This window comes from Labeo rohita, chromosome 24 (genome assembly GCF_022985175.1).
Source record: "Labeo rohita strain BAU-BD-2019 chromosome 24, IGBB_LRoh.1.0, whole genome shotgun sequence".
NCBI classification, from domain to species: Eukaryota; Metazoa; Chordata; class Actinopteri; order Cypriniformes; family Cyprinidae; genus Labeo; species Labeo rohita.
Window position 1 is genome coordinate 13,591,324 of NC_066892.1, and position 288,358 is coordinate 13,879,681.

Genomic DNA, 288,358 nt, shown 5'->3' on the forward strand with positions numbered 1-288,358 from the left:
CACTTACTATAATTTAACATTTCAAGTTGAATAAACTTTTTTTGAGCTGACTGAACTTAAAATTTTAAGACAGCCAGGTTATAAATTATTTTAAGTTGACTCAACAAATTGTTTTTTACAGTGTAGCTTTGAGGATAAGTTTCATGAAGCATCTTGAAAGCTGCTCTCGGCGAGTTCATGAGCGCCCTGGAACTCACATTGAAATCATTGAAGCAAATTTTCAAATAGACGTTATCTTTATAACAAACCACATCTTTAAATTCTAAACAAGTACATTCTTGCCTAGAAAACTCTTAAAACTACATTCAGAGACAAAAACAATAAATTACAGCGGATTTGGGCGTCCACCAGGACACTCGCTCTGAAAAATTCCGCAAATGGAGCAATACAAACCATGAAATGTTTGGAGTTCTGATATCACTAGAATATCGCACTCTTCTCAGCCGATCAGATTCCAGAACCAGAAAGAACTGTTGTTTAAATAAATACATATATGTATATGTGTGTGTGTGTGTGTGTGTAAATATAGACTATATTATTATTATTATTATTATTATTATTGAAACATTCTCTTATATTGACCAAATGCCAGAAATGTCTTCTATTCCCCCGCAGTAACATAACTCAGGGCAATTTACTTGTCAAAACACAAAAGCGTTTTCTTTTAATTGCTCTCAGACTAATGCCCAACCTGAGGTATTTGAAGAGGTGCCTAAACGTCAGTAGAAGTGATGTTTTGTGTCATGTGCTGAAGCGACTGTCTTTGTGCCATATTAAGAAGTGATGTTTTGTGTCATGCGCTGAAGTGAAAGTCTTTGCGCCTTTGTTCGCTGTCCATCCTATTTCATGATCAGACAAGGGTCGGAGAAGAAGCTGTTATGCCTTCACGCGATGCGTCCAGGAAAACGGCTTTTGGTGGGTAAGTCGGACCAAACTTTTGTTTTATATATAGGCCAGTGAACTGGTGACAACTGCAATATCTAGTTAATTTAGGTTGTTTAGAGCGCATTTGAATAGATTTGATGTGCTTATTTGTGCTAATTTGTGTGTTGTACAATTTAATTTATTCTAGTATTATTGTTTTTAGCTTCATGTTTTTTTTCTCTCATTTTTGTATTGTTCTACTCTAATCCGAAGTGTTGCTCGTGCTGCACTGGAGCGTTCGCGGCAGCTCGGGGACGGACGGCTCAACTGAGACTCATCCACAATGTGACACTGATGGATCGGTAAAGTCCCTCTGGCTCAGAACAGCTTTTTGTCTGTAATTCTCAACAGGATATTTTAGCTTCACCCACATATGCCACAAGGCTGAGTCTAGAGATTCCTAAAAATTAACTATTGACCATAACAAAATTTGCCTCACCACTGAATTTTACTTTAATTTGAATGTGGGCACATGAATGCCTTTGTAATTTATAAAAGGTCAATTTTAAGCATTTTTTAAAGATTTAAACATGATAAACATTCAGTTCTTTACTGGAGAAATTATTGGTAACACGGTTGTTCATTTAATAAAATGTAAAGTGATTAAAAAAATAGATTTGTCCTTAAAGAGGACAAATGCTCTGGCTAGTGTTATCACTGTAAAAGGGTTCTCTTGAAGAAAGATGGACAAAAATGTTTGTTTTGTTTTTTTACTGTTATATTAGGAAAATATTTTGTAGGCATTTATTCTTAAAGTATATAGTTATATGTTAATATTATATTATAGTTATATGCTAAACATGTTTAAACACACTTTTTGTGTAATGACCCTGCTTGTGTTTCTTGTGATTGTTAAACAAGATTCTGTAAGAACGGACATTAGGTCTTTCTTACTTTGCATCCAAGGCTTAGCTAGTTAACATGGCTAAAAATAAAAGCAGAACTGATTATTTTACAGAAATTGCTGTAATAACCGCAGAGCTTTGTGTTTTAGTGTGACTGTCAAGCTATATTTGCTATTTTAATGATTAACGTCAGTGCACTTGTTTGGGTTTTTTTTTAGACTGTAAGATGCACATTGGAAGAGACCCATTTGATGAGCTCTGACCCTGTTAAACTGGATTTCACTGAAGGACAAACTGTGGAAATTTACAGTGCGTGTCAACAAAACCGCTCAGATGGGCTTAAATGTCTCTGCCACCACCAACGGTTCGTATCTGTTAGATTAATGATGATTTCATCTTGATATTCAACAATATTAGTTTAGAAGCTGATGTTGTCCTATTAATGGATAAGTGATTGTAATCTTTTACATGCTTTCCTACAGGATAAATTCCTCTATGCGTGCATTACAGCACACTGAGAGATTTGGAAATCGAACGTACACTTTAATCTGTGGTAATCATAGTGTTACAGTTGTTCAGTCACCAAAAAGTAAGTCGAACGCAAACATAAAATGGAGGAAATATATTTATATTGATACTAAACAACACATGAGTTGTTTCATTTCATTTAAGATGTCACTTTGTTGTCTCTGTAGGGAGGCCATCGGTTCCAGTGCTCAAAGCTATTGCAAAAGAAGGTTCTTCAAATATAGCTCTGTTAGTTTGTACTTCTGAGGGGAACCCAATACCAACCATCAGGTGGTATGGTATGAGGTAATATGACGTTATGGTCTGCTACCTCTGCTTCTGAACGGATGGTTCCTTGTTGGGAGATTTTATTGTATATTGTATAATATGTATATATTATGTAACACTGCTATAACTGTATGTCTGTGATTCAATTGTTTGTTTTCCTTTTAGGAATACTCCATGGGAGAGAATAAAAAATGAGTGGTATAAGACAGAGAGCACTATGAAGAGTCACAACTCTTATCCTGATATAAATATAACGTGCTGTGCCAGTAATTCACTGGGAGAAGAATGTACTCAGCTTCATCATATCGGTATGTAATGTGTTTACATACGTATGTTTTATCACTACCATTCCAAAGTTTGAGGTCAGTACAACTTTTTAAAGTGTTTGAACGTCTCTGATCAATGTTGACAATATTTGTGCTGCTTAATATTTTTGGGAATACATAATACATTAATCGAAATTTAATGAATGAAAAGGTTTATTTGAAATAGAAATCTTTAGTAACATTATAAATGTCTTTACTGTAACTTTTAAACAATTTAAAGCATCCTTGCTGAATAAATGTGTTAAAAGAGAAGTCCACTTCCAAAACAAAGATTCACATATAATGTACTCACCCCTTTGTCATCCAAGATGTCTTTCTTTCTTCAGTCGTAAAGAAATTATGTTTTTTGAGGAAAACATTTCAGCATTTTTTTCCATATAACGGACTGATATGGTGCCCTGACTTTGAACTTTCAAAATGCAGTTTAAATACGACTTCAAATGATCCCAAATGCGGTTGTAAACGATCCCAGCCGAGAAAGAAGGGTCTTATCTAGCGAAGCGATCGGTTATTTTAATAAAAATAATACAATTCAAAATCAGGGCACCATATCAGTCCATTATATTGAGAAAAATGCTGGAATGCTTTCCTCAAAAAACATAATTTCTTTACGACTGACGAAAGAAAGACATGAACATGGATGACAAGGGGCTGAGTACATTATATGTGAATCTTTGTTTTGGGAGTGGACTTCTCCTTTAATGTATTAAAAGATATCTTACTGACGCGACTTTTTAATGGTAGTGTACATGTGTGAAAACTCTTTGTGGTCTGTGGGTCATGAGACAAGAAAAACAGTTTAAATTTTGCAACCAGTTTTACTTACTATGATACCGGAAGCTAAACATTTTTCGAATATTTACTTTCTTATCTAAGGAACAGATGAATAATGCTGTTTTTATATACGATAACCCAATGTTACAGCCATGCAATCCTTATATATAACATTATATCAATATTCAATATATGTACGCTAACATTATATACACTACCAGTCAAAGGTTTTTGAACAGTAAGATTTTAAATTTTTTTTTTTTTTTTAAAAGTCTGTCCTGCTTACCAAGCCTGCATTTATTTGATAGTACAGCAAAAACAGTAAAAATATTCTGATTTGCTGCTCAAAAAAACATTTATTATTATTATTATGTTGAAAACAGCTGAGTGGATTTTTTTCAGGTTTCTTTGATGAATAGGACGTTCAGAAGAACAGCATTTATCTCAAATAGAAATCTTTTATAACATTATAAATGTCTTTATCATAATTTTTGATCAATTTAAAGCATCCTTGCTATATAAAAGTATTCATTTCTACTGTTTCGTCCAAAAAAATAAATAAATAAAATGATACTGACTCCAAGCTTTTGAATGGTATAGTGTATAATGGTATAATGTTACAAAAGCTTTTTATTAGCTTTTTAGATCTTTCTATTCATCAAAGAATCCTGAAAAAAATGTACTCAACTGTTTTAAAAATTGATGATAATAATAATAATAATAAAGTTTCTTGGACAACAAATCAGCATATTAGATCGATTTCTGAAGGATCATGTGACACTAAAGACTGGAGTAATGATGCTGAAAATTTAGCTTTGATCACAGTAATAAATTACATTTTGAAATATGTTCAAATAGAAAGCAGTTATTTTAAATAGTAAAAATATTTCACAATATTACTGATTTTGCTGTATGTTGGATCAAATAAATGAGGCTTGGTGAGCAGAAGAGACTTCTTTAAAAAACACATGAAAAATTTTACTGTTCAAAAACTTTTGACTGGTAATGTATTAACAAATGACTCCTACCTCAAATCCAGAAACTTTAGATATGGATGAGTAAATTATAATATTATCTACAGTGGTAACACGTTTAACAAGTTTAATAACTTGCTTGGAAACTTCCTAGGAAAGGTTCTACCCTGTTCAACAGCAAATATTATTTAGATGATATAGGATGTGGGTTATAGGAGTTTTGGTTTAACATGAAAACCTTCTGCGAATTGTGTTGGTTATCCTTCAGATCTGAAAAGGAACATGGATGAGCCAAAGGCTCAGACAGTTTTCCTGAAATCTGGTCAGTCTCTGCTACTCCGATGTGCCGTGGACTCTCTGCCCAACCCTAAACTGAGATGGCACTTCAATAACACAGCAGTAAGATGTGGATGCTAACCACAAACAAAGTATTAAATCGAAGTTTCACTGCTCTGACCATTTGCTTATGTTTTCACTTTTTTCTCCTGCCCTAATTCAGGTCAAGGGAATCACTTCATTACATTATACATACTGGACAGAATACTTCTCTGTCGAATCAGTGAACGTGACACATAGTGGGGAGTATGTCTGCATGTTTAATAACAACCAAACTGGGAGAACCTATGTCAAAGTCCTTGGTAAGTAAAACAATTGCCCTTTCTATTAAAATGTTTCTTAAAAATGTTCTTTAATCAAAGATTTTTAAATAAAAAACACTGCTTTGAATGTTACCAGTTCTAATGTGTACAGCGTCAAAATTGAGACAATCATTTATTGTGCAAATAATAATAAAAGCAACATTTTTGCCCCTCTATTGTCGGCAGAAAATGACAAAATCGACATATTGAGGTTGAATGACAACAACAGCATACTAGCACAAAATAAGAAAAGCTTCTGCTTCCAGGCTGTGGTGTTTTCTTACCCAGAAGCCCAATGTCACTGGATTACACCAAATCAAACCAAAATATGCTGCAAAAAGACTCATTACCATAATTTTAATAGGTAATGATATCTCATGCTATCAATTTCCATTTCAAATGATAAGAGTGTGTTGTCTTTGCTTATTTTGTTGATTCTCTCCTTAGTATATTTGAGCTGTGTGACCCAGAACCAGGCCAATATCAAATGAAACTAAAGAATCAGCAATATAGTGTCATAAGGAATATGTCACTCTGCATTTCAGGTGAGTGCTCATAAACATTTTGACTGAACAAAAAAAGAGATGTTATAAGCATAAGTGAAATAAGTCTATATGCCATGCATTTTCCAGACAATCCTAAAATTACAATACAATTAGACGAATATACAAACATTGTCTCTTGTGAGACTCAAAGCTCACTACCTGTGAATGTATCCTGGAACATCTGCTCATCACATGCCAAGTAAGAAGCAGCAATAAGAAATGCTAAAAGCATGAAACGCGTGCTGATTTATTAAACTATTTATCTGTATATTTTTGCAGTTGTAATAATCCTGAAGACTGGAAAGAGATACTTGTTGCCCAGCCCAAGGTCACTGATTCAGATCAGTTCTGTCAGAAGAAAATTAACTTTACCAGACGATTGAACAGCGAGGACCGTCATGTCAAATGCTGCATCACTAACATAGCAGGGACTGAGTGTAGTGAACCAAAAGAGCATCGAATGAGTGAGTCTAAACTGAACACTGGAGTGAAGTTAATTTTTATGCAGACTATGATGAACTATGAACATGATCTTACTTTTCTTATCTTATCACTTACTACACTAAAAAATTGCTGGGTTAAAAACATCCCAGCGCTGAGTGAAACACGGTCAAACCCAGTGTTTGGGTTGTTTTGACCCAGACATAGATTTCTATGTTAAATAAAATGCTTTTGAACTATCTGTTCATTAAAGAATCCTGCAAAAAGTCATCTGATATATTGATAATAATAAGAAATGTTTCTTAAGCAGTAAGTTAGCAAATCGGAATGATTTCTGAAGGATCATTTGACACTGAAGACTGGAGTAATGTGCTAAAAATTAAACTTTGCCATCACAGGAATAAATAACAAAAGTTAACAATAAATCCAGGCTCGGGGAGCATAAGAGACTTTCAAAAACAAAACCTTCAAAAATCTTATCAACCCCAAACTTTTGAACTGTAGTCCAGGACTAATATGTGAACTATTCCCCTTAAATTTACATATCGCGCGAGAACCAGAAGGGCGTAAGTGATATTTTTGGTGAAATGGAGATATATATATAAAATGAAACTCTTGATGAGCTCTTGCTACTGGCAAAAGTATACTGTCATCCATGAATGTACACATTTTTATTATAAACAACTGAAATCAGTAGCCAATGTCATATTAAACTACTTTTTTCTATAATTTTATGTTTTGGCCCCTTTGTAAAGTTGGTGAAATATCACTTACGCCTTTCTGGTTCTCACCCCTCGATATGTAAATATGTGGGAAATGTTTTAACACCAGTCAGACAGAAACAGAATTAAATATAGCCTGTTACAAAAAAACAACAAAAAAAAACCCTAGCCTTTATTTGAAGCAGTCTTTACAGCTGTGAACAGGTGTTTTTATTGGGCACTTTTACTGCTATTTATAAAAACATATTTCAACCTTTTCTTTCGACATATGCGACCCAGGACCACAAAACCAGTCATAAGAGTTAATTTTTGTAAATTGAGATTTATACATCATCTGAAAGCTGATAAATAAGCTTTCCATTGATGTATGGTTTGTTAGGATTAGAAAAAATGTAAATATTGAGAAAATCACCTTTAAAGTTGTCCAAGTGAAGTTCAAAATTAAGTTTTGATATATTTATGGTAGGAAATTCACAAAATATCTTCATGGAACATGATCTTTTTAATATCCTATTGATTTTTGGCATTAAAAAGAAAAATGGATCATTTTGACCCATACAATGTATTGTGCTACCAATGTTATTTCAGTAATCAACCCTAATTTTTGTTTCAAATATATGTTTAACACTTAGGTTGAGTCATGATTTTAGCTAAATTTGTTTTTTCACTTGCTGTTTTCCCTCAGATTTCCTCAGTATTGATTATGTGATTTGTTTCCTGATCATCTTTATTCTCTTCATGATCATCCTTGCCTTAATCATTTTCATCAGAGTTAAGGTAAACCTGTACCTTCTTTTGTCATGCTGACAAACAAACATCTAGAATGATAGATCTTACCTCTTTAAACATATACTCTCACTGATTCCTTACAGAAGCCTGGATACCAGAGTCAGATCCAGATGATTCAGATGATCGGACCCAATGACAATGACTACATATACATTGATTTCAGGGAGTTTAAGTATGACCTGAAATGGGAATTTCCACGAGAAAATCTTGAGCTTGGTAAAGATCCCCAAGAACTTTCTTTAGACTTGTTATGTATAACTTAGTAAGTGTTACAAATTTGTTTAATGTGCTTTCCGAAGGGAATGAGCTGGGATCTGGAGCTTTTGGGATGGTTTTGCAGGCTACAGCATATGGCATCAGCAAGCCAGGAGTGTCTATTCAGGTAGCAGTAAAAATGTTAAAGGGTAAGTAATAATACTTTAAAAAAGTTTACATACACCTTGCACAATCTGCAAAATGTTAGTTAGTTTACGAAAGTAAGATGGATCATACAAATAAGATATTTCACATAAAAGATGTTTACATATAGTCCACAATAATGGCTGAATTTATAAAAATGACCCAGTTCAAAAGTTTACATGCCCTTGATTTCTAATACTGTGTTGCTACCTGAATGATCCACAGCTGTGTGTTTTTTTTTGTTTAGCTGTGCATGAGTCCTTTGTCTGTCCTAAACAGTTAAACTGCCTGCTGTTCTTGAGCAAAATCATTCAGGTCCCACAAATTCTTTGTTTTGTGTATTTGAACCCTCTCCGACAATGACTGTATGATTTTGAGATCCATCTTTTCACCCTGAAGACAACTGAGGGACTCATATGCAACTATTACAGAAGGCTTAAACACTCACTGATGCTCCAGAAGGAAACACGATGCATTAAGAGCTGGGGGATGAAAACTTTTTGAATTTGAAGATCAGGGTAAATGTAACTTATTGTCTTCTGGGAAACATGTAAGTATCTTTTGTAGCTTCTGAAAGGCAGTGCTAACTGGGAAAAAAAGATATTTAGGCAAAAAAAAAAAAAATTCATTCTGTTCAAAAGTTTTCACCCCCGGCTCTTAATGCATTGTGTTTCCTTCTGGAGCATCAGTGTGTGTTTGGTAAAATAATTAACATTTTACAGATTCTCCAAGGTGTATTTAAACTTTTGACCTCAACTGTATAATTAGCATTAAGTCTCTATTAAACGGAATAAATCACTGGCATATGATGATAAACGTGCTTGTATTGTTTACTTATGGATTAAACAGATAAGCACCAGACAGTGGAAAAGGAAGCTCTGATGTCCGAACTGAAAATGCTGACTCATATTGGACACCATGAAAACATTGTCAACTTGCTCGGAGCTTGTACAGGCTCAGGTAAGATTTGAAATAGTTATGGATTTCTGAATCATATTGTCTGATGTAGACACCTACATTTAGAGCAGTGCTTTCAGCAGCGTTGGTTCTGGTAGTATTTTTTCCAATAATTTTTCACATCATAAATGCATAAAGAAACGCTGCGTAACTAACAGCATTAGTGAGGGAGAGAACTACAATCCCATGAAGCTTTAGGAATGACATAAATTAAAAACAATAGAGAAACATAAAACGGTTCTATTTAAAGTTGTTCATTATATCTATAGAAACAATGTATTAACTCTATATATAGTAATGTATCTATAGTAAAAATGTTTTCCAAACAAAGCATATATTAAAATATTATAGCATTGTGGGTAATGTAGTTTTTCCACAACACTACCAGTCAAAAGTTTTTGAACAGTAAGATTTTTATTGTTTTAAAGAAGTTTATTCTGCTCACCAAACCTGCATTTATTTGATTTAAAGTGCAGCAAAAACAGTACAATTCTGAAATATTTTTACTATTTTAAAATAACTCTTTTAAATATAAATATATATCAAAATGTAATTTATTCCTGTGATTTCAAAGCTGATTTTTATCATTATCACTGCAGTCACATGATCCTTCAGAAATGATTCTAATATTAGTAGTAGTAGTGTAACACATGACTTAAACAAAAGCATATATCATCAAATTTGCAACATAAGAGCTCATTATAGTTCTGTCCTAAAATTATTTTCCCTATGGACAAAATGAATAGGGATTTTATTTGTGGAACCTACTTGATTATGATTGGTTGGTTGTTTGACCTCCTGTGTGACAACCTCCTGCGTATCCATGTTTATTTTTCAAATTAATATTTAATGTCTATTTATTTACTTATTTGATATGCACCCATTAAATAAGCAGGATAATATACAATCAGCCAGTCCTTATAGACAAATTTAATAGTTTCCTTTTTTAAAATTCGCAGGTCCAATTTACCTCATATTCCAGTATTGCTGTAACGGAGATCTCTTGAACTACCTGAAGAGCAACAGGGAGCGTTTTCACAAATATCTGACAGACGCTTTCAACAGGGACAGATTCAGAGGCCTCTACCACAACTTCCAGCAGAAGAGAAACTCCAGGTTTGCATAAATGTCTGCCAAGCAGTGAATTACAGTAGTGGCCTTTTCAACAAAGCAAAAAAAAAAAAGCCCAGTGCAGAAGAGAGGGAAATGAATATATTGTGCAGAAGGGGAACCGTAAATGTAAAGGTGTACATAAATGAATAAATGGTCAAACAGTTACTGTAAATGACTGTGTGCTTCTCTTCTTGTTGCACCTCCACAGTGAGTATACTGAACCTGATAATAACCAATATGTACACATGATTCCTGCAACCAAAGAACAGGAAAACGAAGCGCTCCTCAGACCCAGCATCAGCTCAGTGTCTACTGTTGAGGGTAAGTGGAGAAAGAGAATCTGGCTTTTAACAGCGTCAACTTTGTATTTTATCTATATCTATTTTATTATTCATATTTATTTGGATTCACATATTAAAGCACACATGCATCCAATTATAAAACATCAAGCAAATATTTGATTGCAAAATGTCCATATGCTTATTTTATGTTATTTTTAACAATTAATAATAATTAGTTAAATAAATAATTTAAAAAATATATTGTTTGTGTGAATTCTACAAAGAATTGTTTGAATGTGAAGACAACCAGCAAGAAGAGGAACTTCAGAGTCTCACCTATGATGATCTTCTGAGTTTCTCTTTTCAAGTTGCAAAGGGCATGGAGTTCCTGTCCTCTAAAAATGTGAGCTTAACTTTCTGATCATGATACTTCTACTTCCTTCCATGTAACAGAGATAAAACTAAAAGACATCTCTGAATGCTAGATAAACATGTTACAACACAGAGCAGCTTCTTTACCCTTTCTACAGGTAATAATTTGTAGACATATTTTGATTATTAGTAGTGCTGGGCGGTTTGACCGAAAATCTGTATCATGTTGAACCACTGCATTTAATTTAAATACAATTCAAACATGCTACACATAGCATGAGCAGTTTTTGATCTAAATTAGACAAAGGTGGACAAAGTACACAACTCTATTACTTAAGTGAAAGTACAGATACTGCTGATCAAATATCACTCCATTGCAAGATTTTTACTTACAGTAAGTAAAAGTACAGAAGTATTGTACTTATTTTAAGCCAACGCACTGTTTTACAGTATAATTGTTGTATGTAATACTTGCAATACCTGAAGCAACTTATGATACATTACGCCTACTGAATACACTGACTAGCTTGTGTTTTTTTTTGGAATAAAGAGCTTTTACAATGTTAAAAAACTATAGAAATGGGGAGAAAATTATTAAATGGAAACAAAAGCAGGATTGTAGTGATCTCACACAGATTTGGCAGACATTCATTTACATTTGAACAGTGAAATTGCTGTAAAAAAATCAAACCTGCTTCAAAACCCAGCAACATAACTGTAGCCATAACTTCACAACAGCAACACTGCTCTAACAAAAAGCAACACTCAAAAATGCCCTCTAATCGCTCTTGCGGTACAAACACATATTGTGCTTTGTTAGGAGATGCACAACAGTTCTTCTGTGGCTTTATAGATAATATTTTCATTTACACAATTTAGCAAAATCAGGAAAAATATTGTGTCAGATACGCCACAATATTAACCTCTTGTAAATAAATATCACATTTACAACTGGCCAATGTTCAAAAAATGCAAGAAAATCACTTCATGTAGCCCTACAAGAGTGATTACTAATAGATTGCCTAAAAAAAGAAAGTCACGTTTTATAAAAAAAAATAAAAAATCACCTATTGACATTCAAAGCTGCTACATAGTAACAACTTTCTACTTAGAGGCCCTTTAAGGAATGTAGTAGAGTGAAATTTATGATATTTGTCTTTCAAATGTAGTGAAGTTAAAGTCTCTAGAAAAAAAAAATACAAAGCAGCACAACGCTTTTAAATACTATATTAATATGCATAATTCTGAGGTAAGATGAAAAGAAAATACCATCTAAACTTTTCAGAAGACAGTCAGTTCCCCTCAGAGATACACTCATATCAACTCCTTGTTAAATTAGGATTTTCTTCCAGTATTTCGCGGTGAGTTTTTTCTGCCTGCAACCGTATTTCTCCTCTTTGTAGCATCTCTGGCTTCTTTTAACGGCGGTTTGCAGTTGGTTTATTTGCACAGTTAAAAAACCTGGTTGTGTGTTATTAATAGTTGTAAAAGTTCTCTAGTTAACAGGGATCTCCTCTCAATTTATGACGCTGTCTACCTTGCTTCACGTTACATACCGTGTGCTTATTCAAAACTGCTGAATTGGTATATCGCCCAGCACTGAATTAGAATAAAAATCATAGTCTTTGAGTGCTACATTTCTTGATTTGTGTTATATATTGCAGTGTAAAAAGGCTTTAGTGAACAATTTTCTGCCTACAGTGTATCCATAGGGACTTGGCAGCCAGAAATGTTTTGGTGACGCAGGGCAGACAGGTGAAGATCGGTGACTTTGGCCTTGCTAGAGACATTGAACATGATTCCAACTACGTTGTAAGAGGAAATGTAGGTATTTTGTGATATCCTTAATGTGACTGGTCTTTATTTAGCTGATTTGCAATTATAATTGATTACATTGTATTATTGCAGGTGCGATTGCCGGTGAAGTGGATGGCTCCTGAGAGTATTTTCAAAGGGGTTTACACAATGCAGAGTGATGTCTGGGCCTATGGCATTCTGCTATGGGAAATCTTTTCTCTAGGTGTCTCTCTCTCTTGTTTTGAACCAAATAAATTCCTATGAATCATTTCTGATTAAGCATATTAACATATTTTGTTCTCACTATCAGGAGTCACCCCATATCCTGGTGTAACTGTGAATGACATATTCTACAGAATGATTGAAAGTGGATATCACATGGAGCAACCCTATTATGCAGAAGAATCTATGTAAGTACCTTTCTATATCCTTATTTTTCAGTGCGGAAGTTGTTTTCTGGTGATGTGTTAGACTTACGGTTCAGTAGCCGCTGTGGGGAAATAACGAGAAGAATAACAAAGTGCAGTAAATGGTAAACTGCTTGCACTACAAACCATTGTGTTTATAATTAAGATAATACATTAAAATAATATGGTAAGACACACCAGTATGCAATATCAAGCATACTGTACAGCTAAAAACAGCAAGAAGCGGATGAGACCGGAAGCCATTAAATTTACAAATCTGTTACAGTAAAAATAAAATGGATATAGTATTTTATAAAATCCTGGGGAATGATATTTTAAAAATTGTGTTTGTTTAGTTACAAGGTAATGTGTCGCTGCTGGATGCTTGATCCTGTCGACCGGCCTTGTTTCTCCAAGCTTGTGGCTTTCATGGAAAAAGAGCTGGCTGCTTTGGAAGAGAGGGTGACTTTTATATAAAAATTTCTTTTTTTTTTTTTAAATGGGCTAAATTGTTGGTGGATGCACACTTAATGTCATATCTGTCTACAGCTGTATTACAATGTTGGAGGATACTGCTACAATGACATAATATACCAGAATGCACCTGTGACCCCTGATGCGACATCGATGGAAAAAAACCAGGATGTCTTCCAGTCCGACTCTGAGAATTCAGATGAAACAAAGCTGTGGACAACCCTGGATCAGTAAGAACAGAATCTGTCGTTTGAATGAACGAGACCTTGCATTAGGAAAACATAACGCATAACTTGTGTTTCCATTAATAGGTACTTACACGTAGCATTTTTAACTTCTAAGAGAAAATGTGGAAGGAATTGGAATTAATAATTTATGTGCATATATAATATGTTTAATGAAGGCCTATTAACAAATTTTCAGTTTTTTCCATGAGTGTTAACACTGTAATTAATAGCAGACAGTATTTGAATGTTGTTTTGTGCTGGAAGCTTCTTTAGGAACTTTAAAACATATATATATATAAAAATAACAAACCTTCCCAATTTTAATTAGAATTTTAGAAATTGTACCTTACCACTGTAACAGCTGAATAACCTGCTTCTGTACTCCACAATGAAGGTTTACAAGTGAAGAGAAGTACAACAGATTATGAATTCTTTATTTTTGCTGCAGATGAAGTTGCTGTATTTTTATAACAAAAACTTTATTTTATTTTCATCATATTTATTCAGTTATCTTGGAGACATATAGACATATACGGTTTAATCATTATTCTTTAAATAGTATTATGTAATAAGAACAGTATACAGTATGCTTAGTTATGCTTTTAATTTTCACATTTGTGCAGACTTTTTATAAACAATGTTTATAACTTACATTTCAGTGTCTTTCTAACAGTCATCAACTCAAAATCAGCAAAGTTCAAACACCATTACTGTTTAAGTTAAGCATTTCTAACTTTTTCAGTCCACTGAGACAGTAATTAAGTGGGGATGATAATTAAAGGAGTTAATATAAGATAGATAATTAAGGAGTTATTTTAACGTGAGATACAAACTGTAAAATGTTTCTTAAAGCTAATAAATATATATGCAAAAACAGCAAATAAAACACAATACAAATTGTGCATTTTGTGTCTTGTGATTCTTTGTAACTTTATAGTGTTTTAAATGGAAAAGGCCTTTGTGTATGAAGGTGTTAATGTCATAAATTTACAGAGGGTGGCGCCACAGTGCATCATCTAGTGACACTAGATGATGCAGTGGTGTAGTAACATTTCAGAAGAGAGGGAGTCAGAATATTAAGACTAGGAAAACCTCTGACTCATTATTTGTTTTAAACTTTGTTGTACAACCAATTTCAATTGTTATCAGACCTATTATATCATGCTCTCAATATTTACATTGTCATGATACAGCATACATATTTACAGACATTACATTTCAAAGCAAAATCTGAACTCAGATATCTGTAAAATATTAACCAAAACCATTATCTGTACAGCAAACAATAAGAAGGATAACTAGTGTTTAGTCTTTAATCTTTATTTAATGTTTATAATCCATAGCCTATTTAAGACATTTCTATGATGTGTAGTTTGTTTAGTGAACCTGTTTTACTTAAAGGAATTGTTCAACCAAAATTTCTGTCATTAATTACTCACCCTCTTGTCGTTCCAAACCCATAAAGGGTTTGTTCATCTTTGAAACACAAATTAAGATATTGATAAATGAAATCTGAAAGCTTTCTGACCCTGCATAGACAGCAATGCAACTACCAAGTATAAGGCGCAGAAAGCTAGTAATGCCATCGTTAAAATAGTCCATGTGACGTCAGTGGTTTAACCATAATTTTATGGAGCTACGAGAATATGTGTTGTGGTACTCTAGTGGTAGAAATTGTTGAATAAAGACATTATTTTTGCTTTCTTTGTGCACAAAAGGGATTCTCATAACTTCAGAAAATTAAGGTCGAACCACTGATGTCACATGGACTATTTTAATGATGTTCTTACTACCTTTCTGGCCCTTGAATGTGGTAGTTGCGTTGCTGTCAGGGTTAGAAAACTCTTGGATTTTATCAAAAATATCTTAATATTTGTGTTCCGAAGACGATTGAAGGTCTTGTGCCTGAGGGTGAGTAATTAATGGCAGATTTTTTATTTTTGTGGGTGAACTATCCCTTTAATTTTTTTTAACACATGACTTTTTCTGCTCATTAGCCAAATTAATGCTCATCAGTAATGGTGGTGAATACAAAAACACATGAACAGAGATGCGAAGACAACCATTTCTACGAAAACCAAGAGATTTGAGTCGGACTCTTGAATTAAATATATAATCCCCAGTAAACATACCTGTAGTGTGTAATGATGGTATTCATCCTCCTTAGTGCGTCACAATGAGACAACTAGGCTACGGATATTTAAATGGCACCAGTCACTAGTAGTTGCCCCGACGGACGTTGACCTTGTCCAATATTGGCTTTCGCCATTTCCAGTAGCCTACAGTTTATAGAGAACACACGCCGGAGCCATGGACATAAACGTTGTAAATGCTCTACCATACGAGGATTTTGTGAAACTATTCGGTAATGTGGTTGAGAAATGCCCTCTCATTTCGGCTGCAGTATGGTCACACCGGCCATTCAAAGATCTTGCAGACATCGAGGCTCACATAACGGAGTTCATTCACCGTCTACCAGACTCAGGTAGGCTATTTATTTTTTTCTGCTTTGTCTATTTACTAAAATCAGGTTTCTTAATATTTTAAACACAATAGCTTATTTACTGGTTAAATACGTTAAATGTGTTTAGGTAAAGAGGGCATTTTGCGGTGTCATCCTGATTTGGCGGGCCGGGATCTCCAGAGCGGGACTCTAACACGCGAGTCTCAAGAAGAGCAGAGTCAAGCTGGTATGACCACACTGGATTCCGCAGAGTTTCTGCAAATGTACCGACTAAACTCGGAGTACAAGGAGCACTTTGGCTTCCCTTTTGTCATCTGTGCTCGTCTCAACAACAAAGCTGATATTGTGCATCAACTGTCCGAACGGCTGAAAAATGACCGTGCAACAGAACGAGAGCGTGCAATCGAAGAGGTTAAAAAAATCTGTAGCCTCAGGTTACGCAATATTGTTTTGTCAGAAATTCAAACCAAGCTGTAACTCAAGTCACCATTACAAAAGTGTTTACAGCATTTCTTTACTTGATAGGTAACACAAAAATAAGTATATGCTTATAAAAGAATCGATTCATATATTATGCAGTAACAAAAATTTGTTCTAAAAAGTTATGAAAACATTATTTCTGGATTTCCTGTCATCGTTAAAAACGTTCTTAAGTTTTTTGCTTGGTTATTTGACCGTTAGAGAAAAACATTAAGGAAATGTTCTATTATATCATTTTGCAAACGTGATGGGAAAATTACTTTTAAACGTTCTCTGAACCTTCTGAATCTAGAATGTTTAATAAAAACGTTCCAAAGATGTAACATTTTGAGAACGTTATTAAAGACTAGATAACTGTGAATGAACTTTCTATTAACGTCACTGAAAGAATGTTTGTTCGTATCTTTAAGAGAACCTTGCCGGAACGTTAGCCAATGTTTTAACAACTTTCCCTTTTAGCTGGGTTTTTGTCGCCACTGACACAGTAAAAAACGTTTACTATTTTGTGAAGCTCTGTAAATCTATAATAAAGTGGAGTGATAAAAGTGGCAGTACTTATGTTTTTGTCAAAGTACCCTTGTAATGATCCTAAAAATGCGCGAACAGATATGCTGCTAAGGCAAATTTCAATAAATCCATTAGAATTGTGTTGTTGTTGTTGTCATAAACTCTGGGTTATGAAATCACTAAATAAAATTAATTATTAATTGGCAGTATGTATCCACCTTATTTTTCCTGTAAGAGTGGGTGCGGCCATTTGTAAATATTATGGGTCTGGCTTCCAGTCTCATCCAAGTCCAGCTATTTTTAGCTGTAAAAAATCAGTTCATTTTGCTGCTTGATATTGCAAATAGACGTGTCTTTCCATATTATTTTAAATGTGTTTATCTTAATTATAAGCACACTGGTTTGTAGTGCAGTTTTACTTTTTTTACTGCACGTTGTTTCTTCTCGTTATTTCCCTATAACGGCTAATGAACCGGAAGTCTCGCCCATATTACTTCTGCTTTTTTAGAATAAGTTGGATTGTCCTTTATGGGTTGCTTTGTTTTACTAATTTGCACTAAATTAAAACAAATAACATGACGCCACACTGCACACATGCTTTTAATTTGTTTAGTAGTAGCTGCATAAATAGTATGAATGTTACTGAAAGAAATTCATAAGAAATAAATTCATTTGTATCTGACTATTCATGGTCTATCTATAAATACGAATACATATCAATTATAGTTATATATTTGATAGCGAACATTTGTTTCAATGACGTCATGAATTTCTATTACACAAAAACACCTCCCCAAAAAATGACTCCACGGAAGCTTCGCCTCTCACACAACTGAGATCGCCCCCTACTGTCAATCTTTTAGTTGTACTGTACAGATTTACAGGATTTGACTGTTGTGATTGTCAGAATGAGACAATGTGGCACGCTTATAGTTCCAATCGTAGATGGCAGGCTGATAGATCGTGCTGATGACACACGTCTCTTTTGGACAGTGTTTGTTTTACGAGTCTTGTGGGACAGGAGGCACATGAGAGTGCAGGGGTGAGGGGGGTCCCGTTAGAGTTCCTGGAGCGACACACGACTCATCCTTAAGATCTCCGGACGTGATGGAGGAATCCTGTTCGGGATCCACTCCTCTGGCTCTCCTCTTGTCCTCCTCCTTTTTCCACTTCATGCGTCGGTTTTGGAACCAGATCTTGATGTGTCTCTCGGTGAGGCTGAGGGTGAGCGCCAGCTCCACACGGCGTGGGCGTGAGATGTATTTGTTGAAGAGAAACTCTTTCTCAAGTTCGAGCAGCTGCGCTCTGGTGTAAGCCGTCCGTGTGCGCTTGTTTTCCTCCGCTTCGACCATGTAAGAGCCTAAAAAAGAATTACAGGAATTACATTACATTTTACTAAAGTCCTGTTTTTTTATTTATTTTTATTTTTATTTTTATTTTGTTTTTTGTTTGTTTGTTTGTTTGTTTTGACAGTCACACCATCTCCGTCTGAGGATATTGCAGTTTAAAAGTTATCTGAATGTTTGATCAGGGCGTAATGTGAAGTAAAACTCAAGGGTGTCAACTCAAAGGTCAGAACCTCCTAATTGAATTCAGTTTAGTTTATGTAAAACGAGCACTACCTAAAACTAAATGAAAATGCTGTGTATTTAATTACTTTAAGTACTCGACGTTTTATTTCAGTACGTGTGATATTTTTTAGATTTATTGCCAAGAAATGTTGTATATAAGCATTGTCTCGAATAAAAGTTGTTATAGTTAACCTAAAATAGGCTATATTATCACCTGGTGAAATTTGACGTCCATTCACCGCTAGAAATCTTTTACAGAACTGTTTTGTCCGACGAAGGGTAATCTTCTCTTTTCGTTTTCTAATCAAATACTATTCGAGGAATTAAAATTCGTCTCAAAAATTGCATTTGTTTAAAATAAAAGAAACCAAGATATAATTCATTTTTATTGCCATAAAATGATCCAAAAAAAAGGAGACCTTGCAAGTGTAAAGTAATATTTGTGACCCTGAACCACAAAACCAGTCATAAGTGTAAATTTTTATAAATTCAGATTTATACATCATCTGAAAGCTGAATAAAATAGCTTTCCATTGATGAATGGTTTGTTAGGATAGGACAATATTTGGCTGAGATAAAACTATTTGAAAATCTGAAAAAAAAATAAATAAATAAATAAATAAATAAAATCAAAATATTGAGAAAATCGCCTTTAAAGTTGTCCAAATGAAGTTCTTGGCAATGCGTATTACTAATCAAAAAATAAGTTTTGATATATTTACGGTAGGAAATTTACAAAATATTTTTATGGAGCATTATCTTTACATGATCATAAACGAAAAAATTATAATTCTGATCCACACAATGTATTTTTGGCTATTGCTACAAATATAAAATATAAGACTGGTTTTGTGGTCCAGGGTCACATTTATGTTCATCGGGTCGTTATTTTAAACCCCAAATAATATTATTAAATATAAATTTTAATAATAATGTTATATGACAAATTCTTTCTATATGCTATATAGGAACCTATTTATATAATACTATTTTTATACTTGTAATTTTACTATTTATATAGTATTTTATTACAATATTTAATAATCGTAACATTTTACAATAAATATAATTAATAATGTTGTTAATGGAATTATGTGAATGTTAATAAAAATAATCAGGCAACTAAAACTCACCAGTTGTGTGCAGTACAGAATGTCTAGACTATTAGACAAAAGTAAATAAACAAAAAACTAACTTTCCTTACTTCCTTTCTTACCATTTTCTTCTTACGGGCGATTTTAAAAGGTAATTTGCGTGTGGCCTAAATTGTACTGAATAACCGCTCAAGAAAAACGGGATGTGTTCATGACTAAATTATGCCTACTGTAACGATTCTTTACCACAATAACACTTTTCAGGCCCGCATTTCAGCCTTAAAAGGTGGAAAACTGCGACGCTTTGGGAATCCCAGTCCCTTTTTAGAACACTGGCTCTGTATGTACTTTTTTCTAAAAATCTACGAAAATATTCATTTCAACTAAATGGGATGATTAGAAATCTTACACTTTCATAATGAAATCTTGTAACACAATGATTTTAAGCACGTTGGAGATCATAAGCATACATTTTGACATTAGGGCCTGCTTTCATTTGATCCAAACTTAATTGGTAAACCTAAAGATTGATAGCCGAAGTACGAGAGTTACCTGTCCACTGTCCTTTCCAGGCATGCGTGTGAGATTTCGTTGACTTCATCCACGGGAACGGCAAATGATATCTGTTCCGATCCCCGCACAGGTCAAGAGAGTCTCCGTAACCGCCGAGCGTCTGTAGAGATGTCTGTGGAGTCTGTGGAAGGTGAACATGAGGCCCAGCCAGATCATCCCGGCTCGACATGTTATAAGAAGTAATGTCGGTAAGATTTGGCTGGTCCTGGCCGCCCAAGGGCGGTGAGGCGTAGACGGACTGAGTCTGTCTACTCATATACAGACACGGTGGAGGGTTTTGGCTGTAGTCTTCGTTGGGGTGTCTCTGGAAGGCGCAAGAGTCCTTGTACAGGTGGTTAGGAGGGTAATAGTGTTCTTCCCGATTCATGATTGCCACAGACCGGGGAAAGCGTGCTGTACACGAGCACATGAGCTAGCGCCCTGCCCCTGATCAGGACCTCTGCTCTACCTGCAGTCTGAGCGTCTGGCGCCGTTCGAGGGCCTCATAGGTGTGCCACCGTGACCATGTGACCCTGCTGCACCATTGGTTTCACTGTTTACACAAAGCTGTCAACTGGCAGGAGATTCTGTACGTGTTTCCTTGCGACTGCCCCGCGGTTTGACAATAATTGAACAGAACTGACCATGCTCAAATCAATGCCCTTGGCAAACACTTTCTGTTTGCCTGCGACTATATGTGCTACACCTGCAGTTGTTAGACTCTACTGCAAAGACAGGTGAATCGGGGAATCCGTATCTCTGATCTCCGCCAAAAAAAAAAAAAAAAACTGCCGCTTTTCAATGAACACCGAACGGGTAGAAAGAAAGGGACTTAAAATGTAGGGGAAAAGTTGATAAAACATTCTCAAATTGCTCGAATTCTCATAGCAACTTCCAATAGAGTAGATAAGGGATCGATCCTCACTTTATCAAAGGCAAAATAATCCAGACCTATATCTGAACTTTGATTTTCTTTAAAGACTAATTATTGCTTATGGCATATATGGCTCTGTGAAGAACATTTAACCTCCATGGAAACTTTCTACTGCACAAAAAGTTGTTTATATTATTAAAAAGTTCTTTGGGAATATTGGGGAAACGGTTCTTTCTCTGAAAGTTTGTTTAGGGAATCCAAAATGTTTTTTCTATGGCTTCGCTGCGGGGAAAATAAACTTTTGGAACTAGTTTTAAAGAGTGTAGCGGGGTGCGAGGTGGTTGGGGTGTCACAAGGTTTCAAACGTAATGATAAAGTTATTTCAAACGCGCATTTTCACCTGTGGCCGAATGTGTTAAGATTTAAAATTTACTTGTTAAACTTTCTAGTAAAAAACCTGGGTTTCTAAACGTACACATCAAGAGGCACCATTAAGCCCTTGTTACGTAAAATCTATGGACACTGGTGACAAGGACAACCATTACGCACACTTCTCAACATGTTGTCCGCTTTTTGCTTTAACCAAGCTTACCTGCCATTAAGCACTCCCGTCCACGGACCATTAAACTAAAGCCCTCGTGGATAAATAAAAACGAGCTGTTCGGTGTAAACGAATTAACATGAAGAGTGAAACAGAACTCAATTAGTATGAGATGTGTGCGCAACGTGAGCGCACCAGGTTGTCCCATGTTTGAGAGGTCAGATCCAGGGAGAAACGGGCAGCATGAAAAAATAATTTTTAATTAGGGGAATTTCCAAGTCTCTCTTTTTTCTTTTCTTTCTTTTTGTTTCCAAAAAAATAAATAAATGTAAGTGTTTTATTGTCGTTCCAATTTTTCTTCATCTTTAAATAGGGCTGAAATTAAATTAGCAAGACTTTTCAACTTAATACATTTGTATAAATAGATAAGTTTGTATAAAGTAAGTGCTGGGCAAATGAATCGGGACTAATCGCATCCAAAATAAAAGTTTTGTGTACATAATCTATGTGTGTGTTGTGTATATTTATTATGTATTTATCTACACACAATAAATATACACAGTACACACACATACAAAAAATATATATATTTGCGATTAATCGCGATTAATCGTTGCCCAACAATAAGTAAATTATCAGAATATTCTTTCTACTCAATAAAAAATGAATCTATAAACAAATGAACGTTTAGACAAAGAACATTTAAATCACTATTCGTTAGTACAACCTTCAGATAGTGAATAATCTATCTATCTACTGTGCAAAAGTTTTAGGCCACTAATATTTTCACCAGCTAAAAATGGTTTAAAGTAAGTTATTTCTATCTTTTGCTGTAGTGTGTCAGTAAAAAATAAGTTTACATTTCCAAACATTCTGTTTGCCATTAATTGTAATAATCTAGTGAGATTTTTGTTTGCACAAGGAGTCTGACAACAGCCAGTGCTCCACACAGAGATCTGATCTCACCATCATCCAGTCTGTCTCTGGAATGACATGAAGAAACAGAAAAACTGAGACAGACTAAATCCAGAAGAACTGTGGCAACATTGATGTTTCAAGTAACCTACCTGCAAAGCTACCTGAAAAACTCCACACAAGTGCACATAGGGCAAAACCTGCTTTAAACGCAAAGGATGGTCACATCAAATGCTGATTTATTTTAGTTCATAGAAGTTCATTGATAAAGAAAATCTATTTATGACATTGTTTTTGACAGCATCCTCATTTTATGTGCCTAACTGCCTAAAAATGTTAACAGTACTGTAGCTTTGTAGGTATAGGACTCATTTTGAAGATGTTGCCACAGTTCTTCTGGATTTAGTCTGTCTCCGGCTTTTCTGTTTCTTAAGACTTATTAAGATTGAATGATGGAGAGATCAGATCTCTGTTTGCACAAGGAGTCTAACAACAGCCTGTGCTCCATACAAAAATCTCACTGGATTATTACAATTAATGGCAAAATCAATGTTTAGAAATGTAAACTGATATTTCCTACTGACACACTACAGCAAAAGACAGACTTTAACTGACTTTAAACCATTTTTAGCTGATGAAAATACTAGTGGCCTAAGACTTTTGCACAGTACTGTATCTATCTATCTATCTATCTATTTTTAAAAACAAAATGTTAAATCTTTTATTATATTCAAGCACATTTCGAGTAATTCAGACTATATGGCAGAGTTCTGTGTTTGCATGCACCTCTTCAAATGACAATAATGGCACTTTCTCTCCTATCTTAATGGGGCTCTCATGCGCCATCATAAAAGTTCAAGCAAATCCATTCCTCGCAAATCAAGCCTTATAACGACGCCTAATGGTGTTTATATATGACCTCGTTTAAAAAGGAAAGGAAACCGTTATCCGCGGCTATTTTTACAGTGTTGAAAGAGTACAAAAGGTTTTATGAAGCGTGAGTGAGACGACGCTATTTGGAAGCATATCCATGGAAGGTTATGAGAGGGATAATGGTGTAAAGTGATATGTAATGTAGCTTTGCCATGCCAAAAAGGAAATACACAACTTAAGGCACTGGTACATAAAATCGGCTAGCAATTAAAACGCGTTTTGAGACTTCAGATAAAACGCAATAAACCAGTTAGGGAACACGCAAAAGCGTTCTGAAACCACTTGTATGTTTGAGTAGGAGTAATGTGTCGCTATAAATGTCCAAGTGCGACTCGATAATGGGAGTTCAGATAAATCATAATGGTACAATTGCGTAATGTAAAACGACACGTAATCAAACATTGATAAACCCAGTGGTCTACAGCTACACCCACAAGATGCTTCATCTTACAAAACTAAAGGAAAACGTTAAACGTGTAAATGCTGTAGTTCTTAATTACATGTGCATTTTCACATCAACTATCACGTGGTGAGGTGCGAGCAACCAAGTGAAACGGAAACTGCGCCTTTTTACTTTTCAGACGCTTCGATAAGAACATGCTTGCTTAGTGGCGACAGTAAAGCTTGGGCAAACACGTCACAAAGGAATGATAATGACATTTAAACTTAAATTTAAGACGCCCACTGAAGAAAATCTCAGGGGCAATAATTCATTCTGGCACTTCGCATTGAAAAATGACAACGTGGCTCATAACACTAGCGTTTATTGCACAAGCGCTGATTTTTAAAAACCAAAGACTATTACTGAGAAAACAGAAATTATTGCTGATACATGCTGGGATAATTACGAATGTAGCTACGAAAACAATGTTTATTGCTGGTTAAGTTGTGTATCAGTTGTCAAACGAGTAATCAAGATTAATCGCATCCAAAATAAAAGTGTGTACTCTATATACACATACATGTATTTGCATGTATATATTTACATCATATATAAATATATTTAATATATCAACAAAACATTTTCCTAAATATATACATGCATGTGTGTGTTTATATATACATAATAAATATAAACAGTACACACAGGTATATTGTGTAAACAAAACAAAAACTTTTATTTTTGGACGCCATTAATCGCTTGACAGCACTAAATTATATAAACACACACACAGTGTGTTTACACAAACATTTATATACCTAAATGAACAAGAAAAACAAACCCGAAGGGAAATTCGCAGTACACAATAATTGTATTTTTCAGGGATATGATGGCAAATGGAAATTTGAAGAATGCTTTCATACTGTTCGGTATTCATAGGTGTTGCTACAACCAAGACATGTAAAGATCTCATGTAAGCTATAAACGCTAGAAACCCTGTTACATCATTTCCCCCCTCTGTCAGTGTATTTTTTGACATCTGGAGAACTGTCCCGCACTGGTGAGCGAGATCGAGTCCTTTTGGATTTCCGGGAGAGGTGTGGGGAGTGGCATCGGGATGATGAATGACTGTGTGAGGTAGAGCGGTGTTTTGAAGTGTGTGAATGAGAGTCAGAGTGGTATCTTCTGTGTGTATAGTCTTTTTTGTGATTGCACTTTTCACAGTCCGTGTTACGATGTTTTTCACAAGCTCTTTTGTACTTATGCTCATCTCTTTCCCTCTCAGAAGCGCGCTGATTCGCAGGCTGACGCGTCAGAGCAGAAGAACGAAGAGTGTTCAGCAGAAAACGCTTGTTTGTGCTTCCAAGAGGACATTTCATCCTAGAATACAACAATTTAACCATCTTTAAGATAAAATGCACAGCCTTTTAAATTGCAAGGACAAGCAAAAGTGTCTAGGACAGCAAATTAAACTTACCATCCAGTAGCACCCATCGTCTCGGCACGGACTTTTGCTCGACTAGTTTCTTTAAGGAGTTCCTCCACTGCTTTCCTGTTGGAGGAAAGAAAAATATTTGCATGCGCGAGAAAAACGGGTAACTGTAACGTTAGTACTGTAACCTAAGGGCCTAAAGTACTTTGTTTAATTGTCAATTCTGACTGCAGGGATAGTATTTATTTCTATAATTCATTATTGTATTAACAGTGCTTTGATATTTAAGGCAGTGGCACTCAATTACAACTACGTTGTTAACAACATAAAACCCTACAACTGCTTATGCACACGGCTAAATGTTATTTAAATATATAAACAATTCCCTTTAAAATATCAGAGATTACTGCTACATGTAGTACTTAGGACACCTAGCCACCCGTACATCTTCAGCCGGGTCACACTTTCAACATAACATCATAAATTAGCTCTCTAAAATAGTTGTAATGCATCTTTAGCAATGTCATACCTCTCTAGTTCACTTTCATCCATGATATATTCTAAACTCAAACCGCATTCAGTGTTAAATTCTAATTCGTTTCGGCTCTGCTCGCTAACTGGTGTTGTTTACTATACTTGAGGACCCAAATAAGGACCCCGTTTGATTTAGTCCTTGATCATAGTCTTAACCTAAGTAGGGGACGTAAAAACATAACAGTAAAATTCAAACGAAATATATTAAACCTTTCTGCATGAGTACATTTTTATACGCGTCTAAAAAAAATAATTTTAGTTGCCACATTTGCCTGACGTCGTGTTCCACGATCGCATTTCAATCAGGCAGCTATATGGTCACAACTACTATTCAATTGACAGCGTGAGTGCCCGCCTCCAAGTAGTGATCAGAAGTCAGATTCATTTCCTCGAATCGGTTCTTTTGAACAGTTCGTCTGAATGAGGCGTTTCACGAATGATTCGGTGGTTTTTTACGTCATTATATGGTCGCTTGGCATATTACATGCTCTATTCATTACGTTTTAATAAACAAGAGTGTTTGTTGTAATGTCATACGTCCCAGTTTAATTTGTTACTTAAACCAGGAAAGCCAGAAACTGGATTTACAATACAGTGCCCTCCACTAATACTGGCACCCTTGGTAAATATGAGCAAAGATGGCTATGAAAATAAATCTGCTTTGTTTATCTTTATGATCTTACATTAAAAAAATTCACAAAATGCTAACCTTTCATTGAAGTAAAACAATTAAAAGTGGGGGGAAACTTATGTTATGAAATAAATGTTTTTCTCATATGCATGTTGGGTACAATTATTGGCACCCTTAGAAATTATAATGAGTAAAATATCTCTGAAGTATATTCCCATTCATATTTGCATTTATTTAGCACACTAGAATGACTAGGAGTATGATACTGTCCAGCAATAACTTCCTGTTTCACAGGATTATAAATATGAGGAGCACAAAGGCCAAATTTCCTTAATCATCCATCACAAGGAATAAAACCAAATAATATAGTTCTGATGTGCGGAACAAGATTGTTGAGCTTCACAAAATAGAAAGTGGCTGTGAGAAAAGGGCTAAAGCATTGAAAATCCCAATTTCCATCATTAGAACAATAATTAAGAATTCCAATCAACTAAAGATGTTACAAATCTGCCTGGAAAAGGATGTGCGTCTATATCGTCCTAATGCATGGTGAGGAGGAGAGTTTAAGTGTCCAAAGACTCTCCAAGGATCACAATAGGAGAATTGCAGAGATTAGTTGAGTCTTGGGGCCAAAGGCTTAAAAAAAAAAAAATTTCAAACAGCCCCTACGTCACCACATGTTGTTCAGGAGGGTTTTAGGAAAATCCCCATTGCTCATCCAAAAACAAACTCCAGCATATTCAGTTGTCAGACACAACTTGAATTTCAAATGGGAATGGCTTCTGTGGTCAGATGAAACTAAAAAAAAGAGCTTTCTGGCAGCAAACACTCAAGATAGGTTTGGTACAAAAAGTACCCCATGCCCACAGTTAAATATACTGCTGGATCTTTAATGTTGTGGGCTTATTTTCTTGCCAGAGGTCCTGGACATCTTGTTCAGATACATGGCATCATGGATTCTAGCAAATGCCAACAGATAAAAAATGTAAACCTGACTGCATCTGTTAGAAGTTCTATAATGAGCTGTGGTTGGATCTTCCATCAGGACAGTGATCCAAATCAAACATCAAAATCAACACAAAAATGTGTCACTGAGCATAAAATGAAGCTTTTGCCATGGCCGTCCCAGTTGCCTAACCTGAACCCTATAGAAAATGTGTGAGGTGAAATGAAGAGAAGAAGCACCAGGATAACAACTAAAGGATCTGAAGAGTTTCTGTATGAAGAAATGGTCTCTGATCTCGTCAGGTGTTCTCCAAACTCTTCAGGCATTAAAGAAGAAAACACAGAGCTGTTATCTTGAATAAAGGACAGTGCAATAATTGGGTGCCAATAATTGTGGTCAACATGAACTACAGAAAAACATTTATTTCATAAAGAGATTTTCCCCCTGCTTTCCATGGTTTTACTTAAATGATAGGTTAGAATATTGTGAATTTTTTTGAATGAAAGATACAAAGGATAAACAATGCAGATTTATTCTTACAGCCACCTTTGCTCATATTTACCAAGGGTGCCAATATTAGTGGAGGGCACTGTACAAGATTTGGATTTACAATAAGCAAAAATGAAATTCTTTTATATCTCTTGGCCGCTAAACAAATAAAAATGACTTATATTTAAAATAGTGCTGGGCAATGATTAATCGCAATTAATCACACCCAAAGTAAGTTTATATAATATATGTGTGTGTTGCGTATATTTATTATGTGTATATAAAGACACATACAGTATACATTTAGAAAATATTAATATTCTATATAAACATATTTAATATGTAAACTTTTTTTTTTTTAATTTACATGCATGTGTATTTTTTCATATATACATAATAAATATACACAGTACACACATACATTATATACACAAAAAGTACTAATTTAAAAATTAACCTATGTATTTAAACCAACTTTCTGACTGCTAAAAGTCATTCAATCAAGTCATAAACATATTTCCAGAATATTTTATTTGTAACATTTTTGCTATCTGGCTACAAAGTAGCTAACCTAATTATAACTTAATTAATAATTCAAATCCTTCAGTTCGCTTTTTATCATTGTCTGGACATTTTTGAAAGAGACTGTTCTCGGTTCAACGAGTCGGCGATTTTGATTCGAGAGCCGCTCGGGCCGATTCAGTCCAATGCATGCACTAATAATTCTGACCAGTTTCAGGAACCGGTTCAGCTGACTCGTTCAAAAGAGTCGACTCCAAAGAACCATTCCTTCACGAATCGGACATCGCTACAAGACAGATACGGGGGTGTTTTGACGTGCGGATGCGGCTCGGGCAAGCTGCGGTGGATGTGATTGAGCTCCATGATTCTCCCCTCTCGGGGCCAGAGTTCACACCATCCGAGGGGAACGCGAATAGGTAATGTTATTCAAATACTCATATCATCACCCGCCGATGCTTTATTACTACACGCATTTTGTAAGATGTCATTGTCGCCTATTGTACAGATGATGTACAGACAGTAAACGAAAAAAATTTACAGCGAGCCGCTCTGTGCCAGAAATAATGAGATATCGATATTTGTGCGTGTCATAGATCCGGATTGGATACGCCTTATTAACGAGACAATTCATGCAGGTGGCATCCACAGACATTTTAATTCAACAGAGAAAGCGCTGTTATTTCTCCTCCCCCTCCCTCCGTTAATTTATTTTTGTTGTCTACCTGTTTGTAAACGCACAACCTTTCTGAAAAATAAGATCAATGTATTGATTTGGAAAAGCAATGCGTGATGGGTGTCAAAAATGGTGGTTTTGTGAATAGATCTGGACTGCAGAATGCTACTGAAAGCCGTTTGCTCAATAAATAAGAAATGTGCATATCATTCTACACTGAACATGTCAGATATTGCATGCTTGCTTTGCAGATGTTTAAAGATCAGGCATTAATTGCATTGTTTTGCTATGTCAGCTCAGCTGAACAAACATTTAATTCTTCATCCGCCAGGCAGCCAGATAGGCGCGAATGTGCCATTTTGCAAGTGAGAACACAGACAACTGTGACAAGCAGCTAAAGATACAAGGATACAACAAGTGAGTGGTCTTGAACAGCCCTTGCGGTCAATATCTAAACACTCCCTTGTGATTAAAAGTCATCAGAGAATCCAGCATAGAATAGAAACACGAATGGCAGATGCCCAAAGGCCATTAGGCATTCCAGCCTTATGTAATGAAGTCCCACATCATGCGACCAAGGGATGAGGTTTAAGCACAAGCTACTTCGTTTGGATCAGACCGTTCACATTAAGACATTTACAGTGTGCGGGACGAGCGAGCATGGGTATGTGTGTCTGATGAGTTGTTGACAGGGCTTTGTAGTGGGAACAGAGAAGCCTTGTGTCCTCATGTTTTATTCATGTCCAGCTGCAAGATAAAAACAGAGGCAGGTAGTCACGGAGATGCCGTCGACAGACCAAGCGTGGGGCTGCTCACGGATGCACAGCTGTCGGATACTGTGAATACACGCGAAGGTTGGCCCAATAGAATGCCCCCTGCTGTTTGGTGGCCTCGAAAAGACAAGTATTAAAAGATTAGTTCAGAGGTGGGTTCAAGGCAGAGCTATATTTCTATATATAAAGGCCCAATCTGTAGTGTAAAAAATTATGTGTGCAGTACTATCTGAAAAATACATACATAGACAACTTAAACAGGTCAGACAGCATATTGAATTGAAAAAACAAGGCTATGAGGGATAGACTTATAGTCTTCATAATGGCACACACCATACAATCATAACTCACGACTTTCCATTTTTGCCGACAATCCATTGAACGCACTGTACTTCTATCCCTTAAAGCCTTGTTTTGATTCATGTCAAAAATTAAATTATGGGGCCTGACTCAGGTTTATTATTTGTTTGTTTTTTCTGCTCACTGTAGCTCAGTGTGCTATTGCATATATATATATATATACACATACAATAAGGCTCCATTAGTTAATGTTATTTAATGACAATACAGTTGTTCGTTGTTAGTTAATGTTAATTCACAGTGCATTAATGTTAACAAGCACAACTTTTTATTTTAATAATGCATTAGTAAATTCTGAAATTAACATTAATAAGTGCTGCAGAAGTATTGTTCATTCTTATTTCATGTTAGTTAAAGTAGTTAACTAATTATTATTGAAAATTGTTATGTTATTTTATTTAGCACTTTACAATGTTCCACTAGTTAACATTAGTTAATGTCTTAACTAACATGAACAAACAATGAACAATACATTTATTACAGTATTTATTCATCTTTGTTAATGTTTTTTAAAAAATAGAGTTGTTTATTGTTAGTTCACGGTGCATTAACTAATGTTAACAAGCACAACTTTTTAATATATCAATAATGGATTAGGAAATGTAAATATTAGTCAAAATTCATATTAATTAAGATTATTAAATGCGGTAGAAGTATTGTTCATTTTTAGTTTTTGTAAAGTGTTTTTATTCTTTTATTTTATTTTATTTTGGTAACACTTTATAATAAAGTTCCATTAGTTAATGTTAGTTGAACAAAAAAATGAACAATACATTTATTACAGTATTTATTAATCTTTGGTAATGTTAGCTAAAAAAATACAGTTGTTTATTTTTAGTTCTAGTTAATGTAAATATTAACTAAAATTAATAAATGCCATAGAAGTATTGTTCATTCTTAGTTCAAAGTAACTAATGAAACCTTATTGTAAAGTGTTACCATTTTGTTTATTTTATTTTTAATTATTTTACTTTATTTTAATACTTTACAATAAGGTTCCATTTGTTAACATTAATGTATTAACTAACAAGAACAAACAATGAATAATACATTTATTACAGTACTTATTAATCTTTGTTAATGTAGTTTATAAAAATACAGTCGTTCATTGTTAGTTCATGTTAGATCACAGTGCATCAACTAATAATAATGCATTATTAAATATTGAAATGAACATTAACTAAGATTAACAAATGCTGTAGAAGTATTGTTTATTGTTAGTTCATGAAAACTAAAGTAAACAATTGTTAACTAACGAACCTTATTGTAAAGTGCTACCTATTTTGTTTTATTTATTTGTTTTTCTGCAGACTTTTTTAGACCTCAGTTTGAAAACCACCTGGTGTAGTTCACAGAAAAATGAAAATTCTGTCATATTTACTCACCCTTATGTTTTTCCTCTCCTGTATGACTATATCTTTACGCAAACACAGATATCAAGCTTTTCTGTGAAAAATGGCTACTAAACCAGTGTATGATTTGAAATACAGCACACAAATCACTTTTATGTTACATTTATGGTGCTTTTTGTAGGCCCAGTCATTCACCTTCGTTATACTGAAAAGTCTTCAGAAATTCACCTTTTATGTTCCACTGAAGAAAGTAAGTTGTAGAGGTTTGAATATGACATACAGAAAGAATGTAACTGTTCCTTGAAATCTGCAATGAATCAAAATTAGAAACAGGGCCTTCAGAGGAACGATTTTAATTATAATCAAGTAGGTTTTGATTAATATTTGTATTTAATGACTTGGAAGAGTTTGCACCCACCCCCCACATTCAAATCTTATAGAGTATCTATTTTTGTCCACTTCTCTTGCCCCCCATTCTCACTTTCACATCAAAACCTCTTGACTCCCTGCCTCAATCCTAGATAATTCTGTCTCTGCGGGATTGAAAGATTGCTCCAGGCGATAGAGCAAGAGATTACACTGTCAGATTAATGTGCAGGAGTAAACCCACACTGCTCTGCAACATAATCTCATCCTCACAACACATGGCATACACACAAACACGTTCTCTCATTCAGAACAGTTACCTCACTTCTTCTCCTTCAGAGTGATGTCACACCGTCTACCAGGGGGTGGCCGTCCCCTGCCGGAGTCGCACAGCCTCTGACGTCCATGGGGCGGACACCCCTGCAACCAAGCCGCTGAGTGCGTGTGCGTGTGTAGCTGAAGCCGAGCGCAATGGGCAGTCTGGGAGAGGGAGTTGACCCGGGCATGGTGAGCGAAGCTCTTCTGGAGGCCCTTTGCTCTGAATGTGGACAGATTCACCGCGCCTGGGAGAACCACCTTTATAACTATCGCCTAGAAGTGGACGATGATTTGGTGTGCCACATCTGCCTTCAGCCGTTAGTTCAGCCCCTGGATACACCATGTGGCCACACCTTCTGTGCCCGCTGCCTGCGCAGCTTTCTGCAGGAACGGGACTTTTGTCCGCTGGACCGTGCACATCTGCAGCTGCAGGTCTGCCGGCGCTCCAGCATTCTGGTGCACAAGCTGCTGGATAAGTTGTCGGTCACCTGTCCGCTGACGCCTTCTTGTTCTCTCAGCATGCCGCGCTGTGACCTGGAGGCACATCTCAAACACAGGTAAAATACTCACACTTACATATTTAAAGAGATGGTTCACCCAAAAATGAAAATTCTGTCATTAATTCCTCAGCCTCGTGTTGTTCCAGACCTTTAAGATGTTTGTTTATCTTCAGAACACAAATTAAGATATTTCTATTACAGCAACGCAACTGACACGTTCAAGGTTGAGAAAGGTAGTAAAGACATCGTTAAAATAGTCCATGTGACATCAGTGGCTCAACCTTAATTTTAAGGTTGTGTTGTGGTACTCTTGTAAACCTGCATCAAAGACTGACACGGAAGAGAAGAAACTGCTGAATAAAGTTATTTTTGTTTTCTTTGCGCACAAAAAGTGTTCTCGTGGCTTCATAAAATTACGGTTGGACCACTGGTGTCACATGGACTATTTTAACTATGTCCTTACTACCTTTCTGGGCCTTAATCTCAAATGCAAAATCTGCTGATTTAATCATATTATGGATGTATTCTTACACACTGAAAATTTTAGTGTAGGATTTGATGAATTAAAGTGAATCAAAATGAATTAAAGGTAAAAATCTGAAGTGGACATACTGAAATAGTATTTTCTTGGAAAACGTAAGTAATATTTGATTTATTTACAATGTTGTAATATATATATATATATATATATATATGCAAAATACAACAATTCTCATAAATTATACTTGAAATGTTGTTAAAAATGTAATTATTGATTTATCTCTGAAAAAGTATTAAAATAGCATACTTTTTCAGAGATAAATCAATAACAATTAAATTTTTAACAACATTTCAAGTATAATTTATGAAATTTGTTGTATTTTGCATGTATGCAAATTGTATAATATCCAAGTTATACATTTCTAGTAATTGTGCAGTTAATTCTTATATTGTATTTTCAGAAAGTTTTAGAATATTTGTCCCTAATGAAACAGTGTATGCATGTATATATATATATATATGCTATTTTAATACTTTTTCAGAGATAAATCAATAACAATTACATTGTTAACAATATTTCAAGTATAATTTATAAGATTTGTTGAATTTTGCATCCAGTTTTTCTCTGTAAAAGGCAAAAAGTTGATCATACTGATTTCAAAGTTAAGGATTAATTTGAATAATATACACTGAACCAAAAACTATCATAACTTCTTAGTTGATAAATCAGTATACTTTATTTTTGACAAAACATACCATGTTTCAGTAGTGACTGCACATTTTCGGTAGTGACAGTAATGCTTTGGTAGCGACCACATCACATTACAGAATCTTAACTTGCAAACTAAAACACTACTAAAACATACTAAAATACCAAAAAATGTCATAACTGTACTAATAATTCGTTTATTTTCCCCAAATATGAGGATTATGTGTTCCCTTTTGTCACTACCGAAACGATGACTGTTTTTTATAGGAATTTTATAGGATAACACCCAAAAAAACAAAGATGTCACTACTGAAACTCTCCAAATGTTTCGGTAGTGACAATTTTAGATACTTATTAAGCTAGCTCAAAGATGCTAATCAGCACATGGTTAACTATGACAGTTCTGTACAGCTGTACACATATAAAAACTAAATGTTATGGAGTAACTCCCAAAAAAGTGTGCTTGATTATAGAAAAAAAGGTGTTTGTAGTGACGTTCCTTAAGGTTACACACAGATTTTTCAAACTTTTGAACACATTTACCTCAAAATGATGAGACCTATATAGTCACCTATCTACATGAATATTTCCTGGTCATAAATGTAGAGGTGTAGTTAAAATCAGCCAGTGGACTAAAACATACACTGTTCCAGGACACTTTTTTTTTTTTTTTTTTTTTTATAAAGTTGCCTAATTTACAAAGAAAATATAAAATAAATATTTTTGTTTAAACTTCACTTTTTAAAAGAATCAATGGGGAAAAATAAAAAAAATTTTTTCAATGTCATTTTCATAAGTTGAAATTCGGGGGTCACATCCCAATAGATTTACCCAGTAAATGATGATTTTATATAAATTAAGGTTACTAATATTTTAAATATCATTGTGGGTTTCAGTAGATAATAGAAGGAACTTAGTAAACATCTAGATTTGAATACTTAAATGCTTTTTAAATGTGTTATTTGATTGTGGGACAGCAGTTTGCACCAATTCTGTACAATGGCCCATATATTTTAGAAATATATATGATGAATGTAACGCAAGTTGGTTTTCAATAAAAGCATCTACCAAATGTGTAAACACACATGTAATGGTTACTTTTAACATATATAACACTAATCTGTGGACTGTAAGCGTAAAATCGTGTTGCCTTTGAAGCCAAGAACTCCAGTTAAACAGGAAGGAGTCATCTGACTGGCATTTTTTGTGAATGTTTGAGTCTACACTAGCATAAAGGTGGTCTTAGAGCTAACAGATAAGCCAGAAAACTTCATTTTAAGCTCTTTAAGTGACTTTTTAGTTCCCTCACGATATGTTCTTCAGAAGCATTCATTGCCCCAGCCTGGGAATACAAATTAGTTTTCAGGCAAACTGATAAAATAATGTGCCAGACTTGTACATAACCGCATGTCTGGGGGGGCTTTTGAGTCAAACAGGCAGAAGGAAACAAATATCATACTTGGGTATCTGTCAGACAATGAAGCTTAGCAGACAAAGGCTCCAGTGACTTTTGGAGTCACTTTCTTGTGAGTGTAGCCTGCTGGGCTTGATCTGACTTCCCATCTGGGGATTATTTGCCCCTTTGTCATGTGATGGGAGATTAGTCGGTCCTGTGTAATGCACTGGACAGAAGCAGTTTCATATTCTCTTCAGCCATGCTGGGAAACTTCAACTCTAGAAACCTTTTCAACCACTTCTTCTGTGAGACTGCCAAAGGCAACCCAGAGCTATGGTGAGTTAGAGAGTCCAGTATGGTATTTTGTACTAAGAGTTGGCAGGAGTGTTTAGTTTTGAGAGAGTGGTATACATTTTAAGATTAGTTCTGGTGCACAAGATAGAATTGGATGTGCCTTTGGATGAACTGAAGGTCTTGGCGGCCTACTAAGCGTTTGGTGTAGAGTCTGAAGCCAAACGTGAGTTGAATAGCTCAAAGTTGAGTTAGCAAATCACAGGACAAATTAGTGTAAAATCTCAACTGTTTTTGTAAAAACAAGTAGGAAAATGCAATTTATTAAAGTTTTGTCTAGATCATCTATACTCCTTAGATAATGTACACTTATTGCAAGGATGTTTTATTTATAGCTCAATGATAGAAGACCCAAGGAGATTAACCTTAACAAGTCGCTAACACCTTCCTAAGAGAAGGCTGAACGTTACAGCAAGAATTAGCCGTCTTCTCTTAGCTGTGTTGACAATCCGGTGCTTTCTTGTTATACTATGAGACCTCAGCGTGTAATACTATCCTACAGGTCTTTGTCCCCACTGATGCGTAGAGTAATTAATTAGCACTGTTAATTATATGACAGTCATGTTAGCAAAATGCTGAAACCCTCCAAGCTCAAAGGCAAAGAAAGATCCCATAATTATTAACTAAAAGTAAAAGTGAAACTATTTAAAAAATGGATTTTGGAAATAAAATAAAATAAAATAAAATAAATCTTGCCCTGACAACCTAAAAATGAAGAAAAAAATATAATAATAATAATAATAATACAGTTATGTCAAAAGTTTACATACACGATGCAGTATCTGCAAAATGTTAATTATAAAATAAGAGGGATCATACAAGATGCATGTTATTTCTTATTTAGTACTGACCTGAGTAAGATACGTCACATAAAATACGTTTACATATAGTCCACAAGAGAAAACAATAGTTGAATTTATAAAAATGACCCTGTTCAAAAGTTTACATACACTTGATCCTTAATACTGTGTTGTTGCCTGAATGTTCCACAGCTGATTTTTTTGTTCAGTGATAGTTGTTCATGAGTCCCAACAGTTAAACTGCCTGCTGTTCTTCAGAAAAATCCTTCAGGTCCCACAAATTCTTTGTTTTATCAGCATTTGTGTATTTGAACCCTTTCCAACAATGACTGTATGATTCTGAGATCCATCTTTTCACACTGAGGACAACTGAGGGACTCATATGCAACTATTACACTCACTGATGCTTCAAAAGCAAACAATGCAGGGGTGAAAACTTTTGGAATTTGTAGATCAGGGTAAATTTAACTTTTTTTATCTTCTGGGAAACATGTAAATATCTTCTGCAGTTTCTGAAGGGCAGTACTAAGTTAAAAAATATGATATTTAAGGCAAAATAAGAAAAATGTACACATCTTCATTCTGTTCAAAAGTTTACAGCCCTGTCTCTTAATGCATTGTTTTTCCTTCTGAAGCATCAGTGAGCATTTGAACCTTCTGTAATAGTTGCATATGAGTCCCTCAGTTGTCCTCAGTGTGAAAAGATGGATCTCAAAATCATACAGTCATTGTTAGAAAGGGTTCAAGTACCAAAAATGCTGGAAAACCAAATAATTTGTGGGACCTGAAGGATTTTTTTGAAGAACAGCAGGCAGCTTAACTGTTCAGGACAATGAAGGGACTGATGAACAACTATTACTAAACAAAAAACACAGCTGTGAATCATTCAGATAACAACACAGTATTAAGAATCAAGTGTATGTAAACTTTTGAACAAGGTTCAAATTTTTATAAATTCAACCATTATTCTCTGTTGTGGACTATATGTAAGTCTTTTGTGTGAAATATCTTATTCAGGTCAGTACTAAATAAACAATAACATGCATTTTGTATGATCCCTCTTATTATTTTGGTAAAATAATTAACATTTTGCACATTCTGCAATGTGTATATAAACTTTTGACCTCAATTGTAAATTAACACTATACAGATATAATTAAAACAAAAACTAAAGAAAATGACAAAAATCTTAAAATGTAAATTAAAATAAAAAATATAAAAATAAAAGCTGATTTAAAAATGTTAATAAAAGAACACTGCGCTAGACTCGGTTTGGGAATACAATATCAGGACCTTTACTTTACTGAATGTTCCTGGAATAGCATCTGCCCTGAGGATGTAGCGCAAGGTTTCTCATTTGCTTCCTTTTTCTTGCCCTTGTCTTCCATTTCATGTCAACTGAACCCCTGTGTACCTAGCCTCCCGAATACTCCAGTTATTGTGTTTATATGTTTGCATCTATGTGTGTGGGTCTAGGTGTCCTGGAACACAGAGTCAGCGAACAAAGCTGGAGCGGACGCGAATGGAGGGAAGCGAGGACAGGGTCACAACGACCAACCCTCCCAGATCCCCCCAGACTGAGATGAAGGAGAGTACGCCATCACCACCTGCTGGATCCAACGCGTCCAACAATGTTCCTACATGGACAGAAGAGCCTGGCGTAGACAACCCTGCCTTTGAAGAGAGCACTGAAGAAGATAGTGAGTACCTTAAGCAGGGCCGCAACCACCAATAATCAGATTGTTGCAAAATTGTCCCTTTCAATAATTAGTATTCTTGAGGCTCTTCTGCTGTACTCAATGACACCCTGTGCTCTGTATTGTTAGGATGACAAAAGGTTTAAAAATAGTGCTCATCAATGTCAAAATCAAATCAAAGAAGGCGGGTCTTTACTGGTCACAGAACCTGAATTTCATTTGTCAATTTAGTTTTTAAAGGAGATATATCATGAAAATCTTTTTCAATGTTAAGTGCTATAATGAGGTCACCAGTATATCTACCAACCTAGAAAAAGTGAAAAAAAACCCAAAGAGATGGTATCTAAGGTAGGAGCTGTAAAGCCACAGTCCTATTTTGGAAAAGGGGGCGGGGAGCAGCAGCTTATTTGCATTTAAAGAGACATGCACGAAAACAGGGTGTTTTTGATTTCACTCAAAACAGGACATTTTCCAAATAAAATGATAAATGATCTGTGGGGTATTTTGAGCTAAAACTTCACAGACACATTCTGGGGACACCTGAAACTTTTATTACATATAGGTGATGTAAAAGCAGCTAAATATTTAATATTTAGCAACTTTAAATTAATAGTTCCACCAAAAATGAAATATCTGTCATTAAATGACCTTTCACAAACAGCTTGATTGACAGGCGAGCTGACCAATCATAACGCCAAATCTGCCGTTCTGTCCGACAAACAAATCAGACAGGAGGGTCAATTAACTTCAGTGGACTTAAACTTGAAACACTGAAATAAAATATTTTGATGTTATGATGTTAATTCATGTTTTTGTCCATGCTTTAAGTAAAGAAGATTAGATGATTGATTCACATGTCTTTGATCTAATAAGGAAATACACTGATCTGTCACAACAAAGAGCCACAAAATGGTATTTATTGTTTGAATTTCTTTAAAAAAAATGACAACATTTTAAAGCTGACACCTTGTTTAGTGCCAGAAGTAACTTCTGTCTTGTCTGTTGGCATGTTGCCAGTTTCCTCTTTGCTTCACAATGTATTTTTCACTGTGTTAGAACGTGATGTGTAGTGTGAGAGTGGCATTGTTTGTCAGACATAGCAACAGTAAATGAGGATGGGTTTTTGTGAAGGGTCATTTACTCACCCTCGTGTCGTTCGAGCTTATTTCAGCTGTCTTTCTGTCCCTCAAAGGTGTCCATGGTCTAGAATGTGCTCCTCCACGTGTAAAGCGTCCTCTTAGCAACCCGTGCATCCATCTTCTCCGCACTGGCAGTTCGGCCTCTTCGGGATGGGACTTTGTTGAAACGCTGCCTCTTTCTGCTGAAGAAGGTATGATTATTTCACACAGTCCTAGACTGAAACACATAATCACTTTGTTTCTTAAAGGAATAGCTCACCCAAAAATTTAAAATTTGTCTTCATTTACTCACGCTCATGTCATTCCAAACCTGTATAAGTGTCCTTCTTATGTTGAACACAAAAGATAATATTTTGAAGAACCAAACAGTTGTTGGTCCCCATTGACTTCCATAGTAGGGAAAGAAATACAACCAATCAATCAACTGTTTGATTACCAGCATTTTTCAAAATATATACAGTTGAGGTCATAAGTTTACATCCTCCTATAACAATCTGCAAAATGTTAATTTTACCAAAATAAGAGGGATCATACAAAATGCATGTTTTTGTTTATTTAGTACTAACCTGAATAAGATGTTTACATATAGTCCACAAAAGAAAATAATAGTTGAATTTATAAAAAAATGACCTTGTTCAAAAGTTTACATTCCCTTGATTCTTCACTCTTTCCTTGCCAGCATTTCTTTTAAAAAGTTGCCAGCCACCAGCAGCATTTTTGGTGATTTTCACCTAAATTTGACTTCCTTCAGAATATTTTCTGCTATAAATACATGTACATATTATGTATCAAAATAAAGGTCTGAGCCTTTGCTTTTAAAAAAATATATATATATATATATCGGTGGGGGTGAAAACTTATTGAGTTTGAAGATCAAGGTATGTTAACTTATTTTAACTTCTGGGGAACATGTAAGTATCTTCTGAAAAGCAGTACTAAATAAAAAATATGATATTTAGGCAAAATAAGAAAAATGTACACAGCTCTATTTAAAAGTTTACCCCCTGGCTCTTAATGCATTGCATTTCCTTCTGAAGCATCAGTGAGCGTTTGAACCTTCTGTAATAGTTGAATATGAGTCCCTCAGTTGTCCTCAGTGTGAAAACATGGATCTCAAAATCATACAGTCATTGTTGGAAAGGGTTCAAATACACAAAAATGCTGGAAAACCAAAGAATTTGTGGGACCAAAAGGATTTTTCTGAAGAATAGCTGGCAGTTTAACATGCAACACAGCTGTGAATCATTCAGGTAAGAACACAGTATTAAGAATTAAGGGAATGTAAACTTTTTGAACGGAGTCATTTTTATAAATTCATTCAACTGTTTTTTTTTTTCCTTGCGGACTATATGTAAACATCTTTTATGTGAAATATATTCAGGTCAGTACTAAATAATTAATAACATCTTATTTTGGTAAAATAATTAACATTTTGCAGATTCTGAAAGGGGGGTGTAAACTTTTGACCTCACCTGTACTTTCATGTTCAACATAAGAAAGAAACTCATACAGGTTTGGAACAACATGAGGGTGAGTAAATGATGACAGAATTTTCATTTTTGGGTGAAATATCCCTTTCAAATATCTTCGATATCTGTTTGGATTTCGTACGTCTTGTTCGTCAGGTTGTGTGAAACTTCCATCTCTACCTGAGGGAGAAATCACAGCTATTGAGGTTCATCGTGCAAACCCTTACACAGAGCTGGGCATAAGTATTGTCGGTGGAAACGAGACCCCCCTGATAAATGTGGTAATACAGGAAGTGTACCGTGACGGTGTTATAGCCCGAGACGGACGGCTGCTGGCCGGCGACCAAATACTTCAGGTATTGTCGTCACTGCTCCAAAATAACCGTCTGATTAAAAAAGCCATTTCGCTGCTATTTAAAGATCAGCCTTGATACTGTAATCAATCTCTAAAGAGCTCTAATGAATAGTGGCTGCAGAATCACTATCTGCATGAGTAGATGCAGAACAGCATTCTTCAAACTGCCATTCATCTATTCTTTTTTCTATGCACTTCCCATTTGTGTGCAGGTGAACAATGTCGACATCAGTAATGTGCCCCATAATTTTGCACGCTCTACCCTGGCCCGTCCCTGCGCCACTTTGCAATTGACGGTTCTGAGAGAGCGCCGCTGTTCTGCCAGGCCGCCTGCGGCGACTGCTTCGCCCAAGGGCAGCCCTGCCAGCATACGCATCACCCTGCACAAGCGGGAATCTTCAGAGCAGCTGGGGATCAAGCTGGTGCGGCGTACAGATGAAGCGGGTGTGTTTATCCTGGACTTGCTGGAGGGAGGGTTAGCCGCTAAAGACGGACGACTTTGCAGCAACGACAGAGTGCTGGCCGTCAACGAGCATGACCTGAGACACGGCACGCCTGAGCAGGCAGCTCAGATTATACAGGTAGAGAGAAAGCGTGTGTGGGGCAGTTCAGGTCAAGATAAGGACGCTAGTAGACCTTTGCTAACTGGTAAATGGCTGATATTAAAAATCTATACTCTGTTGTCTAAATAAATGAAATATAAAACCAAAAGTGAATCACAGCATTATACTGTTAAGTATGAAATCTGGATATTTATTTCGAGATTTTATTAAAGTTTTTATTAACGTTTTTTTATTAAAGATTTTATTAAAGTACATTTAACAGTGTTATTCAATTATCAGAGTTGTTAAACATTAACTTTAAGTGAGCAATAGATAACAGCAAAAGTATTTTAATTACTTTTGTTTATTGTATTTTAGTGTTATTTTAGAATTGTTTATGTTATAGTATATATCAATATTTTTAATTAGCTTCATTTTTATATTTTTAGTGTTTATTGTAAGTTTAATTATTTTGTTGTTTGCTCATCATTTACATTTTTTAATTAGCTTTATTTCATTTTTAGTTTTAGTCATTTTTTTACTTCAAATAAAAATAATTTTATTTCATTTACCTTCCATTTCTCATTTTTTCAGTTTTTGTAAGTTTAAGTTTTTTTTCTAATATTTGTATTTTATTTCAGCATGTTGTTAAACATTAAGTGAACAACAGATGATGACAAAAGTAATCTAATCATATTTATTTTAGTAGTATCTAATTATCTGTTAATTTTAGTAGTATTTATGTACTATTACATAATTTATTAATATTTTGAACTAGCTTAATTTTATTTTTTTAGTTTGTCATTTTAGTTGCTCTTTTGTCATTTTAATTTGTTTTTGTTTTTATATTTCTATAGTTAGCTTTAGCTTTATTTTATTTCAGTTTTAGTTTCATAATTTTAGTACTGCAAATAAAACTTATTTTGTTTGATTTAGCTTTCATGGCAACATTTCTCATTTTCATTTAAGTTTTTGTAAGTTTATGTATTCAAGTACTTAATATTTCTTATTTGCTTCATTTTTTTATTTGTAGTTTTTATTGTAAGTTTAATAATTTTGTTATTTGCTTGTAATTTTTAAGTTAGCTTTAGCTTTTTTCAAATAAAAACAAATATAATTTTAGTACTTCAAATAAAAACATTTTCATTTAAGGTTTTGTATGTTTAAGTTTTTCTTCTAATATTTAGATTTTGTTTCAGCATGTTGTTATTTATGTGCTCTCGTCATTTTAATTAATTTTGTTTTTATATATTTACAAAAAAAAATATTTATATTTATTTGTATTAATTTTATTTATTTTAAATTAATTAATTTATTTGAAATATTACTTAATTTAATACTACTTTAATATTATTTAATTATTAAAATATTATTTAATTTATTTAATATTTTTAGTTAACTCTTAGTTTTAATAATTTTAATATTTCACCTAAAACAATTTTATTTTAGTTAGATGCCATACCATATTTTCAGCTTTTTGTAAGTTTAAGTTTTTCATGTAATATTTATATTTTATTTTAGCTTTATTTAAATTAAAACATAGTTAGCACATAGTGTTAGTTTTAAAAATACAATACAAAAATCTCTAATATCAACCACTATCCAATATGACTACCAATATATTTTGCATTTTTAAATACTATATGAAACCAATCCATAGACTTGTCCATAGCCATATCTTGAGCCTGGAAACCTGACAGTAACAACCTCCAGTAGCAACCACATAGTTCATCCTGACAGCCACCCTAGCGTGGTGGTGACTTTTGCTCCGGCTCACATTTTCTTCAAAAATCTTGTTTTCTCTAATAAATATTCTTATAATAAAACAGCTATTGTCATCTCAGTGCCTGTTTGGGACATTATGACACTGGCTGTGCTGCCCCGCTCAGAGGGTAATGTGATTGATAGTATCTTTATGTCTACGTGAGCTGCTTTCTCCCATCTGGCTGCCCCGATCACACAGAGAAAGGGCAGCTAAAGCATTATTAAGAATAGCACTGGCGGACAGCAGACTGTCTCTGTTAGATATAAAGCCACCTCGGCGCTCAATATAAGAGTATTAGGTATTTATACCGACCGCCTACTGTCATCTTCTAGGCTAGTGGAGAAAGAGTCAATCTGCTGATTAGCCGGTCCAGCAAGCAGACTATGGCCGTGCACATAGGCTCCACCTTGACCAGGGACGTTTGGAGCCATGAACACATTCCGCCGCTTCCCTGCACCACGACCCCAAGCCCCGTCCCAAGTCTGCACCTTGCCAGGTCTTCCACCCAGAGAGTGAGTACGAATGCCTGCGGCCAAGAGCGAGACTGTGTGTGTTGCAGAATCTATTTTAGCATCGTGGAGACGTAATTAGGGAGCCCTACTTCCGAAGCATCTGGGTAGCTTCCAGTTTTTCCATGAGTTCAGACCACAACCTTAATTACTCCTGGTTGAATCTATTATGAGATCAATTACGAAGCTGGAGTACAGCTGATCCCGTTGGGATGATGAACAGCACTCTACTGAGTGCTGATCAGAGTGTCAATTTAGAAATGGGCTTCCCTTTTTTCTTCTCAACCAAATTTAGATTTGATGCTCTGATGCTTGTGTTTTGTAGGATCTCTCCCAGTGTGTGACCTGTAAGGAGAAACACATCACTGTGAAGAAGGAACCGCATGAGTCTCTGGGTATGACTGTGGCAGGTGGACGAGGCAGCAAGAGTGGAGAGCTGCCAATATTTGTGACGAGCGTCCAGCCCCATGGCTGCCTGTCATGTGATGGACGAATCAAACGTGGTAAGCTACCTAACCCCAGTTCTTTTTCTTCAATTTGCATCTTAGATAATCTAGAGTCAACATGACTTCAACACTGAGTCTGTTCACTTTCTTAATACATATTCCTGGTCTTATTGTGCATGATTCATTGGTTCATGTTATTGTGAGGAAAAATAATGCTTGTTAGCAATTTCGCTCCAAATAATAATTTAATAATGAACAAATACATTTAAAACAATTCTCACAAAAGGTGTATATCGTGATTTTTCAGCTGTAAGCTGTTTGTGTTTGATTCACTAAAATGAACCAACTCGTTCATTCAGGAATCAGCATACACTGGTTGCACTGTATGTGTTTGATTCACCAAAATGAACCGACTCGTTCATTCAGGAATTTCATCCAATGGAGTCTAGAGTCTATTTTTCAGACTTCACTAGTTGCGCTCTATGTGTTTGATTCACTCAAATGAACTGACTCATTCATTCAGGAATCAGACTACACCGGTTGCGCCGTATGTGTCTGATTCACCAAAACGAACCAACACACTCATTCAGGAATCAGACTACACTGGTTCCCTTGTGTGTCTGATTCACCAAAATGAACCGACGCACTCATTCAGGAATCAGACTGCACCGGTTGCGCAGTATGCGTCTGATTTACCAAAACTAACTGATGCACTCATTCAGAAATCAGACTGCACCGTTTGCACCGTATGTGTCTGATTCACCAAAATGAACCGATGCACTCATTCAGAAATCAGACTATAGTGGTTACACTGTATGTATTTGATTCACTCAAATGAACTGACTCATTCATTCAGAAATCAGACTACACTGGTTGCGCTGTATGTGTTTGATTCACTAAAATTAACCGACTCATTCAGGAATCAGACTGCACCGGTTTCGCCGTATGCGTCTGATTCACCAAAACGAACTGACGCACTCATTCAGGAATCAGACTGCACTGGTTGCGCTTATGTGTCTGATTCACCAAAACGAACCAACATGCTCATTCAGAAATCAAACTGCACCAGTTACACCTTATGTGTTTGATTCACTCAAATGAACTGACTCTCGTTCATTCAGGAATCAGACTACACTGGTTGTACTGCATGTGCTTGGTTTAGGAAAAAGAGCTGGGTAATTAGAGTCGTTCTTTTGGGAATCAGACTATACTGGTTGTGCTGCATGTGCTTGATTCACTAAAAAAACAACTCAGAAGGTTGTTTTTGAGGAATACACTGTTTCCCACTCGTGTCTCTGATGATGAAGTGCACTGAAGCGAAACCGGTCTCTATGGGGTTTCAGCCGTGTTTCAGTCCTCTCTGTGTGGCGGTTTGGAGTGTCTCTTAAGTGTCTTTGTTGTCTCTCTTTGCTCAGGGGATGTACTGTTGAGTATTAATGGTCAAGATTTGACCTATCTGAGCCACAGCGAGGCAGTGGGCACACTGAAGTCCAGCGCCGCGTCCTGCTCTGTCCAGCTGAGGGCACTAGAGGTGAACACAGTTGAAGAACCGGGCCTGGACGAAGAACTTCTCCCTCCGCACGAAAACGACTATGACGCAAGCTGGTCTCCATCATGGGTCATGTGGCTTGGACTTCCCAGGTAAGAGTACAGTCAATCACATTTAGTAGAACTTCACGTGGAAGATCGTTTGATGAATGAACAAGCGACACAGGGCTATTAAAGTAGATGTACTTTCAGAAGAGTCCAAATGGCTCTCATTGAACTCCACCGGGAGGCTTAAAAATAGCATGCTCACCTTGCTGAGCACTGATCCAAATAACCCTAAAATAGTCAAAGCAATCTGGCCAGGACTACCAACATGCCAGGTTCACCTACTTTTTTCCATCCAAATCTGAGTGGAAACAGCTTTGAAAAGAGGGAATGCAGCTATTTTGATGACTTAGACACAGTAAATATCTGTGGTGTTGATGTGTTTTGGATCAGCAGCTTTATGCGGTCCTAACCCACGAGGGGATTACGGCTGTGTCGTGATGTAAACATCAACAGCTGTAGATTATCAGATGAAGCATACATGTGGAGATAACTTGCTCCTAGCCCACTTCAGCCCAGTCTCAGGTCATTCAGTCCAGTCCCACTCCCTCCCTTCTGTCCTTCATCATCCATTCCCTTTGCTTTGGCACCCTTCTGTTTCCTTCTCGCTTCCTGTCATTGTGCCAAATCCTCCATTTCTATATATCTCACAAGCATGCATCTGTTTTTCTGTTTGTGGTCCTGATTTTCAGCATTTATATTTCTCTCTGGTTTTCTGTCACAGCTACCTGCATAGCAGTCATGAGATCGTCCTCCGCAGAAGTCACCCTGGCAGCTGGGGCTTCAGCATTGTTGGAGGTTATGAGGAGAACCACAGCAGCCAGGCGTTCTTTATCAAGACTATCGTCCTTGGAACACCCGCTTACTACGATGGACGTCTGAAGTGAGCAAGCACAACAAAACAAACAATAAACAATGACCTAATGCTTCACGACTAGATGATACAGCACTTTCAGCATTATCTTGATTAAAATTTTCAAAAAGCTTATATCTTTGGCCATCAGTGTACTATTATAAATTCTTTTTTTTAGTATATACGAAACAAAAACACTATAATTAATTAGGGTTGTTAATGAATTAAAATTTCCTGATAATATACTGACCTCAGTGTCATCTAAGATTTTCATGTCTTTCATTCTTCAGTTGAAAAGAAATTAGAGGAAAACATTCCAGGATTTTTCTCCATACAGTGGACTTCAGTGGGGATCAATGGGTTGAAGGTCCAAACTGACTGAGTCAGTGCAGCTTCAAAGGGCTCTACACAAACCCACACATAGAAGAAGGGTCTTATTTCACAAAACAATTGGTCATTTTCAAAAAAAAAAAAAATGTATACACTTTTTAACCACAAATGCTCATCTTGCACTAGCTCTATGAGCATCTGTGACTTCACGCATTACATAATCATGTTGGAAAGGTCACTCACGGCTAGTTCTTCGTCAAGCCTCTACACTTACTTTTCTTTTAGGAGTACAGTCAAAATTTCAGGAGCACCTTCTAATCAATAATCAAAAAATCCAATCAAAAATTTGCCTTCCCATTACGAGGTGATATTAGACTCCTTAAAGTGATTTATAGGGAAATTTTGTTTTTACCTTGTAATGGCATTTTTCTAACTTTATTAAAAGTGTCATCTTTCATGTCAAACTTAAAAAAATATTTTATAAGCTTTTTTAAAATTTCTAATTAAAACAATAGAATAAAAACAAGTAGAATAAGTTAACAATCAAATGAAATCAGTATTAACAAAATTAATTTGTACTACATAGGTGTATTTTCATGTGTTTAATGAGGCTCAGAGGTGGCATGAGTGCAATCAAATTCATAAATTCATGTTGAGATTAATGTTTTAAATACAAAATTTTAAATATATAAATATTAAAATATTTAAATAACTGAAAAGTGCCAGTAGATGGCGGCAAGTTAAAATTGTTTTGTGACTGTCTTTGTGAATGGGAAACTGAATCATTGACTCACTAGATTCGTTCAAAAACGCACGTTCATTCATAAACAAAACACCCCTGTGTTTGAACGATGTGCAGTGGCTCAGTTGTGACTTGTTTTAAACTATATTTTATGGCGAAATCAGGAAATAGTGTTATAATCAGACAATGTAAGTCACTTAATATTAACTTCTTGTTTATTTAACTGTTGTATTCAATTAATATCTCATTTACAGACTCCCTTAAAAATCATTAAAATCTGTCATTCATCTTAGCTCATCGCAATCTCACAAGTTTCCATTAATCAACAAACCACTCTACACTGCACAATGAATCTCTTATTTACAGTCTCTCTACACTTTATTTATGAAAGGATTCGTGAGATATGTCTGTGATACATTACTCAATGTTGCAAAAACACATAGAAAACCTTTGAAGCTCCCCTCAGCGCAAACACAAATAGCATATTCAGGTCAGTCACACTACTCATTTTCCCATCCAAGTTCAAAATCATCCGACATCGTTGTTTTACCTTTTTCCGTAAAGGGCGTTTGACTTTCTTTACACATTTGCTTTGTAAACCCGGGTCAGTACAGCTGCCTACGTCACACGTGACTTTTCCAAGGTGACTGCGTAATGCGTGAAGTCGAACTAGTGCAAGACAAACATTTGTGGTAAAATGACAGATCGTTTCACTAAGTACCCTTATTCTTCGGCTGAGATCATGTAGAGCCTTTTAAAGCTGCATTGAAACTACAATTTGGATCTTCAACTCCACTATATGGAGAAAAATCCTGGAACGTTTCCCTCAGAAACCTTAACTTCTTTTCGACTGAAGGAAGACAGACATGAACATCTTGAATGACATGGGGGTGAGTAAATATCAGGAAATTTTTATTCTGGAAGTGAACTAATCCTTTAACAAATTCATAGCTCAGAGTGAATTATGAAACTGACTGATTAAAAATGACTATTGTGTTTTGACTGATTCATTAAAACGATGTTTCACATATTCCAACGTTATTATTCCAGGTGTGGTGACATGATAGTGGCTGTAAATGGTCTATCCACGGCTGGCATGAGTCATTCTGCCCTGGTGCCCATGCTGAAGGAGCAGCGGAGCAGGGTAGCGCTCACCGTCGTGTCCTGGCCAGGAAGCCTGATTTAACCCCGGCGGGACACCATGCCTCACCTCAGACAGCGCTCATATCTGTGTGTTCTAATGGTCCTATGTGTTCTACTCTCTGCCACGGAGGCACCATACTGTCAAAGCCAGAGTCTCGGAAAATCGAATGCTTTTACTTGATGCTGAATAAACCAGGCCTTAGAAAACCTGCCACGCCCATGAGGCCATACCCCCCTCTGGAGAGCAGCCTTAAGGTCTCCCCTCACCATGCCGATCAGCAGTCCACTCTACCGGAGGTTTTATATACATGTTATCTCTAAATGTGATCTATGTTTGTGAATGTTTGTGTAAAAGAGAGACCGAACAAAAGTGTATGTGTGCAAGTATGAATGGATGAATGTGCACAGCTGTTTAATAAATCTTTCCCAGTGAGGATACAAGAGTTAAGCCTCAGTCGATGTGTAAAAATGACTTCTAAACCCACTTATAATCTGATTTAATCTGGCTTTTTTGCTACAATAATCTTCGAGAAGTCTAGTGTTCCAAGCTCTCTAGAGATAAAAATGTGGGATAAATATTTGCCATCCTAAAATGCTTTTAGAAAATCTTTGAAAAGATTAACAGCGATATCTCATGGAGGATTTAAGCATTTGCTACCATCTTTGGGCAAGAGTTCAAGGTTTGGCTGGTTAAGCATGTCCCCATTAGCTCACGCTGGTAAATGCCATTGCTACACCATCTGGCAGGAAAAAAGAAAGTAAGTTTAAAAATGTATCAGTGTCTACAGACTAAAAAAAAACTAGAGGTTTTATCATTTCAATATATTTTTAAAGGAGCTTACAAGCATGAAATAGAATGGTGCAGAGATTATACATTTTAGCACTTCTTTTGTCCTAAAGTCATAATGCTGAAACCCTATTGTAATTGTTAGAATGGTCATGGATCAGCAATCTCCACGTAAAACTGATCATACAGACCAAACCGTAAGTCATAGAAACTTGAATCTTGGAAGGATGGTAGTACTCACACCGCCTACAATGTGACCAAGTCTCGTCCCAATCGGTCTGACGGGGGCGCTACAGCGATCAAAAGTATGAAAACGCTCATAACTCCTAAACCGTCAGTCGCAGGCTCAAGTGTCGGACACAATTTTGGGGTATTTCGCATTTTTTGAAAAACTTACTTTTGTGAACTAGTTCTAGGTTTTCCACCCGATCAGAACCAAACCACTGAAGAAAGAATTTCTGGAGAGTGAATATCAATAGTTATCAAAAAATTTAAACTTCCGACTCACCGTCGCAAAGGGACTCCAAAACGTTTGAAAAGGGCAGGGTCTCTTTTAGTAAAATACCTATACGGAATGAGATATCTCCGCCAAACTCGGAACAGAACACTTATGTAAGAGCGCAATCTGAGGTCATAGAAAAAAAATGCAGAGCTTGGCCACTTGGTGGCGCTATAAGAGGGGGAAAAAACATAAAAATGCCTATAAATGTGAAAATATTTGTCCTATCAACATGAAAATGATGTGCACAGTGTGCACTCTTTTGGTCTGAAGTAACACAAGTGTCTACAAGGACATCTGCATATCTCAAAAAACATGGCCACCACTGGCCGACGAATTTTGAGCACCTGTTAGACAAGGTTAACGGATGCCGATCGTAACGAAACTTGGTGGGGCTGTTCGACTCACGGCCCCAAAGGTCTAAGAGAAATTTGAAAGAAATCAGACACTGGGGGTGATATCACATTTTTCAATGGCATAAACAATTGTATGTTGTGCAATTTTTCTCACATATGCACAATATTCACATCATACAATTGAACTCCTAATTCTGGACAACTTTGCCTCTAGAACCACTGCTGTCAATGAAACTGTTAAATGACTGAAGATGTAAAAAACCTACTTTTGCGAACTAGTCCTAAGTTTTTTACTCAATCTGGAAAAAAACACTGCAGTACAATTCTCTGGACTCTCTAGTCCAATAATTATCAAAAAAAAGTGTTGAAATTTAGCCCTTTGAGAAGCTATAATGGGGTTGTTTAGAACAGGGGCTGATTCAAATTTACCCAAAATCCTATAAAGCCTAAAGGAACTTCACAAAACCTGCAGAGCACATATAGCAGGTGATTCTAAACAAGCATGCACCGTTTTAAGGGGATTGGATCACAGCTGGCACTATAACAATAACCACTTAAAAATATATATATATATCTCTATCTATCTATGGTAAATTACCTTGATATGCCAAAAATGCTTTATAAACCATTAACTTAGGTGGGTACAGGCTTGCTAAATAAAGTATTTTTCATATGTGCTTAAACTGCTTGAATCCCAGTAATCACTGCTTGCAGCTATTTTTTTTTTTTGGCATCGTTAAATGCCTGCAATAAGGTCTGTAGTTCATACAAGTTCAGAAGATTTTTAACGTTTTACTCTACAGCATGAAACACTCTGGTAACACCAACTTGTGATGTTTTAAAGCTTTTACTCATCTTAAACGCAAAAGGCTGTCAAAGCCGACTAGCAAGTAGGAGTTACTGTTATGCATAATGATGATTAATGTCCCCAACAACCTCTATAGTCCCACTTAGCCACTAATGAGCAAATTCTTTTCATTTGCAGAAAACAGAAACTGTAAAACTCATCTACTCACGTGTCCACTTTCACAGCCTTTTTGTTTATAACCACACTCTACACTCTAGTTAACAGAGTATGGAGTGCTCTAAAGAATTCTGACAATCACCTTTGACAAAGTTCAGGTGTTGACTACAACTAAATTTATTGTTTGGCTCAAGAGTGCATGATTGATTTTGAAAATTAACATGAACAGAGACCATTCCTTTTCCACCATCATGAGCTTTATTCACCACAAAACAGAAGATTTGCAGAAGTGATCATTTATTTCATAAAGTGATTAACTGAAAATGTAAGGTCTATAAACTGAAAACTTGGAAACTGAGGACACTATGGGACAAAGGGAATTGTTCCATAAAGAAAAAGTTAAGGCAATGGCTTCTTCGATGCGGTCTTGTTCAAGGACACATTCTGCAGATGCTTAGCTAGTTTAGCAGCATCTGACAACTTAGTTTTCGATGAGGTCTTCTTGCGTTTGCGTGGTTTGATTTTTGGCTTCTGTATATTAAAAAAAAAAAAAAAAAAAGTTAGATGACAATCTCCAATACATGCGTCGAAACACATTGGTGAACATAAGTCAGGTAAATTCACCTGTAGCTTTGTCTTCTGAGGCTTATGGATCACAAAATGCCTCGTCAGACTTTCCTGGAAGAAAAAGGATTCATTTTTAAATTAATTAAAAATAACAGTTGGGGTCTTTATAAACTCAATATTTAGCCTCAAATAAAATGCTGACCTCCATAGCAAAGGCTTTACCACAGCCTGCAAAAGGGCAGGTGAAGTCACGTTTTCCTTCATGGAAGACCAGAATGTGATTCTGGAGGTTAAAGTTTGTGGTGTAGCTCTTTTCACAGCCTTCTCTAGTGCATTTAAACACACGCCGTTCCCCAGAGTGAACGGACTGTTTATGCTTCTGCAAAAACCACGCATTGTGGAACATCTTCTTGCATTGATCACATGGCAGGGTTTCTGTGAACAAGATACGATTAAGCACAGGGGAACTTTACAATTTGCATTCAGACATTAGTTACCAGAATGACTGAGCATATACCTCTGTGTGCTGTCTTTTTGTGCTTCTGATAGTCTGACCAAGTTTTTCCTTTGAAGTTACAATGCTCCTCACCACATGGGTAACCTTAAATTTAAGAGGGAAAGTTGTGCATCTAAAAGTCCTTAACTTGTGAGAAGATTTTGCCTGATGTACATACGCACACATTACCTTCATGCATCTTCCCATGTCGTTTTAGAGCTTTAGAGGAAGCAAATTTCTCATTGCATCCCTCAAAGTCACATCTATTAGAATAAAGCACAAGTAACCAGTCCTGATACAGAAACCACCAAACGAAGCACATAAGGATTTTAAAGCAACACTTACTCAAAGGGCAACTCATTTGTGTGCTCACAGGTGTGAATCCTCAGTTGCTTTTTTTTACGAAACTCCTTTCCACAGCCTTGATGGTTGCACTGCAAAATATTCCCAAGACATTTAGTCAGAAGCAAACATCCGAGTGAATAAAACAACTAAATCAAGTCATTTAACAGACTTACCACATAATAGCTCTCTTTTTGGTGGTGAACATGAGCAACATGGTTCCTCAAGCTGCCAGGCGTGGAAAACACACCTGAACACCCGCTGACTGAGCACCTTTACCAGTTTTAGAGCAGAAGTGTGCACAAAAGCAGCATTGTAAGTGTAATATGTGACTGTGTGTAAAAACCTAGTGAGCTGCCTCCCTAGACAGCCTTTTAGGAATATACAAAGCCCATAAACACTATCAGGGCACCTTACTACCTCTGGCGAGGAGTGTGTTAGTTGAAGTGAGTTAATGAATCGGTTGCATAAACAATTCAATGATTCAGTTCACTCAGAACACCACAATAGACTCATTTGTCGCCACCCACTGGCGAAAAAACGTAACCTGCAGAAATGGCGACTGAATGAACGTTTTTAGTGAACGGTTGCAAAAGCGTCACTGACATGAATGAAATCCACAACATAAATTTGAAGTAATAAAAACTCCACACAAAACACTTGCAAAATGCAGTACAATTAGTAAGTTACACATAAAATTAGCGAAAGAAGTCTTAATATAACACGCTAGTTTAAGTAAACAAGTTATATTTTTTGTGTGTGGACTCACAGGTAGGGTTTCTCCCCACTGTGGCTCAGCTGATGTCGGGTGAGCTGGTAACGGGTGCAAAAGCTCTTCTCACAGTCTCCACAAGCAAAGGGCTTCTGATAATGGTTTAAGAAAACGAGAACCACCAAGTACTACTGTGAAGAACACTTGAGTATCTAAACCCCAGAAACGATTAAGTTATTGATATGTCACTCACCAGTCCCGTGTGTCTGCAGTAATGCGCTTCCAACTTCCACAGCTTCGAAAACGTCGCTTTACAGTCAGCGAAAGAACAAATGAAATGTTTATCCAGGTGTTGAATTCTTTCACCCATTCTAGCCGATTTTTAACAGCTACTGTCTGACGGTGGCAGGTCTGTAATCGGCCCACAATGGCGGAGGTTCGTTGAGCTTCGTTTTATTGTGAGTGGAACATACCAACTGAGTACAATGGGGACGACGTATTTCCACTTTTAGCTACAAAAACAAAGACGTGAAATTATCATGTATCCTATTAGCCTTTATATTCTTTTTTATTGTGTATTATTATTAATAACAACACGAATTAGTCAATGCTCTTGACTTACTAATAGTAGTTGTGACGCTCTCATATGTCGACATGGCTTGTTCCTGATTTGAATAGAGCTACCTGTATAGGTCACATGACAGACGCATGACGTCGATTGTTTTTATTATTACTATGCTATCACTGAAAACATTCATTTTAAATGAAACTGACAAGAATACAGTAAATGTATGAAATAAAATGTCGGGGGTGTATAGACAACACATAAATAAATAAAAAATAGCTGAATAAATAAATAAGAGAAAATATGCACTACTAGTCAAAAGTTTTTGAACTGTAAGTTTTAATGTTTTTACAGACGTCTCTTCAGCTCACCAAGCCTGCATTTATTTGATCCAAAATACTGCAAAAGTAGTAATATTGTGAAAAAATTTTACTATTCAGATTAAGTGCTTTCTATTTGAATATATTTTAAAATGTTATTTATTCCTGTGATCAAACCTGAATTTTTAGCATCTTTACTCCAGTCTTTAGTGTCACATGATCCTTCAGAAATCATTGTAATATGCTGATTTGCTGTTCGAAAAAAATATATATTATTATTACCAATATTTAAAACAGTTAAGTACATTTATTTAGGATTCTTTGATGAATAGAAAGAGCCAAAGATCAACATTTCTCTGAAATAAACTGATTTTGTCACATTATAAGCTGTATCATTCAAAAGCTTGGAGTCAGATCATTTTTATTTATTTATTTAAATTATAGAAACTAATAATTTTATTTAGCAAGGATGCTTTAAATTGCTCAAAAGAGATGATAAAGACATTTATAATGTTACAAAAGATTTTTATTTCAGATAAATGCTGTTCTTCTGAACTTTCTATTTAGGAAGAAACCTGAAAAAGCTCTGCTCAGCTGTTTTCAACATAATAATAATAATAAATGTTTTTGAGCAGCAAATCAGAATATTAGAATGATTTTTGAAGGATCATGTGACTGAAGTAATGATGTTGAAATGATGATGAAAATTCAGATCGAAATCACAGCAATAAATTACATTTTAAAATATATTAAAATATTTTAAATAGTAAAAATATTTCACATTTTTACTATTTTGCTGTTCTTTGGATCAAATAAATGAAGCCTTGTTGAGCAGAAGAGACTTCTTTAAAATCTTACTGTTCAAAAACTTTTGACTGGTAGTGTACCTAATTAACATTTTTATAGTTCGTTTTTATTTATTTATTTATTTATTTATTTATTTTTTTTTACGTTTAGATATGCTTTCAATATATGTGCTTTCTTTTCATAAATTTTCTATTTATGATTAGTTCTAAATAAATATGTGTGAATTTTTTGGAATATATTTCTCCTATTTCCATCTGGTTATTTTTACCAAATGAACCAGCATCACGTCTACTGTTTATTTTCCATAGTGAGTCACACATGATAGAACTCCTGATAACCACTAAGCAACTGTTCACCTTCAGAGACTTGTGATCGGGACTGAAGGTCTTTGGAATTGTCTGACAGAGATTTATGTGGATATTAAACCGTCAAGTGGCTCCATTCAAGTCTGTGTATGAATGTGTCTGTCTAGGGTGTTTAAAAGACTGCCTGGCTCCATCCATCACACACACACGTGGAAATTACTGCCCTAATTGTGGTTTATCAGCCTCCAAGAACAGCCTGCTGATATGCATGATTTACTACAGTCATGATTGCTCCTATGTGTCCCAAGGTGATCATGTTTTATTTCAAAACTAGTGTTGCTTAATGTAAACTATATCTCATTTCCTGCTTGCTGCACTTTATCCTGAGGCAAAGGGGTATTGTTTTTCTCTTTCTTCAGCTTAGAATTAAATAATTCAAGGGTAAATAATCAAAATCTAATATTGATAATTAAATTAAATAATCCAGGGTGAAAAGCTTAGAAATTCAAGTGGACCGTCTATCAAAGTCATCCAGACTCTATCCATCTGATTTCAAGTTCAGGACATTCCTGCCCCACAACCATCGCTGTGCCTCTTCCTTCACATCATCCGGTCTTGCAGTGTCCCAACCCTCCCATGTCTGGGACTGATCAATAAAGCTGCCTCTATCTCACTGGCCATGATCTGTCCTGATAAGCCAGCAAGCAAAACGATAAACAACAGCTCACAGCCAAAACGGTGTGTTGATGGTGATTGGAGAGTCATGCCTTCAGTCTCCCATTTGAGTCTCCCTGATTTCACAACCTTTAGGGGATTTCAAAAAAAGTCGGAGACTGTGGTGGGAGAAGACAACATGATGTCTAGTTGTACTATCTCTGTATGCCGTGTTTGCTTGTCTCCCTGGCTGAGAGGAAAGTTAATGTGTAACACGGGCAGTCGATACGACTGCTGCACTGCTTGATGGCCTAAATCTCTGAGTGTCAAACAGGTATGATTAAGGACTTCAGGACTTGCCTCTGCCCACTCTGCTCCATCCCTTTTTCCTCTTTACCTCTACTCTGTTTACTTTGTTTAATTCAATCTATGAGTCAATGCCTCGTAGCAATGTTGTGGAAGCTACTTGTCGAGGTCCGCCACTAGCTACAAAAAAGTAGATAAGGTACTTAATGTTTAAAAAACCATAACTATCAATGAGATAATTTATAATTTGATTAAGGAAGTATTCTCTGGAACAAAAATACTGAGGGAACAATTAATCAGTGAACAGTAGGATATGAAATGGTAGGCTACATTTTAACTAAATTCGACAAACCACCATAATTTACAAATAAATTCAAATATATAGTAGGACTACAGTAGCAAAGACTCGAATCAGACTACAATGAGGCTGACTATCCAAAAATACACGAAAGACAGAACCTTCCGAATAAAAAATCTTTTCAACTTTCGTTTTTAAAGCATAATCAGAGTTTCCTAAACATATAACAGAGAGATCTCAGACACTAGAATAAACATTACATTTAAGAGAGAGGACCGTCTGAACAAACTGATTCACTTAAGAACCGATTCACTGAAATGAATCGGATTGTCGAACATTACGAGAGAGGACCGTCTGAAAGAACCGATTCACTAGAATGAATCAGACTATCCAATGTTACATGAGGACAGTTTAACTAACAGTTTACTAGAATTAATTGGACTATCCTGCGTTGCATATGAAAAAGAGGACCGTTTGATTAAATAGCATTAATCAGCGTTTGAAACGTTTGAAATCGTAAATGAAATGATTTACATGAATGAGTCAGACTGTTTTACATATGAGAGAGAGAACCGTCCGAACAATTTCAGTCACTGAAAAAAACAAACATTATATTTATAGCCACATTATGTACGTTTAGCCTAGAGGGCGCATATTCAAAACATACAAAGAACCAAAGGTGTAGTTTACTGAGGCCATGATTGTGTGTGGAATCATGGGAGTTGTAGTCTTCATTCCCACAGCCGATGCAATCTGTCACGACTCGGGCAGAATCATGTCCATGAATGAGCTAATGTAGACTTATTAAGGTCACTGTATTATGAAGCAGGGTGGGGCTGAAAGTCGTGGAAGCGAAACGAGGACGCTGGAGCGATTGCCAATGAAGGACGAGCGTGATACACGGCTTGAAAGCAGCTGAGCTTTTATTATGCCAAAGTCAAGTACTTTCTTCCAGTCATGTGTATGTGATGTAAAACAGCACTGTTTTATCGTACTAGATACATTTGAGCGTGTTGAAAGTTCTGTTATAATGCTACTCTGTGCGTTCGTCACCTGTCTACAAAAGAAAACCGGAAAATCGAGGGTGTATGACGTCATTGGCAGGCTATGCAAGGACACAGCCCGTTACACTAGTTAAAATTGCTAATTTCTCTGGATTTAAACATTCTTAGAAACATTTAGGATAATGTAACGTACACAAGTCAGCAAAATATATAACACAATATTGTAATCAAAAAATCTTACATATTGTGCCTTTAAGAGAGAGGACTGTCTGAACAACCTGATTCACTAGAGTACTGTACATAGCCTATGACTGTTCAAACGAACCGATTCACTAAAATGAATCAGACTATCCAACATTATGAGAGAATGAATCAGAACTATCGAACGTTACATATGAGATCGTACACAACATATGACAGAGAAAACCACTTAGGATGAAACGATTCACTAGAACGAATCAGGATTGAAATCATGGAATATAAATTAACAGTGTAAAGACATGGGCTGCCCTCATCACGGGACCCTCAAAGTTAAGCACAATAACAAGCAACATTTAACAACTTAGTCAGAATAATTCATTTTAGTATCAGCAACTTCATGGTAAAAACAGATTTTTAAAATCTTAAAGATTGAAAGATCCGGTCTGCATATATAGTCAGTGTTAATTCATTACTAATGAACATTCTCGCACTTTCAACATCTTTGCAGTGATCAATACCAGGGCAGGATGTCACTTGTTGATTGATACTATTGATTATGACCTCTGCGAGACCTCATCACCTTCATCCCAATCCTTACAAATATCTAACACCAGCACGATAGCAGAGGGAACAGGGCCAGCGGATAGGCACAGCACACAATGAGGTTATCTAGTCGTCCTCACATATTCTCACAGTCATGCTATGACCTCTCAGCGTGCCATCCTAATACTGTGGCTAATTCCCAGACCTGCGTGTCCTCTGAGGACAGAATGAATAGATTATGCCTAAAAAAGGAATAAGGTCAGATTCTACCCCATACAGCTAAATCTAAATCAAGCTGTGCAACTGTAATGCAGAGGAATCGTAAAATTAAAACGCAGTGAAGGACGTGCATGTGAGAACATTGTGGAATTAGGGCTGTTTCTCATATGCACCCACACAGTTGCTGCGTATCTCAGGAACTGACCCTAATTGAAGCAAATATTGGGTGAAGTACTGAGGTGGGATGAGATAACATATTTGTCAGATATGCAGTCAGGCATTCAGCCACTCTGATTACACAGCTCAAGTCAAGATAGAGAGAGGTGGTCCTTGCTTACACACCAAATCACACAAAGAACATCACACACACAAAAGGCCAAGAATAGTAGCTATTCAAGTGTACATAGTCCACAAACTAGACAATATATATCAGCAAATTTGTATATTCAGGAGTGAGCATGTTTTGTTATTTAGTCAATTTGACTCATCGCTTCAGTAAATGTGAACATTTCTAGCTTATTTGGCATTTTCATATTAGTCAACCTGTTGTTTTATAACTTTTTAATAACACCTACTTGTTTCTTACTAATTTTGGGATGCTGATTCCAAAAGTAGTGTCTGTTTTGCTCTGACAAAATGTAATGGGCATTTCGTAGCATTTTTGCTTTCGCTAGTGTTGTATTATGCCTTAATCACCAGATGAACTGCCACAAAGACATGATTCCTATCTTTCTTTATGCCAGGTTACAACTATTTGTTCAATTCTCACAGGTTTTCACATGTATTAGTCATTCTGAATACATTATTTCACACCTAACGTCCACTTTGCAGATTGTAAGTGATTGCAAACTAAATAATACATTTAGAATTCATATTTTTATCATTAAAAATGAGTGGTTTGACTGCTTTTGTAATTGATATGTAGACACATATGTATGATTTTAAAAATTTTCAAACAATATATGCAACGGAAAACTCAGCATTATCAAATTAGGTAATATTTCACTTTTTTTTTCCCAAGATGAAGGGCTGTGTCATGAATGCAGTACTTTCTTTTGTGAATAACGTTTTATTACTTCACTGTAATATTGACAATATGGGTCATTCTATAATTGCGGGTACATCTCATGTGCATGAAGTATATTTTTAATATATTTTCATCAATATAAAGCTCCAATGCTTAATTTTCTAGTACACAATTATATTTTTCCCAATCACACTACTATATGTTGAAAAAGCCATATCTTTTGTTTGAAGATGTTCATATCACATACAACCCTGGTATTCAGCAGTCTGAAGTTGCTCATTCTACTCTGCATTTAAGCATGGAAATTACCTTAAATATAAATTAATTTAATAGTTTTACCTTCAGTTTGATTAGTGCATCAAAAATAATAAGTGTTTAGTGGTATAACTTGTTTTATTTGTATCTGAAAAACCATTGTCAACTAAGTTACCATTCTCGCAATTTGGGCAATATGATTATATTTCCTCTAGCACATGGAAGAAACACTAGAAGTTATGTTCTCTCTCTTTCCCCTAATATTGATTAAACTAGCAAAAAAAAAATGTCAAGAGTGGATTTTGACTGTCAACAGTGTTACACAAGTGTTATTGCTGCAAAGACGATTTAGCCAAAACTTAAAACTTAAAACTGAAAATATATTTCTAAACACAACATATGCTCAGTAGTTCTAGGTTTCCATGTTGAGTATAGGCCCAAAACACTAAAAATATCAACTAAGTTACCTGTCAACTGTGTTACCCAGTAAAGGTAACATGGTGGACAGTAGCAAACATAGATTGTAGTTTATGCACATATTCCTACAGATCACCTTTATTTATATAGCACTTTATACAATATAGATAGTTTCAAAGCAGCTATGTAAAGTCACGTTTGGGTTTTTGGGAAAAAGGAAAACTTTTTTCTTCACATTGTCAAATTCAAACCCTGGTGAAAAAACCAGCATATGCTGATAGGTATGTTTTGATGCTGGTTTAAGCTGGTCATTTGCTGGTTTATGCTGGTCCTTAGCTGGTTTATGCTGGTCCTTTGCTGGTTTATGCTCGTCCTTGACCAGCAAAAACCAGCAAAGGACCAGCATAAACCAGCAAAGGACTAACTTAAACCAGCTAAGGACCAGCTTAAACCAGCATCAAAACATAACTAACCAGCATCCCAGCATCAAAACATACCTACCAGCATATGCTGGTTTTTGCACCAGGGAAATGTACCCCTAATTATAGAATGACCCATATGACATGGCTATAGTGTAGGGTTTCTTCCACAATATCACGTTTTTTCAACAAATATTCACTATTAAGAACACAGTAACTGAGATTTGTCTGAAATGTAAACATTCGCAAATACTAAGTTAATGCAAAATTCCATTTTCTGTCTGATCATTTTCATGCCTCATTAATATATTTTTAATACACAGTCATGATCTGTGCTACAATAGGGATCAATACTGCTCTCAAGTCTAATTATTAGATTAGTTACAATTAAAATACATATTAAGTAATGTCTTTTAGCATGCTAACTCGGTCTTTTCAGTTAGAAGGAAATGGGTTTGCTGTCAGGAAAACGGCTAATGCTGCCGTCTAGTGACAGCTCATGTGAACTACCATAACCATAATCTTTTTAGAAAGTATTTTACGACCAAGCAAGGAAAATAGTGTGAATTTCCTCCAGAATAAGTGTTTCTTATTCCACTGTTCCGCAAGTGAACTCTTCAAAATAGACATTTTCTTTGAATTAACTTGAACTACATTAGGTGTGTATTGTAATCACCTTGAGAGATGAGAAAAAACACGATAAAGGTAAAATTTTGCTCATTTTTGAATCCAACTGTGGTCGGTTGTAATGAAAAGCAGTCATGTAGCATTGCGAACAACAGCAACGTTTGGCAAACTCTAGAGCTGGTTATGAAAAGAATGGAAAAAATGTAACCCTCCTAGTCCACAGTGAAGTTCTTTGTAACTGAAAGGATGTAAAATGACCGCGTATGAAGATCAGACTGTTCTACGAAATTGAGCAATTCAACATAATAAGGACACCTATAAACACTTTATAAAGGTACAGAGCTATTTTCCTGAAAGGGTGACATTTTCAAGTCAGCCACAAAATCTTTTTGCTGTACTTCACTTATTTTAGGCTGCATAAGAGAGCAGCTTAAAAGATGCCATGTCTGAGAAAGACAACAATTACATGCTGCTTGGAGTTTTCTGTAACACAACTTTTTTTGGTCTGTTAAGATGAAAGCTGGGATATTGTGGCCAAATATTTGGTCACCTAATGTTTGACACAAACTAAATTCAGTACAAAACTTTGGCAAGCATCATATTCATACTGCATAAAAGCAAGAGAAACTATAAAACTTGTTGATATCCAAAGCTAAATAAAGACCTTCCTATTATTGGAGCATCCTTGAACAGAACAAGCTTCAGCAAGACATATTTTGTAAACCGAAGTCTTTCTGGAGGAAGAAAGTACCATCTACAGGACAGGTCAAAAAGGACAACTTTGCAACAAAATCAGGTTAAATTCTTCGAATATGCAACACAGTACTTTTCAGTAACTGTGAGCTGCAAATTTATGTAAAAACTTTACATATGTTTGAACAATTCTTACATTCTAAACTATGGAAGCCCGTTTCCGACACTGAATAAAAAAATGGCAATTGCTACTTTTCCTCTCACAATTGCCTTTTTTCTCGCAATTGCTAATTTCATATCGTAATTCTGCCTTTTGTCTCAGAATTGCGTGTTAGAAAGTAAGAATTGTGAGATATAAACTCGCAATTCTCAGAAATAAAGTTGCAATTAAGAGAAATAAAAAGTCAAAATTGCGAGTTGCAAAGTAACAATTGCGAGTTTAAAATCAGACTTGTCACAATTCTGACTTTTCTTTCTCAGAAGTGCAAGATTAAAAACTCGCAATTGTTTGTATGTCGAGATTTCTGACTTTCGTAATTGCGAGTTTATATCTCGCAATTCTGATTTTTTTTTTTTTAACTGAGAGATATAAATTCGCAATTGCAGGTTATAAAGCCTAGTTTTGAGGTAAAAAATAAATAAATAAATAAACACTTCTGAATTGAGATGATCTCGCCATTATGATTTTTCTATCTCACAATTGCGAGAAAAAGTCAGAATTGTGAGATAAATTGCAATTTCCTTATTTTTATTAATGTTAGAATCAGGTTTCCATACTTAACTGAGCAGTGAGCTGGAAATTATAAACAATTTATAAATTCAGAAATTATAACCAGTGTTGGGGGTAATGCATTACAAGTAACGCAAGTTACGTAATAATATTACTTTTTTCAAGTAACTAGTAATGTAACGCATTAGTTTTGAATTTCTAAGAAAATATCTGGAGTTACTTTTTCCCCCTTTATTGATTGACAAGTCTCCTGTTGGGAAACTGGGAGTAAACATGATGTGACTGTATTCTAGACTAAATGTGAACATGCATTAATTCATCTCACTCACAAAAAACAGATTCAGTATTCCTCAAAATATATAAACAGTGAAAAAACAGTGAAATGCAACCTCAGAATATAACGCAACCCTGCAAAAATTAAATATGTAAAACAAAACAAATATCCTTTATGTATTTAACCCCATTTTATTAATCAGTGTCTTTGCTGCTGACCTTCAATGATGCAATTCAACCAAACTAATAGGCAAAAAATTACTTTAGATAAACATACGTGCTTCATTTTTGTATTATAGCTGAAGACTGATCTCCCGCATAAATGTACTTTCCTTTCAGCCCGAGGTGAATTCATTTCACTTTTGGTGTAAAAGGGCTTTTACATTAGAATTGTTTTATATTAAACAAAGCAAGCCCTGCCCAGATTAAAAAAGTAACGCAAAAGTAACATAACGCATTACTTTTCATAAAAAGTAACGTAATTAATACTTTTTCAGGGAGTAACACAAAATTGTAATGTATTAATTTTAAAAGTACCTTTCCCCAACACTGATTATAACAATACGAGCCTTTATAAAGAACATATGCACCTACAGTTCAAAAAGAGCTTTATCAAATAAAAATGAACTGAAGTAACAAATGTTTGTGTATTATGATACGTTTCTTAGAGTTCTCTTATAGCACATCACTGTAAATTATCATCTCAACAACAACACTCCAGACACAGCTCAAGTCACTTGAACAATGGTTAAAGAAAGTTCCAAACTAGCAGTATATGGTACAACAACTTTATTTTGGTCAGCAGATTTATGCCATGAACTCGTATGGGATGGGCTCCAGGAGCTGAGGCTCGTTGTTCTTGGTGCTGACAAAGTGTGCTGGCCGTGGAGCAGCAGGCTGAAAACAAGATCAAGACACATCAACACCACAATGAAAGAACAGACAGATCTGTTATAATTGTGTTATATCATTTCAAACATTTAACACCCAAGACAGAATCCAATAAACACTAAATGATCTCATACCTGGCGTTTCAGCTCAACAAAGGTGCCTTGCTTCTTGGCCTCCAATTTCAGCCTCTCGTTCTCCCTAACGCGCTGCATGAAGCTGTCCCTGCTCTTTGAGTGCTTGACGTGCTCAATACGCACGTTAATTCTCTTAGCCAGGATCTTGCCCCTAAAAGTAACAGCAACAACTGGTCACTTAAACAATAAGAATAGTTGTACATTTACAAGATTCATGAGCGGCATGTTTCCATATTGACAATCTGGTACAGGCATTATTGTGCCTGTCCAGGGTGCATAAGGATGACTGCTCTCGCCCACATTAATGACCACTTAGGACACTGGACAGCCCTCATGGCAAAGTGAATCTGGGGCGTTACAGATGAAAAACCTTAATTTATATTGATAATTCAAAACAATGTAATACGTAGTCGAGTTACCTTCAATTAATGTAATTTTTTAAAAAATAAGCGTATGAAGAAAAGTTTTTAATTCAGAACTTATACACTAACCAAGTGGTTTCTGTACTTGTCTGACTGGAAAAATTAACCTCCAGCTATCAACTAGTCAGAGTTGCATTATTATAACATTTAAAATATATTTTTATCAAAATACAGATCATATGTTTAGAGCAGTACTTACTTGACTTGCTTGTTGACAATGATGCCTACAGCATGCTGTGTAACATTGTAAACACGTCCTGTTTTACCATGGTAGCACTTATGAGGCATGCCCTTCTGAATGGTTCCTGTGCCCTGTATAAGTGTTTTTTTAATCAATTATTTATGAGAACAAAAAAAGTATACTGTAACATATCTTTGTTTATTTATCAAATCTTACCTTGATGTCTACAATATCACCCTTCTTGTAGATGCGCATGTAGGTGGACAGAGGGATTGGGCCTGTTGTATGAAAAGCAATGTCAGTACAAAACCTAAAGTACAGTATAAAATTAATAGCGCAAAATAAATGAACTTACCATGCTTGCGGAAGGGCCTGGCAAACATATACCTGGTTCCCCTCCTCTTGCCTCTTGTGTTCGTCATGATGCCTGATTACTGGGTGCAAAAGACATACAATAAAGCTACAAAAAAGTAATTTCTAGAAAAATTTGTTCTAAAACACTTCATTGAACTATTCTTGATATCCAGCCACAGTATTTTAAATACCATACTTGGTTATTACTACCTGTACAATGTATTTGAACATAAAAAGACAGCATGAAAAAGTACATTCTTATATAGATTCAAAGCAATTATGCTAATAATGAACATCATGTAGTTACAGACATTAAATTATGATTTTACCACATTAACACAAGTTTTTTGGACAAAAGATCGTTACAGTTTTAGCAAACTCTAGCTCATCTACATAACGGACCGAACTGAAATGACAATCATTCAACTGTCGAAATACTTCTGTGTTTGTAAAACATCGTATATAAACAGTTAAATAGCTAATATTTCTACACATCTTTATTCTTATATTCATAACTCTCTGTAGCCTGTACACGCATGGCCCACATGGAACGGACACGCTCCAGCTTGACTTTGTATTACACTCTTTAGAGCATCCAGCATCGCACATACGGGCTTAATTTCGATGTCGTGCTAGGTAAGGTTTTTTGGGCGCTTTTTGTGCCAGTTCCACTCAGTCAGAGCTATGAAATTAACGATTTTATACATAATGTCTGGAGCACATCTTACCCCCGGTTGCTCGCAAGATGGCGGGTACGGCGGAAAGAGAATGATGGGGTCCTGCGGCGCTTCCTTCAAAGCACGAATAGGAGGACTACTCATTTGCCTGAGTAAAAGGAGCAGAGCTGTCGGTCCATGGGCAGTGATGTCATCGTCTTACAGAAACAGTGCAGGATTTTTATTTGATGATTATTTTTAATTTTTCACTTATTTAAACCAGCTTGAGAAAGCATCGCATGGATCGTTTTAGTTTCAGTGAATCGCGTATTTATATATTGAGTGTTTTTTTTTTTAAAAAATAAGGAGCTTAACCTTTAACATTCTAATTTATTTAATTTAAATAATCTGTATCAGATAATGTAAATCCATTATAATATAAATATATTTAGATAATATTTATATATGTGACCCTGGACCACAAAACTAGTTTTAAGCAGCACGGGTATATTTGTAGCAATAGCCAGCAATTCACTGTATGGGTCAAAATAATCGATTTTTCTTTTATGCCAAAAATCATTAGAATATTAAGTAAAGATCATGTTCCATAAAGATGTTTTGTAAAATTCCTACTGTAAATATACCAAAACTTTTTATTAGTAATATGCATTGCTAAGAACTTCACTTGGACAACTTTAAAGGCGATTTTTATTATTATTTATTATTATTATTATTATTATTTTTGCACGCTCAGATTCCAGATTTTTATATAATTGTCCTGTCCTAACAAACCGTACATCAATGGAAAATTATTATTTTCTAAATTCATTAAGAATTTAGAACCGGGTTATGTTCATCAAAAGTCTTACGTAATTTGTTTTTATTACAAATGTAATACATTTAAATCAAATCCTGGCACATATTTTTTGAACATCACACCAGTCCACAACCTCTTTAAGTGTAGATTTTAGTGCTTTCAAACGATTAATTGCGATTAATCGCATCCAAAATAAAAGTTTTTGTTAACATATCTGTGTGTACTGTGTATATTTTTTATGTATGCATGTATAAATTTTGAAAATATATATATATATACATATATATACACATGTATATATATACATATATATACATGTATATATATACATGTATATATTTATAGTCATATAATTGATATTATATATAAATATATTTAATATATAAACAACACATTTTTCTTAAATGTATACACGCATGTGTATTTATATATACACATAATAAATATACACAGCACACACACACAAAAACAAAAACTTTTATTTTGGATGCGATTAATCGTTTGACAGCACTAATAGATTTACATTTAAAAAAAACTTTAACCACGTTCATGTAAACTCTTAATTTATTTTTTTAAATGAAGAAGGTATCAAATTAATCCTGACTTAAATACTGAATCTTAAATTAAACTAGTTTACTAATAATTTGTACTACAATGTAGTGCTAATGTTTCGTAATGTCTTCCTGAAGATTGTATATTGCACTTATTATTTTATTCAATGTACTGACAGGTATTACTTAATTTTATGGTTTTCTTTTTATGTCATTTTTTCCTTCTGTGTGTACTAGCACCTTGGCTATATTTAAATAATTTGAATGTAATCCATCAGGCGGCGGGGCACTAAGACCCCGCGGAACTCCCTGTGGCAGGGACGCAGTCTGTCCTCACGGGGACTCCTCTTCGCCTCCGCGCGGTGATTGGGTGGAAGATGGCGCTGGGCGAATGGAAATCCTAATGACAGTTTCCAAATTTGCCTCTTTTTGTACCATGGTGAGTAAATATCACTTCAATCATGGATAATTTGTCGTCAGTACACGCGTGATATTGTAAAGGGTCGCGTGCTGCATTAGTTCAGTGAATCGGACTCCTTGGGTTGCCAGTTTTCCTCTGCTGCAGTTTCGAGCTGTCTTTATCCGTCTGTGTGCTTGCTATGAATTTTGCCTTGGGCCTAAATAATTAGTGTTATTTGGTAGATAGACGACACGACCGTACTGTCTTCACAACACAACGCTAGGCGTTTAAATTCGCCCGTCCTTATAGGATTTGCTGAAGGCAGCAAAGCAGAGATCTGCTAACTGCTGAGCTGAAGTGTCATTCAGCACGGGTTATGATCGCGAGATGTGCTTAATAAACGCGAGACAGTGACATCTAAATAATCTCCGATTGTTATTTGTGTGTAATAAATGCGTACAAGCATTCAGACAAGCATTGTGTGAGGTATGGCAAACGTGAGCATCATGATGATGTAAAATGCGTTCGGTGTACCTGTGCTTCAGTGCTAAGCTGTTGCCAGTGCGGTCACATCGTGATTTCATGGTCCCATCCCCTCTCTGCATCTCGTTCCCAGTGTGTTCCTCCATATATTATCTGCTTTATTTGCATTTTGATTGTAAATGACATTTTTACGTTGCATTTGGCGGTTTTAAATGTTATAGTGGCGGCAGTGACATGCTAATGAGTGCTAATGTGGTATTACCTCATCAAACATCCTGTATGTTTTTTTTATTTCAGGTTGTTTTTAGCTTCACATTTACGTGTTTTTGTGATGTTGCGTTATTAAAACACTTATTTTCAATCTGTGGTTGTTGTAATCTTATGAAATGTGTCTTGGATCTTCCAGACGTCTTTTCAAATTTACCATGGTTAACCATAGTTTCCGCCACAGTGTCGTAAGTTGCTACAATTATAGCTACTACTACAAAACCACATTTGTTAAAAATAACATCTCCTTCTAAAAATGTTATAATTACTGAAAAGTGGTGGCGAATATCAACTTAACAGTCTTATTGTAGTAACAATAACAACAATGTACATGGTAGAAACTGTTCGCCATGGTCATTTCTTGGGACTTTCTATCTAATTGTATGCAGCTCTAAATGCCTGTTCACCTGTTCTGTTTCAGGGCGCCAATGCCTCCGCTTTGGAGAAAGAGATCGGCTCGGAGCAGTTCCCTGTCAACGAGCATTACTTCGGATTGGTCAACGTAAGCATAGACGTTCCCTGCTGTCTGTCATTGTCTCCTCCAGCCAGATTTTTTAAAAGTTATGCTCTGGAATGAGTGTGTGTGTTTTCTGTGTGTTTCGTTCCACAGTTTGGAAACACCTGCTACTGTAACTCTGTGCTCCAGGCTCTGTACTTCTGCCGGCCGTTCCGGGAGAAGATCCTCGCGTACAGGAGCCAGCCACGCCGGAAAGAGAACCTGCTCACCTGCCTGGCCGACCTGTTCCACAGTATAGCCAACCAGAAGAGGAAAGTTGGCGTGATACCCCCGAAGAAGTTCATTACGAGACTACGGAAAGAAAATGGTAAGGAACACGAGCAGGAAGAGAGTGTATTTGAATTCAGTTGAATTCTCAGTTTCACTCTGAATATAGGTCAGAAACTGAAGAGGTGCAAGAACAAGAAATTGTTCTTCCAGTACACTGAAGGAAACAAAATAACTAAATAATGAACAATAGCAAAAATCGATTATTTTTTCTGCTGTACCAGTACAGTTGCATCACATTTACTCAGTGCGTATACAAATAATGAATTAATTTGCATAAAGCAAACCATGAATGATGAGTCATTAGCTCAAGTTAATTTCAAATTAGTTAACTATAAGCTTTGTCATATATATAAAACTGCTAACACTACAATACACTCCCGGTAGTTAATGCAGGAAATTGAATTAACTAACAGTGAGGAATTCAATACAGTCAAGCAATTGTTAAAGTATTTTTTAACCATAGTTAACCTTAGTAAAAATGCAACAGTTCTTTGTTAGTTCATGTCAGCTCAGGTTAAATAAAATTGTATCACTTTGCAATAAGGTTCCGTTTGTAACCATTAGTTAACTATGTTAGTTAACATGAACTAACAATGAAAACTACTAAAGCATTTATTGATCTTAGTTAACGTTAATTTCAGCATTTACTAATATGTTCATAAAATCAAAAGTTATATCTGTTCATTTTACTGGTAGCACTTTGCAATAAGGTTCCGTTTGTAACCATTCGTTAACTACATTGGTTAACATGAACTAACAATGAAAACTACTTCTAAAGCACTTACTAATCTTAGTTAATGTTTATTTCAGCCTTTACTTATAGGTTAATAAAATCAAAAGTTGTATCTGTTTATTTTATTGGTAACAGCAATAAGGTGCCTTGTTTAACCATTAGTTAACTACGTTGGTTAACATAAACTAACAATGAAAACTACTTCTAAAGCATTTATTAATCTTTGTTAATGGTAATTTCAGCATTTACTAATACATTAAAATCAGAAGTTGTATCTGTTCATTTTATTGGTAACACTTTGCAGTAAGATTCCATTTGTAACCGTTAGTTAACTACATTAGTTAACATGCACTAACAATGAAAACTACTAAAGCATTTATTAATCTTAGTTAACGTTAATTTCAGCATTTACTAATGTTTATAGAATCAAAAGTTGTATCTGTTCATTTTATTGGTAACACTTTGCAATAAGGTTCTGTTTGTAACCATTAGTTAACTATGTTAGTTAACATGATCTAACAATGAAAAACTACTAAAGCATTTATTAATCTTAGTTAATGTTAATTTCAGCATTTACTAATACGTTTATAAAATCAAAAGTTGTATCTGTTCAGTTTATTAGTAACACTTTGCAATAAGGTTCCGTTTGTAACCATTACTTAACTATGTTAGTTAACAAACTAACAATGAAAACTACTTCTAAAGCATTTATTAATCTTAGTTAACGTTAATTTAAAGATTTACTAATATGTTAATAAAATCAAATGTTATATCTGTTGATTTTATTGGTAACACTTTGCAATAAGGTTCCATCTGTAACAATTAGTTAACTATTTTAGTTAACATAAACTTCTGAAGCATGTATTAGTCTCAGTTGAAGTTCAACATTTACTAATTTGTTAATAAAATATTTTTTATTAGTTTTCCGCCATCTTTGTTGTTGACACGCACATTCAACAATCATGTCACTCATAATTATGACATTACTGGCTTGATTAGATTTGATTAAATTAAGTGTTTTTATTGGCCGGAAAAACACATTGAATTCATTATGGCATGATTCCTTGTGATATTTTACACAACATTCTTTCTCCCTGTCACCCACAGAACTGTTTGATAACTACATGCAGCAAGATGCACATGAGTTTCTCAACTACCTGCTGAACACTATAGCAGACCTGCTACAAGAAGAGCGGAAGCAAGACAAGCAGAATGGCAAATTGGCCAATGGCACACTCGATTCACAGAACAATAACAGCACCCCGCCCTCCTCCACCTGGGTTCATGAGATCTTCCAGGGCACGTTGACCAATGAGACGCGATGCCTCACCTGCGAGACGGTAATAGCAACTCATGTAACTGAACTGGAAACCCTTTAGTCCAATAAGATGTTATCTTGATAGTGATTGGCTGTGCTTTTATCTGAGGTGTGTCTTTGGACTTTGCTCTCTCACAGATAAGCAGTAAAGATGAGGATTTCTTGGATTTGTCAGTGGACGTGGAGCAGAACACTTCAATCACACACTGTCTCAGGTCTGAAAGCACACTCACACTTACAACCAACTGAAACATGGATATGTGTTCATTTCAATAAACCATATTTTTTTCTTTCTGGCCCCTTATAGAGGTTTCAGTAATACAGAGACTTTGTGCAGTGAGTATAAATATTACTGTGAGGAATGCAGAAGTAAACAAGAGGCACACAAACGGTGAGAATTCATTTCTGTCAGCTTTTTCCTGTTTTTTTTTTAACATATATGTACAGTATATGCTTATATATGTATGTATATGTGTTTGACTCTAGAATGCGGGTTAAGAAACTTCCCATGATCCTCGCCTTGCACTTGAAGAGATTTAAATACATGGAGCAGCTGCAGCGCTACACTAAGCTAAGCTACCGCGTGGTCTTCCCCCTGGAGCTCCGCCTCTTTAACACCTCTGGCGATGCCACCAATCCCGAGAGGCTTTACGACCTGGTCGCTGTGGTGGTGCATTGTGGCAGGTGAGTCGATACCAGTTTTAATGGAATCCAGGAAGCCAGAATAGACTTTCAAACCTTTATACATGTTTTTCTTCCTCCTCCATTGTCTGATTTCACAATACTTGCTTGTGTGAACAGAATCTCCTCATGCAAGCTTTTTGAAATCTGTCCTTGCACAAAAAGAGAACTGTACTGATCTGCTTCCTTGATTTGTAGCTTATTTAATGTGTGTGTGTGTGTGCTTTTATAGCGGTCCAAACCGAGGACACTACATTGCAATTGTAAAGAGTCATGATTTCTGGCTACTGTTTGATGACGACATCGTAGAGGTAAGCTGCCATCCGTTATTTACTGTGATAGAAACTTGCAAGATTCAGGGTTCCCAAAATCATGGAAAATCTGAAAATATTAATTAATTAAATTAATAAAATAATAAATAAATAAATAAACAATAACATTTTTGTAATTTAATATATATATATATATGTGTGTGTGTGTGTGTATATATGTATATGTGTATGTTCAGGTGTAATATAATACATGTAAAAATATGGAATCTTAAAAAATATAAATTATGTATGAATAGCTTATGTACGCTGACCAAGATTATAAACACAACACTTTTGTTTTTGCCCCCATTTTTCATGAGCTGGACTCAAAGATCTAAGACTTTTTCTATGTACACAAAAGGCCTATTTCTCTTAAAGAGTGTTCACAAATCTGTCTAAATCTGTGTTAGTGAGCACTTCTCCTTTGCCGAGATAATCCATCACAGGTGTGGCATATCAAGATGCTGATTAGACATCATGATTATTGCACAGGTGTGCCTTAGTCTGGCCACAATATAAGGCCACTCTAAAATGTGCAGTTTTATCACAATGCCACAGATGTCAAGTTTTGAGGGCATGCAATTGGCATTCTTACTGCAGGAATGTCCACCAGAGCTTTTGCCCGTGAACTGAATGTTCATTTCTCTACCATAAGCCGTCTCCAAAGGCATTTCAGAGAATTTGGTAGGATATCCAACCGGCCTCACAACCACAGACCACGTGTAACCACACCAGCCCAGGACCTCCACATCCAGCATCTTCACCTCCAAAACCGTCTGAGACCAGCCACCCGGACAGCTGCTGCAACAATTGGATTGCATAACCAAAGAATTTCTGCACAAACCGTCTCAGCGAAGCTCATCTGCATGCTCGTTGTCCTCATCGGGGTCTCGCCCTGACTGCAGTTCGTCGTCGTAACCGATTTGAGTGGGCAAATGCTCACATTCGATAGCGTCTGGCACTTTGGAGAGGTGTTCTCTTCATGGATGAATCCCGGTTTTCACTGTACAGGGCAGATGGCAGACAGCGTGTATGGCGTCGTGTGGGTGAGCGGTTTGCTGATGTCAACATTGTGGATCGAGTGGCCCATGGTGGGGGAGTGGGGTTATGGTATGGGCAGGCGTATGTTATGGACAACGAACACAGGTGCATTTTATAGATGGCATTTTGAATGCACAGAGATACTGTAACGAGATCCTGAGGCCCATTGTTGTGCCATTCATCCACAACCATCACCTCATGTTGCAGCATGATAATGCACGGCCCCATGGTGCCAGGATCTGTACACAATTTCTGGAAGCTGAAAACAAACGTTCTAGCATGGCCAGCATACTCACTGGACATGTCACCCATTGAGCATGTTTGGGATGCTCTGGATCGGTGTATACGACAGCGTGTAACTTCACACAGCCATTGAAGAGGAGTGGACCAACATTCCACAGGCCACAGTCAACAACCTGTTAAACTCTATGTGAAGGAGAAGTGTTGCACTGCGTGAGGCAAATGGTGGCCACACCAGATACTGACTGGTTTTCGGACTCCCCGGACCCCCCCAAATATAGTAAAACTGCACATTTTAGAGTGGCCTTTTATTGTGGCCAGCCTAACGCACACCTGTGCAATAATCATGCTTTCTAATCAGCATCTTAATATGCCACACCTGTGAGGTGGATGGATTTCAGCTCATGAAAAATGGGGGCAAAAACAAAAGTGTTGCGTTTATAATTTTGGTCAGTGTATATAATTGATTTTTTTTTTTTTTAAGATTTCATCCTTTTGCATATATATATATATATATATATATATATATATATATATATATATATATATATATATTAGTACATGCATACAGTAGTCAACATTTAAAGTGGATCAAAACCTTTTGTCAAAGTTGTCCTAAAACCAAAACAATACCCGTTCTTGTCTTAGGACAACTTTGATTAACTTTTTTGATCCACTGATCCATTGATATAGTTTTTTAAAGAATTAATAAATAAATAATTAACAACACAAATTTTGGTCAAGTAAAATTAAATGGACTTTATTATAGTAAATATAGATTTTTCTAGTTATGCTTAGTTTAGAGCTAAATCTATATTTACTTCATAAGACTGGAGTGCAATCTAATTTTTTTTTTTAATACATTTTTTTCACATTTTTCACAAGTTTTTATAGAGAATAAATATTTTTGTAGTTATGTATCTTTAAAATTGTCATTGAAAAGTCATTATTCCAACAGTATGGGAATCCTGATGATTGCAGAACAGTCTTTCTGCATTTGCTAACAAGTCTTCGGTTTCTCCCTGTAGAAAATTGACGCCCAGGCGATTGAGGAGTTCTACGGATTAACCTCTGAAATTTCCAAGAACTCAGAGTCCGGGTACATCCTGTTTTACCAGTCCAGAGACTGAGAAAGGCCAGAGCGGCGTCCCCTTTCGGACACCTGTGCGGCAGGCGTGCCTGTACGCAGAACCCTGCTGCATCCCACCTGCGCAGGTTCTTATTGCAGCGGCGCCTCACACACACCCCACCCCACCCGTCCAAGCCCACCCTCGCCGGTCTCCACGCAGCAGTAACGTTGGACGCGATGCAGTCGCAAGGCCTTTTGAACGTTGTTCGTCAGTTGTATTTACGTTGTGGGAGCGTTTCATCACTCGTGTTCAGTCCTTTACTGTGGAGAGAATGTGTTTCATGTAACAGACTGTATGATACGACCGGGATTCGCATTCAACTTTCATGCTGCGACCTTTCAATTCCTGTGGCTGTGAGGAGGCTGAAGACTTGTGCATGGGGAAAGCGGGTGTGTTTATTATAATGGCGGGGAGGGTCTAAACGCTCTGGCTGCGGGGCATTGCGGGTTATGTATTTCTACCTTGTACAGAGTGATATTTGTATAAATATTATGAGAATTATAATAATATTACTGATATAGCCAAAAAAAGAGGATAGATCCAGAAAAGATGTATAACACTATGGTGCACTTTTGATACAGTTTTGTAGATGTCGGAAGGTTAATGTGAGGGTTTGCTTGAGATGGCCTGTTGTGAAATTATCATTTTCTGTTTTAAAGAAAAAGAAATAAAAGTGTATACACCAAGATAGGATGTATGCATGCAAGCATGTAAATACCAGCTATTACCAGCCTACTGCGATTTGATTGGATGCCTTTTTCATACAGCCAAACTGTTTTTTTTTGTTTGTTTTTTTTCTCCATGCTGATGACTCATTCTTGGTCACTGTGGCCCCTCAGTGGCTGGTCAAGATTACTGCAAGATTGAGAATTGCAGAGCATCATTCCTTTTTCACCGATTGCTTTCTTCTCATTCCAGCTCTGTGTTGTTTGGCAATGATTAAGTTCATTTTCTAACTCAGTTGAATCCTTTTAAATTTGCATGAAAGGTTACATATATTTATTAGCGTGCAAAAGCAATTCTCAAATCTGTCATCTGGGAGCCTGCTTTCAGACTGGGAGCCTTGTTTCAGGATTTTATCAGGCGTCATCACTGACTACGCAGTTTAGTCTATGAGGAGGTGTGAGTCTGTCTGAAAAAGAGGCATGGGGATGAAGGCTGCACGGGGTTAGAGGATGGAGGAGAGAGGGAAGATAGTGGGGGAAGTGGGTGACACAGATGAGCATGCTGTTAATAGCTCGCTCCGAGAATAGCTCTCACAGGGGAGCAACACAATGTGCATCTTTCCAGAAAGATGCAGTCTGAATGTCAGATGCTAGATAAATGGGTCTCATCCTACACAGACACTTTGCAATACCTTCTGGGTCATTTGAAATGGGTGCTTTTTCTATTTTGAAAAGGTGTTTTTTAAGCTCTGTGTTTAGTGTTGATGTTCTGCATTTTGCCATGTCAAGCTGAGTCTAAACATTGTAATACTTGTTTTGGCATGTTTTATGATTTCAAAAGAGTATCAGGGTTCAGATTTACAGGTAATTTAGCCATTACCAGCCTTTTGCTCAATGTCATGGTTTATTAATTATTATAATAATTATTATTGATAATTAGTTATTTACAAAATCATGGTAACAGGGTTGAATATTTAAAATCATTCCCCTACTATTATTATGAATTTATTTATTCATTTTTATCTAGATCCACCCCTAAATATAGCCATCATTGGGGCGTGAGCAGAAGGAACAAAAACATACGAAATGCCATGATTTACAAAATCATTGTAACAGGGTTGAATGTTTATGAATTTATATTTATGAATTTATTTATTTATTTTATCTAGGTCCACCCCTAAATATAACTGTCAATGGGGCGTGAGAAGAACGTACGAGATTTTACAAATTCATAAGAATTGACCACAAATTTGCCTGTACAGTTTCCATGATTTACAAAATCATAGTAATAGGGTTGAATATTTAAAATAATTCCTGTACTATTATTATTGATTAATTAATTTATTTTTATCTAGGTCCACCCCTAAATATAACTGTTATTGGTGCGTGAGAATATCGTACAAAAACGTATGAATGTGATTTTACAAATTCGTTACAATTAGCCACAAATTTGCCCAAACAGTTACAAAATGCCATGATTTACAGAATCATTGTAACAGGGTTGAATATTCAAAATCATTCCCCTGCTATTATTACAAATTCATTTATTTATCTTATCTAGGTCCACCCCTAAATATAACCGTTATTGGTGCGTAAGAAGATCGTACAAAAATGCACAAAGGAGATTTTATGAATTCATAAGAATTCAAAAGAGTTACGAAATGCCATGATTTACAAAATTATAGTAACAGGGTTGAATATTTTTAATCATTCCCCTACTATTTTTTTTTAGGTCCAACCCGAAAATATAACCGTCACTGAAGCAGGAGTAGATTGTACTAAAATGTACAAATGAGACTTTACGAATTTAAAAGAATTGGTCACAAATTCGCCAAAACAGTTACGAAATGCCATGATTTACAAAATTATAGTAACAGGTTTGAATATTTTTAATCATTCCCCTATTTTTTTTTAGGTCCACCCCGAAAATATAACCGTCACTGAAGCATGAGCAGTTGCCATGATTTACAAAATTATAGTAACAGGGTTGAATATTTTTAATCATTCCCCTACTATTTTTTTTAGGTCCAACCTGAAAATATAACCATCACTGAAGCAGGAGCAGATTGTACTAAAATGTACAAATGAGACTTTACAAATTCATAAGAATTGTTAACAATTTCGCCAAAACAGTTACAAAATGCCATGATTTACAAAATCACAGTAACAGGGCTGAATATTTCAAATTAGTATCTGTAATTACTATATATTTATCTATTTTTATTTAGGTACACTGAGTTCATAAGAATTTGCCACAAATTCATCAAAACAGTTACGAAATGCCATGATTTACAAAATCACTGTAACAGGGTTGAATATTTAACATCATTCCCCTACTATTATTATGAATTTAGTTATTTATTTTAGCTAGGTCCACTGCTAAATATAACTGTCATTTGTGCGTGAGAAGGTCTTACAAAAACATATGAATGAGATTTTACAAATTCTTATGAATTGGCCACAAATTCGCCAAAACAGTTACGAAACGGCATGATTTACAACATCATGGTAACAGGGTTGAATATTGATGAATTTATATGAATTTATTTATTTTATCTAGGTCCACCCCTAAATATAACTGTTATTGGGGTGTGAGAAGATCGTACAAAAACGTACAAATTACATTTTACAAATTCATAAGAATTAGCCACAAATTCGCCAAAACAGTTACAAAATGCCATGATTTACAAAATCATGGTAACAGGGTTGATTATTTAAAACCATTCCCCTACTAATATAATGGATTTATTTATTTATTTTTATCTAGGTCCACCCTGAAATATAACCGTCACTGGGGTGTGAAAGAAACATACGAACACATACAAATGAGATTTTACAAATTCATAAGAACTGGCCACAAATTTGCCAAAACAGTTACGAAATGCCATGATTTACAAAATCATGGTACACTGTAAAAAACAATTTGTTGAGTTAAAATAATTTGTAACCTGGCTGCCTTAAAATTTTAAGTTCAGTCAACTCAAAAAAGGTTTATTCAACTTGAAATGTTAAATTATACTAAGTGATATTTGAGTTGAATCAACTTAAAATTTTAAGGCAGCTGGGTTACTTACCCATCTGTTAAGTTTAGCAAACACAAATATCTAAGTTGTTACTTAGTACAACTTAACATTTCAAGTTGATTAAACTTATTTTAGTTGACTGAACGTAAAATTTTAAGGCAGCAGGGTAACAAATTTTTTTAAGCTGACTCAACAAATTGTGTTTTTTATTTTTTAGTGTAACAGGGATGAATATTTAAAATAATTCCCCAACTATTATTATGAATTTTATTTATATCAAGGTCCACCCCTAAATACACCTGTCACTGGGCCATGCGAAGATCGTACAAAAACGTACAAATAAGTGAGAAAATGCAAATTCGCCAAAATAGTTACAAAATGAGATGCCATTTAAGAGTTCACATCATAAATAAATATATATATACATAAATAAATGAATAGATTTACTATAGCCTAAAGTATGTGTAGTATAAATAATGTATTTTAATGAAATAAATAATAATAATAAAGTACGAGTAAGGTTTTACGAATTCATAAAAATTAGCCACAAATTCGCCAAAACGTAAAATAGTTACAAAATGCCACACGATTCTGTTGCAACCTCGGTGTTGAGGACTGACCAAAAAGGCACATTTGATGATAACGAATTTAGTCAAATTACTTTAAAATATTTTTTTAATTAAAAAAAAAATAAATAAATAAAAAATACGAGACTGTACTTTTGTCTGTGCTCACGAAAATGCTCATTACAACAAACAGTCGCGTCGTTCAGTTTCCGAGCAGCAGATAAATAGGTGACGGGACCTTCTGCTCTGAGATGGAAAGCTCACCCCTCCCAGCACCTCGCACAGCCGCAGTCGGTGGCGATGCTCGTGCAGACGGCGAAGAGCCGCTATTGCTGCTGGCTGTGACGATTCTCCGGTCCGGCATCACAGCATCCGATTCCTCCGTCCGTCCGCGCGGCGCTGCACCTGTGAACAGCGCTGGCATTAAATGCCATGGAAAGACGAGAAGACCGCAAAAGCATTTAAACAGGCGCCTCTCCTCCAAAAGACAAGGTAGGGAAGCCTCCAGATGGGGAGTGAATGAGAACCGGGTATATTTGAAATCAGTCTGCTTTGCATTTTACAACACATAAATGATTTCTTTACAGAGCGAGAGCTTAAGCATTATTATAAAGCTACAAGCACTGAGAGGAATTAATGTTTGCGTCCAGCTGCTTTTTCTGTGAAGATGTGCTTTAAGAGTCCATATCTCATAGATGAAAGGATGCTGATGCAGGGGCGCTTTTATAAGCAGTGGAACCCGCCTTTATTTAATATCAGCACTCATGAGGGCCCTCCCTTCCTTTCTCGTTCTCCACCATTGTACTGTATGCAATGATTCAAATTATCTCTATAATACCAGGTTCCTATATCCACTAAATACAAGTAAATGTGTCTTTAATTTATTTTAATCTGATTCTTTGTTCTGCACAAAAGAACACCATGAGACTCAAAGAGAAGTAATGCATTATTGTAGTGAACAATGGCTTTTGTGATAATTATTATTGACTAATTTTCTAATCATTTCTGTTACAATAGATGATTCTAACTGCCTGATGTTTTCTAGTATGCTTAATTATGTACCATGCATGTAAAAATGTAATGGGAAAAGGATGCAAAAATCATACAGTAAAGACCCGTCAACTGGTTATCCTAATTTTTACCATATACAGTAAAAAAATATTATATTTATAGATAAAATTGCATGTAATTCTACAGTAAAATGCTGAAAAAGTAAAAAGTATTAATTACTTTATAATCTTTGAGAAAAATGTGTGTTTATGGCAATGTGTACTTCCATGGTATTTGAAATGTTTATTTCTGTGTATTATTTAAAATAAAAAAAATTATTATTATTTTTTAATTATAATTCACAGAGGCATTCCCAGAATTCATTGCACAAAGCATGACTTAATATTTTATTCAAAAAGTTTTTTTGCAATCAGTTATGTACAGAATTGTTTTGTTGCATTTACGCATAAATATAATTAAATATTATATTTATATAAATAATATAATGGTTTAAATATTTAAATAGCTCAGATATGTTGATGTATTAAAAATGAAAATTGAATTACATAATTACATATTTTTTTTAAATTGTGATTCACAGGAACAGAGGCATTCCCAGAATTCACTGCACAAACCATGACTTGTTAATATTTTATTCAAAAGGTGTTTTTATCAGTTATGTATAGAATTGTTTTGTTGCATTTATGCATAAATATGATTAATTATTATATTTATGTAAATAATAGTTTAAATATTTTAATAGCCCAGATATGTTGCTGTATTAAAAATGACATAATTTAATTTAAAATTAATTAATTAATTTAAAAAAATCCAATTGATTTACAGGATGCATTCCCAGAAGCATTCCCAGAATTCACTGCACAAACCATGACTTGTTATTATTTTATTCAAAAAGGTGTTTTTTATCAGTTATGTGTAGAACTATTTTGTTGCATTTGTGCATAAATATGATTAAATATTACATTTATATACATTCATAATATAAATATTACATATATTACATTCATAATATAAAAGTTTAAATATTTAAATAGCACAGATGTGTTGTTGTATTAAAATTTTAATTAATTAATTTATTTACATATATATTTTTTTAAATTGTAAATCACAGGAATAGAGGCACAAACCATGACTTATTAATATTAAATAGCTCATATATGTTGATGTGTTAAAAATTCTATAATTTAATTACATAATCAATTACATATTTTTTAATTGTGATTCACAGCAACATAGGCTATTCCTACAGGAACCATGACTTTTTAATATTTTATTCCAAAAAATATTTTTATCAGTTATGTACAGAATTGTATTGTTACATGTATGCATAAATATGATTAAATATTATATTCATGTCAGTAATATAATAGTTTATATATTCAAATAGCCTAAATATCTTGATGTATTAAAATCACATAATTCATTTAATGACATATTTTTATTTACAGTACTCACAAGCTGCTAGTTTTATAAAATTAGTATTTAAAGGGATAATCCACCCCCCAAAAAAATGTAAAACAAAGACATTTATTCTGTAGTTATTTACTCACTCTTATGCTGTTCCAAGCCTGTATGACTCTTTCTTCCGTAAAACATAAAAAAGATAGAAAGATAGAAAGAATGTTAACCAGAACATTTCAGTTCCCTTTGACTTTCATTATATGGACAAAAAATACAATGGGAGTCAATGGGAATCAAAATTGGTTATCAACATTCTTTCAAATATCTTCTTTTGTGTTCTACAGAAGAAAGTGAACTCTCTCATTAACACACACACTACTACAAAAGCAGTGGATTATTTTGTTCTGTCTTTTTCTTTAGACTAGCTATCCACCTCATTATGTTTTTCGTGTGTGCCATTTTAGACGGGAGGCAGAATGAGTGAAGAGGTGCCAGTTTCTCCCAGCTGGCTGGCTCAAGAACCCACCTGGGGCAGCAGCGGCGCGGGGAGCATAGAGAACATCACCGTAGGAACATACCCACCTGCGGTCGTCCTGACGGCGAGGCCGCCCGCCGAGCTGTTGGTAAACCCGTGGGACATCGTGCTGTGCTCATCCGGCACCCTTATAGCCTGCGAGAACGCCCTGGTGGTTTTGGTCATCTGGCAGAACCCAGCACTGCGCGCCCCGATGTTTTTGCTGATCGGCAGCCTAGCTCTAGCTGACTTACTGGCCGGTTTAGGGTTAGTCCTGCACTTTACTTTCGCTTACCTGTTACGATCTGACTCGGCACAGCTGCTGACTGTAGGCCTGGTGGTGGCGTCCTTCTCAGCATCTGTTTTTAGTCTGCTAGCTATCACCATCGACCGCTACCTGTCGCTGTATTACGCCCTCACCTACAACTCAGAGCGAACAGCTGCGTTCACATACACCATGCTGGTGCTTCTATGGGGGGTGTCCTTGTGTTTGGGTTTGCTGCCGGTTACCGGTGTGAACTGTTTGGGCCAGGAGGCGAACTGCAGCGTGGTTTGGCCCTTAACAAAAAACAACGTAGCTGTTCTGTCCGTCTCCTTTCTTCTGCTCTTCGGCCTCATGCTTCAGCTCTACGTGCAGATCTGCAAAATCGTCATGCGACATGCGCACCAAATTGCCCTCCAGCATCACTTTTTAGCCGCGAGTCCTCACTACGTCACGACGAGGAAAGGCGTATCCACCTTGGCGATCATTCTGGGCACATTCGCCGCTTGCTGGATGCCGTTTACTGTTTACTCGCTCATAGCCGATTATACCTACCCGCCGCTTTACACGTACGCCACCCTGGTTCCCGCCACCTACAACTCGGTGATCAACCCTGTAATTTACGCCTTCCGCAATCAAGAGATCCAGAAAGCGCTGTGGCTGGTATGTTGCGGATGCATCCCTGCCAGCGTGGCCCAGCGGGCACGGACCCCCAGCGACGTCTGATGTGCCTAGGGAATTACACAAGCCAGAGATTCCCCCAATCCCTGGGACGAGAAGGGGCGTGCGCGTCACCCGTTTATGTCTTCCCTTAATTGTTACGTGACAACCACTGCCACACAATCTTTGCCTGATCCCGATCCGACCAGCTGCCACACCCTTTCCAAGAAAAAAAGGGGGCGGAAACGGATGCTGTGTGGCAGGCAGCTGTAAATATCTTGTAGATATATATATGCCTTTGCATTTTTGTGCTTGTTTTGGCTTGGCCACAGCGACAGCCCCCTGTTGCACTGGCTGTGAGGGAGGAGGAGGATGAGGGGCAGCACGAGGCGGTCCTCTTGACTGGATCCCGAAGCTCATTCATCTCGTCCTGCTGTTGCTGCATTCAAGAACGTGCGCTGAACGTTAAGTAACCGCGGTGTGCTAAAAATAGACTCGATCCGCGCCTCGCGTCCTCCGAAGAAACCGACCTGGAGAACGCACGAGCGCACGAGAAAGAGAGAGACGGCCGAGGCGCGATCTCTCTTCTGTTTGATTTCATTCTCAACCCAAGCGTGGCCGAATGTAAAATGTCCTCCAAAGCAGAAAACCATGAAGAGCTAACTACAATCTCAGAATGAGAACCACTCTATAAATAACCGAACCCATCGATGCCTTTATTTTGGTTTAGAACGGAAGTCGATGCATTCTCTTCCAGAAACACGGGATGAAAGCGGCTGGGAGAAAGTGTATGTATGTTCATTTAAACAGCCCCCTGTGAATAGAGGCTCACTTCAAAGAACTGTTGAGTACAAAACGTGCATTAAGTGGCTGAGAATAAGAGGTTTGTTTATATGCAGCGACATGGAGGATGGAACCGAATGTATTTTCTATTGATTTGCTTTTAATTTGCATTGTCTGAACGCTCTGAATAGAGCACTGCGCCGTTTATTATGTTCAACTGGTAATTACTACTGGGTATGGGATAGCTGTCACACAATGGTAGTTGCTTGAAATTTACATGTATTGCATTTGTAAAGAATGATGATTTGGGCACGACACTGAGAATTTATTAGTGGTATTTTGTTTGAAATCGAGTGAAGCTTTTCATCCCAAAATCAAAAGAAAAATGAACTGCGCTTTGACGTTATTTTTGAATGGAAGGCCAAAATTAAATAATAGACTCAAAATATGCTTCTTAAAGGTCCACTGAAGTGCTTTGAAACAAGTGTTGAGTAGGGCTGCACGATTAAGTCATCGAAGGCGATTGTCATGCGCATTTTGTCAGTAAAGCTGGTTGTGTAATCAGTAGTAAATCTCCAGCACGTGCTTTCAGATGTAGTAGTATTTACTACACAGAGCCGTAGTCCACTGACAAGCTACGCTATATCGCATTCATTATCGTGAAATTTGAAATCAAAAGAAATCGTTCTGCGATAATGACAGCTGTTTGCGTAGCTTATCAGTGAACTACGCCTCAGTGTAGTAAATGGTGCTACATCTGAAAGCACATAAAAATACATTTAATAACGTTTTTACTCCAAACTTACTTCATAACGCCAAGTTGAGTGTTTGAAATAAATCCTTCGGTGAGATGTGACTTTTTACACAAAATAAGGAATGCATCGTATTCACAGTATTTAAAGCAGTGATTAAGGCATTGCATTATTATATACTGTATTATAAGGAAAATTATAATAAGAAGAACTGAGATAATCTTCTGTTTATTCAGCTGCAGCGATTGTGATTTCCTGGGTTTTTCTTTGGGCGTATTCGGAGTTTCTGCACGAGAGCGCCCTCTGGCCTTCGGATGGAGATTTACTACTGATCACAGAACCGTGCTTCCCTGACAAGATGCGCATGACAATCACAGCTTTTGCTTAATCGCAATTGTGGTTTAATTTCGATTTATCACGCAGCCCTAGTGTTGACATAATTTCAACTGAAACAGGAAGACAGGATGGGACACAAACAGCAGCCCTGCCCCCATTTTTAAATAGCTAATAGCGTTTTGTTTTTATCACAGCTTGGGCCAGAGCCATTGAGCTCAGTAAAGCCACATCTGAGAGCATATGACAGCCACAATCTCATCCATATCGCAATAAACATAGCATTCTGTGTAGAGTTCAAATGGGTCTGATACGTTTTGTGGCCTGTGGCAACTCGCGCATATGATCGAGATGGTTCCAGCGGTTCCAGTGTCACAGCACAAACTTCTTTCGGCCAAACGGAAAGAATTTGTACTCTGTCTGAATCATTCCCTATCCCCTATATAACAAGTGACCGATTTCAGCCACAGCTTCAGCGTCTATTTAGAATGTAGGAGGCGGGGCGCTTCGGACTCGAGAGCATTTGATTGGACAGAAAGTTTGATGAGAAGCTGAAGTGCAGGGTGATGGCATCAAATTCGAGACTAAGTTTTGAATGCTTATATCTTCTAAATGTGCATTTTGTTGTTTTGGAGCACACTAGCTTGTAGATAACCTTAAGGCTAACATATTCATACTAAAAGCCAAAAAACATAAAATTCGATTTTATGGGGACTTTAATGCGAACTACATTTTGTCTTTTGATTTTGGGGTGAAGCTTTTGGCAATGTTATCTCACAACCAAATTGTACATATTTTACGAGGTGGATAATTTGTACAAATTCGTACGACCTCACTTGTGCGATTTTGTCTAGCTAAGAGGTGCCCAAACTTGGTCCTGGAGGGCCGGTGTCCTGTAGAGTTTAGCTCCAACTTGCCTCAACACACCTGTTGGGAAGTTTGCCTAGTAAGTATGCCTAGAAAGAGCTTGATTAGCTGGTTCAGGTGTGTCTAATTAGGGCTGGAACTAAACTCTGCAGGACACCGGCTATTCAGGACTGAGTTTGGGCACCACTAGTCGAGACCCCAGTGACATGTAGGTTTAGGGGCGGATCATACAAATTAGGGAACTCATAAAAAATGTACAATTTAACAAATTAGTCATACAAATTAACGTATTAATGTACAAACTGCCATGAGATCGGGTTGGATCTTAGATTTCATGAGTTTTATCCTACTGATACTATGAAATGATGAAATTGTTAAAAAATATGCAGGCCAAGCTACACTTCCACTCTCAAATGAGCCTTCCGTAGATTTACATTCAACCTGATTGTTGGTAAACTGGTGAATCTCCTCAAACGGTCCACACGACACGATTATAATGAGGGGAACAGCTGGCCTCTCAGACCTGGCAAATGTCAGATGAGGGAGAATGTTATTTTAAAATCTACCTTAATCACAACCGAGGCTGGAGTCATGCTACTGTTATGAGCTGAAGTTCACCCCTGCTTTTTACCTTACGCCCTCCAAATGCCAAGCAGCCACTATCCATTTCAGTGCTGTGGCAGAATCCATCAGCGAGCAATAACTACGGACCGAGCGTTTCATCAAATTATAGCAATACTCTGGCAGCAATAACAGCCTTGCCCAAGCAAAACCAACACCTCAGCTAGATAAAAACATCCACGAAAAAACACCACGAGCGGATTCCAAGAACGACTGACAACTGTACTTATTTCCACATCATCCAAATGATATTAGTGAATTTGGGATTAGAAAAAAACATCAACTGGACAGATGTCCCAATCCCTGTAAACATGTCCATAATCTCACAGCCTCGTGTTCTCTCGTCCAGAAAGTGACTGTGCCCTGCCTGTGGTCATTTACGATATCTAACTATGAATGAAATCTCTCTGTACACTCAATGTGACCTACTCTGCAGTATGCATTTGCTTTTGCGAACCTTAGAGATGTTTATAACGTGTGAGGAACGTGATGTGTAAGGCGTGACTGTCGGTGCATGGCCGCGTGTGTGCGTGTACGTGTGAACGCATGCATATATGTTCGTCTCTACAGGGACAATAATGTAGTTGGGGGTAATAATGTATACTCCCCATAGACCTGCATGGGCTAGAGTGGCTACCAGTCTTCCCATCGCGCCCTCTTTACATCGTGCCTGCGGGTCGGACACACCCTCGTGACCTTTTTTGCCTGAGTGACCTCTATACGATTCCACTGAAACAGCACATGAGCGGTAGCGAGCAGGTATGCGAGTTTTAATAGGGCTTAGCACGGAGGCGGTCTGTTGCGGGCCTCATCTGACCTTTGAGGAATAATTTATTTTGCTATATTTGTCAGAAGTCTCTATTTTTCCCCCTCAGTCTGGATTCTTTCGGAATTCCTGAGATTTTGTTTTGTATTCTGATGCGCTGTATGGTCTTCTTCTGAATGTATCGACAAAGACATTCTTATCGTTGCTATGGCCGATCGTCTTGATCCTGTAAATAAGGCATGCGACTTTAAGGAGGCATGATGGCAACTCTCACCTGGTGTCACAGAGTGATGTGGTGATGACGTATTTTTGTAACGCGAAAGTTAGCATCATGGTTTCCACTGACAAAATACAAATTTCAGAATCTTTGTGACCAGCCGCAACTTTGAATTTTTAAACTTAAATGCAATCGCCAGAACTAAAAAGCGAAACATAATCAAGTTAGCCAACTAACAATTTTAGGTTCCCAGAATTTTCTAGGAAGGATAGTTTCTGGTTCTCAGAACAGATATTCTAATGTTCTCTGTTGGTTAGCCAGGAAATTTTATTTATGGATATCCACCTTAATCTTCAGTGCAGAAGTAAACTCATGGGCGAGACTTCCTGTTCATTAGCCGTTATAGTTTTCACAACACATCATTAATTGGCCATATTGGCGGCCCTGAACATAAACAATGCCACTTAACCAATTGGAACTTTGAAAATGGTAAATTATTGCCATGTTTTAAGCTGTACTAATCAGTCAAAACGGGAAAAACATTTGGAATATTATAGACTGCCAAAAAGTTCTAACAAATCAAGGGAACAAAAGGCATTTGTGCTTGGCCAAACTGAACCAGGATTTACAGGGCAAGAATCTTGACAACATTCATGTTTGTTCTTATAATTTCTGGTCAGGTAGGTGAAATATTAGGCTAATATCTTAATTAACACTGCTTGTATGTATCTTTATCACCTATTAACTTTAATTTGTCAAAATATTGCACCCTTTCCTGCTTACTGAGTCCTTCTCTATATGATTTAGCAGCTTCCACACATTTTTCCCCTGTAGTTTAGACAGCATAAATTAGCAGAACAATGTATTCAGTAGTACACTAACTATCAGTGCTGTTGTTTATATCCGAGTATCACCAATATGGCTGCGCATCTGGGTAACTGACCAAACCGTGACGCAAGTGCAAACCCTATAACAACATGCAGTAACGTGGTAAAAATGTTTGCACAACAAACCACTGTGCTCATAATTAAGATAATGCATTAAAATAATATGGTAAGACACCCCAATTTACAATATCAAGCAGCAAAACTAGCTATTTTGTACAGCTAAAATTAGCTGGACGCAGGAAGTCAGACCCATAAAATTTACAACTGGCCGTGGCAGCTTTTACAGAAAAAATAAGGTGGATAAAATATTCCCTTTAGGTTAAGAGAATGTTACCAAAACGTTCTTATTTGATTCCCCCCCAAATTAGGGGAAGGTTTGCTGGGTAGACGCCTTGTTAAATTTAACGCGAATGACAACGATGTTGTGAGAGATAGACTTAGTCTTTACAATGGCGCGCAATGTATAAAGGTCTTAAATCACAATTTTCACAGATTACACCGTTTCATTAAGGTTTTTTAAGTCTGATTTTTTTCCCTTGTAAAAACATTTCGTAAGCTGAACAATAGGTATGTTTACAACAATCCATTGAACTCCCTGTACTTCAATCCCTCACAACCTTGTTTTCATTCCTGTCAGAAATTAAATATGGTGCTACCCTGACTTTAAAGCTTTAAGTTTATAAACGAACTACTCCCCAGTCGAGTCTGAGTTAGAATAGATTGCAAGAGCAATTATAAACCCTTTTAGCCTGTAAACACAAAGGACGAGTAGACGAGTTTACCTGTTTGACGTGATGTCCAGAATCTCCGCATGTGGTTTTGTGTATTTTTGCTACTTTTGAACCCCCTACAGTTAAGTGAGTATAATTCACTGTCGTAAATACATCACTGTTGTAATAACAGTGGCTAGCAGTACATGTGCGTTTGTTGCTGAGGTAAAGCAGCTGAATTTCGTATTCTTATTTTTCCCGTAAAAGCGGGCGCGGCCATTCTTAAATTTATTGTGTGAGGCTTCCGGTCTCATGTCTAGCACTTTTTGCTGAACAGCTCGTTTTGCTGCTTAATATTGCAAACTGCTGTGTCTTATCATATTATTTAACATATTATCTTAATTATGAACACAACGGTTTGTAGTGCAAACAGTTTTACCGTTTACTGCAGGTTGTTATTCTTCTGGTTATTTCCCTATGGCGGCTAATGAACCGAAAATCTCACAAATTACCAGAAAACAGCTTACTTCTACATTGAAAAATAAGCTCAAAAGATACTCCTAGAACAGACATTTGGCGTTTTGGTGTTTTAGAATGATTTTGAAATTAATATTTGAAGGTCAAAAACAACAACAAACACATACAGTTTCTTTAATGTCCACTTAAAGTCCTATCTAGCTACTTGTTAGCAACCAGCTTTTTTTTTTAAAGACAAGTAAAAGCTTTAAAACATCACCTTTGTAGACTAAAACGTGAAAATATCTCAAGCTTGTGTTAACGGACCTAATATCAAGCATTTAACCAAAAACACAGGCATTTCAACAAAAACTTACTGACTTCAGGACGATCAAACCAGAAGTGCTAGAATTCTTATTCCCAGTTAAGGCCTACAAAAAAACGTCATCCCTGCAACAGTTAACCTTGGGCCACATTCCAGTGTCTCCTATTGCCTGGGCATGCTTGTCTACAGAGGATTGAGAGGGTTAACGCTCGATGCACAGCCGTTTGGTCAGAAATGGCTGAGGGATTATCACGGTGACTTTTGAGGGTTAGGCCTCTGCCTAAAACATCATATCTCCATCTGTTTTTGAAAAGAGCTTTGTAAAATGATGTTATCATGCTTTGTGCCTGGTCTCCGATGGATTTTCTACATGCAGATGGATGACTGAATCTTTGATTTAAACAGACTCGTATCCAACTGTAGATGACTGTGCTCTGTAATTCAACGTAAGAGCTCGGAAAGGGTGAGAAAGGGCTCGGATGGGGGATGGAAAAGAGAAAATCATGTCTGGCGTCTTGTGAGGAAACTTTATACATTTACACTAAGATTCAGAGTCGTTCTGTACTTTTTTTAGTTACTAGTATCGGAATCAACAACGAACAATCCGAGGGGCAGTCGGGTGCATCGGTTTCAGCATCTTGTGTACACGTATGCGTAGTTTTAACTGTGAAATGCACTTTATTTTTTTGATGAGAAAAGGCACAACGAATTATCTGCAAAACAATATTATAAGAATTATAATCAACATGCACTAATTAACATTGTAAGACATTGTGTTAACGTGTTGTATATTTTTCCAAGGTGTTGGTTGTATACTTTTATTGCTTTGGTTAGTTTAAAGAACTGAGAGATCTTGTTAATTTTGTATTAAAAAGAATGTGCTGTGCATTAAAAATATCCTCGCCTGGGTTTATTCACACTCGCACATCAATTGGCCGAGTGCCTCAAATCCACTGTTGCCATGGCGATTCCCTGTCTCAGCTGTACTGTTTCCATAGAGACACGAGTCTCGGAATCAAAACTGTCCTGTTTCCATGACGAAGGCACTCAGGGGCAGGAGCGGAGAGCGGTTTAACGTGATTCGTCTGATTTTTATTGTCGCAGCCGCCACACATTCACACAGAAACCAGACGGAGCGAACACATTTCGGGTAGTTTAATCAAATCCCTCGGGTCAGTTCACACAAATATAATTACTGACCACAGTGTTCCTCAACATACATAGAAATTTTCATGCAGAAACTTCTGACCTCAACATGCTTATTTATCTGTAGCTTGAATTGCTATTTACTACATACAGTATGTCCATATTATTTATTAACAAGTGTTGCATTAAAAAGCATTAGAAAAATGGAAAAAGCATCATACTTGGTACTTCAAGGAAACGACTGATTATTTTAGTGTCTCATAATACAGACGGCCTATACCTTTATTAAAAGTACATCATTGTACATCACTGTGAATTAGAGAGTGAGTGTCTGTGAATTTTGTGCATTAGTCTTGTTTTAGTCAGACCAGTCATTGTCCTCAAGCTCAGATTCGTCCTCAGAGTCACTGTATTCCACAGCGATGCGGCGGGACAAGATAGTTGCGACGTCATTGCCCACCGGCTCACGTTTCGCCTGCTGCTCCTGCTGCTCTTGAACTTTTTTCAGCTGGATACCTGCAGTTCAAACAAACATGAAGGCATTTAACAACTCATTCATTTTCAATGAGTGAAGAACAACAGTGGGCGACACGGGGAACTCAACAAAGTTTATCGACGTGTAACTTAATGCAAATAAGTGAAGTCAGTGGCGCTCACATGATCTCCTGTGAGATACTGTGGTTGAGTGTAGGAGGGGAAGTTAATGTTGCAGAGAGCAAATTCACTGTTCTATATGATTTGTTTCTGCCCACATGCTGGGATATAATAGGAAAGAATGCGTGGAAAACAGAAATTGTCTGCAATTTGATTCATGCATTGGTTGTTCGTCTCGTTCACAATATGATGCATCATGCACTGCTGCAGTTTATAAAAACACTTCAAAAGTTGTTCAAAAGTTTACGGTCAGTTCGGTTTTTTAAAGTAATTCTGTCAGCAACAAAGCATTTATTTGACAGTAAAGATATTCATAATGTCACAAAAGATTACCATTTCAAAAAAATGCTTTTTTAGTTTTCTATTCATCAATAAATCCTAAAAAAAGGTATCACAGTTTTCTGTATTAAAATATTAAGCAGCACAATTGACGACTGGAGTAATGTCTGCTGTTAATATATTAAAATATCAAATATTTTACATAGTACTAATATTTCACAATAATACCGTTTTACTGTCATTTTGATCAAATAGATCAATTTTCATTTCAAAATAAAAAAAAAAACAACTTAAAACTTATATATAAAATTATATTAAATACAAATTATGTGTGTGTGTGTATATATAATTATATACAAAATATATTATTTGCAAAAAATAGAAAACTCCACTTTTAAAAATGTTCAAAAAAATATGTTTTTAAATGTTTTATTGGGTTAGTTAGTTGTATTTTTTTAGTTATTTAACTAACCAAAATAACCCAACTGCTGTTTGATTGAAATTAAAATGATTGTTGAAAATTTTTCAAAACAGAGTTCTGTTTTTGCAAATGAACTCTTCATACACACACACACACACACACACACATATATATATATATATATTTTAATTTAAGTTAATATTTCAGTTATTTAATTAACACATTCACATTTTTTAATAGCTGCACTGACATCCAGGTAAACAAATACAAATATTAATATTTTTAGTGTTGAAGTGTTTAAATTGCTTTTATTGTACATTTTTATGATTTCATTAATTATTTGTTTTTTTAATCGACTGATTATTCACTCTCTATCAACTCACTTTAAACAATGTTTAATGCCTTTTATGATATTGATATCAAAAACTGAGTTTTATTTATTTTTTTAACATCAATATATGTTTAATTGTTCTTTTTTATTGAATTTTTTTTATAGATTATATTACTAGATTTTATTACTAACTACAGTTTTCATCGAGTAATATGCAATCAGTAATAGACTAAATAATAATTTATAAGTAATTTGTAAGTAATCTACCTAGTGCTATATATGTATATATATGTGACCCTGGATCACAAAACTAGTCATAAGTCGTATGGGTATATTGGTAGCAATAGCCAAAAATACATTGTATGGGTCAAAATTATTGATTTTCCTTTTATGCCAAAAATCATTAGGATATTAAGTAAATATCAAATTCAGCTTTCAGATGATGTATAAATCTCAATTTCAAAAAATCGACCCTTATGACTGGTTTTGTGGTCCAGGGTCTCATATATATTTTATAATGACGAGTAACGGTGAAATCTCATCTATGTTTAATAAGTGTGAAATGCTTCTGTTCATAATCTAAACACACTACATACCCATTCTTATAGCTGCGAGCAGGTCACTGCGGGCATCGTTTGTGGTCTGGGCCTCGTTAGGCACAGAGGGCCGTTTGGGAGTGATGGATTGGACTGCACTGGGGGGAGGGGGTGGGGCTACTGGTGGAGGAGGAGCAGCCATTTGTCCAGAGGTAGGTGGAACAGGTGGGGCATAGCCAGCGACTGCTCCCATTGGACCTAGGTGGCCTGGAGGCGGGACCGGTCCCATGGGTGGCATAGCAAATGCAGTTTGTGCTGATGGGATAACAGCTGGTGGTGGAGGCGGCGGCCCAGCATTCATGTAATCAACACTGTCGAAAGAGGATGAAAATTAAATTATGCTTTTTCATGTCATTCAACATAAACCCAAGTCAAGTAAAAAATAAACCTGCATAGTTAAATCACAAATGTATGTCACAAACATGTTGACCATTAGGTGGCAGAATTTGCATGTGTACAATACAGTGCAGGTGTTTGCAAACTTTCTGATGCCAAGGCAGGGTTATTAAAGTTGAACTAAAACTGAAATGAAATCCATTAAAAAAATTGTTATATGAAATAAAATAAAATCTAAAACTTTTTCATTTCTCATTTTAATTTAGTTTAACTTCATGTACTAAAATAACCAAAAACACATACACATTCAAATGTAATATATGTCATAATAATATAATAAAATAATATATAAATATGATTTATATTTATATATTTTAAAAATGTATTTTGCAAAACTTCATGCAGTATTTTATCAAATATTGTATTATAATATTTAAAATAATTACAATCAAATATACATATTCTAATATATCTGTAATAATAAAATATAATTTATATTTATATATTTTAAAAATGTATTTTGCAAAACTACATACAATATTTTATCAAATATTGTATAATATTTAAAATAACTGCATTAAAATATACATATTCTAATGTAATATATCTGTAACCATAATATAATAAAATAATATATAAATATAATTTATATTCATATATTTTAAAAATGTATTTTGCAAAACTACATACGTTTTTTTTCAAATATTGTATTATAATATTTAAAATAATTACATTCGAATATACACATTCTAATGTAATATATGTGTAATGAAATATATAATTTAATTTATATTTATATATTTTAAAGTTGTATTTTGCAAAACTACATGCAATATTTTATAAAATATTGTATTATAATAATTAAAATAATTCTGAGTAATTTAGAAAAATTCTATTTCAGTATTTCTAAACAGTCATTAAAAATGAATATAGTGTAATAGAAATAATATCAACTTTGGTAAATCTAAAAAACATAAGTAAATAAAAAATAAATATCAGTAATATCTTGAGTTCACACACTAATTTTGACAGCCCTAAAAATACATCTTGTAAAAAACATTCGCTCTTTTCAATTTTTCGTGGACCCCCTACCACCCCTGTGGTTTAAAACACCCATTTTATATATAGAGAAACAAGTGTGATCCAACAATCATGTTTGTAAACCTGATATACATTACAGAACTTGCTTGAGAATGTTTTACAATCAACTGTTCAAGTTTATTTACAACAATCTATTAATTTAAATAAAAATGACAAACCTGTAGTCGACAGGTGGGAGGTTCACAGAGCCATTAATTGTGTTTGATGCTGGTGGAGGCGGTGGAGCCTGGTGTGGACGTCCCAGTGTGCCAGAACGGTATGCCATAGGCCCTCCCCGGTAATCCTGGTCCATGCCCATGTGGCTATGAGCTGACAGGGCCGCCATACTAGGCGGAGGCCCTGAGTAAGTGTGCGCATGGCCAGCATGGTTGGCCATGGAGAGATAGCCATGATCTGCATGATCTCCATGAGCCCTACATGAATTATGAATTAGATCAGATGAAACTGAGTTTATATATGTAAACTCAAGTGTATGCAATCTGTGTTACCTGTGCTCTGGGGACATGGTGCCCTCCGTGGAGCCTCCTCTGTGCACAGTGTGGGAATGTCGATGGTCCGGTCTCAGTTCCTTATCAAAGGCCATCATATTCCATTCCTGCCTGCGGTTTCTCGCTTTACGCACCTTCTTCACCTCTCTCTGCAGTGTGCCATCCACACATCGCCTCTGCTCCTGTAGCAAAGTATCAAGTGACAGAGAGATGTTTAGTTATCACATAACACCTCATAAATGTAGATTATACTATGCATAATGGGACACAATCACAGCTAGTCAGAACAAATTTGATGTTTAAAGGGATAGTTTATCCAAAACTGAAAATCACCCCATGATTTACTTACCCTCACGCCATCCTAGATGTATACAGGGTTCGTACAAGTTGCTTAAAGTGCTTGAAGTACTTGAATTTGACTGTATCTATGAAATAAGTGTTTTAATTTTTTAATAATCTTTTTATGCAATAAAAAAAATCTATTTTGTTTTGCCTATTTCAGTTAATGTCATAAAACAATCGAGCTAAACCAGTAGTAGTACTGACAGTCTCGTGTAAACATGGCTGAGGATGCAAAAAGAGGAACAAATGAACCAAATCAGTTGAGTGAGTCATTTACGCTGAAACTACACAGATTGATTCAAACTTGTGACTTCTTTTCATTTCAAGCGATTCACTAGCAAAAGCCAGATCAAATTAGAAGAGCCATTGATTTCTGAATTTAGACATCGCTTGTAATGATTTTAAAAACCATTGCGTTGCAACATGATTCACTGTTTCGAAGCGCTCCAATCAGATTGGGTATTGTAAATAATTTGATTTAGATCGGGCCTTCAAACTGCATATCGTGAATCATTTGATTTAGATCAGGACTTTGGAACAGGTTCACGAATGATGGTTCATGAATGATGGTTCGCGAATCATTATTCAGATCGGTACTTCAGAGCGTGGATCACGAATCATTTGATTTAGATCACAAATCATTATTTTCGATCGGGACTTCAGAGCATGGATTGCGAATCATTTAATTGCGATCGGAACTACAGAGCAGATTCGCAAATCTTTTGCTTTAGATCAGAATCTAGGAGCGCAGACTATGAATCATTTGATTCAGATTGGGACTCTGGAGTGATTTCGCACATCTTTTTTTCTGTTTTTTTTTCCCCCTTAAACAGTAAAAAACATCAAACCATAAGTGAGATCTCTGATTGAAAATTGATTGAAGAATCGATGTGTTTGTGTAAGAAAAATATACATATTTAAAACGTTATAAACCGTAATCTCTAGCTTCCGCTAACTGTCGTGCGCATGTTCGCGAGAGAGTGGCATTTCAGCAGATCACGTAGGACACATGGGCGAACGTGGTGATGCCAGTCATAAGAAGTACAAAATAAGGATTTGTACAGAAAAATGATGGAGAATTTCCATATAAGCCAAGAGAACAGTGGTTTTCCTTTCTGTAAACAAAACTTGGTTCTCACAAGACTAGCATATTTTCATTGGAGCTTACACTTCGCCTAAATCCTACGTCATGCGCTGGAACGCCACTCTTGTGAACCCAAGTACAACAGTTAGTGGAAGCTAGTTATTACCGTTTATAAAGTCTTAAATATGGATATTTTTCTTACACAAACGCATCAAATTTGCTTCAAACAAAACAATTTTTTCCTTTATTAACCTCCCAGAGCCATGTGGAGTACTTTTTAATGATGGATAGATGCACTTTATTTTGCTTCAAAATCTCAACACCCATGCACTGCCATTATAAAGTTTGGAAGAGCCAGGACATTTTTTAATAGAACTCAGATTGTATTCATCTGACAGTAGAAAGTCATATACACCTAGGATGGCTTCGGGTGAGTAAATCATGAGGTAATGTTCAGTTTTGGGTTTACTGTCCCTTTAATATACATTTATGTGGAGTGGGAAGTTTGACAAATGATATTTCGCCATACAGTAACAAGGTTTGTGGTTGGTAACATTTTTAAAGATTATTCATCAAGGCGGCATTTGTTTGATCAAAAATACTGTAAAAACTGTAATGTTGTAAAATATTACTACAAGTTTGTTTTCTATTTAGGAACAATTTAAAAATGTATTTTATTCATCTGCAGGCAAAGCTGAATTTTCAGCAGCCATTAGTTCCACGTGATCCTACAGAAATCATTCCAATATGCTGATTTGGTGCTGCTTAATGTAGCCTTTTTTTGTAACATTATAAATGTCTTACTGTCACTTTTAATAATATTAATGCATCCTTGATGAATAAAAGTATTCAATTTATTGAAAGAAATACTGACCACAAACTTCTTGAGTGTTAGTTTGTGTAGGTGGGGAAAAAAGAGAAAGAAAGAGTGTTTAACCTTCTGTCGTCTCTTCTCTTTCCTCTTGTCTTCTGTGTCCTGTAGCATCTTCTCTTTCCACAGGTCAAAAAAGTAGGAGGGATCGGTGTAGAACTTCAGGCCTTCTTTATCATCATCCCTATGGCAACAAAAAATTCATGATTGATGTTATTCAAAGCTATTTTAAATAATTTCTCACAATTAATCTCTCAATAAAACTAAGAGTGTGGTCAAATTGGCTGAAGATACATTTATGCAACAGTCCCCATTCAGAGTTGCTGGATTGCTTTTATGGACCTCTTCAGAGGAGAAAAGGATTTTAAAAGCATCTTGATGCATCTTTTCTGACTGGCTGCTTTTCCAAAAGTGCTATTAATTGGCCATTAATCATTTATGTAAAATCGCCAACAACTTTGTAAACCGCATCCAGCCGAACAGACAGAAAAAAGATGAGTCAGAGCGCAGCCGCTGTCCCTTGAAACATTCCCTCCACACATTCTGCATTAGATCTGTTTAAGTATTTATGAGTGGCCCATATTCACTACCTTGAGAACCAGCACTCACATGAACTACATCTGCCAGCTTTAACTATTCATCACTGCTCTATATTCCTTAAACAGACTTCAGAAGAAAATACTTCCGTACATTCATCTACAGTTGAAGTCAAAGACTTCTGCAAGAATGTTAATTATTTTACCAAAATAAGAGGGATCATACGAAACGCATGTTATTTTTTTATTTAATACTGACCTGAATAAGATATTTTACATAAAAGACGTTTACATATAGTCTACAAGAGAAATTAATAGCTGAATTTATAAAAATGACCCCGTTGAAAAGTTTACATACACTTGATTCTTCATACTGTGTTGTCGCCTGAATGAAACACAGCTGTGTTTTTTTGTTTAGTGATAGTTGTTCATGAGTCCCTTGTTTGTCCTGAACAATTAAACTGCCTGCTGTTCTACATAAAAATCCTTCATGTCCCACAAATGTGTAAGGGTTCAGCCTTTTCAACAATGACTGTATGATTTTGAGATCCATCTTTTCACATTGAGGGCAACTGAGGGACTCATGTGCAGCTATTACAGAAGGTTTGAACGCTCACTGATGCTTCAGAAGGAAAAACTACGCATTAAGAGGTGGGGGTGAAAACTTTTGGAATTTAAAGATCAGGGTAAAATTATTAATAACTTATTTTGTCTTCTAGGAAACATGTAAGTATCTTCTGTAGCTTCTGAAGGGCAGTACTAAATGAAAAACAAAAGATACATAGGCAAAATAAGAAAAATATACACACCTTCATTCTGTTCAAAAGTTTTCACCCCCTGGTTCTTAAAGGAGAAGTCCACTTCCAGAACAACAATTACAAATAATTTACTCAACCCCTTGTCATCCAAGATGTTCATGTCTTTCTGTCTTCAGTCGTAAAGAAATTATGGTTTTTCATTTTGAACGAATCTTCAATGTGACTCGGGAAGAACGAGTCATCTCGGGGAGTGATTCGTTCAGTCGTGCATGCGCAACATCCTATTAGGTTCTGTACTGGAATTAGTTCACCTGTTTCGAGTCTTCGCGTTTTTTGAGTTGTTCGTTCATCTTACGAGGCTGTCACGTGATGAACGCACGACTTGAACCTGAAGACTCGAGAGATGAACTAATCAATTCTTTTTCCAGCTCCCACTGCATTGGTTGACCTTATGAGGCTGTCACGTGATGAACGAATGACTCAAACCCGAAAACTTCTCAGATAAGAGGTGAGGTGAGCTAATCATAGACTAAAGACCCAGGTAAACAATCTTTTCTGTTTCTTATAGCATTATAGTTTTGTCTTGTTTGTAGTGTGATCAACGTTTGTGTAAGCAGTAGATGTGTTAGGGAAGTAACATTTTAATTATATTTTGCAAGAATGAACAAAATGACTCGAAAAAAGATTCATTAATTTTGCTGAACGAGACTCAAAGGTCCGAGTCAGTAAAATGATCCGAACTTTCCATCACTACTACGAATCACGTCTAAGTTCATCGTCTGTGTACTCCGGCTAAAAAAGGTAGAGTATGGTGAAAAACTCCATCTTAGTTTCTCCTACAACTTCAGAATCATCCAACATCGTTGTACCTTTTTGTTTGTAAACAGCGTTTGACTTACTTGCACTTTCTTAGTCTTTGCGCTTTGTAAACACTGGGTCTGTAGTTCTGCCTATGTTTAGCGTGACCTTTTGACATGATTCAATAGTACGTGAACGCGCATCCCAGAACCTGTGCTACACAAGCTTTTGTGCTTAAAAAGTATACTAATTTTAATTTTCCGTTTCGCTAGATAAGACCCTTCTTCCTCGGCTGGGATCGTTTAGAGTCCTTTGAAGCTGTATTTAAACTACATTTTGGAAGTTCAAAATCAGGGCACCAATCAAGTCCATTATATGAAGAAAAATCCTGAAATGCTTTCCTCAAAAACCATAATTTCTTTATGACTGAAGACAGAAAGACATGAACATCTTGGATGACAAGGGGATGAGTAAATTATTTGTGAATTGTTGTTCTGGAAGTAGACTTCTCCTTTAATGCATCGTGTTTCCTTCTGAAACATCAGTGAGCGCTGTAATAGTTAAGCATATAAGTCCCTCAGTTGTCCCCAGTCCCCGGTCAATTTTTTAATATGTACGGCTTGACAACTGAGACTGTTTAGTTTTTCAGGGAATTGGAAAATAAGAAGTTAATGAATTTTCATCATTGTAGGGTAGTTGTGTCCACACACTGCTAAGACACATCTATATGCAAACACCATGTAAAAGTAAATTTTATATCCGATGTCTCCTTTAAAACAACTTATTTCCACAATCAAAGCGATTACAGGTTTTACTATCCGTCTAAGGTCATTTGGTCCCCAAAATCCACCCCAAACGTGTACACATACCTATAGGATGAGAGAATATTAAGAGGAGGTGGTTTATCACTCAAGTTGTACATCTCCATCACCGGGATCGGTACGCTGCTCTTGGACACCACCTGCTGGTCCTGTATTGTAGAGCTTTTAAAAGCCTTCCTCATGTTTATGTCCTGAAGGGAGACTGCACAGGGTGAAGGAGAGAGAAAGAGAGAGATTGATTACACCTGCCCTCCTGAGTGTGTAAAGTAAACTCCAGTATTGATCTTTTAATTGAAAAAAGAGATGTGAGTGCATGCTTCGGTGTGGGTAACAGAGGAACATTAAAGAGATGTGGGGTGCATGAAATTTGTGCATTATTTATTTTTTGTTGATTTTTGGTTTGGAGAATACAGTGGTATTGATCTCACACTGGCGCTATGTAACCTCAGAGATTTGTTTTTGAGATGCCGATGGTCACCGCGTATTGAGGAATGACCCCAAACCCTTGTTTCCCAGAAACAGACTCACCCTCCTCAACCGTCGAGTCCAGCTGGGTGACCTTGACGGCTAGTCGGTCAATCCGATCTTGCAGAGAGTTCGCCCGCAAATAGAACATGTTTGCCTCGTTGAAGAGCTCTCCGAATATGTCTTCAGCATGTTTACCTTTGAAGAGGATAATAAGATAACGTTTTCATTTGTAAGGTAAAAAGATGAAGACTAAGACTATATATTGTGCAATATGAATATTTAATATATAATATATAATATTTCAGCTCAAATTCTTTATTGAAACTACTGTCACCTTGGCAAACAAGTACACAAAATTTCAATGAAACTTGTATTGTTGTATTGTTTGTTGTGGTGAAAATGACGAGACAACATTAAACTTTTTTCACTCTCTTTAAATTATTATGGTTTTTAAAATGCAACAATTTATCTTTATATTTTTTTCTTATATTTTAAGACTGAAACTGTAGGTTTGAGACAAAATAACATATATGAAAGCAAAAATGAATGACTCATCATGAGAAGTTTTTATAAAAATGTTATAATATGACACTCATTTTAATAACTAACAAATAATATAATAACTAATTATAATATAATTACAATATATTAAATCTCTCTCTCCCTCTCTCTCTCTATATATAGATATATGATACAATCCCATACCTAAACTTAACAACTACCTTACTAAATATTAATAAGCAGAAAATTAGTAGTATTGAGGCAAAAACCATAGTTAATAGTTAGTTAATAGTAAAGTGTGACTATTATAATATAGTTAATTATAATAAAAGGTTTGAGACCAATAACACATGAAAGCAAAAATGAATAACTCATGGTCAAAAGTTTCAAAAAAGTTTTTAAATATATATATATATATTATACAAAAAAAAAAAAAAAAATATATATATATATATATATATATATATATATATAAAATTTATAATATACCAAAAAAGTTTCATAAAAACACTCATTTTAATAACTAATTATAACTAATTATAATATATATATATATATATATATATAAATAATATAATGCTATATATACATAATTCAACCCATACATAAACTTAACAACTACACAACTACCTTACTATTAATAATCAGCAAATTAGTAGTTTATTGAGGCAAAAGTCATAGTTAATAGTTAGTTAATAGTGAGCATTGGTAAAGTCAAAAAAAGAGTTTTCACATACATAACATACAGAAAATAGGGACAGCATTAAGAACAGAAAATATAAATAATCTAGTTTTACAATCTGTGGATGTTCAAGAAAACATGCAGTGTAAGAAAAAATGAATGAATAATGAATAATGTCCTAGCAGTACCTTTTGCATTTTTAGGGACAACACTTCAACACTAAAACACAATGCATAACGTAATTCAAAATACAAAGTAAAAAAAGTAAAAAAAAAAAAAAAAAAGATACAAAATAACTTCATATTAATATGGTACATTACGCCGTATTTTACATACTTTTCTCAGAGTGTAGTGTAGAAACGTTTAAAAAGAAAAACAGACAATATACTTAATTTTTATCACCTCGAATGAGGCTAATAATAACTGTGTGTTAAACAAAAGCACACAGGAAAATATTTACAGGAAGGAAGAGTGTCTGTTCCTTACAAATTCCTGGCCTATGACCCACTGCACACACACACACACACACATATATATATACTTCAGATCACGCACTTACACTCGTTTCCAGTACTACACCCACCAACACACGAAAAGCATGTTTCCAGACATGCACATGCTATTTTTGTCACACGCACACATCGTCTACAGCTCTGCCTTCAAGTCCAATGGGCTGTCATTTATATTTAATCCAAACAGCTGCAACTGAAAGGCCCTCTCCTTCTACAGACATCCACTAAACACCACTAGCAGAGGCACAGTAAAGACACTTGAGGGGATTTCAGGGGTCAGCTGGGGAGTTATAGAACAGGTGGACGGAAAAAACAACAGAGGACGGATGGATGGGCAAATCAGTCACTTGAAACACAGCAAAAGACTTGTCCATTCAGACGACATGTTTTCAAGATAATGGTCTTATGTAATGCAGCTGAAGGATCCCGTGAGTCAAGAGGAATTATTATTAAGGAGATTCTCTAGAATCGTGAACTGAAGATACCAGCAGACCACTAAATTATAGAGCACACAGAATGGAAAAACAAACCAAATGTCTAAAATGAACAAGAAATGGAAGTTTAATGTAATGATGCCTAGTAAAAGGAACACGATTTTTTCATTTTCTGTGGAAAATGTGAGGGCGAAACTATGTGTGACGAGTGGTTGTGAATACTATTAGGGCAGGGTAAAAAAAAAAACATATATATCTATTTCTGTCCATTTTATTACAAAATTCAAACAATATATGCCATTCTGGCGCTGTTTAATGTAGAGGGACAGATCGCTGTAGCACCTCAGTTCAAGAGAAGTGGAACTGATCATCTCCTCCGTTATAATACCAGTTTCAGCATGAAATAAACATGAATAAACATCTGAAGTTATGTTAAAATAAACAGAACAACTCATAGAGATCCGTATCCTGTCTCATGTAACCGTGCAAAGATGCCAATATAACAGCTTGTAAACAACATTTACCTCAGAAAAAAACATATTCGGTGACCGTAAACTCGTTAGTCAGCTCGAAAAATTAACTCTAGGAGCATTTTGCTGTGCATCATATAACATATTCATTATAATTTTTACTGTTTAATTGATGTTTGAATAAATCCATCAAGTTATTATGACAGCTACCATTTGAATATTTATATTTCAAAAATGAATTAGAGTAGAAGTATAATTATGTAATTATATTTTTATTATTATAAAAACTTCACTGAGTGTAATTTAAGTGATTGTATACAAATCAGTTCATTTTAACCTTTAATATTATAGTAATGTAGTGCCAAATGACTCTTGTATGTTTTACAGCACTAGTAATTTTTTTCCTGAGAAAATTTGGCATGTACTTTACTTGATGTATTTCCAAAATCGATATCGAATCGAAACAAATCACAAATCAAATCACTTGTGAATCAGAATCGAATCGTGAAATTTGTCAAAACCCAGCTTACTATGGTATTCTGAGTGGTTGCTAGGGTGTTTCTTATTTGCCCAAGTCAAAAGAGTTGACCACAAAGAGATCTAGCACATTTTGGATGAAATAATTGAGAAATGTACATGAATGTTAGCTATAGTTTAAAAAACAAATAGACAAACAAACAAAAAAACCTCACTTTTGAGAGAAAAATGGTCCGTAAAGACATTAATTGACATATTTATGCTCTTCTATAAATATATTAATATTAATATAAATATATTACCATTCAAAAGTTTGGGTTCAGTAAGAGTATTTATTTATTTATTTATTACGCAAGTATGCATTCCAATTGATCAAAAGTGAATACTTTTACATTACACTTTTTCATGCAAATATTTCTAATTCAAATAAATGGTGTTCTTTTGAATTTTCTAATAATCAAAAAATCCTGAAAAAATGTAGAAATTAGTGCTGTCAAACGATTAATTTGGATGCAATTAATCATGATCAATCATTTGACAGCACTAGTAGAAATGTAAAATATTAAGTAGCACAACTGTTTTTAACTTTGATAATAACAAGAAATGTTTCTTTTCCATGCAAATCAGCATATTACAATGATTTCTGAAGGATCATGTGACAATGAAGACTGGAGTAATGATACTGAAAATTCAGCTGTTATGACAGAAATAAATTACATTTTAATTTTGATCAAATATATGCAGCCTTGGTGAGCATAAGACCTCTTATTGAATCTTATTGAACCCAGTACACTTAAGTTTTGACTTCCAAGCCTCCCTGGAAATAAGGCTGTCAAACGATTAATCGCGATTAATCGCATACAAAATAAAAGTTTGAATTTGCCTAATATATGTGTGTGTACTGTGTGTAATTATGTATATATAAACACATACAAATTAATGTATATATTTAAGAGAAATATGTCATTTATGTACAAAATATTTTATTTATATATAATATAAATTATATAAAAATTATAATACATATACTTGTAATTATTTCTTAAATATATACATAAATGTGTTTGTATTTATATATACATAATAATTACACACAGTACACACATATATATTAGGCAAACTCAAACTTGTATTTTGTATACGATTTGACAGCCCTACCTGGAAAAGGCTGTAAAAATCCTAATAAACGCACACCTTTGATATTAGTACAGCAAGTTGCCAAAACCACAAACAGCTCAAAGTTAGGCTTATAAACTTCTAATTTGTCAGAAAAATTGTTTATTCCTATTGCTATGATTAATATAAACTAAAACCACTGTAACACACAAGCTCTTATTGTTTAATTTTGGGTTAGGGATAGTCTTCACTAATGGCAATTAGCTTCATTCAACAACAACAGAAGCTAAAGCCAAGTCCATAATTAGTAAACATGTGTGTGTTAAAGAAAGAAAGGGATTGAGTAACTTACTGAGACTGCTGAGTTGGCGTATGATGGCAGAGAGTGTGTTGTTCATAACACACTCCAACTCGCTGCCGATGCCCTCCGGTAGCACCCCGCGGCACAGGTGCCTGGGCTCAATGTTTCTCTTCACCAGCGGCATGACTGCTACCCCTTATACAGCCACAGCACACTCTACCTGCCGGGACAAAACACAAACACTGTATTTAAAAACACACACATGCGCACAGAATACAGCTGAAGCATGAAGGCAAGGTCCATCTATCATGTTTACTCAGTTCTCAACTGTTTTTGGATGAAGCCTGTATTATATAACAGACACCCACTCGTTGAGAGAGAGTGAGTGTTCCAATGAAACTGGGACAGCTGGAGATCAAGAAAAGGGAATTGAGTTACTCGGATTTTGGTTAACCCTCTTACACTGGTCAAAACCCTCGCTGACCTTTGACTCCCGAAATCACACTCCTAACGTTCAGCACAGATGAAGCTCAATCCATTCCAGCACAAACAGAAACACACACTATAACTCTTCACAAGCAGCCTAGTGTGGAAGGATTACGAAGCATTAAGAAAAGAAGATACCGGCAAAGTAATCCTGTTCATCAACCCAACTGCCCAGCTGTAGATCAAAGGACAACAAGAGATGCAAACTGATCATTTGCTTAAAGAAACTGATGACAGTCTCACTTCCAATCATTAGTCTGCTGAATTCAAGGTATATTACTTGGGTTGCATGTTGATGTGTGACAAAAGTGATGTGTTTTGTCTAGTGCGATATTAATCACATCCAAAATAATAGTTTCTGTTTACATAATATGTGTGAATACTGTGTATATTTATTATATATAAGTATACATATAAATACACAAACATACAGTATATATTTTGAAAATATTTACATGTATATATTTATATTCATATTAATATTTTTAATGCATAAATATAACATTTTTCTTAAATATGTACATGCATGTGTGTGTATTTATATACACATAATAAATATATACAGCACACACACATATTATGTAAACAAAAACCTATTTTGGATTCAATTCAGCATATTCATCTAAATAAAATTTAGAGTTTCTTTGTTTCTCTGTATATTTAATTCTTACAAATTATTTATTGTTTAAAATTTATTAATATTTTTTCCCATATTGTTTCAGACATTTTTATATTCAAAAATATATGTACAAAAAATACACTACTTTTTAAAGTTAAAGTATCTTCTTCTGCCCAGCAAGCCTGCATTTATTTAATCCAAACTACAGCAAAAACAGTAACATTTTGAAATATTTTTACTATTTAAAAATAACTGTTTTCTATTTGAAAATATTTTAAAATGTAATTTATTCCTGTGATTTCAAAGCTGATTTTCAGCATCATTACTCCAGTCACATGATCCTTCAGAAATCATTCTAATATGCTGATTTGCTGCTAATAAAAATTGTTATTATTGTTATTATTAATAGTATTATGTTGAAAACATAATAATGAAAACAGTAGATGTTTTACAGGTTTCTTTGATGAATAGAAAGTTCGGAAGAACAGCATTTATCTGAAATAGAAATCTTTTGTAACATTATAAACATTATAAACAAAAAATAATAATAATTTGACTTACTGAATGAGTAATGTAAATATTGTCTTTTGTGTAGTTATTTATGTTAAATAGACTATGATGTGACTGATAAAATATTGCTTGGGTTTCAAAACCATATGGCATAATATCACTCCATACTTTAATTCCATATTATATTTTACGCACATGTTTTAAGACAGCTTGCTACTTAATGTATAAGTATGACACAAAATAAATTTCCACATGTAAAGTTTCTCCTCCCTCACATAAGTAGCCTAACTAAGCCATGTCATCTGGTTCAACTGGACGCCATGACAGAACGCTCCCATCTGTGAAAGAATAACCCCCACAGTGATTGGCCAGCTGAGAGGCCATCTGCTGTGTGATTGGCTAAGGGGGGGTGAAAGTCAAAGATTAGGGACAAGAACAAAGAGATGGTGGGACAGCATCTCAGAGGTCATCTTATCTGCCTGTTTCCCTGCTTCCTGTTTTCCAGCTCCACACCCAGCTCTCCGCTTCCTGTTCCTCTCTGTGTCACATCTCTAACTTCCTGTCGTCCCAAACAGCCAGAACAATGATGCAGTAGGGGTGTGAAGCAAGTTTCACTCGCACACAATCACAACACTTAAATAACTGCTATGTAACTGCTTGTTTCCTCTCATATCCCGCTTGTACAATCTAAACATAACTATGAATGCGACTTGTGACTACTCCCTGAAAACAAGCCCACATGGAATCCGCTGACCTTTTCAACTTTACTACGCTGATTTTGTAGGAAAATCTGTGGGATTTCATCAAACGTGGTTTATATACACTACCAGTCAAAAGTTTTTGAACAGTAAGATTTTGAATGTTTTTGAAAGATGTCTCTTCTGCTCACCAAGCCTGCATTTATTTGATCCAAAATACAGCAAAAACAGTAAAAATTCAAAATATTTTTACTATTTGAAACAACTGTTTTCTATTTGAATATATTTTAAAATGTAATTTATTCCTGTGATTTCAAAGCTGAATTTTTAGCATCATTACTCCAGTCACATGATCCTTCAAAAATCATTCTAATATGCGTCCCTGGACCACAAAACCAGTCATAAGTAGCATGGGCATATTTGTAGCAATAGCCAAAAATATATTATATAGGTCAAAATTATCGATTTTTCTTTTATGCCAAAAATCATTAGGATTTTAAGTAAAGATCATGTTCCATAAAGATATTTTGTAAATTTTCTACCGTAAATATATCAAAACGTAATTTTTGAGTAGTAATATGCATTGCTAAGAACTTCATTTGGACAACTTTAAAGGTGATTTTCTCAATATTTAGATTTTTTAGCACCCTCAGTTTTCAGATTTTCAAATAGTTGCATCTCAGCCAAACATTGTCAAATTCTATTCTAACAAACCATACATCAATGGAAAGCTTATTTATTTCAGCTTTCAGATGATGCATGAATCTCATATTTAAAAATGTAAAAAAAAAACTGACCCTTATGACTGGTTTTGTGATCCAGGGTCACATTTTCTGATTTGCTGCTCAAAAAACATTTATTATTATTATATTGAAAACAGCTGAGTACATTTTTCAGATTTCTTTGATGCATAGAAATCTTTTGTAACATTATCATAACTTTTGATCAATTTAAAGCATCCTTGCTAAATAAAAATATAAATTTCTGTAACTTCTCCCTCTCTCAAAATAAACAAGAGCTCCAAACCTTTGAATGTTATAGTGCATCATTTTTATTTCAGACAAATGCTGATCTTTAGATCTTTTTATTCATCAAAGAATCCTGAAAAAAATGTACTCAACTGTTTTAAATATTAATAAAAATAATAATAATAATAATAAAATAATCAGAATATTAGAATAGTTTCTGAAGGATCATGTGACACTGAAGACTGGAGTAATGATGCTGAAAAGTTAGCTTTGATCACATGAATAAATTACATTTTAAAATATATTCAAATAGAACACAGTTATTTTAAATAGTAAATATATTTCAAAATGTTACTATTTTTGCTGTATGTTGGATCAAATAAATTCTTGTAGTTTTGTAAAATTAAGGTTGAACCACTAATGACACATGGACTATTTTAACAATGTCCTTACTACCTTTCTGAACCTTGAATGTGTTAGCTGCATTGCTGTCTATGCAGGGTCAGAAACTTCTCAGATTTCATCAGTAATATCTTAATTTGTGTTCTGAAGATGAACGAAGGTCTCACGGGTTTGGAACGACATGAGCGTGAATAATTAATGACAGAATTTTCATTTTTAGGTAAATTTACCTTTAAATTCTTCATGTGGATGTGCACATAACACGCTTAGAAACTAAACCAGAACAATTAATGTATAACACATGCATAACAACTTACGTTTTGTTGCCATTTACCATGGTAACTTCATGCAAGTGGTCACAAAGTCCATTGTTATTTGTATTTCCCATTTAAAAGTGAAAACAATAAACAAACCGCCTCATGCAACGACACCCGGACATCACTGCAAATATGCCATCAGGCCTCACACATGCACTCAAACACTGCTGTTGTTCTAGTCTAATGAGGTACATGTCTGTGAGTGTTGTAATGTGTTCATTAAGCGCACCATCTCTCTACGGCATTGTAATTCTGCAGCGCATGGCAGTATGGACACAACCCACACTAATTACATAGTGCATTGAATTAAGACCGCTCCGGGAGGGGGGCCAGAGAGACACAGAGGAGACAAAGAGACGGGAATGTGAGTCTGAGTGGCATGAAAAGCAGTTTGTGAGATAGTTAGACGAAAAAGTGAACTGTTTCGGTTGGGAAGAACAGAAAGCCATCCAGAAAGAAGAGTGAATGAGGGGAAAAAAGTACGAGATGATGGGGGAGGGCGAGTGGCAGGGGACCTCAGGGAAGCCACTCTGAAAGGTTCCCGGGACAATAGGCCTCCGTTCACACGGCAACAGAGGAGCTCTCCCATGCACGTTCGGTTCCCTCCCCCATCCCGTTACCCCCGCCAACCCCACCCCTCTCTCCTCTTCAAATAAAAGAAGCACTCCTGCCTCTCTCTCCTTTTCAGCGGCCTTCTTTTTCCATAAGTCTGTGCCTACTGCAAAACCACACATATAAAGAGCACTTGAGACAGACAAAATACAACCTACCATCATCATATAATGCTAATAGAGTGTATAACCAAAAGCAGACACTTGGAATAACATGTAAACATACAAATAAATAGGATGCTTCACAGCTGTTTACAGCCCCATCAGTGCTGCTGACAGGCTTTGAAGTCCATCAGACCCATCCCGTGACCACAGGAGGCCACATCCTGTCCAAACTAACGAGGGAGACACGCATTCACTCTCCAAACGCTGTTTGAAACGCAGAAAAGACGGGATGGCAATGCATTAGCTATTCATAACTGAAGTAAAGCGCATCTTTGCGCGTAAGACTACATTAATATTTCAGTAGGGATCACGTCACACGAAAAAGGCTTGTGAATGTCACGATTTTTATCTTAAAAACACTACATGTATATAATATTTGAACACTTTCGGGTTGAATGTATTAAGTTCGAGTGTTTATTAATTATTAAACACTTAAAAATGTAAATTTGCGGAATTCTGTTATGTAATATATTCATTCTTTGATAACAGTTTACCACGAGCGCGCTTTCAGTCTTAACGGTTGATCTTATTTAAAATATAGAAACTTTTTTTTATTTATTACCAATTATTAGAAGGACATATTCTGTTATAAGGCACGCAACGCGTAATAGTAACAGTAACATTATTAGTAATAATAAAACATCAACAATTATATCACCAACACAATCTCGCCATTAAACAAGAATCAAAATAAACTCCTCAGTAGAGACCCAAACCTCATGTTTCATTTATTACATAAACCGCGACAAACAGTAATTATAACAAGTGTAATATGACAATAATAAGTACATTATCGATAATAAGTTAATGTTTGATGCTTACCAAAAGTGAATTTTGTTGAAAATTATATTCGCTCACATGTCCAGGCTTTCAGCGGTCCGGATTGCCATCCTGTGTCTCCATCGGTCCATCTGACCATTCCAAACAATCCGTTTGGGGCGGGGCATATTGGGTTGCTCGGACCAATCAGCATTTTAGAATGGGATTTTAACGCGCCACCATTTGTCACTCTCAGCCTATCAGATGAGAGAATAAGGATGATTGACAGCGAATTCCCGGTCATTAAACTACAGGGCGGTTGTGTGAAGGCGGGTTTTATCTGGGGATATTTGGTGGGCTTTAAATACACCACAGCTAAAATACTTAATAAAACTTAAGCTAAGATAGACTTGAAGACGCCATAAACAGCATTTAACAAACGGTTGGTAATTGAATAGGGTATAAAATAGGGCGAGGGACAGCAAATGGTCTAGTAACCATGGGTGGCGGGGGAAGTGTTGATTGAAAATGTTGATTGATTGTTACCAAAACTGGGACGATGTGTCTGAACGTATTTTAAAATCCTGATTCATGTGGCTTTGAGCAATAAACATGAAAAGCTCACACACATATCAAAATTAGTGCTGTCAAACGATTATTCGCAATTAATTGCATCCAAAATAAACGTTTGTTCACGTAATATATGTGTGTAACGTTACTGTGTATATTTATGATGTATAAATAAACACACGCATGGATATATTTAAGAAAAATATGTTGTTTATATATTAAATATATTTATATATATAATATTAATTTTTTTTTATAAATATATATAAAACTAATATTATAAATATAAACATTTTTAAAACATAATGTTTGTGTATGTATATATATATATATATATATAAAATAACCAAATACAGTACACACATATATACTATGTAAACAAAAACTTATTTTGGAAGTGATTAAACTGTCAAAATGTATAAAAGAAAAATAAATATTGCTGGGCATCGATTAATCACATCCAAAGTAACAGTTTTTGTGTACATAAAATATGTGTGTGTACTGTATTTGGTTATTATGTGTGTATATATATATACACTCACATGCATATATATATATTTTAAGAAAAACATGTTGTTTATATATTAAATATATTTATATACAACATAAATTGCATGAATATAAATATATACATATAAACGTAAATATTTTCAAAATACATACAGCACACAAACATAATGTACACTCAAACTTTTATTTTGAATGTGATTAATCACGATTAATCGTTGCCCAGCACAAAAAAATAAATTAGACTGAATTTTCAGTCTTAAAAATGTATTTTTTATTCTTTTATACATTTTATATTTTGATTAGCACTGTTAAACGATTGATCGCAATTATTCACATCCAAAATAAAGTTTTTGTGTACATAATGTATGTGTGTGTACTTTGTATATTTATTATGTGTATGTGTATATATATATACACTCACATGCATTTATATATTTAAGAAAAACATGTTGTTTATATATCAAATATATTTATATACAACATAAATTGCATGAATATAAATATATACATATAAACGTAAATATTTTCAAAATATATACAGCACACATACATATATTATGTACACACAAACTTTTATTTTGAATGTGATTAATCACGATTAATCGTTGCCCAGCACAAAAAAATAAATTAGACTGAATTTTCAGTCTTAAAAATTTATTTTTTATTCTTTTATACATTTTATATTTTGATTAGCACTGTTAAACGATTGATTGCAATTAATCGCACCCAAAATAAAAGTTTTTTGTTCACATAATATGTGTGTGTATTGTGTATATTTATTATGCATACATAAATACACACGGATGCACGGATATATTTAAGTAAAATATATTTAAGTAAAATATGTTTATATATTAAATATATTTATTTATATTAATATTTATATTATAGTTATTCATATTAATTATATGAACAAAAATAAATACATGCAAATATTTTTAAAATATATACAAAATATCTAAATAAAATATATATAAATACATATAAAATTTCATCTAGTTTAAGCTGTTATTCAGGAGTTACAAAAATATTTTTTAAATGCAAATTTATTTTATAATAAATTTTAATAAATACATTTTATAATTAACTAAATATCAATTTAATACATTTAAATAAACTTAAATTGGATCTAGTCAAGGCAGCCAAAAGTGGGAAATATAACCAAAATAGGCCAAAATAACCATTTTAGGGGAGACTAGTTTTACTGTAAATAATCAAGAAATAAATTTAACATAGGACTTATTTTGAAACATTATTAAACCGACAATATGGCAATTACATTTAGAGCAGTCTGAGCCATTAATTAGCTCATTTAACCGCCCAAGTCTGGATGTTAATGTAATCATTGTTATAAACAATAACACCACAGTATAATAGTCCTTTGTAACAGGCTTAGCAATATACTAAAATAACACCAGGCAGAAAACTATCTTTTCCTGCCAAGCTAGCGCTACAGTATAGCACTTGTCTAGTGAAACAACCTCAAAGATCTGTCTTCATAAAGTATAAATATCATACATTTAAATAGGAAAAAAAATGCAGCCATAATTCCTAATGAAAATGGACTCAACAAAAATGCTAAAAATGAATTTAAAATAATAAAAACATCATTGGCCTTGTAGACGCATGCCAGCACTCACACAAACAAACACAGAAATAAAAGCTTCTTTCTTTCTTTTTTTTTTCTTTTTTTTTTTTTTTAAACGCTTCCACTTTTATTGTCAGGATATTTGTTTCATGTAAAATATTTCATTACAATACAGTACAATGCATGTTCAATCTGCTGTCCACACAACTTTTGTCATGAACTTCTAAGGCCGATCTTTCACGCATAACAGCCGGTCTGACAGCAAAATGGAAGTTGCTGACCTCTCCTAACATAAAACCAAAACATTAAATTATTAACTACTAAAATCAAGTTTGTTGTTTTTTTTATACCGCCTTCTACCAGTATGATCCAGCAGGGGGCACTAGAGGTTCTCATTATGCTTCAGTCAGCAGCTCCAGCACAGAGAATTCGGTCCCCAGCAATGGGCTAAAAGAGTGAGTGCTTCAGTATGTGTGTGTGTGTGTGTGTGTGTATGTGTGTGTGTATGTGTATAAGGGCAGACGGAGAGACAGACAGACAAATGTCATTCTGTCTTTGCTGGCAGTCACATAGCAGCTTTAAGTCTTGGAGAGGCCAACGGATTTCAAAGTGAGGGCAAGAAGGACTGGGGCTAAAGAGATTGGATGGTACGGTGGATCTCCACCTCACTCCAAACCAGTCTCACTACATAGTGCAGCTGTTCAGTACCACATATCAAGAATGTTTGTTGCTTTTTTTGTGTTTTTCTTTTTCGTGAAGTATCACAGACTTGCAGCGAAGACTTGAACTATCACCAATGGAACAAATATCCGCTTTTCATCAGCTTTTTTTTTCATTTTAGAGTCTATTATTTATTTTTTTTTCTCTTTCTCCTTTTGTCAGCGGAGGATAATATCGGCTGTATGATACGGTGATGTGTTGTTAGGTTACGGTTATTGTTCCTGCGGTGGAGATGCTGCACAGCAAAGCGCCCAGTGTGGGTAAGAGGGCGGTTCGGCTCAGGTCCACACCCGCCTCCCTAAGTACATTCTCCCTATTGGGCACTGTGAGAGGGGGGCGTGGCCTGACTCAGTAGCGGTGGGTCTGGTGTGAGTACTGTGGAGGCTGCTGGGAGGTAGAGGAGTATCCCATGCTGCTTTGGGGCAATGATGTGCTTGGTCCTGGGTTCTGGTAGGCAGCATGTGGATTGGAGCGCTGGAACACAGAAAAACAGCGTATAACATTCAGGATTTGAACTATACAGGAAAGAACAATGCATGGGGCAATCTGACTGTTTTTAAGATCTTTAAGTGGAACTTCGCTGCTTATGTATGGAGCAGCAAGCACTCAAGACACAAACGAATGGATCTAAATGGAAACTTTCAGGATCTCACTGAAAGCGTGGAGGAAAATGGAAATGGATTATCCACTTTGAACACCAGAGACGATGTGAATACAAACAACTGATATCTCTGTCACTCATTATCTGTGGATAAAAGCATGTGGTAAATGCATAAATATTAATAGTATTGTGTGTTTAAATTTGCTTAGTTACACAGATATAGTGTGGTTTAATCTTATACACACACTGTCGTTCTAAAGTTTGGGATCAGTAAGATTTGTAATTTTTTTTTTTTTTTTTTTTTAAATAAGACTTTTCTGTTCATCAAGGCTGCGTTTAATTGAAAAATGCAGAAAAATCTGTAATATTTTGAAATATTATTGAAATTAAAAAGAGTGTTTTTCTATTTTAATATACTTTAAAATAGAATTTATTCCTGTGATGCAAGCTGAATTTTTAGCATCATTCCTCCAGTCTTCAGTGTCTCATGATCCTTCAGAAATCATTCTGATATAACTTTTAACAGTAGTGTCAAAATATTTCTATTTTAAATAAATGCTGTTCTTTTTAGTGTTTTATTCATCATAGAATCCTAAAACAAATATTTATCAGCACAACTCTTTCCAACATTGATAATAAATCAGCATATTAGAATAATTAGAAGGATCATTTGACACTGAAGTATTAATGATTCTGAAAATTCAGCTTTGCATCACAGAAATAAATTATATCTTAAAGTATATTAAAATAGAAAAACACTATTTTAAATAGCAATATTTGACTGTATTACTGTTTCTGTATTTTTAATCAAATAATCATGCAGCCTTGAGGAGCAGAAAATAATTAAAAAAAAATAATTAAAAATCTTAATGATTCCAAACTTTTGAATGGCAGTGTATATGTAATTAAACTGATAAAAAGTTACAGTAAAAACTTCTACATTGTAACAAAAGATTCCCATTTTAGATTTTCAAATAAATTATATAAATTATTATAAATAATAAATTATTATTTCTGTCACCTAAAAAATAAATAAAAATAAATATATGTATATATATATATATATATATATATATATATATATATATATATATATATATTTATATTTATATATTTATATATTTATATTTATATATTTATATTTATATATATATATATATATTTATTTATATATATATATATATATATATATATATATATATATATATATATATATATATATATATATATATATATATATATATATATATATGTATATATATCACAAATATATTAAAGATTAAAGCAGCTGTTTTGAACATTGACAATTAGGTCAATGTTTCTTAAGCAACAGATCAGCACATTAAAATAATTTCTGAAGAATCATGTGACACTAAAGACTGGAGTAATGATGCTGAAAATTCAGCTTTGCATCACAGGAATAAAATGCATTTTAAAATACATTAAAATAGAAAACATTTATTTTAAAATGTAGAAATATTTCACTATTATAGCATTTTTACTATATTTTGATCATGTAAATTAAGAGACTCATTTCAAAAACATTATTATATATATAAAAAAAAAAAAATGACCCAACCTTTTAACAATAAGGAAATAAAGTAAGTAATTGGAAAAATGTGATCTATTATGGCTGATGGGCAATAGAAGATTAATTTTCAAGCCTGTTTGTAAAATACAAGGGGAAAAAAAGATAAAGATTCATGTTTACATGTGTTACCTGGTAATCTGAGGTCATGATCAGGCCACTTGAGGTAGTAGTGGGCGGAACCACTCTCACCTTCTTCAGAGGCGGGCCTTGTGCGTGGCTGTTGTCAGGGTTACCTGTGTGCCCCGCCCCATTGGTGTGGTTGTTCCCCTGCTGCTGCTGCTGCTGGTTTTTCTGCAGTTTTAGGGGAGAAAGAAAATTACAATGTATATAAAACAAACATCACAGCTTTCAATTAAAAATGTAATCTATATACATTCATACGCTAATAAATCAAATCAATCACAAATTATTTTATAAACCAATTATGCTGAGCAAAGCCTCTAAATGGGTCAGGGGGCATGAATCAATGCATATTTTTTCTTATATAATTGTAAAAAAAAAAAAAATAAAAATAAATAAATGAATAATAATAATAATAATAATAATAATAACAACAATAAAAAATTAAAGGGGATATCGGATGCCCATTTTCCACGTTGGTATGATTCTTTAGGGTCTTCATGAAATGTCTGCTACATGCTTTGGTTAAAATTCCTCAATGGTCGCATAAAATAACACCTTTTTACCTTGTCAAAAACAGCTTGGTTCACAGCTGCCCGTTTCAGTGCATGTCTCTTTAAATGATAATGAGCCGCTGTGTACACTACAAAACACCTGCATTGCTTACAAGACGTTGTTGCTACAGCTGCTCGAGCAAAAAAAAACGGCGGAAAGCGTACAACTGGCTGAGTGCGGAAATATGCTAATACGGGACAGTCCATCAGTGATCGTGGGCGGGGCCTGAGCAGTATGACATCATGTTGCTCAGAAAATTAAAACGCCTTGATAATTGAGACCATTTAGTTTTTTGGGGATTAAAAAAAGAAGTGAATAAATTTTTATCATTGTAGGGTGGTGGTGTCCACACACTCCTGAGACACATTTACATGCAAACACCATGTAAAAGTGAATTCTGCATCCGATGTCCCCTTTAAATGGTCAGAAAAAACATTTACACACAGTGAAATAGTCAAAGAAGCAGAAAAACACACATTTCTTACTTTATCTGCCTTATCTTCCGGCTCTTCTTCTGTCAGGAATTCTCGTTTGGGATAAGGAATCTGGCAGCCAGCAAAGACACTAAACACAACACAGCTATTTTAAATATTTCTTAAACAACATCTTACGTAAGTAATGCTCTGTGGTTGACCTAATTTCACTGTACATACATAACACACAGAAATCCTTATCATAATAGTTCATGTCATACAGAAAGCTGATTTTACGCTTAAAATCACTCACTCAGACGTGGGTAAAGGCTCCTCCAGGAAGTACGGGTCTTGCATGGCCTGCTCAGATGTGATTCGGCGGATTGGGTCCATAGTAAGCAGCTTTTGCAGCTGAGAGGGAGTTCAGAAGTTAACACTTAAACACGTGAGAACGAATACATGAGACTTGCAACTCTATTCGCCCACTTACCAAGTGGAATGCTTTGCTGTCAGGTTTGACTTTATGCTTCTCCATATACTTTATAAGGCTGCAGTTAGTGTACCTAGAGCAAGAGGGACAAACGGCATCAAATCAAAAACCACTGTCAGTGAAACGCCATATTAGTATGACATTTTGATGAAATCAAACTAACGTATTCCTCCTAAAGTCTTTCATCAACGTAGAGTGTTCCGGCATCTTCTTAATGTCCTCCCAGTCTTTATCTGAGAAGAAAATTAGATTACAAAGATTATCAGGACAATCGACTAAAGCATTGTGAACCATTAACGTCTGCTGAACTGTAACTGCAAATATGAATATTTAAACAACAAATATTCATTTGACAACAGTGTTATGTTAGTTATTTATATACTATTATACATTTTCTCTTAATATTTTGAATTTGCCTTTATTTTTATATTTTCAGTTTTCTTTAAATTTTAGTAGGGCTGCCCCCTAATAGTTGACAAGGAGAGGATTGGTCGTCCAAAATGTATTAGTTGCTTAGTCGCAGAAAAAAAAAAAAAAAAAAAAAAATCCACAGGAAGTGGCGAAGTCACGCAGTGATGGACAGATCGTTAACGGCTGGGGTATGTGATAATACAGTACATCAGGCAGGACATCCAAACACCCACCTATCATTCATCAACCTCAAATATGGCTTATCATCTTAAAGATGTATGTAGTAGCAACTTTACACGGCAGATCAATCTAATGTTAACCTAGAAAAGTGTGCGCTATTGAAGTATCTGTGCAAAGTGTGGAAGCTGAACAGTAGCGTGCTCACTGCATGACAGAAGGAGGCGCCGGTGTGGTCACTTGCTCTTAAAATACTGGGTCATTTTCGGTCATACAGATAAAAGTAACAGATCTTTTGAATTTGTAAAGACTCTGCTTATTTGTGTGCACTCACAATAACAACAAAACGTTGGACTTTTGTAAAATAAATAAAGCAAACAGGACTTTCTGCCATCTCTGTGAACTTGAGCCCGACACTTCAAAAAACTCTGTGTAATCTTACTTTACAGGCATGAAAAATATATCTATAGAGACTGAAATGTCTACTTTCAAATGAACAAATTCAAACAGAAAACAAATATCCTCAGAATATGTAATACATATGAAACATGCATACAGGTGCATCCAAGGAAAGCACTAGTTTATCAATAAATTATTAAAACATTAATGCAGTCTCCTTGCTGTTTTTCCCAGACACATTCATAATTATTATATCTGCCAGGGCAACGCGCCAAGTGTTTTTTTTGTGCGTTTGAGTGCTTATTAGGCTATGTAGGCCTACCAAAAAATTATTTGTATCGGCTTTACTTTTAGTTAACAATAACAACATTGTTTGGCGCTGAAAACTGAATTACATTAATTTTTTTCTTAAAAGTAAAGAATAAATTTACTAAAAGCAATCAGGACTTCAACTAGAATTGTTAAATTCATCCTTACACACATACAACCTTACAAATATGTAAACAACAAAAAAAGCATAGATTTTTCACTTTTATGGATTGTTTATACAAGAGAAAATTAACTTTAACTCATTAAAAACACACTGAGGGACCTTCAGGACAACTCCTAACAAAAGTCTCTCAGTCTCAAAGTTTTGACTAAATCGCCTTGATTTAAAGGGGACATATCATGAAAATCAGACTTTTTCTGTGTTTAAGTGCTATAATTGGGTCCCCAGTGAACCTACCATCCAAGAAAACATGAAAAAGAACAACCCAGTAACTTTGTTTTGGTAAAGCTTTCTTACAAGCATGTGAAAAACAAGCAATTTCATCCCCCAGTGGTTTACCTTCACAAACATAACCAACTGTTTTTTGTTTAAGTGCAATAAGACATGAAAGAGAACTTAATTTAGTACTCACATGCTGTGTGACAAACCCTTTCTGTGTGCATGTTTTTGATGTGCGTGCTACGAAAACCATATATCAGTAGTTTAAACTGATATGGCTTTAAAACGCATGGTTTCAGTGCGATAGACACGACAATCAAAACCAAACAGATGTTTTTTAGCAGAGTATATGAAGTACAAACTGTAAAGGTACAGCCTTATTCTGGAAAAGGGGGCGGGGAGCAGCAGCTCATTTGCATTTAAAGAGACATGCACAAAAACATGTTTCTGCTTTCACTCAAAATGATCTGTGGGGTATTTTGAGCTGAAACTTCATAGACACATTCTGAGGACACCTGAGATTAGTAAAAAGGGGCATAATAGGTCTTTAAACGTCAAGTAGACAATGAATACCTGCAGGAAAGCCCATGACATTAAAGATCCGGTCCAGCTGATCGTGATGGTAGGGATTACTGGTCTTAATGTCCTCCTGTCGACAGTGGAAGATAGGCTCTGAGGTCAAAAGCTCAGCAAAGATACAGCCAATCGCCCAGATATCTGTGAAGGAGAGAAAAAAATAAAGTCTTCAAATCTAAAACACACTTTTTAAATGTGCATTTGCACACACACTCATAAACATCTCACCGATGGCTTTGGTGTAATGCCTGGCTCCCAGCAGCAGCTCTGGTGCTCTGTACCAGAACGTAACAACTACAGGATCCAGATCTGCTAAAGGCTTCAGTGGTGAGTTGAAGAGCCGTGCAAAACCCATATCAGCTGCGCATAAGGGACAGAATTTTAAAAATGGTTATGTTTGTGCAACGACACTCAGGTGCACACATCTCTTATTTTTTGTTGCATGAGAAAGGAAACAGAGCTGATGTCATACCTATCTTCACACGTCCTCTTTCAGGACCTTCTCCCATTACCAATATGTTGGCAGGTTTCTGTGGTGAAACAGTCAAAGTTCTTAGTTGTAACACTTCCTCTCTCATTTCAGTGTGATATCTGATGCTGTAACTTCTTTGTAATGTTTCTAAACGGAATGCATTTAAAAAAATACTGATGCTAAATGACGCTTGGTTCCTTTAGCATTTAGCAAGAATTCCTTTAAATTTATCTAGAAGTCTTCATTCATGCATTATTTGGAAACAGTATTATGGATAAATATAAAAATATTCTCAATTATATGTGACTCTGGACCACAAAACCAGTCTTACGTAGCATGGGTATATTTGTAGCAATAGCCAAAAATACATTGTATGGGTCAAAAATGATAGATTTTCCTTTTATGCCAAAAATCATTAGGACATTAAGTAAAGATCATGTTCCACGAAGATATTTTGTAAATTTCCTACCGTAAATATATAAAAACGTAATTTTTGATTAGTAATATATATTGCTAAGAACTTCATTTGGACAACTTTAAATGTGATTTTCTCAGTATTCAGATTTTTTTGCAACCTCAGATTCCAGAATTTGAAATAGTGCATCTCAGCCAAATATTGTCATATCCTAAAAAAACAAAAAATTTATGGAAAACTTATTTATTCAGCTTTTACGACTAGTTTTGTGGTCCAGGGTCACATATTATGTATTAATATTTTTTAATATTCTGAACTAGCCTTTATTTTGTTAAGATGTCATTTTAATTTTTATAATTTTTTTATTTTTTAATTTTAAAACCTACTTTAACTTATTTAAATAATAATAATAATAATAATAATAATAATAATTAATATTAATATTTAGTGTTATTAATGTTACATTTAATTTCCCCCCAAATATTTGATCCTCAAACAAAAAAAAAATTAAATAAAAAAATTAAAATAAACAAAATAAATAAATAATTAAAATAAATAAATTAATTAAAATAAATACAAAATAAAATAAATAAAATGAAAAATAAATAAAAACATACATGCATACATACATCTGTTGTGGAAAGAATATATTCAAATATTCTTTTATAAATTATACCACCTACTGGAAATTGTCATGGAAATATCACAACATTCTACTCAGTAGAATTTATTAAGCAAGATGATCACAAAAAGAATGATAAACAAGTCAAAATAGCTACATCTGGATGAATATTAACTGTTTAATATAACATATTGACTCTCACCAGGTCTCTGTGCAGGACCCAGTTGGCGTGCAAATAGTGGATGCCGTCCAGGATCTGGTAGAGCAAAGACTTTACCATCCCACGTGGCAGCTGAAGAGGCTTCTTATTGGCCTTGGAGGCTCTGTGGAACTTAATGATGTGCTGCAAAGACACGTAGACCCTCAGCAAGATATGTGCTATATACAAACATTTCTCTGTGTGTGTGCATGAACGTTCGACTGTATGTTACCCAGAGGTCATGTTCAGCGTAGTCAAAGAGAAGCCACACTTTGCGGTCTGCATGTGACAGGAAAACCTTCTGCAGTGAGATCACATTGGGGTGCTTCAGTTCACGCAGCAGCTGCAGGGAGCAAACAAGAATGAACACACACAGGCGCACATGCTGAGACAGACATCTACAGAGCACCCACAGTGCACGAAATCACTTCAGCCTGAAGTAATGCTTATTACAATGACAGTTCAGCTGAAAATAAAAATTGTCATTGTTTATTCACCCTCATGTTGTTCCAAACCTGTATGACTAAGGGACACAAAGGAGAAAGTTTGACTAATGTGCTAGTTGCTCTTTTCCATGCAATTACAGTGAATAGGGACTGGAGGCTTCAAGCTTCAAAATATGACTGCAGTATATTTAAAGGAGAAGTTCACTTCCAGAACAAAAATTTACAGATAATGTACTCACCACCTTGTCATCCAAGATGTTCATGCCTTTCATTCTTCAGTTGTAAATAAATAGTTTTTTGAGGAAAATATTTCAGGAATTAACTCCATATAGTGGACTTCAATGGTGCCCACGAGTTGAACGTCCAAAATGCAGTTTAAATGAACCTTCTAAGGGCTCTAAACAATCCCAGCTGAGGAAGAAGGGTCTTATCTAGCGAAACAATAGGTCTTTTTATTAAAAAAAAAATTTTACAATTTATATACTTTTTAACCTCAAATGCTCATCTTGTCTAGCTCTGCAATGCGCATGAGTGCATTCTTTGTAATCCAGGTCAACACAGTAAGGGTATGTCGAAAAATTTCCATCTCATTTTCTCCTCCAACTTAAAAACCGTCCTCATTTGTCGTTTTACCTTTTTTTGTAAGGGCGTTTGACCTTCATTGCATCTTCACTTTGTAAACACTGGGTCGGGTACTTCTGCAGCAATGTAGGACGATTTTAAAGTTGGATGAGAAAATGAGATGTAAAGTGAGTTTTTCGACATACCCTAACTGTATTGACCTGGATTACACAGAGCACGCATGCACATGGCAGAGCTAGACAAGATGAGCATTTGAGGTTAAAAAGGAAATTATTTATTTTTTAAGAAAATGACTGATTGTTTCGCTAGATAAGACCCTTCTTCTTTAGCTGGGATCATTTAAAGCCCTTTGAATCTGCATTTAAACTGCACTTTGGATGATCAAACACGAGGGCACCATTGAGGTCCACTATATGGAGGTAATTCTTGAAATGTTTTTTCAAAAAACAATTTCTTTACCACCGAAGAAATAAAGGCATGAACATCTTGGATAACACCGGGGTGAATACATTATCTGTAAATTTTTGTTTTGGAAGTGAACCTCTCCTTTAAATGCACATTAGAAATGTGTCTTTGTCTGTGTAAAGGAGAAGGAGAAGTCCACTTCCAGAACAACAATTTACAGATAATGTACTCACCCCCTTGTCATCCAAGATGTTCATGTCTTTCTTTCTTCAGTCGTAAAGAAATTATGTTTTTTTTTTAAGAAAACATTTCAGGACTTTTCTCCATATAATGGGCTGCTATGGTGCCCCAAGTTTGAGCTTCCAAAATGCAGTTTAAATGCGGCTTCAAACAATCCCAAAATCCCAAATGCAATGAAGAAGGGTCTTATCTACCGAAATGATCGGTTATTTTCATAAAAATAATACAGAGAGTTTAGGGAGAGCAAGACAAGACAAGTGTTTGACATTAAAAAGTATTTAAATTTAATTTTTTTTATGAATTTTGCTAGATAAGACCCTTCTTCCTCGGCTGGGATCATTTACAACTGCATTTGGCATCGTTTGAAGCCGCATTTAAACTGCATTTTGGAAGTTCAAAACCGGGGCACCATGTCAGTCTTATATGGAGAAAAAATCTGAAATGATTTCCTCAAAAAAAAAAAAAAAAAAAAAAAAACCTATTTCTTTACGACTGAAGAAAGAAAGACATGAACATCTTGGATGACGAGGGGCTGAGTACATTATCTGTAAATTGTTGTTCTGGATGTGGACTTCTCCTTTAAGTCATATTAAACCAAATGACAGGTTTGTGTGATGCATAAACTGAAATTTAAAGGGATTTACTCACCCTCAAGCAATCCTAGGTGTGTATGACTTTTTTTCTTTTAGACTAATACAATCGGAGTTACATTAAAATATTTTCAAGCTTTATAATGGCAGTGAATGGGTGTTGAGATTTTGAAGTCCAATAAAGTGCATTCATCCATCATAAAAAACACTCCACATGGCTCCAAGGAGTTAATAGAGGCCTTATAAAGTGAACCGATGTGCTTGTAAAAGAAAAATAACCTTATATCTCTAGCTTCCGCTATCTTACATACACATGTTCACGAGAAAGTGGTGTTCCACTTTCCAGTGGCGGACTAGCATATTCTCACCAAACCTACGCTATGCCCACATCCTACGTCATCCGCTGGAATGCCACTTTCTCGTGATCACGTATACGAGAGTTAGCAGAAGCTAGAGATTACGGTTTAAAAAGTTGTAAATATGGATATTTTCTTACACAAATTCACTTCAGAAGGCCTTTATTAATACTTTTTATGACAGATGGATGTACTTTATTGGACTTCAAAATTTCAACACCCATTCACTGCAATTATAAAGCTTTGAAGAGCCAGGATTTTTTTCATATAACTCAGATTGTATTAGTCTGAAAGAAGAAAGTCATATACACCTAGGAAGACTTGAAGGTAAGTAAACCATGGGGTAATTTTCATTTTTGTGTGAGTGATCTTTTTAAGTTATTTACTAATAATCTTCACTTTCAGTAGACTGTAGCTGAAATGGAAAACCAAATCACATACTCCGTGAGTAGGTACTGAGTAGGTAGTAAACATGGTTTTTAATGTCCCACATAGTATGAATGTAATCTGGACGTACTACATTCATCACGTTGTCACTGTCATATGATCTATCTGTGTCAGTTGTATCACTTCAATGCCATTCTAAAATCCTCTCTCGTGGCCTCACGGGACATTAAAGTGTCCTTTGGATGTGTACTTCAGAACTTTGCAAGTCAATCGGGAATGTTTTGCTAATTGTTTTAGGTATATTGTGAATTTTGACATACTACTCTGTTTGCATACTGTTTTTCACCCAATATATTGTAGGGAAGTATGTGATTTTGGATGCAGCCATTCAGCTGTGAACTGGTTCCCCTGAAACACTGACCCAAAACAAGCATTTGTCTATGAAACTGACAAAACGTCAGTATGTTAGGGAAAGGTTAAATTTTGGTCTGTTTCTTAAACAAATATTTCAGCTTATCAGCATAGTATGGACTATTTTATGATATTTTAATTGTGTATTTTTAACATTTGAAGCTTAAAAGCCGTAGTTTACATTCACTTTCATTCTATTGAAATCATATGGGTTTGGAAACAACATGAAGGTGACAAAAATAATGACATAACATTTCATTTTTTAAGTGAGCTATCCCTTTACTGCAAACTACATGAGAATATACATATACAAATGTACTTAAAAATGCATAGAGCTAGTTATAGTTAACACTCTTAAAATATTCACATGCTGCAAATGTATTTCCAGGAACTTGTTTAACCAAGATGGCATGTGCCAGAGCTACTTGAAGATCCTCTTGACAGAAACACGTTTAAAGCTTGATGTACTTACTGCTATCTCTCTGCAGGCGGACATAGAGATCCCTGTGCCTTCAATCTGCTTTAGAGCATAATCTTTATCATCCTTCCTGCAAACAGACATATCAGCAACCGCAATTACTTTTCAGTACACTGCATTTCACTAAATCTATATCCACATATCATATTATGAATCCACTGGGAAAGACCAAGCAGAATTTTAAGCAGATGATTTTGGCTCTTTTATTACCAGCAGCACACCTTTGAAAACTCATAAGCCTCCGGACGACTAATGCGAGGCATGAGGGTAATGCTGAAATGAAGTCCTGCAAAAAAACACCAGCCTATAAAAACCTCACAACGCCCTGTCCAGTTTCTGGAGAACAAATTAGCTGTAAACCGCTCATAAACAATCAGCTTCTATGGTGAACAAAAACATCTTTAAACACTTAGGACCTTCAAGTGAGACTTTGGCCGCCAGGCAGTCTGGACTTTAATAGCCCAGCTCTGGGTTTGTCTGACGGGTCTCACTGAAAGGCCGGCACTTCAGAACCAACAGTAACTCATCAGCAGATCCATTCTTACGCCGCCAAGTGTTTGCAATTGGTGTGAAATAAAGATTGCTCCGCAAAAACCAAATGACCAATAAACATAAAATTAGCATGCCGAACACAATAACTGAAACAAATATCTTGTGAAAACCCTAAATACAATAAAATACAATGCAGATTGGGAGAATGCTACTTCAGCAGCCTCAATGCGTTACCCAGATGCGCTGCCATTTTGGCGATACTCAGATGTACTACTGAATATGTTGTTCTGCTAATTTTTCGCTGTCTAAACCACGGGAAAAAAAATGTGTGGAAGCTGCAAAATCATATAGAGAAGGACTTAGAAAGCAGGAAAAGGTGCAATATTCTGACAAACTAAAGTTAATAGGTGGTAAAGATACGTACGTACAAGCTAATATTTCACCTACCTGACTGGAAATGATAAGAACAAACACAAATGTTGTCAAGATTCTTGCTCTGGAAAGCCTGTTTCAGTTTGGCAAACCACAAACGCCTGCTCCTTAGTCAGTTTTTTGCACTTTTCTCCTTGATTTATTTTAACTTTTGGCGGTCTATAGTACCCCAGATGTTTTTTTTCCGGTCCGAACGATAAGTACAGACCAAAACATGACAATAATTGATCATTTTCAGCAGAAATTATCAGCAAAATATGCAAGTTTGTTCGGTTCAGTGGCATTGTTTACTTTCAGTGCCGCCAATATGGCCGACTGATGAACAAGGGGTGTAACGATACACGTATTCGTACTGAACTGTCACGGTAAGGACATCTCAGTACGGTGCATGAGGCCTTACAACGAATACACGCAATTCAACTTCAATCCACAAGGGGGCGCATGCAGTAATGCAACGCTGTTTGCGAAATGGAGCTTTGTGCTCTTGTATCCTACCTCTCTCATCGGCACAAATCCAAATATTACATAATATTTCCGTATTTGCGATGTATCCAAATGCTAAACTATTGTTTATGTCAATTACAGACTTTGTACTTCAGTCGCGTTACAACAGTGACACAATGAGGCGGGCGTGCTGATATTTGGTTCACTGTATTTTATTTTGATAAAGTACAAACTGCGCTTTCAAGTCAGCAACGCTGGAACTGATATGTTTTGTGTGTGTGTGCACCGGCTCGATTACTTATACCAGCAAAATCAACTGAAAACAGTAATTTACTGTCTTGTTAATAATGCATCACTGTAAAAGGTTTTTTGTAAAATACAAACAGGATGTCACTTTCTGCCATTTGAGTTTCAATAGTGAACAAAAATGAACTGAAACTCAGCATTTATAGGCTATGTTATTTTTTTCCCTTGTTTATCTGTTAACTAAATCAAATATATTTCAAGTATTTATTCCTTGTATGTATATAGGCTATGTACTGCGCATATATATATATTTCAAGTATTTATTCCTTGTATGTATATAGGCTATGTACTGCGCATATATATATATATATATATATATATATATATATATATATATATATATATATGCGCAGTACATAGCCTATATACATACAAGGAATAAATACTTGAAATATATTTGATTTAGTATATTTATACTATACTATATCTATACTATACTATTTATATTTTTTATATATATATATATATATATATATATATAAAAATATAAATATAAATATAAATAAATGTACTGTGTATCGTTACACCCCTACTGAAAACATGTGACCACTGACTTCCTGCAGAGATTCTGATTGAGACTGAGGGTTAGTTTCTGTCAAGCTTGCAAAGCAAAAAATACCAGCTCAAGTAAAATGTAGAACTTTCTAGTTTTTTTATTATTAAGTTGCATCCCTAATTATTAATCAATAAATGCAAAACTTTTTAGTGGTTGTTTAATTTTATTCCATGAGTAGGTTTTAACAGACACTGCAGCTAGAATTAGAGCCCTAATAAATTAGTTTATTCTTTTAATGATTTTGTTACATTTTAATAACAAAAAAGGATGTCTAATGAATTGAATGAACAAAACCTAAAGTATGTGTGAAATATTTTATCTCTTTAGAATTCTGTGTTGTCAGTATTAATTTTTCTTGATTTATGATTTAATACATATCAAATATGGTGACAATGAAAAAAAAAAACAACTTTTTTGGCAAAGTGCTGCACAAAAGCAAAATACTAACAGTAAACCTTTGTTGTGCAGCTCTGTTGTACTTACAACATTGTGATATTGAGTGATATTACTTCAAAAATAATGTTTGAATACATTTTTAAGTACATTCTACTGTTAAACTATATAGGAGTCTTTTTTGTGATGTAATATTCACAGACACTAGTCTATAATATAATTTGATTATATATAATTTACATATAGAGTGTTTTAACGACATCCTCAATCGGCCATATTGGCAGAACTGAATGTAAACAATGCCACTGAACCAAACACAAATTTTACTGATTATTGCTGCTGAAAATGGTCAATTGTTGTCATTTTTGGGCTGTACTAATCGGTCAGACCAGGAAAAACATTTTGAGTACTAAAAGTTATAACAAATCAAGGAGAAGTGTGAATAAACTGTCTGAGGAACAAAATGCATTTGTGGTTGGCTATACTGAACCAGGATTTCCAGTGAATTAAACTTGACAACATTTGTGTTTATTCTTATCATTTCCAGTCATGTAGATGAAATATAACAATAATAATATCTTAATATAAATAATATAATATCTTAATTATCACTGCTCGAATGTATCTTTACCACCTATTTACTTTGTCAAAATATTACGCCCTTTCCAGCTTAAGTCCTTTTCTATATGATTTAGCAGCTTTCACACATTTTTTTCGTGGTTTAGACAACATAAATTAGCAACACATTCAGTAGTACATTAACTATGCAATCCATTCTGTTGTTTACATCTGAGTATCTCAAATATGGCTGCGCATCCAGGTAACTGACCAAAATACAGCATTCTATGCTGTACAGTAACAATGAATTCTGACTTAATCAATAGTTTATTCACTGCAAAAATCACAGGACTCTTCAAACTCAATAAGACTATCATGTGTGAGGCATTATCTATTAGAAAGCCTGATAAATGCATGTTTAAATTTCAGAAATTATATCAAGCAAAACTGTTACAAATGATCTGATCCTTGAAGGTTACACTTGTTATACTATTATTCTCAGCCCTTTGATCACCGCGTCCGAAGAGAATCATCTGTCCTTCTTTGGATGAAGTGCACAGACTTTGTGTTTTCGTCCTGGTGTGAGAACGTTTTGGAGAATATATTCCTATCGGCATGTTACCAAAAACACAGAGCAAAAGAATTTCAACTCCCTTTTTTCTCCTAATAGACTTCTAATAAAACAGACCTCACAATCTGAATTTCAACAGTATAGTCCACACTCTTCCATAAACAACAATATATGCACATAATTTCTATATCACAACTTCAGAATTAGCGGTGTTCTGTTAAATACATTGGTCTTTATTCCTTGCAAAGCTATTGTTGACACAAACCAATATGTGCCAGGGCATGTTCAAGGGTGTATTGATGTTATAACAACCTGTCATAATCTTCAACATCAGCTGTTATAAACTGTTACGTGACAGTAAAGTCACTGATGCAACCAGTGCAATTGCAGAGACACTTTAAAAGGGCAGCAAACAGAAAGAGAAACCAGAAAAAGGAAAAGAAACCTGAAAAAGGCTAAAAAGATCTTCTAAAACAGTGCAGTGAACCTCAATCTCAACGCAAATCTCTCAAATGTGACGTCAATCGCGCCAGAAATGGTTCAGGTGTTGACATGAAATTGGGAAACTAATGATATCTTTACACAGCTGAGTTGACAAATGCATTGCAAGGGAACAACAGAAAACTGTAAAGAAATAAAGGTAATACAGTGTTTTTACGACACGTCACTGGCGGAACTGAACGTAAACAATGCCACTTTACCGAAAGAAACTCATATTTTGCTTATTATTGCTTCTGAAAATGGTCAATTATTGTCATGTTTTGGGCTGTTCTAAACGGTCAGACCAAGAAAAACATTTGGAGTACTACAGATTGCCAAAAGTTATAACAAATCAAAAATAAGAGTGCATAAAACTCTCTGAGGAACAAAAGGCGTTTGTGGTTGACCAAACTCAACCGGGATTTTCTAGGCCAAGAATCTTGACAACAATCGTGTTTGTTCTCATTTCCGGTCAGGTAGGTGAAATATTAGGATAATATCTTAATTAATACTGCTTGTATGCATCTTTACCACCTATTAACTTTAGTTCATGCTTATTAAGTCCTTCTCTATATGATTTAGCAGCTTCAAGGTGTTTTTTCAACACTGTCCATGGTTTAGTCAGCATAAATTAGCAGAATACCATATTCAGTAGTACATTAACCGTGCAATCCATGCTATTGTTTACATCTGACAATCGCCAATATGGCTGCACATTTGGGTAACTGACCAAATCGTGACATAAGTGCAAACCCTCTATTGGTATAAATATGAAATTATAGGTAGCTAGCATGAACTAACAATGAGAAATATTTATTATTCTGGCAAACATTTAAATGGAAGTGAGCTTACATTATCAAAGATGATTAAATACTGTAACAAATATGTGACCCTGGACCACAAAACCAGTCATAAGGTGCTTTTTTTTTTTTTAAATTAAGACTAATACATCATCTGAAATCTAAATAAATAAGCTTTTCATTGATGTATGGTTGTTAAGATAGGGCAATATTTGGCTAAGACACAACTATTCGAAAATCTGGAATCTGAGGGTGCAAAAAAATCTAAACATTGAGAAAATCGCCTTTGAAGTTGTCCAAATGAAGTATTTGGCAATGCACATTACTAATCAAAAATTAAGTTTGGATATTTACGGTAAGAAATTTACAAATATCTTCATGGAACATGATCTTTAGTTAATATCCTCATGATTTTTGGCATAAAATAAAAACTGATCATTTTGACCCATACAATGTATTTTTTAGTGATTGCTAAAAATATACCTGTGCTACTTAAAAATAGTTTTGTAGTCCAGGGTCACATATATTGCTCACTGTAAGTTAATGCACTAACAAAGAGACCTTGTAAAGTTACCAAATTAAAACATGACAAAGGCAACATACAAGGCTGCTACGATGTTGCATTTTATTCGCATAGAAAGCAAAGCGGCATCAGAGCCGTCTTTTATACTAGAAGTGCTGATTTTATGCAATGCTGTGTATTTTAGAGCAGCCCTTTTGTCAGCCATTTAAAGATGCCTTTAAGAAAGAGCAGAGGGGAATATGTGACCCTGAACCACAAAACCACTCACAAGCAGCACGGGTATATTTGTAGCAATAGCCAAAAATACACTCTATGGGTCAAAATTATCGATTTTTCTTTTATGCCAAGTTAAGTAAAGAGCATATTCCATGAAGATATTTTGTAAATACCTACCATATATCAATACGTAATTTTTGATTAGTAATATGCCTTGCTAAGTACTTAATTTGGACAACTTTAAAGGTGATTTTCTCAATATTTTGATTTTTTTGCACCCTCAGATTCTAAACAGTTGTATCTCGACTAAATATGCTCCTTTCCTAACAAACCTACATCAATGGAAAGCTTATTTATTCAGCTTTCAGATGAAGTATAAATCTCAGTTTCAAAAAATTGACCCTTATGACTGGTTTTGTGGTCCACGGGCACATATAGCTCTCGTCATGACGAAGAAAAAGCACCACACGATGTTGCAAATCTAAATCTGCATCAAATGCACCTGTGCCCATCATAACTGCATAAGCTCGTCAATCACAACAACACTCGAGCCTGCTGACGTACATTCACAATCCCCTCGAAATAAGCCTCCGCTGAAACCGTGAGCTGTGCATAGCAAGCTCTTTTTGAAGACGAGAGACGTGGCTCTGTAAAACCCCGGATAACACACGGTCTGTTTTGGTTTCTGAGAGCAGAACGCGACGGGTGCGCAGGCCTCATATCGCTGCACAAGTCCATCCTGCAAACTCACCCATCTTTCCTCTTTGCTTTGTACACATGGCCATATGTCCCCCGTCCAACTTTACATCCCTCGTACTCAAAGAGGTCCTCGACTCGTTCTCTCTCCCCGGTGAGCTTCACTTTGAAATCATAGTCCATTTTCACCGTTATTCTGGGGATCCGGGCTGTGGCTTCCCTTTAAAGCGCCGCTGGGGAGGCAACTTACTTCAAGCCCCGTTTAGACAATTAGTTGCCTGCCCTCGCGTCGCTTTTCAGCTCAACTAAAGAGTCCACATTTACCGCGAGCGATTACGGGCAGCTGAGACGGCGTATGAACCACGTGTGCTTTTGATCTGACAAAAAGTGCAGAGTGTTATTGGACTATCAGTCGCTTTCTTTGATATTTCTATGCAACTGCGCCGCTCAGCCGGTATCTCACCCGGGAGAGTTGAGCGTCCACGTACGGTATGTCGCAAAACGTCGTGAATGCCACTAGCAACCACACAGACGGCGAGGAATGGGCTTTGTGGCGCACCACGTGGATTTTAACTCTTTATTAAAAAGGGCTTTTATTTTTCATTTTTTATGCATATGTACATTTTCGTTTTTTGCATTTTAAAATAAAATACGAAGAGGGATGTTTATTAACAATGTATAATTAAAAACAAATCCACATTGTATATATGTTTAATTTTTGCGAACAATAAAAATACAGGCTAGTAGCCTATAATAAAACAGAATAACGCTAATTTTATCCATATCTATGAATATATTATTTATTAACAGTAATGCTGAATGCCATATTGCTTTTACATTTATACAAACCACGACACTATTATATTTATTATAGAGTAGTATATTATATTTGATGTTGTTTGAGATTAGTAAGATTTTAAAAAAGTCTCTTATGCTCATCAGAGTTCCATTTATTTGATCAAAAAAGCAGAAAAGTAATATTATTGCAATTTAAACTAACAGTTTTCTGTTATACTTTAAAATATAATTTATGTGATGCAAAACTGAATTTTCATCAGCCATTACTCAAGTATTCAGTGTCACATGATCCTTCAGAAATCACTCTAATATACTAATTTTTTATCAATGTTGGAAGCTTATTTATTTATTTATTTATTTTAAAAAACCTTAGATAATTTTTCAGGATACTTTGATGAATAAAAAGTTTAAAAGAACAGCATTTATTTAAAAATATATAAAACAAATTCTAATAATATACGTCATTACTATCACTTTTTTTTTTTTTTATCAATTTAACATGTCCTTGCTGAATAAAAGTGTTAATTTCTTTCAAAGAACCCAAACTTTAAATGGTAGTGTATATTGTTGCAAAATATTTCTGTAATAAATAAAAGCTGTTCTTTTTAACTTTTTATTCATCAAAGAATCCTAAGAAAAGTATCACAGGTTTCCAAAAAAATATTAAGCAGCACTACACTGTAAAAAACAATTTGTTGAGTCAGCTTAAAATAATTTGTAACCTAGCTGCCTTAAAATTTTAAGTTCAGTCAACTCAAAAAAAGTTTATTCAACTTAAAATGTTAAATTATACTAAGTGACAACTTAGATATTAAAATATATTAACAAGATATTAAAATTTTAAGGCAGCGGGGTAACAAATTATTTTAAGATGACTCAACAAATTCTGTTTTTTATTTTTTACAGTGTACTGGTTCCAACATTGATAAATCATATTAGTATGATTTCTGAAGGATCATGTGACATTGAAAACTAAAGTAATGATGCTGAAAAGCTTCATGCAGCTTCGCATCACAAGAATACGTTTTATTTTTAAGTATATTAAAATAGAAAACTGCTGCTTTAAGTTGCAATATTATTTCACAGTATTACTGTTTTTTTCTGTATTTTTAATCAAGAAAGACTTTAAAACATTAAAAAGTTTACTGATGCCAAACTTTTGAACGGCAGATAAATAAATATATTCCCAACCTTTTTCAAAATGAATAATTTTGTTGCTCACAAAAATGTTATTTAAGATATATATATATTTTATATATATTTTATATATATATATATATATATATATATATATATACACACTACCGTTCAAAAGTTTGGGGTCAGTACATTTTTATTTCTTTCTTCTTTTTTTTTTTTAAGAAATTAATACTTTTATTCACCAAGGATGTATTAAGTTAATAATTAAAAGTTTATTAAAAGTTAATAATAAATAATTTACATTGTTATAAAATATTTATATTTTGAATAAACACTGTACTTTTTAAACTTGTTATTCATGAAAGAATCCTGAAAAAAAAATCACAGGTTCCAAAAATATTTGGCAGCACAACTGTTGATATTATCCAACATTGATCATTCTAATAATAAATCCGCATATTAGAATGATTTCTGAAGGATCATGTGACACTTAAGACTGGAGTAACAGCTGATAAAAATTCAGCTTTTCATCACAGGAATAAATTCTATTTTAAAGTATGTTAAAATAAAAAACATTATTTTATATTGTAAAAACATTTTGCAATATTACTGTTTTTTTCTATATTTTTAATCAAATAAATGCAGCCTTGATGAGCATAAGAGACTGCTTTAAAGACTATTACAAGTCTTACTGACCCCAAACTTTTGAACGGTAGTGTATATATATATATATATATATATATATATATATATTTTTTTTTTACCTTTATTAACCCTCTTCAAATAACAGACATATCATTGTTAAACACACACACACATACATATATAATCATTTCAAATAACACTGAAATGTATAAAAGCATATTATAACATTGTCATTACTTTAGAACGTTATAGAATAATTAAAGTAAACTTAACAGGGGGTTCATCGAAATATATTGCATTGCTTATAATTTAGAGATTATTTTATGTATGTATATAGCAAGATGTTGTTTAGCAACGCATTTGCTAAACAAACGTTATTAACAAGTGCATTATAGTGTTGTTATTCATGTATTACTGTGGGAACTGGTTTTGCGCACATGGTAGTTGTCCGGACAGTTGTTTGCGTAGCTCCGTTGGTCCCATCTTGGCTACATTGTAATCAGAGCGGAGAGGAAAGAGAACTCGTCCATATTACAGCTGCTGTTTCAGGTACTTACATGTCTGTTACTAGCTTATTTTCTTTATTTTGTTCTCAATCTGGACAGTGTTCTTACATCTCATATCTTCTGTTACATTCTTGTGTCAGTGACATTTTTTCCTCATCTTGTCAAAATAATAATCTAAACCTTTGATTGGCCCACAGTTAGCTTGTCAGCAATCTGTCGACACCATCAAAGGTGTTGCGCATTTAAAATGACAGCTCGCTCCGCCGCATGGTTTGCGTTTGCCCGATGAGAGACGACGGTGACAGTTTAATGACAAATTTCAGTTGTGATTTTCACCCTGTGTAGACTGCTAGCCTAGGCTTTTTATTGTCTCTGGGATAGGTTGCTAGCTGACATGGAGCCCGACTTTTTCTTTGTCATGGCCCTCCTTTGACCGACGCTGAGTGGATAGTCTGGCTGTCAGTCATCGCTTCTCGAACGCTGATTGGTTGTGAGGCTGACAGCCCAGTTTTGGTGCCTGACTTGTTCTGCGGTGCTGTCTGTGGCCTACTGTATTATAACAGAGCAGCAATGCTGTTTGAAATGACTGAGGTGTAATTCATAGGAATTAATTTGACGCTATTGTCAACGTCACGTGGCTCTCGGTGTGTTTTGACTTATGTCAAAGCGGTTTTGCTTGCATATTAGGATTTACGGATTGTCTTTCTGAGGCGTTCATTTTGTCGTGCTGTCTCCTAATGGTGGCTATGTTTTAGACAGAGAGAAGTTTATGCTTCAGAGTATCCTTTTATATATATTTATGATATTTTGAGTACATTTTTTTGCTGTCTCTATATTAACATGATTTCTAGAGTGATTTTTTTAAAATATATATTTAATATTGCTGTCTTAATGTTTTTATAAAAGATGAATAGTTGACAGCTAAGATACTTTAGGGAAATAATCATGTCTTATGATATGTAATTGTTCATCAAAATCCTTTTTTTGCTTATTCTTTTAGAATTATTGTGCATGCATTTTTAATGACCTACATGGCATTGTATTCTTAAAAATTCATTTAACATCACAGAACCATAATATCAAAGTTGATTACAATGGAAAACATGTTACATGTTCCCCTATAAACTTAAATATTAATGTTGATGATAAAAGTTGCACAGAGTGAAATAGAACATAGACAAAGCCATAACCATCAGCTTGAGTATCTATTAAACAATTTTAGTTTTTTCTTCTTGTAATATCTGAGCAGCGGTTTCTGTGGTGATGGACCCTCCCGGCGGCCGAGACGAGCGTCATCGTCAAGCGGAGCGGCTTCGGCGGGAGGAGGCATACTACCACTTCATCAATGAACTGAGTGAGGAGGAATACAGACTAATGAGAGACAGCAATCTATTGGGAACACCTGGTGAGAGCCGTCTATATGCATTTACGCTTACACAGTGAAACACTTACAGTATATTACAAAATGTAATGCATGAGGAAGTACACAATTCCAAACCTAGCTTTTTACTCGAATGAACAATAGATGGATGTTAAATAAGGTGTGTCTTTGTTTGATTACAGGTGAAGTCACAGCAGAGGAGCTGAGACAGCGTCTGGATGGTGCAAAGGAACGAGTATCATCTCAGCCACGCCCCGAAACCCGCCCACAAAGCAGTGAGGCAGAGGGCAGTAGTGGTAAGGACATAAAAGGACAGTTTTGAATTCAGTTGCTCAGCTATGCTAATAATTTTACTTTGAACGATCAGCTGGTTTTGTATGCAATAAACACCTTGCAGGCAGAGCCACAATGCAGTTACGAAACAATTCAGAATGCATTCTTTACAAAACAAAACAGTCATTTCCAGCATTAAAGCATTATGAAATAATGTAATTACAGTTTGTGATGCAGCTGCAATTTGATCTAGTACCACTTCATCTTTCAACAAATGTTTCTTTGTAGACTCTCCATGACACTGTGCTGCATTTACAAAACAAAATACTCCAATTAATTAAAAATAAACTATCCACTTGTTCCTTACACTGGGATCCTTCTGATATCTGTACAAAGATGCAAACAAGCTGTTTAAACCAAATGCGTCAAATCAAACATTCAACGCGCATCTCTGTACACGGCAGTGATTGTAATTTCTGTTTACTTTTGATGTGACGCAACACTCGCATTCAGCGTGTCAGCCGTTAAGTGAACGCCAGTGGTTGGGGCCTATAATGAGAAGAAGACTATTCATTGATGCCTTGCTCTGGAGGCAGTGTTTATGCAAATGCTTCTGCCTGGGTGACGTCACTTTGCACCTCAGATCCAAATGAGCTCTCTTTGGAGCTTGATTAAATAAATGCTTTATTTATAATGAGGAGGACATTTTAAGCTATGAAACCTGCAGGGTGTTTTAATGGTGCAAAGACCTCTTATATGCCAAAAGATCAAGGCAAATTTGATTTCTCATGTCATGAGCTCTAAAACTTGTGGGCAACTTGCCAACATACAATACAGTTGTGCTAAGTGCTAAGGGCATCCTGAATTTGAATCCCAACTTGAGGACTTTTCCCAATTCCGCCCACTGTCTCTCTCCTACTTCGCTTCCTGATCTGTCCTGTCATAATAAAAGCAAAAGTGGCAATAATAAATCTTTTTTTAAAAAAAAAGCTTTGTTGTTGTCAGTCTATGTTTGTGATTCTTACGGAAGTAAACTATCATAATCTGGTATGATTTTTAAAAAGGTTTTCAAAAGGAAACAATTCAATGCATCCTTGTTGAATAAAAGTAGTCAAGGAATCAAATTAGGTTGTACAGGTAGAAACAAACCGAACAAAAGAAAATAGTTTCATTACTTACCCTTTTATTCATCTATATTTATAAGAAATTGGTCATATACAATATTGATGAACAATTTTTCTTTTCCAGGTGCAGTTGAGCCAGGTGCAGAGACGTCTAATGGAGACTCCCTGTTGGAATGGTTAAACACTTTCCGGCGCACAGGAAATGCTACGCGTAGCGGCCAGAGCGGCAACCAAACATGGCGTGCCGTCAGCCGCACCAACCCCAACAGCGGCGAGTTCCGCTTCAGTCTTGAGATCAACATCAACCACGAGCAACCTGAGCCTGGAGAACACAGCGACACCCCTGACCCGACTGAACTTCCAATGCCTCCTCCTCCTCCTCCCCCAGTGTCATCATCTGCCTCTTCACCCACGACCCCTTACAACCCTTCAAGGTCTGCACCTTACTCCCTTCCACACCCCACGCCGTATTCTACGGCCAGGCCCACCCTGGGAAGGAGGGCCGCGGTGCGCCGCACTCGCAGTAGCACGGCTCCGCCTGTAACGCCGCCTCTGACCTCACAGGCTCCTCCCACACCTCTGCGGAGGAACTTGCCTTCTTTGCCAAGCTCTCCTCCTCCACAGGCACCACTCGCTTTTCAATCACAAGAGCAGGATGGTGGTGCCGTAAGGAGTCAAATACAGGTCACAACCTCCTCAGTAAACGCAGGGGAGGGGCAGAATGGAAATGAAGGTCTGGACTGCCCCACCGCTCTGCCTCAGTCCGGCCCCCAGGTGGCGCTAGCCACCCGCGAGCCACGAAACAGCAGGACTCGTTCACGTGGTCGCGTGCGGCGGGCAGCAGGAGCAGGCGGGGTTTTGTCTCGCTCTTCGAGACGTAGCCGCTCCCCCCTGGACCGAAACCCCACCTCCAGTGTAAGCCCCACCCATAGCGGCAGCGCCGCCCCAGTGGAGTCCACCGGAAGTACAGCAGTTGCAATGGAGATGGGTGAGGCTGCTGTAGAGCCAGCAGCTCCTACGGATCCTCCAGAGGCTGGTGAGGAAGAGGGGGAGACGCCAGTGTCAGGTGCTGGAGGTGTGCGGCGCCACCCTACGATCATGCTAGACCTCCAGGTGCGGCGCATCAGGCCGGGCGAGAACCGGGATAGGGACAGCATTGCAAGTCGCACTCGCTCTCGCGCTCGGGCTGCTGAAAACACAGTCACCTTCGAGAGCGACAGTGGCGGATTTCGCCGCACCATCTCACGCTCAGAGCGTGCGGGAATCCGCACTTACGTCAGCACTATACGCATCCCGCTACGACGCATTTCCGAGACAGGCCTTGGCGAGCCTAGCTCTATGGCGCTTAGATCTATTCTGCGCCAGATCATGACTGGGTTTGGTGAGCTCAGCTCTCTTATGGAAACGGAAGCGGATTCAGAAACCACGACGCCCAACCAGGACTCCGCCTCTGCCGGTGGACCCCAGGCGTACCGCGTTGGTAGTGGCGAGGGCGGAGTGGCCCATGGCGGAGTGGAATCGGCAAGAGAAGGTTTAGTGCCGGGTGAGGAAGAAGGACAAGTGCGGGTGAGCAGGACTGGGACGGAGGGACGACCTAGCAGCAGGGACACTAATAGCTTGGTGGAAAATGGGACGTTGCCCATCTTAAGGCTGGCGCACTTTTTCCTTCTCAACGAAGATGAAGACGAGGAGCACCCGAGGGGCCTCACCAAAGAACAGATCGACAATCTGGTCACACGCACTTACGGTCAGGTCAACCTGGAGGGCGAGCTGGGCCGCGCTTGCAGCGTCTGCATCAACGAGTACGCTCAGGGCAACAAGCTGCGCCGCTTGCCCTGTGCCCACGAGTTCCACATCCACTGCATCGACCGCTGGCTATCTGAAAACAACACCTGCCCCATCTGCAGGCAGCCTATTCTCTCCAGCCATCAGGAATGATGTAAGCCTGTAGCTATCAATCAACGGACTCAACGACTGACTTTTGTTCCACCCTCGGTGGCACATGTACATAGTGCTTCAATGTTTTCATTCTCTGAGATCCATTGTATTCAAGCTAAAGGTAGAACCAAAAGCAGAAAAAGACTATAATGCAGAGATTTAACAAAGCTTTATTTTTTTAGACTCCTTTCGTTTTCATTTCTTCCTCTTCTTCCATTCACCATTATGCTTTGCGGACATATTAACAGATGGCGTGACTAACTCGGGCAGAGTTAGGAATGTTAGCTTCAGCTAAAGGTGCGGTTACATTTACTGCTATTTGGCGAATTTTCGTGGGCAAAATCCTCATTTCAATGGGCATCTATGTAGGGTTGGGTGTTGTTTGAATTTTATCGATTCCGATTCCAATTCTGCTTATTGATTCCTAGTTTTGATTCCAAAAATCTAAAACATTTAAATGTCAAACATACTTATTCTGTCTTTTTACAAAGTGTTCTGTTGCAGCTGAATAACATGAGCAAGCAGCTCATTACAGAACATCTAGGTACTTTTACGCTTCTTTTATACCTTTTACACTTAGGAACTTTTGCCTATGCTTTTAACAAAAACGACCACAGCAAAAACAACTAGCCTAATAAATTTCAAACATTAAATTGTTAAAGACAAGTAAACAGTCAGTAATAAACAGGAACAAACAAATCAAGTAATAGTATATATTAAGGATGTAACGATATTATCGATATTGTGCTATCGATAACAAAAGTCTATATATTATTGTGGTCACATGATGATATGAAACGATATAGTGCCACCTTAGAATTATAAGGTTCTATCTGCATTCTGAGCACTTTTGAGATACTGAGTTTCAAAGTTTTTGCATTCCATAGACTTCTCTTTTTTTTCTAAAACAGTCCCAAAATGTACACAGCTTAAAAAGTGTTGCCAGGTCCGCTGTTTTTGAGCTACTGTAACACTGTTGCCGTGGGATGTTTTTCATGTCTGAGGGTTTAAGCGACCCCAAAAATGCAGGATGCTAAAAAAAGTATTTTACCCTGCAGAACGCAATTATATGGGGGACCCCCTCTAAACGCGATTGGGCTAGTTTTGAGTAGCAATTGGGGGGGTTTTGTTGTGAAAACCTGGCAACCCTCGTCTTCCGGACAAAAAGTGTAGATTTTTACAATTTTTTGACATAAAAGTTATTTAAAGTTGTGTTTTGGGCCATTATGCTTTGGGACAGTATCTGTCAAACAAACTAAAACCGAAAGCACAATGTGGCTTAATCCCTTCATCAAGTCTCTCATGTTTTCGCTGCGTGTTTCAGAGCAAAGCCTGCACTTCGTTCAGGCGATCAGCTCACGATTCAATGTTTTCCATGCCTCAGAATGGCTCAGTTGTGCTTTATTTTCGCGGCAGATGATTATAGCGTTTCACTAGATTTGTAGTGTGCTTTCCGTCAAAATAAAAGCTTAAAAGTGCAGTATGAATTGCTGACAGCTAGTGGTTTAAATGGTTAATGTTACTACATTATAAATTCAAAATGTCTTTCAGGTGTAGAAATAAGGAAAAAAGCATTGTAATTTCCCTCCTGCAGTGTATACCTATGAAATATTATTTTTCATTTACTTTACAGTGCAGTTGTTTTACAATATATGGCTATTACTGTCATAGGAATTACAATAATATACAATTATTACTATTTTTATTATTATATTCTAATTTGTTTGGCTTTTAAAACACCAGTGTGAATGTAATTTAGACAGACAATATATCACATCTAAAAAGAAGGTTAAATTCAGGTACAAGTCAATTCACTTACTTTTTTTCTGACTTAAGTTCAAATTAAGAGCTCCAACTTATGTTCTTAACTAAGAAATAGCACGGAAATAGGCGGAACAGGGCGGTTCGACAACGGACACAGGCAACAGTGTGCATATTCCTTTCCTCCCTGCTCTTAAATCGTTTAAAAATCACATTAAAATGTGAACGCAGGAATCGTTAAGCGGAATCGAAGTGCACGTGTCTTATCAAATACCCAGTTTTTGGAAATTTAGAACCGGTTCTCGATACCCAACCCTATATCCATGTAATCGGGTGAACAATTTCCAACAGAAAGCTACATCGCTACACTATCGACAATAGATATCGGATCTCTTTTGCCTGTGAAATTTCACTGAAATTTCGCTAATGAGATTGCACCTTGATTCTATCTCACGAATTTTAAGTTTGGTGGCTTCAAAAAATGAATAGACCTCTTAAAACTCTTTAAGGACATGTAAATAAATGAATGTCTGTGTTTTCAGTTTTAACGGTAAGACTTATTCTAGAAAGAACCGTACGCTGGTTCTATTGCATTTTCGAAAGGAACCTTTACTTTTAAGCGCTTGCAGAGAAATCCACCAGTTTTGAAGCTCTATGAGTCCTCCATGTAAATGCTCCTTAATGTTGGGCAGTGTTCTTTTAAATGCGTTTTCAATCAAAGCAGGTTTTAAGTGTGATTTCTACGGGGTCGATAAGAATAGTCATGGGATATGAATGATGCATCTGGTGGTAGATGAATTTGTCGCTGAAATTTCATGCATCTGCATCTTTATACTACGGGAAACGGCAATGAGCAACTCGGCAAACACTACAGAACTCAATTTTTTTAAGCGTGGTCATAATTTCCCCTGTGGACTAAATATGCTTTTCCACTTTGAGTGTCATTACATTTCTGATGAGAACAAGCCATTTGCATTTTTACAACCGTTTTGGAGTGCCGATCGGATTCTATGATGTTGTATGAGCTAGTAAGTGCATGCTTGATTTGTACCTGCGTATAAACCCCTGCACATAGTTCACAATGTTTTAATAAAAAGCTGAAATTGATTATCACTTGAAAGCACTTGTCAGCCCAGCCGCTGCACTGTAAGGCAGTACATTCAAGCCTGTCATAGGCCAGACTTCTTCCAGGGTGGTGCAATGATACAAGAAGGCAATGAAAGGTTAAATATTGTTGTTTTCCTACGTTTCCCCTTCACGTTTAGCTAATATTTAGGGTTTCTCTCATCACACGCTCCGTTCCGCACACAAACATCCTGCCCTGCTTACATATTCCCTCAGTATTTTAGTGGTTTCACATATGGCCTTGTCTGAAATCCGAATCGCCATTTTGTACCCGTCATGCAGTGTTGCTCGTTCCCCACGTGAGGCAGAGCGTGAAGTAGGACTTCTGAATGAAAGATCATGAATGTAGTGGTACCTTGCGTCTTTCCAAGGTACACTTTTCCTCAATGTACAATAGATGTCTGCTTATGTTTCAGGATCTCGATTAAAACAAAGACAGAGTCTGTTATTAAACACCTGTCCTCGATGTTATTGTTTTCTTGTATACTAAAATATCCCTTTATTTTGTCTGTATGTTGTGAGGATGTGTGTACGTTCTGTAGGAAGTGTGAATTGTAAGTATGTGTGTGTGTATATTGCTGAATGGATCAGAATGGTTTCTGAGCTGTTGTGTATCTGCGAGTGGGGGATCTTTGGCCATGAAGTTTAGATATTTAATGATGAAAGATTGACATCATCGAGCTATGACTATGTATTATGTTATAATGTGATGCTAAAACAGAAGAATATGTATTCTGTTACTATGTAATAAAATAAAACACATTGATTTTTTTCTTCTCTGCTCCCTAACAGTGGAATGATAGACATGCTTTGTTATTACCAGGAATCACTGAAAAATTGCTTTTTAAATTGATCAAGTGAAGTGAAGAGTGAAGACATTTGTGACCCTGGACCACAAAACTTCTTAAGTAGCATGGATATATTTGTAGCAATAGCCAAAAATTCACTGTATGAGTCAAAATTATCAATTTTTCTTTTATGCCAAAAATCATTAGGATATTAAGTGTTTCATGAAGATATTTTGTCAATTTCCTACTGTAAATATATCAAAACTTAATTTTTGATTAGTAATATACATTGCTAAGAACTTCATTTGGACAACTTTAAAGGTGATTTTCTCAGTATTTTGATTTTTTTTTTTTTGCACCATCAGATTCCAGATTTTCAATATCATATTATTGTGCTATCATAACAAACCATACATCAATGAAAAAGCGTATTTATTCAGCTTTCAGATTATTTATAAATCTCAATTTCAAAAATTTGACCCTTATGACTGGTTTTATGGTCCAGGGTCATATTTATGTGGTTATAAAAGATTTCTATTTAAAATAAATGCTGTTCATTTGAACTTTGTATACATAAAAAAATCCTGAAATGTATCCTGGTTTTCACAAAAATATTAGTCAGTGTAAGTGTTTTCAGCACTGATAATAATAAGAAATATTTCTTGAGCATCAAATCATACATGTAACCCTGCAGACTGGAGTCTGCTGAAAATACAGCTTTGTCATCACAGGATAAAAAGAGTACAATTTCTTAAAATAGAAAACAGTTATCTTTAAGAGTAAAATTCGTAATTTTTAAAAAGTATTTTTCATTACATAAATGCACCCTTGGTGACCGCAAACTTTTGACGGTACTGTGAATTAACTGATTTTAAGTCAAAACTTTAACAGCTACATCACAGGCAGAAATAGCTATTTAATGTAATAAGTGCATAATATGCATTCTCCCCTCCTAGAGTGTGAACCTGAGAAAAATGACTTTAAAGTTTTTTTATTTGTCCATCCAAATTAATTAGGACACTGAAAATGTGATAATTAGATGTTTTGGTAATGAAAATTTTAAATTGATTTTTACCCCTATTTTGAAGTTACTGTACTCTGCCTTTGCAAAAAGTGAGAAGTCACACCAAGGCAAAAGGCAGTAACTTCCACATTCTCAATATTTGGTTGCTGGCCACATTTACAAAATCGTTATAGTAACACCTGTATGAAATCTAGTGAGCTCACAGGCTATTGCATTGGTTCTCAAACTTTTTATACCAAGTACCAAATCAGAAAATATTTGACTCTTCAAGTACCACCATAATGACCGGCATTAAAATACAGTAGCATAGTAGGCATAACTATTCATCTACAGCTCTGCACAGTTAAAAAATGAGGCTGTTTTATTCCTAATAAGGATGGTTATTGTTTTTAACATTTAACATTGTAAATATGCAGTTTAAACATTAACATTAACACTGCACTTTGCTTACCAACGGGTAAATAAATGATTAAATTAAAATGTGTTGTACCTAAAAGTTAAAACTGTAATGTACTTAAATGTTAAAAAAATAACTCAAAGATTAAGTTAAAATGTATTGTGTTTTAGCATTAATTATAATTAATTTAGTGATTCTTCTGCGTACCTCTCTCTACCTTTAATCCTCTTGTGGATTAAACATCTCCGATGACATTCATCCCCATGGATTGATTTTATCAGGTTACAAGAAAAGGTAGGATATGGATTTAATTGCAAACTGTTAGTACTACAGATTTAATAATTGATTATGCTACATGTAACGACATTAAAATCCACACGCGTCCAACTAGAAGTGACACCCTGCTAAATAATCTGCATTATAAAAAGGAAAAAATACAAAAAAAAGTTTTAAATATTGTGCCCTTTCCTGCTCACTAAGTTCTTCTCTATATGATTTAGCAGCTTCCACACATTTTTACCATGGTTTAGACACCATAAATTAGCAAAACAACATATTCAGTAGTACATTAACATGCAATCCATGCTGTTGTTTACATCCGAGTATCGCCAATTTGGCCGCGCATCCGGGTAACTGACCAAATCGTGACGTAAGTGCAAACGCTCCATAATGATTTCCAATTCCATGTATGTAGATTGCTCATTCTATAGTAAAAAAAAAACATAACGGTTCATTATGTAAGGTCTGAAAACACAGTTTGTATATTATAGGCTATTGCATATAGAATATAGATATTTATTGATGCATTCCATCCATTCATACAAGGCTAACTTTAACACAACATTGTTAAACTTTAAATCAGGGTAAAGCCATAATGTCATAAACCAATACTCTAAAACTGAATATTTACATAAATGACACTTTACATATATTTGAAATTAAATTAGCCTTCTGAGGTCCAGACCACACAAGGGCGTATTGTTCAGCTTTTAAAGTGTCCATTTGGGACAGGCGGGGTCTGATGACGGAGCGCGCACGGATTCGCCTGAGCTTTCGCACAAACAATAATGCGACGGATCAGCAGGATGGCAGAAGCGCGTTCCCGACCCAGTGCGCGCTGCTGAGGGTGACCCATCATCAGGAACTAACTATGCTGCCTCCATCAAACACCGCATCCCTGCGCCTGTGGCCCGCATACCCCCGCTGAAGCTCGAGTATGCCATCATCTCGTTCCCGCTGCTGGAAGCTCCACACATGCGTGCACAATGTATTTCAACAGACGCTCGAAGAAGATCCACAGCGAGGGAGGTAAGCATGACATAATCTGCTGACAGGGGCGACGGATACTGGTAATGTTTACGCGTGTGTTTTTTATGTTGTACCATTGCATATTCGCATGTTCCTCTATGTGTCAATGATTGTATAATATTATATTCATTACTAACTATACACACAAATTAGGAAAGCATCAGTAATGTTGCACCTGTCCCGTCTGGTGACGCGCTCTTGTAGGTGACCTGTCATTTTCGCTGTGTAAACAGATGGGTTACCAGGGTGATGTTCGGTTTTTAGGTGAAAGATTAGCTGCGACTGTTATTCTGAGATAAACTGTGATGCGGCTACAATTCATCTTATCCAGATCTGCATAGACCTCTGAGGAGAGGAACTCCTAGACAGTGGTTATTTAGCACATCACGTGACTGTTTAAAGCGCTCTAACTTTATAAGCTCATAGACAGGTCTGCCTCACCTGTTGAGGTCATATGCACCGGTGTTTTAACAAATAATGCTACCTGTCAGATTGTGCTACCAACACTGTGTTTTTCATACTGTAATGTTATGTTTAGGGTTGGGGTAGGTGTACACGTTAATAAAGCCTCACACAATATTAATATCATGCTGGAAGCAAAATCTGATAGGTAGCATTTTTCGCTGTCGAATTATGCTACCATCTGTTTTAATGGGAGGTAGCAAAATCTGACAGGGTAGCACAAATTGTCAGAACACCGGGTTAAAGTGTCTAGCTTTTTATTAATTACTTCAAATTTAAGTAAAATATAAAAAAAATGTCATTTTAATTATATGCTTTCATGTACAGGCTTATTAGTTCCATTTATTGAAGGTTCATCTTTGCTGTTTTCTAATATTGTAAGTGTATGGAAATTATTCGTACTCAATTTTATTACAAAAATCAATCAATGAATCTTTGCTATTTTCTAATATTGTAAGTGTCCGGCAATTTTACTCACTAAATTCCATTACAAATATTTAAAATATTAACAACAATTATATATATATATATATATATATATATATATGTAAATATATACATATATATATATATATATATATATATATATATATATATATACATATATATGTAAAAAAATCTACAGAAAAATAAATTAAAATCAATCCACTAAAATAAATATTATAACCCACTAATATAAGTGAATAAAAATGGTTTAAACTCCTCAGATAGGAAATTCCAGAAATGAAAAATGTTATAAGATGAAGATATTTGTAAAAAAAAAAAAAAAAAAAAAAAAAAAAAAAAATATATATATATATATATATTAGTCACTCAGTTTATAAAATAGTGAATGAATGAAAATGAATCTTTTATTGTACATCTAACAAAAATCAACCCACTAAAATCATTTATTAACTTTAACTTTATATAACTTAAATGTATAAACAAATATATATATATTATTTATTTTATTTTTAATTTGTAATGTATTTTTTTTAGATTTTGTGAGTTTTTGTATATATATATATATATATTAGTCACTCAGTTTATAAAATAATGAATAAATGAAAATGAATCTTTTATATGATATTTAATCTCATATTTATATCTTTGTATATCTAACAAAAATCAACCCACTAAAATCATTTATTAACTTTAACTTTATATAACTTAAATATATAAACAAATATATATTATTTATTTTATTTTTAATTTGTAATGTATTTTTTTTTTTAGATTTTGTGAGTTTTTGTATATATATATATATATATATATATATATATAATAAAATCTGTCAAAAAATAAAATCAACCCACAAAAATCATTTAATCACTTTGACTTTATATAGCTGATTAAAAAATGGTTTAAACTCTTGAACATATAGGAAATTGCACAAATTAAAAATGTTATAAAGATTAAGATATTTGTAAAAAATATATTTTTAAAGGTCATTTTAAAGCATTCTTTTTAAATACATGCAATATACACTGAAAAAATGTTGGGTTTTTAAAACAATTTTGACTTAGAAATTGGAAGTAAATATCACAAGTAGCTGCAGAGAAACTAACAAATTGAATTAAGTGTGAAATAAAAACTGAAAGTGGCTAAAAGTGACAAAGACTGAAAGCTTAGAGTGTAAGCTTCAAAATGCATGCAGTATAGGGCTAAAAATATTTCTAAGAATTTGTTTTTGATTGTAGCAGTGAGGCTTGTTTTATGCAAGAAAGCATTGCTTTCCAAATCCATGCAATGGAGGTTTAAAATCAAAAGACTGCAAACCGCTGAACAGAAAATCACTTACTGCATCACTGCAATCTTTTAAAGATTCTTAGACTCTGAATGGAAATGAGCCATTAAAACAATTATTATTATTACAAATCTAAGTAAAAGCTTATACATCATTCTCCAAATGATGTAGTGTCAGTGTACTGCCTGTTGGGTTTCAATGTACTTAATGCAGCAAACAGTGGCCAAGAATACATTGCAAATACACAGCTCTTGAGATTTGTACATTGGTGGCAGGTTTGAGTGTTTTGGCAGCCGGTCTGTTCCAGCATGTGTTTAATCGCCAGGGCTTTGTAGGGTGATGACGCCAAGGGTGGAGTCTTTTGACAGACTGACACATATGCATTGTGGCATACACTGAACATTTGTTTAGAGCATTTGTCTGGCCTGCTCTGACCCAGCATGTTCTAGAACGAACATGCAGGGCCCATATTGTTGGTAACCTCATTTGTAGTTTCATGACATATGTGACTCTGGGTTGGATACCTTCAGAAGAGTTGCACTTGGGCTGTGTAATTTATTATATGCCTTGAAGAATTATCTTTCAGAAGCCATTCATGAAAGAAAGACGTTTGGTGTAAGTAGAAAGTAGAAAAGACATTAATCCACTCAGTTCTGCTCACCTTTACAGATGACTGACAGATGTTTTGCTCTCTTCAAGTACAAGTTGAAGCAGAAGCAAAATAACGTGCATGTCAAATCAGGTGCTTCTACATACAGTGTGATTGGGGTGTGCTGTTGTTCTAAGAGTCGTTTGACAAAAGATAACCTTCCGATGTCACGTTTGGGTTACGTAATTGCAGAACCAATGATGTAATTCAAAAAGGGCCCTGTTTTAGTGATCATCCACACTGTTTAGTGTTTCCTCATCACTTTTAAAGACCACATGGGGGCAGCATCTGTAAACTCATCACTCATGGTAGGAAACTGATCTATTTTATTGCCTTGTGTAAATAAATTTCACATTAAATGGATGGAATGCAGATAAGACTAATTTACATCCAAATATAAGGCTGTATATAAAATAAACACATATTATAGTTTATTTTGGCATATTTTTCGCTTGTCAGAATGCCAGTAGGTTACCTAGAAATGCTGTTTAAGGCTTCTACTTTTACAAACGCTTCGTCAGTTCGTTTTGTTAAAAGAATAGAACTACATTAAGGTAATGAATGCAAAAGGAATACATAAAACTAATAGACAGAGCTTACAACAATCGACTGCTTACATTATTAATTGCTTGAAATACTATTAAACATTAGCCATTTAATTAAAGCATCTGAAAAATTTAACTATTCCTTACTTGATAAAAAAAATATTCTTTTGTGAATTATAGTCATTAACATTATATAGATTCAGCATTGTGGAAAGATGATAGAAGAAAAATATTAACTCAACTTTTAATTTTATAAATCAATATTTAATTAGAATTTTTAATGTAATTCAGTTCATTTTAATTTAACGTAATTATTTATAATATATAATGTAATAAATGTATAACTTATAATTATATAATTATAATAAATAAAGTAGTGCTGTCAAATGATTAATCGTGATTAATTGCATCCAAAATAAAAGTTTTTATTTACATAATATATGTGTGTATTATATATATATATATGTTTAATAATATATTTTTTAATATATATATATTTAATAATAATAATATATTTATTATGTATATATAAATACACACACATGCATTGATATATTTAAGAAAAATATGCTGTTTATATATTAAATATATATATATATATATATACATGTAAATATTTTCAAAATATATACTGCATGTGTGTGTATTTATATATACATAATAAATATACACAGTACACACACACATATTACGTAAACAAAAACATTTATTTTGGATGCAATTAACCATTTGACAGCATAAAATAAATAAAAATAATATAATATTTAAAATAAAATAAAATATATTTTTTAAAAATAAACATTAACAATCTAATGTCTGTATTAGCAAGTCTGCTTACTCAGATAATAATAAATCCAGTTTGAATTATTCTCACATTAAGCACCAATTTTTTAATATTATACGCAATTATTTCAAACTGAAAGACATTTAAGGAAAAAGATGGCACACAGTTAAAGCATTGCTTTTTCATTACATGTATCACAGTGGTTTATCATCTTAGACCTTTTAATAATCAACAAGAATCATTTTGACATGTCAGGGCCCCTTGACACTATTAAAAACACTTTAAGGGATAGTTAAAGGGATAGTTCACACAAAAATGAAAATTCGTCATTAATTACTCACCCTCATGTTTTTCCAAACCCGTAAGACCCTCGACAGCAACACAACTACCACGTTCAAGGCCCTGAAAGTTGCATTGCTGTCTATGCAGAGTCAGAAAGCTCTTGGATTTCATCAAAAATATCTTAATTTGTGTTACAAAGATGAACGAAAGTCTTGCGGGTTTGGAACGACATGAGGGTGAGTAATGAATGACACAATTTTTATTTTTGTGTGAACTATCCCTTTAAGAAAGAGTTGTTTTAAGTAGTAAGGCATCATTTCTCATCCCTAAAATCACATTTCTAAGCGTGTTTTGCTCTGTGGTCTTACTGACTTGATATCTTGTGTTGTTTCTTCCTTATGGCAACCCTTGTTGGGGCTCCTCCAGAACAGTTAGTGTTGACCCCTCTTAGCCAGGACTCCCCCCTCCGGCAGGACCAGCCCGTGGGCTCCAACATGTGCTCCCGCCTGGCAGACAGGTTTGAGAAAAGTGAGTGCCCTCCCCAAGCGGGCCGCTGCCTCCCACTACTGCTTGGAGCCTCACAGGTGCATGAAGCCACCCCTTCCTTCAGCCCACACTGCATGGATAGACTAATAAACCTAACGTTCTCTACACTCATCACATGCACACAGACATGACATGCATTAGGGATGGGCGGTATGACGGTATGTATTGTGGCGACGATTAGAAATGTGGTAAAGAAACATGCATGAATAAAATATAGAACAAGCTTGATTTTAAAAAGAGTTAGTAAATGCTTAAATGGTAAAATACGCATTTGTTTTAAAATAGCCAAGAGTGGAGTATTTATGTAAACACAGTTAATTATGTCTGTTTAAGTGAACCAATCTTTTGGGAGAAAATCATATGTGTATCAATATATTGGATCCGTGTGTGAGGTCTTAAAGGGATAGTCCACCCAAAAATGAAAATTCTGTTATTAATTAATCACCCTCATGTTGTTCCAAACCTGTAAAACCTTTGTTTATCAAGGAACACAAATTACAGTATTTCTAATGAAATCCGAGAGCTTTCTGACCCTGCATAGACAGCAACACAACTGACACGTTCAAGGCCCAGAAAGGCAGTAAGGACATTGTTAAAATAGTCAGTATAACATCAGTGGTTGAACTTTATTATTCTCATAGCTTCAAAAAATTACGGTTGAATCACCGTTGAAACGCGTCATCACAGGCTTGTGAAAAGGGTCCATTATTCAACTATTTGATTTAATATCACATTTTGCCTGTGCAAACGCCTCGATACAATTGCATAAACATATGCGGTGCAGCTTTACTAAATGCGTTTTAATTATCAGGAAAATACCTACATCAATATATTTTTTAATGCTAATGATTCATCTCGATTTCAAAATAAAAGTTTCAACCCTCACTCTGAGTTTACACATTTTCAAGTCCACATATTCAAGAAATTACAGTGGCTGTAGCTTTTCTGTCATCGAGAAATGGCCAAATATTAAAGATTAAGTGAACATACGATTTAAATGTTGTTTGGTCAATAGTAAACAGTGTTGGGGAGTAACTAGTTACATGTAACGGAATTACGTAATTTTATTACAAAATAAATGTAATTGTAATTAGTTACAGTTACTGAGAAAAAATATGTAATTAAATTACAGTTACAGATTTAATTGACTTCTTTTAAATTGCATTGACTGCTCTAAAATGAGACACCAATGTTTCAGGAGTTTAGGACACAGAACAGGACACATGCTTATTCGATAACTGTTTTATTTCCTATTTGGGTTTATGCAAAAAAAACTTTATATTTTGAGATTGTTTTTTCCAAGGCATTGTTAAATGCTAGTGTTTTCTGTCATAACTATGCAAACATTTGATTTCAAACCCAGTATCATAGCTATTAAACTATTTCTTGTTATGATGTTATGTTATGATCTTGTTATGACATATAGCGCAGCTGCGTTCACGGTGACCCGAGTTCGATTCCCGTCTCGAGGTCCTTTGTCGATCCCGCTCCCCTCTCTCCTCCCAGCTCTTTCCTGTCGTCTCTCTACTGTCCTATCACAATAAAGGCATAAATAGCCCAAAAATATAAGTAAAAAAAAAGTCTGAATTTGCGGTGTGCTTTAAATTAAATTATTACACAGCTCAGACTATTTTGGGGCAACTTAAGTCAGTGCTATATGCTTGATAATTTTTCTTGGTGGAAGCTTTTCGTTTGGTTAGTTAATAGAATATTAAAGCTTAATTCAATATTATGTGGACAATTTCTTAATTCTGTCATCCTGGTATCATGGACTTGCTCTGTTGTTTCATACAAACGCAGCTGCTGCCATATAAGATAACTAACAAACTAGTACTACTACTTAATTATTTATGTGGTGAAATGTTGTGTAAGAAAACTGGTATGACTGCACTGTGTCCCTAAAATGTCTAGTTTGAACTTGCCGTTTGCTAGCAACTGATTTCTTGATGAAAGCTTTGCATTCAAATATTTCAATTCAGATCAGTGTTTTGTGTCTAATAATTTTGACCCGAAACATCTAAATAATCTATTAGCAGCTGTGTAATAAGTGAGATAATGTACATTCAGCCAGTTGTTATCACAAAATAAAGATGTGTATTATCCTTTACTTATTATAATCTAATTCAAGTGATAAAGGATTTTGAAATTCTGACAGTAATCAGTGTTGAGTGCTACTGTAAGGTTAACTCTACCTGGTTTAAATGTTTCAAAATGATTAACAGTTGAAAATATTAGAAATTTAGTAAAGTAATCAAAAAGTAATTAAAAGTAATGTTACATTACTTTAATAAAGTAATTGAAAAGTTACACTACTTATTACATTTTAAATCAAGTAACTTGTAATCTGTAACCTATTACATTTCCAAAGTAACCTTCCCAACACTGATAGTAAACAGGGATTAGATCAGGCAGTGAAGTGTAAAAACAATCGTCAGGTTGTTGGCGCCCTCTGCAGGCATTTGTCGTAATGCGTAATGTACCTCAGCTCTATTTATAGTACATTACGTATTTTAACAGTTTTGTTCAGTAAAACCATATGATTACTTGCTTTTGATACTTTATTTGAACTAATTATTATTGCCTCATTGTTATTATATATGTATTTCAAGTCATTTTAATGGCTATTGTTCACTTGGGTCTATTTTTATTACTACAAAAAAGTAATTATAATTGTCTGATAACTCGATTAATCATCAGTATAATTGACAGATTACTCGATTACCAAAATAATTAGTGACAGCCCTATCAGATATTTAACTTTAAAACATCTTGCTTTTGGCGAGCACATAATCCAAAAATAACACTTGTTATAACACAGTGAAAAAATCAATCATCTGTTGTCCTCTCATATCAAAATTCATCTACATGTTTTAAACTGTTTTCAGTTTTAAACAGTGCTTGACCTGTGCATATTTCACACCTGATTCAGACAGCTTTTTCACTGCCAATGTCGTTAGTTAAAAATTAGTTAAAAACATCTTAATGATGAATTGGTTTCTTACAAACACACAGCTTTTCATTTCACAAGATGTTCATTGATGGGTAGGAGTCGTGTGGATTTTTGTGATGTTTTTATCAGCAGTTTGGACTTTCATTCTGACAGCACCCATTCACTGCAGAGGATCCATTGATGAGCAAGTGATGCAATGCTAAATTTCTCCAAATCTGTTCTGATGAACAAACAAAGTCATCCACATCTTGGATGGCCTAAGAGTGACCATGTCAGTGAGTTTTAATTTTTGGGTGAACTGTTACTTTAAATTGTGAGCAGCCTAATAAACCTGTTGCCCTCTATGTCAAAAAAGTTAATCAAACAACAACAACAACAAAAAACTTTTCTATTTTTAATAAGAATCAACTTATATTTATTTTTACATTCGATTACTCAATTTCAATGACTTCTTACTGCATGTTAAAGGGATAGTTCACCCAAAAATGAAAATTCCATCATATCAAAATATCTTAACTTGTGTTATGAAGATGAACAAAAATCGTATGTGTTTGGAACGACATGAGAGTGAGTAATTAATAACAGAATTTTCATTTTGGGTGAACTATTGCTTTAAATAAACCTACTGCACCTAAAAAAAGCGTATTTAATTTGTATGTTTGCTCTATTGTATTTGTCCTATTGTAATTTGCTTCTTTGTAACTATATTTTGAAATATACCATTAACATGAAATAAAGTTTCTCATAAAGTGAAATAAGATTTCGGTCGTATCGCCCACTCCTAGCACGCATCAAGGGATGCAACAAAATGCATGCATGCATAACAGAAATAGCAGTCTTTCTGGTGTGGGTGTTAGTTAGTAAGCCAGGGGTCAGACTGTGACGCTTGCATGGCTTGTGCATGAGGTTGCGGGTGGCTGACGTGCCTGGTGGTGTAAGTGAACGATCTCACCTGCGCTCGGGGATAAAGCCCGGTCAGGATTAGATACAGGTGAAGTTGCAGAGCTGACAGAAAGAGGATTACCCTCCCTGGTCACTGTGCCTGTAAGAGGCTTTCATTCCTCAGTCACCCTTTTCCATCGCCATAGCGACCCGAGCTGCGAGCGCACCCCCTCCGTTCCCCTTGGGGGCCACCGGGACCTGTGGGTCACCTTGGCGACAGGAACAACATGTCACGTCGAGGGCACAACAAGTCTAGGCGGGGCTCTGTAGGTAATGGGTGGGCAAACGTCTGGTGGAACAGCCACACGTGAGCATGTGGGAACTAGGGATGGGCGGATCAAATATTGATACTTCTGATATTGATGCCACATGGGAGGATAAATCCACATAAAATCGATCCGCAGTGATTTAATACCAATGCTTTTAGCATTATTTAGCATTAAAATTAATATGCATCATTAGCTTTAAAGGGAAAAACTTCTAGCAGATAGTATAGCTCATCAACAGAACGCTAAAAAGTCACAGCATTTAAAAAAAAATAATTTTTTTTTTGTTCTGTTCTCATTTTATCTCATATCCACCTATTTTCCTGAGTAACTGATGAGTGCCATGATGAATTCTAATTTCCATCTGGGGCTTTCATGTTCTGGTTTCCATAGAAATTCATGTGAAAACAATATATATAATTAAATATAAAAAGTGTGCAGTTTTAACTTTATATTATCGGCTTGGAAATTTTTTTTAATTAGGCTAGAAACACCAGAGAAAATGGTGGGTAAGTTGATTGTATGTATGAACATTCATTTTGACATTATTACTAGTAATACAGAAAATGTGACTTATTCTTTAGTTTATTATTTTATTTTACACAAGAAAAGGATTGTAACTGTAATTAAAAAAATAAGCTTTTCTAAGTTGATGTCAATGTCATCTCAAATTACTTCTAAACAAATGATAATCTTTTTTTACATTATAACAATATATAATTAAAATGTAATTAAACAATGTAAAATCAATGACGTTTAAAAGAACTAATTAAAAAAATAGTAAATGAATAAATTGCTATGTCCACATGTGAACAGCTTCTTCTTACTGTAAACTTTGTTAGCCTTGAAAATACTTCTACACAATTTTTTGTATTAAAAAAAATATTATATATATATATATATATATATATATATATATGTATATATAAAATGTAGGACTTATTTTAAGTTGTTTTTCTTTTTTTGCTAAATTTTTACAGTGTAAGTATGATAAATAATAAATAAATAAATAAAGTTTAGGCACCTACATTTTTTAAAAATGTGTAAAAATTGTAGCGTCAAATTAATATTTTTCAATAATAAATCTTTTACACAAACTATATATATATATATATATATGTATATATATATAATTTATGACTTATTCTAAGTAGATTTTTTTGCTAAATTGTTACAGTGTAAGCATTATAAATAAAAAAAAACAAAACAAATAAAGACACCTAAAGGCACCTAAATTCTTTGTGTAAAAATCGTAGCGTCAATTTAATATCTTTCAATAATAAATCTTTCACTCAAACATTAAACAATGTAAGTTACTTTTACACAGTTTTACATAATTTTCTGTATTTTCAAAATACAAGTTTTAACATATACACACACACAAAAAAAATCAACAAATAAATAAATTATATATAAAATGTACGACTTATTGTAAGTCTTGTAAAACTGCATACATTTTTGACTAATGGTTGGAAAACTTTTAGAAATAAACCACCTGTAAATGGCCGTAAACAAATGTCAGAGATGCAGAAGACAGACCAAAGAGGAGAAAATACTGTAGCAAGCAGATCAAACTCACTATTCACGACGCATGAAATACAGAAATAAAATTCTAATAAATATTGGGGGTGAGGGGTTTATGAATGTATCTCTGAGGAGAACTGACTGTCTTCAGAAAAGTATAGATGGTATTTTCTTCATCTTACCATCATACAATGCATATTAATGTAATATTTAAAAGGAAAGCTCTGCTTTGTTTACAAGGAAACGCTGAATCGCTACTTTTCCATAAGCGCCACCTGCTGGCAGACAGTGAATTTGCGTCTCATTCAGCCCGTCTGCTGTTTCTGTTTCGTTTATATGTTTTATGTATCATAATATCTCAAAGCAAAGGTCAGACCATTAAATTTTTGCTTTAAATTTTGAAATTATACAATCTAATGAACATTAAAATCAAATCATGCTATATGCAATTCTGTGAATATTTGAATTACAATTGAATAAATAACTGATATTGCCCATCCCTAGTGTGATGCAATTTGCAAATTAAGAGCCTCCTTGAGCATATTTTATTTTCTGTCTTTGGATTTTGTTGGGTTATCTATATTAGCCTGCTCTCTGTCCTCTTGAACCGGTTCCAGTGCCATTGTGTTGGGTTAGCAGAAAATTCTAGACAACAGAGGAATTTGACACCCATTTGAACAGCATGACCATAGTCTGACTAATCAGAGTAGTATAATACAGACGGAGAGATGTGCAGTGATATTGCATGGAATAAGAGAGGCCCGCTGAATGAATGCATGCGGTATAAGAGAATGCGGTGGGTAAAGTGAGCACTGTTACAAAGGCGTAGGGATGAATAATGCAACCAGGGCTATTCATAATTTAAAAGCATGCTGCTTTTTAGTGGTGAAAAGCTGGCGGATGGCCAAGTGACCACACTCACCCCACACTCTGCTTAGGGTCAAACTCAGTGATAGGTTCAGACACGACTAATCAGAAGTGCATTTGTAATTCACGTGTAATTTTTTTTTACACGCTTTTAATCATAAAATATCCACCTTTTTCTTCAACGTGGAAGTAATGGGTGAGATTTCCGGTTCATTATCCACTATAGGGAAATGAAGAGAAGAACAACAACGTGCAGTAAATGGTAAAACTGTTTGCACTACAAACCAGTGTGTTCATAATTAAAGATAACACATTAAAATAATAAAATAATATGGTAATTTTCAATATCAAGCATCAAAACAAGCTGTTTTGTACAGCTAAAAATAGCTGGATGCGAATGAGACCAGACCATAAAATGTATGAATAAATATATAATATATAAAAGAAAAACGTGGATAATGCTAAAATTGTACTGAAAATGTCATATTTTTTTCTTTTTTTAATTAAAGGTAAAACTGTACAATGTTGTCTTTTGTAAGCATTAGTTAATGTATTAACTAACATGAACAATGAACAATGAACAATACATTTATTACAGTATTTACTCGTCTTTGTTAACATAAGTTGTTCATTCTTTGTTCATAGTAGTTCACAGTGCATTACTAATGTTAACAAACACCTTTTGAGTTTTAATAATGCATTAGTACAGGTTGAAATTATTATTAACTAAGATTAATGAATGCTGGAGAAGTATTGTTTATTCTTAGTTCATGTTAACTGATATAGTTAACTAATTAACCATATTGAATATATGTAACATATATTGTACATTTATAATACACTTAATTATATATATATTAGGTGTGTAACCAAATACAAAAATTATGGTTTGGTAAGTACCTCCAATTTAAAGGCACAGGAAAAACTAAACATAGAACTGCATCTTTTTTTCTATTTAGTAAACAGTGGTTGATAAATTATGACTCTGTCATAAATATACTCAATCATTAAAAGTAAACTACATTATCTCAGCTAATGCTGTAAACTATATGGAGCCCTATTACTTGCATATTACTATAATATTAAGGTTACAATTAACAGAAGAGTCCAAACTAATAAATTCAATGGCCATGTATTTTTTGGATGTACACTACTTTTGAACAGTAAGATTTTTCATGTTTTTTAAAGAAGTCTCTTCTGCTCACCAAGCCTGCGTTTATTATAAAGTACAGCAAAAACAGTACAATTTTGAAATATTTTTACTATTTAAAATAGATGTTTTTTTTATTTGAATACATTTTAAAGTATAATTTATTCCTGTAATCAAAGCTGAATTTTTAGCATCATTACTCCAGTCTTCATTGTTACATGATCCTTCAGAAATCATTCTAATATGCTGATTTGCTGCTCAAGAAACATTTTTATCATTGTTATTATTATCAGTGTTTAAAACAGAGTACATTTTTTCAGGATTCTTTAATGAGAAAGATCAAAAGTTCAGCATTCATATGGAATAAAAAGCTTTTGTAACATTATACACTACACCATTCAAAAGCTTGGAGTCAGTATAATTTTAATTATATAAAATTATAGAAATTAATACTTTTATTTAGCAAGGATGCTTTAAATCGATCAAAAGTGATGATAAAGATGATTTAAAAAGTGTATGCTGTTCTTCTGAACTTTCTATTCATCACTTCCATTCAGCTGTTTTTAACATAATAATAATAATAAATAGTTCATGAGCAGCAAATCATTAGAATGATTTCTGAGTAATGATGCTAAAAATTCATCTTTGAAAAATCACATTTTAATGTATATTCAAAGAGAAAACAGTTATTTTAAATGGTAAAAATATTTCAAAATGTTACTGTTCTTGCTGTATTTTGGATCAAATAAATGCAGGCTTGGTGAGCAGTAGAGACTCCTTTAAAATTAGTCAAAAAAAAAAAAACATTAAAAATCTTACCATCCAAAAACGTTTGACTGGTAGTGTAATAATCAACAATGAAATTTAAAAAAATTGCATGCAAATATGTAAATTGCACAGGGTTGCGAAGAAAATATCCAGTAAATTACTGGAAGCTTTTCAGAACTTTTGGAAAATTACCAGGATTTTTTTTTTTTTGGAAACTTTTATAAAAGTCCACCCCTTGGCACTGCTTATAAGGCTATTTTTGCATTAACATTTAAATTTAAAATTATGTTTTTGCTCCAATTCATATATATATATATAGTGTTTATTTAGGGTTAGGATATATTTTTATATAATATATATTTTTTGTAAAATTGTACATTACATTTTCAACCAGGTTTTGAGCTGGAATGTTATACCGCACTTCTTTCTTGATCAATTGTTGACAGTCTTTGGGTGTGACATATATATGCTGCTTACACAAAAACTGAACAATTGTTGATTCATTCTTGTTCTTTATCTGAGGGCAAAAGTCATTGCAGCATTCAACTTCGTTTTATCAACACACGTTGAGTAACCTGAATTGAGTGCTTGTTAATCTTAACCAGAGCCTGTTTGTCTATTATGAAAGGTTTGTATCTATCCAGCACATAATTTACCAGTATGCTGATGATTTTATGATTCATTGATGTTGATCAGGTACAGGGTGTTTGCTGGTCTAGCCTTTTGTGAAAAGAGAAAATGAAAGTGTGAGAAGAAAAGATCTGAGCGTTCTGAGAAGGATATGAAATGCGTGATGAAAAGTGGGTCATATGTGATTCTTTGGCCCTAGAGTACTTCCTACCGAGGAACCCTCGTGAACTTGTTTTGCTTTTTCGCTTTGTATGTTTATTTAGCGAGGCAGGTTGGGAAACATGACAGATGTTTACAGCAGTGGTCCTCAATGGGTCGCAAGTCTGTTTTTACAGAAGGGAAAGTATAATGGTAAATGGAAATAAGGTTGTGCGTCAAACTATTTAAAGGGGTCATCGGATGCTAAGTTCACTTTTTCATGTTGTTTGAACATTAATGTGTGTTGGCAGTGTATGTACAAATCTACCCTATAATGATAAAAATCCATGCAGTGGTTTTTAATTAATCTGTAAAAATAATATCCCCTTTTTCAAAACGAGCCATTCACAGATGCCTGTCGTTGTGGCGTCACACCCACAGAGTCCGCTCCCACGATAGTTGATTGACATGAGCGTCTAAGATCAGTTGTATCACTCCAACCTCCATGTTTTGATGCCGGAGCAAGGATGTAAGTTAGACAAGAATTGAGCGATTGAGGTGTTGTGTTGCTGGATGTAATAATGAATGTATTGGTTGTCATTTACTCCCGACATCTGAGCCGCTAAGATGCAGTGGATTACGTTTGTCTGTGAAGGGAATGCGCCTCCCGATCTACATATATCCATCTATGTTCGCACAAATCATTTGTGATCCAGCTTCACTTACAGCAGAAGTGAGTATAAGGGTTTTTTTAAAAATCTTTGCGATCGCCTTTCCTAATAATGTGCTAGTTAGCAAGTTCTGCGGTTAAACGCGGCTAAATGCGGCTAAAGTAAACATGCTCATCACTCCACGGAGAGAAGAGAGGGGCGGGGCCAGCAGAGCTCATTTGCATTTAAAGCAGCCTCGACCAGAATGAGATGATTTTTGCAGAGCTGATTTTAGTAAAGTAAAAAGGGTGTTGTTTTACACTACCATTGAGAGTTTTTAACCAAAGTATATTATAGACTTTTCATTAAGACCCTAAAGAATCATATCAACTTGTGGAAAATGGGCATCCGATGACCCCTTTAAGAGCAAAAACTTACGATTAATAACAACACAATATTTGGCCCAGTTAAAATCTGCATATTGTTGGATCTGTGCAATTAGTTGTATTTTTTTCAGTGTTTGATTTTCAAGATATTGCTGTTTAATTTTGTATATAAAATCTGGGTCCTAAAGCCGAACTAGTTTAATCCACACTGACTAGCTCATTGTTGTAGTTCATGTTGCAGTTAAGTCTGAAGGTGCCTAGAGTCACCTTGAAAGACACATTAACCATAATTTATGACTCCATAAAAACACATTTAAAAGCCAGTGTCTTCAGCGCTGAAATATATGACAGCAAGTTAACACAATTCTCAGTTAGTGGCAGGTTATCAGTGGTCAAGCTGGCCTTTGACACCAAAGAGATGAGTGCTGGCTATATTTACACCCTGCTTGTCATAACTTAAGATCATGTTGTTACAAGGAAGAGAACTATGCAGAATGCAGTGTCAGAAAGCAGGAAGATCTAATGGAAATATAGCCCTTAGCATGATCACGTCTGCAGGTTTTAGCTGATTCATCTGGTTTGCGGTTTTGCAGGACTGACTAACAGATAAAGCATTAAATGTGGTGCAAGAGATGGCATGATTGTGTCTTTAGATGGTAAAAAGTCTAGCAAAGTCTCACAAAACATGAAAATACTGTTTATTAATTAGCAGCAAGTGCACATTTTGTGAGTTTGTGGGAAGAAAGTTTATCGTCTATGACCCAGTATGGTATATACATATATGTTTCCTTTAAAAATGTAAAATATGTGTTTAACATACAGTCAAATGAAGAAGGAAGTAGAAATACAAGTCATACATTTTTATAGTGCTTCCTTCTTATTTTTGCTGTTAGTTAAACACATATTTTTCATTTTTAAAAGGAAATATGATAATTTCGACTTTGCTTGACATGGTTTAATATAATTTGGCTGATGTATATATGAAGAGTTTTAGATGCAAAACCAGCTAATAGCCATCTCGGTCAAAAATGAGATAATGATACTGAGTACATGCTCCAGACACATAGTATACGTCCATCAAATACTTTTACTTCAAACTTGCTAAATTCCAGCCTCAGCCCAATCAGAAGTACAGGTACTTACATGGAAACCTACATAAAGCAGCCAGAAAGAAATGCTAATTTTTAAAGAAAAACGTCAGATGGATTTACAGGCTTTTGCATCCGAACTCCTCATATATACACTACCGTTCAAAAGTTTGGGGTCAGTACATTTTTATTGTTTCTTTTTTCTTTTTTTTTTTTTTTAAGAAATTAATACTTTATTCACCAAGTATGTATTAAGTTAATAATTAAAAGTTTATTAAAAGTTCATAATAAATCATTTACATTGTTATAAAATATTTAGATTTTGAATAAACACTGTACTTTTTAAACTTGTTATTCATGAAAGAATCCTGAAAAAAAAAAATCACAGGTTCCAAAAAATATTTGGCAGCACAACTGTTGATATTATCCAACACTGATCATTCTAATAATAAATCCGCATATTAGAATGATTTCTGAAGGATCATGTGACACTTAAGACTAGAGTAACAGCTGATAAAAATTCAGCTTTTCATCACAGGAATAAATTCTATTTTAAAGTATGTTAAAATAAAAAACATTATTTTATATTGTAAAAACATTTTGCAATATTACTGTTTTTTTCTATATTTTTAATCAAATAAATGCAGCCTTGATGAGCATAAGAGACTTCTTTAAAGACTATTACAAGTCTTACTGACCCCAAACTTTTGAACGGTAGTGTATATATATTCAGATTATCGTCAATAATTTGTTTTTCAATGGCATGTTCTTCAGCCTTTACACTTATTCCCCCATCCACATTTGTTTACATATATGGCAACTGTGTTATGCAAATAATACAATAACCATATAATTGCACTACCCGTCAAAAGTTTTTGAACAGTAAGATTTTTAAATCTTTTTTAAAGTCTCTTCTGCTCACCAAGCCTGCATTTATTTGATCCAAAGCACAGCAAAAACAGTACAATTTTGAAATATTTTTACTATTTAAAATAACTGTTTTCTTTTTGAATATATTTTAAAATGTAATTTATTTCTGTGATTTCAAAGCTGAATTTTTAGCATCATTACTCCAGTTACATGATCCTTCAAAAATCATTCTATGCTTCAGAAAATATTCTGATCTGCTGCTCAAAATTTTTTTATTATTATTATTATGTTGAGAACAGCTGAGAAGATTTTTTTCAGGGTTCTTTGATAAATAGAAAGTAATAAAGAACAGCATTTATGTGAGATAGAAATCGTTTGTGACATTATAAATGTCTTTATCGTCACTTTTGATCAATTTAAAGCATCCTTGCTAAATAAAATTATAGAATTGTGAGATATAAAATTGCAATTACAAGTTCTAAAGTTCAATTTTGAAGAGGAAAAAAGGACTGATATGTTCTTAAAATTGCAAGTTTATATCTCACAATTCTGACTTAATAACTTGCAACTGCATGTTATAAAATTAGAATTACGAGATATAAACTTACAGAAAAAAACTGAGAATAAAAATCACAATTGCAAGATATAAACTAGCATTTCTGAGCAAAAAGACAATTACAAGATATAAATTCACAATTCAGAGAAAAAAGTCACAATTATGAGACATAAAGTCGCAATTCTGATAAAAAAGTCACAATTGTGATGTATAAATTCGAAATTCTGTTAAAAAGTCACAACTGCGATATATAGTTGCAATTCTGAGAAAAAAAAGTCACAACTGTGATAAATAAAGTCGCAATTCTGAGAAAAAAGTCACAATTGTGATGTATAAATTCGAAATTCTGTGAAAAAGTCACAACTGCGATATATAGTCGTAATTTTGATTAAAAAAAGTCACAACTGTGATATAAAGTTGAAATTCTGAGAAAAAAAGTCACAACTGTGATAAAGTCGCAATTCTGAGAAAAAAAGTCATAGTTGTGAGATATAAACTTGCAATTCTGAGAAAAAAATAGAATTGTGAGTTTATATCTGGTAATTCTGACTTTATTTGGAATTGCGAGTTTCACAATTTTGACTTTATAACTCACAATTGCAAGTTTATATCACAATTCTGAAAAAAAGTCTGAACTGCAGAATTTTAAAAAACATTAAAAAACTTACTGTTCAAAAACTTTTGACTGTTAGTGGTAGTGTATGTATAGTGAGGATCACAAGATGAAGTTTATTCTTTTTTTTTTTAACTTCCTGATTATTTTGTTGACCTCAAAAACTCTGAGTCGAACCTCTTGAAACTTTATGGCAACTTAGCGCAAAATCTGGATTTTGCATTAATAATAATGCAATATGTGGCCCAGTGCATGTCAATAATTCCACAATATTCAGATCAGTGGTCCATAATTTTCAAAGGCATATTCTTTGACCGTTATTTATTCCCCCATCCACATACATCACCTAACTTACTGACAAAACTGTCCATCTGACCTTCAAGCACTAACTCTTTGAGAAACACACATGTGGCCTCAGGTAGAATTTCCATTGTGGAAACAAGGAGGAGCAAATGAACAGGAAGCGACTCCTTGCCGGTCAGTGAGCACGTTTAGTGCGTTTCGATCCGTAATTGTGGAGACGGACATCTGTGGCCCTCGAGCAGTGCCTGCGCCTTTAAATGTAAGGGTTTTTGTGTTGTCTGACTGCGGGGAACGCTGTAGATAGACGCGGAGAGCGAACGCGCGTTGTCTGAAGGGAAACCATCTTCTGTTGCAGAAAAAACACAGCGGAGTGGAGTCTTATTGAAACGTCCACAGACTGCCCGAGGCGGCCCAAATGACACGGTGGGAGAGGGTTTGGGTCTTGTCTGTTAGAGAGGCTGACTGGAATGGGAGAAGTGACGCGTGTAGTCCATCTCTCCACGCCCGCTTTCGATCATGCAGCAGCTGGGTAAACTCTCCTGTCACATACAGACAGAGCTGTTATTTACCGAGCGTACATTATTTATTACGTGCGGAAAATAATCGTTTGGCGGCCGTCTGCGATGCGGCAATATTTGAGAGGGAATCGTAGTAAGCGGCTGTGTCTCAAAACACCCCAAGCGACGCGACGCAACCGCTACACCGTACGTCATCGGAGAACGTTCACCTCACGACCAATCAGCTGTAAGCTTGAGACGGCTCATGAATAAATAACATTATTTATATTAATTTATTTAAATGATTTTAATATTATAACGTGCAATACTTAACTGTATTCTCAACTGTATATACATATGATAAAAAATAAAAAATGTATTTAAATAAGTTATACTTATTATATGGTTATTATAATATATCAATGATATAACCTCAGTTTAACGGAATTATATTTGTAAAACCGTTTTATTTAATTCAGACGGCGTCAGAGAACAAAAGCGTCGACGCGACGCAACGGACGCTGATGTATCGCTGATGTATTTTTGACGCGTCGCGACTTCGACGTATGTTGGAATCAGGCGCGGCTGATGGGAAAAGCGCTGTTTAGGAAGCTCGCTATGATTTGAGACACAGCCATTGTCTCACTTTTCGTTTGAGCGCATCGTGACTACACAGGTGTTTCCACTGAATAAAGCAGCTTTTATAAAGATAAACAAATGCACAAGGTTTCCTACAAAGGTGTTTGCTGCGCCATTGTGCTCCCATCAGCACAATCTATACAGGGGGTCCCGTGGGCGTCGCGCGTATGCTGTATTGGTGACGGAGCTTTTGCTCGTGGATGATGATGAGGAGGATGGTGAGGAGGAGGATGGGGACGGGGAGGGCGGTGCACTGAGGGAAACGTCATTGGCATCAGGGGCGGCTTGCATCAGCACAGTAGTAGTGTTAGTGGCCAGCGCACTGAACTGTAAACCACATTTCTATGTCTCTTCTTCCTCCTGTCTTCTTCCACGCACACTTACGCTAGCCTCGCCTCTCTCCCATCACTCGAACGGTGCAGGACCCGCGTGCTCGGCCGCCGGTTACCGCAAGGCAGAGGATGAGATGTCCGGAACCACATCACAGGCGGACCCGATAGATGCCACAGCGCGGACCGTGCTGCTCAACCATACCCAGACCACCAAATTTTGTGACAACCATGTCAGGTGAGTTCATTTAAGGCTTTATTGTAAGGTGCAGGAAAATGTTACAGCGCAGTTGGATTTCATTCATGCTTGTTTTATTGCATTCTTTGTTTAAATTGTGAACATGATCAAGTCGCCGGTAGTAATATAATTGTGGTCTCTCTAAAGCTTTAATTTTGCAAAAGCGTGTTAAAGCAAATATTTGTTGTAAAAGCCTATGGTGGTCTTCTAAAAATGAAAATGAAATACACTGTTGTGTTTTAGTCTAAAATAAATGCAAAGAAAATGCATACGCATAAGCATTTAACTTGCAATATCAGCGGTAATATTTCGCTTATAACGTTAGTTTATTTATTTATTTACTCTACAGTGCAGAAGTTTGGGGTTGTTAAGACTTTTTTAAATGTGTTTGAAAGAAGTCTCGTATGTTTACCAAGGCTGCATTTATTTGATTAAGTATATAGTACGAATAGTAATATTGTGAAATAATATTCAAAAATTTAAAAGAACTATTTTCTGTTTTAATAAATTTATAAAATGTAATTTATTTCTGTGATGGTAAAGCTAATTTTTAAGCCATTACTCCCATCTTCAGTGCCACACGATCCTTCAGAAATCGTTGCAATATGATGATTTCTCCAGAAATATTTAATATTATGAATTTTATATTATTAGTAGCATTATGAACATTGGAAATTATTATGTGGCGTAATGTTTTTGTGGAAACTTTGATACATTTTGTTTTTCAATGTTCTTTGGTTTGTAGTAAGTTAAAAAAAAAAAAGACCATTTAATGCATTCTCGCTGAGTAATGTTTTTTTTTTTTTAAATAAAGTTAAAAAAGGCAGTTTAGTGCATCCTTGCTGAATAAAATTGTTTTTTTTTTTGTAAGTTAAAAAAGGCAGTTTAATGCATCCTTGCTAAATCATTTTTTAAAGAATGTTAAAAAAGGCAGTTTAACATTTAACACAATTAACACAATTTTTTTTAAGTAAGCCAGAAAAAGACAATTTAATATCCTTGCTGAATAGTTTTTAAAGAAAGTTAAAAAAAGGCAATTTAATGCATCCTTGCTGAAATTTTTTTTTAAGTTAAAAAGGGCAGTTTAATGCATCTATGCATTTTTTTTTTTTTTTTTTACAAATTTTTGAGGTCTTTTTGAAGGTCTCATCAAGATTTTTTATGCACATGCATTCTTGCATTGCTTTAAAAATAACTAATATAATGGACAAGAATATGTTGTATATCTTTATTTATCAACAGTTAAATCTATACAAAATTTAAAACATCAGCTTCGCATTAAACAGTGCAAGTGTGCAGATGGTAGCTGGGGATGCACCTTCAATTTTGATTATTTTTTATTTATTTTATTTTATTTTATATATTTTTTTTATTTTATTTTATTTTTCTATTTTTTTGCACACTTCAGTCGTCCCATCAACAGTGTGATCAGCCAGTCACAGAGATTTGGAGGCTTTGCCTCCTCCCGTTAGTCCAGTGCTTCACAGTCACTCTCAATTTTTTGTTTTCACATATTATTCTTGAATGAATTATTAACTTAAACACATTGTATTTGATGCCTCACCAACAACACAGCTGTTCCAACACTTTCTGAATCAACATAAAAATCCAACATAACTCCTAATCCTATAAGACTGATTGTAAAAATGCTTTAATCAAGTTAAGGTATTCCCTCAGGGAATTCACATGCTAAATGTATGTAAGTACACATTGAATTCGACATCCAAATAGCTTCCATTATCTGAAGTACTCCATCAGAGATTTCCTGTGAGTACACCAAGGTCATGTTCCAGGCCGTGCTTGGCTAGAGTTCATCTGCAGTTCCAGAACAAAAAGTCTTTTGGTCCCCAAAGTGCCCAAGTCTTTCAAAGCATTTGAGTGATTTTTTTTATCTTTTGAATAGCTATTATATCAGTTTGATTCATTTCGTAGGCAGTGAGGTTCTCCTTGCACTTTTTGAAACTTTATGAATATGATTGTATTATGAATATGATCAATAGTTGCAACAACAGCTTCATAGATTTGAACCCCAGGTCACTGATTTGGAAGCTTATACAAAATAAGCATCTCAGTACCGAAACACTCACCCACACACACTTCATCGATCCACCAGTATATTCTAAAGATTCGATTCTCCTCTAAAAGGCTCTATTTTGGTTCCCCTAACAGCATTAAGGTGGGCCTAGAAATCCGTAGCCGTTTGTCATTGGCTAATTTCAGATCAAACAGAGCTCTGACCTTTCCAGCTCATCAGCTTCTCAGCCTGTGTGGTAGAAGCAATGAAAATTTTCATAAGAATCATTCAGATCACTCTCTTATTCCTTGATCTTCATGTTTTATTTACCAACCGGTTTCTGCTTCCCATTGCATTGGCATCCATTGGTCAGCTGTCAGTCACAAAGTAACCAGACCAACAAATCTAGCAGTGCAATCATCCATATCAGTCTTTTAGGGTAACCCCAGGTACTACACATCATGGTGACAGCAGTGTAGGTTACTGTGTGTGTGATTGGACCGCTGAATGTTAATGAAGGGGATCATATGAATGGTCTCAGCCACTCTTTGATGTCAACGATAGCCTGCCGTACTTCCAGGTCAGGTACCGAGCTGCTGTTTGAGGCCACAGTGTGGGTTACACAGGGTGTGTTAGGCTGTGAACTCATCGCCGATGAGCCCAAGAAGGGTGTCGTGTTTACAAAGAAGACTGCGCTCACATAAGCACACATGTTGTAGTATAGAAACATTCACAATAAAGCTTCTTTATTGGCATACACTACCAGTCAAAAGTGTTTGAACGGTAAGATTTTTAATGTGTGTGTGTGTGTGTGTGTGTTTTTTTAAATTTTTTTTAAGAAGTCTCTTCTGATCATCAAGCCTGCATTTATTTAATCCAAAGTACAGCAAAAACAGAAAATTGTGAAATATTTGCACTATTTACTATTTTACTATTTAATATTTACTATTAACTGTTTTCTAATTTAATATATTTTAAAATGTCATTTATTCCTGTGATCAAAGTTACATTTTTATCATCATTACTCCAGTCTTCAGTGTCACATGATCGTTAAGAAATCGTTCTAATATGCTGATTTTCTGTTCAAGAAATGTTTATTTTATTGTTATCGATATTTAAAACAGCTGAGTACATAAACTCAAATATCTAAGTTGTCACTTAACGTACAATTTAACATTCCAAATTGACTAAACTTTTTTTGAGTTGACTGAACTTAAAATTTTAAGGCAGCCTGGTAACAAATGATTTTACGTTGACTCAACAAATATATATATATATATATTTTTTTTACAGTGCAAGGATACTTTAAATAATGATGTTTGTATTTCAGATAAATGCTGTTCTTCTGAACTTTCTATTCATCAAAGAAACCTGAAAAAATTCTACTCATCAGTTTTCAACATAATAATAGAAGAATATTAAAATGATTTCTGAATGATCATGTGGCTGGAGTAATGATGCTAAAAATTCAGCTTAGAAATCACAGGAATAAATTACATTTTAAATAAAATTCAAATAGAAAACAGTTATTTTAAAAACTAAAAATATTTCTAAATTTTACTGTTTTTGTTGTACTCTGAATTAAATAAATGCAGGCTTGGTGAGCAGAAGAGACTTCTTTAAAAAAAAAAAAAAATCTTACTGTTCAAAAACTTTTGACTGGTAGTGTATATGGTTCCATAAAGAACCTTTGACATCAGTAGAACCTGAAACGGATCTTTTATAGTGGGAAACATTGTTTAAATGAATAAAATGGGAGAGTAGTTCATTGAAGGGCTCTTTGTGGAACCCAAAATGCTTCGTCTGTGGCATCTCTATGAAAAACTCCCTTTATTTTTAAGGTGTGCAATTGGATTTACAGTATACAAAATGTGCCTCCAGATGCAGATATAAACACACACCCACACAAACGCATTCTGACTCATGTTTAGATTAAAATGGCCAACCTTGGGACTGATGCAAAATTGTAGTCCTAGACGTTATTTTTAGGCATTCTTAACAGCTATTTTAATGACTGTAAAACATTTACTGCCGCAATCAGCTATTCAAGAGCTACTTAGGAGATCAATCAATACCGATAATTGACAGACACGGCGAGAAACATCCATCCCAACCACCCAGACGCTTATTTCGGGATTGTTTATCTAAATTTAATGCAGTGGGCAGTGAAGTGTCAGGCGTTTGTGAAAGCAGGTAGATGTTGGCTTGTATCAAAATACTTACTAATGCTTTTCTCCCCTAGAAGCCTGAGTGGAGGTAATTCTAAATTAGTGCTGTTATGGCTCTGGCTGTATATATAGATGTTTAAAAATAGTTTGAAGCTGATTTAAACACTGTCGATTTTCCCTTTTCCCTCTCTAGCACGGCTAAATACGGGATCCTTACCTTTCTGCCGCGGTTCCTGTATGAACAGATCAGGCGGGCGGCTAATGCTTTCTTTCTCTTCATCGCTCTCATGCAGGTATGACACTTGGCACGCTCCTACAACTGTCCAAACTAAGTACAAAGTACAAAATGTATTTTTTTTCTAAAGGGGGTCTCCGAGGAGCTATACTGCTTATGCTGACCATGTGACTTTTCGGTTATTTGCCAACATGTCCATTTGTGTATTATATCCATTTTTGGAAGTCGTCCACTATTTCACTCTCATCCACTATGAGTCACTATGCACTCTCGATAACGGCCGCCATGTGATTCAACTTGATAGACCAGTATTGCATGAAAACGAGTGAGCAAAAAGCTAAATAGCTAAAAGGGTTCTTCACTGTGTCATGTTATTTACTCATTACGGTGCTTTGCAAGACAGCGCTGTTTTGATAGATCTTCCTCAAAGATTCTGCCTAAGCAGTTTGTTCTGAAGTAGTAGACTTCTATGATGAATTCAGCCTTTGTTTTGAAGTCTTAGTGAGCTGTATATGGTAAATTCAGATCATTAATGTTTACAAGGATAGTTCAATTAAAAATGTAAATTCTGTCTTTAAATTCTTTATTCACCCTCGTCATTTCAAACCTGTATGACTGTAAGATGTATGAAGTCAAAAGTTTACATACACCTTGCAGAACCTGCAAAAGGTTAATTATTTTAACCAAATAAGAGGGTTCAGAATACATGTTGTTTTTTTATTTAGTACTGACCTGATTTAGATATTTTACATAAAAGATGTTTACATGTATTCCACGAGAGAAACTAATGGTTGAATTTATAAAAATGGCCCCATTCAAAATTTTACTTATGCTTTATTCTTAATACTTTGTTACCTGAATGATCCACAGCTGTTTTTTCGTTTAGTGATAGTTGTTCATGAGTCCTTGTTTGTCCTGAACAGTTAAACTTCCTGCCGTTCTTCAGACAAATCCTTCAGGTCCCACAATTTTTTTTTTCAGCATTTTTTCAGCATTTTGACTGTATGATCATAATCATCTTTTCACACTGAGGACCACTGAGGGACTCGCATGCATCTATTACAGAAGGTTCAAACACTCACTTGATGCTTCAGAAGGAAAAACGATGCATTACGAGCTGGGGGGTGAAAACTTTTTGAATTTGAAGATCAGGGTAAATTTAGCATATTTTGTCTTCTGGGAAACCAAGTACCTTTTGTAGCTTCTGAAGGGCAGTACTAAATGGGAAAAAAAAAATGATATTTAGGCAAAATAATAAAAAGGTACACATCTTAATTCTGTTCAAAAGTTTTCACCCCCGGCTCTTAATGCATTGGGTTTCTTTTTGAAGCGTCAGTGAGGATTTGAACCTTCTGTAATAGTTGCATATGAGTCCCTCAGTTGTCTTCGGTGTGAAAAGATGGATCTCAAAATCATACAGTCATTGTTGGAAAGGGTTCAAATGCACAAAAATGCTGAAAAAAACAGAATTTGTGGGACCTGAGGGATTTTTCTGAAGAACAGTGGGCAATGGTGTGTCATTGTTTACTTGCCCTCATGTCTGAGAGCTTTCTGACCTGCCATAGAAAGAAATGCAACTACCACGTTCAAGGGCCAGAAAAGTGGTAAGTACATGATTTAAATAGCCCATGTGACATCATTGGTTTAACCACAATTTTATCAAGCTACAAGAATCATTTTTGTGCACAAAGAAAACAAAAATAAAGACTTTATTCAACAATTGAACGCCCATCAGAAAATAACAGGAGAAGAATAAAATTATTTTACTTTTCGTAGTGCATAAAAAGTGTCTCGTAACTTCATAGCAGAACCACTGATGTCACATGGAGTGTTTTAATGATGTCCTTACTACCTTTCTGGGCCTTGAATATGTTAGTTGCATTGCTGCCTATGCAGGGTCAGAAAACTCTTAGATTTTATCAGAAATATTTGTGTTTTGAAGACGAACGAAGGTCTTATAGGTTTGTAACGACATAAGGGTGAGTAATTAATAACAGAATTTTTATTTTTGGGTGAACTGTCCCTTTAAGATCCTGTTCTTCCTACATAAACTTGCTTTAAAATGGACATAGGACTTTTCCAAAGCATGTTGTTTTACCACTAAAGTAAAGTACCTCATATTATGTTTATCTGTGTGTATTTTCAAATTCAGCAAATCCCTGATGTCTCACCGACGGGTCGCTACACAACGCTGGTGCCCCTTATCTTTATTCTGACAGTGGCTGGGATCAAGGAGATCATTGAGGATTATGTGAGTATTCTGCTGAATGGAAAACCGCATTACCGTTAAACTGTCCAGACTATGTTTTGACAACACTGGATAAGTGCATTGTCTTTGAAATGCGTTGATATTCCAGATGAAAAATGCTGATATGATGTAATGTGTTGTGTTTTTGCAGAAAAGACATAAAGCTGACAATACGGTGAACAAGAAAAAGACAACAGGTTGAGTGTTACTATCATATCTGTGTAACAGGGTCAGAAATTAACTAGGACAAACAGAAGTAACAAAAATGACCTAAAAAAATTGAGGGCAAGACAAGCTTTTGTCTGTTATCTAAGATTTTATATATTTCAAAATACTCTATTAGGCCTGTCAAGTTATGGGTTTAGTGCTTTTGCAGTCATGGTAGTGACCTATATCTGTCAAATATATGTATTCACTCTCGTGGAGGCGAGTGCTGTTAAATATGTAGCGAATATATGGTTTTTGATTACAGCTCTGAAAGCACCATGAACACAGCAATTGTCCCAGTATGAAGAAAAATATATTTTTATACATTTTTACATTTAGATTACAAATGCTCTTTAAAAATGCTAATTATTTAAATTTTTCTGTATTTAGAAAATACCAACATTTCTACAATTACAGAAGGTTCAAGCGCTCACTGATGCTTCAGAAGGAAAAACAATGCATTAAGAGCTGGGGGTGAAAACTTCTGAAAAGTATATTTTTCTTACTTTGCCTAAATATCATAGTTTTTTTTTCATTTAGTATTGCCCTTCAGAAGCTACAGAAGATGCTTACATGTTTTTCAGAAGTCAAAATAAGTTAAATTTACCCTGATCTTCAAATTCCAAAAGTTTTCACCCCCTGGCTCTTAATGCATCATTTTTCTTTCTGGAGCATCAGTGAGCGTTTAAACCTTCTGTAACAGTTGAATATGAGTCCCTCAGTTGTCCTCAGTGTGAAAAGATGGATCACAGAATCATACTCAGTGTTGGGAAGGTTACTTTGGAAATGTAATAGGTTACAGATTACAAGTTACTTGATTTAAAAAGTAATAAGTAGTGTAACTTTTCAGTTAAAGTAATGTAACTTATTACTTTTTGATTACTTTTCTACATTTCTAATATTTTCAACTGTTAATCATTTTGAAACATTTAAACCAGGCAGAGTTAGCCTTACAGTAGCACTCAACACTGATTACTGTCACTTAAATTAAGATTATAATAAGTAACATACATCTTTATTTTGCGATAACAACTGGCTGAATGTACATTATCTAACTTATTACATAGCTGCTTGATTGATTATTTAGATGTTTCGTGTCAAAATACTTAGACACGAAACACTGATCTGAGTTGAAATATTTGAACGCAAAGCTTTCATGAAGAAATCAGTTGCTAGCAAACGGCAAGTTCAAACTAGACATTTTAGGGATACAGTGCAGTCATACCAGTTTTCTTACACAACATTTCACCACATACATAATTAAGTAGTAGTTTGTTAGTTATCTTATAATCCATTACAATGTACAAAAAATGGCAGCAACAATAGAGCAAGTCCACGATACCAATATGACAGAATTAAGAAATTGTACACATAATATTAAATTAAGCTTTAACATTTAACATAGCTAACCAAATGCAAAGCTTCCACCAAGAAAAAATAACGAGCATATAGCACTGACTTAAGTTGTCCCGAAAGAGTCTGAGCTGTGTAATCATTTAATTTAAAGCACAGCCACAACAAATTCAGAATGCTTTTTTTACTTATATTTTTGGGCTTTTTATGCCATTTATTGCGATCAGACAGTAGAGAGATGACAGGAAAGAGCTGGGAGGAGAGAGGGGAACGGGATCGACAAACGACCTCGAGACGGGAATCAAACTCTGGTCACCGTGAACGCAGTTGTGTTATATGTCATAACATAAATAACATCATAACAAGAAATAGTTTAATAGCTATGATACTGGGTTTGAAATTAAATGTTTGCATAGATATGACAGAAAACACTAGCATCTAACAATGCCTTGGAAAAAACAATCTTAAAAAATAAAGTTTATGCATAAACCTAAATAGGAAATAAAACAGTTATCAAATAAGCATGTGTCCTATTCTGTGTCCTAAACTCCTGAAACATTGGTGACTCATTTTAGAGCAGTCAATGCAATTTAAAAGAAGTCAATTAAATCTGTAAGTGGGGGTGGGTGTGTGAAAAAATTCAGATGTAATCCCCTTTGTAATCACTGCCATTTTTCAAAAGTAACTTAATTACATATTTTTTCTCAGTAACTGTAATTAATTACAATTACATTTATTTTGTAATTAAATTACGTAATTCCGTTACATGTAACTAGTTACTCCCCAACACTGATCATACTGTCATTGTTGGAAAGGATTCAAATGCACAAAAAAGCTGAAAAACCAAAGAATTTATGGGACCTAAAGAATTTTTCTGAAAAAAAGCAGGCAGTTTAACTGTTCAGGACAAACAAGGGACTCATGAACAACTATCACTATCACTAAACAAAAAAAAAAAAAACACAGCTGTGGATCAAGTGTATGTAAACTTTTTTTATAAATTCAACTATTATTTTCACTTGTTGGCTATAACGTCTTTTATTTAGGTCAGTACTAAATAAAAAATAACATGCATTTTGTATAATCCCTCTTATTTTGCTAAAATAATTAACATTTTGCAGATTCAGCAAGGTGTGTGTGAACTTTTGACTAGTTATTCCTGATAATGTTATTGTTTTCCAGTTCTGCGTAACGGAGCATGGCAGACCATCATATGGAAGCAGGTACCCTGTCTTTTCCTCTCTTTCTGCGTCTTGTTTTTCTTCTACTCCTCTGTTTCCCTCCTTTCTGTCAATGATACTTTCATTTCTGTCCTTTCGTTTTTGTTTTGGAAACACCTGCCTTTTTCAGTTCACCTCTCACTGCATTTTTTTGATTTTGTACATCCTTCTGTGTGTTGCTCCTCCTTTCTTTGTTTCAAGCACTGTGGTCTCTTTCTTAATCTCATTTTCTCCCTCCTCATGCTGTTGCAATGCTGCACCTGCCCACTAGGTGGCAGTGGGAGACATAGTCAAGGTGACCAATGGGCAGCATCTCCCGGCTGACATGGTCATAGTGTCCTCCAGGTCAGCACCGCAGTGTGTTTGTGTGTGTATCCGTGGGGTTTGTCATCCTGTGTTTGTACTGTAGTGTGATTTATAATGGTGAATGGGAATGTTATAATGGGAATGTGTTTTAGGAAAATATGTGTGTGTTATTTATATGTGAGCAGCTGTTTTGTGTTCAAAATCTGCTGCTGGTGTTTTTCTCTCACAGTGAGCCTCAGGCGATGTGCTATACTGAAACATCCAACTTAGATGGTGAGACCAACTTAAAGATCCGACAGGTGTGTATTACATATAAGTCTTGTGTGTTGTATCTTGTTTTAAAGAGTAGGCCTATAACATGCTTGTTTGTTGAATGTGTGTTTTAGGGTCTCTCTCTCACAGCTAGTTTTCAGTCTCTGGAGGAGCTAATGGCTTTGTCTGGTCGGCTTGAATGTGAAGGGCCAAATAGACACTTGTATGATTTCACTGGAACACTGCGCTTAGACAACCACAAGTACGTCAACTTGCTATTAATGAGAATTTGAAATATAACATGTAAACACATACTATATTCAGTCATCATGTGTTTGCATTACAGCCCAGTTCCACTTGGGCCAGACCAGGTCTTGTTACGAGGAGCACAGCTCAGGAACACCCAGTGGGTTGTGGGAATTGTAGTTTACACTGGACATGATTCAAAGCTCATGCAGGTAAGTGTGATCTCATAAAAGCTGCATGTGGACCAGTGCTGTTACAGTTATTTATAAAAATTATTTTTATGAACAATGACAAGTCAAAAAACTTTAGGAGATTTGGAAACCGATGCTAGACCACCTGGGAATATGAATACTCTATATTGGTCTTATACAGAGTTTTGTATTTTAGGGGTTCAAGTGCATAGCGCTGAAACCCTACTATAATTGTTAGAATGGTCACGGATCAGCGATAAAACATAAAACTGATCGTGGAGATCAAACCATAAGTCGTAGAGACTTGAAACTTGGTGGGATTGTAGTACTCACGCCGCCGACAACATTACCAAGGCTCACCCCAATTGGCCTGATGGAGGTGCTACAGCAATCAAAATTATGCAATTGCTCATAACTCGTAAACCGATACTCGTGAACGCAAGGCGAAATTTTTGGGTATTTTGCGTTTTTCAACAAACCTACTTTGGCGTACTACTCCTAGGTTTTTTGCCGGATCGGAAACAAACCAGTGCAGAAAGATTCTCTGGAGGGTGAACATCAATAATTATCAAAAAGTTGAACTTTCAACTCACTGTCGCAAAGGGACGCCAAACGTTCAAAAGGGGTGGGGCCACTTTTAGGAAAATGCCTATAACTCCTGAACGGAATGAGATATCTCCACCAAACTCAGAACACTTATGTAAGAGCTCAATCTGAGGTCACAGGAAAAATTGTGGAGCTTGGCCACTTGGTGGCGCTATAAGAGGGAGAAACATATAAAAAGCTATATTTGTCCATTTGTCCTATCAACAACAAAATCGGTGTGCACGGTCTTGGTCCGAAGTGCCACAAGTGTCTACAAGGACATTTGCACATCTCAAAAAACATGGCCACCATTGGCCGACGAAGTTTGAGCACCTGCCAGACAAGGTTAACGGATTCCGATCGGAACGAAATTTGCCGCTGTCGCTATAACAGACATAATTGTTAAAAAACATAATATTTTTATGGTAAATTACCTGGATTTGCCAAAAATGCTTGGTTACAGGCAGTGTTGGGGAGTAACTAGTTACATGTAACGGAATTACGTAATTTTATTACAAAATAAATGTAATTGTAATTAGTTACAGTTACTGAGAAAAAATATGTAATTAAATTACAGTTACTTTTGAAAAATTCCAGTGATTACAAAGGGGATTACATCTGAATTTTTTCACACACCCACCCCCACTTACAGATTTAATTGACTTCTTTTAAATTGCATTGACTGCTCTAAAATGAGTCACCAATGTTTCAGGAGTTTAGGACACAGAATAGGACACATGCTTATTCGATAACTGTTTTATTTCCTATTTGGGTTTGTGCAAAAAAACCTTTATATTTTGAGATTGTTTTTTCCAAGGCATTGTTAAATGCTAGTGTTTTCTGTCATAACTATGCAAACATTTGATTTCAAACCCAGTATCATAGCTATTAAACTATTTCTTGTTATGATGTTATTTATGTTATGATCTTGTTATGACATATAGCGCAACTGCGCTCACGGTGACCCGAGTTCGATTCCCGTCTCGAGGTCCTTTGCCGATCCCGCTCCCCTCTCTCCTCCCAGCTCTTTCCTGTCGTCTCTCTACTGTCCTATCACAATAAAGGCCTAAAAAGCCCAAAAATATAAGTAAAAAAAAAAGTCTGAATTTGCGGTGTGCTTTAAATTAAATTATTACACAGCTCAGACTATTTTGGGGCAACTTAAGTCAGTGCTATATGCTTGATAATTTTTCTTGGTGGAAGCTTTTCGTTTGGTTAGTTAATAGAATATTAAAGCTTAATTCAATATTATGTGGACAATTTCTTAATTCTGTCATCCTGGTTTCATGGACTTGCTCTGTTGTTTCATACAAACGCAGCTGCTGCCATATAAGATAACTAACAAACTAGTACTACTACTTAATTATTTATGTGGTGAAATGTTGTGTAAGAAAACTGGTATGACTGCACTGTATCCCTAAAATGTCTAGTTTGAACTTGCCGTTTGCTAGCAACTGATTTCTTGATGAAAGCTTTGCATTTAAATATTTCAATTCAGATCAGTGTTTTGTGTCTAATAATTTTGACCCGAAACATCTAAATAATCTATTAGCAGCTGTGTAATAAGTGAGATAATGTACATTCAGCCAGTTGTTATCACAAAATAAAGATGTGTATTATCCTTTACTTATTATAATCTAAGTGATAAAGGATTTTGAAAGTCTGACAGTAATCAGTGTTGAGTGCTACTATAGGGTTAACTCTGCCTGGTTTAAATGTTTCAAAATGATTAACAGTTGAAAATATTAGAAATTTAGTAAAGTAATCAAAAAGTAATTAAAAGTAATAAGTTACATTACTTTAATAAAGTAATTGAAAAGTTACACTACTTATTACATTTTAAATCAAGTAACTTGTAATCTGTAACCTATTAAATTTCCAAAGTAACCTTCCCAACACTGGTTACAGGCTTGCTAAATGTCTTTTTTTATACATCTTTAAATGCCTTAAAGCGTTTAAACCCAAGTAATCGCTGCTTGCAGCTATGTTTGTAATTTTCATTGTAATGTTTTAATTTAGTTATTGTGCTATTTTTCTAAATACCTTCAAGATGTAATCAGTAATCTTTTGATTGGATGCAGTCATCTCAAATTACTGAGGCTAAAGATTTAAAATGTTATTTTTTTTTGTTGTTGTTGTTTTTGAAATAAGTTTCTTATGCTTACCAATGCTGCGTTTATTTTGTTTTATTTTATTTTATTTTATTTTATTATTTAGAATTAAATAAATTCTACTGACCCCAAACTTTTGAACTGTAGTGTATCCACCTTATTTTTTGATGTGGAAGTAAGCTGTTTTCTGGTAGTGAAGCACTTCCAATTCATAAGCCGCCGTAAAGAAATAATGAGAAGAATAACTATGTGCTGTAAACGGTAAAATTGTTTGAACTACAAACCATTGTGTTTATAATTGAGATAAACCATTAAAATAATGTGGTAAGACACACCAGTTCGCAGTATCAAGCCGCAAAACAAACTGTTTTGTACAGCTAAAAACAACTGGAAGCAGATGAGACTTGAAGCCAGACACATTAAATTCACAAATGGCTGCGGCTGCTCTTATGGGAGAAATAAGGTGGATATTAGCCGGATGTTTTTTGAGCATTAATGTAATGTTTCCATCCTGCAGAATTCCACCAAAGCTCCACTGAAGCGCTCTAATGTGGAACGTGTGACAAACATGCAGATCCTGGTTCTGTTCGGGATTCTCTTGGTCATGGCACTGGTCAGCTCCATCGGTGCCGCCATATGGAACAAACAGCACACAGATGAGGCATGCTGGTATCTTTCCCGTGCAGGTGAAACCCTCAATGAAACCTTGCCCTTTCAGATAGGAATTTAGAATATTTAATGTACCTTTCACTTAAAGGGATAGTTCACCCAAAAATGAAAATTCAGTCATTAATTATTAACCCTCATGTCGTTCCAAACCCATAAGACCTTTGTTCATCTTCAGAACACAAGTTAAGATATTTTTGATGAAATCAGGGTTTCCGTGGGTCTTATATCTTAAGTCTTATATGGCGGTATGTGCTGCTTCATCTATCATACACCTGAAGAAGAACTTGTCATTTTGATTTTTAATTTTTTTTTTTAAATAGTAATAAAAATCATTTAGTTCAGTTAGAGAACAGACAATACAATTCAAACTGAACACGGCTGCTCACGTTTCATTTGTTACCTGAAGAGAGTGAGTCGAGCTGACTGACAATAGGAGAGAAGTGAGAAAGACAAGACTATGGCGGAAGAGTTTCAAAACAAAATGCAAAAGTGTTTTTTTTGTGTTTTTTTTTTTTTTTAAAAAAAGGATTTTGAAATGCCTGTTGACTTCTGCCATTTATCTAAGGACATAGTGGAAGTTTCATGTTTATTTGGTTCCAAAGTGCTGATTTTTATTTATTTAAACTGTATAATTAATTTTTTTTATTTAATATTACATCAAGGTGTATGCTTCCAAGGTTTCTTATTCGTTTTGCTAAGAAACATTCTACGTTTCTTATCTGTTTGGTTACATGGTGTGTACCGATTTTCAGTTTTGTATACCTATTTAAACTTTGTGTTAGTTATTATTTTATATTAGGCATATAACATAGTTTATTATTATTCGTTTTGTTAATAAAATTTAGTTACGTTAATACCGCTAATTTAAAAGTGAAAGTAAAATGCGCACATCGCTTTTACAAGCTACTTAAAATAGAAGGAAAGTGAAAAAAAGAGGGAAAACTCAAACGAACTAAATACAAACAATTGCTTGATGCCGAATTAGCGCTAATTTGAAAGTGAAAGTAAAATATGCACGGTGCTTTTACTGAAGGAAAGCAAGGGAAAAAAGGGAAAACTCAAACAAACTAAAAACAAACAATCTCATAGTGGAAGTCGTCATAGTTGGGTAAAATCCGAGACTAGTGAATGGGAGAGTGCCACAAATATATTTTTTGCATTCCCATTTGTTCAAATAGCAAAAGAAAAATTATACAATAGTGTTTTCACGACTTTCAATCAAAGGAAAAAAATTGAGCTACACTGATATCGGCAGTCAGAAGAGAGAACAATGTCAAACTTACCTTCTCTCCCATAGACGCGGCATTAAAAACACCCTTGCATAGCGTTAACTAGGTTTTTTTTGTAACTTGATGAAAAGGTAATATAATACAAAGTATAGTGTTATAAATGTACATACATATTTTTAAAAATCAAAATATAAAAACTTTAAAGGATTTATGATGATGATGCTAATTTGAAAGTGAAAGTAAAATATGCACGGTGCTTTTAGTGAAGGAAAGCAAGAAAAAAGGGAAAACTCAAATTAACTAAAAACAAACAATTGCTAGATGCTGAATTGCTGCTAATTTGAAAATGAAAGTAAAACTCAAACTATACTTGGAGAACATATTGCTGTATTGTTTTCCCTTTGATTTTTTTGTTTTCCCTTTGATTTTTTTTTCCCTTAAATTGTCTTTAGTTTGTCTTAAAAAGGTCTTTAAAAGCCTTAAATTTACCCTCATAAAACCCGCAGAAACCCTGGAAATTCAAGAGCTTTCTGACCCTGCAGAGACAGCAATGCAACAGACAAGTATTATCGTAGCTTCATAACATTAAGGTTGAACCATTTACTATTTTAACAATGTCCTTACTACCTTTCTGGGCCTTGAACGTGTCAGTTGCATTGCTGTCTATGCAGGGTCAGAAAGCTCTTGGATTTCATCAAAAATATCTTAATTTGTGTTCTGAAGATCAACGAAGGTCTTACAGGTTTGTAACGACATGAGGGTGAGTAATTAATGACAATTTTTGTTTTAGGGTGAGCTATCACTTAAATAGCACAAACTAAGACAAAAACGAATGCTTTTGATAATTTTGCATATGTTATCCTATAAAATAAACACATGTGGATGTGTGTCCAGGTGACATCTCCTTGAACTTCTGGTACAATCTGCTAACCTTCATCATCCTTTATAACAACCTGATTCCCATCAGCCTTCTGGTCACGCTAGAAGTGGTCAAATTCACACAGGCTCTCTTCATCAACTGGGTAAAATAATACATAATAATCACACGTTACGTCAGCATCAACTAAAGTATTAAAATGCAGTATTTTATTTTTAAAACTATGAGCACATAACTGTGATTCAGATCTCTCTGAATAAGTGCTTTGTTCTTCATGCATGTTTACAGGATGTTGAGATGTATTACGCTGAAACAGACACTCCCGCTATGGCCCGAACGTCTAATCTGAATGAAGAACTTGGCCAAGTGAGGAGAAGCTCATCCCTTTAACTTTTCCAAATGCTTATTTATCTCAACTCCATTACATCTCATTCGTTGTCTTTTCTTTTTCAGGTAAAATATCTATTTTCAGATAAGACCGGCACTCTCACCTGCAACGTAATGCACTTTAAGAAGTGTACGATAGCTGGAATTACATACGGGTAATTATAGTGTTTTTTTTCCCTTGCATACATCAATATACTCGCATTATCTTTGTGCTTTGCATCGTTCTGCCTCTATTAGCGTGCATTGATCTGTTACTTTTTGTTTGTATTTGTGTGAGTGGCCACTGATCTATAATGCTGTCTCCAGGCATTTCCCAGACCTGGACTGCGATCGATCCATGGAGGACTTCAGGTCAGATGCCGCTAATTCCATCTCTGTCCTGTACCCTAGCGAATATTACCCAGGTCTAGGAGGATAATGTGCATTATTACGTTATGTTGTCCATTACATCTCATTTCTGTTATTTTGCAGTCACCTTCCCTCTACAAGTCATAATTCCACTGAGTTTGATGATCCTGCTCTTATCCAGAACATTGAGAAGAATCATGTAAGAGCTGTTATTATTCTGTTGTAGCTTGGATATTAAAAGTTTCTTGTGAATTATGTGTGTAAATAGTTACAGTCTGCTTCTTTCCTTCGTCTATAGCCTACATCCCCACAGATCTGTGAGTTTTTGACTATGATGGCTGTTTGTCATACTGTTGTTCCGGAGCGAGAGGGAAACCAAATTATCTACCAGGCTTCCTCACCAGGTACCACAGCCTTGATGGTTTGTGATTATTTGAAGCTGCTCCCTGATTTAGCAGTTAATCAGTTAATTGTCACACTTAAAGCAGTTTTCATTATTAAAAAATGATATATTGAAAAACATTGGCACAAGAAAATAATTAAAGATTAGCATGAGTTAAATGGCAGTTATACTGTGATTCCCAGGCAGGGGATGAACCTAAAAAAAATACTAAAAAAGATTTAATGTATTCCATTCTTTTTCATCTTTCAAGTTTAGTTGTGTAAATTTTTGCATTTGTGTAAACAAAATTAAATAAATATATAATATTATTTATTTTGATTTTGTATGAAGAAACATGCTAATATCAGTTAATCAATGTAATTTACACTACCAGTCAAAAGTTTTTCAACAGTAAGATTTTTAATGTTTTTTTTTGATCCAAAAAAACAGCAACAGCAGTGATATTGTGAAATATTTTTGCTATTTAAAATAACCGTTTTCTTTTTGAATATATTTTAAAATGTAATTTATTCCTGTGAACAAAGCTAAATTTTCAGCATCAATACTCCAGTCTTCAGTGTCACATGATCCTTCAGAAATCATTCTAATATGCTGATTTGCTTCAGGATTCTTTGAATAGAAAGATCCAAAGATCAGCATTTATCTGAAATAAAAAGCTTTTGTAACATTATACACTATACCATTCAAAAGCTTGCTGTCAGTATAATTTTTAATTTAATTATTTTGTATTTTATTTTATTTTAATTAATATTGGTATTTATCAAGGAAGCTTTAAATTGATCAAAAGTAATGATAAAGACATTTATAATGTTACAAAAGATTTTGAAATCACAGAAATAAATTACATTTTAAAATATATTCAATTAGAAAGCAGTTATTTTAAATAGTAAAGATATTTCAAAATGTAACTGTTTTTGCTGTACTTTGGATCAACTAAATGCATGCTTGGTGAGCAGAAATAGCAATAGAAACAGTAAAATAATTCATATAAATATACTTTTTATACATACACATGCTTATTTTAAAAAGGATGCATTTAATTAACAAAGACGTTTATAAGGTTACAAAAAAACTTTTATTTCAGTAAATGCTGTCTTGTTGAACTTTCTAATTCTTCAAAGTATCCTGAAAAACCTTCACACAATTTCCACAAAAAATATTGCCTTGAGCACCAAATCAGCATATTAGAATGATTTCTGAAGGATCATGTGACACTGAAGACTGGAGTAATGATGCTGAAAATGTAGCTTTTCCACCACAGGAATATATTACATTATATAATATATGTAAAAATAGAAAACTGTTATTTTAGAACTTACAATATTAGTGTTTATACTGTATTTCTTTTAGCCTTGAGGATTTGTTTTAACTGATGTTTCCATAATCATGCATTTTCAGATGAAGGAGCGCTGGTTAAAGGTGCCAAAAGTCTAGGCTTTGTTTTTACTGCACGAACGCCACATTCAGTCATCATAGAGGCGGTAAGTGCTTGTTTTCTTGCCATTAATAATGAACCAAAACTCTTTGTATGGTACTTTGTTTGGTTAATGTGTACATTTCCTGTGTTTGTTTCTCAGAGAGGAAAAGAGCAGTCATATGAGCTTCTTAATGTACTGGAATTTTCCAGGTAGGAACCAGCTGTGAGCCATCACACTTTCACACATTCAGTTATCTCTTGTATTTCAATGCCTGTGTCTTTTTTACAGCAATCGCAAACGGATGTCAGTGATTGTCAGAACACCTACGGGAAAACTTCGGCTTTATTGCAAGGGAGCGGTGCGTGTTACATAAACCACATCATTAGCTTAGAGACAGAATGTAAACTACCATTTAAAAGTGTCTGTAAGATTTAAAATATCTTTTCTATGTTAAAGGGATAGTTCATTTCGTTCCAAACCCATAAGGCCTTCGTTCATCTTTGGAACACAAATTAAGATATTTCTGATGAAATCCAAGAGCTTTCTGACTCTGCATAGATACAAAAATATCATCAAAATTTCAGCAAAAATAACTTAATATGTGTTCCAAAGATGAACAAAGGTCTTACAGGTTTGAAACATCATTTTTTCCCCTTTAACATATTTTTAAAAATGTAATTTATTCCTGTGATGACAAAACTAATTTTTTATACTCAGTAAGGGTATGATTATATGGCACAAACTATTTTAATGTACTGATTGTAATGTCATGCTTGTATTACAGGACAATGTGATTTTTGAGCGTCTGAATGAGGCGTCACAGTATAAGGACCTGACTGTGGTCCATCTGGAGCAATTTGCCACAGAAGGTGAAGAGTTTCCCAAGCTTGTCATTGTTTGAAGGTTTAACATTTTGTGTTCTATTAACAGATTAATTTTGGTTGTGTTTGTTTGCATGTGCAGGGCTGCGGACGCTTTGTTTCGCGTATGTGGACCTCGAGGAGGGAGCGTATCAGGAATGGCTGAAGGAGTACAATCGTATCAGCACTGTGCTAAAGGACAGAGCACAGAAACTTGAGGAATGCTACGAACTCATAGAGAAGGTTTGTAATATATGCATATATGCGTTTGACTAGAGAATGGCTGTTATATTTATATTATATTGTTATATTGTTATATTGTTATAAGGGAAAGGGATTTTTCAGGAGTCAGCGTGTGTTTACTTTGACCAATCCCAACTTTTACTACAGGTCTGGTTCACATAGATGAACCTCTTTTTTTACACAGTGTGTCGATTTGGACCTACATATTTTTTATCCATTCACATATTACCTTGAATATTTCTCAAAGGTTTGACTGCATATACAGTTGAGGTCAAAAGTTTATTTTGCAGATTTCTTGCAATGTTAATTATTTTACCAAAATAAGAAGGATCATTTAGTACTGACCTGAATAAGATATTTCACATAAAATACATTACATATAGTCAACAAGAGAAAATAATAGTTGAATTTATAAAATTGACCCCGTTCAAAAGTTTACATACACTTGATTCTTAATACTGCGTTGTTACCTGAATGATTGTTGTTTTTTTGTTTTTTGTTTAGATAGTTGTTCATGAGTCACTTGTTTGTCCTAAATAGTTAAACTGCCTCTTGGTCGTCAGAAAAATCGTTCAGACCCCACAAGTTCTTCGATTTTTCAGCATTGTTGTTTATTTGAACCCTTTTCAACAATGACTGAATGATTTTGAGATCCATCTTTTCACCCTGAGGACAACTGAGAGACTCATACACAACTATCACAGAACGTTCAAACACTCACTGATGCTTCTGAAGGAAAACAATGCATTAAGAGCTGGGGGGTGAAAACTATTGAACAGAATGAAGATGTATACATTTTTCTTATTTTGCCTAAATATCATATATTTTCAGTTAGTACTGCCCTTCAGAAGCTACAGAAGATACTTACATGTTTCCCAGAAGACAAAATAAGTGAAATTTACCCTGATCTTCACATTTAAAAAGTTTTCACCCCCGGCTCTTAATGCATTGTGTTTCCATCTGGAGCATCAGTGAGCGTTTGAACCTTCTGTAATAGTTGCATATGAGTTGTCCTCAGTGTGAAAAGATGGCTTTTACAGTCATGAAGTTCTTGCAAGATGTTTTTCCTAGTGGACTGTTAACAAAACTTTTAGTGCCTTTTTGTGTAAAAGGCAGCAAATCTGTGTTATATTCAATATACATGAGAGAGTGATGCTGAGACATGGCTGTGCTCCATCTGCAGTGCTTTGCCTGGTCAACAGGAGGCACTGTAACATTACATTTTCACAGTTGTGAACTTAGATTGTGCAGAAGGTGGTGCTCTGTTGTTCTCTCATTAACCGTTACAAGCTATAAACTCACTGCTTCCCCATCAGCCCGGATTACACAGTACTGCAAAACTTCGAACCGACTGATCGGAGATCTGAGCCCCAGGACACAGACGCTGTTATATAGAGCAGTGAAAATCCAGTTTGTTGGGTTTTGTGTGCTTTTCAGGGCTCTGGCCCAGATTAGTAGTCTGAGGAGGGGTTGGTATACCACAGCGAGGATAATTACCTGCACTAGTCTGCCAAGAGCCCCATAAAACCAGAGTCAACAACACTACTGTGTTACTTCTGCACGCTGACATAAATACACCAAAAACTCCTCAAATATCCCTCCACTCACAGAGGGAGAGAGAAATTATTAAAAATAATTGGTTAAGACATGGTGAACGATGGAAAGGAGAAAGTGTGAAAGATGTTCAGGTTACTTGTATTTGCTGAATTTCTGTCTGCTTCTGTGTGTGGTTGTATTTTATTAGTGCTTTTAGCTATGGTTAGAGGTTTTCAAGCCATGAATTATACTTAAAATGTGTTACTTTGTCAAGACATCAGACTTTTTGCCTGTGGAGAATAAAAAAATAAGTTTAAAAATCACATAGACTGGCATTAAAGGAGGGTCTTGAATCATATCTGGAGATCAGAATATAACAGACTTTACCCAATATTGAAAATTACTCAATGATTTACTCACCTTCAAGCCATCTTAGATGTATATGACTTTCGTCTTTCAGACGAATACAGTCCGAGTTATATTAAAAAATGTCTCAGCCCTTCCAAGCTTTATAATGGCAGTGAATGGGTGTTGAGATTTTGAAGTCCAATAAAGTGCATCCATCCATCATAAAAAGCACTCCACACAGCTCCAGAAATTAATAAAGGCCTTCTGAAATGAATTGATGCATTCGTGTAAGAAAAACTGTATGTACCGTAATCTCTAGCTAACTGTAGATAGTGGCGTTCCAGCGGATGATGTAGGACCAGGACGTCGCGTAAGCTCCGGTGAGAATATGCTAGTTTTGTGAAAACAAAGTTTTGTTTTGTTTAGTTAGCGGAAGCTAGAGATTACAGCTTATAAAGTTTTAAATATGGATCATTTTCTTACACAAATGCATCGATTTGCTTCAGAAGGCCTTTAATAACCCTCCAGAGCCGTCTAGAGCACTTTTTATGATGGATGGATGTACTTTTTTGGGCTTCAAAATCTCAACACCCATTCACTGCCATTATAAATCTAGGGAAGAGCCAGGACATTTTTCAGTATAACTCTAATTGTATTTGTTTGGAAAAAAAAGTCATATACACCTAGGATGGCTTGAGGGTGAGTTCATTTTTTCAGTGAACTATACCTTTAAGGATCAATAAAGTAACTCCCTATTAAACCCCAAGTAATACCCTAGCATCATAATCCATAAAAATGATTTGAAATTCAAGAAATGTTTAATTGCTGTACTTTTAGACACAATACAAATCATTTTACACTATAAATTATGCATCAACATGTTATTGTACACACAAATATGGTATAATTCCCAGAAACAAGACAATATTAATACATTTGGTTAAATTAATTCTGTCCAGTTGAACTTTATGTGGGGAGAATACCATTTTTCAAATATTTAGTTTATATATTTTAATTAAAAAAATTCTATTTCCTCTTTTTCTTTGTCTTTCATCTCTTACTTGCAGAACTTGCTGTTGCTGGGTGCCACTGCGATAGAAGACCGACTGCAAGCGGGAGTCCCAGAAACCATAGCAACACTCATGAGAGCCGACATCAAGATCTGGGTTCTGACTGGAGACAAACAGGAGACGGCCATCAATATTGGTGCGTGTCATACATTGATATATATTTATTCCACAGAGTCACACCATTGATTGAGTCTGTATTGTCAATAGAACATCATTTGTAGTCAGACTTACAACTCATGTGGAAATCCATAACTGATGTACACAGTTAATATTCAACATTCATGTGCAAATATAATGCATCAGTGGGTCAAAGTGCTGAAAAACCTGTTGGTCTGTTTTGCTCGTTTAAGAGGGCTTTTGTGGGTTTGTCAACTGGACAGAGAGAACAGATAAACTAAATAAGCCAGACAAGCTAATGGTTTAAGGTTTAAAAAAAACAAAAAAAAAAAAACCAAATATGTACACGTCATTCAAAAGTTTGGGATCTGTATGATTTTTTAATGTTTTTTTTTTTTAAAGAATTCTCTTATGCTCATGCATTTACTTGATCAAAAATACAGAAAAAAACTGCAATATTGTGAAATATTATTACAGTTTAAAATAATGGTTTTCTATTTGAAGATATTTTAAAAAATTATTTATTTTTGTGATGCAAAGCTGAATTTTCAGCATCATTACTCCAGTCTTTAGTGACACATGATCCTTCAGAAATCATTCCAATATGCTGATTTATTACTTTTATCATCAGTACAATTTTATTCTTTCTTTTTTTGAAAGAAATTAATACTTTTATTCGCCAAGGATGTGTTAAATTGATAAAAAGTGATAGCAAAGACTTATACTGTTAGAACAGATTTATATTTTGAATAAATGCTGTTCTTTTAACTTTTAACAAAATATTAAGCAGCAAAATTGATCATGTGACACTGAAGACTGGAGTAATAATGCTGAAAAATTAAAAAAATTAATTGCATATTAAAATGTATTTACACAGAAAACAGTTATTTTGCATTTAAATAATATTTCATAGTATTACTGTTTTTTTTTCTTGATTTTTGATCAAATAAATGCAGCCTTGATGAGCATATGAAACTTACTTAAAAAAAAACAACAATAAAAATCGCACTGATCCCAAACTTTCGAGCAGCAGTGTATCTTTTGCAATTTGTTATTTGTTTGCTAAAAGAGTTTATTTTATTTAATTCCCATAAATTTTATTAATAATTTAATTTTTAATTAAAATTTTTAATTTAATTTAATTATTTAATTTAATTTAATGTCTCTTATGCTCACCAAGGCAAGCTGTTGAAAATCCACCTTTGCAATCAGATGAAAGAATTACATTTTATAAAAAATATTTAAACAAAAAATGGTTATTTAAAATTGTAATAGTTTTTAAACAAATAAATGCAGCCTTGGTAAGCATAACCTTTCTTTTTTTATTATTTCAAACCTTATGTATTTTTTACTCTGTAGTACATTATATTTTTTAGCTAAAGTACTTATTTTTATTTTAATTTCATAATAAATTATAGACATCATCTTTAAATTAGGCTGACAAGGAAGTACAATGACACAACACAATACAATATCAAACACACACTAATTGAAAACACACAAGCAGACTCCTAGATAAACGAAATCGCAGAAGGACAGACAGATAGGCAGTCAGGCGGGCGCTGCAGACAGACAGCTCAGAATAAATTGGGTGAGACTGGAGATAAACCAGTGGACAGCAGACAGGCATTAGTGGGTAATGACAGATATACAAAGAGGTTAAGTTGTTGTTGGGGCGTGTATGTGTGCCTTTGTGTAACGCCTCTACTGTAACTCTCCACTGTGTCTCAGGTTACTCCTGTAGGCTGGTGTCACATGGCATGTCCCTCATCATCGTCAATGAAGATTCCCTGGATGTGAGTACATATTGTGTTTTTATCTATGTGTGTGTGTGTGTGTGTTCTCAAGCTGTCTCTGGAGGATGCTGGGTGTGGACAGGTGAGGGAAGTGTGTGTCTTTGTTCACGTACAGGTGAAGGTAATTAAGGTGTCTGGTGTCATCATTGAGATCATGATGAAAGCCTAACGGATCGTATGAACACACACATGAGCAGAACACACACTCACATACTGTATGATATGACATAAAGGCACATGGGAAAACGCTGAAAGCACACACAGGTGATTTTTCAATTAGAGGAATGTTTTTGTTCTCTAGGATAATTCAAATATTTCATCATTCCAGTTTTAAAAGGTGAATTATAATAGCTATCAATTTTATTGTGTCTCATTGATAATGCCTTCCTTATTTTTCAACTACTCTCTGCTTTGTCAACTGCTCTATTTTTCTCTCACACACAAGGTTAATTACTTCCAGGCAAAGATAGTCATACTAGGGAGCTTGTAAAGTCTCAGATCTCTGAGAACAGTCGGGCCAGACAGCAGAGCATCACACACACATATAAGCGTGGATAAACACACACAGCCTGAAGTACTGGAAACAAAAGCTCCCGGGAAGCATGGATTCATGACTGTTCTGCATGGAAATTTTTTTCCGACATTTCCTTGTTTAGAATGAAACATTGAAAATGGTTTGTAAAAACACTGTTGGCAGATTTTTGGACTGTTTTGTTTCCAGTTGTTCTGTTTGCGAAATGAAAACAGTATGTTCAGATGAGTTAGATAGTTGTTGTTGTTGGATAGATACTTTAGGAGGCCATGCCTTATTGTAAATGTAATTATGGCTAAAGGGTAGTGTTGTCCCTTCGGCAGCATCAGATTGCTTATTTCAAACCCCAACAATTTGTAGATGAGAAGCATGAGAGTCCTGAATGTTGCATGTGATTAAAAAAGGTTGCATTGATTTAAGATGGTATAATATTGTGACCCTTAGCATTAAAGTGCTGTCAAATTGATTAATCGCAATTAATCGCATCCAAAATAAAAGTTTGTTTACATAATGTATGTGCATGTTCTGTTTATATTTATGTGGGTGTGTGTGTGTGTATGTATGTGTATATATATATATATATATATATATATATATACACAAACATAAATTTATATATTTAATAAATATTTACAAGTATATATGTTTTCATATTTTTATATGGTTTATATTATATATAAATATATAAATATATATATATATATAATATAACATTTATTTCTTATATGTATGTGTGTATATTTATATATACTTATAAATATACACAGCACACACACATATGTATACACAAACTTTCATTTTGGATGCGATTTATTATGAATCGCGATTAATATATATAATTATATATATAATTATATATATCTTTTTTTTTTTTTTTTTTAAAGAACTTTGTTCACCAAGACTGCATTTATTTGATTAAAAAATACAGAAAAAATTAATATTATAACATATTTTTACACTGTAAAATAATGATTTTTTGTTTTTTAATTTACATTAAAATATAATTTATTCCTGTGATGCAAAGCAGAATTTTCAGCATCATTACTCCAGGCTTCAATGTCACAAGATCCTTCAGAAATCATTATAAAAGGCTGATTTATTATTAATGTTGGAAACAGTTGTGCTGCTTAATATTTAGTTGGAACCAGTGATACATTTTTCAGGATTCTTTAATATATTTTATATATATTATATTATATTATATTATAATATAGTAGTATTAAATTAATACTTTAATTCAGCAAGGATGTGTTAAATTGATATGAAGTGATAGTAAAGACTTCCGTTGTTAGAAAAGATTTCTATTTTGAACAAATGCTGCTGCTTTTTTTTTTTTTTTTAACTTTTTATTCATCAAAGAATCCTGAAAAAAGAACCAAAGATTCTAATAAAATAAATAATAATAAATTCCAACATTGATAATAAATCAGCATATTATAATGATTTGCATGAATAAGGATCATGTGACGCCAAAGACTGCAGTAATGATGCTGAAAATTCAGCTTTGCATCACAGTCATAAATTATATTTTAAAGTACATTAAAATAGAAAACCGGTGTTTTAAATTGCAATAATATTTCACAATTCTTTCTGCATTTTTAGCCAAATAAGTGCAGCCTTGATGAGCCTAAGAGACTTGTTTAAAAAAACATTAAAAATCGATCCCAAACTTTGAATAGCAATGTATTTATTATTTTTTTTAACTTAATGTAGAAAAAAATGCTGAAAATTCATGTTCCGTGTAAACAGGCCTGATTGGACATCCTTGCAACAAGTTTTTGCGGTTGAAGTTGATGGTGATGAATAAATGATAATGTTGTTTTTGTTCTGCCTTTAATGGGCCGCCATTTGCAGTAATCAATTTTGTGCTTTTGAAGATTGCCCAACCACATTATAGGATTTATTGAATGAGTGTTTAATGGCCTTTTATTTGTACGGTTTATGCAGCTAGTAAAAAAAAAAGCATGGTAAAAGATAAGATTGATGTTTGAGAAGATGTTTTGAGCTTTGTCTTGGTTAAAATGTCCAAAAGAATTCTTCCTTATCTTACCAAGCTCTTAAAATAACCCACAATACCTTAGAAGCTACTGGGGTGAGCCTTATGTCACAGCTGTGTGTTTGTGTGGAAGATATGGAGTGTGTGTGTGTGTGACAGCTGCCGTTTCGTGTAACGCGCAGTTGAGCCAACACATCACACTCCTTCACGTCGTCCTCCTTTCTGTCTGTCTGTCATCTATATAATGCACAAATAAGTTCGTCATTGTTGATGGCGTGATTGGCCGATTTTCTCGGTCTCTCCTGTCACACAACTCCTCCCTAGTCTGTCAGCGGCTCCCAAATTTACAAGAACAGAGTGTGCATTAGAGTGTGTTTGAGCGTAAGTGTGTGTGTCGGGTGAGGAGTAACGCGATCTCCTTTTGGCGCTCGATCTCGTCAAAACAAATTCTGCCAGCAAAGCCTCCTGGGTAAACATGATGGCTTTTGACTCAGACTCTGTGACAAGTTCCATCTGTCACTCTGCTGTGACACACACGGTCCTATTCAGACAGCTGGTGTCCTTGTAACACACACAGAGGCATTCTTACCCAAACATTTTCTTTGCCTCCGTTCTTTCTATAGCCCACACATATTCGCTCTTACTTTCCCAGACACACACACACACACTGGTGTCTGTCTGATCTTTCTGATAGGCTGCGTTCCACATTTGCTGTCACACTGCCTGCATTACATGACTTACACAAACACTCTCACTGTAGTCATCATTAATCATACATATGGAGTTTATGCTCCTCTTTTCTGTTTTCTCTGTGTAATACAAGTACTATACACAGCGCTAGGAGGGCAGCGCATGCGCTAGAGGACTGACATGTGATCGAAATCTCTGTCACGCACAGTATTTAGGGGCCGGGTATTACACAGGTATCCACATGTTTGTTTGTTTTATAAGTATGGGGCTGTTTCCGGCATTTAAAGGGGTAGTTCACACTAAAATGAAAATTCTGTTCTTTTTTTTTTTTTTCATGCCATAATCACTATACAATGACAGTTCATGACTCTAAATATGACTTAAAAGTCGCATAAATGTTGTTGATATGTGTTGGGGGTATTGCTCAAAATGAATAAAAACTTAAATGTTAAAAAATACAAATACCCTTCATGTATTTAAAGGAGAAGTCCACTTCCAAAACAACAATTCACATATAATTTACTCACCCGCTTGTCATCCAAGATGTCCACGTCATAAAGAAATTGTTTTTTGAGGAAAACATTTCAGGATTTTTCACCATATAATGGACTGCTGTGGTGCCCCGTTTTTGAACTTCCAAAATGCAGTTTAAACGGCTTCAAACAACCCCAAATGCAGTTGTAAACGATCCCAGCTGAGAAAGAAGGGTCTTATCTAGTGAAACGATCAGTTATTTTCAGAAAAATAATACAATTTATATACTTTTTAATCTCAAACGCTCGTCTTGTCTTGCTTTCCCTGAACTCTGTGTATTCTGGCTCAAGACGGTAATGGTATGTCTAAAAACTCCCATCTCATGTTCTCCCTCAATTTCAAAACTTTTTAACTTTTTTGTTAAGGGTGTTTGATCTTCATTGCATGTTCACTTTGCAAAGACTGGGTCGGTACTTCTGCATCGATGTAGGATGATTTGAAGAGAATATTTGAAATAAAACAAAGCACAAAAAAAGAAAGTTAATTCGTATTAAAACAAAGCCTCTCATATGTTATTGTTTTTATAAAATAGTAGGCATAATAGGCATATATATACATTAAATCAGTCAAAAGGCTGTGTTTAGTAATATTTTTGTGGAAACTGGGATACATTTTTTAATTACCAGAATGTTAAAAATAGCATTTGTATAAAATATTTATATATTACTTAAAACATTGTTGTCTTTACAGTCACTTTTGATCAATTTAATGCATTCTTCATGCATATTTCTTTAAGAAATATCAACTTTTAAATATGTAAACATTTTTAAAAATGTATACACACACACAACCATTCATTTATTAAAGAAGGCTGTTTAATAGAGGCCATTAAACACAGTTTCTCTATTAAAGATTCCTGAAAAAATATTAATATCTTTAAAAAAAGAAAGAATAAAAATTAACTGACCACAAGCTTTTAAATGGTAGTTTATATTGTTACAAAATATTTCTATGTTAAATAAATGCTGTTCTTTGTAACGTTTTATTTATTAAGTAATCCTGAAAAAAAGTATGACAGGTTACATTGAAATATTAAGCAGCACAACTGTTATCAACCTTAATAATAAATCAGCATATTAGAATGATTTCTGAAGAATCATGTGACACTGAAGACTGGAGTAATGAAGCTGAAAATTCAGCTTTGCATCACAGGAATAAATTACATTTTAAAGTATATTAAAATAGAAAACTGCTACTTTAAATTGCAATATTATTTCACAATATTACTGTTTTTTTCTGTATTTTTGATCAAATAAATGCAGTCTTGATGAGCATAAGAAACATCTTTCAAAAAAAAAACTTAAAAATCTTACTGATCGGAAACTTTTGAGTGTGTGTGTGTGTGCGTGTGTGTGTGAGAGAGAGAGAGAGACCTCTGCCTTGCTGCTACACTGCCACTGAACAGATAAGGTGACCTGTCATGTCACAGCAGTTGGTCTTATGTCTCACTCACTTGTGTGTGTGTGAGATTTCTCTATGAATGGAGAATGTGATCTGTGATATGTAACACCAAAGGGGCCTTTCTCTCTATTCTAAATATAAATGTGATAAGATCCCTTTCACAGGAACCTGAGAACACAACAAAGCCGCTGTGTGTGTGTGTGCTTGTACAGTAGTGTTTTCTATAAATGTATGTGTGTTTGTGAGAACATGCACTCTATTCAGTTCCCAGCACAAAGACGTAAAGAAAATAACATTTTGCTTGGATCATAAAATACGTTCACCTCTGATATCTGTCAAGGAATGACAGAGAAAAATGTGCAGCACATCCCAAATAGGGGAAGTCTGGAGTCTAAATGAGTCCTTAATGGGTAAAACACTAGAACACTGGTTTTCTCTAGAGTGCCTCATCAAGATTTCCTAGCAAGAGGTCTCGATAGAAATTACTGAGTAACAATGAAACACGGGGTCGTCGTCTGTGCATTAGCAGCTGCTGTCTAATAGTCTCCGTCCACTCATCCCATCCTGTCAATCAAATATCACTTTAAATCTCATCAGCGTCTGAACCAATCCAGCACAATTACTGGATCCCACATCATTTGGGAAACACTAGTACTAGTCTTGCATAAAGTATAGCAAGGGTTCTCAACTTCTTTTTTTGTCAGTTGAACCCCTGGGAGTCTGTTTGTTTTATACATTTATTTATTCATGATTAATACCCTAGATATAGTTTGAAGTAAATGTTTAATCTTTTGAGAATTTTAATTAATAACAAATAATAACAAATTTTTTTTTTTTTTTGGATGTAACACTACTTTTTAAATATTTTTATAATTGCAGTTTTAAATAAAAAAAAAAAACATTTTAAAAATTAGGCATTTAACCGCATCAAAAATTTGCCCAATGATATAATATCTACTATAATACAATTTAATATTTGCAGTTAATATGTTGCTTTCAAAAAGTTTTTACTATGGTTAATTTCAATAAAAAATGTTAATTCATTTGGTATCAATAATGAACAATACTCATGTACTAATTTAATCTTGTGTCTTGTGTGTATGTTTAATTTTATACATTTTAAATTAATAAATAATAAATCAATATTATTTAATATAATTAATATAATTCATAAGTAATACAATTCATTAATTTAAATGAATGAATATATTAATTTTACACACACACACATTTTATATACATATATGTTATACATATATACATATATATTAATTTTATAATGTTAATGCATTTAATAATACAAAAAATAATAACTAATTCATTAATATTAATATATTTCATAATTAATTGAAATTAATATTTTAATTTATTATTTAATGTGTATGTATATTTTATACATATATACGTTATATATGAATTTTAAAATGTTAAAAAAGATTTAATTTTAATAATTTAATTGTATACATTTTAAAATAATAATTAATAATTTTATTTATTATAATTAATATTAATATAATTCATAATAAATATAATTAATTAATTTAAATGTGTATATTAATTGTATTATTCTGTATATATATATATATATATATATACATTATATATGAATTTTATAATGTTAAAAATGTATTTAATTTTATACATTTTAAAATAAATGAATAATATTATTTATTATAATAAATTAATATAATTCATAATTATATATATATATAATATCTTTTTATATTTTATAAATTATATCATTTTATTATCTATGAATTATAGAAATACGTGTGTGTGTGCGTGTGTGAAAAATAAAAAAATTAAAAAACTAAATAAAAATAAACTTTCATTTTGTATGCGATTAATCACGATTAATTGTTTGACAGCCCTAGAGTGTGTGTGTGTGTGTGTGTGTGTAAGTATTTATATTTTAAGCGTTAATGGATATTAAAAAAACTAAATTTTATTTTACAATATATTAATTTTATACATTTTACAAGTTTTACGGTAAGTTTTAGGTGTAAGTTTTTCCTAGTATTTTCTAATCCTGCTAATGAATGATTTTTTTGTTTTCTTTTGTTTTGTTTTTCCAAAGTAATAGCATGGTTGTATTCCGTGAAACTGTATGACTTGAGTAATGCAGGTTAAATTCTGTGTTCAGTGTGTTATTTGTCAAGGGATTAAGATTTGGTGACTGTTAGCGGTTCCCATGGTCACAGTGCTGGCAGCCGTGATAGTGAGAGGTTTGACTGGCACGTTCTTCAGGCTTATTAGCACCTCTGTGTTGGAGAATTAGGATGTTTACTCCAACACGAAGCTAATTGCTCACACGCACACAAACCCACAAACCCACGCACCCACTCACACACAAACATTTAGGCCATTAATGTGGTCATTTAATTGTTAAATAAATAAGATCTGCAAACAGTCCTGTTAGTCCCAAATAAAGATTTCTAAACTCACACCCTGGAGAGAGACACATTGACACAACCTGTCTGAAGTTCAAGAGTTAATATTAAATCAAACCAGCCATGAGTGTCTAATGGAAAGAGAGAGCGGAAACGAGAGAGCTGTCTTTAATAATAAACTGGGAAACTTAGTTGGTAATGAATTACCAGTAGCAGTTTTCTTAGGCCACTGTTTATACATTAAAACACACACACACACACCCACACAAATGCTTTAAATTTCAGCACTCTGTTGATCCATAATCAGTCTTAATTCTTCCATTACATTTCTGTTTTTCTTTCCCTCATGTCTTCCCGGGAAAGGTGAACGCAAACAGGAATTCCAAATGAAAAGATAAACACACACACACATTAACAGGCTAAACATGTTCGGGTTGAGCTGAGGAGAGGAGATGAGCTCTAGTTACTCAGGAATCTTGATGGCTGATCTCAGCCCTATAAACTTCCCCAAAGCCTATCAAGCTCCCTCAAACTCTTGCCTACATAGGCAGCTGTCTTCTGAGGAAACATTCTAACCGCTTAGGAACACTTTACACAGACGATGAAAATTCTGTCATTAAATACTCACCATCATGTTGTTCCTAATCCATAAGACCATCGTTCTTCCTCAGAACACAGATTAAGATATTTTTGATGAAATCCGAGAGCTTTCTGACCTTGTGTAGAAAGCCATGCAACTGAGGGGTTCAAGCGCTTTAAGGCACCTAAGCACATGAAAAAGTTATTATTTAACAAGCCTGTAACCAGCTAAATCAATGATTTTAAAAATGTATTTTTTTTTTTAGCAAATCCAGGTCCATTTACCTTAGAAATCTTATGTTTTTTAACAATTATTAGTGCCAGCTGTGGTCTGATCTCATTAAAACTTGTTTAGAATCACCTGTCTCATGTGTTTTGTGAAGTTTTGAGTTTTCTTCTAGGCTTTATAGGATTTTGGGTAAATTTGCACAGGCCCCTTTTCTAATAAACCCTGTTATAGCTGTTAAAGGGTAAATTTAACAGCTATAACAGCTATAACTAAACCCTGTTAAAGGGTAAATTTCAACATTTTTTTTTGATAATTATTAACCTAGAGAGTCCAGAGAATTGTACTGCAGTGTTTTTTTTCCAGACTGAGCATAAAGCCTAGGATTAGTTCGCAAAAGTAGGTTTTTTACGTCTTCTCAGTCATTTAACAAACAATTTGATAAACAGAAGTGGTTCTAGAGGCAAAGTTGACCAGAATGAGGAGTTCTATCGTATGATATGAATATTGTGCGTATGTGTGAAAAACTGTGCAATGTACAATCATTTACGTTTTCGAAAAATGCAGTATCGCCCCCCCAACCCTGGTGTCCCTTTGCGACAGTGAGTCGAAAGTTTAACTTTTTTTGATAATTGTTGATATTCACTTTTCAGAGAATCTTCCTGCGCTGGTTTGGTTCCAATTGGGCGAAAAACTAAAAACCTAGGACTAGTTCACAAAAGTAGGTTTTCAAAAAATACAAAATACCCAAGAATTTCACCATTTTGCATGAGCAAAGGATTCCACTGACATACGACACTTGAGCCTGCGACTGACGGTTTAGGAGTTTGAGCGATTTTGTACTTTTAATCACTGTAGCGCCCCCTTCAGGCCGATTGTGGCGAGCCTTGGTGACGTTGTCGCGGTGTGAGTACTACCATCCCTCCAAGGTCTCTACGACTTACGGTTTGGCCATTCTGACAATTACAATAGGGTTTCAGCGCTATGCGCTTGAACCCCTTAATAGTCTATGTGACAGTAGTGGTTGAACAATAATGTTACAAAGCTACGATAACACTTTTTCTGTGCAAAAAAACAAAAATAACGACTTTATTCAACAATTTCTTCTCTTGCGCATCAAGGTCAGAAAGCTCTCAGTTTTCATCGAAAATATCTTAATTTGTGTTCTGAAGATGAACGAAGGGTTTGAAACGACATGAGGGTGAGTGAGTAATGACAGAATTTACATTTTTCTGTGAACTATCCCTTTAAGTGGCCCTTAATTTCATACATATTACTTTATCTGCAAATAGTTTTTAAAAAACATACTTTTAAGATTTGAAGTACACATTCGGTATACTTAAGCACCATTAATAAATCGCACATATCATACTCTAAAATACTACTTATGTAGGCAGCTTGCTGAGTTTCAAAATAGTTTGAGCAAGATATTGATTGGAGTCGGCAGTACGGAGTGAATTCATCCTCTGTGTTACTCGAAGGCTGTCGTAGCGCTGACAGACACTTCAACAGCTGCGTTCATGTATGTTTGTGTGTGTATGCGTGTGTGGCCCGCTGCCCCGTGCCTCGTTGCGTGCTGTGTCATCCACATGGTTCTCGTTACAGATTGAAGGATGTTTGTTTTCTCTATTAGTGATTCTGTCCCATTATCAAGATCTCAATCAGAAACCGCCTGCAACCACAATTCAATAAACACGCACGCACATATTTTACCTTCTCTTTTCATCTCTCCATGTCTTTCTGTCTCATGTGCATTCATGCATGCACACATGTTTGACTACTCATCTTAATGTGGCCAAAGTTGTTTTTTTTATAAAATCCTAACTAGCTAGCATTTTCTTTCTTCCCTTCCTATTCCTTTTATCATATTTCTCGTTCGCTCTTCCCATATAAAGTTCTTGTTGGCCAACAGTTCATGCTTTCGAGTCCTTTAAGGGCTTAGAGCGTCTCGGGTGACAGGATGATGTGTAACAGGTGTGTGTGTGTTTGAGAGATTGTGGCGCTAACAGCCCCAATGACACCACTTAAAACATCCCCTTCAACTTCCTTTGGCATTACGCTTTCTCTCTGATATGTGTGTGTGTGTGTGATCCGTGTGTGTGCGTGAGAAGTGTTCTGTTAGGGAAATAAATATGTGCTGGCATGTTTCTCAGGAAAAGATTGAAGTGGTTTTATATAGCAGTCAACATGGTATAGAAATTAAACTGTAAAACTGACAAATCTGAATGTATTGTTAGATCTGTATTTATGGGTTTTTAGTATGTGTGGTCATAAATTTTCTCCCTTTCTTGCCCCCCAGGCAACCAGGGCCACACTAACAGCTCATTGCTCCTCGCTGGGTGACTCTCTGAGGAAAGAGAATGAGTTAGCGCTCATCATAGATGGACAGACGCTCAAATACGCCCTCTCTTTCGAAGTCCGTCAGGCCTTCCTTGACCTTGCACTGTCCTGCAAGGCCGTCATCTGCTGCAGGTACTGTATAGAGAGGCAAACAAATGTATCACCATCACTGCCTTTATAAACACACTGATAAACCCAGAGGAAAATTTCATTTATGTCAGTTTAGAAGACTTAATGCAGTTTTTTGGACTATGTATTTGCAGTTGAAGTCAAAAGTATACATACATCTTGTAGAATCTGCTAAACCAAAGTATGAGGGATCATACAAAATGCATGTTATTTTTTATTTAGTACTGACCTGAATAAGATATTTCACATAAAAGACTGAATTTGTAAAAATGACCCCTTTCAAAAGTTTTCACACACTTGATTTTTAATACTGTGTTGCCTGAATGATCCACTGCTTTTTTGTTTAGTGGTAGTTATTCTTGAGTCTCTTATTTGTCCTGAACAAACTGCCTGCTGTTCTTCAAAAAAATCCTTCAGGTCCAACAAATTATTTGGTTTTTCAGCATTTTTGTATATTTGAACCCTTTCCAACAATGACTGTATGATTTTGAGATCCATCTTTTCATACTTAGGACAACTGAGGGACTCGTATGCAACTATTCCAGAAGGTTCAAATGCTCACTGATGCTTCAGAAAAAAAAACAAACATTGCATTAAAAGCTGGGGGGTGAAAACTTTTGAATTTGAAGATCAGGGTGAATGTAACTTATTTTGTCTTCTGGAAACATGTAATTATCTTCTGTAGCTTCTGAAGGGCAGTACTTAATGGAAAAAATATATATTTAGACAAAATAAGAAAAATGTACACATCTTCATTCTGTTCAAAAGTTTTCACCCCCGGCTCTTTAATGCATTGTTTTTCCTTCTGGAGCATCAGTGAGCATTTGAACCTTTTGTAATAGTTGCATATGAGTCTCTCAGTTGTCCTAAGTGTGAAAAGATGGATCTTAAAATCACACAGTCATTATTGGAAAGGGTTCAAATACACAAAAATGCTGAAAAACCAAAGAATTTGTGGGACCTGAAGGATTTTTCTGAAGAACGGCAGGCAGTTTAATTGTTCGGGACAAACAAGAGACTCATGAACAACTATGACTAAACAAAAAAAACACAGCTGTGGATCATTCAGGTAAAAACACAGTTTTAAGAATCAAACTTTTGAATGAAACAAGTGTGTGTAAACCAAAAAAACCTACCTTTATTTCTCGAAATGAGAGATTTTATTGTGTGTGGATGTACATGTGTGTGCGTCTTTAAGAAAGGTTGTGTCTTGCCCTGGGTGACTAAATAACTGGTGAAAATAAGTGTTTGGCTCCCAGAACAGAGAGGCTGTGCAGAGGTAATGTAATATACTGAGCTCTGTGCAAATGTCAAACTAATGACTCACTTACTGTCATTATACACTCACACACTCTCTCACACACAGGTAGACAATGCGGTCTTTCACATCACATTGTTGAGTGCTGTAAATGTTTATCTGAATGTAATCTGAATATAAATAAGCATGCTGTAAGCTTCAGACAGTTCTGATTTGATAATAAAGTGCGTTTCCATCTGTGAGAGGGAGTAATTGACTTACTGTTGCATGAAGCCCATATCCGGACTGTGGTCTCCAAGGCCCTACAAACCGACAGAACCAACCCTTCCAGCACCCCCCACACTGTCCTGAACTGCACAAATCCACAGACAACCAGCAGAGAGGAGCACAAATGCATATGTGTGTGTGTTGAAGAGAAAGTTTACGTCTGTGTGTGTGCGTGCTCCATGCATGGTTTCCTGAGTTCACACTCTGTTTGTTTAAAGAGCTGCTTTACCCTTCTTATTTTCTGCTCAATTCCACCATGAAGAACATTAGCCAAGCTTTCATCTGCCTACTGCCTCAGATCTCCCCCCACGGCTCACTGTGATTGTGTGAGGTATAGAGTTATAGTGGAAAAAGGGTGGAATCGATCAACAAAATGACAAGAGAAAGTGCTTTGGGGAGGATTTGTCTTTTTGATTTTTCGATTTTTATGAGTATACCATGCCCACGCTATTAGGGAGATTGTACGTCTCTACTAGCTTGCACTTTTCTTGCCAATTTTGAAACCTTGTATTTGCAGCACTTCTAATGTTACAGTCTCTTTTTGGTTGTAGCACTTCTTAATAGTTGGGTAACAGCTGCTAAATGCATGAATGTATGTCAACGATCATTAAGTTGGAAATCCAAATCACATCCAACACCTTTCATTGGGAAATTATACTGTGTTTCTACAAAGTTTCATGACTAGATGAACTTTCTGACCCTGCATAGACAGCAACGCAGGTCTCTATGCTTACTTTTCTTTTTAGGACTAGTAGTTTTTTAGGAGCACCTTTTAATCAACTATCAAAAAATCTGATAAAAAAAACTTGGTGATATTTGACTCCTTAAAGTGGTTTACAGGGGAATTTTGTTTTTACCTTTGTAATGGCATTTTTTTTACTTTATTAAAAGTATGTCATCTTTTATGTCAAATTTTACAGATCAAATGAAATCAGTATTATCAAAATTAACTACAGAGGTGGCACAGAAGAACACAAAAGTGGCTTGTAGGTGTATTTTCATGTGTTTAATGAGGCTCGGAGGTGGCATTAGTGCAATCAAATTCATAAATTTATTAATATTTTAAATATAAAATGTTGAATACAGAAATTTTAAAATAATTTAAATAACTGAAAAGATGCTTTAAAGGGTACCCATGGTACGGCAGCAACGTTCCTTGATTATTACGCCGGAATGAGAGAATAGTTCCTAGCCATATCGGTCTAGAAAATCGCAACTTTTTATTTTCCGTCAGTCTTAGTACACAATGTAACTACAGAAGAGTCAAGTTTTAAATAGAAAAAAATATATCAACTCTTTTAAATTTTGAGCGAGATGCTAACGGTCTAATCTGATTCAATGATCTATGCTAAGCTATGCTAAAAGTGCTATGGATTCGAAAACGGTAAAACTCAACTGTTTAATGCTGCCTTCACAGGTGGCGGCGAGTCACTGATTTAATTACTGAATCATTCATTCATTTGATTCGTTTAAACGGCTGATTCATTCAGGAATAAAGCAGTAGGTGGCGGCCAGTCACTAATTTAATTACTGAATCATTCATTCATTTGATTCGTTCAAACGCGTGATTCATTCAGGAATAAAGCAAGTGACTGTCTTTATGAATGGGAAAATGAATCATTGACTAACTAGATTTGTTCAAAAAGCATGTTCATTCATAAACAAAACAACGCTGTGTTTGGAGATGCGAAGCAGCTCAGTTGTGACTTGTTTCAGACTATTTTTGACGACGAAATAGAGCAAAATCAGGCAATAGTGTTATAGTCAGACAATGGAAGTCACTTAATATTAACTTTGTTTATTTTTTAACTGTCGTATTAAATCAATATCTCATTTACAACCTCCCTTAAAAGCTGTCACTCATCTTCGTTCTTTGCAGTCTTACAAAGTTCCACTGTAATCAACGAAGCTCTCTACACTGCACAATCAATCTCTTATTTTCACTCTCTACACTTTATGTTTATGATTCATGAGATATGTCTGTGATACATTACTCAATGTTGCAAAAACACTTAGAAACCTTTGAAGCTTCCCTCATCGCAAACACAAATAGAGCTCCTAAATAATTTTTCATAGTCTCAACGCAACTGACACGTTCAAGGCCCAGAAAGGTAGTAGAAACGTTGTTAAAATAGTCCATGTGACATCAGTGGTTTAACTTTTTAAACTAAAAGTTGTACAGTACTTGTTTCCTGAAGTAACTTTTGTCATATTTTCTTTTAGGGTGTCTCCGTTGCAGAAGTCAGAGATTGTGGATATGGTTAAGAAGCACGTGAAAGCCATCACGCTGGCTATTGGAGACGGTGCCAATGATGTGGGCATGATACAGACGGCACATGTAGGAGTGGGCATCAGCGGGAACGAGGGCATGCAAGCCACCAACTCATCTGACTACTCTATAGCTCAGGTCTGACACACTCATTATTCTGTGGCTCGGTCACGCACACACATCTCATCTTTAAAAACGTAATTACACTACCACAACACAAAACACACAGCAGTCTTCTGCCCACAGCGCTGTTGTATCCGGGTAGCTGCTCCTGCAGTAATGGTTCACATGTGTTCCTGCGGGCGAACTAATTCTTCTCTTAACCTCTTTCTTTTTAGTTCTCATACCTGGAGAAGCTGTTATTGGTTCACGGGGCTTGGAGCTACAACCGGGTCACTAAATGTATCCTGTACTGCTTCTACAAGAATGTGGTTCTGTATATCATCGAGGTGTGTACATTAATCGCAATCAAGTGCTTGGAGGAGTTTTAAAGGGGTAGATCACTTAAAAATGACTATTCTGTCATCATCTGTCTTCATGTTTCAAGCCTGTATGTTTTTCTTTTGTCTTTAAGACACAAAAGAGATGTTAGACAGAAAGTTCTAGCTTCCCTTTGCATGCAGTGGCTTTGTTTAAATAGCAGAACAAACTGACTAAATAGTGCCAAGTCTGACATTAATGATTCAGAAATCCCCTGGTATGTGCTTTGTTGGGAGATTTGATAGCAGTATTTTCAGAAAAAAGTACATTTCTCACACAGAGCTGTAAAATGACTTCAGAGGACTTGTATATGGAAGTATTTTCATATAAATATTATGTTAATAGTTTAAAGTGGCTATTTCCTGGCATGGAGCAATTTAAATAAAAAACAAAATAAATAAATAAAAATAATAATTGTTTTAATTTTAATCAATAGTAATTTTATACATTTTAAATTAATATGTATAAATTATATTGTAGTTATTCTTATATAATATTTAATGTATTAATGAATATTGAACAAAATTATCTATATTAATTTTATAAATTTTAAAATAATATGTATAAATTATATTGTAACTATATTCAATGTATTAATGAATATTGATATTATTTTACCAAAATGTATTTTCAAATATATTTTAGAAATGTAATTATGTAATTAAATTAAAATTACATTAAATTTCTAAAACATATTTAAAAATAAATATTGGTGAAATACATTAATATATTCATGTATTATTATATTTTTATTATATTTCAGTTTAAGCAATTTAAATAAAAAGCAATAAATAAATAAATAAATGTTTTAATTTTAATCAATAGTAATTTTATGCATTTTAAATTAATATGTATAAATTATATTGTAATTATTTCTAATTTATATGTATATATATATATATATATATATATATATATATATATATATATATATATATGTCATGTATTAATGAATATTGAACAAAATGGTAATCTATATGAATTTTATGCATTTTAAATTAATAAATATATATTATATTGTAATTATATTGATATGAATATTGATCTATTGATCTGTATATATTAATTTTATAAATTTTAAAATAATATATGTAAATTATAACTAATTGTAACTATATTTAATATATTAATGAATACTGATATTTTTTTTTACCAAAATGTATTTTCAAATATATTTTAGAAATGTAATTATGTAAATAAAATATATTTAAAAATAAATATTGGTAAAATACATTAATATATTCATGTATTATTATATTTTATTATATAATGAACATTGAACAAAGTTGTAATCTATATTAATTATATAAATTATATTTGAATAATATATAAATTAATAGAATTAATTTAAAATAATAGTAATATGTAATTTTACAAAATGTATTTTCAAACATATTTTAGAAATGTATTTATGTAATTGAATGTATTTATGTCATTTTTTAAATATATTTAAAAATATTAGTAAAATACATTAATATATTTGTATTTATTTATTTTACCAATATGTTTTTTTTTTTTCAATTTATATATTTTATTTCAATTTCAATATATATAAAATTAAATTTCTAAAATATTTTGTGTTAATTTATATATTTAATGTAGAATACAGTCTTATACCTACACAATCTTATTAATCCACACAATGCAAGTTTTGGGATGTCATGAGGGCAAGCACATTTTTCATTAATTTTTGGCAAACTTTATCTTTAAACAACATAGTTTTGACTTTGGAATGTGTTATACTTACATGGTATGACTTTAGATCACTTTTTAAAGAGAGTCATCAAATTAGCCTTGATCCACACACACACACACACACACACAAACATGCTCACTGTTTTTTTTCTCTCCTTTTGTTTGCCTTTTTTCACACAGACACCCTTGCGTACATTAAGTAGACTGCTTGCAGCTGTTTATGGAAGTGTTTGACAGTGATAAATGAGATGCCCCCTCGAGTCTCTGCTTTCCATCACACACACACACATACACACACTCTCGCAGTCACAGACAAAGAGCCGCTGACCCCTATCTATACTGGCTGGGTCCTTCCAGTTCAAAACTGCATACCAGATACACTGTCATCCGAGAGCTGTGTAAGTGTGTGTGTGTTAGGTAGAGTGTGAGCTTTACTGACAGGGTCACCGTTCTGTCCGCTAGAGCATTTGTCAGCTGTGCCACCCTTTAAAATGGCAGCAGGTGCGGAAACATGCCCCCCTCTTCCGCCCGAGGACTCTGCCTGTGTGTGTTTGAGTGTGTGCCGACGTGTGTGTTACGGGAACAACTGGGTAAAGGTTAAATGTTTAGATGTCTCTATATTTGTGGAATGCGATTGTCCGTGCACATCTGTCCGTGTTTTGGGGAGAGGGGCATTTTGGGGGTCTTACCGGGGATTAGCTTCCAGCAAAGAAGAGCTTTAAAGGTCAAAGTTCACAGACTGTCTTTGTCTTCATAGCAGAGGCATTGTGGGGGATGGACAGCAAGTGTACATGTGTGTGTATGCATGTGTGTAGGGTTTTGTTTGTATGAATTGACCTCTCGAGTTTGATGTTGTCCGAAGGTATTTTGCTAGAGGGTTCCATGTTACTCATCTTTTTTGTGTCCTCTCTTTGTAGTATTGTTTATCTTCACTTCTGTGGTTTTAACACACTTCCATCTCTTTTTCCCCTTAGCTTTGGTTTGCGTTTGTAAACGGATTCTCTGGACAGATCCTGTTTGAGCGGTGGTGCATAGGCCTGTATAATGTGGTACGTATGTTTGTATGTATCCACCTTCTTTTCCTGTAGGAGTGAGCATGGCCATTTGTACAAATTTTGGGTCTGGCTTCAGCTCTCACCATCGTTTAGCTATTTTTAGCTGTACAAAACAGCTGATTTTGCTGCTTGATATTGCAAAATGGTGTGTCTTACTATATTATTTGAATGTATTATCTTAATTATGAACACACTGGTTTGTACTGCAAAATGTTTTACCGTTTACTGCACGTTGTTATTCGTCTCATTATTTCCCTATAGCGGATAATGAACCGGAAGTCTCGCCCACAGGCTTACTTCCGCGTTAAAGAATAAGATGGATAGTTTTTAACATTTTATGTTTTTTAACATTTGGTGCACTCCTGACAAGGCTTTGTGTAATTTATAGAGAAGACAGTCCCAGAATGCACTGTGACAAATTCTTTGGAAAGGATCATCTAATATCTTAGATAATTGTCAGTTACAGTGATAGACCAATATATCAGCCAATCTTTGGCCTTTTTTGATTTATCAGCAGATTTTTTTTCAATTTTTTTATGAATGCTTTTTATGAAAGTTCAGTACATTTTTTTCCATTTATATGATATTTAGGAATTCTAAAAATAAACATTTTCAGCATTAAATAAAAAAAATTAATGTAAATTAATTAATTAAATATATACATTAATATATATAAACTGCCCTCCAAAAGTTTGGAAACACCCCTGGCAAAGTGTGGTTTTGGACGATATCAGCATAAATCCTTATCATTTTTTGGTGCAAATACATTTAAGTAACTTGACATTATCATTGAAGACCAGCAATAATAATTTTCATTTTGATTACATAATAATGGCAATATATACATGTCAAAGTCAGACATGCCCCTTTGCCAGCTGTGATGCCTGGTTACTGGTTTAAACTTGGCCCAGGTTTTTAAAAGATTTTTGGGTCCGCACACCTTAATAGCTTCAACAACTGATTGCCAATTAAGTTCAGAATACAATGAATTTAGGCCCAGATTATGCAGAGCTGTAATAGCTGCTAATGCTGGATATTTTGATTAATCAAAACTTTACGTTTTTTTCTATGTATAAACTGTTTATGTAATGAAATATGTTTTCATAGTTTGTGTTGTCCCTTATCAGTGCAAAATTATCACAAATTAAAAAGGATTCATGCCAATATTGTCCAAAACCCCACTTTTCTAGGGCGTTTCCAAACTTTTGAAGGGCAGTGTGTGTATATATATATATATATATATATATATATATATATATATGAATATTTAAATAGAAATTAATAGAACATGACTACACTATTTAGAAGAACAGCATGTGTTTACAATAGAAATCATTACTAAATATTTTTACTCTCACTTTTGATCAATTTTCATGTGTCCTGGCTAATATTGATTTTTATTTTTTTTTTTAAATCTAACTTTTTAACAGTAGTGTACATGCAGTATACCTGATCTCTAGGTATTTGCTTTAGCAATTGAAAAACACATTGCTCAACTACTGATATCAGTGAAAAAAATGTCACTCGAAATATTAGACAAATACACTAAAATAAATACAATAAAAATAGTTTAATAAAAAATAGATATTTTTACAGAATGTTTTGTTTGCTATGTATTGTTATCCTTAAAGGGATAGCTCACAAAAAAAATACTAATTCTGTCATTAATTACTCACCTTCATGCCGTTCCAAGCCAGTAAGACCTTTTTTCATCTTCAGAACACAAATGAAGATATTTTTGATAAAATCCAAAAGCTTTCTGACCTTCCATAGACCACAACACAACTGACACGTTCAAGGACCAGAAAGGTAGTAAAGACATAGTTAAAATAGTTCACGATTTAGCATCATAGACTTGCAAAAAATATTCTCTTAGCTTCATAAAATGAAAGTTGAACCAATGATGTCACATGGACTATTTTATTGATGTCCTTACTACCTTTCTGGGCCTTGAACATGTCAGTTACATTGTGTCTATACAGGGTCAGAAAGCTCTAGGATTTCATCAAAAATATCTTAATTCGTGTTCTGAAGATGAACGAAGAATGAAATTCATCATCCATTTTGGTTGTGTTTTGGTTTAGATACTTACTGTATATATAACATACTCCAACACGTGAACATTCATCTGTTTTTCAGATCTTTACTGCTCTTCCTCCTTTCACACTGGGGATATTTGACCGGCCGTGCAGTCAGCAGAACATGCTACGCTTCCCTCAGCTCTACCGCATCACACAGAACGCCGAAGGTTTTAACACTAAGGTACCACGATTTCAGTAGTCGCCATTTCGATCACAAATTACTCATACTGACACAGCAAATACCTTGAGACTTATAAATCTGTCTGCAGTGAGTGTCAGACTGTTATTATGATCATCACGCTAGTCCACATCCTGTGTTATAATTGATTATCAAAGTCTGATGTGGTTAGCAACATCAGCGTATTGTTTGGCTTGTGACTTCACCAGGGATAAACAGGAGTGCAAGAACCAGCTCTGCTTCCATCCAGATAATAATGAGATTCATGAAGCTGAAATAAGACAGTCATTCATTTACAGCCGCGGATCAGTGTTTGTGTGTGTGTGTGTTTGGGGTGATCTGGGGGACATTGCGCTAGCTGTGCAATTGCAGAGAAACTGTTTGTGTGGGCTGCTGTGTGTATCTTGGCATTAGTTTGTCTTGACTGACTCTCCCCTTCTCCCGTTCCTGCTTTCTGTCCCTCCCTTCCTCTCTCTTTCATTGCCTCTTTCTCTTTTTCTAGGTCTTTTGGGGTCACTGTATAAATGCTCTCATTCACTCCATTATTCTCTTCTGGTTTCCACTCAAAGTTCTGGAGCACGGTAACTATCACAAGCACTCACACGCACACATGTAGACCACTCCAGCTCGAGTGTGTAAACCGTTGAGTGTCTTTCATCGCCCGTTTCTTTCTTCAGACACTCCCTTCGACAACGGCAACAGTGTCGACTACCTGTTCGTGGGGAACATCGTCTACACGGTGAGTTGTCAGCGTGGCATTTACTGCGCCGCAGCTCCATGCCAGTGAGAGGTCACACATCATTTCCTTGCTAGTGCTGTTATTCCATTCGCTGGCCGCCAGTGTTTACACTGTAAACTTGTTAATGTCTCTTTTCGCTGGGTATTCTTGAAAAACGTTCTTGTGGAATGATCCCACAACTTAGAGTAGAAACGACAGGAACTCTGTGAGGAAACTGATCAGAACTGACAAGACCGCTCACCACTGGCTTGTGTGGCCAGTTTATGACTAAAATTCTGCATTTCAAGCCTACCATTTACGGTTCTAACAGTCATTCAACTTATTTTTTTTGCTTGAAATGCTTGGAATGGTTCATTTAGATTTTTTTTTGCCCTTTTACAAGTTTATATTCTATATGAGTAAGCTACATACTAAAAAAAACAATATATTTTTGTGACATTTTAATGTTTTTTTTTAGTATTAACTAAAACTAGACATCTATGGATGTAAAAAAAAAAAAATTAATACTGTCAAATCGATTAATCATATCCCAAATAAAAGTTTGTTTACATTTACAGTATGTGTGTATGCTGTGCATATGTACATAGGAATACATAAAAATGCATAAATATATATTATACAAAAAAATATATAATATATACATTTAATATATATTATATATTAAGAAGCGGTGTGTATATTTATATACGATTATATACAATTAATCACAATTAATTTATTTGACAACCCTAGAAAAATACATATTTTTATAACTCCTAATCAGGTTTTAAATGCAATAAAATTAGTACTGTCAAATTGATTAATTGTAGCCCAAATAAGTTTGTTTACATACACAATATATATGTGACCCTGGACCACAAAACCAGTCATAAGTGTCAATTTTTCAAAATTGAGCTTTATACATCATCTGAAAGCTGAATAAATAAGCTTTCCATCGATGTATGGTTTGTTAGAATAGAACAATATTTGGCTGAGATACAACTATTTCAGTATATGGAATCTGAGGGTGCAAAAAATTCAAAATATTGAGAAAATTGCCTTTAAAGTTTTCCAAATTAAGTTCTTTGCAATGCATATTACTAATCAAAAATTAAGTTTTGATATATTTACAGTAGGAAATTTACAAAATATCTTCATGGAATGTGATCTTTACTTAATTTCCTAATGATTTTTGGCATAAAAGAAAAACGTATAATTTTGACCCATACAATGTATTTTTGGCTATTGCTACAAATATACCCCAGCGACTTAAGACTGGTTTTGTGGTCCAGGGTCACATATGTGTATACTGTGTATATGTATATATAAATACATACAAATACATAAATATATATTATATATAAATATAAATGATAAATACATTTAATATAGATTATATGTCGAAAAATTGTGTGTGTGTGTGTGTATATATATATATATATATATATATATATATATATGTATACAGTATATCTATATATATGTGTGTGTATATACACACCACTTCTTAATATATAATATATAAAATTTCTATATTATATTTATTTATATAGCATATATATTTTTGTAGTTCTGTGTATTCCTATGTATACACTATATATATATATATATATATTTCAGCAAGATTTCAGGCAAAACATATATATTTATGTATATATACGTGTGTGTGTGTGTGTGTGTGTGTGTGTGTGTGTGTGTGTGTGTATATATATATATATATATAATGTAAATATGTTATATGTAAATTAAATATATATATATATATATATAAATATATATATATATATATATATATATATAAACACTTTGATTGTATTTGATTAATTACGATTAATCATGATTAATCAATTTCACAGCCCTAGAAAAATACATATTTTTATAACTAAGTGGTTGAAAGGTTATCAGATTTAAAAAGGATTTGTGAGTTGATGAAAATTTCAAATCTAAATAAATATATATGTTTTAATTAAAACATTTCAGGTAAAACACTTGCTATTTTGTTTTCCCGAATGTGTCATTTGACCATTAACCACCCACGCAAAACCATGCAAATTAGTTTTTAAATTATTCAAATATTAACTTAAAACCTCAGGTGGTACTCAGAGGTTCGACTCAAAAAAAAAGTTTGTGAATTCCTGATCTAAATGAATAGTCACTGTTGAGGAAGCATTTTATAGTAGGGCTGGTTTATAAAATAAGACCACACCAATCGCATAGTGTTTTTTATGGGTTGTTCACATAGGCCTTGTTCTTGTGGTTAAAACCTGGACGGAGTGCAACGGAATGGAACAGTACGCAGGGGTCTTAAGACACATTTTTGACACCCTGCCTTAAAAGCACAATTCTTATTGCACAAAAGCCTTAAAATATTTCACAAAAAGCAAAGCAACTGCCAAAGATATCTGTCTGCACATGTACATAAAACCAGCTTTTTAAAAATAACTTTTATTGCACAAAAATCTCATAATCCTCACATCGCTCACACCAGGCAATTTGAAGTCCAAAAACTGCCTTAAAGTCGATGGTTTTATACACAAGCTGTGTTTTAAAGACATAGCTGTGCAATGCTGGTTCATTATCCTAAAACCATCTCAGAGAAGTTGCATCTCCTAATTCATTCTTTTAAAAGACGCAATGAAATGGAAGTGGAAGATCTTGAGTCTCTTAAGTGAATTGCAGTCAGTTAATCAATGAACTAAGTCTATATTAATTTAATAAATCAGACTACTCTGTTCGTGCCACACTGTTGATTTGCATGCAGCCTGCAAATAAAATTCTAAGATGTATCTCATTATTTCTCTGTGTTTTTTCCTAATCACATTCAGTATAGACTGCAACCCCAAGAAAACATCTTTACATCCACTTTTCAGCCATTAAATCACTATTATTCCCTCCCCACTAGCCAGTGAACTGTATTTCACATACAGCTCTCAGTGCTGTTGTGTTGTGCTTGCCCATCCATTATAAAAATGAGGCCGTGTGCAACCCAGACTATTAAATACAGTACGTTGGGGTTTTTGGAGGCGATACTAGACTCTGGCCATTAAAACAGTAATGAATGAGTCCCATGGGGAGCGAAGTCTTTGTGTGCTGGTATTTTTTTTCTGTTCCTCGCAGGCTTCTGTGTGCGTGTGTGTGCGTACGAGCGATTACTTTAAGGGCTAAATGTGTACTTGTGTTTTAAAGCAGTGTGCGTCGCTAGAGGTGATAGTAAGTCGATGCCTGTGTGAAAGCCCTCATCTGGTTTTTTGTGTTGAGGGTGCACAGAACGCTTTACCAGGATGATGGGTGCATATCATTACTGTTATTTATGACTGACTCTCTATCTCTCGCTCTCTCTCTCTTCCTGGTGCAGTATGTAGTGGTAACTGTATGTCTGAAAGCCGGTATGGAGACCACAGCATGGACAAGGGTACGTCAGTTCCCATCCTCCAACACAAACACACGCACAAACACACACACAGACTCCACACCGTCTGCCATCTGAGGCCAAAGCATTGAGAGTAAATCTGGAATAAAAAGATGTCACATTATGGAATTATTAAGCAAAATCACTTAAAATATTTTGTTTATATATACCAGTCTAAAACATTTTTAATGTTTTTTTTAGAGAATTCTTTTCTGCTCATCAAGCCTGCATTTATTTTGTCTAATATACAGCAAAAGCAGTAATATTTTGAAATATTGTTACTATTTAAACTAACTTTTTTCTATTTGAATATATTTTAAAATGTAATTTATTCCTGTGATCAAAGCTACATTTTTCAGCATCATTACTCCAGTCTTCAGTGTCACATGATCCTTCAGAAATCATTCAAATATGCTGATTTGCTGTACAAGAAGCATTTTTTAGGATTCTTTGAAAGTTTTTAACAAGTAAAATTTGTATTTATTTTTTTATTTTAAAGTCTCTTTATTTATATATATATATTTCTTTGTTCTAAAAATGTTAAAAATTGTAAAAATTAAATTAAAGGGACAGTTCACCCAAAAATGAAAATTCTGTCATTAATTACTCACCCTCATGTCGTTACAAACCCCTAAGACCTTCGTTCATCTAGGAACACAAATTAAGATATTTTTGATTTTGCAACACAACTGACACGTTCAAGACCCAGAAAGGTAGTAAGTACATCATTAAAATAGTCCATGTGACATCAGTGGTTCAACCGTAATTTTATGAAGCTACAAAAATTCTTTTTTGCACAAAGATCACAAAAATAATGACTTTGTTCAATAATTTCTTCTCTTCCATGTCAGTCTTTGACGCACTTTCAAGACAGTACCCCGGCACATGCATTGTAGTTGTGTTGCTGGTTATGCAGGCTCAGAAATCTCTCCAAAACCAGTCAAAAAATGGTGGAAAAAATTAAAATATTGAGAAAATCGCCTTTAAAGTTGTCCAAATGAAGTTCTTAGCAATGCATATTACTAATCAAAAATTAAGTTATGATATATTTACAGTAAGAAAATTTACAAAATATCTTCATTTTTTTGCCATAAAATCAAAATTGATAATTTCAACCCATACAATGTATTGTTGGCTATTGGTACAAATATACCTGTGCTACTTATGACTGGTTTTGTGGTCCAGGGTGACATATATGAATCGAAAGGAGATCAACTATACAACACTTCTATAGGAAAGTCATATATATTCTGGGAAGTGCTTTAGATAGCTGCGGAACATGCTGCTATGTCAGGACATTTCTCCGTCTCCGACGTCGACACTCCTCGTCCGTTCAGCTGTCCTCACACCAGATCTTGTGATGAAGTAGAGCGGCCTTGGAATTCACACGGTGTCCATTACACTTGAAGAAGTCTATATTCAGTGTGAAACTGACCATGACCTGTTTTTCTCTTGTTCTAGTTCTCTCATCTGGCTGTATGGGGCAGCATGGTGCTCTGGATGTTGTTTTTTGCCGTCTATTCTGCGATCTGGCCAACCATTCCTATAGCGCCGGATATGTTAGGCCAGGTGAGTGCAAATACACACACCTGCTCATGTTTGTGCTTTCTCACTCTCCTCCTGTATCTGACTGCCGCCCGGCGCCTGAACGGCCTGCTTTCTGGGTGTTCCGTGTCAGATTTATGGCCCGCCGTCCCATTTCGCAGTCTCCCTGCACCTGCCACGCGGTCACCCGAGCCCCGGGCTTTTACGGCCTGCCCTGGAAGTGTTGACTCAAGCGGGTGGGCTGGTTTGTGCAATGCTACAGACATCTGTGTGTGTGTTTGAATGAGGAATACTCCAGAAGGTTTTTTGCCCTGTCCCTACAGAGATTATAATACACACAGTGGCTCAGATCCATAAAGTCGTGAGTGACGTCGCTGTCTCTTGCCTACTTAGGCTGCATACTAGCTGAATTGAAACATGCAAAGTGCTCATTTGAAACACTCTGTAACAGCTAGAACTCTGTTCGTTATACAAATTATATAACCGATTTAGCATTTTACTATGCTGCAAAACATGCAAGTAAGCATATCAAAAAAGTATTTTTATTAATACATTTTTTTTTGTTTAATTTATTATTAAATTAGTATTAACACCTTTTATTATTGCATTACTATATATTTATAACCAACATTTCTCCTCTTCAACCTTTAAAAAAAACAAAGAAAAAAAGAAATAAATATATATAAATACATCTATAAATAAATATACAATTCATATTCAAAACTTTTTTATACATAATTAATCAAACTTTATATAGAATGTTTGTGTAAATATAATATTAAAAAATATATATATTTATACTGCATTTCTCTTCAGGAGGCCTTGCTTTAAAAAATTACATATAAAACAAAACACATAAAAAAATATTTTGTATTAATTATATTTACAATTAACATTTTTAAAATGTCTCATCTTATTATTTATATATTTTCGAATTTATTACAAAATTTGTATTAACACATTGTATTATTGCATTAATATATATTTATAACCAATATTTCTTCTCTTTAACCCCTTAAAAAGATATAAGTTCTTATATGTATATATGTGTGTGTATGTATATATATATATATATATATATATATATATATACACAACTTAAAAATATTATAAATAATCACCACATTGTACTGTCAAATGATATTTATAATCAGCATTTCTCTTCAAAAGGCCTTACTTCAAAAAAATTACATATAAAACATAAAAAATATAAAATACATTTTGTATTAGCTATATTTATAATTAATATTTTATAATATTTTATAAATAATTTTTTTTTCTTTGTATTAATTTTTCATTTGTATTAACACCTGTGTGTGTGTAAATATTTATTTACTTATTTATTTATTTATTTATAACCAACATTCTCCTCTTAAACCCCTTACAAAATACAGATATAAAACAATTATTTTAAATAAAATAAATATAAATAAAATATAAGCTATACATTTTAATTAATGTACACACACACACAGAAAGTGTATATGTATTTAAAAAAAATACACATATATGTGTATATATACAAATACATATACATATACATATAATATTTAAAGCTGTTAAAAATTACATATAAAACAAAAAAATATAAAATGCGTTTTGTATTAACTACATTATAATTAACATCTTATTTTTTAATGCTATTCCAAGTATATGTAATAAAAATTATAATATATCTAACATTATTATATACTTATTTATATACTTTTTAAATTAAAATAATGATCAACAGATTTTAGTGCTGTATTATATTTATAATGAGCATTTCTCTTCAAAAAAGGCCACCCTACCAAAAATTATATGTATAAAAAAAAGCTAAATAATAAGAAAAGATCAATAAAAATTGGATAAATTACATATATTTTTAATATTATTATATATTAATTAGAATGTTTAGATATTATAAATTAATCAGTTGTGTTTTTAAAAAATTCTTACATTTTACACATTAACACCTTTAAGTATAATTACTATTATACTATCATATATTTTATCATTATGACACATTTTAGCGTTATTTCTATAATTATGTTTTTTGGGTTTTTTCTTGCTTCGTCCACCATCTTGGATATTTCCCCAAGTGATATTTCAGTTCTTTCAGGGATTGTAATGCATACATCTCAGGTGGCAGCATAATTGAAAGTGTGCCTACGGTGCCCTAAAACTCTACATACGGGGGCGACTGGACTGGATTTTTGGACAAAGCTAGTGTATGTGTACTGGGGGAGTGTGGAGCGGTCGGGGGTGGGATAGAGCTCTCTGAAGCCCTCCGGCCCATTAATTCAATTTGTGTCAGAAATCAGGAATGTGCTCAAGTATCACCACAGCTGCTCTCGGAGGGAGAGAGAGAAGGATGGGACATCCCTCTCTCTTTACCCTGCAGCGTTGGCTTTTCTTTCCCCTCTCTATTCAGCCGTTCAGTTTTTAATCTCTCCATCTCTCCATGTAGGCCAAGCTGGGAGCACACTATGCATGTTTTTCCAGAGCTGTATATCAGTGTGTGTATTTTAGTGCGTCTGCTCGTCTGAGAATTCGGGAGGGTTGGTCTGGGGGTGTATACGCAGCTGTCGCGAGGGGATGCCGTCTAATGGTTTTCGGAGTCTATAAGACTCCGTCGGGATATCAGCTGTGGAGGATGCTTATAAGTGGGATCATTTGATTGCACACCGTGAAGTTTTCTTCAGTCTGTTGGATTAGCATTAAAAGTTGCTTTAGGACAATATGTTCCCGTACAAGATGTTTAAATCAATCTTTTTTTTTAATTAAAGGTGGAACAAACGTAATACTCTCATACTAAAATATAATGATTTATGTTATCTAATGCATTTTATTTATTTTGTATATATATTTTGTTTATTTAATAATATATACACAAATTAGATATAAATACATTTATTTATTTACTTATTTATTTGATTTGTTGCATTTGATTTATCTTTATATATTTTATTTTAATATATTAGAGATTTATATATATATATATATATATATATATATTATATTTAATAAAAATCTTACATTTATGTATATAATTTATTGCATTTTATTTTTATATAATTTATTTTATTTTAAATAGATTATATTTATATATAGATATATATAGATATATATAGATACATATTACATATACATGCATATATGCATGTATATATGTGTGCGTGTTTGTGTGTTTCTAATTTAATTATTCTATTTATTTAATTTATCTTCTCTTTAATTTTGTAAAAAATATAATTTTGTGTATGTGTGTGTATATATATATATATATATATATATATATATATATATATATTTATATATATATATATATGTGTGTGTGTGTGTGTGTGTGTGTATATATATATATATATATATATATATTACATTAATTATTATCTTTATTATTGTCTTAATAAAAATTTAATTATACATTTAGTAAAAATGTAAAAAAAAAAATATTATTTATTTATTTATTTTATCTTAAATATTAAAAAAGTATAAATTTAGTAAAATATATATATATATATATATATATATATATATATATGTAGAGATATAGATATAGATATATATATGTATGTATACATTTGTGTGTGTGTGTGTGTGTGTGTACATATATATACATATATATATATATGTACACACACACACACAAATGTATATATACATATATATCTATATCTATCTATCTATCTATATATATATATATATATATATATATATATATGATTTATTGTATTTGATATATGTATTTTTATATATTTTATTTTAAATATATTAACTATACAATTATATGTCTAGATAGGTAGATTTTAGAGAGAGAGAGAGAGAGAGAGAGCGAGATCCTGTGTAAACATTTAGAACGTATGTATAATAGGTTTTAAACAGTTTTGCACAATAAGTTAGCAGTATTAGTCATTCTATTGTTTGACTTCAAGTAGTGACTCATTAGGGTGGAAAAAGACACTTGTAATTGGGTCATTAAACAGAGACGGGGAGGAAGAACTAGAGCAAACAGTAGACAGTAGAGCTAGGTAAACAGGGTAATTGAACTCTCTCTCAGGTCAAAGGTGACACAGTCAGTTAACAGCTGTTGCACGAAGAGAGAAATCCAGCATTGATTGGTGTTGCTGTGTTTGTAAAGCATTGATTTTAAATTGATGATCTGTTTATCTTTGTTGTAGGCTGGCAGAGTAATGCAGTGCTGGAGCTTCTGGCTGGGCCTGATACTGGTGCCAACAGCGTGTTTACTCAAAGATGTGGCGTGGAATGCGTGAGTAATGTCCCACACACATACACACACCAGTGTATTTATGGAGAAATTACAGTGTGATTGAGCAATATGTGTTAGTCACTCGCATAAACAGACTGACAGTTTCTCACTTCGTCTTGCTTTGTGTGTATGTCTGCCTGCCTGCAGAGGACGACGCACAGTGAAGAAGACTCTGCTAGAGGAGGTGCAGGAACTGGAAGCTCGGGCTGTGGACCCTGGGGCAGCCGTCCTCAGAGATGCCAGCGGCCGCAGGTGTGTCCCTAAATATGCCTTGATGTAAACCAACCCATCTATAAACTCTAGGGTTGTGTATTCCCACCAAAGTCATGCGTGTGGCGATATATCGTCATACTGATGTTTCGAGCACAGCCCTAGTATTACCTCAGGTTGATTTACAGGTTGTTTTAATATAGGTTCAGGCAAATGCATCATTTCTTTTTGTTGTGTTGTTAACTCTGTTTTAAAACTTAGTGAGCTGACTTGCTATCTACATAGGCAGTTGTCTTTTATAGCAGAATACTAACCGTAATGAAAGTGACTGAACGTAGGCAGTACCGTCATACAAACAGCAAAGTGCATGAGTAATAATTGAGTAATAATAGAGAAAATGACACAATACCTGAAGGCTAAATTGAAATAATAACAGCACACAAAAAATAGATAAAATAGACAAAATAATGTATATTTTATTTTTAAAATATATTTGTATTGTTTTTTTTTTTTTCGTTTTTTCCCCTTATTTAAAAAAAAAGTATTTTATTTTTATTATAAAAATATTATATTTATTTATTTACCATTTATCTTTTTTCACTTGACTAAAAATAATAATTATATTATATATTATTTAATTAATAATAATTTCATAATTGTAATAATTTATTATTATTATTGTTATTATTAATCATAATAGTGTATTAAAATATATGTAAAATATTTAAAAGTTACATTTAAATTAAATTAATTGACAATTATTAACATTTTACTTATATTTTACATTTTTAAAATTAATTTATTATCTAATTTTAATTTAGCGCTGTCAAATGATTAATCGTATCCAAGTTTTTGTTTACATAATATGTAGATAAAATAGATATAATAGATATTTTTTTATTCTAAAAATATGTATATTTTATTTTTGAAATCTAGAATTTTTTATTTATTTTTTTTACCTTATTTAAAAAAATAAAACACATATTTTATTTGTATTATAAATAATAATATTCATTTATTTACAGTTTCTCTTGCTTTGTCCACCATATTTTTTCACTTGATACTTAATTAATAATAATTTAATAATTGTAAGAATTTATTATTGTTATTATTTTTAATAATAATGTATTAAAATATATGTAAAAAAAAAAATCAAAATAATTGAGTTACATTTAAATTAAATTAACTGACAATTATTAACATTTTACTGATATATTTGACTTTTTAAAATTAATTTAATATATAATTTTAATTTAGTGCTGTGATTAATAACGATTATTCAAGTAAGTTTTTGTTTACATAATATATGTGTGTATACTGTGGGTATTTATTATGTATATATAAACACACACACAAACAGTATGTATTTTGAAAATATTTACATGTATTTACATATATATTTATATGCATATAATTGTTATTATAATAAATATATTTAATATATAAACATAACATATTTTTCTTAAATATATACATGTGTATATTATGTAAACAAAACGTTTATTTTAAATGCAGTTAATCATGATTAATCATTTGACAGCACAAAATTTTATATTAATTTAGATTAATTTTTATAATAATGTATAAATGTAAAATTTTTAATTAATTGATGATTATTAATTATTTTACTTACATATTTGACATTTTAAAAATAATTTTAATATATGATTTTATATTAATTTATATTAATTTAATAATAATGCATTAATAAATACATTTTAAAAAATGTAAATTACTTGACAGTAATATTTCAATTAAACTAACAAATATTAACATTTTTACTTATATATTTTACATTTTTTAATTTTATCAGTGATTCTATATTAATTTAGATTAATTTACAGTTAGAATTGTTGAAAATAAAATTCTCAATTTAATATATGATTTTAAATTAATTTTGATTTATTTACAGTTAGAATTGTTGAAAATAAAACACACATTTAAATGCCGAAATTGATTTTTTTTTGTTTTATATTGCTTGTTACAGGAGGAAGCTCACTAGGTTTTGGAGCTGATTGATTGTGTTCATGATTTGTTGATGTCTTCATATTGTTCGTGAATTAGTTTGTGGATGTGTGTTTGTTCATTGTGACCCTGTACCCCTTACCTGAACGCCCACAGACCCAAACCTGAGGATTCATAGACTCATAGAGTCAAAGGCAGGCATGTGCAGGTAGAACCAACAGCCTGAATCTCTCTATAGGATTTGCAGTGACCTATTTCAACCTTCCCTCAAACCTCCTTTCATCGCCATCATCACATGACTCTTCTTTCACTTTTATCTTCCCATTTCACGTTCTACGACGTCAGGCTGCCATGAGCTGGTCAGGTTTGCGTAGCTAAAAGCTCTGGGTGTGTGTAGCCTCCTTAAGATCGTAGCTCTGTGCATGTGTTTGTTTTCATACTGTGTGTTTGTGGCTTGCGTGGAGCGATCGCATGGATTTAACAGTTTAGCCCAGAGATATTACTCCACATATTGCGTTTGGTGTACAGCCCTATATGAGACAGGAACTTGGCAGACCGACGTGTAGTCTCATGTCGTTTTTTTGTAATACCTTGGAGTGTTTCGTGGTCTTTAGGCCACTAATTTATGGCCGGGGAGTTGACAGAATGGACTTCTAATCAGAGCGATGTTGGCCGTAAGCCCTGTTTGGGTTTACCCCCTCATTCCCCCAGAGCAGAACACTTAACCTCATTTGTTTCAGTAAATATCCAGCTGTAAAAAGCATAATGGTTGTAAGTCATCCTGAACGAGTGGAGAAATCCACCGAATGATTAAACGTCAGCTTGAATTCGGCATCATCGGGCAGAGCCCGACACAAATATCCTAGGCGTTGAGATTCAAAGCTCTGTTTACCCAAAAAGACCCCAACTAGCCCTGCCGGACAAAAGCGAAGTATTTTCCAAACTACTAGCCAAGCCCGGACTCATACGTGAGGGACGTTTCGAGGGAAACAAGTTATTGAAAATCTGATTAATCAAAACAACAGTCTGATATTCCACAAATTGTCCACGTTCCAGAGAAACGACAAAGGAAAAAAGAGCTCCGGTTACCGGCGAGCCGATGCGTCATTCCATCCTTTTATTTCTTTATTTATCCATTCATCATCCCCGTCTTTCAACCGGTCATCTGTTTTGCAGACGTAGTTTTCGTTGGCCGACGTTCTGCCATATCTCATATACTGTTGCTGAATTTTTTTTACAACGCAGCCAAATGAATGCCACGTCCTTCCCAACGATAACAGTGCAAACGGTCCCCTTCGTAGCTCTATATGAGCCTGAGCTGTAACCTTGAGAAGTTTGGCCTTCCTCCATGACAACTGGTTTTCGGATCACTCTTTTCTTTTATGGATGAGGGGAAAGATCGCTTTCATCTGATTTACAGAGAAACATCGTAGACTGATTGTTCTACATGGAACGTGTTTATCAAAGACGGGGTCGGGCTTCTTTGATTCCTCTTTGTTTCCAAACGTCCCGCAAAATACCTTCGGATTCGGTTTCCAGAATTGAAATCCTGCCGTTTTAGGGATCAGTTCACTTCCAGAACAAAACTTTACAGATAATTTACTTACCTCCCTTGTCATGCGAGATGTTCATGTCTGTCTTTCTTCAGTCGTAAAGAAATTATGTTTTTTGAGGAAAACATTTCAGGATTTCTCTCCATATAGTGGACTGATATGGTGACCCCGAGTTTGAACTTCCAAAATGTAGTTTAAAAGCAGCTTTAAAGGACTCTAAACAATCCCAGCCGAGGAAGAAGGGTCTTATCTAGCAAAACGATTGGTTATTATAAATTTTTTTTTAATTATAATTTATATACTCTTCTAGCTTTGCATGTTAGGGTGTGTCAAAAAACTCCCATCTCATTTTCTTCTCCAACTTCAAAATAATTAAATAATTTAATAATTGTACTAATTTATTATTATTGTTATTATTATTACTAATAGTGTATTAAAATATATGTAAAGTATTTAAAATAATTGACAGTTAAATTTTAATTGATTGACAATTATTAACATTTTACTTTAATATGGATTTAATTAATTAATTTAATATATAATTTTAATTTAGTGCTGTTAAATGATTAATTGCAACTAATCACATGTATATCACAGTGTATATTTTATAAATAATAACAGCACACAAAAATAGATCAAATAGACCATTTTTTATTTTAGATTTAGTTCATTATTTTTATTTAAAATTTTATTTTATTATAAAAATATATGTATTTACCATTTATCTTGCTTTGTCCACCATCTTTTTTCACTTGAATAAAAATAATAATTGTAATATTTAATTAATAATCATTTAATAATTGTAATAATTTATTATTGTTGTTATTGTTTTTAATAATAATGTATTAAAATAAGGCAAATATTTAAAATAATTGACAGTTAAATTTAAATTAAATTGACAGTTATTCACGATTATTCGCATCCAAGTTTTTTTTCATGTGTGTATATTTTTTTTTTAATATTTACATGTATTTACATTTATATATATATATATATATATATATATATATATATATATATATATATATATATATATATATATATATTTGTTTTTTTTTAATGCATATAATTGATATATATATAAATATATTTAATATATAAACATAATATATACATGTATGTCTGTGTATATATACATAATAAATATACACAGTACACACACATATTATGTAAACACAATTTTTTTGATGTCCTAATTTATTTTCGATGTCCTGTATCACTGTTTTACCTTTTTTTGTAAAGGGCGTTTGATCTTGTTTGCATATTCACTTTGTAAACACTGGGTCGGTACTTCTGCAGAGATGCAGGACGATTTTGAAGTTGAAGGGGAAAATGAGATGGGAGTTTTCCAACATACCCTAACTGTATTGACCCGGAATACACACAGTTCACGCAGAGCTAGACAAGACAAGCATTTGAGGTTAAAAAGTATATAAATTGTCAATTTTTTTAGAAAATAACCAATCGATTTGCTAGATAAGACCCTTCTTCCTTGGCTGGCATCGTTTAGAGCCCTTTAAAGCTGCATTTAAACTGCATTTTGGATGTTCAAACTCAGAAGTCCACTATATGGAGAGAAATCCAGAAATGTTTTCTTCAAAAACCATTCTTTACGACTGAAGAAAGACATGAATGTCTTGGATGACAAGGTGGTGAGTACATTATCTGTACATTTTTGTTCTGGAAGTGAACTTCTCCTTTAATTTAGCAACCAGAGACTTCTTTATTACCTGCATTCATTTCAGGATAAGTATCTTTTGAATGCTTCTCACGTTGATCGATTTTGTTTGAAGGCTTGGAGAGCTTCAGGATTTAGTGCTGTGGAAATATTCAAAGAGATGTTTTTGGATCGCAGAGCGACATTTAACATTGTTTAGGAGTGCTTTGGGAAGCCATTTCTTAGAATCGTCCGCGTATGTGTGTGTAAATGTGTGTTCTGCTCGAGTGAGCGTCATTAGGAGGATCTGCTGTATTATTCAGCGGCAAAGTGTGTTAGAAACGCATGTGGTTTGACCTCTAGCTGTCGTGTGTGGCATATGAGCCAGTAACTGTACTGCGATTGGTGGCTTAACTTGTCCGTCTCTTGTTTGTCCAGTCTGAACGAGCGTGCCCACCTGCTGACGCGGGTCTTTAGGAAAACGCCTTCCAGCGTGGGACGCTCAAACTCTGTGCAGCAGACCGTGTCACGTAAGTGCATGTTCCTCACGCCCTTTTTTACACCTCACACCCACGGAGATCTGCAGAACCTGTACAGCTGCAACTAATTATTATTATCATCATGGTTAATCTGTCAGTTGTCAGAGCTGACAGACTTATGAGTTTCTTGTCTGAACTAATGAAAAAAAAGTAACAAAATTAATGTCACATTGATTAATCAGATAAAACAGGCAAGTTTTATTTTCTGTATTGTATTTAAAAAAATGTTTTGGGGTTGGTTAAAAAAAAAAAAAAAAAAAAAAAAATGCCAGTTGTCGCTTATGCTCACCAAGACTGCATTTTTGATCAAAATAGTACTATTGTCAAATCTAATTATAATTTCAATACAATTTTTATAGTAATATGTATTTTAAAATATAATATATTTTTGTAATGTCAAAGCTGAATTTTCAGCAACCATTACTCCAATTTCAGTGTCACATGATAATTCAGAAATCATTTATATGCTGATTTGATACTCAAAAAAAAAAAAAAAAAAAAAAAATTTTTTTGGTATTTATTTATTTTATTTTGTGTGGAAACACAAATATATATATATATATATATATATAAAATGTATTTTTTCTTCAGGATTCTGTGATTAAAAGTTGAAAGGCATTTTTGTAAATAAAATTTTTTGTAACATAATAAATGTCTTTACTATGACTTAATGTGTCCTTGCTGGATAAAAGTATCAAAAAAAAAAAAAAAAAGTTACTGACCCCAAACTTTTGAACAGTAGCATACATATATGATTTAAAAATATATATATATATATGTAAATAAACAATTTCCTGTTATGATCAGTGTTGAAAGGATTTAGTTCTAATTAATTTTTATTTTTATTATTTTTAAAATATTTTTATTTATTTTATCTGTGATGAATGTGAAGTTGAAAGCCATTTATTTAAAATAGAATTTTTTGTAATATAAAAATGTCTTTACTATGACTTAATTTTTCCTTGCTGAATAAAACAATTTTTTTATAAATTTTAAAAAAGTTACTGACTCTGAATATTTAAAAAGTAGTGTAAATATATGATAAAAAATAAATGTATAATTTCCTTTTATTATCAGTGTCATTTTTATTATCAGTGTTGAAAAGTTTTGGTGCCTTTTTATTTATTTATTTATAAACTTTTGAACAGTAGTGTAAATATATGATGAAAAAAATACATATAAATAATTTATTTTTATCAGTTTCCTTTTATTATCAATGTTGATAGGTTTTGCTGTTTAATTCTTTATTTCTTTATTTCTTTATCTATTTATTTATTTATTTTCTTCCGGATTTTGCGATAAACATGAGGTTGAAAGGCATTTATTTAAAATAGATTTTTTTTTTTGTAACATAATAAATATCTATAAATAATATTTATTTATTTGTGGAAACCATTATATATTTTCTTTAGGATTCTGTGATAAATGTGAGGTTGAAAGGCATTTTTTTAAATAGACTTTTTTCGTAACATAATAAATGTCTTTACTATGACTTTTAATTTGTCCTTGCTGAATAAAAGCATCAGTTTATTTAAAAAAAAACTTTTGAACAGTAGTGTAAATATATGATTAAAAAATAAATATAAATAAATATTTCGTTTTATGATCAATTTCCTTTATCAATGTTGAAAGGTATTGCTGCTTGTTTTTTTGTTTTTTTTTATTTATTTATTTTCTTAGGTTAAAAGTCATTTATTTAAAATATATATATTTTTTGTAACATAAGAAATATCTTTACTATGTCTTTTAATTTGTCCCTGCTGAATAAAAGTATTGATATATATTTTTTTAAAGGTTACCCCAAACTATTGAACAGTATTGTAAATATTATGATTAAAAAATAAGTATAAATAAATAAATCATTTCCTTTTATGTTCAATTCATGTTACATAAATTATGTATTTGTTTATTTATTTATTAATTTTTTTGGTTTGTTTGTTTTCTTCATGATTCTGATAAATGAAGTCAACAGGCATTTATTTAAAATAGATTTTTTTAACGTAATTGTTGTTACCATGACTTTTAATTTGTCTTTGCTGAATAAAAGTATATTTTTTATACTTACTGACCCCAAACTTTTGAACAGTACTGTAAATATCTGATAAAAAAAAATAAATATAAATGTATGAGTTTAATCATTGCTATAAAAATAGAAATGTTATATTATAAATTGTTTATCCTCAGTTTTAGAGCTGCAACATTATGACCTGCATTTTTCAGACCCACTTAAATATTTAATGTTGACTGTTTTCATGATCCGTGTTATCTAATATGAATATTGTGAGAAAAATAATTGTTGTGTATCGACAGCACAGCTGTGCTTTGATTGTCACACATACAAATATCCCTATAATAAAGTCTAACGACTGTTTTCTCTTCCGATAGATGGATATGCGTTCTCACAGGAGGAGCATGGCGTGGTGTCCCAGTCCCAGGTTGTTCGCTCCTACGACACCACCCGTCAGCGGCCCAGTCTGTAGCTGTTGCCGCAACAGCGACAGCTGGTAAAGACTTTTAATGACACACCTGTGCTGGGTGATCCTGCTGTGGCCTTTAAGCTGAACTAAACTGAACTGGGCACAGCTAGCGCAACACTCGGCCCGAGCTACATAACACACCGCCTCCCGACGAGGGAGTGGATTTACAGGAAACGTTGGGTTGGGGGTGGGCGGGTATACTCTCACACGGAAACGGCCAGTCGAAACGCACTTCACACGAACGGACAGGCGAAAGGAGCCAAGTAGCATCCGGAAGCGGAAGCCAGAGACAATGGCGTCGCTATCACGAGTCACAAGACTGCGTCATTTGGTTGTATATCGTGCGGGTGCGTGTTTGCATCTGCGTATATATCGAGAAGGATGTGCATATGGCTTGTCTGTTGCACTCACTATTATCCGTCGTGTCGGTGGCGGGGCGGCTTTTTGCGCTTCTCGGTGTGTCTGCATGTGTGTGTTTTCGTCGAGTCCTAGCGTCTGCGTGTCCAGAGATGGGAGTTTGGCGTATCCGTCATCACCGCGGCGAAGCGGGAGGGGAGGCCGCTCTAAACAAACACAAAACAGCCACCCACATGCATACACACTTTTTGGAGGAATGCCCATTGCCGACCTGAGATGGGGGAGGTGTGGCTTACAGATGCCGCAGACACACGCATGCACGCACACGCATGCACCGTTCCCATCCAGCGAGGCTGCCAAAACACACAGCGACTCCTCTGAGGCGGAACCCCCACCCTGCAGCATGGAGCTTCCCAGCTTACCACACACACACAAATACACCTTCTCTCGCTCTCTGTCTCACCTAATCTTCTACTTAATGGCGGCCTCTGTATCTTAGAGCTCATGTTCTCTCCGTCTGCCTCGCTCTTTTATTCTCTCTCTTTTTCCAGATCGGCAATCTCCATGTCTCCTTGTTCTCTTGGTCTAGTTATCCTTTCATTCCCTCTCCGTTCCAGTCGGTGGCTGCTGTGGATCACAGCTGTAGCTTTTGCTTTGTCCGCTTTCACTCAACCTGTCGGGTTTCTGGACCGTTTTGTCAAATAAACTGGACTTGTGACTCTGTGTCATTCTCTTTTTAAGCCCCGCTTTTGTCCTGTTATTGCGATGAGTCATTTCAGGGAAATTCGTAGTGTTGTTCAGTTTAAATGTGTTAATTCACCGTTACAAATATGACTTGTTTTCTTCTGTGGAACAGAAACGGAGGAGCAGGGTGTCTGCAGGATTTTTTTTAAATCAAATTTGAAGGAATAATTCATGCAAAAATGAAAATTCTGTCATTAATTACTCACCCTCATGTCGTTCCAAACCCATAAAGACCTTGGTTCATCAAGGAACACAACCCTTTCTTTCTTCAGTCGTAAAGAAATTGTGTTTTTTGAGGAAAGCATTTCAGCATTTTTCTCCATATAATGGACTGCTATGGTGCCCCGAGTTTGAACTTCTAAAATGAGGTTGTAAACGATCCCAGCCAAGGAACGAAACGATCGGTTATTTTCATAAAAAATAATACAAATTATATACTTTTTAATGTCAAACGCTCGTCTTGGCTTGCTCTCATGTTCTCATCTCTTGTTCTCCCTCAACTTCAAAATCGTCCTATATCGCTGTTTTATCTTTTTTTGTTAAGGGTGTTTGATCTTCTTTGCATGTTCACTTTGCAAAGACTGGGTCGGTACTTTTGCAGTGATGTAGAATGATTTTGAAATGATTTTTGAAGTTGAGGGAGAAAATACAATATGAGTTTTTCGTCATACCCTATTTGTCTTGAGCCAGAATACACAGAGTTCAGTCAGAGCAAGACAAGACAAGCGTTTGAGATTAAAAAGTATTTCAGTTGTATTATTTTTATGAAAATAGCTGATCGTTTCGTTAGATAAGACCCTTCTTCCTCAGCTGGGATCGTTTACAACTGCATTTGGGATCGTTTGAAGCTGGATTTAAACTGTATTTTGGAAGTGCAAAATTGGGGCACAATATCAGTCCATTATATAGAAAAATGATGAAATGTTTTCCTCAAAAAACATAATTTCTTTACGACTGAAGAAAGAAAGACATGAACATCTTGGATGACTAGGGGTGAGTACATTATCTGTAAATTTTTGTTCTGGAAGTCAGCTTCTCCTTTAAGTTTTGTAAAAAGATAAACTTAACATTTGAGCCTTTAAACTGTTTTTAAACCATCAAAAGTATCAATTATTATATTATTTTTAACTGTTATAATCAAATAATCATAGTAATTTAGTCGTCACGTGCTTGGAAATCTTGACAGATTTGAATGGCCAAGGCCCACTCAAGAGGCCATATGACTGACAGGTAAAGCAACCAATCACGTTTAGTTTTTTTCTGTGGAAATGTCGCCACAATAACAGGCCGGTGTGTAAAACTCATACATATTTTAAAGATTCTATCCCATGAACTTTACATTTTTCACATACTTTTGAAAATCCTGCATTTAGTTGATCCTGATAAGCTCTCACAGTTGTAAACAAGACGACTTTCTTCTTTCATGAGGGGGTTTAGCATCAAAGCATATTTGCTTCCAGGTGTAACGTTAAAGAATGCAACGCACCCGTCTCCCAGAAATCCTGTATAATTTAAACAATCCAATGCAGACTTCGAAATGAGTAAAAATATGGGTTGATTTTCACTTTGGTCTGAACAAAAATAGAAGGGCTTATCCAAAATGCACATTCAAGCGCTGGCAGCAGGTGGTGATGTAATTTAAAGGACTAGTTCAGTTAGTTTCAGATAATTTACTCACCCCTATGTCATCAGTCGAAAAGAAACTAAGATTTTTGAGGAAAACATTCCAGGTTTTTTCTCCATGTAGTGGGCTTCATTGGGAGCCAGTGGGTTGAACGTCCAAATTGCAGTTTCATTGCAACTTCAAAGGCTTCTACACGATCCCAACGAGGAATAAGGGTCTTATATAGCATTATTTAAAAAAAAAAAATATATACTTTTTAACCACAAATGCTCTTCTTGCACTAGCTTGACTTCACACATTGCATTGTCACGTTGAAAAGGTCACGTGTGATGTAGGCGGATGTGCCAACCCAGTGTTTACAAAGCAAAAGTGCAAAGAATGTCAAACGGCTTTTACAAAAAAGGTAAAATGATGTTGGACAATTTTGAAGTTGGAGGAGAAAATGAGATTGAGTTTTCAACTTTACTCTAATTTGTTGAACCAAGCTAAACAGAAGAACTAATGGTGCATGACCTTTCCAAAGTGATTACATAATGTGAGAATTCATTGACATGGATCACAGAGCTAGTGCAATATTATTGCTGGAATATTATTCTCAAAAAACTGGAATGTTATTCTCAAAAAAAAAAAGTTTTGTGACTGAAGAAAGAAACAAATGAACATTCTTGGATGACATGGGGGTGAGTAAAATATCAGGGAATTACCAACTTCGCGTCTACTACCTCAGATATTAACTGCGGTATAATTACTTTGCCAGGTTGAAGTCAAAAATGGGTTTAAATTTGTATGATGTGTCGATTGTGTAAGTAGAATGCGTTTTAAGCCAGATCTGGCAACTGGACAACCTTGGAATAACATTAATGTGATTATTCATACAGTATAACAGGGTTTTGGATATATAAATTACAGGAATGTCCCGGGAAGGGAGGTGGGAGATGGGTGTGACATACGGGAGACTCCCGGTATGCTGTTAACTCACCGCTAACTCACTAGGGAGTTGTGGTTTGTGAATCATTGGAAGATTTTGACCTATTGAAAAGAACCAGTTCATATGAGTCAACTGTTCGCACAACTCGATTTCACAGCCTCACTTATATCTGACAAAAGTAGATTTTAACTCGTATATTAGTGCTATTTTAGTATTTCTTTTCTATATTATTATAGTTTTTATTAAAATTTTAAATTAGCTTTTAATTCTAGGTTTAGTTATTTGATTTTGTGCTCCAAGAACGCCCTTTAGTTGTTTCAGTTAACAAAACTATATGGTTTAATTATAACAAAACTAAACGTGCCTATTTATATCAAATAGTTAAAACGACTTTTAATTCAGAGAGGAGTCATTCGTAACGTCACGATTCACTGACTGCTCTGAGGTTGTCTGTTAACTGTTAACTCACTATGGAATCCGGTTCATATGAGTCGAGTGTTTGCGATTCGAAGATCGCATATTCCGCTCTACCAAAGCCACACTTGTATGTGAAAAAAGAAACTCCTCCTGACTACATTTTAACTCATTGCTTCAGATTCATAGAATTCATAGAATGTCAGAATTTAATTCATTCTATTCGAATTTATACCATACATTCATTCATTTTTAAAGGGATTTCCAAACTATATATAGCAGCCTAACGTTACGTGAGAAAGCGTCGACGCTCACAGGCTCAGCAAGAGAGGTCGTTAAAATCACTGAGGTAAAAAGATGAGCTTAGCGTGATTTGGTTCACTTAAATGCTGTCTTAAAAAGTGAAAGCCAACATTGACTCGCGGGCTTATAAGTAGAGTATGATTTGTGCTTTCTCCGGCCGCGTTTGTTTGAAGTACACTTCAGAGCTGAGTCAGAGTTACAGGTTAGGAAATGAGTTGAGGTGGAGTGTTATCTTAAGATTAAAGACAGGAAAGAAAAGAGAAGACTAACACATTTACAGCATGTGTAGATCTTACCTTATTTAAACCCCAAATCACTCAGTTTGCCAAAGAAAACATGTACATTATTGCACTTTGTGTATGTGAAAGAAAATCTATGTGAACAGATGTGCTGTTCTGAATTAACTATAGGTGCAACGAATGGCTATTTAGAATAATCCCACAGGAGTCCATTTAAGTCTTAATGTAACTGTAAGGGTGTGTGTGACCCTGTAAACTCCATCAGTTCCATGATCCCTCATTGCTCAGAAGTCCACACCCACATCTCTGAATATGAGCCAGCTCTGTCCAGCTCCAGTGCCTCCAATATGGGGAATCCATTCCTGTTCCACCTCAGCAGGAACCACATGGATCCATTTCAACTCTGTCCAAAGGCTCCCCAAACGTTAGTCTGACCCTAAAGTTTCCATATATACATGCCAAGAACACAGGCAGACTTAACTAGCTGCAATTATTGTGGGTTTTGTTTGTATATTATAGTTGCTGCCATTGTCTGGGTGGAAAGTGTGACTAGTGACGCAAGCTGCTAAGTGTGCTGAAAGACTCAAGCAAGTTAACCTTTGAAGAGCTATTTGGGTTTTAGCACTTTCAAGTAGTTATATAGATGTAGCTGTACATTTTCATCCTGTCTCATATGTGCATATGCAAAACTAAACACTACTAAACTGCCCTTTGACCTTAAAGGAATAGTTCACCCAAAAGTGACAATTCTGTCATTAATTATTCACCCACATGTTGTTTCAAACCTGTAAGACCTTTGTTCATCTTCAGAACAAATTAAGATATTTTTGATGAATTCTGAGAGCTTTCTGACCCTGCATAGACAATTGATGGTTCCCTTCATTGTAGAACATGTAGAGTCTGTTGACATCTCTCTATTATACTTGTTAACAGCCTGTAAATGTTTTTTGAACTGGCAGCACTTCATCTTTCAACGACTTGAGGAATAGGAACATTTTATTCATCTCAAATATGTTGACAGGCGCCATAACTTACTGTCATTCATCATTTTCTACTTTATCTGTACCTCCCACAGAAAGACCTGCAAAAATGACATTAGTATTACGACATTGGAAGGACATTAGTACTTTTATTGAGCAAGCATCAAGGAATCCTGAAAAAAATGTATCAGTTTCCACAATTTTGCAGTAGTGATTTTCTGAAGGATTGTATGACACTGAAGACTGGAGTAATGACTGCTAAGAATTCAGCTTTGCCATCACAGGAATAAATTACATGATATATGTGACCCTGGACCACAAAACCAGTCATAATCATTTTTTTGAAATTGAGATTTATACATCATCTGAAAGCTAAATAAATAAGCTTTCTACTGATGTATGGTTTGTTAGGACAATATTTGGCTCAGATACAACTATTTGAAAATCTGGAATCTTAGGGTCCAAAAAAATTTAGAAAATCACCTTTAAAGTTCAAATGAAGCAATGCATGAAGCTTAGCAATCCATGTTATTAATCAAAAAGTAAGTTTTGATATATTTAAGGTAGGAAATTTACAAAATATCTTCATGGAACATAATCTTCACTTGATTTCCTAATAATTGTTGGCATAAAAGAAACATTGGTGGTGGCTATTGCTACAAATATACCAGTGTGACTGGTTTTGTGGTCCAAGGTCACATATACTAAAATAAAATAAAAAAATCATATTACTTAACAATATTACTGTTTAATAATACTGTGTCCATTTTATTACAGTATTCAAATGGTAAATAATGTTTTGGCGCTGCTGTAGAGCCTTAACAGTGTTGCCAAGGGCTACTTTAACACTATTGCCGCGGGTCGTTTTTCATGTCTGCGGGTTGAAGCGACCCCAATAACTTTATATTTAGACTCAGAAATGCGAACTGTACCAGGGGACCGCGCCAAAAAATGTGTATTTTACCCCCTGTACGCGATTTTCACTGGAGGAACCCCCTCAAAACGCGATTGGGCTGGTTTGGGCTAATTTTGAGTAGCAATTGGGCGGATTTTGTTGTGAAAACCTGGCAACCCTGCTCCTCACTGATCGTCTCCTCCACTATAATGCCAGTTTCAGCACGAATTAAAGCTCAATCTGTATTTCAACCACGGGAACACGTCAATATTATGAGGTAAATGTCACGTAGCGTCACATTTACCTCAGGAAAATACACAGGTCTATTCGCTGACCAAAAACTCGGTAGTCAGCTAGAAAAATGAACTCTAGACAGGTGCATTTTGCTAATATATACAACATATTTATTTTTACTGTTCTTCAATGCTTAATTTATGTTTGAATAAATCCAAAAAAGTTTACATTTCAAAAAACGAATTGGATTAAAAATATGATTTTGTATGTGTATCTTCATTGTTATAAAAACTTAACTGAGTCTAATTTAAACATTTGTTTACAAATGTACTGTACATATATATCAAAAATAATATTTAACAGAATCAAATTGGAAATCGAATCGAATCGCAAGCTTGTGAATCAGAATCAAATCAAGTTTTTCTTGCAATTTTAATCACAATAATGTAGTCTTGGTGAGCATAGGTGACTTATACGATTTTTTTAAAAAAATCTTACCTCAGACTTTAGAATTGTAGTGTATATAAATATATTTTATAGCTGTTCAGTCATGACGTCAGCCTAATTCAGCATGGGTTTCCAGAATCTAGTATATTTTAAAGAATTATGAATGTGCATTGAGTTTTATGACTAAATGTCTTTCTGTATATGCAAACACTTAGCATGGAAACTATGAAAAGATTTATGCAGGTCTCAGTTTCGTCATGAGTGTTGAGGGTGATGAAAGTCTGAGCACTTAAAGTTCGTGTGTAACAGGAGCACTCAGGTTTAATTTAGCCGTGGCAGTGGTGGAAACAGGCCCTGCACATCTTCATTTAAAAGCGCCACACATACCGCTGACAGCAGCACTCAGCATCTCTTACAAACAACCCAGTGACACTTCGCAGTCTCTAAAAATATTTATTATAATTAATATATTTCATATAGAAATGACACATAGCACCCTGCTCTCAAAGAGAGAGGCACATTCAGTCTCAAATACTCATTCAGTTTCACAAACACGCATGTATCGTACACAAAAATAGATTTGATGTGCATGTAAAGTTGCCCACAGATACAATCGAAACAGACATGCTCCCTGTCAGGACAGACTTTGCTACTTTTCCACGGTAGAAACCATCCTATCTTAAACTTTAAAGGGATAGTTCACCAAAAAATGGAAATTCTGTCATCATTTATGCTCCCTAATGTTGTTCCAATCAGTGGAACGCAAAAGATTATATATTTAAAAACTGTTTTTGTCTGTATAATAAATTATTTTAGTATTGTATTTTAAGTACTATAAAATGTTAATAGTATAGAATTATGTACTATTATAGAATTTATGCACATTTTGAATTATTCAGTTATATATTTTCAGTTTTGCTATGTGCTTTTGCCATTTTTATTAGTTTTGTCATTTAATTTGCTTAATTTTAATATTTCTATTTAGCTTTATTTAATTTGTTTCAGTTGTAGTGACTTTAGTACTTAAACTTGTTTTATTTCAGTTCGTTTTTCATTTCATTTCAAATTGGTTAAAATGTTTTTCATCTAATACATAAGCAATTTTGTTGTGTTTTTGTCATCTTTATTGGATTTTATTTAAATATATCTGTTTAGCTTTTATTTTTATTTCAGCTGTATTTTAGTTAATAAAAATTATTTTTTAATAGTTTAGATTTAGTTAACAACACTGAATTACATTTAAAAAAGTTGTGTTCCACATTTGAATTTATTTAGCTTTAATTTGTTTTTTTAATTCAGTTTTAATTTAACTTTAGTACTTCAACTTAAACATTTTTTTAATTCTGTTTGAATTTTTTTAAGTTCCGGTTTTTCATCTAATATATAATTTAAGTTAAAGTTTTAGCAGTTTTGCTATGTATTTTTGTCATTTTATTAGTTTTTATTTAAATATTTCTATTTAACTTTAATGTATTTTTATTTTTTATTTTTAAGTTTTTCATCTAATTTATAATTTTAGTTTAACTTTTAGCAATTTTTGCTATAAAAACTGCTTTGGTATTTTTATTAATTTAAGATAAAGATTTCTATTTAGCTTTTATTTCAATTTTAGTTGTAGTAACTTAAACTTGTTTTATTTCATTTCAATTTTTGAAGTTCAAGTTTTTTATCTAATACATAATTTTAGTTAAGGTTTTAGCAATTTTATGTATTTTTGTCATTTTTATTATTATTTTTATTTAAATATTTCCGTTTAGCTTTCATTTATTTTTAGTTTCATTTTAGTTTCAACATTTCTAAGTTTATATGTAATATTTATATTTTATTTCAGCTGTATTTCAATTAATAAAACTGATTTTTAATAGTCTAGATTTAGATAACAACACTGACTTGCATTGGATAAAAAAAAAACCCAGACATTTTTTTTAAATATCTTCTTTTGTGTTCCACAGAAAAAAACAGACATTTTAAAAATAACTACTTCTGTGTTCTGCAAAAAAAAAAAAAAAAAAAAAGAAAAACAGACATTTTAAAATATATTCTTTTGTGTTCCACGGAGGAAAAAACAGACATTTTAAAAATATCTTCTTTTGTGTTCCTCACGTCATGAAATGACATTTTGGAATAAACTACCTTTTTAACTTCCAACTCTAAAAGCCAAATAACTCAGGCTGGTGATTTTCAATGAGGCAGCGTTTAATTTCATTGTGATTTTTCTGCCAGTCTGAGATCTAATGCTGGAGTTTCAGTTGTTCAAAAAGGTGATGGCCTTCTCCTGGAGGAGCCTGGGACTTTTCTTTCCTCGCTAAACTGCCGCCTTTGAGCCTGCTGAAAGAAACCCACTCCAAATGAAATGCCCTGGAACCCTTTTGGTGCTCCTCGAGTGTACCTTATGCTAACAGAGGGGAAGAAAAGTGGCACACATACACAGTCCTTTCACAAGGCAGACACTTAGTGAAGGGGAACAGTTGGCAGACAGTTTTTACTGCGTAATTGACTCTGGTGCTTTCAGAAGACCGCTGATCTCAGCTACACACACCTTCGCACATCGCTTTCCCAAACACAGGCCTATATTTTTGTATATTTTCGATTCAGTTCCTTGGCAAAGCGAAAATGACTTTGGTTCTGCTGAATGTGAGTGTGTATATGCGAAAGTGTAAGTGTGTGTGTGTCTACTGTATGTGCGTGTGTTGCAGTGGGCAAGAGGGTGGAGCGTCACAGTCTGTGTCCTGTGTTCACTTCATTAGATTTTAAGCATCCAACAGGGAGCCAGGACTGTTTTTCACATTACAGCACCTGTGATTCCCATTACACACAACATATAGTGCACTACACACACACATATTCACATACTGCATCTTATAAACCAACACACCTATACAGTCACGCACAGAGCGCACATGCATGGTTACACAACACAAATATACATCGCATATGTACACAGACACACGCTTCTTTTAGAACGGTACCGTTAGCACTTTTCAAGGCACACATCCAGTCATTTTTTAACCACGGTGTCCTTTATATCACAGCGTTGTGTTTGACAGTCTCATTTGTGATGACTCTCAATTTTGTGCCCTAAACTTGTGATTTCAATTGCTATGATGGTCCCATTGGGATTCACATGGTGATAGGAGGGTATTTTTGATCCCCGGTCACACTGGCCACACTAGCCACGCTGGTTGGCGGAGGGAACGGAGACTGCAATGGGCGATAGCCCGCTTGAGTGGGATCTAGGAAGGCAGGAGCTGGAGAAACAGGGTGAGCGAATCCAATATACTGAGGATGTAGAAACTGTCCTTGATGAGGGAGAATTTGAGTGGCTTGCTGGCAGTTTAGCACTGAGAAGTTGGTAGGCATGTTTACGTAGACGCTTGCGTCCGGCGGCAGGCAGCACGAGGCTTGGGCCCGTAGTAGTGGGGCGGGTGCGGGACGTGGAGCGGCTGGCGGAGCCGAAGAGCTGGAGGAGGTGGCCGTGCTCGATTGGCGGGAGGACGAGCCTCGCGACGTACCTGTGCTGGCCATCATAGGGATCGTCTCGAGGACGCGGGCGCTGCTGGATGCTCCTCCTGAGCCGCCGCCTGATGAAGGCTCGTGTTTGGGACGGAGACACCGGCAACAGCACACGGCCACAACGGAGCCCACCAGCACGAAGGCCACGAAGACCGAGCCGACGATCAGGAAAGGCACGTAGATGGGTACTGCAGAGCAAAAGAAGAAACATTAGGACAAACTGATTCAAAACATTACATTTAAACTGAAACAGTTCAACCAAAATTGAAAATTCTGTCATTGATTGCTCACCCTTATGTCATTCCAAACCCGTAAGACCTTAGTTTATCTTCGGAACACAAATTAAAATATTTTAAATGAAATCCGAGAGCTTTTTGACCCTGCATAGACAGCAACGCAACTGACACATTCAAGGCCCAGAAAGGTAGTAAGGAAATCGTTAAAATAGTCTGTGAGGCATCAGTGGTTCAACCCTAATTTTATGAAGCTAGACGAATAATTTTTGTGTGCGAAGAAAACAAAAATAATGACTTAGTTCAACAATTTCTTTTCTTCTGTGTCAGTCTCTGTTGCGTGTTTAGTCAAAGACTGAAACAAAGAGAAGAAATTGTTGAAAAAAGTAGTTTTTCTTGTAGCTTCATAAAATTAAAGTTGAAGCACTGATGTCACAAGGACTATTTTAACGAAGTCCTTACTACCTTTCTGGGCCTTGAACATGGTAGTTGTGTTGCTGTCTATGCAGGGTCAGAAAGCTCTCGGCTTTCATCAAAAATACCTTAATTTGTGTTCCGAAGAAGGACAAAGTTCTTATTGGTTTGAGAGTGAATTATAATTTGTTTTTGGCATTTTTGCATTTTTTATGATGGGACAGTGGAGATCTGACAGGAAGTGAGTGAGAGAGTGAGGGGGATGGGATCAGGAAAAGTCCTCAAGGCAGGATTCGAACTTGGGACATCCAAAGCGCAATTGTGCCATATGTCGGCGCGTTACCCACGAGGCTATAAGTAATTAATGACAGAATTTTCATTTCTGCTTGAACTGTGAAATGATAAATAAAAAGATTTGAAATTTTCTGGAAAAATGCGATGATTATGTGCCTTATAAATATCACTTGGTTTTATAAGTATATCTTCTGCCTGGTTTTTGGGTGGACTAAAATATATTGAACCTTCTGACTGACTCATTAAAAAGAACCTGTTCATAAGAGTCATTTGTTCGCGAATCAAACATCATGACTTGTGCTGTTTGCTGTTGTGTGCAGGAAATACTAGAGCACACTTTAACAAGATGATATCTGATAAAAACAAAACATGTATAGATTTTAAATTTTTGTTGCTGATTTTATTTTTATCACACTTGCAGTCATTAGTTGCAGTCATTTTTCACATTCATCTCCAGAGATCTCCACCAATTTCCCCCCCTGGACTCCATTTCCCATAAGCCCTTGCATAGGAACTATTACAGACCCCTGTTTCCAATCAGGAGGACTATAAAGGTTGCACTCATACAGACTCACATTGCAAAGTACTGTTTTGCTATTGTGGACTCTACCGAGCATTTTCTTGTTTCTTTGCCTTGCCTTGTTTATGTTTTGACCCTGGACTGTTTCTATTTTATTATAGTTTGCTGCCTGCCCTGACCTTCGCCTGTTTTTGGATTCCCTCATTTGCTATTCTCTACCTGTCCAGCTACGTTTATTATTAAAGCCTGCATTTGGACCCACACCTCCGTTGTCATATCCTCTCATTACAGAACCAACTCAAATGTGCATCGGCTTCAGTGTTGCCAAGTCCGCGGTTTTCCCGCAGAATTGGGCTACTTTAACAATGTCGCCACGGGTTGTTTTCCATGTCCGCGGGTTGAAGTGACCCCAATAATGTTATATTTGTGACCCTGGACCACAAAACCAGTCTTAAGTAGCTCGAGTCGAAAAATACATTGCATGGGTCAAATTTTTCTTATATGCCAGAAATCATTAGGATAACAAGTAAAGATCATGTTCCATGAAGATGTTTTGTAAATTTCCTCCTGTAAATATATCAAAACTTAATTTTTGATTAGTAATATGCATTGCTAAGAACTTCATTTAGACAACTTTAACGGTGATTTTCTAGATTTTTGTTCCACCCTCAGATATTGTCCTATTCTAACAAACCATATATCAGTGGAAAACTTATTTATTCAGCTTTCATATGATGTATAAATCTTAATTTCAAGAAACTGACCCTAATGACTGGTTTTGTGGTCCAGGGACACATTTAACCCCTAGAATGTGAACTGTACCATGGGAAGCCCGCCAAAATACTTGTATTTTCCTCCCCGGAATGTGCTTTTTACTGGGGGACCCCACCTCGAAACGCGATTGGGCTAGTTTTGAGTAGCGGCTTTTGTTGTGAAAACCTGGGAACCTGGGATTTTTTGCCCATTTTATCATCCACAAGATGACAATGAGATCACTTAGAAAAGTAATCTGCGAGATTTGAGGTGTCATTCATAAAGTACAGCTTAATACCTTGTTTTTAAAACATGATGCTTGTAATGCAACCTTTATAATGTATTTAGGTCATCCAGCTGTATTCACTGCCATTGATACAAGAACATGTAATGTTATAGCGAGTATCAAGCCTCCCTAAGGTCAAAAATAGAGAAAAGTGCTGGATGGCAGCACATTAGAGGACTTTTAGGGAGTTTTGTTTGTATATAGCCCCTGAGCAATGTTTTTCCTTCTCTTTAGAAAGCACACATCCGTTTCGAATTCCAACATGCATCTGAAGCAATTGTACCCCCACTGCCATAAGGAAGACTAGGATATCAGTAGTGCGACTGAGCTCAGTATAACCTTTACACCTTGTAACAGCAAGTTTGAAGCCTAAAGCATTGCTAAAGCTTGTTGATGTGTCACGAAATGCCATGCGTGTGTATCTTTAAATCGAAGAACAGAGCACTCGCATGTTTCCACAGATGGGTAACCTGCCGGCTCATGAAGGGATTTGGGAGGGAAGCAAAAATGAAAGACGAGATGTTCTACCAGTGACTCGTCCCCAGGGGTCCGGGGCCTCTCATTAACACTTATTAAGAGAGGTTTGATCTGCTCTAATCTCCTGCAACCAGCGCTGACCTTTCTGCCCTTGCTGCCTGACCGTGTGCATGCTTTTTTCGACAGGTAGCTCTTCATTAAAAGTGACCTTTATAGCTTAATTAGACATCTGATTGCTTGCGGGAAGCTTTCAGCATTTACTTTCTTGCATCTGGTCAGGATCTCTCACCCTCATAATTGAGTTGAATCAAATCAAATATAATAGCCATGCAAACTGGCTTTTGATTTTATTATAGGAGCAAAACAGATTCCACTTACAGAGCCATAACCTAAAGAACGCAGCCATTGTTTAACAACTTATAACGTTATTGAATCAAAGACATGATTGCTGTGCAAAAATGACAGGGGAGTCATTTTTACAGGAGCTCTTTTGGTAGTTATTACTATAACAGTGGAATTTTTCAGTAAATGACCTGAATTTTGGCAAGCTTTAAGTTTGCATGCATGTTTTGAAAATCAGTGCTTTTTTGGCAGTTGAAACACCCCCCAACGCATTTTTTTTTTTAAAACACCCTATTCACAGTTACACACAAATGTGTGTGGAAAAACAATGGAGAATCTGTTGTACAGGTTATTTCCATAGATTTATCGTTCCTCAGAGATGCTTTTTTGTTATAATTTAGAGTGTTTTAGTGGTAACAAAAGATGTATAATGAGATGGACAGCGACACAGTCAAGCCAGGAGTTTTTTAATAGTCTTTTTAAAACATGTAAAATATTACTTTACCCTTTGTATTATTTAGATAATTATGGAAGTTTTTTCCGCCACAAGAAAATTGCATTTTTCTCACAATTCAAGACATTTTTTCTTTCAATTCCATGTTTAAATATCAGAATTCTGTCTTTTTTAGCTCACAGAATTAAGAAATATTGTAAGATACACTACCAGTCAAAAGTTTTTGAACAGTAAGATTTTTAATGTTTTTTGAAAATGTCTCTTCTGTTCACCAAACCTGCAGTCACATTTTTAAATATTTGTACTTTCAGCATCCAGTCTTCAGTGTCACATGATCCTTCAGAAGTCATTCTAATATTCTGATTTGCTGCTCAGAAAACATTTATTATTAATATTATGTTGAAAACAGCTAAGTGGAATTTTTTCATGTTTCTTTGATGAATAGAAAGTTCAAAAGAACAGCATTTTTCTGAAATAGAAATCTTTTGTAACATTATAAATGTCTTTATCATCACTTTCGATCAACTTAAAGCACCCTTGCTAAATAAGATAATTATTTCTATAATTTATTTCCCCCCAAAAAATGATACAGACTCCAAGCATTTGAATGGTATAGTGTATAATGTTACAAAAAGCTTTTTATTTAAGATAAATGCTGATCTTTGGATCTTTCTATTCATCACAGAATCCTGAAAGAAAAATGTACTCAACTAAATATTGATAATAATAATAAAATCTGTTTCTTGAACAGCAAATCAGTATATTAGAATGATTTCTGAAAGCTCATGTGACACTGAAGACTGAAGAAAACAGTTATTATATATATATATATATATATATATACTACTACCGTTCAAAAGTTTGGGGTCAGTAAGACTTGTAATAGTCTTTAAAGAAGTCTCTTATGCTCATCAAGGCTGCATTTATTTGATTAAAAATATAGAAAAAAACAGTAATATTGCAAAATGTTTTTACAATTTAAAACAATGTTTTTTTATTTTAACATACTTTAAAATAGAATTTATTCCTGTGATGAAAAGCTGAATTTTTATCAGCTGTTACTGCAGTCTTAAGTGTCACATGATCCTTCAGAAATCATTCTAATATGCGGATTTATTATTAGAATGATCAATGTTGGATAATATCAACAGTTGTGCTGCCAAATATTTTTTGGAACCTGTGATTTTTTTTTTCAGGATTCTTTCATGAATAACAAGTTTAAAAAGTACAGTGTTTATTCAAAATATAAATATTTTATAACAATGTAAATTATTTATTATTAACTTTTAATAAACTTTTAATTATTAACTTATGAATAAAATGTGAATAAAAAGTGAATAAAAGTATTAATTTCTTAAAAAAAAAAAAAAAAAAAGAAAGAAACAATAAAAATGTACTGACCCCAAACTTTTCAACGGTAGTGTATATATATATACACTTATGTACTTTGGATCAAATACATGCTGGCTTGGTGAGCAGAAGAGGCTTCTTTAAAAACATTAAAAATCTTACTGTTCAAAAACTTTTGACTGGTGTATAAAGTCAGAATTGTGAGATATAAACATCTGTGAGATGTTAACTTGCAAATGTGAGATAAACTTTAGAAAGTCAGAATGATAAATGCCTGATAAAATGTTGTAATTCACTTTTTTTTTTAATTCCAAAGTGGAAACACAAAACAAAAAAGGCATAATTGTGAGATTATTGCGAGATAAACTCAGTAATAGTTGTAAGATGTGAACTAGGAATTGTGAGGAAAAATGTCATAATTATGTGATTAAAAAGTCACAATTACCACATTTTATTTTATTTTTATCCCATGGCATCATTCAAACAAACATATTATATTAAAAAAACATGCAAACCTGATTTGTTTTATTATTGGTGTCAAATTAAAATTATTATTAGTACATCTGAAGTTCACTGACGATGCAGGAAGACGGCAAAGCCTTTCTTGTGTCCTTAAAAGGATCTGGGGCCCCTTAACTTGAATTCACACCTGTTGCATTATTGTCCAAGTGGAGCCAAGTCTTCAAGTGCCAGACAAGCTCTGTCAAACTTCCTGCCCACATGCTGTAGCAGACCACCATTTCCTCTTGCCTTTCGGATATGCATCATTACAAGAGACTCAAACCTCTCTATTTCTTTAAAAAAGTTGTAGTAGTTGTTAAAACTCATGAAACCTTCTTTTGCATCAATTTGGGGGGATATTTGATTTATAGGTTTAAGTTGTCAATACATACGTTCATGTACATTTTATCGTTCACTATTTAAATGATGCTTTAAAAAGTCTATATTGTGCATTAATAGCGAGGTTTCATTGTGTTAACTTACCCTATAATGTGCTTTTGTTTAGCTGTTGCTTTTTTAGAGTCGGTAACAGTGGAAAATCCGAGACGTTTAACTATGTGCTTATATAGTCTGAAATAATAAACCTACTCTGAGAAACATTCACTGGAGTGAAAAGTGTGACAACTTGCCCCGGTGTCCCCAAACGCTGTGTATTTATTTTTAGTCAGTCTGAGGGGAAATTCGTTGAATTAAAAGTTTTTACGCTGGCTCTAAGGCTGATGCACCGGCGAGGGTTATTTTATGAACGAGGCTGTCAGCACATCGCACTGGAGATCCGGTCAAGTCTGAACTTGATCCTCGTGGGGAACCGGACGACTGGAGTTCGCGCGCACCAATTCCTGGCAGCGCGCGCTCGTTACTGTGCTAGGAGGACAAACAGCGGCTATTTATAACCGCTAGCAGTACAATTTACCATTTGTGAGTGAGTGGACGGTTAGGTGCCAATTTGGATGCTAATTTAACTGCAGCTGTCAAAACCTGGATAAGCAATGACATTTAACCCTTTATATTTAGGGATGGGAATCGTTAGCAATGGAACGATTCTGATTCCGATTCTTTAGAATGATTCCGGTTAATGATTCTTTTAGTAGTTTTTAAGGAAAAGAAAATATCCTATTGCATTTACAGCTTTCAAAAGTCAACTGGTAAATGATTATATAATTTCATGTTTAAAATAAAACAGCTACAACTAATCAGAAATAAATTAATTGCACATACATGCTATCCAATTATTGGTGTGCCACTAATATGTTACACAGTAAGATTTTTTTTTTTTTTTTTTTTTTAAGAATTCTCTTCTGCTCACCAAGCCTGCATTTATTTTAACCAGAATAACTGTTTAAAATATGTTTTCTATTTGAATATATTTTCAAATGTAATTTATTCCTGTGATTAAAGCTAAGTTTTCAACATCATTACTCCAGTCTTCAGTGTCACACGATTATTCAGAAATCATTCAAGAAACATTTATTATTATTATCAATATTTAAAACGGCTGAATACATTTTTGATCAGGATTCTTCAATGGATAGAAAGATCCAAAGATCAGCATTTATCTGAAACAAAAAGCTTTTGTAACATTATACCATTCAAAAGTTATATAAATTAATACTTTTATTTAGCAAGGATGCTTTAAATTGATCAAAAGTGGTGATAAAGACATTTATAATGTTACAAGACATTTCTATTTCAGATGCTGTTCTTTTGAACTTTCTATTCATCAAAGAAAGCTGAAAAAATCCTGCTCAGCTGTTTTCATAATAATAATAATAATAAAAATTTAAGAGGAAGTCAGAATATTACAATGGTTTCTGAAGGATCATGTGACTTGAGTAACGATGGTACAAATGCAGCTTGGAATAAATTACATTTTAAAATACATTCAAATAGAACTAGTTACTTTAAATAGTAAAAATATTAAAAAATTTTACTGTTTCTGCTGTACTGCAGATCAAATAAATGCAGGCTTAGTGAGCAAAAGAGACTTCTTTAAAAAACATTAAAAATCTTACTGTTCCAAAACTTTTGACTGGTAGTGTATTTTTGCAATAAAACCCACAATGTTTATCTTTAACTACAACCACACTGTACATGGTTCATTTCGACTCGGAAATGACTTGCGGTCAGTCAGTGAGTCCGAATAATTTAGTAGCCTAACCGCTCCATTTGATTCAGAAGTGATTCACTAAAAGATTCTATTCAGAAGAATCATTCGTTCGGGAATAATGGAGCCCGTTCTAAATAAGAAGCGCTTTTCGCTTAGACTGATTCTCGGAGACAAACATTAACCTTACGCGTTTTGGTAACCTCATTTGGAGACGAAACTCAACCCAATGTTCTCATTTAGTGGGGCTTTTCCGCACAAAACGCCTGAGGGACACATTCATGAGTCGATATATGTTACACACTGCTGCTGCTCTAAAAGTTATTGAATTAAACCATTCAAACTTAGCTTTGGTACAATTTGATTACACGGTAATTACCTAATTTGTTTCAGACAGGGGAAGTTAGTCTGCCAGAAAACAATGCAGACTATATCTTACCTGCCCCGGAATTTTTGTCGTCCTTGTTCCCAGTGTTGGTGTCTTGTGTCTGCTTGTCGTTATCACATGTGCCCTGGTCCAGCCGAGCTTCTGTGCTGGAGCAGCAGTATCTGAGCTCGCATTTCCCGCAGCAGATGATGGCCTCGGCGCTGTCGAAGCGCTCCGGGCACTGAAAACCGTCTCTCCATGCGCCCTGACCGTCATGAAAACCGTGACAGTATTCTCCACTCGCCTTCACGCTGATGATGGTCAAAAGTGTCAATATCACCGAGACGGCCATCGGGAATCCAATGCATCCCCGCATCCTCTCACAAACCTGTGCGACTAAAATACCTCCGGTTCTGGTCTAGACCTGTTAAGTTAATGACTCGGTAAATTAAAGTAATAAAATGAGGAGACGCTGCAAAAAGGAACCCAACTAACAACTTTGGAAATGTCATTGGGCAGAGAAATTCCGATGTTAATTCAATAGATCCAGCAGAATTGCTCCAGACAAGTATCCACTGTTTACTCCAGGCGTCACAAGACTTCCAGTAGCTTCTCGGATTGAAAGCAAAGAGGACACTTATGAAAACGCATGAAAGCCATAAGGAATGAGGTTTTATACTGATAAACCACAAATTCAGAATATCCCATATTCCTAAGAAAAACCTCCGGGACTTCAGACGAACTTTGCATCAATCCAACTCTGAACGGATCTTCATGCCGCCGCTTCTCAAATGTCTTCCCTTGAGATACAGAGCAACCAACTTGTAATCCATACGCTCGATTCCTCACTGTGTTCTAAGCAGTCAAGGAAGTTTTTCCACATTAATCCATATCATGCGACTTCAGTAAAAGTTTTGGGAGGTCTGGCTCATTAATATTTAAAAGAGCACTCAACTGCAACAACTGACTTCGAAAGGTGCAAGCAGTCAGCTGTCAATATCTCAAGCTGCACCAGCAGTGCATAGTGAGGATTTGGCACTGATAGACTGAGAGTGACCCACTGACAACTTCTCCTTCATCCAGGGGGTAGCTGCCCACCCGTCAAGAGGCGCATGCGCGGTGCCGTGCCTTAGAACTCCTGACTTTTTGCTTCTTCGCCAGTCGCACAGAGCAAACAAGTGTCATTGTATGTCGACGGGGCCCCTGGGCGTTTCAGGAGCGGCTTCTGTGCGACGGGTGCCCGTGGGGATCTCCCTGAGCACAAAAGGGACGGAAACGCCGTATTGTAATGCATTTAGCTCGCCGGTGGCTCACATCCATTAGAGCCCGCAATTAGGACTAAAAGATCGCTTGTGAATAATAGGCCACTATCAAAAGCAAACAGACAGAAAAGTGCTTTATTTTATATATAAAAAAGTTATTTAATTAATATATTTGCATAAATAAAGCTTGGATAGATAATATACAATAAAAAACAATACATTCAAAGCGTAAAATAATTTAAAAGGTATAATATGAATAGGCCACAACAGCAAACAGGAAAAAAGTTTTATTTTATTAATATATTAACACAAGTTTTTGAACAGTAAGATTTTTAATGTTTTTTAAGAAGTCTCTTCTGCTCACCAAGCCCGCATTTATTTGATCCAAAGTACAGCAACAGTTTTGAAATCTTTTTATTATTTAAAATAACTGTTTTCTATTTGAATATATTTTGAAATGTAATTTATTCCTGTGATTTCAAAGCTGAATTTTTAGCATCATTGCTCCAGTCACATGATCCTTCAGAATTCACTCTAATATTCTTTTTGCTGCTCAAAAACATTTATTATTATTATTATTATTATTATTATTATTATGTTGAAAACAGCTGAGTAGAATTTTTCAGGTTTCTTTGATGAACAGAAAGTTTAGAAGAACAGCATTTATCTGAAGTAGAAATGTTTTGTAACATTATAAATGTCTTTATCGTCACTTTTGATCAATTTAAAGCATCCTTGCTAAATAAAAATATTAATTTCTATAATTTCTTTCCCAAAAAAAAAAAAAAAAAAAAAGAAAAATACAAACACACACACACACACACGTTTGTTTTTGTGAATTGTGGGGACTTTCCATAGACTTCTATAGTTTTTATACTGACTAAATGATATTGTCTATCCCCTAACCCAACCCTAACCCTAAACCTAGCCCTCACAGAAAACATGTTTGCATTGTTACACTTTCAGATAAACATCATTTACTATTTTTAATAATATTTAAACATTGTGGGGACTGCAGGCCAGGCCAAAAATTTCAGGTTTTACTATCCTTGTGGGGACATTTGGTCCCCACAATGTAGCAAAAACAAGTACACACACACACACACACAATAAATACATTATACTGACTCCAAGCTTTTGAATGGTATAGTGTGTAATGTTACAAAAGCTTTTTATTTCAGATAAATGCTGGTCTTTGGATCTTTTTCTATTCATCAAAGAATCCTGAAAAAATACCTGTTTTAAATATTGATAATAATAATAACAATAATGATAAATGTTTTTTGAACTGCAATTCAGCATATTAGAATAATTTCTGAAGGAAAATGTGACACTGAAGACTGGCGTAATGATGCTAAAAATTCAGCTTTGATCACAGGAATAAATTACATTTTAAAATATATTCACATAGAGAGCAGTTATTTCAAATAGTAAACATATTTCACAATATTACTGCTGTATTTTGGATCAAATAAATGCAGGTTGGGTAAGCAGAAGAGACTTTTTTTAAAAAAAAAAAATTAAAACTTACTGTTCAAACTTTTGACTGGTAGTGTATATGCATGTGTGTGTGTGTATTTATGTATGCAATGTATAACAGGTTCCATGTAAACTGTAAAATAAACTAAAATGATGCCACTTAACTTTTCTATCAGTATCATATTTAATAATAGCTCAAATGAACTTACGTACTCTTCACTACAGTAATGTAGTCACTAAGATCACTAAAAAGAAACGATTTTGAACGTGAAGTTCACATGGTGACAAGCTTACAGAACTAGACAAAGATGTAGCATTGTAGTGCAATCTGATATGTTGAACTTCTAAGTAGACAGCGCACTCTGGTGGATATTAAACGATCTTGGGCTTCTTTTGTTTGTGAAACGATTAAAAAATAAAGCATATTTAACAAACACAACCTTTACAACCTTTAGCTCATCTATATTTAGCATATATATTATTTTAAGACATCTTAAAATGATCTTTATCTCTTTTTTGAAGAAAATGATTGTTTTATAGTCAGAGAATGAAAGGACTTTTATTTTGAAATGTGTTGTAGCGGTGCTTTTAAATTTGCCCTGATCGACGCTTCCTTAATCCTGTTACTACAGCACCAACAAAAACAAACGGTAAAATCTTAGTCCATTGTTCTTCTGTCAGTTTCGGGTAAAACAAGTATGTTTTTTTGTCAGTACTAACTCAACTTGTGTCGGTCATTGTGCATAACACGATCAGCTAGCAGTTAGCCAAAATGTGTTTACATTTTATATACGTTAGCAAATAAAATAGTAGATAAGCATGATATTTCATAATGATGCGTTAATTTATAATGACTGTTATAATGTTTTGCATATACAGAAAACTGTTCCTATTCAAATGCAAAATTTGTATGTTTGGTCCAGCAGTACGTTATATTTGTTTCTATAGGTGCCACCTGTGTCTGTTACTGTGAGATGTCTTTAGTACGGATGAACCGTTCGTTATATGGTGCGGGCAAAAGACCAGTCCGAAGCAGGAAGGTGTCTGCACCCAAGAAAGAATGGGTGGTGAGAAACCTTAATGTAACCAGTTACGTTAAACCCTTTTTTGGAAGTGATGCCATTATAGTTTCTGTTTTTATTTTGTTTTAGAGCACAGTCAACGATCTTTCAGTGCATAAAGCCACACCAGAGGAAATGGTAAGGAGTTTACTGTGAAAGCTCTATGTATATTCTTATGCATTTACGGATGTATTTGTAATTTTCTTCTTTTTTTCTCATATATTAATCTCTCAGGCTCGACGTCATGAGATGCATCGATCTCAGAATAGGGTCGTGGCGCAGTGGGAGTTAAAAGAAAAGGCTCTAACACGCAGACGGAGGAAAAACCAGCCACCCAGTCCTCCAGGACTTGATAGAACCAGACTCAACATCATCAGAGAAGTGCGTATGGATTACAGACAGTATGGATTGTCATATGTTATGAGCCAAAATAAACTGGTTTTCCCTGCCTGTTTTTTAAAGGGTTAAAACAAGCTCATACTAACTTTTTTTTTGTAAATCAGATAGCTAAAAGGTACGAAAATCTATTTGTTTAGGTGTTTTCAGATCAGTGTCAGTTGCGGGATGTCATTGCACGGTCAGACAGAGCTTTGGCTGCAGTAAAAGACCTGTTTGGTGATGCACCCCGTCGACGCACAGGTATAGTCGATTCTTGTGCTGTAGAAACTGATGTGCTGTTGTCTGCTTTAAAGGAGAAGTCCACTTCCAGAACAACAATTAACAAATAATTTACTCACCCCCTTGACATCCACGATGTTCATGTCTTTCTTTCTTCAGTCGTAAAGAAATTATGTTTTTTGAGGAAAACATTTCAGCATTTTTCCCCATATAATGGACTGCTATGGTGCCCCGATTTTAAACTTCCAAAATGCAGTTTAAATGCGGCTTCAAATGATCCCAAATGCGGTTGTAAACGATCCCAGCTGAGGAAGAAGGGTCTTATCTAGCGTAATGAACGTAAATTGTATTGTTTTTATTATTTTAATAATAATTTTTCAATATACCCTAACTGTCTTGAGCCAGAATACACAGAGTTCAAGGACTGCAAGGCAAGATGAACATTTGAGAATAAAAAGTATTTAAATTGAATTTTTTTATGTAAATAACCAGGAAAAGTCACTTTTAAAAGTAATGCATTACAATATTGAGTTACTCCCTAAACTAATTACGTTACTTAGTTACTTTTTATAGAAAGTAATGTGTTACTTTACTTTTGCATTACTTTTTAAATCTGGGCAGGGCTTGCTTGTTTGTTTTTAATGTAAAAGTTCTATTTTTGGCCAATGTAAAAGCCTTTTCACACCAAAAGCCTTAGGCTTTGAGAAAAGTAAATTCACGTCTGTACAGTAGACCGCAGAAGAAAAAAAAATTCTAAATTCTAACTCTAAAGCAATAAAAAAAAAAAAAGGAAAACAAATGTTAGACTATTTTGAGTAATTTTTGCTTATTAGTATGATTGAATTGGATCATCAAAGATCGGCAGCAAAGACATCGGTTAATAAAAGGATATTTGTATTAACATATTTAATTATTGCAGGTTTGCGTCATATTCTGAGTTGAATTTTACTGTTTTTATTTGTTTTGAGGAATACTGAATCTGTTTTTGGTATTTTTGAATGAGATGAATTAATGCATGTTCAGTTTTATCCTAGAACTAACATCTTACTCCCGATTTCTCGCAACATGGGGACAGGAGAGCTTTTAATCAGTAAATGGGGGGAAATGTAACTGGCGTTACTTATTTGAAAAAGTAACTCAGATATTTTCTTGTCAATTAAAAAGTAATGCATTACTTTACTAGTTACTTGGAAAAAGTAATAATATTACGTAACTCGCGTTACTTGTAATGTGTTACCCCCAACACTGTAAATAACCGATCGTTTCGCTACATAAGACCCTTCTTCCTCGGCTGGGATCGTTTACAATCGCATTTGGGATCGTTTGAAGCCACATTTAAACTGCCTTTTGGAAGTTCAAAATCGGAGCACCATTTCAGCATTTTTCCCCATATAATGGACTGATATGTTTTCCTCAAAAAAACATAATTTCTTTACGACTGAAGAAAGAAAGACATGAACATCGTGGATGACAAGGGGGTGAGTAAATTATTTGTAAATTGTTGTTCTGGAAGTGGACTTCTCCTTTAACCACTAATTATAGTAAGTGTACTTGTTAAGATTCACAAATGTGTGTGTTTTAGGATTCCCCAGCATTACTGTGGCACCTGACTGTGATTCTGACTCTGAGCTTCCTGTTCATCAAAAACCTGATCCTCCAACCCAGCTGTCATTGCTCAGCCAGTCTATGATGGATCAGCAGGTACCATGTCTGTGGTTTTCCCAAGAAATTGGGCTAATATAATGCAGATTTCACTAGGGAAACCCTGACAAAAAATGCATATTTTACCCCCAGAATCCAGAATTTTTATTGGGGTAACCTCTTTCAAAATACGATTGGGCTAATTTTGAGTAGCAGTTGGGTGGGTTTTGTTGTGGAAACCTGGCAACCCTGGTACTCAGACACAAGCACCACCTACAGCTATTATTCTGAATAATAAAACCTAGAATAATAAAATATTTTCTAGGCCCTGAATGAGTTGGAAGAGTGTGAAGAAGAACATGATGAAGTCCAGGATGCCTCTGTGCACCTCAGCTCTGTGATGCACAGGTGTGAATGACTGTTCAGCAAATAACTAATGCATTTTGATTGTTTTTAGCATGTCATATTTACTTGCTTCATTTCAGAAAGAGAAATAAATGTATCTCAAAGTCCTTTCCATGGGGCTCAGAACATCCAGAGCAAGAGCTACCCAAGACACCATGTAATACTGGAGTCAGAGAAGACCATGCAGGTAATGAAGGCATGAGATTTTTTTTTTTATCTTATTGCAAGTTAGATGTGATGTCAAGATGAATCTGTTGAACTTTGTTGGGGTTTCTTAAATATCTTTGCTTCACTTGCCCAGCACTCAACGCCACGGTGGCTGTAGAGCGCATAAAATCCAGACAGAGTCATCCTGATGTAAACCAGTCTACCTCACTAGTTAACCAGGTTCTGAACCCAGAGCCTGCTTCCTCTCAACCAGGTGGACCACTGTTATCAGACACTGTTTTTTAGTATATTATGCATTCATGTAATAATAATCATTTTGTTGTTAAAACAGTTTCATGACATGAAATAATGCAAACCTATATAAAAAGACATACAAATATATTACATAAATGTTAATACTAATAAACATTAACAATACAAAATACAATTATTGTACATATATATTTAAAATGTTTGTTTTAATCTAAGTGTTTGTTTTAATTTGTTTTATATTTGTTTTATATTTATTTGAATAAATGGTAAAGGAATTACTATTTTTTTTATCTTTTTGTTTTGTCAGGTACCAAGAGCAGGTCATTTCAAGCCAGTAGGGGGCACTCTCGACATACTTCTGGTCTGAGTGGCTCAGGATTAAGCTCCCTGGCAGGAAACCAGTCCAGCCTGGAGCTTCTGCAGAGCATGCTTGAACAAGTGGAGACTGATCTAAACTCTCTAGACCACCAGAACCCTCCACCAGAAGCTAGACCGCAGCAACAGAGACCAGGCCTCACCGGCTTTTCTGTGGCTCTAGTGGCGACACTTGGACGTCTAGCCAGTCACATTAGAAAAGTGAGAGCACACAAGTAAAATCCAAAATCTTTTTTGGTTACACTTTAATTTAAGGTGTTCTTGTTACAGGGTAATTAAAAATTCAAGTACTGAAAAGTATTGATTAACTACATGTACTTACTGTATGGTTAGGGTTAAGATTAGAGTTTGACTTAGTTACTTGCATGTAATTATGAATAAATAATTGTTATTATAATAGTAAGTACATGTAATGTGTAACAAGGACACTTTAAAATAAAGTGTAACCATTTTTTTTAATTGGTCAGATTCACTTATCATAGTCACTGATGTCATTTGCACACAGAAAGAAGAGGAGGCTCTGAGGGAGGCACAGGAGAGAAGACGTCTAGAGGAGGAGGTGAAAGAGCAGAGAGCTTTAATTGACGCCCTGACTGTGGAGTCACTGACACTGAGGGAAGAGAGCGCCGCTCTGCAGGTGAACTATTTGGCCGTCAGCAACATCAGCCAGATATTATTTGCAGGTTTGTCCATTCATGTGCTATTTGCTTCTATACAGGCAAGGCTGCAGCAGCAGATTTCTGACCTAGAGCGGCGTCTAGACGCTGTAGTCCTGGTGGAAGGAAGACCAGATTCTGCAGAACCTCACAAAACAGTGCAAATCACAGACAGCACAGTTCAAAGTAACTATAAATCCACAGATCATGCACCTGTTAACATGTGTTGCCACTGTTTTGAAGTTGTATCTTACCAGTCCATGTTAGGATTTGTTATCTTGATTATGTATTTGAACCCGTAGCAGCACAGTGATTAAGAAGAGTCTTGTGTGTTCTGTAGAAAGCAGAAATCTGGAATATAGTGGTGTGGAAAATGATCTACAACAACAGGACTTTGTCTCTGCAGCAGTGCTGTTGTCTCCTCCTCGTCAAAGAGATGGTCTGCCTCCCGCAGGTCAGTGTGAAGTAGGGCTGTCACTAACAGTTATTTTGGTAGAGTAATTAGTTGATTTATTCTGGCGATTAACTGAGAAATTGGATAATTATAATTTTTTTTATTGTAATAAAAATAGACCTAAGCAAACAATAGCCTTTAAAATGACTTAAAATACATATATAATAGCAATTAGATGATAATTAATAAAAAATAAAGTATCAAAAGCAAGTAATCATGTGGTTTTATTGAACAAAAAATACATAATGTATGGTAAACAGTAGAGCTAACGTACATTATGCATTGTAACTAGGGGTGAAACGGTACACAGATGTCACGGTTCGGTACGTACCTTGGTTCAGGGGTCACAGTTCGATACGATTTCAGTACAACAGAATAAAAACCAAATCTGCTATGCTGGATTTCTTTTCATTTATTTTAAACAGACAGTAGTACAAATTACAGTTTTTCCACCTACATGTGAAAATACTAAATATATGAAATTATAATGTCATATATAGGCTATAAAATCTGCAGTATATATATATATGCGCCAGCGCACACAAACACAAAACATAGCAGTTCTAGGCTTCTAGCATTGCTAACTTGACAGCGCAGTTGGTACTTTATCAAAATAAAACACAGTGAACCAAACATAAGCGCACCCACCTCACTGTGTCATCGTTAGAACACGAATGAAGCACAAAGCTTATAATTTACATAATAAATAATAGTTTCGCTTTTGCATACATCGTAAATATGAAAATATTTAATGTAATTTAAAAATATAATATGGAATATTTTGATTTGTGCCAAATGAGAAAGGTAGGATACAAGACCACAAAGCTCCATTTCGCAAACAGTTGAGTGCACAAGCCTTTAAAGTAATGTTATACTCCTTTGTCAGCAGGAGACGCATTCAGAATCAGCACATGATCACTGTCTAGTGGGGTAGTTGTCAAGAGCAACTCACGGCATTTGCTGTTCTTCTGCTCTCAGTTATCAAACAGCAATGCATTACTGTGGGCACCCCCTTCTGGATTGAAGGTGAATTGCCTGTATTTGTTGTAAGGCCTCATGCACCGAACCGAGATGCCCGTACTGTGACGGTTTGTTACGAATACATGTAACGTTACATGTATCGTTACACCCCTGATTATAACAGATACCTGCAGAGGGCGCCAACGGCCTGACATTTGTTTTTACACTTTACTGCGTGATCTAATTAGGGGTTAAAGCAGGTAGCGCTCAAACCCTATTATAGTTGTTAGAATGGCCAAATCTCCACGTAAAACTGATTGTGCAGACCAAAAGATCAAAAGTATGAAATCGCTCATAACTCCTAAACCGTCAATCACAGGCTCAAGTGTCTTGTGTCACTGGAATCCTTGGCTTGTACAAAATAGCGAAATTTTCGGGTATTTTGTTTTTTTTTTTTTAAATACCTGCTTTTGCAAACTAGTCCTAGCCCTATCAGGACCAAACCAGTGCAGAAAGATTCCTAAGAAAGTGAATATCAATAATTATCAAAAAAAAAATACAAATTCGACTAACCAAAATGTTCGAAAGGTGCAGGGTTGCTTTTAGTAAAATGCCTATAACTCCTAAACAGAATGAGTTAATTTTGTCAAACTCAACACTTATGTAAGAGCGCAATATGAGGTCACAGGACAAAAATTGTGCATCTTGGCCACTTAGTGGCACCAAAAGAGAAGAAAAAATACGCAACCATTTGTTCTATCAACATGAAAATCGCTGTGCACAGTCTTGGTCCAAAGTGCCACAAGTGTCTATATGGACATTTGCGTATGTCAGAAAAATCATGGCTGCCATTAGGCCATCGGGGGACGATATTGCATTTTTAAAGGGTGTAAACGATTATCCTTGGATTTTTCACGCATACACGCGATAGTCATGTCATATGATAAAACTCCTCATTCCAGACGACTTTGCCTCTAGAACCACTGCTGTCAATCAAATTGTTTGTTAAATGATTGAGAAGATGTCAAAAACTTACTTTTGCAAACTAGTCCTAGGTTTTCTGCTCAATCTGAGAAAATGTTGAAATTGCGATAAACATAGCATATCTAGAAAGATATTGATGTATTCTCCTGTGTTTGTGTAGGTTTATAAATGGTTTACATTATAATTGTGATGAAATGGTGGACGTTGCATCCCCAGATAAACGTTATAATAAACACAAAGTACAGCAATATGCAGAGATGTAGTTTGAGCCGCTCCACACATGTAAATGATAACAATTTGTGTGAAGCAACATTTACTGTGAACCTCATGCATATAAATAATAAGTGCATATATTAAACCTGCATTGCATATATTTATTTAACTGAATCATACCGTTTGCAATGCAGCCTTGGAAAATGGTCTCATAATGCAATTTTTTTTTTATGGATTCTCGTCTGTAAAATTCGCCACTTCCGGTATTTTGCCGGTTACTCAACACGGGCAAAATGCAATTGAGAATTTTTTCTAAAATTGAGTACTTGAATTGAAACATACTAGTGTTGAAAAGATCCCTCAATCAGCAATCAAAATGTAATGATTGTTAAGCAGAAACTGAGTTATAAGGTTACGAAATGTGTATTTATGTCTTAGGAAGTCACTCAATGACTGAATCATCATTGCATGTATGATTCAACAGTATTTTTGTCACTTCTCCTAGTGTGTCGTCCACATTCGCACGTACCCCTGCTGCACTACAGTGGCTCCTGTGAAGCAACAGGAAGTCAGGGTTCACTGGAGGACTTCGACATCTCCATTTCTCCTTCCTCCTTTGCTAGTCTACCACGACCCACTCCTTTGCTGGACAATATTTCTCAAGATGCCATGCTAGGGGAGATTGCTGAATTGACACGTCAGAACGCAGCGATCCGCGCCCAGTTGGGGCAGCACCGTCCGTCTCCTGCAGGAGCGTCAGTGTCGAGAGAACAGAGCGCAGACCGGCTGTCCACAACCAGTTCTGCATTTAGACAAGTGTCACCCTCTACAGAACCACAGCACACACAGCAGGTTAGTTACAAACTGTGGATGTGGTATAGATAGTCTACACTTCCTCTCAACTGTTTTTCAGTTTATTTTTGTCTTTATAATACTATTCAAATGTTTAGTAACATCTCTAATGTTTACCAAGGCTGCATTTATTTGATCAAAAACAGTCAAGACAGTAATATTGTAAGATATTGTTTTACATTTAAAACAGCTGTTTTCTATTTGAATATATTTTTAAATATAATTTATTCCTGTGTGAGCAAAGCTGAATTTTTGTATCTCACAATTGCAACTTTATTTATCAATCGGACATTTTGTGTTTTTTTTTTTTTTTTATGTTCAGTCTGTTTCTGTAGAGAGGTCCTCAACAATGGAGATCGAACAAAAACTACAGGAGTTGAATCGCCAAAGTGCCGAAGCAAGAGCTAAACTACTACAGCTCATTGAACAACAGAAACAGAGCACCTCCCTCAGAGTTTCCCCTGCCATTTCCCCAGTACCTCCTCATTCCAGCAGCACTCACACAGGTGTGTGACTCTTTAAAGGAGAAGTCCACTTCCAGAACAACAATTTACAGATAATTTACTCACCCCCTTGTCATCCAAGATGTTCATGTCTTTCTTTCTTCAGTCATAAAGAAATTTGACATTTTTGAGGAAAACATTTCAGGATTTTTCTTCATATAGACCATTTCGCTAGATGTAAACATACTGGTCCCGATACACTCCCTGTTTCTTTTTTTTTTACTTTACACAAACATCACAAAAAAAATACAACCAACATAACATTTGACTGGATGAAAATGTTATATTAGCACCTTTAAGATGTATTTGTGTATGTGAAATAAAAAAAAAAAAAAAAAAAAAAAAAAAAAAAAAACAGGAAGCGCTTCTGGACCAGTGTTGTTTACATCTAGCGAAATGGTCTATAATGGACTGATATGGTGTCCCGAGTGTGAACTTCCAAAATTCCAATTTATATACTTTTTAATGTCAAACGCTCGTCTTCGGGGAGAGCAAGACAAAACGAGCTTTTGAGATTAAAAAGTATTTGAATTGTATTTTTTTTTTATGAAAATAACCAATCGATTCGCTAGATAAGACCCTTCTTCCTTGGCTGGGATTGTTTACAACCACATTTAGGATCGTTTGAAGCCGCATTTAAACTGCATTTTGGAAGTTCAAACTCCGGGCACCATATCAGTCCATTATATGGAGAAAAATGCTGAAATGTTTTCCTCAAAAAACAACTGAAGAAAGAAAGACATGAACATCTTGGATGACAAAGGGGTGTGTAGATTATCTGTAAATTGTTGTTCTGGAAGTGGACTTCTCCTTTAAATGATGCTTACAACCTTTCACATCCTGCAAAATGCGAGTAACTAATATGTGCTGACTATATTTTTGCAGTAGTCAGAGGGTTAACTTCACTTCCTGAGAGAAATCATTCACCACAACCCAGTGCAAGCAGTCGAAGGTTAGTTTAAAAAAGCCAAGAACAGATTTGCTTATAAGATACGATCAGAAAAAAACATTAGACTTGACTGTTCAGTCCACCTGTGCTTGTAGCATGCACACTACAACGCATTTTCCAAATTGGTGTACTGAATTTAGATCCATCTAAGTTACTTTAATGCTTTATTTTTTTTTCTCAGCTCAACTGGAAGAGTCTCACCACAAAGTTCCAGAGAAGATCCAGAGCCTTGAGAATCAGGTGTGAAATCTCATTTTTATTGCATATAACCATCTATATATAGTCTCTAAAACTTAAGATTTTACATGCTCATGCTTGGAAACTTTGTTTTTTATTTCTGATAGGTGGACAAGCTGAAAAGAGAGGGCTGGTTTGCATTGTCAGCTCATGTCAAATGAACTGAGCATGGTCTGTGCATAACACCATATTTCCATGCACAATAGCATTCCAATAGATTTGACATTTCTGGTTTGGTGTGATCAAACATCCTGACTGCAGCATACCCATGTGAACTCACACAAGGTAACAAACCATGAGAACAAAGCGCAAGGTGATGGCTTGGCCAGATTACATCGATAAACAATAGACAACTTCACTTCAATAGACAATTTTACCTAGCATAACATTTACTTGAATCCTCATATGAAGTATTTTAAATATCAGTTTGCATGCAGACATACTGATTGACTGTTTAACTCTATTTAATGTATTTGTTTTATCATTTTTTTTAATAAATGGACACTTACACAATAAATTTTAGATAATTAAATGCTTTATTGTGGGTTTTTTTTTTATATCACATTTTTATAGGCATCATTTTCTGATTTTGAGAACAGTGGAAAAGCAAAGCAACCAAATATGAAACAAAAAACATTACAAATTAATATCATAATTACAAAAAATGTTCAAGCTATGTACATTTCATAACACTGGCATACAAACTAATCAGTTAAAATGTTATTCTTAGCTGAATAACATTTTCAGTAGCAGAGCACCATGCCAACTAACAAGAGTTGATGATACATGCAGTTAGTAATACCTTAGTATGCTTTAGCATATTGAGCTCAATACAGCATAATATATATATATATATATATATATATATATATATATATATATTTTTTAGATTTTAGTTTCAAATTTATGCAGTATTTACCTGCTCTGTTCTTACTTTATGGAGCCCTGTATATGACATGCAGACAAAAATGTATTCATTGTATTAAAGTGAAAAAGGGGTATAAATATATATATATATATATATATATATATATATATATATAATGTATATGCAGAGATGTAGTTTGATATATATATATATATATATATATATATATATATATATATATATATATAAAATACAGACACCCACACACAGTGCCATATATAGATATAGATATAGATATATAGATATAAAATACAGACACCCACACGCAGTGCTTTGCGAAAGTATTCATACCCTTTTTTTCATGCTGTGTTGCTCCTTATTTTAAACTGCTTTAAATTACTTTTTTCCACATCGATCTACACTCCACACAACAATAACAAAACAGATTTGTACCAACTTTGCAAATTTATAAAAAAAAAAAAAAAAGAAATTATTCCATTGCATAAGTATTCATACCTTTTTCTGGGTCACCTGAAATTGAGCTCAGGAGCACTCATATCGCTTGTAGATGTTACTGCACTTTCAGTGGAGTTAAACTGTGGCAAATTTATTTGAATTAGCATTATTTGGAAAGGCACACACCGCTCAGAAAAGGTCTAACAGCTGAAAATGCATATCAGAGCAAAAGCCAAGCCAAAATAACTGCATGAAGAGCTCAGAGACACGATTGTGTCAAGGCACAGATCTGGGTAAGAGTTTAGAAAAAAATCTACTGCATTGAAGGTTCACAGAAGCATGTAGCCTGCATTATCCATAATGGAAGAAGTTTGGAACATCTAGGACTGTTCCTAGAGGGGGCCTCCTGGCCAAACTGAGCAACTGATGGAGTAGGCCTTGGTTATACTGTTCACTCTAGTTGAGCTCCATGATCATACTCAATCCTCTCCTTAGTGAAGACACAAAAACACTCTTGGGATGGAGGTCTCTCAGCACCTGAGCGAGGACTCTCACGCTCTGTAGCAGACTCTCAGCATCCCCCTCGGTCCAGCACTGCTCCACTTCCTGGAGCAAAGCGGCCTCTACTCTGCTGCTGGCGCTCAGCTGCTCGATCATGCCTAGTATGCCTCCGCAAGGCTTTGCCTCTGGCTCCTCCAGGACCTCTGCCATGCAGTCCTACACTAGAAAGCTAAAGATGGCCCACTTGAATTTGCAACAAAGCACCTAAAGGACCCTCAGACTGTGAAAACAAGATTCTCTGGTCTGATGATCCTCAGTTTTGAAGCATCATGCTTGAAGGAAGCCAAGCACTGCTCATAACTTGCAGTGTACCATCTCAAAAGCAGAGTATGAAGGTAGCAGCCTCATGCTGTGGGGCTGTTTTTCAGTAGGAGGGACTGAGGGACTCGTCAGAGTAGAAGGAAATATTGAGATATTAGAGCTTTAATTAAAACTCAGTCCAGAGCATTCAGAACCTCAGACTGGGCAGTGAATGTCCTTAAGTACCCCAGCCAGAGCTTTGGCTTGAGTGTAATCAAATATTTCTGGAGAAACCTGCAAATGTCTGCCATCCCCCATCTAATCTGTCAGAGCTTGAGAGGTGAAGAAGTGAGGCAAAAAATGGCAGATAATTGCTTGTTGCATCATACCCAAAAAGACTTGAGGCTGTAATCGTGCTTCAGCTAAGTACTGAGTTAAGGGTATGAATACTTATGCAATTTTTATTTATTATTTCCTGCATGCTGTCATGTGCGGTGCTCCATACTTTTAATACTGTCAGATAAAAAGTGCGCTTTTCAGATTTTTAATTCACTTTTTTTTTGCACTTACATAGCTATAAATCCATTTTTATTCATAAAAAATTAATCTAAAAATGTTGGGGAAAAAAAAAACGTTCAAATACTCTTAAATGAAGTACAGCATGACACTAGCTGCGTTTCCATTACAGATTTGCGCAAAGCTTTTTCGAATATTTTATGTCAATGAAAAAAACTTGTGAAATGACAGAGTTTCCATTAACCAATGTTATGCAAATAATACATAATTTCTTCCTCTCGCAATAAGTCATGGCGACGGATGTTGGTAGGTATGTATACTGCATGACGTTTATGGTTCTTTGAGGTTATGAGGTTATATGTTCCTTGTCTGCATTGCCTGAAAAACCACCTCATGCAAATGTAAAACGTATCTCCCTTGGCCGTATCTCAATCAAAATTTCAGTTTGTGCAATTGCGCAGTCACTGTCAAACGATTAATCGCAATTAATCACATACAAAATAAAACGTTTTGTTTACATAATATATGTGTGCATACTGTTTGTATTTATATGTATATATAAATACTCATACAGTATATATTTTGAAAGTATTTACATGTGTATATACTTACTGTACATTCATATAATTTACTATATTTAATATATAAACATTTTTCTTAAATATATACATGCATGTGTGCATATTTATATATACATAATAAATATACACAGTAGACACACATATATTACATAAACAAACTTATTTTGGATGTCAATAATCGTGATTAATCGTTTGACAGCACTACTGCAACATCATGTCAAATACCTGGCTTTTTAATCAACCTCACAGTCCCTATGTGGCAAAGCCCACAGCCTTCCACTCCTGTATATAAATTTGACCTCGCACTCCAACCCCAAGGTCTTGACCTTGAAGCAGCATCCTTCATCCTTAAGCTGAGCGGAGTGTCTCTGAGCCAGCGCCTGTAGCTCATCCCAGCCGTCACTTTCTCCTTCTCTGACCCATACTTTCCCACCTACCTCAGCCAGAATGTTGCCACCACACCACTGCATGTCGCGCAGCCCTTCTGCTTTGAGCAGATACATACATGCGCACCGTGGCGCGCACACCTTGAAGCGCCCCCTTCCTTCTTCATAGCAAAGGCAGTGCAGTCGTACCAGGAACGAAGTGGGTTCTGACGTGATAAAACGAATGACCTCTTCCACTCCATTATCGATGGCGACAGGCCCGTGAACCCTGCTGACGGAAAACAGCTTTGCGAGACCGAGTATCCGTACCGATTCGAGAATGAACTGGAAGTTGTGGTGCTCGCCGAGTTGTAAGTACGTTTGGAATTCGGATAGGGTCTCCTGGTGGAGCTGCATGAGAGAGCCCAAGCCTATCTGCACAGGATTGAACTCCAATACGGACATCAAGCGATGTCGAACTCCCGCGTCAAAAGCTTCAGAGTTAAAAGCAGAATTAGATAAGACATACCGCACATGTTGAATAACCGTAGCAATGGGTGCATTAGAAAAGTCAGTGGTGCTTTGTTTGGACTGTACGACGTCTAGAAGACGTGCAATGCGAACGCACGCCTCCATGTACTGCCTAGCGAGCAGACTTGCGTCCTGGTCAGCAGATGATGGAACCATGCTGCTCAGAGCTTTACGGATGACCCGCGCAGAGACGCCTTGAAAGGAAGTGACCCGATGTAGCCTGCTAGGCCTGCAAGAAAACAACCCTTCAACTGAAGAGGACAGCTGGAGGCCTTCCTGAAGGGGATGCAGGTCTCTCAGCACCTGAGCAAGGACTCTCACGCTCTGTAGCAGACTCTCAGCATCCCCTTCGGTCCAGCACTGCTCCACTTCCTGGAGCAAAGCAGCCTCTACTCTGCCACTGGCGCTCAACTGCTCGATCATGCCTAGTATGCCTCCGCTAGGCTTTGCCTCTGGCTCCTCCAGGACTTCTGCCATGCAGTCCCACACTAGAAAGCTGAAGATGGCCCACACGGTGCGCTGATCTGTGCAGTCATCAGGACACAGGTGGTCCCAGCTGCGTAAGTGGTCCTGGTCGTGCAGGTGGTCCCAGCTGTGCCGGTGACTGTGGATACCGCTGCGGAGAAGAGTCTCGGCTTTTTGCAGCAGTCTCAACAGCAGACACCCTCTCTCTGAGAGCTGGACCCCTACAGATGACAGCCAGATGCATCATGTTGGTTTCATTTATCATTTTCTTTGAATAGATGTGAATGTAAAATCTTAATCACAATTTCTTTTCTACTGTTGGTTGGATTGGTACAGTATTTTTTTGTTTTTTGTTTTTAAAAGATATTACTCAAAGATATTTTGAAGCTTATACTTTAAGTTTATACTATACGTTTAATATAATTTAAAATGTCATTTATTTGTGATGGCAAAGCTGAATTTTCATTTATTACCCCACTCTTCAGTGTCACATGATCCTTCAGAAATCATTCTAATAAGACGATTTGGTGCTCAAGAAATATTCCTTCTTATTAAAAACGTTAAAAACATTTGTGCTGCTTAACATTTTGTGAAATCTGTGATACAGTTTTCAGGATTCTTTGAAAAATGAAGAGCATTTATTTAAAATTAAAATTGGTTGACATTATACAGTTGAGGTCAAAAGTTTACGTATACCTTGCAGAATCTGCAAAATGTTAATTATTTTACCAAAGTTAGAGGGATCATACAAAATGCATGTTTTTTTTTTAGTACTGACCTGAATAAGATTTTTCACATGAAAGATGTTTACATATAGTCCACAAGAGGTAATAATAGTTGAATTTATAAAAATAACCCTGTTCAAAAGTTTACATACACTTGATTCTTAATACTGTGTTGTTACCTGATTGATTCACAGCTGTGTTTATTATTTTTTTGCTTAGTGATGAACAGTTTAGTGACTGAACAGTTAAACTGCCTGCTGTTCTTCAGAAAAATCTTTCAGGTCCCACAAATTCTTTGGTTTTTCAGCATTTTTGTGTATTTGAACACTTTTTACACTGAGGGACTCCTATTCAACTATTACAGAAGGTTCAAATGCTCACTGATGGTCCAGAAGGAAACACAATGCATTAAGAGCAGGGGAGTGTAAACTTTTGAACAAAATGAAGATGTCTTTTTTTTCATTTTGCCTAAAAATCATATTGTTTTCATTTAGTACTGACATTCAGTAGCTACAGAAGAAACTTGCATGTTCCCTAGATGTTGTTGTAAGTTATGTTATATCTACCCTTATCTTCAAAGTCAAATGGTTTTCACTTAATGCATCGTGTTTCCTTCTGAATCATCAGTGAGTGTTTGAACAGTCATTTTTGGAAAGGGTTCAATTACACAAAAATGCTGGAAAAACAAAGAATTTGTAGAGCTTGAAGGACTTTTCTGAAGAACAGCAGGCAGTTTGACTGTTCATGACAACCAAGGGACTTAAAAAGAACTATTACTAAAAAAAAAAGACATCATTCAGATAACACTGTATTAAGAATCAAGTGTATGTAAACTTTTGAACGGGGTCATTTTTATAAATTTGACTATTAATTTCTCTTGTGGACTCTATGTAAACGTCTTCTATGTGAAATATCTTATCCAGGTCAGTACTAAATTAAAAATAACATGCATTTTGTATGATCCCTCTTATTTTGGTAAAATAATTAACATTCTGCAAGGTGTATGTAAACCTTTGACTTCAACTGTACTTGTGTAAATATTTGATTTATTTAACTTATTAAACAGAATCTGATCTTAAGCCTGAGATGGACTGGCCTTCACTTACACCGAGAGCTAAGTTCTGCCACTCTGCTCAGCAGCCTGTCGGCGTCTTTTGTCTTCTCTATATACAGGGACACCAGGGCCTCCAGCTGGGCTGAGTCTTCAATGCCGACCCCTTCCAGAAAGTACTCTCTGACCGTCCGACGCGGCAAACCTATTGCTACTCCAACCTCACAGACATTAAACCTAATCTCATCTCCCACAGTCAAGCCCAGCCGAGTCATGACCTGCTGCAGGCCTCCTGATGGAAACAAGATCAACAAGGACAACATCAGTACCGCAAGCCTAGATCTTTGATTAATTTTGGAAACCAAAATTAATTTTTTAGCTTTGAGCAAATTTACCAGCCATTAATATTTCAATCTCTCTCATATTTTCAACAAAATGAGTATAATGTAAAAATGTGAATCACCTGACAGAGGTAAAGCTGCCCCCAAGTGTCCTCTGGTTTCCTCCACTGCTATTGGCACAATGCTGCCTTCAGGCTCTTTATTAAGTTCTTCCACCAAACTAATGACTAAAAAATGAGAAGATCGTGAAGAAAAATTGATAACAGGTGGCTGAATTCCCAGCTGATAAAACTGATGTTTGTTACTTTTCTGTGGTAATATTTTTGTGCAAACTGGACAGACTACCATAAAAAGTTTAAGGTAAAAAAAGAGAAAATTAATTTTACAAAACATTTTTAATGCTACAAATTTTCCATTTTGAATAGTCATTGTTCACTGAACCCTTCGTTCATCAAAGAATCCTAAAAAAAATGTTAGTAGGGAGTGTCAAGGTTTTTTTTTAATGAATATAACAAGTAGATAGAATAGAAATAGAATATAGATTCTGCTAGAAAAGTTGTGCTGACCCTTAAGTTCCTCAGCTAGCTGCTCATCCTCATTTTGTAGCGCTTCGTAAAAGCTCTTGCATGCTTTTTCTCCTTTCTTCAGGCAGATGGACAGCAGGGTTTGTGCTTGGTGGGTTGGGATGAGAATTGCTTGGATTTTCTCCAGCTCTAACTGAGTGAGAATGCCTCTGGAGAAGAGTTCACAAGAGACCGGCAGCACCGAACAACCCATGCGTGAGCACAGAACATGAAACTGGGCCTGTAGTTGACGTTCTGCATGGAGACATGACAATGGTGAGGACTGGGAGACATTTACATGTACATCATGTAAAAGTGAAAATGCTACATCCTACCTGCTGGACCTTGATTAATGCTTGCTGGTTGGGAGTAATCTGAGAGTGCAAAATAAATTAGTATTTACATCATACTACTGCATTTTATGTTTTCAGACAGAATGAAACTTTAGTGATAGCATACCTTCTGAGGTCAGCCAGGTTCGTAGACGCGGGTAATGATTCTTGCATTTTCTCAAACACTCCATGAAACCCAACGCACCACTTTCATCCATCTGAGCGTCGACAATCTCTAGAAGTTTTCGGACTTTGTTAGGTGGCGTTCGCTCAGCTTCAATTTCATACCGGTTTTCTCTAGAAACCAGCCCTTCAGATATAACGCAGTCTAGAAGAGGACTCAGGTTATAAAGAGCATCCACCAGAAGCGTCTGTGAAGACAAAAGCCGGGCCTTCACAGTTTGCTTCTCATCTGCTCCTACAGGGAAAGAGTGGGTGAAGATGAGCCATTTTTCACTCAAGTATCACTGATTTTTACAAATGTTTCCTGTCAGTTCAAATTATAAGTTGTCTAGTGAATCAGGTTAGGGGTAAATTTGGCCATATGGACTAAAAGATGAGTCCAATTAAACAGTAAATTAAATAAAAATTACATGTCTAGTATAAATATGATTTGACAGAGAAGGTTTTGCACTTTTTCTCTGAGAGTACAGACAGATAGCTAGCTAGCTAAATAGATGAATTTGAAAGGTGTAGCTACATAAAACTTACCTGAATTGCGGGGTCTCTCGGTTGAGGATGCCATCACAATATTACATGGGTGTAATTAATACTCATCTTCAAACTACGGCTCGTTCATTCAAACGTTTCACTTCAGATCTCAGGGGACGTCAGTTCACTTGATGTAAATCCTGACCCGAGGAGTCTGTAGAAGCGCGAATCGACGATGAGAAAAGTCGCTCGGCGTCAAAAATGTTTTTTAATGTAAAAAATGATATACTTACTTTGAGTTTTATGTATCGGCTAAATGCCAAGTTTCTTATTAAGTGCCTTTAGCAGTTCCTCAGTGTACCACTTCCTGGAAGTGGTGAGCTACCGGTGAAAGCTTCACGTCTGAGTCAAGAAAGATTCATTTTGATAATCATATGTTAAAACCTTAACTCTCTCGGCCATCAAAGTCAGTCTGAGTGAAAACTCTGATTTTGAGATTAAATTCTTAGGACTGAAACTGTGATTTAAATATGTGGGCGTGACCTCTTGTGTCCGCCACCTTATGTAAGTTATAAAATGAAACTAATAAAAACTCTTAATTTCATATGGTTAAGATCTCAAACGAAATTGTGGCAGGGGCTGGAGGGCAGGGGCTGGAGGTCAGGGGCTGAACACATGTGAATTCATGTTGTGTGAGGTTTTGCAGTCACACAAGTTGTATATATTTGCCCTGTGCTTCTTGTTACAACCCTGGTGAAAAAAACAGCATATGCTGGTAGGTATGTTTTGATGCTGGTTTAAGCTGGTCCTTTGCTGGTTTAACCTGGTCCTTTGCTGGTTTATGCTGGTCCTTTGCTGGTTTAAGATGGTCCTTTGCTGGTTTATGCTGGTCCTTTGCTGGTTTAAGATGGTCCTTTGCTGGTTTATGCTGGTCCTTTGCTGGTTTAAGATGGTCCTTTGCTGGTTTATGCTGGTCCTTTGCTGGTTTATGCTGGTCCTTTGCTGGTTTAAGATGGTCCTTTGCTGGTTTATGCTGGTCCTTTGCTGGTTTAACCTGGTCCTTTGCTGGTTTATGCTGGTCCTTTGCTGGTTTAAGATGGTCCTTTGCTGGTTTATGCTGGTCCTTTGCTGGTTTAAGCTGGTCCTTTGCTGGTTTAAGATGGTCCTTTGCTGGTTTATGCTGGTCCTTTGCTGGTTTAAGATGGTCCTTTGCTGGTTTAAGCTGGTCCTTTGCTGGTTTATGCTGGTCCTTTGCTGGTTTAAGATGGTCCTTTGCTGGTTTAACCTGGCCTTTGCTGGTTTATGCTGGTCCTTTGCTGGTTTAAGATGGTCCTTTGCTGGTTTAAGCTGGTCATTTGCTGGTTTATGCTGGTCCTTTGCTGGTTTAAGCTGGTCCTTTGCTGGTTTATGCTGGTCCTTTGCTGGTTTAAGCTGGTCCTTTGCTGGTTTAAGCCGTTCCTTTGCTGGTTTATGCTGGTCCTTGATCAGCAACATGACCAGCATAAACCAGCAAAGAACCATCTTAAAACAGCAAAGGACCAGCATAAACCAGCAAAGGACCAGGTTAAACCAGCAAAGGACCAGCATAAACCAGCAAAGGACCAGCTTAAACCAGCATCAAAACATACCTAACCAGCATCCCAGCATCAAAACATACCTACCAGCATATGCGTTTTTTTTCCACCAGGGAAACCCTTAGTTAAAGACTCACTGGTTATTTGTGTATTTTATTTTATTTACTACTTTGTATTCTCTATTACTGCCTAAGAATAAAATGTTCATTAAGCACACACACTGAACTAAGCATCTTTGTAGCATTTTGTCACACTATATGGGGTAAGTTGGAAAGACTGGATATTATATTACAGCCTGTAATAGTTAATTTTTCCTTATGAGACGTTATAGTCTATTATAGGATTTTTAAAGTAAAATGTAAACTGTTATCAAAAAATTATGAATAGTTAAAACAATTATGAAACATTAAACAATTATTTTAAGGAGACTTGTTATGCCCCTTTTTACAAGAAATGTAAATGTGTCTGTGAAGATTCAGCTCAAAATACCACACAGATCATTTTGAAAATGCTTATAAATAAATGCAGATGAGCCCCTGCTCCTCGCCCCCTTTTCTAGAATAGGGCTGTGCCTACAGCTAGTACCTCAGATACTCTGCTGAAAAAAATCATGAAATCATGCGCTTTAAACCATATTCGTTTAAACTTCTGGGGCCAGCGGCCAGTTGTTCAAAAGTAAAATCTGATCAAATCTTGAAAATGGGTTGTTCAGAAGAAATTCTGAATTCGAAATAGATCACAAAATCCAGTTTTGGCTTTGATCTGGAGTAAATTTTCAGTTTGTGTTGTTAAAAATGTTTTAGTAAGATTATTATTCTGATCCTACTACAATTTGTTGAGTCAACTTAAAATAATTTGTTACCCGGCTGCCTTATTTTTAGGTTCAGGCAACTCAAAAAAAAAAAGTTTAGTCAACTTGAAATGTTAAGATGTACTAAATGACAACTTAGATATTTGAGTTCATTCAACTTACAATTTTAAGGCAGCTGGGTAACAAGCCCAGCTTTTAAGTTTAACAAACCAAATTTTTTGTTTAAATTTTTTAGTCATCTGAAATATCTAAGCTGTCACTTAACTTGACTTGACTTTCTTTTTTCTTTTTTTTATGGTGTAGAAGGGTGGATTTCAAGAAAAATGTCATGAAACTTTAAAACTGGTCCAAAAACATTTTAACCTGTAATATATCCCCAAACAGCTGTCAATATCAAACAAAAATATTATGTTTAATTTAAAGGGTTTTTTTGTCACTGATCGTAAACTACAAACACAATCATCAAAGATGGACCAGTCAGAAGTAGTTATTTGAGTAAATGCAATGCAAAACTAAACTGCAAAACTCACATCTTTTTTTTTTTTCCACCATCACCATGTCTCTTTTGGGCCTCCGTACAGAACTAGTCATCCAGATTTGGAAGTCTGAAAAAGTGTGTATCTGAGTGATCCAATCCAATATTGCGTTGAAATTAAAACAGCAGCACTAAAGCAAGATGGGTTACCTGACCCTGGAAAGCAAAACATGGGATTTCCAGATCATTCTGATAAAGATTCAACTTTTTGAACAACTGGCCCCTGATATAGGGTTTTCTCAGCGCACACATCCGAAGCATGTACACAGAAAGCGGCTGTCACACTGCATGTGAGTACTAAACAAAGTTCTCTTTCATAGCTTATTGTGCTTAAACTGTGAAATACAAACAAGATTATGTTAAAAACACACATGAGCACATACAGCTGGGGAAGAAATCACATGTTTATATTAGATCTATGTGGCAGCAGTGTAATAGCAAAAAACAACAGTGTTTTTTTCACATGCTTGCAGAGGAAGACTTGCCAAAACAAAGTTACCGAGTTGTTCTTTTCACGTTTTCTGGGTTGGACCCGATTGTAGCACTTAAAACGGAAAAAGTCTGATTTCCGTTTTGGCGTTCGAAAATCAGTCTGAATGAGCAACGGCTGACTGAAAGACTAACGTAAAAAAAAAAAAGTAAACAACTCACATATAGATTAAACCACATTGTTACGTTAAAATATGACTTAAAATGGCATGGAAACATGATCTGTGGGAGATTTTAGTGAGTTATCATCAGCTTGGTGAAATCGAAAGTGTCTGAGACCAATATTTACTGATGATCTGAATGTTTTTTTAATTAGTTAAAAGTTAACTATTAAAACAATAGCTGAACATAAGTTCACAAATAAAATATAGTTTTAAAATTGTTAAAATGCTTAAACCTGGCTTTAATAAATAGAATATTGATTACACTGTTAATGTAAAAATATAACAGAATTTTTTCTGATAGTTTTAGTAATGTATATTAACCAAAAAAAAAAAAAAAAATGTGACTGGGACATGCATTTTCATTTGTGACCCTTGATCACAAAACCAGTCCCAATATTTGTCCGAGATACAAATATTTGAAAATCTGGAATCTGAGGGTGCAAAAAAAAAAAAAAATCAAAATATTGAGAAAATCGCCTTTAAAGTTGTCTAAATGAAGTTCTTAGCAATGCATATTACTATTCAAAAATTAAGTTTTGATATATTTACAGTAGAAAATATAAATATCTTAATTGAACATGATTTTTACTTAATATCCTAATTTTTTGCATAAAAGAAAATTGATAATTCTGAACCATACATTGTACTGTTGGCTATTGCTACAAATATACCCATGTTACTTATGAATGGTTTTGTGGTCCAGGGTCACATTTGATTAAAAAAACCCTGCAGATTAGTGAAGGTAGAGGAGTTATCAATTAGGCCAGCAGGGGGCCTCAGCCTGTGGTCTATGTGGTTCCTAATTCCCCAGTGACATTACACCTGTAAAAAAAAAAAAAAAGCCACAGCACTTTAAATGAGACATTAAAACCACCCCCTGATGGTGACTAAGAAGAGTTTCCTCCGAATTTTGATTGCGTGCACGCATTTCCTCTTCCAGCTTAATATCCCACAGTTTATAGCCTACCGAGGGCCACTTCACTGATCACTACCCTATGTAATATCTCCAAACGTTTTGATAGGGGGGGGGCATCTGAAAGATATGAGGAGGAGTAAATATTGAACAAAGTAACTGTGTGCTCTCATAAAGTGGTTGGGAATAGCGGTGCAAAATGCCAGGTTAGGGGTCGTCACGGAAACCCTCCATACGCAGGGTGGGGCCCTTTGTGCCAAGAACGGTGAAGGGGAGGAGAGGATGAATGGAGGATTAATCCCACACCAGTGCATCTCAATGCTGCGTCCCCGCCAAGAGCCAAGAGCTCATTCCCATGTGCTGGTCTTTATTTCATCCATTCAGGAGTCAATAGGTCTGCTACACCCCCACCCCTCCACTCACACACACACTCCTGAACACTGAAAAAACATTGCAGTCCATATAAATGAACATATGGAAACATAAGTGTGTTTACAATTCATTATAATAACTGATCAATTAGTTTTATCATTCTTTATCAATCCTAGTGAGCTCCTAGTAAAATAGAAACACAAAGTAAATTCATTCACATTCTTTATCTTTATCATTTCTTTTGAAAACATATGAATTCCTAAACTTGCACCCTCAGTAACATCCCTAACCTCCTATATACAAACACACACATCCGTGCAGGCTTAAATACACATCCATTCATGTTCACATACCCACTTATTCATTGACACACTTGTTTAAAACAATGAGGAGCTCTTATAATGAGTGTGTGGGGGTGTGATGCCGGCTGGTTCTTCTTTAACGCATTTAAATCTACCCCCACTTCACTTTTATGAAGAGCCACAACACCCTCTCAGTTCCCAGCGAAGCATGTTCACTCACAATTTCTCTTTCATCAGAATTTGACGCAGTGCTCTTTGGCAAGACTGACACTCAGGAAACTCTGATGGAAGGTTTGGTCACACAGAGCTTGGAGCAGCTGCTGTTTTTGACATTTGACTGACTTGTCTACATAAACATGTTTTGTGGTAATGCTAAACATGAAAATGTAAACATTTGCTACAGTGGAATAGCTAGTCAAAATTAATAGATTTTTTCTCTTTATTTTGTTTTCTGGCAGGCAATGCTCTTTCCAGTGGGCAATTGATGCTGACGTCAAAAAACAAGCCAACAAAAAAAACAGGCCAGATATGCATATCAAACTGACATCAAACACTTGACATGACATTGAACATCAATCAATTTCTGTGTGGGATTTACATCCTGTTCACACAGTTTCCACTGGAAGAAATTGCCTTCCAAACTGATCAAGTCTTGACTAATATCTGACATCAAGTTAGGTTGGCATGATGACTGTCTGAAGTTAATGTAAGTCCCCAGGAGAGGGCAGTAGTAACTCTTGTGCTTGTGGACAGTCACAGCTGTGTATGTGAGTTGTGAGGGGAATTTCTCTCATTTTCTCATCCTCATACCTTGAAGAATTTGTTTTGTAAGTTGTTCTCCCTGGTGAAAAAAACAGCATATGCTGGTAGGTATGTTTTGATGCTGGGATGCTGGTTAGGTAGGTTTTGATGCTGGTTTAAACTGGTCCTTTGCTGGTTTATGCTGGTCCTTAGCTGGTTTATGCTGGTCCTTTGCTGGTTCATGCTGGTCCTTGACCAGCAACATGACCAGCAAAAACCAGCAAAGGACCAGCTTAAACCAGCAAAGGACCAGCTTAAACCAGCAAAGGACCAGCTTAAACATGATACAAACGTTTCTTACCTCAAACTAGCAAAGTCATAGAATTCCATTAAATGGCTTGGATTAAAATGATATATTAAATGTAAAAATACTTTGAGAAAGTTGACATCCTGTGGTGTGATAAGCTATACATCACCTACGACTATTTTAAACATAATTTTGCTAACTTATAGTTTGGAATTATTTAGTTTTTTTATGCATTTATTTGATCAAAAATACAGTAATGCTGTGACAAATTATTTACATTTTTCAAAGTTTTTTTCTGTTTGAATATATTTTACAATTTACTTTATTTCTGTGTTGCAAAACTGAATTTTTAGCATCAATACTCAGTCTTTAGTCACATGATCCTTTAGAAATCATAATTTGTTGCTCCAAATACATTTATTACTGCGTCCGACAGCTTTAAAGTGCTGCCTTCGGAGGCAGCATTCCAAAGCAGGAAGGCTTTAAGGAACGTCCGAGTCCAAATTCTGCTCCACTTCCTGTCACCGGAGGTATCTTCTGTTGGTCGAATTTTGAAGGCAGCATTGCATTCTCTGCCGTCTTTTCTGACGCACAGACCTGATAATGACACTGAGGTCTTTATGTATTATTAAATCATTTATACATAACTGTTTAAGATCGTTTTTCTACAAAATGTACAACTTAACCGTTAGGTAACCTAGCAACGACTTCACCTTACGGTGCCCCTGAAGTCCGTCCGAAACTGTTTCTTGAGTTGCCTTTGCAGCCTCCGAAGTCAGCAAGGAGTGTTTTCACGATGCGTCATCAGTCGGCCATTTTGGCGGCAGTGAACGTAAACAATGCTACTGAACCGAACAAAACTCGCATATTTTGCTGATTATTGCTGCTGAAAATGCTTAATTATTGTCATGTTTTGGATTGTACTAATCCGTCAAACCTAGAAAAACATTTGGAGTACCACAGACTGCCAAAAGTTATAACAACTCATGGAAAAAAAATGCAAAAAAAAACAGGAACAAAAGGCGTTTGTGGTTGGCCAAACTGAACCAGTATTTCCAAGGCAAGAATCTTGACAACATTCGTGTTTGTTCTTATAATTTCCAGTCAGGTAGGTGAAATATAAGGATAATATTTTAAATAATACTGCTCGTATGTGTCTTTACCACCTGTTATCTTTAGTTTGTCCAAATATTAAGCACTTTCCTGCTTACTAAGTCATTCTCTATATTACTTAGCAGCTTCCACACGTTTTTACCGTAGTTTAGACAGCATAAATTAGCAGAGCAACATATTCAGTAGTACATTAATCATGCAATCCATACTGTTGTTTGCATCTGAGTATCTCCAATATGGCCGCACAGTGATTTTTTTTTTCGGATTCTTTGGTGAGTAGAAAATTAAAAAGGGCAGCATTTATTAAAAATAGAAATCTTTCTTAAACATTATGTATGTGTTTACTGTAATTTTGATGAATTTATGTGGTCCTTGCTGCATAAAAGTATTAGTTTTCCTTATAAAAAATAAAAGTTTTAGACCCAGTGACCAATCACAAGCGACAAAGTGAACTGCGGTCCTATAAAATCTCTTGGTAAGTAATAATTTCTTAATATAAATGAGTCTTGTAAATCATGTTAATGCATGAGCAAACAAATTGTTTTCAGTAGTGTGGACTGTAGATATTTTGAACCAAACAGAGATGTTTTAATTGTATAATGTTTGTACCCAGAAGCACATGTCGTACAGTTTACGTGCACGTATCTGATTGTGTGTGTGAGAGTGCATGAATTTGCGTGTGTGTCCAGGCAAGTGTCCGCCGCAGCTGTGCGGAGCTGTGATCTGAGGCCGGCTTTTGCTTGCTGTGAAAATATTATTGCAAGTGTTTATTATTACAGCACTGAGAGACAGTGGGAGTGTTGTGTGCCGTGCGGGCCAGCGAAAAGGGGGTGTAGACCAGGAGTGTGTGAGAGGAAGGAGGGGTTGTTTTACGCTCATTCCTTGTGTTCCCACCGACCGGCCCCCAGCAAGGCACGGTGCATTGTGGGTAGTGGGGAGGCCTATTGGAGTTGATTAGTTCCGGCTGAGTCTCAGATAGAGTTCTGACAGGCCGGAGAAACAGGCTCACAGCGTGAACGGGCCCCCTCCTCACGCACCCCCTTGCCCTCTCTAGCAGACAATAGAAGCAGCATGACAAGAGCTTTTTAAAACACTCCATACACTCCACTTTTCTGTCTGTCACACAAATGCAGACACACACACTCCCTATAACTATATCATATTATGCACAACAGAGCTAGCTTGACAAGAGCTTTGTAAAGTGTTCTGATGGTGAGCATCACTATTACAATTGCACATACTTAGGGTGAGTGGTATCGAACTTTGGCTTTGGAACTTGTCCTGTGCTGTTGGTCTTACAGACACGAATGATACCTTAAATTGTGCAGTTGTTTGAGAAAAGGTGTGCTGTAACTTTTCTAAGTGATCAGAATAAAGTTTTAAAGAAAATGTTAAAGATAAAGATCACCTAAAAATTTAAATTCTGTCATTAATTACTCACCCTCATGTTGTTCCAAACCTGTAAGACCTTTGTTCATCTTTGTTCAGAACAAATTAAGATATTTTTGATGAAATCCAAGAGCCTTCTGATCCTGCATAGACAGCAATGCAACTACTACGTTCAGGGTCCAGAAAGGTAGTAAGTGCACTGTTAAAATATTTAATGTGACATCAGTGATTTCTTCTCTTCCGTGTCAGACTTTGAGGCACGTTCACAAGAGTACCATGACGCATGTGTGTGCATTCCTTTGCTTGTAAAAAAAGTACTTTCCTGAACGCACATTGACGACTGATACAGAAAAGAAGAAAATGTTGAATAAAGTTGTTAGTTTTGTTTTCTTTGCGCACAAAAATTATTCTCGTAGCTTCATAACATTACGGTTGAACCACTGATGTCACATGGACTATTTTAACAATGTTCTTCCTACCTTTGAACGTGTCAGTTGTGTTGCTATCTATGCAGGGTCAGAAAGCTCTCGGATTTCATCAAAAATATCTTTATTTGTGTTCCAAAGATGAACAAAGGTCTAATTAATGACATAATTTTTGTCTAAATTTGTCATTGCTTTGAAAAAATGCCAAGTTCTGTCATGACACATTAGATGGCGCAGACTGATGAGTCTTTAATGCAAACTGATGATATTTACAGCGTTAAACTACTTGGCACAAGCTGATTGGTTCATGTTGCATACGCAGCCAGTAAGCTTGCTGCTTTACATTTAAATGGCTGGTTAGTATTCACTAGAGCAGTTCACAGTGCGTTTTCAGAGTTACTCTGAAACCCTCCACCTCCCCAGCTCCACCTGCTACAGGTTTTTTTTTATATGTTACTTGTGCAGCAGCAGTATATTCTAAATACTTCCAGCACCGTATCGGCATATGTATTTTGCAGTACTATTTCACTCTTACTTTTAAATTTAATTTCACATTTGGTTTAACATGTTGTAAAATTTTCTAGCAATTTTTAAGTGAAAATTGTTTTAAAGAAAATCCTACAAACTTTTTTCATTCCTTCCAGCTCTTTTGAAAGCAGTAACCTTACAGACCACCCTAGTTACCAAAAAGTAAACTTTACATCTGATCTGGGTTTCAGAAGTGGGTGTGGCAAAATGGCTCGATAGCGCCTCCTATAAAATTTCAAAGAAGTGCCCCCCAGGCTGTGTTTTACTTACATGAATGAAATTCAGTAGACACATGTAACACACCAGTACCTACAAAAAAAAAAAAAATGCCCCAGTACGAAGTCCAGAACCCAACAGGAAGTCTGTTATTTTTAATTTTCTCTGCAAGTTTTGTGCCATTTTTGCCATTTTCAGGCACAAACTGCTACTAGAGATTTAAACAGATGAACACCAAATTTGGTCAGTGTAATGTAAATCCCATTGTGACGTTAAATTCAGAAGAGCTTGAGTTTTCATTCATACAATGTCCGATCTGCACCAAAAATTCACATGTTTGATAAGAATCTGGTCCTTAACACATGCCCATGCCCATACTTAGTTATTGTCATAGCACCACCTGCTGGCAACAGGAAGTAGCATGTTTTATGCTGCAACAAACTCCTCAGAGATTTAATGACATCAACATTATATTTGGTCAGTCTAATCTAAAGGCCTTTGCAATGTTAATTTGCGAAGATCTTGAGTTTTCGTTAAAGGGCGTGTCCGTGGCGGCCTGACAAAGTTCGATGTTTCGCCATGTAAAAGTAAGTTGTTATAACTCAGCCAATACAATGTCTGATCTGCCCCGAAGTTTACTTGTTCAATAAGAATCCTGGCTTGAACACATCTAAAGCCCAATATCCTGTTATAATCATAGCGCCACCTGTTGTCAACAAGATACGTCATGCTTTGCACTAACTCAAACATACCATGTTCAACCTACACCAAACTATATATGTTTAATAAAAGTGCTGGCCTGAAGACATCTACATTAAAATATTCAGTTATAGTTATAGCGCCACCAGCTGGTAGCAGGAATTTTGGCATATATAAATGACTTTGACATACTCCTTCTATATTTACCAGTTTAAATGCATATTGCCCACCGTTTGCTGTTTTCCTAAAGCCACCAGGTGGTGGTGAGTCCGGGTGCGAGGGGCGTTTCAACGCTGCTTGCAGCTTTAATTACATTAAAGTAATTTATTTAATTGTATAACACTAAATATTAAAAGAAATAATGTTTTTTTGTTTTGTCATTTTTCTCTGCAGTATCCATCTATGTGCCAGTTCCTTTCACTCATACCAGTAACCTCAGAGACTACTCGCAATTGTGAGGTGAGTCGCTCACATTTCCTTCGGAAAAGCCTAGTTTGGATTGCGAAATTGTCGAATTGTAAACAGAGCTTCATCAAATACACCACTCAAACCTGCAGCTTCAAGTGCTTCCTGTGACACACCGACACTGGCTTCCTTGAGCACTTGATGCACAAACACACAGTTCAGGAGGGATCCGTGTAATCCTCAGCACTGTTTATACAGCCAGTTACTGCAAACCACTATACAGAGCAAACTCAACACAACACTCCAAGCCTCCTCTGAAAAATAACATCCCCTCACAAACAGCAACACGTCGCAACCGCACAATGTAGCTAACCAGCTCTAAACCACACCGCTTAGTTCAACATCCCACCATGGTGCACTCCAGGGGCAAACTACATCAACACCTCCCTGCCCCATTTTTCCTCACCTCTCTTATTTTATCTTACCTCTCTGCGTTCTCTTATTGCCCTCTCCCTGCATTCTTTTCTCTTTTCTCTCTCTCCACACATAATTGATTAAGGGCCGCTTCCATAAATCAATTTGGTATGGGCATCAGTCAGTAATGAATGGGGGAAGCCCCCCTCCGAGCGTCCAGTATTAATCTAGCACAGCAGGCTCTTCCACTCAGAACTCTCTGTCTTTCTCTCTTTTTCTCCCTTTCTTTTTTCCTTTCACAAACACGCACACACTCGCATACACAAACTGCCAAAAACACACTCTATAAGCTCAGAGGGGAGCTGCTTCTCATCCTGGATGAAAGAGAAAGAGAGGGACAACTGGAAAGGATGGAAAAATGAACGGACAGGCATATGAAAGAGAGAACTTGTGGTAAAACCCAGTGATGGCAGAGCAGAAAAGGAGTGATGGCAGGAGTATATACTCACACGTACTGATGCTCATTGATCCCTTACAACCAGTTTCTGAACAATGTTCCAAAGAAAACTGAAACTTGTTTTTTTAAATATGTAACTTGTGTTCAGTAATGTTAGTGCTGAAGACTAAGTGTACATGAAGTATATATATACATGCACACTACCATTCGAAAGTTTAACTGCATTCAGAAGATGCAAAATTGAAAGTAAAGACACTTATTATGTTACAAAATATTTCTGTTTCAAATAAATACTGTTTTTTTTTTTAAACTTTCTTTTAACCCAAAAAAATCCTGATCAACAAAAATATTAAGCAGCACAACTGTTTCCAACATTTATATTATAATTAGGGTTGGATAAAAAAAATATTGATTTCTCAATTTTAATCAATTCTCATTTTTACAAAATGATGTTGATTCATAAATCCCAAGAATCGATTAGTCTAGCCTGTTTTTAGTTAATGAACGAGACATTTGTAGCACACATCCCATCCAATTAATCGCAATAAGCTTTGTGCTTTGTTACTTTTGACATGAAACAAAGTCTCAGATTTCAAATTCTGTCCATTTTATTACAGTATTCAAACAGTAAATCCCTGTATGCCAATAAATGAACTGATCATCTCCGCTTTACTACCAGTTTCAGCATTAAATAAATATTAATAAACATTCGAAGGTATGTTAAAAGAAAGAGCACGATTTACCGAAATCTGTATCCTATCTCATGTAATTGTTCAATCAGTGTCAATATATCATCTTGTAAACAATGACAGGTATCGTCACATTTACCTTAAAAAATCTTATAGTAATGTAGTACCAACTGACTCATGTATATCTTACAGCATTATTTAAGAGTTTGTTTTTTTTTCTGTGAGACAATTTAGCATGTACTGTACCTGATATGCAGTTGAGGTCAAAAGTTACATAAGGTTTAAACGCTCACTGATGCTTCAGAAGGAAAAACAATGCGTTAAGAGCTGAGGGGTGAAAACTTTTGGATTTGAAGATCAGGGTAACTTATTTTGTCTTCTGGGAAACATGTAAGTATCTACTGTAGCTTCTGAAGGGCAGTTCTAAATGAAAAAATATGATATTTAGGCAAAATAATAAAATGTACACATCTTCATTCTGTTCAAAAGTTTTCACCCCCGGCTCTTAATGCATCGGTTTTCCTTCTGGAGCATCAGTGAGCGTTTGAACCTTCTATAATAGTTGCACATGAGTCCCTCAGTTGTCCTCAGTTTGAAAAAGATGGATCTCAAAATCATACAGTCATTGTTGGAAAAGGGTTCAAATACACAAAAATACTGAAAAACCAAATAATTAGTGGGACCTGAAGGACTTTTCTGAAGAACAGCAAGCAGTTTAACTGTTCAGGACAAACAAGGGGCTCATGAACAACTATCACTAAAAAACAAAACAAAAAAAGAACACAGCTGTGGATCATTTAGCTAACAACACAGTGTTAAAACTTTAGAACAGGGTCATTTTTATGAATTCAACTATTATTTTATCTTCTGGACTATATATAAATGTCTTTTATGTGAAATATGTTATTCAAGTCAGTATTAAATAAAAAAAAATAACATGCATTTTGTAAGATCCCTCTTATTTTGATCAAAATAATTAACATTTTGCAGATTCTGCAAGGTGTATGTAAACTTTTGACCTTAACTGTATATCCAAACACAAGCTTGTGAATCAAAATCAAGCTGAATTGTGAAATTTGTGTCAAAACCCAGCCTTATTTATAATAATAAGAAATTATTCTTAAGCAGAAAATCAGCATATTAGTATAATTTCTGAAAGATCATGTGACACTGAAGACTGAAGTAATAAATTACATTTTAAAATATATTAAATTAAAAAAAAGTTATTTTAAATTGTAATAATATTTCACAATATGACTGTATTTACTGTATAAAAACATTTAAACTGACCCCAAACTTTTTAATGGTAGACTATATAATATTACCATTCAAAAGCTTGAAGGATTTTTTAAATATTTGTAAAAGAAGCCTATACATATTAAAATAAATTTCCATCTTAAATGTTACATTTAAAAGCTAGGAGATTCAGTGTCACTGAAAAAGCCAACTCCAACTCTCTTTTGCACAAGGGACTGCGGGCAATTTTTGGCAGAAAAAGCGTGTACAGATGCATACTTGAAAATGAACCAGAAAAAAAAATGTTTGCAATCCAGGCATCTACAGCATACAAATAACACGCTGTGGCATTTGTGATTACCCAGAATGCACTGCAGCATGAACAGTTTTGAAACTTCTGTCCTGTTCAGGTAACTCACAGTAAACTAATTACTTCAGTTAATATGATTAGGCATTTCAGTACTAACATTTGAAAGGCACTAAAAATAATATTGCATACTATTTAAAACTGGGACAAATACTTTCCACCACCTTCTTTAAACTTTAGCACAGTTCTTCCTTCATCACACTTTTAGTTTTTCTTCTCTGCTGTTTCTTGCCTTTCACTACTTCAGTTCTCCCTTTTTCCAACCCCCCCACCATCCGACCCTCTCAGCTGCAGAGTGTTAGTGCTGATGATAGCGTAAGCCATATAGCCTTTAAAAACAGTTTGTCTTAATGAGCTCCGAGGAGGCGGGTCACAGCTGAAGCCAATTGCGAGCCCTTCCTGTCGGCATGGCTGCAGGCTCCGAGGTCACAAAGGGTCACGCTGGCCCCATCGCACCAGTGGACTAAGGCCCAACGGCCTAATCCACAGACGCATACTTACACTCATGGGGACACATCTGGTTCTGATGCAACCCCGCAGTCTGCTCTCAGGGTTTAGAGGAGAGAGGGAAAGGGTCGCATACCTCTCAGTGTCAAAGTCAGGGCCGAAGGTGGCATGTGCTTGCGGGGAATTGCTTGATCTTTCTCCTCTTCCTCGCCGAGAGCAGGTGAGATCTGGATAAATCGACGTGGCAGCGCTTTGAAGGCATTGCCAGTAAAACACGCAACTATTAACGATCGTAACTAACAAGCTGCAGGCCCCGCTGATGCACATTCTCATGCTCGTTTAACGCTCGTCTATTGCCATGTGTGCGCGCTCTTTCATGGATGCCTGAAGCTAATACTTCACAGACCAAAGCACTATTTCTTACCCACTCACAGATCTAAAGATCAAACGGTAATGTACCTGCACACATGCGGGAAACATATGCGGGTTTGTAAGAGATCAGACATGCATATACATGCGCGATGTGATCGATTTATGCGATTATGACTTCATACGCATGCACGGACATCAGGGTTGTGTGCTGTTCGGAACTGAAATTGAGAATGCATTTTAAATTCCCATGCTAAATTTATCTTCAAAAAAAAAATACATATAACTGCAATAACGTGTAAACTTTCAGTGGTGGCTTGACAAAGCCTTGTTTGAATGTTTAAAGTAGTTTAAAGAAGTCTGAAGTTTGGTTTTGTAGGCCTTACAGACAGACCAACAGATAGATCTGCGAAATGTCACCTATAGTAATGTATATATTTGCTTAATAATAGTGCTGTCCAAGTGATTAATTGTAATGTTTTTACATAATATGTGTGTGTGTACTATGTGTTAATAATATAACTTAAAATAAAATATAGTGTTGCTGAAAGTTTATTTATTAAGTAGTGCTGTCAAATCGATTAATTGCGATTAATCACATCCAAAATAAACGTTTGTTTTTACATAATATATGTGTGTAATATGTGTTAATAAAATAAAATAAAGTGTTACTAAAAGTTTATTTAGTAAGTAGTGCTGTAAAATTGATTAAGCACAATTGATTGCATCCAAAATAAAAGTTTATTTTTACATAAGATATGTGTGTACTATGTGTTAATAATATAAAATAAAGTGTTGCCAAAAATGTACTTAGTAGTGCTGTCAAATTAATTATTTGCAATTAATTGCATCCAAAATAAAAGTTTATTTTTACATAATATATGTGTGTACTATGTGTTAATAATATAAAATAATATAAATTGTTGCCTGAAAGTTTATTTATTAAGTAGTGCTGTCAAATCGATTAATTGCGATTAATCACATCCAAAATAAATGTTTGTTTTTACATAATATATGTGTGTAATATGTGTTAATAAAATAAAATAAAGTGTTACTAAAAGTTTATTTAGTAAGTAGTGCTGTAAAATTGATTAATCACAATTGATTGCATCCAAAATAAAAGTTTATTTTTACATAAGATATGTGTGTACTATGTGTTAATAATATAAAATAAAGTGTTGCCAAAAATGTACTTAGTTGTGCTGTCAAATTAATTATTTGCAATTAATTGCATCCAAAATAAAAGTTTATTTTTACATAATTATGTGTACTGTTTTAATAACATTAAATAAAATAAAATAAAATAGTGTTACCAAAAGTTTATTTGTTAAGTAGTGCTGTCAAATTGATTAATCGTGATTAATCTCATCCAAAATAAAAGTTTATTTTTACATAATATATGTGTGTACTATGTGTTAATAATATAAAATAATATAAATTGTTGCCTGAAAGTTTATTTATTAAGTAGTGCTGTCAAATCGATTAATTACGATTAATCACATTCAAAATAAAAGTTTGTTTTTATATAATATATGTGTCTATACTATGTATATTTATATGTATATATAAATACACACACATGCATGTATATGTTTAAGATATATATATATATATATATATATATATATATATATTCATATTTATATATGATTTATGTTATATATATATATATATATAACACAGTACACACAAATATTATATAAACAAACTTTTATTTTGGATGCGATTAATCGATTTGACAGCACTGCTTAATAAATAAACTTTTGGCAACACTTTATTTTAAGGTGTCCTTGTTACACATGTTCCATGTACTTACTAAGGGTTAATAAAGGCCTCCTGTAGCGAATCGATGCGTTTTTGTAAGAAAAATATCCATATTTAAAACGTAAGAATCACTTTAATCTAGCTTGCGCTAACAATTGTACACGGAACTTGCTTCTTTGACAAGGGGCGTGGCAGTACTGAAATACCGTTTAAGCTGTTCGCCAATCGCAACGCAGTGGGACAACTAACCAATCACAACACATTGGGCCTTCATTAAATCCGGAACTAATCTAATGTGCCAGGCTGGGAGAAATGTATTTTAGTAATGTAAATAATGTGTTTTTCGAACCACCAAGCATGAAAGTATGTTCTAGTACACCCCCAAAACAAAATCAAGACTTTGTAAAAGAACATAATAGGACCCCTTTAAATCACCCCATCTGTCATTGGTCAGCTTCAAACGATCCTAAATGCAGTTGTAAACGATCCCAGCCAAGAAAGAAGGGTCTTATCTAGCCTAACGATTGGTTATTTTAATAAAAATAATACAATTTATATACTTTTTAATGTCAAACACTCGTCTAGTCTCACTCTGCCTGGACTGTTTTTGTTCCAGTTCGAAAAACTCCCATCTCATGTTCTCCTTCAACTTCAAAATCGCCCTATATCGCTGTTTTACCCTTTTGGTTAAGGGTGTTGGATCTTCTTTGCATGTTTACTTTGCAGAGACTGGGTCGGTACTTCTGCAGCGATGTAGGATGATTTTGAAATGATTTTGGAAGTTGAGGGAGAAAATACGATTGGAGTTTTTCAACATATCCTAACTGTCTTGAACCATAATACACAGAGTTCAGGCAGAGCAAGACAAGACGAGCATTTGAGAATAAAAGTATTTAAATTGTATTTTTTTTAAATGAAAATAACTAATCATTTCGCTAGATAAGACCCTTCTTCCTCGCCTAGGATCGTTTACAGCCGCATTGGGATCGTTTGAAGCCGCATTTAAACTGCAATTTGGAAGTTCAAAATCGGGGCACCATATCAGTCCATTATATAGAAAAATGCAGGAATGTTTTCCTCAAAAAACATAATTTCCTTACAACTGAAGAAAGAAAGACATGAACATCTTGGATGACAATGGGGTGAGTACAGTATATGTGAATCTTTGTTTTGGAAGTGGACTTCTCCTTTAAACAAAGTAATATTTTGATAATACCACAAAGCCACAGTTCTTACATTTTTAAGAAAATCAGCTTACAAATGGCTTACTTATAACCTGATAGGAGAAAATATTTTAACCAAAAACACTTGCAGCTGATATTACTACACTTTTATTATTCGCTGAAAGCATATTCAGCCAAAATATTTAATAAACAAACATGCAAGGGAATGTGTGGAACTTTGGGAATGGCAGGCATTCCGATTGTTCGGAAATCTGCGGGCGCAGATTCCATGTGGCCTGGTCGTCAAATGAACTTTATTTAACTGTGTAGATTCACTGAAGCTGGTTCAGTCAAGGTTAAAAGACCCTGGTCACATTAACCATCAACCACACTCGCCTTTACGCATCTGAGTTGCTACTAATGAA

At 35.1% G+C, this 288,358-nt stretch overlaps 16 protein-coding genes across 29 annotated transcripts; 8 read left to right on the top strand and 8 right to left on the bottom strand.

Moving 5' to 3' along the window:
* The first annotated feature begins 775 nt into the window (after positions 1 to 775).
* flt3 (fms related receptor tyrosine kinase 3) lies at positions 776 to 14,702 on the top strand. Its single transcript, XM_051098403.1, has 24 exons — positions 776 to 919; positions 1,138 to 1,226; positions 1,988 to 2,133; positions 2,252 to 2,358; positions 2,465 to 2,582; positions 2,730 to 2,872; positions 4,907 to 5,037; positions 5,138 to 5,276; positions 5,463 to 5,640; positions 5,724 to 5,821; positions 5,909 to 6,020; positions 6,101 to 6,285; positions 7,670 to 7,761; positions 7,857 to 7,989; positions 8,073 to 8,177; positions 9,022 to 9,132; positions 10,089 to 10,245; positions 10,451 to 10,563; positions 10,808 to 10,926; positions 12,597 to 12,719; positions 12,804 to 12,915; positions 13,003 to 13,102; positions 13,456 to 13,561; positions 13,649 to 14,702. Exons 1-24 carry the CDS (start codon positions 847 to 849, stop codon positions 13,805 to 13,807), a joined length of 2,949 nt encoding a protein of 982 aa, XP_050954360.1. The 5' UTR covers positions 776 to 846; the 3' UTR covers positions 13,808 to 14,702.
* A 1,306-nt stretch (positions 14,703 to 16,008) lies between these two features.
* Positions 16,009 to 17,391, top strand: urad (ureidoimidazoline (2-oxo-4-hydroxy-4-carboxy-5-) decarboxylase). Its single transcript, XM_051098405.1, has 2 exons — positions 16,009 to 16,285; positions 16,392 to 17,391. Exons 1-2 carry the CDS (start codon positions 16,111 to 16,113, stop codon positions 16,739 to 16,741), a joined length of 525 nt encoding a protein of 174 aa, XP_050954362.1. The 5' UTR covers positions 16,009 to 16,110; the 3' UTR covers positions 16,742 to 17,391.
* Positions 17,392 to 17,475: 84 nt separating this feature from the next.
* On the bottom strand, positions 17,476 to 20,898 carry pdx1 (pancreatic and duodenal homeobox 1). The gene is made up of 2 exons (XM_051098404.1): positions 20,469 to 20,898; positions 17,476 to 18,611 (listed from the first exon to the last, which is right to left on the bottom strand). The coding sequence occupies exons 1-2, from the start codon at positions 20,896 to 20,898 to the stop codon at positions 18,253 to 18,255; spliced, it is 789 nt and encodes a 262-aa protein (XP_050954361.1). The 3' UTR covers positions 17,476 to 18,252.
* Positions 20,899 to 24,458: 3,560 nt separating this feature from the next.
* Positions 24,459 to 26,198, bottom strand: si:ch211-140b10.6 (protein POLR1D-like). The gene is made up of 3 exons (XM_051097628.1): positions 26,075 to 26,198; positions 25,591 to 25,665; positions 24,459 to 25,493 (listed from the first exon to the last, which is right to left on the bottom strand). The coding sequence occupies exons 1-3, from the start codon at positions 26,095 to 26,097 to the stop codon at positions 25,118 to 25,120; spliced, it is 474 nt and encodes a 157-aa protein (XP_050953585.1). The 5' UTR covers positions 26,098 to 26,198; the 3' UTR covers positions 24,459 to 25,117.
* A 2,626-nt stretch (positions 26,199 to 28,824) lies between these two features.
* Positions 28,825 to 49,771, top strand: lnx2a (ligand of numb-protein X 2a). 2 transcript variants are annotated; one of them, XM_051098742.1, is made up of 12 exons: positions 28,825 to 29,083; positions 29,672 to 29,757; positions 32,531 to 33,066; positions 38,222 to 38,445; positions 39,635 to 39,772; positions 41,207 to 41,406; positions 41,618 to 41,986; positions 44,045 to 44,224; positions 44,547 to 44,724; positions 46,083 to 46,308; positions 46,985 to 47,143; positions 49,236 to 49,771. In XM_051098742.1, exons 3-12 carry the CDS (start codon positions 32,663 to 32,665, stop codon positions 49,369 to 49,371), a joined length of 2,214 nt encoding a protein of 737 aa, XP_050954699.1. In that variant the 5' UTR covers positions 28,825 to 29,083; positions 29,672 to 29,757; positions 32,531 to 32,662; the 3' UTR covers positions 49,372 to 49,771. The 2 variants fall into 2 exon arrangements, with proteins under 2 accessions (XP_050954699.1, XP_050954698.1); XM_051098741.1 differs by lacking the exon at positions 29,672 to 29,757.
* Positions 49,772 to 52,169: 2,398 nt separating this feature from the next.
* gtf3ab (general transcription factor IIIA, b) lies at positions 52,170 to 54,490 on the bottom strand. Its single transcript, XM_051097722.1, has 9 exons — positions 54,305 to 54,490; positions 54,109 to 54,203; positions 53,516 to 53,612; positions 53,343 to 53,431; positions 53,187 to 53,260; positions 53,019 to 53,102; positions 52,704 to 52,936; positions 52,559 to 52,612; positions 52,170 to 52,465 (listed from the first exon to the last, which is right to left on the bottom strand). Exons 1-9 carry the CDS (start codon positions 54,419 to 54,421, stop codon positions 52,334 to 52,336), a joined length of 975 nt encoding a protein of 324 aa, XP_050953679.1. The 5' UTR covers positions 54,422 to 54,490; the 3' UTR covers positions 52,170 to 52,333.
* A 9,998-nt stretch (positions 54,491 to 64,488) lies between these two features.
* rpl21 (ribosomal protein L21) lies at positions 64,489 to 66,534 on the bottom strand. Its single transcript, XM_051098554.1, has 6 exons — positions 66,425 to 66,534; positions 65,698 to 65,776; positions 65,559 to 65,620; positions 65,361 to 65,473; positions 64,740 to 64,890; positions 64,489 to 64,611 (listed from the first exon to the last, which is right to left on the bottom strand). Exons 2-6 carry the CDS (start codon positions 65,762 to 65,764, stop codon positions 64,522 to 64,524), a joined length of 483 nt encoding a protein of 160 aa, XP_050954511.1. The 5' UTR covers positions 65,765 to 65,776; positions 66,425 to 66,534; the 3' UTR covers positions 64,489 to 64,521.
* A 1,519-nt stretch (positions 66,535 to 68,053) lies between these two features.
* On the top strand, positions 68,054 to 75,801 carry usp12a (ubiquitin specific peptidase 12a). Its single transcript, XM_051098551.1, has 9 exons — positions 68,054 to 68,159; positions 69,292 to 69,372; positions 69,481 to 69,694; positions 71,498 to 71,730; positions 71,847 to 71,923; positions 72,016 to 72,099; positions 72,195 to 72,392; positions 72,622 to 72,700; positions 75,010 to 75,801. The coding sequence occupies exons 1-9, from the start codon at positions 68,112 to 68,114 to the stop codon at positions 75,109 to 75,111; spliced, it is 1,116 nt and encodes a 371-aa protein (XP_050954508.1). The 5' UTR covers positions 68,054 to 68,111; the 3' UTR covers positions 75,112 to 75,801.
* A 3,849-nt stretch (positions 75,802 to 79,650) lies between these two features.
* gpr12 (G protein-coupled receptor 12) lies at positions 79,651 to 83,524 on the top strand. The gene is made up of 2 exons (XM_051098552.1): positions 79,651 to 79,857; positions 82,242 to 83,524. Exon 2 carries the CDS (start codon positions 82,254 to 82,256, stop codon positions 83,277 to 83,279), a length of 1,026 nt encoding a protein of 341 aa, XP_050954509.1. The 5' UTR covers positions 79,651 to 79,857; positions 82,242 to 82,253; the 3' UTR covers positions 83,280 to 83,524.
* Positions 83,525 to 91,070: 7,546 nt separating this feature from the next.
* Positions 91,071 to 111,184, bottom strand: wasf3b (WASP family member 3b). The gene is made up of 9 exons (XM_051098548.1): positions 111,052 to 111,184; positions 105,505 to 105,673; positions 101,021 to 101,155; positions 100,541 to 100,694; positions 97,646 to 97,763; positions 95,283 to 95,464; positions 94,953 to 95,207; positions 93,358 to 93,668; positions 91,071 to 91,592 (listed from the first exon to the last, which is right to left on the bottom strand). Exons 2-9 carry the CDS (start codon positions 105,635 to 105,637, stop codon positions 91,435 to 91,437), a joined length of 1,446 nt encoding a protein of 481 aa, XP_050954505.1. The 5' UTR covers positions 105,638 to 105,673; positions 111,052 to 111,184; the 3' UTR covers positions 91,071 to 91,434.
* A 2,562-nt stretch (positions 111,185 to 113,746) lies between these two features.
* cdk8 (cyclin-dependent kinase 8) lies at positions 113,747 to 133,021 on the bottom strand. Of its 2 annotated transcripts, none has more exons than XM_051098550.1 (13): positions 132,544 to 133,021; positions 126,016 to 126,091; positions 122,359 to 122,469; positions 122,130 to 122,270; positions 120,891 to 120,948; positions 120,647 to 120,778; positions 120,416 to 120,559; positions 118,310 to 118,379; positions 118,147 to 118,219; positions 117,970 to 118,067; positions 117,729 to 117,807; positions 116,698 to 116,859; positions 113,747 to 114,850 (listed from the first exon to the last, which is right to left on the bottom strand). In XM_051098550.1, the coding sequence occupies exons 1-13, from the start codon at positions 132,669 to 132,671 to the stop codon at positions 114,725 to 114,727; spliced, it is 1,398 nt and encodes a 465-aa protein (XP_050954507.1). In that variant the 5' UTR covers positions 132,672 to 133,021; the 3' UTR covers positions 113,747 to 114,724. The 2 variants fall into 2 exon arrangements, with proteins under 2 accessions (XP_050954507.1, XP_050954506.1); XM_051098549.1 differs by having other exon boundaries at positions 117,720 to 117,807.
* Positions 133,022 to 135,519: 2,498 nt separating this feature from the next.
* On the top strand, positions 135,520 to 143,950 carry rnf6 (ring finger protein (C3H2C3 type) 6). Its single transcript, XM_051098547.1, has 4 exons — positions 135,520 to 135,620; positions 136,827 to 136,982; positions 137,141 to 137,254; positions 138,480 to 143,950. Exons 2-4 carry the CDS (start codon positions 136,841 to 136,843, stop codon positions 140,291 to 140,293), a joined length of 2,070 nt encoding a protein of 689 aa, XP_050954504.1. The 5' UTR covers positions 135,520 to 135,620; positions 136,827 to 136,840; the 3' UTR covers positions 140,294 to 143,950.
* A 2,511-nt stretch (positions 143,951 to 146,461) lies between these two features.
* atp8a2 (ATPase phospholipid transporting 8A2) lies at positions 146,462 to 231,036 on the top strand. 10 transcript variants are annotated; one of them, XM_051098536.1, is made up of 38 exons: positions 146,462 to 146,696; positions 151,574 to 151,675; positions 166,920 to 167,097; positions 171,473 to 171,572; positions 173,667 to 173,765; positions 173,914 to 173,959; positions 176,505 to 176,545; positions 176,814 to 176,887; positions 177,078 to 177,147; positions 177,235 to 177,362; positions 177,447 to 177,558; positions 180,751 to 180,919; positions 183,026 to 183,153; positions 183,297 to 183,374; positions 183,462 to 183,550; positions 183,702 to 183,746; positions 183,867 to 183,942; positions 184,042 to 184,147; positions 185,545 to 185,627; positions 185,724 to 185,773; positions 185,853 to 185,922; positions 186,349 to 186,433; positions 186,528 to 186,667; positions 189,619 to 189,757; positions 191,470 to 191,534; positions 202,182 to 202,354; positions 206,100 to 206,283; positions 206,484 to 206,594; positions 209,295 to 209,369; positions 211,515 to 211,637; positions 212,137 to 212,215; positions 212,312 to 212,373; positions 215,708 to 215,764; positions 217,223 to 217,330; positions 221,467 to 221,555; positions 221,703 to 221,807; positions 227,379 to 227,470; positions 229,865 to 231,036. In XM_051098536.1, the coding sequence occupies exons 1-38, from the start codon at positions 146,654 to 146,656 to the stop codon at positions 229,957 to 229,959; spliced, it is 3,669 nt and encodes a 1,222-aa protein (XP_050954493.1). In that variant the 5' UTR covers positions 146,462 to 146,653; the 3' UTR covers positions 229,960 to 231,036. The 10 variants fall into 10 exon arrangements, with proteins under 10 accessions (XP_050954493.1, XP_050954494.1, XP_050954495.1 ...); XM_051098537.1 differs by having other exon boundaries at positions 166,953 to 167,097; XM_051098541.1 differs by lacking the exons at positions 146,462 to 146,696; positions 151,574 to 151,675 and adding exons at positions 165,511 to 165,653; positions 165,750 to 165,923.
* A 7,771-nt stretch (positions 231,037 to 238,807) lies between these two features.
* On the bottom strand, positions 238,808 to 249,830 carry LOC127155475 (protein shisa-2). Its single transcript, XM_051097677.1, has 2 exons — positions 248,802 to 249,830; positions 238,808 to 240,822 (listed from the first exon to the last, which is right to left on the bottom strand). Exons 1-2 carry the CDS (start codon positions 249,103 to 249,105, stop codon positions 240,242 to 240,244), a joined length of 885 nt encoding a protein of 294 aa, XP_050953634.1. The 5' UTR covers positions 249,106 to 249,830; the 3' UTR covers positions 238,808 to 240,241.
* A 2,225-nt stretch (positions 249,831 to 252,055) lies between these two features.
* spice1 (spindle and centriole associated protein 1) lies at positions 252,056 to 262,313 on the top strand. 3 transcript variants are annotated; one of them, XM_051098709.1, is made up of 18 exons: positions 252,056 to 252,120; positions 252,419 to 252,537; positions 252,622 to 252,669; positions 252,766 to 252,912; positions 253,068 to 253,170; positions 254,732 to 254,850; positions 255,116 to 255,198; positions 255,276 to 255,382; positions 255,497 to 255,616; positions 255,923 to 256,191; positions 256,496 to 256,627; positions 256,709 to 256,832; positions 256,987 to 257,100; positions 259,763 to 260,109; positions 260,432 to 260,615; positions 261,498 to 261,564; positions 261,743 to 261,801; positions 261,906 to 262,313. In XM_051098709.1, the coding sequence occupies exons 2-17, from the start codon at positions 252,445 to 252,447 to the stop codon at positions 261,792 to 261,794; spliced, it is 2,109 nt and encodes a 702-aa protein (XP_050954666.1). In that variant the 5' UTR covers positions 252,056 to 252,120; positions 252,419 to 252,444; the 3' UTR covers positions 261,795 to 261,801; positions 261,906 to 262,313. The 3 variants fall into 3 exon arrangements, with proteins under 3 accessions (XP_050954666.1, XP_050954667.1, XP_050954668.1); XM_051098710.1 differs by having other exon boundaries at positions 252,099 to 252,157; XM_051098711.1 differs by lacking the exon at positions 252,056 to 252,120 and adding an exon at positions 252,148 to 252,166.
* A 2,936-nt stretch (positions 262,314 to 265,249) lies between these two features.
* On the bottom strand, positions 265,250 to 270,541 carry LOC127156029 (uncharacterized). Its single transcript, XM_051098712.1, has 8 exons — positions 270,338 to 270,541; positions 270,105 to 270,258; positions 269,521 to 269,811; positions 269,397 to 269,435; positions 269,065 to 269,316; positions 268,621 to 268,725; positions 268,213 to 268,449; positions 265,250 to 266,602 (listed from the first exon to the last, which is right to left on the bottom strand). Exons 2-8 carry the CDS (start codon positions 270,136 to 270,138, stop codon positions 265,254 to 265,256), a joined length of 2,307 nt encoding a protein of 768 aa, XP_050954669.1. The 5' UTR covers positions 270,139 to 270,258; positions 270,338 to 270,541; the 3' UTR covers positions 265,250 to 265,253.
* Between the last annotated feature and the right edge of the window lie 17,817 nt (positions 270,542 to 288,358).

What these genes read in the sequence shown, in the direction of transcription:
- flt3 (XM_051098403.1), top strand. Translation starts at nt 847, where the DNA reads ATGATCAGACAAGGGTCGGAGAAGAAGCTGTTATGCCTTCACGCGATG. An exon ending in TCATTTTCATCAGAGTTAAG is followed by an intron (nt 7,762 to 7,856) that starts GTAAACCTGTAC and finishes GATTCCTTACAG; the next exon opens with AAGCCTGGATACCAGAGTCA. An exon ending in AGTTCCTGTCCTCTAAAAAT is followed by an intron (nt 10,927 to 12,596) that starts GTGAGCTTAACT and finishes TTCTGCCTACAG; the next exon opens with TGTATCCATAGGGACTTGGC.
- urad (XM_051098405.1), top strand. Translation starts at nt 16,111, where the DNA reads ATGGACATAAACGTTGTAAATGCTCTACCATACGAGGATTTTGTGAAA. An exon ending in TCACCGTCTACCAGACTCAG is followed by an intron (nt 16,286 to 16,391) that starts GTAGGCTATTTA and finishes AAATGTGTTTAG; the next exon opens with GTAAAGAGGGCATTTTGCGG.
- pdx1 (XM_051098404.1), bottom strand. Translation starts at nt 20,898, where the DNA reads ATGTGCTCGTGTACAGCACGCTTTCCCCGGTCTGTGGCAATCATGAAT. An exon ending in CTGGAAAGGACAGTGGACAG is followed by an intron (nt 18,612 to 20,468) that starts GTAACTCTCGTA and finishes ATTCTTTTTTAG; the next exon opens with GCTCTTACATGGTCGAAGCG.
- si:ch211-140b10.6 (XM_051097628.1), bottom strand. Translation starts at nt 26,097, where the DNA reads ATGGATGAAAGTGAACTAGAGAG. An exon ending in GATGAAAGTGAACTAGAGAG is followed by an intron (nt 25,666 to 26,074) that starts GTATGACATTGC and finishes TTCCTCCAACAG; the next exon opens with GAAAGCAGTGGAGGAACTCC. An exon ending in ACGATGGGTGCTACTGGATG is followed by an intron (nt 25,494 to 25,590) that starts GTAAGTTTAATT and finishes GTTGTATTCTAG; the next exon opens with GATGAAATGTCCTCTTGGAA.
- lnx2a (XM_051098742.1), top strand. Translation starts at nt 32,663, where the DNA reads ATGGGCAGTCTGGGAGAGGGAGTTGACCCGGGCATGGTGAGCGAAGCT. An exon ending in GCCTCTTTCTGCTGAAGAAG is followed by an intron (nt 39,773 to 41,206) that starts GTATGATTATTT and finishes CTTGTTCGTCAG; the next exon opens with GTTGTGTGAAACTTCCATCT. An exon ending in ATGTGGCTTGGACTTCCCAG is followed by an intron (nt 46,309 to 46,984) that starts GTAAGAGTACAG and finishes TTTCTGTCACAG; the next exon opens with CTACCTGCATAGCAGTCATG.
- gtf3ab (XM_051097722.1), bottom strand. Translation starts at nt 54,421, where the DNA reads ATGGGTGAAAGAATTCAACACCTGGATAAACATTTCATTTGTTCTTTC. An exon ending in CAAAAAGACAGCACACAGAG is followed by an intron (nt 52,937 to 53,018) that starts GTATATGCTCAG and finishes TCTTGTTCACAG; the next exon opens with AAACCCTGCCATGTGATCAA. An exon ending in GTAAAGCCTTTGCTATGGAG is followed by an intron (nt 52,613 to 52,703) that starts GTCAGCATTTTA and finishes TTTTTCTTCCAG; the next exon opens with GAAAGTCTGACGAGGCATTT.
- rpl21 (XM_051098554.1), bottom strand. Translation starts at nt 65,764, where the DNA reads ATGACGAACACAAGAGGCAAGAGGAGGGGAACCAGGTATATGTTTGCC. An exon ending in CAGGCCCTTCCGCAAGCATG is followed by an intron (nt 65,621 to 65,697) that starts GTAAGTTCATTT and finishes TTCATACAACAG; the next exon opens with GCCCAATCCCTCTGTCCACC. An exon ending in GTGATATTGTAGACATCAAG is followed by an intron (nt 65,474 to 65,558) that starts GTAAGATTTGAT and finishes ACACTTATACAG; the next exon opens with GGCACAGGAACCATTCAGAA.
- usp12a (XM_051098551.1), top strand. Translation starts at nt 68,112, where the DNA reads ATGGAAATCCTAATGACAGTTTCCAAATTTGCCTCTTTTTGTACCATG. An exon ending in GAGACTACGGAAAGAAAATG is followed by an intron (nt 69,695 to 71,497) that starts GTAAGGAACACG and finishes TGTCACCCACAG; the next exon opens with AACTGTTTGATAACTACATG. An exon ending in AAACAAGAGGCACACAAACG is followed by an intron (nt 72,100 to 72,194) that starts GTGAGAATTCAT and finishes GTTTGACTCTAG; the next exon opens with AATGCGGGTTAAGAAACTTC.
- gpr12 (XM_051098552.1), top strand. Translation starts at nt 82,254, where the DNA reads ATGAGTGAAGAGGTGCCAGTTTCTCCCAGCTGGCTGGCTCAAGAACCC.
- wasf3b (XM_051098548.1), bottom strand. Translation starts at nt 105,637, where the DNA reads ATGCCGCTGGTGAAGAGAAACATTGAGCCCAGGCACCTGTGCCGCGGG. An exon ending in AAGAGAAGAGACGACAGAAG is followed by an intron (nt 95,465 to 97,645) that starts GTTAAACACTCT and finishes ACTTTGCTACAG; the next exon opens with GAGCAGAGGCGATGTGTGGA. An exon ending in ACCATGTCCCCAGAGCACAG is followed by an intron (nt 95,208 to 95,282) that starts GTAACACAGATT and finishes TAATTCATGTAG; the next exon opens with GGCTCATGGAGATCATGCAG.
- cdk8 (XM_051098549.1), bottom strand. Translation starts at nt 132,671, where the DNA reads ATGGACTATGATTTCAAAGTGAAGCTCACCGGGGAGAGAGAACGAGTC. An exon ending in AAAGCAAAGAGGAAAGATGG is followed by an intron (nt 126,092 to 132,543) that starts GTGAGTTTGCAG and finishes GTCTGTTTGCAG; the next exon opens with GAAGGATGATAAAGATTATG. An exon ending in GCATTACACCAAAGCCATCG is followed by an intron (nt 120,560 to 120,646) that starts GTGAGATGTTTA and finishes TCTCCTTCACAG; the next exon opens with ATATCTGGGCGATTGGCTGT.
- rnf6 (XM_051098547.1), top strand. Translation starts at nt 136,841, where the DNA reads ATGGACCCTCCCGGCGGCCGAGACGAGCGTCATCGTCAAGCGGAGCGG. An exon ending in CAATCTATTGGGAACACCTG is followed by an intron (nt 136,983 to 137,140) that starts GTGAGAGCCGTC and finishes GTTTGATTACAG; the next exon opens with GTGAAGTCACAGCAGAGGAG. An exon ending in TGAGGCAGAGGGCAGTAGTG is followed by an intron (nt 137,255 to 138,479) that starts GTAAGGACATAA and finishes TTTCTTTTCCAG; the next exon opens with GTGCAGTTGAGCCAGGTGCA.
- atp8a2 (XM_051098536.1), top strand. Translation starts at nt 146,654, where the DNA reads ATGTATTTCAACAGACGCTCGAAGAAGATCCACAGCGAGGGAG. An exon ending in CCAACTTAAAGATCCGACAG is followed by an intron (nt 177,148 to 177,234) that starts GTGTGTATTACA and finishes TGTGTGTTTTAG; the next exon opens with GGTCTCTCTCTCACAGCTAG. An exon ending in CCGAAGGTTTTAACACTAAG is followed by an intron (nt 211,638 to 212,136) that starts GTACCACGATTT and finishes CTCTTTTTCTAG; the next exon opens with GTCTTTTGGGGTCACTGTAT.
- LOC127155475 (XM_051097677.1), bottom strand. Translation starts at nt 249,105, where the DNA reads ATGCGGGGATGCATTGGATTCCCGATGGCCGTCTCGGTGATATTGACA. An exon ending in CGACAAAAATTCCGGGGCAG is followed by an intron (nt 240,823 to 248,801) that starts GTAAGATATAGT and finishes TTTGCTCTGCAG; the next exon opens with TACCCATCTACGTGCCTTTC.
- spice1 (XM_051098709.1), top strand. Translation starts at nt 252,445, where the DNA reads ATGTCTTTAGTACGGATGAACCGTTCGTTATATGGTGCGGGCAAAAGA. An exon ending in CTCAGCTCTGTGATGCACAG is followed by an intron (nt 255,199 to 255,275) that starts GTGTGAATGACT and finishes GCTTCATTTCAG; the next exon opens with AAAGAGAAATAAATGTATCT. An exon ending in AGTCAGAGAAGACCATGCAG is followed by an intron (nt 255,383 to 255,496) that starts GTAATGAAGGCA and finishes TCACTTGCCCAG; the next exon opens with CACTCAACGCCACGGTGGCT.
- LOC127156029 (XM_051098712.1), bottom strand. Translation starts at nt 270,138, where the DNA reads ATGGCATCCTCAACCGAGAGACCCCGCAATTCAG. An exon ending in CGAGAGACCCCGCAATTCAG is followed by an intron (nt 269,812 to 270,104) that starts GTAAGTTTTATG and finishes CTTTCCCTGTAG; the next exon opens with GAGCAGATGAGAAGCAAACT. An exon ending in GGCAGAACTTAGCTCTCGGT is followed by an intron (nt 266,603 to 268,212) that starts GTAAGTGAAGGC and finishes TGTCATCTGTAG; the next exon opens with GGGTCCAGCTCTCAGAGAGA.